This window comes from Vipera ursinii (assembly GCF_947247035.1).
Source record: "Vipera ursinii genome assembly, chromosome: 1".
NCBI classification, from domain to species: Eukaryota; Metazoa; Chordata; class Lepidosauria; order Squamata; family Viperidae; genus Vipera; species Vipera ursinii.
Window position 1 is genome coordinate 257,167,049 of NC_139512.1, and position 288,358 is coordinate 257,455,406.

A 288,358-nucleotide genomic window follows, 5' to 3' on the forward strand; every position below is an offset into this window, starting at 1 on the left:
CCTCAGTCTATAAGCCAACCATCTGCCTGGCTTATTAGCATTGCAAAAAGTATTATGCCTAGCAAACCGCAGATTGGTCGCCACTTGATCAGCCATTAATTTATCAAATTGTCCTCGTAACAGTCTAATAGCCTCCTTGATCTTCACCTCCTCTGGGTTCAAAATCAAAGCCTTTTCTTTTTCCTTTATTTCATTCTCCAGTTCTTTCCTTCTAGTTTCCACTGCACGTCTATGTCTATTATTCATATATATCAACACCCCTCTCATATAGGCCTTGCTAGCATCCCAAACCATATCCATAGAGGTACCCTTATTCATATTCATCTCAAAAAAATCCTTCATCCGCTGTTTGCATTCTTCCACATTTCTCTGATTTCTAAACAAATTCTCATTTACGCGCCATGAGCGTCTATCTCCTCTTTCCTTATCAATCTCCAACCACACTGGACTGTGATCAGAGATAATTCTTGCGCAGATTTTCACCTTTTTAGTTCTCAAAACAAGATCATTAGTCAACAAAATAAAATCAATCCTCGAAAAAGATTGGTGTCTATCAGAATAAAATGTATAATCCTTCTCCCGCAAATGTCTCTCACGCCAAATATCTCGCAATTCCAGGTCATCCTTCATTTCAAAAAAAGATTTAGGCAGTCTAGTGTGACTTGGAATGCGTTTAAAGGCTCCAGCCTTATCCAACTGTACATCCATAACTCCATTCCAGTCCCCCATAAAAATAAAGGATTTATAATCCAACTGGGTAAGCTTTGTATGAAGTAAGCTAAAAAAGTCAGCTTGTTGTTGATTTGGAGCATATAATCCAACTAAAAGCGTCTTTTTACCTTCAAACAACAGCTCGATCATAACATATCTTCCATGCTTATCTGCTTCAATTAGGTCCGCTGTTAAGGCACTTTTAACATAAACAACCACTCCATTTTTCTTATTCTCTGCAGAAGCAACAAATTGCGTACCCAGCCTCTAGTTCAATAAATACTTTTGATCCAAAACTCTAATATGCGTTTCTTGCAGGCATATAACATCTATCTTAAATTGTTTTAAATATTGAAAAACTTTCTTCCTCTTCTGCGGTGAGTTTAGTCCATTAACATTCCAGGTTAAAAATTTAGTTGCCATGTATATCCCCGAAAAGCTCTTGGACCACAGCTTTGATAGGACTGGTTACTTTAGGCCGTGCTCCTCCCACAGCTTGGCTATGAATGCGTTGTGAAGAATCTGAAGACTTTTGCTGATCTTGTTCTTTTATTTTCTTTGCTCGTTTTAAAGCAGCACGCGTCACTCTTTGCTCTCTAGGATCATCCAAAGAGATTGTAGCTTGATCTCCTCCAGCACCATTTTCCTCTGTTTCCTCCTCTTGTTGTTCTTCTTCTCCAGAAGAAGTCTTTTGATCTTCATCTTTATAGCCCCCTCCTGAAACCATGAAGTGTTACAAATATACATCCCTACCCAAATGTAATCACATACCAGTATAAGAACAAACATTTTGATGACAGGGTGACATAAATAGCCTCTGGTTTAATTGAATACAAAAACTATTGACATTTTTTAAACCACTGTTTCCTAGGCACTGTTGGGGACTGGAAGAACATCATGACTGTTGCCCAGAGTGAAAGGTTTGACCGTGTCTTTAAGGAGAGGATGGAAAAGCTGCCCTTCAGGTTCTGCTGGGATATTCAGGAGGATCCTGAGCCTATTTCCACTCAGTGGAGGAAAATAATGTGTGATGCACAACTTCAAATGGCTGGAATCAAAGATGACCTTCCAAGAATGGTCTTTATGTTACCTTGTAACCTTTATGTAACTCTTTAAAGATCACAGAAGACAGCAACAGTAAATTCTGTGCTAATCTTAACTATAATAAAATCTGCAGAAACCCTAACCCTAATTTGTATTTTGATTCTGCAAATGAAGCCAAATGCACTAGAATTTTGATATTTGATGTCCAGCTGATTCCTACATACACTTACCGTAATTTTTTTTACAAGTCCCAGCATGAGATTTTCTTATATAGCCTTCTCTATTGCCTTTAGTTAGGAGTGGAACTATACTGGGGTATGGTTGTCCTAAGGGACGTGGTGGCTCAGTGGGTTAGGATGCTGAGCTTGTCGATCAGAAGGTTGGCAGTTTGGCAGGTCGAATCCCAAGTGCCACGTAACAGAGTGAGCGCCTGTTACTCGTCCCAGCTTCTGCCAACCTAGCAGTTTGAAAGCACATAATAATGCAAGTAGAAAAATAGGGACCACTATGGTGGGAAGGTAACAGCGTTCCGTGCGCCTTTGGCATCTAGTCCTGCCGGCCACATGACCACAGAGACGTCCTCGGACAAGCGCTGGCTCTTCGGCTTTGAAACGGAGATGAGCACCGGCCCCTAGAGTCAGAAACGACTAGCACGCATGTGCGGGGGAACCTTTACCTTTACCTTATAGTTGTCTTTCCTGCATCTATTGCCTCTCTTTTGGCTTGTCCCTGAATGGCGATGCCCTTATTTTCAGAGTGTCTTCAGCTAAATTATTAATCCAGTTTTCTGGTTTTGCTGCCTTTCTTCCTTCAGAACATCAAGGTAGTGATGTAGGATGGACTTTGGAAAGGTGGTGAACTGACAGGTTAACTCTAACCCTTTCATTCTGTGCCATGAGCCATGAATGTGAGGTAGAAATATTCATATGAACATGCCTGCTTTGATGAGCAGCTGTTTGTGGGCTTGCAGATATAATGAATGTGGCATGTCTGCTTTCCTGTTTTTCTATAGATGGCAGTCTATTTGCCAATTCCCCAGGTTGTTTTGGAGGCTTCTATGGAGCAGGATCTGGCTCTCTTTCAAAACTCTACCCACCCACAAGCTGTATGATGGGGGCAAGGAGTTGATAGGTTTTGAAAGAGTGAGACATTCATACTTTTTTCTTTCAAAAGCCCTCATCTACGGAAGCTCAGAATCACAGCAGCAACTGGCAGCTGTGCCCAGCTCTTTCTGCCTACAGAAGATGAAAATGCACAAGGACGGAGGAAAAGCGAGAGCTGTTCCTTCACCAGCCTGAAGGAGGTGCTATTTTCACTTCTTACACTATAACTGGGAAGTCATGTCAGATTCATTCGTGTCCATCCATTCTGCCTTCAGGAGTTGGGAATTGACTTGGAATTAAAGCTATCTGCTGAGGTTTGTTCATAGAAAATATGAACCTGTGAAAAACATTTCTCATTTGTTAAATTTATAGGCTGCCCATTTTACTCTAAAAACAATTTAAGGAAGATCCAGAAAATTTTTAACTAAGCGCCTTGAAAAATTTGGAATTGGTTAGTACAGTGGATCAAAAGTTCAATGTCCTTTCTAGAAGGCTAGTTTATTGATTTTATTTATTAATCAAGTTTATATGGTCAACCCCATCGTGGAAAATGACTTTTTTAAAAAAGAGTTTGCTCTTATCATTATAAACGATAAGAGCTGAGGTAAAAGAGGAAAAGAAAAAAAATAGATAGGGGGGGATGTTAATAATAATGGAGATATCCTCAAGTTCTCTGTAGGGAAAGCAGATTGAAGAAAAGGCCCTGTTATTTTCCTTTTATAAGAAGGTTAACCCATCAGTTGTTTTATTCTATTCCATCTCCACTTCTTCATCATAGCTTTAAAGAAACGAGAGACAATGCTACCCATTTTACAGTGTTTTATTTTCCAAGCAGTACAAAAACAATCCTCAAATGGGTTTTGGACAATGGCCATGAGACTTTTATTTTAAAAGTTCCAAAGCAGTTGTAAATCCATCCATTATTTTGGCCTTAAGAACTCTGCTTCATTATTCAGGGTTCAGCTAAATCATAGATACATACAGCGAAATCTATTCATCATACACCCTGTTGTTAAATTCCAATACTATTTAGTTTGAATTTTATTTTCTCATATGTAAATTATTATAAGGAATGTTGATGAGTTCGATCTAGAAGCAATTGCATCACTACTAAATATTTTAATAGTTTTCAAAATAAAAACTTTTTTCCAGAGGTAATTGGACTTTTTTTTCTTTGAAGAAGTTTCGCTTCTCCTACAAGAAGCTTCTTCAGGTCTGACTGGCTGATGGGGAAATGGAAGGATTTATATTTGTTGCAGACAGCTGATAATTTGCATTCTTTTAGAGATGAATGATTGAGGGAGTTAGGTATGTTTAGTCTTTTGAGGAGAATGATTAGGGGGACATGATAACTGTTACATACCAATCCCCCGGGAGCCTTCGGTCCCAACAGGGAAACCCTAACTCGGCAGCCGTTGACAGTTGACAGCTGTCAAAAGGCTGCCGGAAGAAGTCACGCATGCTCACGAGCCAACAGGCAGCCATTGACAGTGACAGCTGTCAAAAGGGCTACCAGGAGCATTCACGCATGCGCCAAGACCGATCCAGCTGACAGCCGCCGAAGCTGTCAGAACGCCGGTTCCCAAACAGGTCCACCAGCCAGCCGGCCAGTCAGCTGGCGGATTCCCCAAGCAGCCAAGTGAGCACAGCCCCCAGGAGCTGTCAGACTGCCGGAAGGCTATTGGCTGCCGCCCTAGCGGCGGGAAAGCACGGTTCCATGATTGGTTGTTATGTTTGACAGTTTTCTATATAAGCCGGTTTTGTGCACCTGTCAGCTGTCCGGAGCTGGAAGCCAAATAAACGCCTGAAACCCTGCCTGCCGCCTCCCTCTCGTCCTTTGTGGAATAATTCAATAACTTCTTCTAGTACTAGAGAGGCTGTCACAGAGAAGAGGGGACTGACTTATTCTCCAAAGCACCAGAAGGCATGACAAGAAGTAATAGGTGAAAGATTGTTAAAGAATGGTCCAACTTAAAATATGGAGAAATTTCTGTGAGAACAATTAATCAATGGAATAGCTTTCCTCCAGGAGTTGTGGGTACTCCATCACGGAAGGATTTCAGAAATAGACTGGACAACCATTTGACTGAGATGGTCTAAGGCATCTTCCTTGAGTAAGAGGTTGGACTGGAAGATCTCCAATGTCCCTTCTAGTCCTATTTTTCTATGCTCTATATAAATAAAAATGCAGCTGCATCAAGAGTTCCCTTTTATCAATGGTTGAACATTCATGAATGTTCTGAACAACTGCTAACTGATTCAGTTAGGGCTTTTTTCTGAAAGAAATGTGTAGAGAAGGGACAAGGGGAAAACTGGTTTTATTACATTATTACATCAGGTTTTCTACATACATTTATTAGGGGACAGGCATCAAAGGCTGTAAAGAGCTCCTCCAAAAGTAAAAGCTTTCTTTTATTCATTTTATTTTTATTTTAACTTTTAACTCCTTTTAAAACTGCATTTTAACCTACTTTTAACCTATTTGTAACCTATTTTTAAATCTGTTTTAACCCTTGTTTGACTTTTTATAATAGTCAAAGACTTTTCTAAACACCAGAGCCCGTAGCCTCTGCTGGCCGGGCTTCTGATTCTCAGCCACTCACTCTGTATGAACATCAAGTGAAAGCTGTATTGAAGGCTGTGAATCCCAGCAAAGCCGCAGGCCCAGATGGGGTGCTGGGGATAGTGGTTAGGAATTGTGCCGACCAATTAGCAGGGGCCCTGACAAGGATCTTTAACATCTCCTTGCAAACAGCCTGTGTACCATCATGCTTGAAAGCAGCCACCATTGTCTCAGTTCCGAAGAAAACAGCAATCGAGTACCTAAATCAGACATGTCAAACACAAGGCCCGGGGGCTGGATCCGGCCCGCAAAGTGGTTTCATGTGGCCCCCGAAGCCATCCTGGAAACAGTGAGGGAACGGCCTCCGCTGCCTTGGCCCTGGCCCAGAGGCCCTCCTCCTGCCAGAGACCCCCAGATCTGTCCCACTCCTGCCCAGGCCCCCATATGGACCCTTGATGCCAATGATGTAGAGCTGGCCATGCCCACCCAGTAGGCCATATGCACTCTAGCCACACCCACCCAGTAGGCCACACCCACCCTGGCCATACCCACCTGGCCCTCCAAGGGCAACCACAATGCTGATGTGGCCCTCAATGAAATTGAGTTTGACACCCCTGGCCTAAATGACTACAGACCTATTGCATTAACATCTGTAATGATGAAATGCTTCAAAGGACTGCTTCTCCAACATCTTAGGACATGCCTCCCAGCGGATTTCAACAAACATCAGTTTGCCTATAGGGGGAATAGGTCGACAGACAATGCCATAGCTACTGCCTTACACTGTGTAGCAAGCCATCTGGAGAGACCTGGAAGTTATGTCAGGATGCTTTTCATAGACTATAGCTTGGCTTTTAACACAGAGGTGTAATGACTTTCTTTTATATGAAAGAAGGTGTGCTTGACTGTGGCATTGCAATTAGAGGCGTAGGGGTAAATTACTACATTGTCTTGAATAATAAGGGAGTAGCTCAAGGCTGTGCAGCGAGTAAGGCAAAGCAATATAACAGACTAATAAAATAACAGAGCTGGAAGAGACAGATGTCTTCTAGTCCAACCCCCTGCTCAAGCAGGAAACCCTATAACATTTCAGACAAATGGTTGTCCAATATCTCCTTGAAAAGCTCCAGTTATGGAGCACCCATAACTTCTGGAGGCAAATTGTTCCACTGATTAATTGGTCTGTATCTCTTTGGGTTGTTTAATATATTTGTAAATAATATATTTAGAGAATTTTGTGAGGATTTATAATGTACTAACATGATGGGAGCTTATTAGTAGTTTTGATCAGTAGACATCATAGAGCTAAATAGTCAAAACCCATGTAATAACCCATGGGTTTCTAAGAAGGGCCTATTCTAGACCAAGAACTGAGTTGATGCATTCCATAACCAAATACGGATGCTTCCCTCATCTGCCATATCATCAGCAGTTGTATATATGGGATGACCCAGCCATTGAAGATATTGCTTGTTTTTTGTTTGACTGTTGACTCTGGGCTCACCACTCTCAGGAGTCATAGCAGACACTGTAATGCAGGAGTGTTAAACTGCAGGCCTGCAGCCCGGATGCGTCATGGCGAAACCGCACCTACCCCATTTCCAGCAATGGAAAAAAAGTTGCAGTATGTCACGACACGTCATGTGATGTTGCGAGTTTGACACCCCTGCTGTAATGCAACATCTGGAAACTATAGCATTCCCACACATACAAGCAAAAAAGTATGAATCTGGTGTGTAGATAATACCTTTATTATACTAAAAAGTGGAACAATTAGTGAAGTCAGGTGAAACTATCAACAACATCTTGAAAGAATAAAATTCAGAAGGGAAAAAGAAAAGCAACATACTACCCTTCCTTGATATCTTCATCAGCAGAGTAAATGACAGCAAATTAGAAATGCAAGTCTACTGATAATAAACAAAATACACCAAGTGTTCCATTTCCAGAGTAACTACTTGACCGCCCACAAGATAGGCTGTGTAAGAACATTATTCAGATGAATACATTTGGTCTTATTTGTGGAATCAGAATACAAAGGATAGTAAGAATTTCAGAAGGAAGTACAATTAACTGTTTTCTGCAGTTTCTATTATTTATTTATTTATTTTATTTATTTTATTAGACTTATATAATGCTCTTCTCCCGTATTATATTTAATAATAGCACAGAATTTAATATTGCTCTGTTTGATGATCTCTGCAAAGTTGAGAATTAAACATTACAAGGTAACATAAAGATCGTTCTTGGAAGGTCATCTCTGATTCCAGCCATTTGAAGGTGTGCATCACACATTACTTCCCTCCACTGAAGTGGAAATAGGCTTAGGATCCTCCTGAATATCCCAGCAGAACTTGAAGGGGAGTTTTCCCATCCTCTCCTTAAAGACATGGTCAAACTTTTCACTCTGGGCAACAGTCATGGTGTTCTTCCAGTCCCCAACAATGCCTGGAGGTTAAAAAATGTCAACAGGTTTTGTATTCAATTAAACTAGAGGCTATTTATGTCATCCTGTCACCAAAATGTTCATAACTTGGAACATTGCACATTTTCCCATTATCAGAGGAATGCTTAGTCACCTCTTTGTCCATCAAACAGTTCTTACAAACCTGTATTGATAGTTTTTGGGGAGGAAGCTGGTTGCCTAGTATTTTAAATAGAGCTGGATTGCACAGAAAAGACTTGATAGGAGGGCAAAGATCTCTCTAACTAGAAGGGGTCAAGTGATTTCCGTGCCATAAGTATCTCTTACTTGGAAATCACAGAATTAATAGTCTACCAGTGAGGTTCAAATAATCTTGAATTCAGTCTTTTGGAACTGGCCCCATGATTAAGTGAAATGATTGGTGGTTCTTTGAGCATCAGCTAGGGTCCTACAAGCTTAAGGGAGACATGTTCAAACCACTTTAGGAAGTGCCTTTCAGAGGAAGACAGTATTCCTGGTTTCAGATGAAGCTGAAATGAAAAGCATAGCCCCATAATATGTATTATTACTGATTTACCTTTGCGAAGAAAGTTCCTTTTGCGTAAAGCTATCTTATCAGTATACATGAATGTGTAGTTTGCTCTAGAATCCACTTTCATGTTATCAAATGTAGCTTTATCCACCACATCATCCACCTCCTTTTCACTTAGTTCTTTTCCTAGGAAGTTGCATATTTTCAGCACAGAACTTCTCAGATCCTGCAATTTGATATAGCTTTATATTAGTTCATTCATAACGATGGGGAAAAGATGGAAAATTTTGTTGATATATGTGGGGAATTCTAAAGATTATTACTTCTTTATACATACCTTCCATATTAAACTTTCTTTCTTTTCCTATTGAAAAAACTTCCATGATATTAAGTAATTATTATTTTTTAAACAAAAGCCGAATTTGGGTATATCAATGAAGCAATATCAAGGAATTAAAAAAATACTGCCTGCTGAATTTAGTTTCCTGCTAAATACTTTCAAGAGACAGGTTATTGAGAAACATTTTTAGTTTACAAATATATTTAGCTTACAATATATTTATGTCCCAGAATTTCACTAAGATTCAGACACTTACACTGTTAGTACTTTTGACTGCATTAAAGTTGGCTAGTTCCCAAGCCAGACTAAATAATTGCTTTGGCCTCTCTTGAAAATGCAGTTGAGTTGAGTGAATCTCTTCTGACTCAGTACAGGAGAATATTATGAAAAACCTGGGCCAGGATTTTGCTTATTACAGGTACATTGTGCTTATTGGATTTCCCTCATTTACTAAGTTTATCAAAAATTAGATCAACTTTGTTTTGCCAAACTTATTTGCAAGAATGCATGCTGTGAATTCTAGCATGACAAACCAAGTGCCCACAAACACACCTTCTTTTAATCTTTTTAATATTAATTTGACAGCATTCTTGTTTTCTGGATCCTCCTCCTTCCTTTTGAAGAGACAGAAACTTATTTTTCTTCAGAGATCTCCCCAGTCCTCTAGGACAGGGCTTTTCAACCTTTTCACAGATTTTACCATTTTTAGGAGATGACAATATTTGAGTACCACCAGTGCTTAGCAAGGTGTCAAAAACTTGATGACTTAAAAAAAGGGGTGGGTGGGTTTTACTGATTAGATTCATTTGTTGCTATAGAAATTGCTAGTTTATAATATTATGGAAAAGTAAAAAGTTTAGGTTCAATGTTAATGCTTGCTTCTACTGCAACAGAGGAAGTTGGAAGTCAATGCCTTTTCTTTTCTTTTTCCCTTCTCCCCCTCACTTTCCCCCCTTTTTCCTTCCCACTTTGTCCCACTATTTGTTTTTGTAGTTTTGTATTTTATTCTATAATCTAATAAAATGTTACAAACTGTAGAAAAAAAGGAAAAAAGTACCGGTTTTAATTACTTCAGTGGCAGTTCCTTTGCTGAATCACTTTCCCTTTGTACTGACAAATGTATAATGAATTTATCCATATTTATTAATATGCACCACTACCAGCTGGCTGGTCAGCCCTTCTTCTTCTCTCCCTCTCCTCTCCTCCCACAGTGTAGTAAGAATGTACACATGCACTCAGTCCCTTCACTGTATCCTTAAAGACACAGGAATCAAGCGCAAAGCAAGAAAGGCTCACAAAAGCCTCACAGAATAAAGAAACACTAAACTCTGTTTTTTCCCCCTTTAACCTGCCTCAGATGTGTCACAATGTTGCAACCTGAGCCTGAAAGGCTCCAACAATTGCAAAAAGCGATAACCTTAAATTAAGCCTGTTTACCTACAAAGAAAACTTGCTAAAAGCTATAGACAGACTAAAGATAAGGGGGTAAAATTAATTACATTTGTTTAAAGCAGGGGTGTCAAACTGCCGGCTCACAGGCTGGATGCATCACGAGGAAACCTCACCCATCCCATTGCCAGCAATGGGGAAAAAGTTCCGATACATCGCATGACGTCACGTGACATCAGGAGTTTGACATGTCTGGTTTAAAGGGATTAAACCTACGGATGCCAACACTTTGGACTCATTACTAGCCTTTGTGAAACAGACTAAAATATTCCAATAACCAAAGCACACAAACCAAGCCTCTGAATTACAAAACGCTGTAAAAAGTGCACAAAAATCCTTATGGTAACCCAATCAAGCTGCCAGCTGACCCAGAACTAAATAAACCAACCTCCTTTCTGACATGCTGGTCTCCTGGCTTTTCATTTTACCAGCGCTGATTGCATTCTCCTGACTGGAGAAAACTAACCAGGGGACCTTTTCTTTCAGCAACAGCTTCTTCTTCCTTGACTCTTTTTCCTCCCTGCCGGCTGAGCTCTCCTTCCACAGCTCCTTCTCCATCCACTTTCTTGCCCAAACCACCTCCTTTTATATCCTCTCCTCTCCTCCCCCCTCCTTTTTTCTTCAGTTCACCTCCAGCTACGGAAACACCAATCAGCTGGGGCCAATCAGGTGGAGACCTGCCGCGCTCCCGGAGCTTCTGCCAAGCCCAGACAGTCCTGCAGCTCCAGCTGCCTCTCCTTCAGGCTTGGGTCGCTTCAGCTCATTCCCCTTCCCTGCTACATTTGTCTAGGAGGGTCACGTACAGTTGTGGGATTCAGCTGGTACGCAGCACTTCAGCAGAACCAGTAGCTAATTTTTTGTTGCCCAGGCCCAAAATGGACTTCCAGAAGCAGCATCCACACAGAAAATGGGTTGTTCACATATTTGAATCCCACCACTGGTCACATACCACCTGCCACGTGCAAAAGTACCACTGGTGATATGCATACCATCGGTTGAAATGCTCTGCTCTAGGAGTTTACAGAAATAACCAAGAATGGTTCTGTGGTCACCTCTGCATCTTCTGGAATACGTTATGCTACACCGGGATGGGACATGAGGCTGGCTCCAGGCAGTGATAACTGCTTCCTTGAGTGAGGGTAATTTTCCCGCCGCCTTGAAGGAGGTGGTGGTGAGACCCCTCCTCAAGAAGCCTGCCCTGGACCCAGCTGTATTAAACAACTTTCGTCCGGTCTCCAACCTTCGCTTTCTTGCGAAGGTTGTCGAGAGTGTGGTGGTGCATCAGCTCCCTTTGTTCTTAGAGGAAGCTGATTATCTGGACCCGTACCAATCGGGTTTCAGGCCCGGGTACAGCATGGAGACGGCATTGGTCGCACTGGTGAATGATCTCTGGCAGGCTCGGTACAGGGGTTGTTCCTCTGTCCTAGTCCTGTTAGACCTCTCAGCGGCTTTTGATACCATCGACCATGGTATCCTGCTGCGGCGTCTCAGGGGGTTGGGAGTGGGAGGCACAGTTTTTCAGTGGTTCTCCTACTTTCTGGGACGTTCACAGTTGGTGTTGGCAGGGGGGCAGAGGTCGACCTTGAGGCCTCTTATTTGTGGAGTTCCCCAGGGATCGGTCCTCTCGCCTCTCCTGTTCAACATCTATATGAAGCCTCCAGGTGAGATTATTCGTGGTTTTGGAGTTGGGTATCATCAGTATGCTGATGATACCCAGCTTTTCATTTCAACCCCAAACCACCCCAGTGATGCCCTCGACGTGATGTCCTGTTGCCTGGAGGCGGTCCGGGTCTGGATGGGGAGGAACAGGCTTCGGCTCAATCCTGACAAGAATGAGTGGCTGTTCGTGCCGGCATCCCGGGAAATTCAGATTATTCCATCTCTTACTATGGGGGGTGAGTTATTGCCACCCGTAGATAGGGCGCGCAACTTGGGGGTCCTCCTAGATTCACAGCTCTCTTTAGAAGATCATATAGGAGCTGTGACTAGGAGGGGCTTTGCCCAGGTTTGCCTGGTGCACCAGTTGCAGCCCTATCTGAACCAGGATGCCTTGCGTACAGTCACTCATGCACTCGTGACCTCTCGTTTAGACTACTGTAATACTCTCTACATGGGGCTGCCCTTGAAGACCACTCGGAGGCTTCAACTGGTGCAGAATGCAGCCGCACGAGTTGTGTTGGGGGTCTCCCGATACTCCCAAGTTACACCTTTGCTCTGCGAGCTGCATTGGCTGCCGGTTGCCCTCCAGGTAAGATTCAAGGTGCTGGTAATGACCTACAAAGCCCTACATGGCATGGGTCCGGATTACCTACGGCAGCACCTGTGGCCGGCGTCAACTTCCCTCCATCCAGTGCTCTCCCACAGAGAGGGCCTCCTCAGGGTGCCTCCGATCAGAGAATGTCGACTGGTGGCCCCCAGGGGGAGGGCTTTCTCTGTGGGCATGCCAGACCTGTGGAACTGCTTGCTGGTTGAGCTCCGGATGGCCCCCGACCTTCGCTCCTTCCGGCGGGATCTAAAAACCTATTTATTTGAGCAAGCCGGCCTGGTCTGATGGGTTTTGGGGTTGGGTTTTAATATGGTTTTAACTATTGTATATATTGGGCAGAATTATTTAATTGTTTTTAACTTTTGTACTTTGTATTTTAATATTTATTGCCCTGTACACCGCCCTGAGTCCTTCGGGATAAGGGCGGTATAAAAATCTAATAAATATAAATATAAATATATAAATCTTGTGCCACCCAGTAGCCATCCCACTTTCCCTATTTCTGGATCTGACCACTGCGTTAGTTCCTTATTCTTATTCCATTTTCCTAGTTACCGAGCCAGTTTCCTGTTCTTCCTTGTCCTTGCTCTAACCACTTGCTCTAACCACTATTTTCCTCACTACAGACACATCCCATAACCAACCAAAAGCCAACATGGGTTTATCAAAAATAGATCATGTCAGACAAATCTTACTGCATTCTTTGACAAAGTGACAAAATTAGTGAACCAGAGAAATGCTGTGAATATACTTTACTTGGTCTTCAGTAAGGCTTTTGATAAAGTAGACCACAACCTACTACTTGATAAGATGCAAAAATTTGGGTTAGACAGCATCACCACTGCATGGATCACCAACTGCTTTCAACATGTAGTCCTCACTGGAATTGCATCTACATGGAGTCAGGTATGCAGTGGGATACTATCTTAGGGCCAGTACTTTTCAATATCTTCATCAGTGATTTAGATGAGGGAATAGATGGGGAACTCAGCAAATATGCAGATGATATCAACCTGGCAGGAATAGCCAACACTCCAGAAGATAGGCTTAAGATACAGAAGGATTTGACAGACTTGAACATTGGCCCCCAACAAAATTAAATTCAATGGTGAAAAAAAGTATGATCCTACATTTAGAATCAGAATCAGAACAGAGCTGGAAGGGACGTTGGAGGTCTTTTCGTCCAGCCCCCTGCTCAAGCAGGAGATCCTATACCATTTCAAACAAGTGACTGTCCAGACTCTTCTTTAAAACCTGCAGTGATGAAACACCCACAATATCTGAAGGCAAGCTATTCCACTAGTTAATTGTCCTCACTGTTAGGAAGTTTCTCCTTAATTTCAGATTGCTTCTCTCCTTGATTAGTTTCCATCCATTGTTTCTTGTCCTGCCCTCTAGGCAAGATAAACCAAATGCACAGGTATAGTATAGGTGGTACCTGACTCAATAGTACTAATTGTGAGAGGGATCTTGGAGTCCTAGTGGACAATCACTTAAATATGAGCCAACAGTGTGGTGCAGCTGCCAAGATCATGTGACGTGTTAATATCACTTTATAATGCCTTGGTAAGATCACACTTGGAATACTGCATCCCGTTTTGTCACCACAATGTAAAAAATATGTTGAGACTCTAGAAAGAGTGCAGAGAAGTTGAACAAAGATGATTAGACAACTGGAGACTAAAACATATAAAGAATGGTTGTGTCACGACGTCCTTAGCTACGAATCACGAACACACCGAAGGTACGGGTGACAAGGTTTATTCTTCAACTCTCACAAAACAAACCGTGGAAAAAGTCAGCGTTGATGGCGTCCTGCCTCAATGCTTTCTTTATTGTGCAGCACCACCCCAACCCCACCCCGTCAGAACAAACCGGCATCTGCCCACTCCCCCATAAAAACCCCACCCACCACCGTGCACACCCGCCACCCATTGCGTGCGTTGCCACATCCTGTCGGGCCATCCTCCAGGTAAGTCCCATTCTTCCCTTTCTCCATGTCCCCGTGGCCCCCCTGTTCCCTTGGCCGTACAGTCCCCCCTTGGTTCAGCCGAATGCCCGGCTGACGGGAGAGGCGCCACAGGCACGGCCAACATCCAGTCAGTGCTAGCCCCTCTGGCTGCTTCTTCCCCGCCCTCCGCTTGGTCTGGTTCCGGCTCTGGCATGTGTTTTGGCTCCGGCTGCCTAGCAGTACTTGCGGGACCCAAGGGTCCAGACTGCGCAGGCGCTCCTGATAGCTGGCTGGGGAGCGCCCGGCCCTGCCCTCACCGGTGAGCTGCGGGCGCGCCCGTCAGCTGTTCAGTGGTGGGCTCCTGCGCAGGCGTGCCCGGTAGCAGGCCGGAGGGCGCCTGACTCTGCTGCTGTCGGTGAGCCATGGGTGTGCCCTCAGATGGTCGGCGATGCGCTGCCGTGGCTCCGGAAGGCCAGCAAGCCCCGTTGATGGCCGAGGAGAGCAGAGGTCGGCGGCAGGCTGCAGCGGCCCCGGAAGACCGGCAGGGCTTGGTAGAGGCAGAGGGGAGCGGCATCGACGAGGACGGCGGCATAGCAGGTGAGGACGGCATGGCCCGGACAGATGACAACCTGGCGGGGCTTGACAGTCGGCTTCCCCTACCACAGGCCCACCTGAAAAGGAAGGACAAGATGGACGTCCGTGGACCCCGGCCACGGAGTCCATGCCCCTACCCCCCGGCTTGTTGGGATGTACATGGTGGAAGGCCACAACCAGATGAGCTGCCCGAACATCCCCTCTATCCACCCAGGAAGTGTCCGACAGTGGGTACCCCTTCCACAACACGAGGTACTGTAGCCGTCCGGTCCATACCCGTGAATCGAGGACTGCCTGTACTTCGTACTGGTCCCCGTGTACAGGCCCTGGTGCATTTCCACCCGCCTTCCCTGTCAACCCCCTGGCGGGTCTCAGCAAGCTGCTGTGGAAGACAGGGTGGACCTTCCCTAAGAACTTTGGCAACCGCAGTTGTACTGTCACGGGACTGATCACCCGGACCACTTGGAAAGGGCCAAGGAACTTGGGGCCCAACCTTTTGCTCGGTACCCGCAACTGTAGGTACTTGGTTGACAGGTATACCCACTCCCCGGCCCTGGGGGTCTCATAAGGTTCCCGCTTCCTGTCCGCCTGCTCCTTTGCCCTTGCTTGGTCCTTTGCCATCGCCTCCTTGGCGATCTTCCAAACACCCTCTAGTTGGCGCATCCACTCCGGGCCCAGTGGGTGCTACCAGTCCTTGACCGCACTCAGGGAAAGGGACTAGGTCATACCCTGCCACCACCCAGTACGGTGTCAGGCCCGTGCTGCTGTGCATGGCATTGTTGTGGGTGACCTCAGCAAACACAAGGAGGTCTACCCAGTCTGTTTGTTGGTATGACACATAACTCCTGAGGAGCCGTTCCACTGTGGCATTCGCCCTCTCAGCAGCCCCATTGGTGCTTGGGTGGTATCCAGAGCTCAGGCCTTGGGTGGACCCGATGTGTTGCAGGAACTCTTGCTAGAACCATGCCGTAAATTGGACCCCACGATCTGAAATTATTCGTCGGGGAACCCCGTGTAGCCGATAGACGTGTGTCAAAAACATCCACGCCAAGCGTTTGGCGGACGGAAGTCCTTTACATGGGATGAAGTGTGCCTGTCTGGAAAAGAGGTCGATGACCGTCCAGATCACTGTGTGGCCCCTGCTTTCCAGCTCCTGCCATGGCTGTTCGGGGTCCAAAACTGTCTGTAATAGCCCTAACGGCTTCCCAACATGGGGTTTTGCTGTGGCGCACACGTGACAGCTCCGGACATGTTGTTCCACATCTGTCTTTATGCACGGCCACCAGAATTGATGCCGTGCCAAGTGCAGGGTCTTGAGGAAGCTGAAGTGGCCGGCCTGTTTGGCGTCGTGACACCGGTGAAAAATAGTGGAGCGAAGAGCACGGGGCACATAGAGCTTATCCCTGTGCCAGGCCAAGCCATTGCGCATAGTGAGAAGGCCGGGGTGCTCCTTCAGCCAGGCGTCCATAGCCAGAGCATCACCCATGGCACGGGACAGATCGTCCCCCACCCGGCAGACCACCTGTTTCGTGGCTGCAGGACCTTCTGGCAGGATGAGCTCTTGCACCACTGCCTCCTGTTTGGTGTCGTACTGTGGAAGCCGTGAGAGTGCATCGGTAAGAAAGTTTCGTTCCTCCGGCACGTATTTCAGAGCGAAGTTAAACTGCCGGAAAAAGAGAGCCCATCTGACGTGTTTAGGCGCCAGCTTTCTGGGTGACTGTAGGACCTCTAGGTTCTTATGGTCCGTCCAGATCTCGAAGGGGTGGGCGGCCACCTCCAACAGATGACGTCACGTCTCTAGGGCTGTGCGCACGGCGAACACCTCCTTTTCCCAAATCGCCCATGCACGCTCTGCGGACGACAGCTTCTTGGATGAATAGGCACATGGTTGGAGTATGCCCTCCGTGTTCTGTTGCAATAATACAGCCCCTACGGCGGCGTCGCTGGCGGCGACTTGGACCACATACAGTAGGTCCAGATTGGGGTGCGCCAACACCGGTTCCTTAGCAAACAAGGCCTTCAGGGACTCGAACGCCTTTTGGCACATGGTGGTCCACGCCAACTTCAGCCCTGGAGGTGGCTTCTCCCCAGTCTGCCGTGTCCACAACAGGTCCGTCAATGGCAGGGCTATCGCCGCAAAGCCCGGAATAAACTGACGATAGAAGTTCAAAAACCCCAGGAAACTTTGAAGCTGTCGTCGCGTCCGTGGTGCTTGCCACTGCTGCATGGCTTCCACCTTCTGAGGGTCCATCTCTATGCCACTTGCTGACGCCCGGTACCCCAGGTAATCCAACCTTGTCTTGTGAAACTCACACTTTGTGAGTTTCACGTAGAGACGGGCGGCCAGCAACTTCCGTAGCACCTGGCGCACAAGGGTAACATGCTCCTCCATGGTCTTAGAATAGATCAGGATGTCATCCAGGTAAACCAGCACCCCACGGTACAGGTGCTTGTGAAGCACCTGGTTTATTAGTTGCATAAAGACGGCTGGGCCTCCCTGGAGCCCGAATGGCATAACCCGGAACTGGAAGCTGCCCAACGGACAGTTGAATGCTGTCTTCCATTTGTCCCCAGCTCTGATCCTCACCCAGTAATATGCCTCCTGTAGATCCAATCTCGTGAAGATGCGACCTGTCGATAGGTGTGCCAGGAGGTCCTTCATGAGAGGCAGCGGATACAAATGTTCCACGCAGACCGCATTGACTCCACGGAAGTCGACACACAGGCGAAGGGTGCCATCCTTCTTTTCTCAAAACAGTATCGGCGCCGCTATCCTGGACTGGGTGGGTTGGATGAACCCCCTTGCGAGGTTTTTATTGATATAATGCCGCAATTCCTGCATCTCGCGGGGTGTCAGGGCATACATGAGCGGCTTTGGCAGCTTGACACCTGGCTCAAGCTCGATGGCGCAGTCCGTTGCTCGGTGGGGAGGCAAGGCATCACACTCTCTCTCGTCAAACACTTCAGCCAGATCGGCGTATGCATGTGGAAAGTGGGCCCCCACCACCCCTTCTGCCCCTTGGGCTTGCTCGCTCCCCGGTTGACCAGCAGGACCCACATATGCGTGCAGTGGCAGTTGTGGCCCTGTCCCCAACCGCAGATGTCGACACCCCCCTTCCCACCAAATCGTGGGACCCCACTTATCGAGCCACATCAGCCCCAGGATCACCGCCTCTGTCATGGACGGAACAACAAGAAACCGCATCGTCTCCCAATGAGTCCCCATCTCCAGACAGATAGGGCTCGTCACATGGGTTACCGGGGTCCCCCCCAGAAGGGACCCATCCACCTGCTGAAAACAGAGAGGGGTCGGTAGTCACCACACATCCAGTCCCAACCGGGTAACCACCGTCTGGCTGAGCAGGCACCGGGTACTACCTGAGTCTATCAGGGCCGGGTAGGCCTCCCTCCGACCCGTCCGTGGATTGACAAGCACAACCGGAACCATGAAGGGTACCACCGGGTCACTCACCATGGGGTCCTCCTCCTCCTCTTGGCTCTCGTAGGGTTCTGGGTCGGTGGGCCTGGGTGTCTCCATCCCCGTTGCTGGTGTCATCATGAGGGTCGCCATCTGGTGAGCGGCTCTCGAACGCTCCACTGACTTCCATGCCATGGCTCCCTTGCCAGGGGGGGTGGCTGCGGCCATGCAGGGTGCTGGCAAAGGGCAATCAGCCGCACGGTGCCCCGGCTGATCACACCGGAAGCATCTGATGGTTGGCCTTGTGGGCGGCACAGGTGGTTTTGCCGCTGGTGTCACGGTCTTCCGGTCCTCCTCCTTCGGCTTCTCAGGGATCCTACGGGGCCCAACCACCCCCTCTGGCTTTCCCCTGCACTCACGTAACCGAACGTCGAGTTCGACAGCGACACGATACCACTCCAGTAGTCGCTCGGGCACACCACGCACCATGCACACCCTATGTAGCACGCCATCCAACCCTGCCTGGAAGTGGTGCACCAGCAGGCTTTCTGGCCAGGAGCGTAACTTGCGAGCCACACGGTGAAACTCGCCGACATACTCTGCCGCAGGCCTGCCTTGTTGCCGTAGGCCCACCACCTTTGCCTCAGCCCTATGGGTATGGGACACGTCCTCGAACTTCATTCGCAGTGCTTCCAGGAACAGTCCAACATCGGCCAGCTCCCGGGCGTGCTCCCTGTACAGGTCAGCCGCCCACGCCGCAGACTCTCCCTGCAGACTCGCGGTGATGGCCACCACCATGGCCCATTGGGAGGCGTAGGCTGCACCATACTGGTCTAGGTGGTGGATGGTGTGACTTAGGAACATGGTGAGCCGATCAGGGTGACCGTCGTACGTTACCGGCAGAGGCGGAGGTCCCCAGAACAACCCCGGGCCCCAGGACCCCCCTGGGCCCTGGGCCCTTTTGTACTGGCCGCTCCATGGCCTGGTAGGAGCCCCGGCCGTCGTTGTCCACCTGGCGGGCTCTGCCTGGTCCGATGCCTCGGAGGGTGGTCGTTTGGCTCGAACGGTCCCTGAAGCAGCCGGCTGTGATGGCGGGCCGCGGAACCTCAGACTCACCAGACGGAAACCGGGATGGCCCGGCTGGCCAGGCATTGGCCCCTAAAGTGACCACTGTCGCGTACCCCGACTCGGACCCAAGGGTGACCAAGGCGCAGGTTCTTGATACCCAAACTCCCCAAAACGGTCCCGCAAGACGTCCTGGAGCCGTGGAGTAACTCCACTCCTCGCCTTCCTCCTCCATCAGCCGCCGCTCTCTCCAGGCCTCCGCCGAGCCCCCCGAGCGGGACTCCCCACGGACCAAGTCCAGGTGCTACAGCACAGGACTGTACCACCACTCCCTGCTGCGAGTCCGAGGCCCTTCCTCCCTGCCTTCGCTGCTAACAGCCGTGGACACAACTCCCTTGGTCTTTGGCCGCACCACCTGTTGAGGCCCCTCCACCATAACCGGGTCGGGCGGTGCTGCAGCTGTAACCCCCACGGCCCCTTCCCCATTGGCTGCCAGAGCAAGCCCCAGTGGATCCTCTGCCATGCCCAAAGCGTAGGTAACGACAGAAGGAATCCCAGTTTAACGCTGACTTACTGTCACAACGTCCTTAGCTACGAATCACGAACACACCGAAGGTACGGGTGACAAGGTTTATTCTTCAACTCTCACAAAACAAACCGTGGAAAAAGTCAGCGTTGATGGCATCCTGCCTCAACACTTCCTTTATTGTGCAGCACCACCCCACCCCCACCCCGTCAGAACAAACCAGCATCCGCCCACTCCCCCATAAAGACCCCACCCACCACCATGCACACCCCCCACCCATCGCGTGCATTGCCACGTCCTGTCGGGCCATCCTCCAGGTAAGTCCCATTCCTCCCTTTTTCCATGTGCCCCTGGCCCCCCTGTTCCCTCGGCCGTACGGTCCCCCCTTGGTCCAGCCAAACGCCCAGCTGACGGGAGAGGCTCCACAGGCACGGCCAACATCCAGTCCGTGCTAGCCCCCTGGCTGCTTCTTCCCGGCCCTCCGCTTGGTCTGGTTCCGGCTCTGGCGTGTGTTTTGGCTCCGGCTGCCTAGCAGTACTTGCGGGGCCTGAGGGTCCGGACTGCCCAGGAGCTCCTGATAGCTGGCTGGGGAGCACCCGGCCCTGCCCTCGCCGGTGAGCCGCGGGTGTGCCTTTCAGCTGTTCGGTGGCCGGCTCCTGCGCAGGCGCGCTCGGTGGCAGACCGGTGGGCGCCCAGCCCCGCCCTTGCCGGTGTCCAGCGAGCACGCCTGTCAGCTGGTCGGCAGCGGGCTCCTGCACAGGGACGCCCGGTGGCAGACCGGCGGCTGCCCGGCCCCGCCCTCACCGGTGTGCAGCAAGCACGCCTGTCAGCTTTTTGGCAGCAGCGGGCTCCCGTGCAGGCATGCCCGGTAGCAGGCCGGAGGGCGCCTGACCCTGCCACTGTCGGCGAGCCATGGGTGTGCCCGTCAGCTGGTCGGCGGTGTGCTGCCGTGGCTCCGGAAGGCCAGCAAGCCCCTTTGATGGCCGAGGAGAGCAGAGGTCGGCAGTGGGCTGCAGCGGCCCCGGAAGACCGGCAGGGCTCGGTAGAGGCAGAGGGGAGTGGCATCGGCGAGGACGGCGGCATAGCGGGTGAGGACGGCACAGCCCGGACAGATGACAAGCTGGCGGGGCTTGACAGGTTGTTGGAATAGGGTATGTCTAGTTTAATGAAGAAAAGGACTAGGGGTGACATGATAGCAGTATTCCACTATCTTAGGGGTCAACCTATTTCCAAAGTACCTGAAGGCAGGAACAAGAAGCAATGGATGAAAACTAATCAAAGATAGAAGCAATATAGAACTAAGAAGAAATTTCCTGAATGTTAGAACAATTAATCAGTGGAACAATTTGCTCCCAGAAGTTGTGGGTGCTCCATCACTGGAAGTTTCAAAGAAGAAATTGGACAATACATTTGACTGAAGTGGTATAAGGTTTCCTGCCTGAGCAGAGGGTTGAACTAGAACAGGGGGTGAAACTGCCGGACCGCAGGCTGGATGCATCATTAGGAAGCCACACCCACCTCATTGCCGGCAATGGAAAAACTCTCCCAATACCTTCTGTGACGTCACGTGATATCACGCGTTTGACATGTCTGGACTAGAAGATCCCCAAGGTCCCTTCCAACTCTCTTAATTTGTTATTTCTAAATCTTTCCGTTCATATTGCACTACACAACATAGACACATCTTACCTTTTTCATTTCTTCATAAGAAAGGAAGAGAATATTCAAATCACTCTTACGAGCACACCAGCCTTCTACATGGTCTAGCCATGAACCACAAAGCACTGATAGGAGGGAAATTAGTTTAGCATAAAGATGAGGGTAATATTGAAAGTCACAAAGTTCAGCTGGGTGCTGCAAAGATCCAGCTGGCCATCTGTCTCAGGAATACATTCATAATGCTTGAATTTCCTCCATTTATTCTTATGATCGTGGTGGGCCTACAGATCAAAGCATGATAACTCAAATAGGGGCTATCCTAATATCACTGAATGTGGAGAGGAGAGAGAAGGAATGGGAGCCATAACTAATGTGGTTGCATATTCTAACTTGTTAAGGGGGGATTTTGGTCAAAATGCTGCTATATTGTTTTATTTTTTTGTTTTTTCTTAATTCGATGTTTGGGGCAATCTGATTTAATTTTTTATACTTCTTTAACTATCAGACTTACTCCATTTAGCTCTTTTTCAATTTCCAACCTTTAAATGCTCCCTGTGTGGTTTCAGGTTACAAAGATTTGGTTCATCAGCTTTTTTTTTTTAAATAGAGTTACTATCTGGCTTTCAAATGAAGATGGATGTTTATCCATAATTTTAGATTCTATCCATCCATTCCCAACTGAATCACATCCTGATTTTAAACTATCAATTTGGTATAAGCTTTTCTAATGGAAAGCCCAATGGGTCGCTGAATGTCCAGACATAGGAAGACACATAAATGACCCCACAAAAAAAGATGCCAGACTTTCAACTACCACACCAGCAATGGATAATCCTGAATAGGATTCGTACCTCACATGGGTCTGCTGGGACACCCTCTATAAATGAGGCATAGTATCCTCCCCTCTGGGTGACAGTGGGTTCCTACATCAAACTGTAAATCACATTGTGTCCAACTGTAAGCTGAGGGCATATGCCAGTCTAGTATCTGATTTTTTTTCATATAAACGACACTGCGCTTCAGTGGTTAGGTGGCCTAGACATTGCTGTTTGAATATTGATCTTTTTAACATTTATATTTTATTGGGTTCTGTTAATCTAGGTTAAAGGTTAATATATATTGCAAGTCTATGTATGATATGCTATACACTAACTAAATAAATTGATATAAGCTATCTTCTCTTGCCTCTCTCATCCACTTTTACATTATGAATAGTTCTAGGAGTTCTTCATTCTTCTCTGCCATCTATCCATTCTATGTTGTTTAAAGTTTACATGAATAACTGCAAATGTATAAAAAATAATTATTTTCAACTCATTTTTGGAGAGAGGGTGGATGGTTTGATCTTTGTGGGAAGCGGATGGAAATATATTCATAATCTCTTATCCAAAACAAAAACTGACATAATGTTGTCATGATCAAAGACTTCTTACCTTTGCCAGCCAAAAACCTCTCAAAGAAAATACTGAAGTCTTTTGGGGTTTCCATGTTGACTGATACTTTGTTAAAATGATAGCTGGAAACCAAGATATCCTTTGGATTTCTAATCACATAAATAATCTGTAAGAAAAGATACCTAGTCAAAAAAAACAACAAGAAAAAAACAGATTGACAGCAAAGCATACATAGAGTGCATCAAGCATCTTCATACGCTCATCTAACAGGCTCCATTATATCGTGAGATCTCAAAGCTTATTAGCAAAACCATTTTTGAGGCACTTCCAGCAAGCCAACAGGATTGAGGCCAGCCTCATCTTGGGGGAATGATTTTCTATATGGCAGAGACCACAGAATAAAAGGCTTTCCACTTAGATCCTGCCTGACAAATGTCCCTAGCTGATGGGACCCCAACAGGCCTATCTTGCTGGACTTGATCAGATGGGTAGATGTAACTGGGCAGTGGAGGTACTTCAAATAACCTGTTTCTACCTCATGAAGGGGTTTAAAGGTCAAAACCAGCATCTTGAATGGGATCCTGAACCAAACGGGTACAAATGAAGTTTCCAAAGCAGAGGTGTAAATTATGCAGTTCTTGGAGATCACAAAAGTGCTCATGCTGCTGCATTTTGTGCCAGCTGACGCTTATGGTAACTAGGGTATGAGTGACTGAGAGCAGGAATTGTGGGAAGGGATTTGAGGGCTAGAGATAGCATCCCTCAACTTGATGTTGTTCAGATATGTTAAGATAGCAACAGCCATGCAACATAAAATGTTACAATCCATCAGGAAGTGTCATTTTGGGAAAAATAAGATTAAAGATTAAAGCTATCTATATATGGATCTTCGGTTTGATTCTTAGCCTATTTCTGCTGGCATGATGTTCTGGTTTTAACACTTTCTTTGTGTTTTTTGCCCCTCACACTTCAAAACATATTAGCATCCACCAAACACCTTGGAACAATTTAACATCTGCTTGATTTCCCTTACATACTGGTATTTATCAATAAAACAATCAGATATAGAGCTAAAATAACAGAAGGCAGGCAGCTCCTCACTCTACCTGACAAATTAGCAAAATATGTCTTACCTTTGCTCTGCTATTTTGTAATTCTTTGGGTACCAAATAGTAGGGCAGATGAGAAGTAAAAACTCGAGGTGATGGCCAACTGGCAAAATCTATGTGGGAAATATTATATTCCAGCCACGGAGCTCTGTTAATCAGGATAATATTTTCAGTTCCATCTCGATGACCTTTATGAAGAATCAAGCTGACAATATTCTGAGTCCATATTGTGCCTGTAAATAAGGAATAATTAAATTAATTCATCCAGAGCCATTATTATTTGGAAAATTTTGAACTTAGGCAAAGCCTAGCTTCCTATCAGGAGGAATAGTAAAGATGCATAAACACAACGAAGTCTTCTAAAATTGATAGGTTAAACTGATGGATGGATGAGAAAAAAAAATAGCTACAACAGCCCTGTGAGGTAAATTGGGCTGAGGCAGTGTAACTGACCAAGGTCACCCATCCAGCAATGTATGGATTAAATAAAAATGTTGAAAGTACAGAATTTAGCAGCTTTATTTTCCTACATTTCCAGCTTCTTATAAAATGTAAATGTTAAAATCTGGTTATAGCATGACATAGTTACAGCAACCAAAATACCGAGAAACTAAATAACAGCATTGGATACAAAATTATTTCTTTCTTGGAAGACATCTTTGAGCTTACCAGATTTAGGATATGTGAGTATGAATATATCATCATCTCGAATTTCAAAAGTGTTCAGTGAATCTATACTTTTGGGTGAGGACGCATCAGAAAATAAATAGATTCCTTTGTATTCATACAGCAACTCATCTTCTTTCTCCATTGCTTCAGCTGCTGATGTAATAATTAATCAATCAATTTATTACAGGCCAACACATAAATTAAACATTCAGATAAACCAAAACTAAACAGAACCAACAGAAGAAGACAGCAATGTATTACAATTAATGATACAATCATTAATGAGTGACCAAGGTCTGCCTAGTTTTACAGACAGTATAACAAAAACTAGCCAGCTTCAGAAAAACTGAATCATACATTGAGTATAGTCTAAAGCTGGATAAAACACGTAATAAAATTAATTATAAAAGATTATTAAAAAGATCTAAAATGTTTATTGATGTTTCTGGTGAATCCCCAATGCTGCTGCACAGAATCTAGCCACCTGTGCCGTGATCACTACCTGCTCATCCTTAAGCAGCCACTGGAAATAAATACTTTCTGCATGACCAGGATACCTATCAATTATGGGGAGGATATGGTTTTTCTGAATAGCTGTATAGAAGGAACATCGAAGGAGTATGTGTCCAATTGTGTCCACCTCTCCTGAGTCACAGGAGCAGAGTCTTTCAGAAAATGGTGTCTTTTTATACTTGTCGTACAGGACAGTTGATGGAAATGCATGGCACCATGCAAGCGAGAATGCTTTCCAGTGGTTTACTGACTCCCACTGACTAAGATACCTGGCAGGTGTAAGCATGTATATAATAGAGTCTGGAGCCAGAAACAGCAGAGCTATACCTAGGTCCACTTGCCTCTCGATGTCCTCTACCCTTTGACGCAAATTGGTCGTAGTCCAATTTGAGAATTGAGGCTGACGCGAAGCCTAGTTTGGCAAGGTTGGACTCGACTGCCTTGATCCATGAAGAGGAGAATTTATCTTGAAGAATTAATGAGCAAGGCCTTGCGAAAACAATTAAGCCTTAGCCAGATGTTTAAGGAAGCTATACAGATTCTTGCTTTGACATTTATCAATCCTGTCTCCAGGTGCAAAAGTGCATTTGGGACACAGCACGGCATCTGGAGAATTGTTCTGATAAATTTGGATTGAACTCTTTCTAGTGTTGTAAAACACAAAGCTGAGGGTCTGAGCAAAGTCTCATAGAGAAGCTGTGCTAGCAAGTTGGCTAGAAAGAGCTTAATTGCAGCTGGAATATAGTGTCTTCCCTTTGTGCAGAAAAAAATAAGAGTAGCATTCACTGATCTTTGGCCAGAGGCAGCCGCGTATTCTCCATGGGCTTTATGTGAGCCAGTGGCATGGATGACCACCCCTAGGTACTTAAAGGTGGTTACCTGTTCTATTTTGTGGCTATTTAAATTCCATGAGTACTGTTTTGGCCTTTTTGCAAAAGTCATAACCTTTGCTTTCTCATAATTTATGTCTAGTTTATTATATTTGCAATGCTGGACAAGGGCATGCAAGGCTCTTTTAAGGCCAACTGGAATCACAGCATCATCTGCATAGAGCAGCAGAGCAATGCTCTGGTCACCTATTTTTTGAGGGTGGTAATTTGGATTATTTAACCATTTTACCATATCATTTATGTAAAAACTGAAGAACAAGGGGGCCAAAATGCACCCCCGTTTAAACCCCTTTTGAGTTTCAACTGACCTCGAGACAGACCTTTGCATATTACACCTCATCTTGAGGGATGTTTTGGTATGTAAGGCATGTAACAGATGGAGGAGTCTGTGATCAATTGAGGTAGCTTCCAGCTTCTCCCCTACTTTAGTCCTTGTAACGGTGTCAAAAGCTGCCAAGATCTATAAAGATAGTGTATAATGATACAGGTCTATCTGACACACATTTTTCAATCAAATGATGAAGAACTAAGCACTGATCTATGGTGCCTCTCCCCTCTTTAAACCCAGCTTGTTCTTTGGCAATCAGGTTCTCAAGATCCAGCCACTCCTTTAATTTATTTTGAAGGTGTTTAGCATAGAGTTTGCTGATTATATTTAGCAGACTTATTGGTCTGTAGTTGGCAGGGTTGTCTCTCTTTCCCTTTTTATAAATTGGGACCACAATTGCCAAGCCCCAATCTCTGGGACATGGCTGGTGGCATCAATATAGATGAATAGTGCTGCCAGGATGCCATATTATTCTTTAGTAATTCAGCCGAAATGAAATCAGCTCCTGGAGCCTTCCCAATCCTGAGATGGCCAATGAGGGATTTAATTTCAGACTTTGAAACTGGAGGCCACTCAGGTAAATCCTTCATTATAGACCTTGCACTCTTGCTGGAGGGGTCTTCATACATTCTCTGAAAATGAAGTTCCCAAGTTATAGGAGATATATGACAGTCTAATGGGGTATAGATTCTTTCAGAGTGGCAAGCTATTAGACGCCGAAATAAAGAGAAGTTCTTTTGCTTTGCTGCCATGATAAGCTGTTCCCAGGAAGACCTTGTGTCTTGTCTCTTCTTGAATGCAATCAATTGCTTGAAATATTTTTTGAGTGTAAGTAACTGTTTAAGAATTGCTTTATTGACATATCCAGCCTTGCTTTTGTACTCCTTGCATGCCAAGTTAAGAGCTTCCTTGGCTTCTACGCAATTCTTATCAAACCATGGTTTGGAGGTGGTACAGGACCTCTTAACTGAGAAATTTTGGTCATGTGCTAATAATGGTTGTAGCTCATAAACTAAACTTTTATACAGTTCTAATAAGTCTTGAGTCAGGTTGGCTGATGTAAAGGCTGTGCAGATTTTTTTTAAAATTATTGTGTTAGAGGTCTCCTTACCTTCTGATCAAGTTGTTGGGTCCATTTGACCCGACATCTTGTTAGGCCTGCTGTAGAGATTGCAGAGATAAAATGGTCCTTGGAGGGTATCTGCCTGATAAAGGGCTTTATGTATATACACAGAGGAAGATGATCACTTTCTATGTAAGGGAGGGCTTCAAAACTTTCTATATAATGTACTAAGTCAATAGAAGTTAAGATGTAGTCAATGGTGCTAGTTTTAGACCCTGCCATGAACGTAAACTTGCCAGGATAGTCACCAGGCCACGAGCCATTAGATATGAAGAAGTTAAATTTATTTGCCAACTTGGCAAGACAGAGGACAGCATAGTTAGCTCTAATGTCTTTAGAGAGTCATATGAGGGGGGCATTGTTTTGTATAGGGACCTCCGATGGTGGGTATTGATGATGTTTCATGAATAATGTGTAATCATCTGGTCCCAATCTGGCATTAAAGTCTCCCCCTAGTAGGACCCTGGCATTTGGGTGTTCCATGAGTTCTTTATTAATGTAGTGTTACAACTCCAGCCATACAACAGTGATGTCAGCTTTTCTTAGTGAAGGAGGGAAATAAACATTAATTATCAAAAGCAGGACCAAGTCCCACTTGAGAAGAAGGACCATAGTTGAATGGTTTAAAGGGGTAATAAGTGTGGGCTCTGCTCTCAAGTTGATAGAAATAAATATACCCAGCCCTCCTTTCAGTCTCCCTGGGCCTCTGCCTGGCCTTGCTTCCAGCTTATATGAATAATAGCCATTAAGCAGAAGAACATCAATAGTCCAAGTCTCTTGCACCAATATAATATCCTTACCTTTCAGAGGATCAGAGTGATTAAAGCCTCTGAATCGATACCACCCGGCTACATTCCATGACATGATGTTTAAAGTGTTTTTCTTGCACTGGCCTTCATATAGTCAGTTCAAGTTCTCCATAGGAGCACTTGTTGGAGGATAGTTATAATAATTGTTATTTGATACATTAGATTGAGTAGTTATTGTCAATGCTTCTTTTAAATCATTCAGTCTCTGTGTATTATTAGCTTGCTCAGGTTCTGGCAATATATCGTTAAAGTCTATCAACACTTCTTCTGGCACACCCTCAGCAGAATCAGTGACTGTGGGTAACTCTGTTTGTTGATCACTTCTCTGTTTTCTCCAGGTTGATTCAGCTGCCTGTGCTTCAAACTTATCAGTTTGAGGTCTGTTGGGGCTTGGATTTAAAGCAATAGTTTCCTCATGTAGAGACTGAACCAGGAGTGGGTGCAGGTTCCCTGAGTGGAAGACACATATTGGAAATATTGAAAAACTGCTCAGGAAGTGCTTCATTCTAAAAAGCATTGAGGGCATTATGGACTGCTTGAAGGATAACAAAATTCGCATACCTTCCCTTCTTGTTAGCAACCACTCTGCATGTAATAAATCAATCTGATTATACTTGTAGTGGAGCAGCTGGCTGCCTAACAGCTTTTCTATCACTCCAACGTCCTCTATTCCTTCTGTTGTCATAGATTTGCAAAGTAACCTAGTTGATTTGTAAACTAAGGTTACAATGGTTGCCTCTAGAACAGACATTTATTTATTTATTTATTTAATACTATTTCTATACCGCCCTTCTCCCGAAGGACTCAGGGTGGTGAACAGGGCAAGAATAAAAATACAAATTACAAAAGTTAAAACAAGACATGTCAAACACAAGGCCCGGGGGCCAGATCCGGCCCGCGAAGCGGTTTCATGCGGCCCGCGAAGCCATCCTGGAAACAGTGAGGGAACGGCCCCCACTGCCTTGGCCCTGGCCCAGAGACCCTCCTTCTGCCAGAGACCCTCAGATCTGTCCCACTCCTGCCCAGGCCCCCATAGGCACCCTTGATGCCAATGATGTAGAGCTGGCCATGCCCACCCAGTAGGCCATACGCACTTTAGCCATGCCCACCCGGCCCCTTGAGGGCAACCGCAATGCTGATGCGGCCCTCAATGAAATTGAGTTTGACACCCCTGCTTTAGAACTATCTGATTAAGTGTTGTTTTCTTTGTGGATATTCTTTCCTCTCTTGTTTATAGAAGGGAGAGAGGGGCCTATTCTAGTTTCCATTTCTGCACTAGCCATCCTATGTCTATCATTATGTGTTCTCCAGGATCCTTCTGCAATATTTGTTTGACTGCTGATAAACTTTGCAAAAGACTCTTTCAAGCGGTCAACCTTATTTGTGATAATTAATATGGTTCATTTATATTACTCTAATGCTGACTTATATGCCCTCAGGAGGGTTCCTGCTTCCTGGATATGACCTTTCGCCCTTTGTTCTATCTCCCTCAAGGATGGGCCCAATTGTTGGGACCCTGAGAGATGGTTGGGCATAGATAGGGGCCATTGGTTGAAATGGATTAAGAAGCCCCTAGTATGTTTTTAGCCAGTTGTTTTAGGGGGTTGGGGAGGGGGGAATGGTAGGGTTGGGAGGGATAAGGGGATTTTATCAACCGGTGGTCAGTCCAGGCCGGAGATGGTTTCCGGTGAGAAGGGGCTGGGGTTGGGGACTTCTGGTTCTCCTGGCAGTGGGGTGGGGCTTCAAATCCCCATGATGATTGGGAACGGCAGCAGGTGGTTACCCGGAGGGCCATATCAACATCTGGGATCACGCCCTCGCTGTCTTCAAGCGGTGGTGTGCTCCAACCCTCCGGTTGATACCTGTTTATCCAGGGGTGAGGGAGATCAGGCCCCTGAGCTCAGGATGGTGTACTTTAATGCCAGATCCATTGTGAATAAAGCTCCCCTCATCTGAGATTTGATCGAGGAGGAACGCGTGGATCTGGCATGCATTACGGAAACCTGGTTGGGCTCAGAGGGAGGTGTTCCTCTGACTGAGCTCTGCCTCCCAGGTTTTTGTGTGCTGCATCATCTGTGGGCTCAGGGTAAGGGCAGGGGTGTGATGGTGGTTATACGAGAGACCTTATGTCTGAGGGAGACAGATTGGCGGGAGTGAGTCTCTCCTGTCGTACAGATTGGCGGGAGTGAGTCTCTCCTCCTGAGGTGTGGCCCTGGGGTTCAGTTGGACTTGTTGCTGACATACCTGGCACCTAGCTGTGTTGCAACGGCCCTGCCCAAGCTTCTCAATACCCTTTCAGGGTTGGTGGTTGAATTTCCCAGACTTATTGTTCTGGGTGATTTCAACCTTCCTTCCCTGGGTGGGTCATCAGAGTTAGCTTGGGAGTTCATGGCCTCCATGACGGCCATGGACCTGACCCAGATAATTCAGGGTCCAACTCATGGAGGGGGTCACACTCTTGACCTGGTTTTCCTATCTGGGCAGTGGTTTGGTGATCTGGGAGGGGGTTTGCCAACTATTGTCCCCCTGTCATGGTCCAATCATTATCTCTTACAGCTTGTCTTCCAGTATGCTACCCCCCTCTGCTGGGCTGTGGAACCGACCAGGTGGTTCCACCCCAGGTGCCTAATGGACCCGGAATGGTTTCAGAAGGTGCTTGGGTCTATACCTATCTCCCTCACTCACAGCCCGGCCGATGCCTTGGTGGATGCCTGGGAAAGGGCTGCTACCGAGGCGCTAAACCGTGTTGTACCCTTGTGACACCTGACCCGGCGCAGATCCCCCTGGGCCGCATGGTTCTCTGTGGAGCTCCAGGAGATGAAGTGTCGGAGACGGGGTCTAGAGAGCTGTTGGAGATCCAGCCGGTCTGAATCTGACCGATTGCGACTAAGATCCTTTATAAGGTCTTATCTCACGGCGGTAAGGACGGCGAAGTCTAATTACTTTGCCCTCATCGCATCCGCAGATAATCACCCGGCCGCCCTGTTTAGGGTGACTCACTCCCTCCTTAATCAGGAGGTGAGGGAGGAGCCCTTACAGGGGTGGGCCGAGGAGTTTAGTCATCATCTGGCAGACAATATCGCTCAGATTCAGGCCAGTTTGGACTCTGACTGGGCAGAGTCTGACGTGGAAGAAGCAAGTGGTCTTGAGAGTGTTATCTGGACTGAGTTAGATCCTGTGACCCCAATGAGGTGGACAGGATTATGAGGAGGCTGAGATCTACCACCTGTTTATTGGACCCGTGCCCCTCTTGGCTGGTTTATTCAGCTCGGGAGGAGACACGAGGCTGGTTCCAGGTGGTAATATCTGCTTCTTTGAGGGAGGGTGTTTTCCCCACCGCCTTGAAGGTGGTGAGACCCCTCCTCAAGAAGCCTGCCCTGGATCCAGCAATTTTGAACAACTATCGTCCGGTCTCCAACCTTCACTTTTTGGCGAAGGTTGTTGAGAGTGTGGTAGCTCATCAGCTCCCTGTGTTCCTGGAGGAAACCGATTATCTTGACCCGTACCAATCGGGCTTTAGGCCTGGGTACAGCACGGAGATGGCATTGGTCGCGCTGGTGAATGAAATCTGGTGGGCTCGGGACAGGGGTTGTTCCTCTGTCCTAGTCCTATTAGACCTCTCAGCGGCTTTTGATACCATCGACCATGGTATCTTACTGCGACATCTCAGGGGACTGGGAGTGGGGGGCACTGTTCTACAGTGGTTCTCCTCCTACCTCCTGGGCCGTTCGCAATCGGTGTTGATGGGAGGGCAGAGATCCACCCCGAAGCCTCTCATTTGTGGAGTTCCTCAGGGGTCGGTCTTCTCTCCCCTTCTGTTCAACATCTATATGAAGCCGCTGGGTGAGATCATTTGTGGTTTCGGGGTGGCGTATCATCAGTATGCTGATGATACCCAGCTTTTTCTTTCCACTCCGAACCAACCCAGTGATGCCCTCGTCGTGATGTCCCATTGCCTGGAGGCGGTTCGGGTTTGGATGGGGAGAAACAGGCTTCGACTCAATCCTGCCAAGACTGAGTGGCTATGCATACCGGTATCTCGGGTGAACCATTTTTGTCCATCGTTAACAATGGGGAGAGAGGTGTTATCCCCCGCTGATAGGGCTCGTAACTCGGGCATCCTCCTGGATTCACAGCTCAGTTTGGAAGATCATATAGGAGCCGCAACCAGGGTGGCTTTTGCCCAGGTTCGCCTGGTGCGCCAGTTGCGACCCTATTTGGACCGAGATGCCCTGCGCACAGTCACCCATGAGCTTGTGACCTCCCGGTTAGACTACTGCAATGCTCTCTACATGGGGCTGCCCTTGAGGACCACTCGGAGGCTTCAGCTGGTGCAGAATGCAGCCACGCGAATAGTAATGGGAGTTTCCTGATACTCTCATGTAACACCTCTTCTCCGTGAGCTGCTTTGGCTTCCAGTTGCCCTCCGGATGAGATTCAAGGTGCTGGTGATGACTTATAAAGCCCTAAATGGCATGGGTCCAGATTATCTCAGGGAGCACCTGCTGCCAGCATCAGCCTCCCATCGTCCTGTGTGCTCCCACAGGGAGGGCCTCCTTAGGGTTCCGCTGGTTAGGGAATGCAGGCGGATGATTCCAAGTCGGAAGGCATTCTCTGTGGGCACGCCTGCCCTATGGAATGAACTGCCAGTAGAACTTCGGACTGCCCTGGACCTTCACTCATTTTGCTGGGACCTGAAAACTTGGTTATTTGATCTTTCTGGCCTGGACTGAGGGGATTTTAATTTAATTTTAAATTTTAAATTTTAATTTGTTTTAATTGTGGGCTAGTCTTAATTTAATTCTATTTTAATTGTATTTATTTGTATTGTTTTAATTTGTCCTGTAAACTGCCCTGAGTCCTTCGGGAATAGGGCGATATATAAAATCAATTAAATAAATAAATAAATAAATATTAGAATTTTTTTAACATAACATAAATCATTGAGTAATTTGTAAACAGTATGCTATCTGGGTAACATTTATAAGACAATCCTTAACAATTAATTTCTATGATCTACATTCCATATGTTAATTTCATTTGATTTCCCCTTTCCCCAAAGTATCTTTCTTTGTAAAACATTAGATTAAGACAATTCTCATTATTTTAATTAACAATTAAGTATATAGTTTCAATAATCCTATTTGTCATTTTAGTTGCCTTATCGTAAATCCTGTTACCGTGTTTATTTCAGCTTATTTCTCCCCCCAAATTCTAAATATTCTTACTAGTGACATTCTTTTCAACAGTTAACTATATTTACATTGGTGGATTTAATTCTGTTTTTCCCATATAAGCCCTCTCATGCTTTTATATTTCTTAATCAATAAGTAAAAAAGTAGAAAAAGAAAAGAGAAGAGAGACAAAAAAGAACAAGAAAAAAAAGAAAGAAAAAGAAGAAAAGGGAAACAAAAAAAGAGACAAGAGCACTGAAATACAAAAAATAACACAACTTAAAATATGAATCCCTCCTAATTTAATATATATATATATTCCCTCAATTTCTTATTCTTTTTGACCATAGCTAAGAATGTATTTAATCTATTTAAACTTTAAGCATTCCATTCAATAGTTCTAATCATCTAATCCTTTAACTCTCATTCAAAACACATTTTTATGCTTTTCTTATCATCACATTTATATAACTAAAACATTTGCTTTTGTTTAAATCATTTCAACTATTTTTTAACAGAAAGAAAGAAAAAAAACATGTTAGTTAAGAAGAAAAAAAAGAAAATCATCCCTCTAAGAGAAATAAATTTCAAAGTTTTTTCCATTTCTTTAGCCATATTCAAACAAAAGTTTCTTTTTTAAGTATTTTTTCTGATAAGTTCCATCATCTGGATTTCTATTTTAGTCTTTTTTTTTCTGGCCGTTGCCTTTCTTAATCAGTATGTTTTGCTGCATCATTTGTTTCCCTGTAAGGAATTTTTTCTCATTCTTTTCCTTATCTTTTCCTTTGACGTGTTGAAATATTTCCCATTTGGATTAAATCATGATTTTTTTATTTTAGATGGTTCCATCTTCAAGTTTCTATCCTCAGAATTATGTTCAGCCATCTCTACTGTATTTTCCTGAGAAATTTCTTGGAGTGAAATTAAGTTGAAAATAAGTTGATTCATACTCTCAAGGTTATTCTGCATTTCCTTGTAGTTTAAAGTAATTGTTCTTTGAAATTGTTGCTGCTTATCATATGTTTCCTTTTGTGAAGTATTCATTTTATACAATTCCATCTTTAAGTCTCTATCCTCAGAATTTTGTTCAATCACCTCAACTGTATTTTCCTGGGAAATTTCTTGGAGTGAAATTAAGTTGGAAATAAGTTGATTCATGCTCTCAAGTTTATTCTGGATTTCTTTGTAATTTAAAGTCATTGTCCTTTTAAATTGTTGCCACTTATCATATGTTTCCGTTTGTAAAGTATTCATTGCTTCAGCTTTGTTACTCTCACTTTGTTTACACAGCTGCATTTTCTAAAAACTTTGAGGGTCAGAGAGAAAAAATCCTCACCCACCAGCAGGTGTCAGCGTTTACTCATTTTTTAGGCCTTTCTAGTCTTTATTCTCTCTCTAAAGTGTAAGTTTCGCTGCTTCCGATAACCAAAAGGGAGGGAGCAGAGTCCCCCTCCCCCTTTCCTTCTTCGGAGATCTCTTATTTTTTGGACTTTCTTCTTCAGGAAAATAAGTAGAATAGAGAAAATCAATATTCTTACCCAGATTCAAGCATGCTGTTTTAGATCTGCTTAATTATAAGTCTAAAAAATAAAATAAAAATAAAAATTTGAAAGCTTATGACTTCTTGTTGTTTCCAACTATGGCTGAACAAGTAGTTGGACAACCCTTTCTTCTGTTGTTTTCTGGGAGGCTTCTCCTGGACCATTTGGAGAGACTGCCATCTGTCCTAAGTCCCTGGGATTTCCTTCCTTCATTCCACCCCTTCAGGGTGGGTTCTGGCCCCTTAGGGTCCCCAACAAAAAGAAAATCCAGCTGAAGAGTTCGGCATTCCGAATCTTCAGATTGCTCGTTGGAAAACAGAAACAGGAAGTCTGATCAGCACAATTCTTAACCACTATCCCCAGCACCTGTTGTGATTTAGGGTCAGCCTGTGGGTTCGGCAGTTGGGTCGGACGACTCAGAGGAGGAGGGGGGTGTTGAAGATCTTGCTGATGATAGCCCTCAGGCAGGCCCCTCCCACTTGGTCACCATGGAGACCCAGCTGTGTGAGCCTGACAGTGTGGATGAAGATGACCCATAGCTGGCCCTGTTCAAGGACGCCCGACGCAGGAGGCAGTCAAGTAGGAGCAAACAGAGGAAGGCTGTGGGGCTTCTCGGAAGGAGGCAAAGAGAGGCCACGCCCTGAACTCTTTATAAAGGGAATGTTTGGGGAGGGCTGGTTTGCTGAAAGCAACCGCTCAGATAGTGTTTCAAAGCTCCTGTATCTTGGTACGTGTCTTGTTTGTTTTTGTAATAAATTTGGCAGACGTATTCCAGCCTCTTGCCATTTCTAAAGGGGTTGCCTTTTCTGCAAGGCCGGTAGCAGACTGGTGCAGAACAGTTTGCTTTCAGCCTCCCACCCCTTACTAATATTATGGAGCAGCTACGTGCTGAGAATGCCCAGCTCACCCAGCAACTCACTTTGCTGGCAGCTCAGGTGGCTCAACTGCAAGCTCAGGGTCATGCTGCACCCCCACCATCACCCCCACCCAGGAGAAAATGCCAAGTTGCAATGCCGGATAAATTTACAGGCACTCCAGAACTGTTTCCTGCTTTCCTGGGACAATGCCAGCTCTTTATCAGCGTGAGAGCAGCTGATTTTCCCACTGACTGGGATAAGGTGGGGTTTGTGTTAAGCCTTCTTTCGGGTGATGCAGCTCATTGGTGCACGCCTCTGCTGGCTCAACCTAGCCCATTGTTGGACAACTTTGTGGGGTTTTGTGATCATATGCGTCTGATGTATGAGGACCCTATTAAGACGCAGACTGCTACTTGACGTCTGAAAGCTCTGAGGCAGGGCTATATTTTCATCTCAACTCCAAACAACATCAGTGATGCCCTCGACGTGATGTCTCGCTGCCTGAAAGCGGTCCGGGAATGGATGGGGAGGAACAGGCTTCAACTGAACCCGGACAAGACTGAATGGCTATACGTACCGGCAAGCCAGGATACTCAGAACATCCCATCCCTTAACATCGGGGACAAGTTACTACCCCCTGTTGATAGGGCCCGCAACCTGGGTGTCCTCCTTGACTCGCAGCTCTCCCTGGAAGATCACATAGGAGCTGTGACCAAGGGGGCCTTCTCCCGGGTTCGACTAGTTCGCCAATTACGGCCTTATCTGGACCTGGATGCCTTACGTACAGTCACCCATGCTCTTGTGACCTCTCGCCTAGACTACTGTAACGCTCACTACTTGGGGCTGCCCTTGAGATCCACTCGGAAGCTTCAACTGGTGCAAAGTGCAGCGGCACGGACACTCTTGGGAGCCTCCCGATACTCCCATATCACACCTCTCCTCCGTGCACTGCACTGGCTTCCAGTTGCCTTCCGTGTGAAGTTCAAGGTGCTAACAATGACTTACAAAGCCCTACATGGCATGGGTCCGGACTACCTACGGGAGCACCTTCTGCCAATGTCAGCACCCCACCGTCCTGTGCGCTCCCACAGAGAGGGCCTCCTCAGGGTGCCACCGCTCAAGGAATGTCGGCTGGTGGCCCCCAGGGGGAGGGCATTCTCAGTGGGTGCGCCAGCCCTCTGGAACAGCTTACCAACCGAAATCCGGATGGCCCCCGACCTCCGCACCTTCCGGCGCGAATTAAAAACTTATCTGTTCCAGCAGTCCGGCCTGGCCTGATAGCTCTAATCTGGGGTCCCAGTTTGTATTTTACTATTGTTTGTTTTCACTATTGTTCATTCTGTATGCCTACCTTATTCTGTACACCGCCCCGAGTCCCTCGGGAGAAGGGCGGTTTATAAAAACAAACAAATAAATAAATAAATAAATAAATAAATATATCAGCGATTTCCAGCTGCTTAGCCAGGATTCCGCCTGGAATGAGGCTGCGCTCGTGGATGCCTTCCAGGATGGATTGTCGGAGGAGATGTTGGATGAGCTGGCCCGTGTGGATATTCCCTCAGACCTGAATGGGCTGATCCATCTCTGCCTGCGGATTGATGCTCAGTTGCAGCAGCGAAGGAGTCACCGTGCCACCCCACAGACCCCTGCTGCCCCTGTTGTGCATGAGCCCCCAGTTCAAAGGGAGGAGCCAATGGAGCTGGGTGCGGCCAGGTCTCGTCTATCGGTGACTGAAATGAACAGACGATGATCGGGGGGGTTGTGTTTTTACTGTGGGGACCCTGGACATTTGGCTTCTTTTTGCCAAAAGAAGTGACAGCGGGCATCAGTGATCGAGTCTGCCCCGAGAAAGTCCCCTACTTTTCTGTCGGGAAACGCCCCGAGCCCGATATAGACGGTGTGATAGATCGGGCGTCCCACAACAACACTGAGCGACATCTTTCTGATGCTGCCTGTGGACCTCCACGGCATCTGATATTGGAGGCACGTCTGATCCTTCCTGGCAAGCCAGAGGGGATTCCAGTCCTGCCTTAATTGACTCTGGGGCCACCACAAATTTTATGGACTCAGCATTTGTGGCCAAATGGGCTGTTCCCCAGTGCCTGGTGGATCCGCCCATGTTAGTGGAGACTATCGATGGCCGAGTACTCCTGTGGGGCAACGACGCCCAGTGGTACCCTCTTCCCTTGCGCGTACCATTCACGAAAACTGAACCCTTCAGAGCGCAATTATACAATCTGGGAGAAGGAGCTGCTGGCCATCAAAGCGGCGTTCGAGGCCTGGAGGCATCATCTGGAGGGAGCGCGGCATCAAATCGAGGTCCGGATGGACCATAAGAATCTGGAAAGCCTGCAGACCGCTCGGAATTTGAACCAACGCCAGATCCGGTGGTCTCTTTTCTTTGCGAGGTTTGACCTCCGGGTTCGGTACATACCTAGCGGGCACAATCAAAGAGCGGATGCTCTGTCCAGGAAGCCCAAATATTCCCGAGTGGAAGACAAGCTTCTGCCCAGGACAGTGATCCCCGTCGAGTCTTTTGCTGCGGTGCGGGAGCCGGTTGATATACGGGCTCGGATCCGGGAGGCACAGCCGCAGGAGGTGTGGGTGGCTCAGCGGAAGGAGGATGTGGGGCCAGATTCTCCTTGGACAGTCACGGATGGACTCTTGTATTATCGTGACTGGCTCTATGTTCCGGGAGGGCCACTCAGGGGACTCATCCTCAGCCAGTGTCACGATAACCCGGCAGCGGGGCATTTTGGCCTGTTCAAGACCCTGAACCTGGTCTCCCGTACCTTCTGGTGGCCCCGAGTCCGACACAACATCCAGTCCTATGTTACCTCCTGCATCCCATGCAGGCAGGCCAAGTCAGCGACAGGGGCCCCGCCTGGATTACTGCAGCCTTTGCCAACACCCAAAAGACCCTGGGGGGCTGTGTCCATGGACTTTCTGATGGATTTACCCCCATCCTCTGGTTTTACGACAGTGTATGTGGTGGTGGACATGCTGACCAAGATGGCGCACTTCATCCCCTGTCGCGGCTTACCATCAGCTCGCGCCACTAGTCGTATGTTCATTCAGCAGGTGTTTCGGCTGCACGGCCTCCCTGATAGAGTTGTCTCTGATAGGGGGGCCCAGTTTACAGCCCGCTTCTGGCAGGAGTTGATGCATGCGTTGGATATCAAGATTTGCCTCTCGTCCGCGCATCATCCTCAAACTGACAGGGGAACCGAGAAGGTCATCGGTATCCTGGAACAATATCTGCGCTGCTACGTCAATCTGCAGCAAAACAATTGGGTGGACTATCTGGCCATAGCTGAGTTTGCATTTAACAATTCGCAGCACACCTCCACACAGATGACACCGTTCTTGGCCAATGTGGGTTATCACCCCCGGTTTTTCCCCCTTTCTCCCGTGGACTCACCGGAGCCGGCAGCAAACAACTTCATGGCAGAGTTACAGGCGATCCATCAATTGGTGCGACATCACTTAGAGAAGGCCAAGGCCGATTACAAAAGGTTTGCTGATCGGTCAAGACGGGATACGCCTTCACTATCAGTGGGGGATCGGGTCTGGTTGTCCACCAGGGACCTACTGTCAACACGGCCGGTGAGAAAGTTAGATCACCGATATTTAGGACCGTTCCCAGTCGAGGCTGTCATCAATCCGGTCGCCTATCGCTTAACTCTGCCACGTTCCCTGCACGTGCACCCAGTCTTTAATCGGTCTCTGTTGGTCCCCGAGCAACCGGCTTGTCCACTCTGCTGAGCAGAACCTCCCCCATCAGGACCTCGTGATGGAGGCAGCACCCCCGAGTACGAGGTCGCCAGCATCAGGGACTCCCGTTGGCTGAAAGGTCGTTTCCAGTACCTGATTGAATGGAAAGGTTACGGACCAGAGGACTTCACCTGGGAAGACGTGACCGCCGTTCATGCCCCTGCGTTGGTGACTGCTTTTCATGAACAATTCCCATCCCGACCGCATCTGGATCGGCAGCCCCGGGGGAAGGGCCCTGCGGTGCGGGATAGTGTTGTGATTCAGGGTCAGCCTGTGGGTTCGGCAGTTGGGTCGGACGACGACTCAGAGGAAGAGGGGGGTGTTGAAGATCTTGCTGATGATAGCCCTCAGGCAGGCCCCTCCCACTTGGTCACCATGGAGACCCAGCTGTGTGAGCCTGACAGTGTGGATGAAGATGACCCACAGCTGGCCCTGTTCAAGGACGCCCGACGCAGGAGGCAGTCAAGTAGGAGCAAACAGAGGAAGGCTGTGGGGCTTCTCGGAAGGAGGCAAAGAGAGGCCACACCCTGAACTCTTTATAAAGGGAATGTTTGGGGAGGGCTGGTTTGCTGAAAGCAACCGCTCAGATAGTGTTTCAAAGCTCCTGTATCTTGGTACGTGTCTTGTTTGTTTTTGTAATAAATTTGGCAGACGTATTCCAGCCTCTTGCCATTTCTAAAGGGGTTGCCTTTTCTCCAAGGCCGGTAGCAGGCTGGTACAGAACAGCACCCCACCTGCAGCTTTGCTGGGATTCACAATACAGCTTTCACTTGGTGTTCATACAGAGTGAGTGGCTGAGAATCAGAAGCCTGGCCAGCAGTGGCTACCGGGTCTGGTTAGAAAAGTCTTTGACTATTATAAAAAGTCAAACAAGGGTTAAAACAGATTTTAAAATGGGTTAACAATAGGTTAAAAGTAGGTTAAAATGCAGTGTTAAAAGGGGTTAAAAAATAAAAATAAAAATAAAATAAATAAAAGAAAGCTTTTACTTTTGGAGGAGCTCTTTACAGCCTTTGCTGCCTGTCCCCTAATAAATGTATGTAGGAAACCTGATGTAATAATAGTTTCTACATTTATGGTCAATATTGTATTAATTCAGTTCTTTAAAAATCATGAATATAATAAGATAAAGAAATACAATGTATATCATTAGATTAGTTTTCCTAATTAATTCATTAGTTTCATGAAATCAGTTTTCACCCATGTAAGTTCCCATTGCAAAGACTAAATTTGTTGTTCTTCTTGGAATTTTAGACTTCTATGTAGAAGAGAAAGTTTTAATTACCGTAAACAGATAAGAACATACTAGTTGCAATTCTTTTCTTATCTTACCTTATATAGTCTCTGGCAGTCCTGAAGCCGTCCTGAAGCCGTCTTATTACAGTGTTTTCTCAATGTTCTTGTATTCCTGTAGAATGCGCAAACATTTAAGAAGACTGATTTGTAGTTAATCATTGTGTCAGTGGTACTTCTGTATTTAAAAAAAGACCTAATGAGAGGTAGAACATGATTAAATAATAACTTACTTAACAAGACAAATATACTAACTTATAATAGGACCATAGCAGTAAGGTTAATCAGTGACATTATCGAAATAAAGGAACAAAATCCATGTAGATCAGGTTTTACTGAGGCCCTTCTCCCATCACTCCTACCTTGGTCATCTCATAGGTTACAACATATTCTAGAAAGAGCTGTGGTTGGACAAGAAGTGATGGGCAGGCTGTCTCATCAGCTGCACTGGTTACTAGTAAGTTCCCAAATGCAATTTAGGCTACACGTTATTATCTACAGAACCCTACATGGCACAAGTATTTGAAAGACCATCTGTCTCTTGTAGTTCTGCCTATCTTGTGTGATCAGACAGGGTTGGCTAATGTTGGGACTTGCTGATCAAGCAATGTCATCTAGCAGGACCAGAGAAGCTGGCCTTCTTTATCACAGTAACTGCTCCCTTCTTTATCACAGTATCCTCTTGGAGATTCAGAAGGACTTTCTGCTTTTCAGCCTTCAGCTGAGCTCTAAAAACCTGGCTCTTTTTCCAGGCCTTGGACTAGGCACTCCTCTTTATGGGAGGAATGATGTGGAAAAGTGTTATAGTAAACTGTTGCACAACTTGTAGAGGGGAAGGGACCACAGGAATCAATTATAAATCATTGTTGACTGCAAAGGAACACATAACAACTAATTGTCAGCATGGAGACACTCAGCAGTGAATTTATTGGCTTTTTTAAAAAAAATGCCAGCAGGCAGCAGAAGCTGTTGGCAGTGTGTATCATGTGTACACCTGCTTTGGAATATATGTCTTCTTTTCTTATGTAAACTTGTTTGGTTTTATTTATTTATTGCCTTTTAATTTTGGGAATCTACCCTGAACCACTCCCCCCACCCTCTCTGCCCCCCACCCCATATTTAAGGAGCTGGTTTTATATATTAGTTCTTTATTTATTTGAAAAGCAGTCAGAAGAAGGTACAATACTGTCAAGAATTACCTTATGTCAGTGCAATCTTGCCAACTGATTATGATAACCATTCATTTTAGCGCCTGCTACAATTCTTTCCTAATGGATCAGGTTGGGTGACCTCTGTATTACTTGGGTTTTGACTATTTAGCTCTATGATGTCTACTGATCAAAACTACTAATAAGCTCCCATCATGTTAGTACATTATAAATCCTCACAAAATTCTCTAAATATATTATTTACAAATATATTAAACAACCCAAAGAGATACAGACCAATTAATCAGTGGAACAATTTGCCTCCAGAAGTCGTGGGTGCTCCATAACTGGAGCTTTTTAAGGAGATATTGGACAACCATTTGTCTGAAATGTTATAGGGTTTCCTGCTTGAGCAGGGGGTTGGACTAGAAGACATCTGTCTCTTCCAGCTCTGTTATTCTATTAGTCTGTTATATTGCTTTGCCTTACTCGCTGCTCAACCTTGAGCTACTCCGTTAGCATTCAGGACAATGTAGTAATTTACCCCTAAGCCTCTAATTTCAATGCCACAGTCAAGCACACCTTCTTTCATATAAAAGAAAGTCATTGCACCTCTGTGTTAAAAGCCAAGCTATAGTCTATGGAAAGCATCCTGACATAACTTCCAGGTCTCTCCAGATGGCTTGCTACACAGTATAAGGCAGTAGCTATGGCATTGTCTGTTGACCTATTCCCACTGTAGGCAAACTGATGTTTGTCAAAATCCGCTGGGAGGCATGTCCTAAGATGTTGGAGAAGCAGTCCTTTGAAGCATTTCATGACTACAGATGTTAATGCAATAGGTCTGTAGTCATTTAGGCACTCGATTGCTGTTTTCTTCGGAACTGAGACAATGGTGGCTGCTTTCAAGCATGATGGTACACAGGCCGTTTGCAAGGAGATGTTAAAGATCCTTGTCAGGACCCCTGCTAATTGATTGGCACAATTCTTTTTTTTGTAAATATTTTATTAGAATTTTTCAACATAACATAAATCATTATAAAACAGAAAGTTGTCTGGTTAACGTTTATAAGACAATCCTTAACAATTAATTTCTATAATCTATATTCCATATGTTAATTTCATTTGATTTCCCTTTTCCCCAATGTATTTTTCTTTGCAAAACATTAGATTAAGAGTATTTTATTTGCTTAACAACAGTTAAATATATAGTTTCAATAATCCTGTGTATTGTTTTAGTTGTCTTATCATAAATCCTGTCACCATATCTATTTCAGCTTATTTCTCCCCCAAATTCTAAATATTTTTACAAGTGACAATCTTTTTAACACTTAATTATATTTACATTGGTGGATTTCATTCTGTTTTTCCCATACAAACCCTCTCATGCTTTTGTATTTCCCAATCAATAAGTAAAAAAGTAAAAAGAAACAACAACAACAAAAAGAGCAGCTTATTTCTCCCTCCAAATTCTAAATGTTCTTACAAATAACAATCATTTTAACCTTCAACTATATTTACATTAGTGAGTTTAGTTCTGTTTTTTTCCATATAAACCCTCTTATGCTTTTATATTTCTTAATAAGCAAAAAAAGTAGAGAAGGAATAGAAACAAAAAAGAAGAGAAGAGAAAAAAGAAAAAAAGACAAGAGTACTAGACTACAAAAAATAACATATGAAAATATGTATTTCTCCTAATTTAATATATATTTATTCCCTCAATTTCTCATTCTTTTTAACCATAGCTAAAAATGTATTTAATCTATTTAAACTTTGAACATTCTATTAAATAGTTCTAATCATCTAATCCTTTAAATCTCATTCAAAATACATTTTTTATAATTTTCTTATCATCACATTTAAATAGCTAAAACGTTTGCTTTTGTTTAAATCATTTCAAATTAGGAGAATAGAAAAGAAAAAAAACCACAATTATATTAATTAAGAGGAAGAAAAAAAAAGAAAAAAAATCCCTCTAAGAGTAGTATATTTCAAAATTTTCCCATTTCTTAGCCATGTTCAAACAAATATTTCTTTTTGAAGTATTCTTTCTGGTATGCTCCATCTTTTTTCTGAAGTTGCCTTTTAATCTTTTTTCTCTGGTCATTTTCTTTCTTAATCAATATGTTTTGCTGCATTATTTGTTTCCCTGAAGGGAATTTTTTCTCATTCTTTTCCTTATCTTCAAAGTTGTTTAAACGTATTAAAATATTTCCCATTTGGATTAAATCATATTTTTTTTTATTTTATATGATTCCATCTTCAAGTCTCTATTCTCAAAATTATATTTAATCATCTTTGCTATATTTTCCTGAGAAAGTTCTTGAAGTGAAATTAAGTTGGAAATAAGTTGATTCATGCTCTCAAGGTTCTTCTGCATTTCCTTGTAGTTTAAGGTCATTGTCCTTTGAAATTTTTGCTGCTTATCATTTGCTTCCTTTTGTGAAATGAGCAATTTAATAAGGTTCCTTCTTTAAGTCTCTATCCTCAGAAATTTGTTCAGTCATCTCTACTGTATTTTCCTGGGAAATTTCTTGGAGTGAAATTAAGTTGAAAATGAGTTGATTCATACTCTCAAAGCTATTCTGGATTTCTATGTGGTTTAAATTCATTGTCCTTTGGAATTGTTGTTGCTTATCACGTTTCCTTTTGTAAAGTATTCATTGCTTCAGCTGTGTTATCTACATTTTGTTTAAACAGGTGCATTTTCTAAAAGCTTAAAAGTTCAAAGGGAAAAAAAGAAAAAAAATCCTCATCCACCAGCAGATGTCAGCATTTGCTCATTTTTCATGTCTTTCTAGTTGTTTTCTTTTTCTAAAGGGTAAATTTCACCGCCCAACTGAAAGAGAGGGAGCGGAGTCCCCCTCCCCCTTTCCTTCTTCACTTATTCTGGGGATTTTCTTCTTCAAGAAAGTAAGTAGGATAGAGAAAATCAGTATTCTTACCCAGATTCAAGCATGCTGTTTACTATTCACTTAGTTTAATCGCTTATGACTTCCGTTGCTTCAGCTATGACTGGACATAGCATTACCCAGCCTTTTCTTCTGTTGGTTTCTGGGAGGCTTCTCCTGGACTTTTCAGAAAGACCATTGTCTCTCCTAAGTCCCTGGGATTTCCTTCATTCATTCCACACCTTCAGGGTGGATTTTGGCCCCTTAGGGTCCCCAAGAAAAAGAAATTTCAGCCAGAGGATCCGACGTTTCAAATTCTCCAACTGCTTCACTGAAAACAAGAACAGGAAGTCCTGATCGGCACAATTCTTAATCACTATCCCCAGCACCCCATCTGGGCCTGCAGCTTTGCTGGGATTCACAGCCTTCAATACAGCTTTCACTTGATGTTCATACAGAGTGAGTGGCTGAGAATCAGAAGCCTGGCCAGCAGAGGCTACGGGGTCTGGTCTTTAGAAAAGTCTTTGACTATTATAAAAAGTCAAACAAGGGTTAAAACAGATTTAAAAATAGGTTACAAATAGGTTAAAAGTAGGTTAAAATGCAGTGTTAAAAGGAGTTAAAAAGTTAAAATAAAAGTAACATAAATAAAAGAAAGCTTTTACTTTTGGAGGAGCTCTTTACAGCCTTTGATGCCTGTCCCCAAATAAATGTATGTAGGAAACCTGATGTAATAATGTAATAAAACCAGTTTTCCCCTTGTCCCTTCTCTACACATTTCTTTCAGAAAAAAGCCCTGACTGAATCAGTTAGCAGTTGTTCAGAACATTCATGAATGTTCAACCATTGATAAAAGGGAACTCTTGATGGACTTCCGGTGGCTCCGCGGCGACGGAGACAGCCTTCCCGGGCTGCCTGCGGCTCAGCTGTAGTTTTTTCGCCCGAAACAGCGCCGATCAGCTGTTCAGGCGAATTTGAAGCCCCCTCCTCGGGAGAAGAGGAGGGGGTGAGCTCCCAGGTAGGGGTAGAGTTCTCCGGGGCCGCCTGAGCTTGGAGCTTGGGCGGCTGAAGGATTGAACTCCCCCGTAGCCTGGGCTGCTCCCAGCTGGCCAGCGTCTCTGCTCCGGATTTCATGGAGCAGAGCCAGGCGTCTGCGACCATCCCTGCTTGAAGGAGAGACTATGAAAGGAAAAGAGCAGGCAGAGCAGTACAAGAAGAAAAGATAAAGAGATGAAGAGGATTATTTTATTTTACTCTCAAGCTTGATGAACTTTGCTTAAAACTTAAAGTGAAAGTGCGTCACAATTGTAAGTAAAAGATGGCGGCTAAACCTCCCCCTAGAACTTTTCGGAGTGCTGGAAATTCTCCGGTGCAACAACAATCATTACTGCAGGCGTTGCATTCTCCTGATGTATTGACATCGAAGGATCTTGAAAAACATACCCAGTTAATTTTGGAGTCAATGGGTGTTAAATTTGCACAGATGGAGGAGAAATTGGAGAAATTGGAGCAGAGAATGGAAGAAAGGATGGAACAGAAACTTAGAGAGATGAAGGTAGACATTTTGTCCTCAGTGCATAAAGTAGCTAACTGTGTGGAGGTGCTGGATGGTCAAGTGGAAGATTTGACTCAAAAGAATGCTATATTAGAAGCAAAAGTATTGAAAATTGAAGATTTAAAAGACAAAATGGATAATGAACAGAGTTTGGCTCAATTTTATCAGATGCAGTTTGCTGTTAGAATTAGAGGCCTAAAAGAGAATATTAAGGAAGATTTAAAGCAGTTGGTTTCTGAGGCTCTTGAGGGGGTATTGAACCATCCAGCATCTGAAATAAAACAAGGTATGGACAAAGTGTTTCGTGTGAATTCGTGGATTGCTAAGCAGAGAAAGTTGCCTAGAGATGTGGTGGTCTATTTTGTAAAAAGGGAAATTAGAGATGAAGTTATACAAGCTGCCTATGATACTAAAGTTGTGATTGCTGGTCAAGAAGTTTTGGTTCTAAAAGAAATTCCTCCAAAGATTTTAAAGAGAAGGAAGGACTTTATATTTCTTGTGCAAGAGCTCAAGCAAAGAGATATAAGGTTCAGATGGGAGATCCCGGCTGGGCTGAGCTTCATGTATGATGGCAAAAGGTACTGTTTGGGTACTGTGAAGCAAGCGCATGATTTTTACAACAATGTTTTAAAAGCAACTCCATCAACACTTTTGGAAGCTGCAGAGGGATCTGGAGAAGGAGAATGTCAAGAGGATGAAGATGGACAGATGGACGAGAAGGGTACAGGAGGAGATCAAGCTGCAACTCTTTTGGATGATCCTAGAGAACAGAGGGTGACGCGTGCTGCCTTAAAACGCTCAAAAAAGACTAAAAAATAAGACCAGTAGAAATCTATGGAACTTCCACAATATACTTATAGTCAAGTGGTAGTTGGGTTTTTAAGAGTTTTGGGACGTTATGTATGGTAACAGAATTTTCAATTTGGAATTAATGGATAATTAACTATAGAGGAAGAGGAAGAAAGTTTTGTGGGTTAATGCGGGTTAATTTGTGTAAGAATTATCTATTATAGCCTATTTTGGCTAGAGAGGTTAATAGGGATAGGAGCTTGTGGTGTGTAAGTGAGAATGTGTCTAGGTAATAGTGAATTGTGGAAGAACATAGATGGGAATGATGTTAGCCTTCTTTTATTTTAGTTTATATATATTTAGTATTGTTAAGGATTGGCTTACTCTATATAAGCTAGAGAGTGATGGATTTTAGAGTTTATAATTGTTAGTATATGATTGTTTATGATTGCTTTTTAGATATATACCTTGTATTTTGCTCTGGGAAGTCGGGGGGGGAGGAGGGGAAGTAGAGGGGGGGGGCAGGGGAGGGAGGAGGGAGAGGGGGAGGGGGGGAGATAGGGGGGAGGTAGGGAGGGGAGGAGGGAGGGGGAAGGGGGGTTTTTCAAAGGAAAATTGTATTTTAAAACTTTTCAATAAAAAAAAAGGGAACTCTTGATGCAGCTGCATTTTTATTTATATAGAGCATAGAAAAATAGGACTAGAAGGGACATTGGAGATCTTCCAGTCCAACCTCTTACTCAAGGAAGATGCCTTAGACCATCTCAGTCAAATGGTTGTCTAGTCTATTTCTGAAATCCTTCCATGATGGAGTACCCACAACTCCTGGAGGAAAGCTATTCCATTGATTAATTGTTCTCACGGAAATTTCTCCATATTTTAAGTTGGACCATTCTTTAACAATCTTCCACCCATTACTTCTTGTCATGCCTTCTGGTGCTTTGGAGAATAAGTCAGTCCCCTCTTCTCTTTGACAGCCCCTCAAGTGCTAGAAGAAGTTATCATGTCCCCCTAATCATTCTCAAAAGACTAAACATACCTAGCTCCCTCAGTCATTCATCTCTAAAATAATGCAAATTACCAGCTGTCTGCAACAAATATAAATCCTTCCATTTCCCCATCATCCAGTCAGAGCTCGCTGTCAGTGTGCTGGCAGTGATGTATAGAATTGTTGGCCCCATTGGTAGGGCATTCTTGATGCTCGTCGCGGGTGGCCTCGTAAGCTTGGATCTCGCTGCGAACAAAACAGAGCTGAAGAAGCTTCTTGTAGGAGAATCGAAACATCTTCAAAGAAAAAAAATGTCCAATTACTTCTGAAAAAAGGTTTTTATTTTGAAAACTATTGAAATATTTAGTAGTAATGCAATTGCTTCTAGATAAAACTCATTAACATTTCTTATAATAAATTACATATGAGAAAATAAATTCAAACTAAATAGTATTGGAATTTAACAACAGGGTGTATGATGAATAGATTTCACTGTATGTAACTATGATTTAGCTCAGACATGTCAAACACAAGGCCCAGGGGCCGGATGCGGCCCGCGAAGTGGTTTCATGCGGCCCATGAAGCCATCCTGGAAAAAGTGAGGGAATGGCCCCCACTGCCTTGGCCCTGGCCCAGAGACCCTCCTTCTGCCAGAGACCCTCAGATCTGTCCCACTCCTGCCCAGGTCCCCATAGGCACCCTTGATGCAAATGATGTAGGGCTGGCCATGCCCATCCCGTAGGCCATATGCACTCTAGCCATGCCCACCCAGTAAGCCATGCCCACCCAGCCATACCCACCCGGCCCCCTGAGGGCAACCACAATGCTGATGCGGCCCTCAATGAAATTGAGTTTGACACCCCTGGTATACTGTATATTCAGTAGGCTAAACATTGATTTTCCATTCTCATGATTTTTCATTACTCTTGTTTTATGTCCTGGTTTGTGACCCAATAAAACTGCAACACATTAATTTTAATTTAATTTTTAATTTAATAACATTTATATACCGCCCTTCTCCCTGAGGACTCAGGGCGGTTCACAGGGCAGAATAAAATAGCAAATACAAACATTAAAAAAAAGATTAAACAATTGCCCTAGTTAAAAACAATGGAAATACAGCGCTAAAAACCCCAAGAAAAATTAAAAAACCAAAGATAAAACAACCCCAGCAATCCGCATCAGGCTAGGCCAGCTTGTACAAACAGAAATGTCTTAAGATCGCGACGAAAGGAGCGAAGATCGGGCGCCATCCGGAGCTCTACCGGTAGCTGATTCCACAGCTCCGGAGCGCCCACAGAGAAGGATCTCCCCCTGGGGGCCACCAATCGACATTCTCTGATCGGTGGCACCCTGAGGAGGCCCTCTCTGTGGGAACGCACAGGGCGCAGGGAGCTTGATGCCGGCAGCAGATGTTCCCTGAGGTACTCCGGCCCCATGCCATGGAGTGCTTTGAACACCGTTACCAGTACCTTGAATCTCACCCGGAAGACAACTGGCAACCAATGCAGCTCACGGAGCAGAGGCGTAACGTGGGAGTATCGGGAGACTCCCAACACCACTCTCGCGGCTGCATTCTGTACCAGTTGGAGCTTCCGGGTGGTCCTCAAGGGCAGCCCCATGTAGAGAGCATTGCAGTAGTCCAGACGAGAGGACACGAGCGCATGAGTGACCGTGCATAGATCATCCCGGCTAAGATAGGGCCGCAACTGACGCACCAGGCGAACCTGTGCGAAGGCCCCCCTAGTCACAGCTCCTATATGGTCTTCCAAGGTGAGCCGTGAATCTAGGAGGACCCCCAGGTTGCGAGCCCTATCTACGGGGGGTAATAGTTCACCCCCCATAGCCAGAGGTGGAATGTCCGAATAAACCCGGGATGAAGGTATGCAAAGCCACTCAGTCTTGTCGGGGTTGAGTTGGAGTCTGTTCCTCCCCATCCAGACCCGAACCGCCTCCAGGCAACGGGACATCACGTTGAGGGCATCACTGGGGTGGTTTGGGGTCGAAAAGAAAAGTTGGGTATCATCAGCATACTGATGATACCCAACTCCAAAGCCACGAATGATCTCACCCAGCGGCTTCATGTAGATGTTGAACAGGAGAGGCGAGAGGACCGACCCCTGAGGAACTCCACAAATGAGAGACCTCGCGGTCGACCTCTGCCCCCCTGCCAACACCGACTGCGAACGTCCCAAGAGATAGGAGGAGAACCACTGTAAAACTGTGCCTCCCACTCCCAGTCCCCTGAGACGCCGCAGCAAGATACCATGGTCGATGGTATCGAAAGCCGCCGAGAGGTCTAATAGGACTAGGACAGAGGAATGCCCCCTGTCCCGAGCCCTCCAGAGATCATTCACCAGCGCGACCAATGCCGTCTCCGTGCTGTGCCCGGGCCTGAAACCCGATTGGTACGGGTCTAGATAATCCGCTTCATCCAGGACCAGAGGGAGCTGATGCGCCACCACACTCTCAACAACCTTCGCAAGAAAGCGAAGGTTGGAGACAGGACGAAAGTTGTTCAATACAGCCGGGTCCAGGGCAGGCTTCTTGAGGAGAGGCCTCACCACCGCCTCCTTCAAGACGGCGGGGAAGATACCCTCACTCAAAGAAGCCGATATAACTGCCTGGAACCAGCTGCGTGTCCTCTCCCGGGCTGCATAAACCAGCCAGGAAGGGCACGGGTCCAGTAAACATGTGGTGGTGCTCAGCCTCCCCATGATCCTGTCCACTTCCTCCGGAGTCACAGAATCAAACTCCTCCCAGGTGATATCGACAAGACCACCCGTGTCCTGATCGTCAGACTCTGCCCAGTCAGAGTCCAGACCGGTCCGAATCCGAGCGATTTTGTCCGACAGATGTTGGTTAAACTCCTCGGCACGTCCCTGCAAGGGATCCTCCCTCACCTCCTGATTTAGGAGGGAGCGAGTCACCCTAAACAGGGCAGCCGGGCGATTATCTGCGGACGCAATAAGGGTGGCGAAGTGGTTGGACCTCGCCTCCCTAATTGCAGCGAGATAAGACCTAATATAGGCTCTTAGTCGCAATTGGTCGGGTTCGGATCGGCTGGACCTCCAACCGCTCTCTAGGCCCCGTCTCCGACGCTTCATCTCCCGGAGCTCCGCAGAGAACCATGGAGCTCGACGGGATCTGCACCGGGTCAGGGGCCGCAGGGGTACAACTCGGTCAAGGGCCTCAGTGGCCGTCCTTTCCCAGGCTTCCACTAAGGCCTCGGCCGAGCTGTGAGCAAGGGAGGCAGGTGGGGACCCCAGCGCCGCCTGGAACCTCTGGGGATCCATTAAGCGTCTGGGGCGGTACCATTTAAGTGGTTCCAAACACCCACGGCGGGGGGTGGCAAAACGGAAGACCAGCCGCAGGAGATGATGATCGGTCCATGACAGGGGCATGATAATTGGAGAGCCCCCACCAAGATCATCTAACCACCGTCCAGACAAGAAAACAAGGTCAAGGGTGTGGCCTCCCTCATGAGTCGGTCCCAAAATTACTTGCGTCAGGTCCATGGCCGTCATGGAAGCCATGAACTCCCGAGCCAACTCAGATGATCCTCCCAGAGATGGTAGGTTGAAGTCCCCCAAAACTATAAGTTTCGGGAACTCAACCACCAGCCCAGAGAGGGCATCGAGCAGCTCAGGCAGGGCTGCTGCTGCGTGACTAGGCGAAAGGTACACCAGCAGCAAGCCCAACTGCGCACCAGGGCCGCATCTCAAAAAGAGAGACTCACACCCGACTATCTGGGGAACGGTGGCCTCCCGCGGACACAAGGTCTCCCTCATAACAACAGCCACTCCCCCACCCCTACCCTGAGCCCGAGGCCGGTGCAGCACCCGGAAACCTGGGGGGCAAAGATCAACCAGAGGAACACCGCCCTCTGGGCCCAACCAGGTTTCCGTGATGCAAGCCAGGTCAGCCTGCTCCCCCTCGACCAAGTCTCGGACGAGAGGGGCCTTGTTAACGACCGACCTGGCATTCAAATACACCAGCCGGAGCTCAGGAGGCTGCACATCCTCACTCCCGGGACCTCGGGGGGGAACCAGAGGGTCGGAGTGCCTCACCGCTTGTAAGCAGCGGAGAGGCCTTCCCTGAGACCGATACGGCCCTCTGTTCCTACACCTGCTGCCATTCCCTATCGTCGTGGGAATAGATAATCCCACGACTGGCCCTGGAGCCCCAGAAGCAGCCGACCCCCGCTCCTCCCCTCCGCGATCAGCCTCAGCACTAGCCTGAACAAAGGTAGTTGGACTGCCCCCCTCGTCCAAACAACCAAGAAAAGAACCCTCCCTCCTCCCTAACCCCCAAAAAAAATTTGACAAAAAACAAATCAAGGACCTCCTATTAGGTTTACGTCGGAGGCCCATAACCGTGCCCGGCCATCTCTCAGGATCCCAATAAATGGGACCTTCCTCGAGATTATACTCGGCTGGAAAGGCGGGCCGCCTCCAGGAAGGGGGAGCACCCCTGAGGGCGAGCAAGTCCGTAGAGGAGTACCTAAAACCAGGCATAAAAGCAGTCCAGATATAGGCAGTCCATAGTCAGTTGATTTAAGGAGGAACCAAACAGAGAGCAAATAGATTAGGGACTTCCAGTTTGACATCGTAGTGACATGGATGCAGGAATGCAGGGCCTAAAGTTGCCCTGGAGAGGTGATGAAGAAGAAGGGGTGCCTCATCGATCACGGAGAGATGGCGGTCAATTTGTTTGATCTGAGGAAAGCCCTCCAAACTGGCAGAGGAAAGACTGGCTGCACTTCTGTGGCCAGTCTCGAGCTACTGACAACCAAAGAAAGAAGCACTCATTACCAGATCGTAAACAGCTTGTTTGGAACTGGGTGAGAATATTGATCCTTTCTTTACCATTTTACAACTAGATTTGGAGAATGGTCCCAAGAAGCTAAAAGCCTCTGAACATTAGAAGGAAGGGGAATGCAGCCTCACCTTTCCAGAGGAACAGAAGTGATGTTTTAATTTTTTATGGGGGGCAGAAACACTTAACACTCAAGTAGAAGCAATATAAAGCTAAAGTTTTGTCAATTTTGAGAACTGAGAAAATTGTTAAGATTTTCTCTTTGAAAAAATACTGGGGTGAAATATAAGAAATCAACCTTTTATTTTAAGAGTTGGAAAATGGATATTGAATGACATCTAGTGGTGGGCTAGAATAAAGCATCACAGCTGCAACGACTGATACAGACCTGGCAAGAAGCCTAGAAACAGATAACAACCTACTTTATTTGTTGTTTGGTGACTTTTAACTAAATAGAGAACAGCTGGCAACAGAGAAAAATATTTTGGCATATTTACTACAGTGTGAAAACCTAATTGTTTTGAAACCTGTTGACCTTCTTGGATTATAAACATATACTGAGCTCTGACTTTTAATCTTAAGAACTATTTGGAGAGAAAGAAAAAAAAGACTTCTAGCTACATTTATTTATTTATTTATTTATTTATTTATTTATTTATTTATTTATTTATTTATTTATTTTAATCCCATTTATATCCTGCCCTTCTCCGAAGACTCAGGGTGGCTTACAATTTAAGCACAAACCAATGTGCTTAGCAATAGCCTTCATTCTATGTATATGCCTGCTTATTAGGGCTTTCGCCCCCCCCCAAGCAGCATTATTACAAAGTCAACTTATTGCCCCCAACAATCTGGGTCCTCATTTTACCTAACTCGGAAGGATGGAAGGCTGAGTCAACCTTGAGCCTGGTGGGATGCGAACCTGCACTAATTGCAGGCAGCTGGTGTTATTTAAGGAGGCAATAGCCCACTGCTCCACCAAGGCTCTTTGTCTGGTGGAGGTTCTTGGATTGCTCTTAAGGTGGTTGAACATTTTGAACACTGAACATTTTGGATTGTAAATTTCATCTGATTGACAATTTTTGGATGCCTGAGCAGAAGGACTACTACAAAACATTGCTTTCAGTGATGGATAAAGGCTGTATATAAAGACCAGAAGAACCAGATGAGACTTTGTTTTATGGACATTAAAATTGGTGGTATAAGACAAGATTAGTATGTGGGGATCACAACAGTTCTGATAGAATACCTAGAGTGGGGAAATAAAGTGGGCCCTTTATATCTAGCAAAAATGGTAGGAAAACATACTTAATACTCCCATCAGAAGCCCCCAGCCAGGTTTACCAGGTATTTATAGGAGTGACACTTCAAGAAGAAGTAAACATTTGTCGGCTTCCAGTTTGTGCGCACGGTGCTTCCGGATGTTCAGGAAGAGTCCACTCCCTGCCATCTGATCTTTCTTCCTTGGAGGACCCTGAAAAGGGTTGAAAGTTGCCCTGGAGGGGCGACCACCACAAGGAGGCCCTCCCTATGATCGTGGAAGGAGGGCAGCCCTCCACTTGAATCCAGAGCAGCTCCTTTGCCCTGAAGAAAAAGAGACTGGCCATGAAGATGGCCAATCATTAAGCCGCTCCCTGCCGAAAGCCAAAAGCACTACCTAGCACTAAGAAGCAATCTGGAGGACCTGGGTGACTCTTTACCTTTCTTATTTCCCTAACCATCTTCCTATAGGACTTTTCTGAAAATTTCCTCCCCATTTTTTGAAAGAACGGTGATTATATACTTGGGGAATAAATTTTAAAGCCTTAAAGCCTTAAAAAAATCAAGTAACTCAGAAAAGAAATTAAGCAATTTTATTTGTACTTACTAAAAAGCTCCTATTTTTGGTGGGGATCTACTACCCTATTTTCTCTTCAAGCTGTGAATTAAGGAAAAAAAGAATGGACTAATGCTACAAAAGTTTTATATAAATTTGAGGAAAAAATTTACATCACATTCTATATGCTATTGATGACATCTTGTGGTGAAACTTGGTACAGCAAGTAAATCTTTTTCCTATTGTGAGATCTGACTGAATAACAGAGCTGTCCTTGACATTACTTTCAAAAATAAATGTGGGAACACCTGGCACTGAAAACAATTATTTTGGAGGTGGATAATCATTGACTCTTATTAAAATAGCCTCCATGGAAGACTTAACTGTAAACAACAATGAAATGGATGAATATATCCCACCACTTAATTACAAACTGATACTGGACACGATTTTGGCAATGACAGAGCAAATTAAAGCCAAACTGCAAGATAAATCTGACAATTTAAAGCCACCAAATCAAACTCTGACCTTAAAGGAGGAACTGACAATCCAAAAGCAAACAGAAGAAGTGGAAACTAACACTAAAATAGAAGACTTCAAAGAACAACAAATGCAACCTACAGAGAACCTTAAAGTCCAAATTTCAACATCAGCTACAAAACTTACAACTCAAAAAGCAATAGCACCTGAAGAAAGCAACATTAAGAGTGAAGATATTAAAGGCCTTCAAATACACTATGTTGAGGAATCAGCTAATCAAATGACAACCATAACACCAGCTACTACTTTCTACCTAACCCAGATGGAATTGGAAGAAGAGAAAGACCTGAATGATCTAATGACAACTATATTACATCAAACATCAAAAACTGAACTATTAAAGCAAAATTTTAATGGTTACAAAGGGGACACTTTCTTTGCAAAACTGACATTTGGATCATCTCCCTGGAGTCAAATAAGGGGTGTAGGAAGAAAGGGAGATATATTTGAGAATTTAAAGATGCCAAAAAGGCATCCGCACCCGCTGGCGTGCAGGTGCGTCCACATAAAAAAAAGTGGAACCGCGCGCGTGTATCCACGCACACGCATGCACATAAAACACAATGTTTTGTGCATGCGCAAAATGTTTTTTTGCGCATGCGCGTGCGTGGATACACGCGCGCGGTTCCACTATTTTTTATGTGGACGCACCTGCACGCCAGCGGCGACGGGTCTCCCTGGTGACGGGTGCTGGGTTGCGGCGCCACGTTCATCCCGGGCGCCGCCGGAGCCACCCCCGGGACCTCCAAAATGCCGCCCGAACACCCGTTTGGAGACCTGCTGGTGCCGGTTTAGAAAGCACCGCCGAAGCCACCCCCAGGACCTCCAAACTGCCACCTGAACACACGTTTGGAGACCTGCTGGTGCCGGTTTAGAAAGCGCTGCCGGAGCCACCCCCAGGACCTCCAAACTGCCATCCGAACACCCGTTTGAAGACCTGCTGGTGCGGCACCAGCAGGTCTCCAAACGGGTATTCAGGCGGAGGTGTGGCACCAGCAGGTCTCCAAACGGGTGTTCGGGCGGAGATGTGCGCGCACCTCTCCAAAGGTTTGGAGAGCTGCACGCACACCTCTCGGAATGGGCAGCAGCGGTACCCGTTTGGAGTACACCTCCTCCCATTCAAAGTGGTGCGCACGCACCTCCGCCCGTTCTTTAAACCGAGACGGCTTAAAGAGCCGCATGCGGCTCCGGAGCTGCGGCTTGCCGACCTATGCTTCAAAATATATCTGAGGATAAGGAAGATGATTTTAAAAAACAGATTATAAAGCTGTTAGGGGAAATGTCAGAAATTGGGAGACAAAAAATGAAAAAAATAAATTGAGGGAGAAAGAAAGTGGGAGTTGACAACTGGACAGAATTCTCCCTCAAAAATACCCTACGTAAATTGTTTTTCCCATTCCAAGCAGTATTTACAAAAACAAAGGAAGAATTTGTTGGCGATTTAATTACTTTGGCCTGGAAAGCTAATTGGCAAAGAAAGAAAGCTAGAGTTAGTTTCAAAAAACAGAAGATCTGACATACCAGATGGGGTATTATATGATCCAATATCTGCTTGAATATGAACAAAAGAATAGATAACACATAGATATAAATAGATCTTTATAATAAGAAAGGTATGATTTATAACTAGAATAGCACTCTTTCTTTTGTTATGGGAATTATAAAAACACTAGGATGGCTTGAATAAATGAAACCCTTGGCTACACAAATGTAACTATAAATCATAACTGACAAAGATATTTTAAATACTGATGGGAAATCAAACTTAAGTAGGAGCTCGAAAAATAGGACATTGATTTATAAGGAGACTTTAATTGCAAATACAATTTAAATATAAAGTGGTTAAAAAGAGGTTATAAATTGGTACTATTGCTATTTGTATAACACTAGATAAATATGAAGAGGATGTGTATATCTAATTTTGTGTTAATAGTAGTAAGAATGTATTGTTTAATGTTGAGAAAATGAAGACATCAGGGGAAGAAGAGGAGATAAAAACAAAACAAAACCCAACTCCCACTGGATTGTGTAACATCAAATAGATTTATACTGGAGTTAAAATGCAACATTAAGTAACAAATGTACCCGGACATGATTTGTAATAATAGAACATCAGTAAAACGCTTATTTAAAAAACCTGCATCACTTTTTAATATCTCCTTTTCAAGATGAAAGTTAAGCAAGGCACTGCCTAAAAGATAGTAAATAACTCAGATTTAGTCACAAAGCTGATAATACATGTAATAAGCCAAGGTTTAGCATGATGATTTTCTCATATTCCAGATACATCTGAAGGACTTTTTTCTCACATTTTTTCCCCAAAAGACTTTGTCAAACCTTTTACTTTGTCATAACATTCTTCCAGTCTCAACAACTATTCCTGTTGAGGAAAAAAGTAACAAATTTGGTTTTATTCTTGATGTTTTGCTTGTACTTCTAAATATTTCCACATGGATCTGCAAGATGCAACACTTTTGTCAGTATGAAGACAGCAGCCTCACACGATGCCTCTCTTCCTTTTGTACATGATGGTGACATGATAATACACAGACAAAAGGGATACAGTTTGTGTCCTTCAGCATGACACTGTCTCCTCATTGGCCCCCTCCTTGTGGATGCACCCTTTTCCTTTCACATTGAGAGGTATCCACAGATGGGCAAGGGAGGAAAAATGACAACATGCCATGCAACACAAGCTCTGCCCCTTTTGTACAGGCACCATCATATTACATTTGTATTCCTACATGACTGATTCCTTACTCTAACAAAATCATTGGATTCCTCTGCATGAGATCCTGAACCCCAGGCAACTGAGTGCTGCTGCTGCTGCGGCAGCTGTTGATAGGCCTGTGCCAAATCTAATTTAGCGAACACGCTGCCCCCTTGCAGTGATGCCAAAATATGGCTAACAACAGGTATGGGGTATGAGTGTTGTTGGAGTGCCCGGTTAATGGTACACTTGTAAGCAGCACATATTCGCACGTCACCATTGGCCTTGAGTGGTGTTATGATTGGGGTCTCCCACATCCCACTGTCTATTGTTAACGATCCGTCGTTAACAAGGCTCCCCTCATTCATGATTTGATCGAGGAGGAATGTGCGGATCTGGTGTGCATTACGGAGACTTGGCTGGGCTCGAAGGGAGGGGTTCCTCTGACCGAGTTATGCCCTCCAGGTTTCTGGGTGCTACACCAGCCACGGGCTCAGGGCAGGGGTGGTGGGGTGGCGGTGGTTGTCCGGGAGACTTTATGTCCGCGGGAGGCCACCATTGTCCAGATGGCCGGGAGTGAATCCCTCCTCTTGAGATGTGGTCCTCGGGCTCAGTTGGGCTTGTTGCTCATATACCTGGCGCCCAGCTGTGTGGCAACAGCCCTGCCCGAGCTGCTCGACACTCTCTCAGGGTTGGCGGTGGAGTTCCCCAGGCTTATAGTTCTGGGTGACTTCAACCTGCCTTCACTGGGAGGGTCGTCTGAGTTAGCTCGGGAGTTCATGGCCTCCATGATGGCCATGGGCCTGACCCAAGTTATTGAGGGCCCAACTCATGTGGGGGATCATACTCTCGACCTGGTGTTCCTATCTGGACAGTGGTTGGATGATCTGGGAGGGGGTTCACCAACCATTGCTCCCCTGTCATGGTCAGATCATTACCTCCTGCGGCTGGTCTTCCGTTATGCCACCCCCCGCCACTGGGCTGTGGAACCGACCAGGTGGTTCTGCCCCAGGCGCCTAATGGACCCGGAACGGTTCCAGAGGGCGCTTGGGCCTATACCCATCACCCTTACCCACAGCCCAGTCGATGCCCTGCTGGATGCCTGGGAAAGGGCGGCCGCCGGGGCACTTGACTGTGCCTCTCATTTGTGGAGTTCCACAGGGGTCAGTTCTCTCGCCCCTCCTGTTCAACATCTATATGAAGCCGCTGGGTGAGATCATTCATGGTTTCGGGGTGGGGTATCATCAGTACGCTGATGATACCCAACTTTTTCTTTCCACCCCGAACCAACCCAGCGATGCCCTCGCCATGATGTCCCGTTGCCTGGAGGCGGTCCAGGTCTGGATGGGGAGAAACAGGCTTTGTCTCAATCCCGCCAAGACTGAGTGGCTGTGCATATCGGCATCTCAGGTCAACCAGACTATTCCATCTCTAACGATGGGGGGTGAGGTGTTACCCCTCGTTGATAGGTCTCACAACTTGGGCGTCCTCCTGGATTCACGACTCAATTTTGAAGACCATATTGGTGCCGTGACCAGGGGGCCTTTTGCCCAGGTTCGCCTGGTGCGCCAGTTGCGACCCTATCTGGACTGAGATGCCCTACGCACAGTCACTCATGCGCTCGTGACCTCCCGTTTAGACTACTGCAACGCTCTCTACATGGGGCTGCCCTTGAGGACCACTCGGAGGCTTCAGCTGGTGCAGAATGCAGCCGCGCAAGTTGTGATGGGGGTTTCCCGATACTCCCATGTAACACCTCTACTCCGCGAGCTGCATTGGCTCCCGGTTGCCCTCCGGGTGAGATTCAAGGTGCTGGTGATGACCTATTAAAGCCCTAAATGGCTTGGGTCCGGGATATCTAAGGGAACACCTGCTGCCGGCATCAAGTTCCCTTTGTCCAGTGCGCTCCCACAGTAAGAGATTGCCGGTGGACAACATCCAGGGATAGGGCCTTCTCAGTGGGGGCGCCTGCCATTTGGAACCAGCTGCCAGTGGAGCTGAGGACTGCCCCCGACCTCCGTTCATTCTGCTGGGACCTGAAGACCTGGCTCTTCGAGCTCTCTGGCCCAGGCTGAGAATTAATCTTAATTTTAACTGGGGTTTTATTTATGCAGGGACAAATATAATTTTTTTTTAAATTTGTTTTTAACTTTTGTATCTTGGTTTTTTAATCACCCTGTAAACTGCCCTGAGTCCTTCAGGAAAGGGCGGTATATAAATGTAATAAAATAAATAAAATAAAATAATACCCCCTGACTGACCAGCTTATCCAGCTCCACATTGATCTTGTGCTTTAATGCAAAAGGCACATGATGGGGCTTAACCTGGATTGGTGACACCAAAGGGTCAAGTTTAAAAGCTATCAGAGGGCCCTTGTACTCTCCCAGGCTTGCACTGAAAACATCTGCGAACTCCTTGCAGACTGATACAAAGTTGGCCACTTGAGTCCGGTGAATACCAATTACTTGAATTCATCAAACCAATCAAGCCCAATAAGGCTCGTTCCCTGGCCTTCCAACACAATAACATCGAGAGGCCCTGAAAACCGCTTGAACTTCACAGCCAAAGTGACCTCACCCTTGACGCCCACCCTGGAATTCTGAAAATCAGTTAATACAATATCAGATGGTCAGAGTTTGACCCATTTGTTGCTACACCTACAAATATGCCGGAAGGTTGCTATAGAAATAATAGACACAGCTGAACAGGTGTCCAGTTCCATTTTACACGGAACGCCTTGAAGCTTGACTTGCAATCGAAATTTTTGTTTTAAAGGCTGGTGAGCTCCCATGTGGCACACACTTCTACAGCTAGAGCAGAACCCAACTTGGAGTTGCCCCGGGGCCCCGGCACCTCTCCTGACTGGTTTGTTTGGTGGGTGGTGTCAAAATTACTCGTCTCCGCCGGGAATAACAAGCACTCAGGAAACACCACGACGAAGTACGGTTGACTGCTGAGAGCACCTTTAATGTCAGGATCTCCAAGCATTAACAAAGTCAGCGTTGGGAGTTACTCACCCCCAACGTGCCTTTTATACTCTGCTGATAATTAGGCAACAGCTCCACCCATTAACCTCGCCCTCTCCCCGCGCAGGCCAGCACCCGCCTGAGCTGCGTAAATACCCCGCCCCAATCCCGTCACCCCACACCCTACCTCTTCCCCTGCTACCGTGGACCACATAATTCGAAGAAAGGTACAATCCCAGCACTCCCCTCCCCCATAACCGAAAGTCCTCGCTGTGCTCCCCTCCACCATCCCAGTGCCCCGCATTGTTCCCGCAGCCGTGCTGTGTGAGCGTAATTGTAGAGCCCCCTGGGCTACCGCCGGTGGAGGCGGCCGAGGCTTTGCAAGCCCCGCGTGGTCACTGACGCTCGAACTCAGCCGCCGCACAGCTGACCGCCGTGAGGACCTGTAGCTGTTTCTAGCCACAGGTATCCCTGGTCCTCCCGCAGCCGATGGAGCCACGCGACCGTCAACAATCATTTCCGACCGCCCCCCGGCTCTCCGTGCCGGCACGGGCTCCCCGCGGCTGCGCGTAGTCATTCCCGGCCGCCTCTCAGCTGTTCTTGCCAGCGCGGGCTCCTTCCGGCCGTGTTTAGCGCTCTCCAGCTGCCTCGAAGCCGTTCCTGCCGGCGCGGGCCCGTCTCGGCCGTTCGCAATTCTCTCCGGCCGCCTCTCAGCTGCCGACGCGGCTACGGGCTCGGCGTTCGCCTGCCGGACAGCTGGTGAGTCCGGGCGCGGCTGGACAGGGCGGGTGATTCCGTTTGTGCTCCCCTGATCCCTTCTGTAATGTCGAGCCCAAAGGGCTTGACAGTCGGCCCCTCCTACCAAGGCTCTTCCTGGAAAGCAAGACACAGGTGTTAGGCATGCACGAACGAGAGCAGTAGTTTCCCTCCGGCTCCCCCCCGAGGGCCTGCCGGGATGCCTTCGATGAAATGCCTTAACTAACCTAGGGGCCTGGACATTCGGTTCCGCCACCCAGGATGCCTCAGTAACCGGGTATCCCTTCCACAGCACCAGGTATTGCAGTTGCCCTCTCCGTATTCTAGAATCTAGAATCTCCTGTATCTCGTATCGATTATCGCCCACGGGCCCCGGGGCCACTGGCTCCCCCCGGACAGGAACGGGAGCTGGTTTTAGCAAACTGCCGTGAAACACGGGATGCACCTTGCCCAGGAACTTAGGCAACCGGAGGCGCACCGTGACTGGATTGATGACGTGGGTGACCTGGAAAGGGCCTATGTACTTAGGGCCCAGCTTCTTGCTAGGTACTTGCAACCTCAAGTATTTTGTAGACAAGTACACCCAATCCCCAACCCCCGGGGTGTAGAACGGTTGGCGCTTCTTGTCTGCTTGGGCCTTTATGATACCGGCTTGTTTGGTCAAGGCCTCCTTGGTTGCTGCCCAGGCTTTTCTGATTTGCAGCATCCACTCCTGGGGTTGACAGGGGGAAGTCGAACCTTGGTCGCACTCGGGTACGGGAGGGAAATCGTAACCAGACACCACCGTGTACGGTGGGAGACCAGTGCTACTGTGCACAGCATTGTTGTGGGCGATTTCTGCAAACGCCAGTAGATCAGCCCAGTCTGCCTGTTGGTACGAAACATAGCTACGCAGGTATTGCTCCACCGCTGCATTGGCCCGTTCAGCAGCACCATTCGTGCAGGGATGGTACCCCGAGCTCAACCCCTGAGATGACCCGATGAACTGGAGGAACTCACGCCAAAACCTGGCGGTAAACTGCACTCCCCGGTCCGATATAATGCGTCTAGGCGCCCCGTGTAAGCGGTACACATGGGTTATGAATAGCCAGGCCAAACGCCGGGCCGAGGGTAAACCCCTCAGCGGGACAAAATGGGCCTGTTTAGAAAACAGGTCAACCACGGTCCAGATAACAGTGTATCCCCGGCTCTCTGGTAGGTCCACGATGAAATCCATCCCGATGTCCTGCCATGGCCGGGTAGGGTCTGCCACCGTCTGTAACAGCCCCGCTGGCTTCCCGGGCTGGGGTTTGGCCATAGCACACGTGCGGCAACGCTGGACATAATCTTTGATCTGCCGCCTCATTCCTGGCCACCAGAACTGACGTCTAGCAAGGTGCAGGGTTTTCAGGAATCCAAGGTGTCCGGCCTGTTTGGCGTCATGGCACCTATAAAGCACAGTCTCTCGCAAGGTTTGCGGTACATACACCTTACTCCCATACCAGGCCAGGTCATCCCGTCGGGTTAGGAGTCGCGGGTGTTGCTGTAGCCAGTCATCTCCCACCAGGGCTTTTTTCAGCTGCTGTACAAGGTCCTCCACACCCTTGTTCTGTACAACCTGTACCATCTCTGGGGCGAGAGGAGGGATAAGAGCCTGCACCACCTCCTCCCGCTGGTTGTCATACTGCGGAAGCCGCGAGAGGGCGTCCGCCAGGAAATTCTTCCCCCCCGGAACGTATTTCAGGGTAAACCTGAACCGCCTGAAATACAGGGCCCACCGCACATGCTTAGGGGCCAACTTACGTGGGGACTGTAGGGCTTCTAAGTTCCTGTGGTCTGTCCACACTTCGAAGGGCTTCTCTGCCCCCTCTAGGAGATGCCGCCATGTCTCCAACGCCCACCGAACGGCGTAGGCCTCCTTTTCCCAGATAGCCCAGGCGCGTTCGGTGGTCGACAGTTTTTTGGACGCATAAGCACAAGGTTGCAATGCGCCGTTGCTGTTGTGTTGTAATAGAACAGCTCCGACTGCCACGTCGCTAGCATCTACTTGCACAACGTATGGTGCTGCTGGGTCGGGATGCAACAGTATGGGCTCTCGGGTAAACAAACCTTTCAAGGTCTCGAAGGCCCGTTGACACTCTATGGTCCACGTTACACGCAACCCTGGCCGTGGTTTCACCGCTAACTTCTTAGTTTTGAGCAGGTCTGTTAATGGAAGAGCTACTGCAGCAAAAGATGGTATAAATTGGCGGTAAAAATTGGCAAACCCCAGGAAGCTCTGTAGCTGTCGTCTGGTCCCGGGGGCTTGCCACTGCAATATAGCCTCCACTTTCTTGGGATCCATGGCAATCCCGGCCGCTGAGACTCGATAGCCCAAGTAGTCCAGTCGAGACGCGTGGAATTCACATTTTGATAGTTTCACGTACAACCGTGCGTCTAAGAGTTTTCGCAAAACCTGGCATACAAGGGCAACGTGCTGGTCCATTGTCTCCGTATATATAAGGATGTCGTCAAGATACACGAGCACCCCCCTATATAAGTGTTCATGCAAAACCTGATTTATTAATTGCATGAATACGGCGGGGGCCCCCTGGAGTCCGAATGGCATTACATGAAATTGATAACTGCCCAATGGGCAGTTAAACGCTGTTTTCCACTCATCTCCTTTCCTGATGCGCACCCGGTAATAAGCCTCGCGTAAGTCCAAGCGGGTAAACACCCTCCCCTTAGCCAGGTGGGACAACATGTCTTTCATTAGAGGCAGTGGATACAAATGTTCAATACACACTGCATTGACCCCCCGGTAGTCCACACAAAGACGCAGGCCCCCATCTTTCTTCTCCCTAAAAAGAACTGGTGCTGTAATGTCGAGCCCAAAGGGCTTGACAGTTGGTCCTTTTGGCAACCTCGACAGACGGCGGCAATGTGGCTGGTTTTCCACATGCCCGGCGTGTGGCTGTCCTAAAACGGCAATCCACGCTTTGATGGTGGCCTTCAGTCCATCTTCGGTGACCTGGCTGGCACGGAGGTAGTTTTCTACCTGTGAGATGTAGGGTGCCCATCTCTCCGGGTGTGTTACATCAAATTCTTCCAGCTTGCCAATCTTAGCCATGGTGAGTAGCCTTCTTTGTTTCTTTTCCCTCACATTGCCTTGTGCTGCTGGCTTCTGCATAGGCCTTTAGACAGGGTGGTCTCTAGCGTGGCTTGCTAGGTAGACTGAGGGGGGGAACGTGGTTCCTGCCAGGTTCTGTCCTGGCCTCACCCCCTAGTGACTTCAGACTCTTAAGAGGAAGCAGCATGATCCCATCCTCATTGTCAGTGTTGTGTATTCAGTTCTTTAGGGAGTAAGCGAGACGTGGTTTCAAACAGGAACTGGTTTATTCAGAAGTTAACAGGAACAGAAGCTAAGCAATAGCTGCTGACCAGCTATTTATGTGATTGACCACTAGGCAGCAGCCAATAGGTTTAAAGGAAGCATTCCCTGCCTCAACCTATGGCTCTGCCCCCGTAGACAACCAGTCTGGCCCAGACAATAACCATTACCCCATATATACAATAAGGAACAGCAGTTAACAAATACATGTGAAATTAACCCAACATTCAAGCCAATAAACTACAAGGGCCATGACAAAAAAGGTCACAGCCAACAAAACTCCTAACTGACAGGTTCCTTCCTAGTGGACATGATGGAATGGCTAGAATTAACTGGGGACAACCTATTTTCATCTCCTGAAGAGCTTTAAAGGTCGTAAGTAGGAAGTTTGAATCGGATCCAGAAGCAAAGTGGTAGCCAATATAGCTTCCAAAGCAAAGGTATAATGTATGCAGTTCTTGGAGAACACACAAATGCCTACCTTGCTGCCTTTGCTCCAACTGAAGCTTCTGAATACTTCAAGGGCTGTTGTAAAAAACAACTCACTTTAAAGCTATTACAGTCATCCGTCCAGGAGGGCATGAGTGACAGACTAGCAACTTTAAAAAGGATTTGATGGCTAAAAGTTGCATTCCTCAACTTGGCATCCTCCAGATACTGTATGTTAAGACAGAAACTGACTATACAGCACAAAAAGCACCTATTTCTGCCAAGCATGAGATTCTATGGTTCCCTATGTTATTCGAGATATTTTTTTCTCACCTTGAATATCATTAAACACATTGGAACAATGTAACATCTGTTCACTTGCACTTGTCTATTTGTCAATAAATCATTCAGAGCTAAAAATAAATAAAAGACAGATACCTCCCCACACCACCCTACTAGATACTAAAATATGTCCTACTTTTGCTCTTTTATTTCATAATCCTTTGGGTGCCAAATAGTAGGGCAGATGGGTACAAATGACATGAGGTGATGGGCGACTGGGTAAATCTACATGGAAAATATTATACTCTAGCCATGGTGCTCGGTCAATCAGGGTAATATTTTCAGTTCCATCTCGATGACCTTCATAAAGAATCACACTCACAATGTTCTGAGTCCACACTGAGCCTGTAAATAAGAAATAATTAAATTAATTTATCCAGAGCCATTATTATTTGGAGAATGTTCAACATAAAAAACAAGAAAAAAAGTTAAAGAAACAATCGGTCCACTAATGGGAGAAGATGGCAAAGAAGTAATGGGCAGCAGAGAGAAAGCAGAACTGCTTAAGTCATACCTCGCATCTGTCTTCATGCAAAAAATAAAACACTACTCAACTTAACCAAAAACAGAACCATAAATGACATGCTAGGAATGAAAATTAAATTATGCAAAAATAAAGTAAGAGAACACCTGTCAGCTCTAGATGGATTCAAATCACTGGGTCTGACAGACTATATCCCAGAATTCTGAAGGAACTAGCAGATGTGATTTCAGAACTATTGAACATATCCTTCAAAGTTCTTGGATCACCAACAAAATACCTGAGGACTGGAAAAGAGTTGATGTGGTCCCCATCTTTCAAAAAGTGGGGGGGGGGGGGAGACAGATCCAGGAAATTATAGAACAATCAGTCTGACATCAATACTGGGAAGATCTTGGAAAAGATAATCAAGCAACAAATCTGTAAATACCTAAAAGCAAACAATATTATAACCTGAAGCCAACATGGATTTGTCAAAAGCAGATCATGCCAAACAAATCTTATTTCATTCTTTGACAAAGTGACCAAATTAGTAGATTAGCAAAATTCTGTGGACATACTATAATTAGTTTTCAGTAAAGCATTTGATAAACTAGACCAGCAACCTACTTCTTGGCAAGCTAGTAAATTGTGGAATAGACAGCACCGCCACTAGGTGGGCTTGTAACTGGCTGACAAAACATGCTCAACATGTAGTCCTCAAAGGAACTACATCCACATGGAGAGAAGTAAGCAATGGGATACTGCAATTCCATTTTAGGCTCAGTATTCTTCAATATCTTCATAAATGATCTAGATGAGGGAATTGAAAAAGAACTCATCAAATCTGCAGACAACAAAAAGCTGGCAGGAATAGTCAACACCCCAGAAGACAAGCACATGATCCAAAAAGATCTTAATAGACTTGAACACTGGGCCCTATGTAACAATATGATATTCAATATAGATAAAAGCAAGGTTTTACACTTAGGCAACAAAAACCAACTGTATAAGTATAGACTAGATCAGGGGTGTCAAACTGCTGGCCCGCGGCCACACACGTCATCCAGAAGCTGCACCCACCCCATTACCGGCAATGGCAAAACTCTCCTGATACATTGCGTGACATCACATGACGTCGTGAGTTTGACATGTCTGGACTAGATGAAACTTGGCTTAATACTAGTAACTATAAGAGGGATATTGGAGTCCTAGTGGACATTCACTTAATGTGAATGTGTGTGTGGCAGACTCAAAAAAAAAACAATGTAATCCTAGGCTGCATTAATAGAGGGATAGAATCAAAATCATGTGAAGTTCTAGTACTGTTTTACAAACCCTTAGTAAGACCACACTTGGAATACTACATCCAATTATGGTCACCACAATATAAAAAAGATGTTGAAAAAGTATAGAGGAGAGCAACAAAAATGTTTGGGGGTGGGGGGGGTTGGAGGTTAAAACATATAAAGAACCGTTATAAGAATTGGGTATGTCTAGTCTAATGGAAAGGATTGGGGTGACATGATAGCACTGTTCCTCATCTACAGAGATGAGGGGGTCAAACTACTTTTCAAAGCACCAAAAGGAAGAAAAGAAACAATGGGGGGAAACTAACCAAAGAGAGCAGCAACCTTGAACTAAGGAGAAATTTCCTAAAGATGAGAGCAACCAACGAATGGAATAGTTTGCCTTCACCGGAGGCTTTCAAGAAAAGACTGGACAGCCAGCTGCCTGGAATGTAATAGGGTCTCCTGCTCAAACAGGGGGTTAGACTAGAAGACCACCAAAGTCCCTTCCAACAGTATTATTCTATGTTCTATATTCTATCTTCTAACTTATGCAAAGCCAGCCTTCTTGTCAGGAAGGTTAGTAAACATTTCAGAGACACATAAAGACAAGTGCTTCTTCTAAAATATTTGATGATTGTATGAGAGAAAATCAGCTCTGTAAAGCAAAATAAAGGTCAAATTCTAATAAAATGCCAAATTTTAAAACCTGTTTACAGCAGATGATACAGTTGCAGCAACAAAAGTACTGAAGAACTGACTAATAGCACTGGATACAAGATTAACTCTTTATCAAAGACATCTTTGAACTTACCTGATTTAGGATATGTGATTATAAATGTATCATCATCTCGGATTCCAAAATTTTCCAGTGAATCTATTTTTTCAGGTGAGGACACCACTGGTATAAAATAGCATCCTTTGTACAGATCCTTCTCTGGTGGGTCCATTGCCTGACCTGTTAATATAATAATAGAGCAATTGAAAATAGTTTGTATATTTATGGTCAATATTGAATTAATTCAATTCTTTCAAAATCATGATTCCTGGCAACATGAAGAAAAACAACATATACCATTAGATTGGTTTACCTAGTTATTTAGTGAATTAATTTAATTTAATTTAATTTATTAATATTTCTATACCGCCCTTCTCCCGAAGGACTCAGGGCGGTGAACAGGGCAAGAATAAAAGACAGAATTACAAAAGTTAAAAAATAATTAAATACATGCCCACTAAAAAACAATTAATACATAGTAAAAACCCCAATAAAATACAATAAAACCCCCACCAATCCCCCATCAGGCCAATTAGTTTCATGAACTTGTTTTTCACCCATGTAGGTCCCCATTGCAGAGAGTAAATTTGCTATTATTCTTCCCATCTAAGTGTTCTGTGTAGAAGAGAAAGTTTGAACTACAGTTTTAAGAACATACCAGGTGCAATTCTTTTCTTACCATATCTTATCTTACAGTATATAGTGTCTAAAAACCAACTTATTTACAGTATTTTTTCCAATATTGTTGGATTCCTACTCTTCAAATATTTAAGGAAGGCTGATCTTTTGTCCAAGATTGTGCCGGCACTGTATTTGCATTAAAAAAAGAGCTAAAAGGGAGGTACGACATGATTAAGTAATAACCTAACTAACAAGAATGGCAGAGACAGAGGCAACCTTCTCACTAAAAAAAACAAAACACATTACTTGAAAGCCATGATAAATGGTAGAGGTCTATATCTAAGGAAATCATCTGGGGATGATCATGGGATATAAAAAAATGTTAAAAAGTATGAATAAAATGTGTGTCTGGATGTGGGAAATGTGAAAAAGAATGCTTGGTGGGAAAAGAAATAGAAGAGACTGGAAGAGAGCAAACCCATATTAGAGAACTGTTGCTGCCAAAAATGAGGATGCTTCTCTTCATTGAATAAGTTACTAATTTTTTCTGTCCATAATGTGTATTGTGGAGAGTGAGGAATCAAGGTTGCAATACATGTATGTGAGGGTGATGAATTTTGGCATCCACTGTAGCAATTAACTAGATACATAACCTTTATTGTCATTTCTTTTACTGTGGGCACACTGGCACACATTAAAAATGAAATTCTGTTGCCTGCTCTCAAATGTGTACACATACATATCATAGATATAAATATACTATATACAACATATGTATATACCTACACCCTTACATATAAATAAAAATAAATATTAATCACTGTCCATCTTGAATGCATAGTGGAAAGAGGAAGCTTGAGAGTTCACAAGGTTAATACTGTATGGATCGAAACTGGATGTTCTGCTTCAGATACCACGAAGCCTCCTCCCAGAAGGTAACAAGGAAAACAGGTCGTGAAGAGGATTTGTAGTGTCCCATACAATCCTGTAGACCCTGCTCAAGATGGCTTATATGCTATGTCCTGGATAGAAGGGAGGGAACTGCCAATAATCTTTTCTGCCATCCTCACCACTCTCTGAACCGCCCTCCTGTCTGAAGCAGTGATGCTTCCAAACCAGATTGTAATGCAATACGACAGAATGCTTTCAATCGTCCCTCTATAGAAAGGGATAAGGACAGGGGAAGGAAGTTGTACTTTCCTCATGTGATGCAGAAAATGCAGGCACTGCTGTGCATGCTTCACCAGTTTCTCACTGTTGAGTGACCAAGCCAGCCCATTCGATAACAGCACACCTGGAAATTTGATGCTGCTAACCTGTAAGGGATCCTCCCTCACCTCCTGATTAAGAAGGGAGCGAGTCACCCTAAACAGGGCGGACCCAGATTGTTGGGGGCAATTAAGCTGACTTGCCGTTTGGGGTGTGTGTGAAAGCCCTAATAAGCAGGCATATACATAGAATGAAGGTTACTGATAAGCTTGTAAGCCACCCTGAGTCTTTGGAGAAGGGCAGGATATAAATGGAATTAAAATAAATAATAAAAAAAATATCTGCGGACACGATGAGGGCAGCGAAGTAATTAGCCTTTGCCGTCCTCATCGCTGCAAGATAAGACCTTAGCTGCAATCGGTCAGATTCGGACTGGCTGGACCTCCAACCACTCTCTGGACCCCGTCTCCAACGCTTCATCTCCCAGAGCTCTGCAGAGAACCATGGAGCCCAACAGGATCTGCGCCGGGTCAGGGGTTGCAAGGGTACAACACAGTCGAGTGCCTCGGTGGCCGCCCTTTCCCAGGCATCCACCAAGGCATCCACTGGGCTGTGAATGAGGGCGATGGGTATAGACCCAAGCGCCATCTGGAACCATTCTGGGCCATTAGGTACCTGGGGCGGAACCACCTAGTCGGTTCCACAGCCCAGCGGTGGGGGGTGGCATAATGGAAGCCCAGCTGCAGCAGGTGATGATCAGACCATGACAGGGGAACAATAGTTGGTGAACCCCCTCCCAAATCATCCAGCCACTGTCCAGACAGGAACACCAGGTTGAGAGTGTGACCCCCCATATGAGTTGGGCCCTGAATTACTTGGGTCAGGCCCATGGCTGTCATGGAAGCCATGAACTCCCGAGCTAACTCAGACGACCCTCCCAGGGAAGGCAGGTTGAAGTCACCCAGAACTATAAGCCTGGGGAACTCCACCGCCAACCCTGAGAGGGTGTTGAGCCGCTTGGGCAGGGCTGTTGCTAAACAGCTGGGTGCTAGGTATGTGAGCAACAAGCCCATCTGAGCCCGAGGGCCACATCTCAGGAGGAGGGACTCACTCCCGGCCATCTGGACAATGGTGGTCTCCTGCGGGCATAAAGTCTCCCAGATAACCACCGCCACCCCTCCACCCCTACCCTGAGCCCGTGGCCGGTGTAGCACATGGAAACCTGGAGGGCATAACTCGATCAGAGGAACCCCTCCCTCCGAGCCCAACCAAGTTTCCGTGATGCATGCCAGATCCACGCATTCCTCCTCAATCAAGTCATGAATGAGGGGAGCCTTGTTAACAATGGATCTGGCATTAAAATAGACCAGCCTAAGCTCAGGGACCAGATCACCCTCATCCTCGGGCAAAAGGGTACTAACCGGAGGGTCAGAGCGTGCCACCGCTCGAAGACATCGGGGGTGCGATCCCAGATGTTGATGTGACCCTCCGTGCAATCACATGCTGCCATTCCCTATCATCGTGGGGATCTGAAACCCCACCCCAACACACACAGAACCAGCAGCCTCCATCCCCAACCCCATCCTGCCAGGATCCCTAACTGGCCCAGACTGAGTGCCGGTTAATAATCCCCTCTCCACCCTAATCCTTTAAAATAACCAGCTAAAAATATATCAGGGACCTCTTAATACGTCTCCACCCGAGGCCCCTGTCTAAGCCCAACCACCTCTTGGGGTCCCAACAATTGGGCCCGTCATTAAGGGGAATGCAAGAAAAGGTGGCAGGTCATACCCAGGAGGGAGGAACCCCCCTGAGAGCATACAAATCAGCTCCAGAATAATGCAGGCGAGCCATATGATCAAAAAAACATCCACATAGGGCAAATATTAACAATGGGTAGTCCAATGATGTAGAATAATATCCAGATGACAGTGGTATTGGGTCCGGTAAGTATACCTCAGTCCACTAATCCAGCTCAGCTCTCACCCGAGATGGTAATCAAAAAAGAAACCCCAACCGTCTTCTCACTATGGCTGAGGAGTCCAACCTGGGGTGGACAGAGTAAGGAATCCTGGGGAAGCCTACCCCAACTGGTCTCTCATACCAGTGGGGTGGTCGATGACCAATCCAAGACCGCCCTCCCACCACGGTCCAGTCCCAGGTCCAATCCAGACTATCAATAGGGAGGTCTTAACTCCAACCGGGAGTTGGAGTTAAGTTGGAGTTAACTCCAACCAAGCTGGGAGAAATAGCCAGTACTTTAGAAGATAGCATCAAGATCCAGAAGGATCTGTTATTCAGTATTCTGCAAGATCTTGATTAGTATGGATAAAGAATCACATGAAGTGGTTGCTTTACCTGTATTTGCACTCTTTGAAGCTGCAAGTATATGTACAATACTTGTAGTGGTTCCATCTATATGGAAACAAACAATAAAACATATGAAACATAAGCTTGTATATGTTTATTAATGAAATATTACAGGAAAGAATAAATGGAATATAGTCATAATTCAAAGTTATTGTTAACAAAGAGTAGCTATAGAATGCAAAATAAAAAATAAAAAAAATAGTGTAGATTCAGGCATTCTGATATCTTGTCCTAGTGTAGAGTTGCTATGACCACATTCATGTTGTACAATCACAAATTGCCCAGATTATGATCACATGACTGTTAGTACATTTCAACTATTGTAAGCACAAGGACTGGCCATAGGTCACTTTTTTCAATGTCCTCATAACTTTGCACAGTTGCTAAACAAATGGGTCAAGGATCACCTGAACCAAAATACCCTGCAATAACAAAGTTAAACTAAATAATCCTTAAACCTTAAAAAAAAGAGAAAAGGGAAAGGGAGAAAAAACCCCAAATGACAAGAATGTCTGTCTTATATATTAAATTTAGGGAAAATCACTGGGTTACTAAAAATATTACATAATATTATAGTATAAGCAGGTATTCTTATAAAATGTGGTTGTGGAACTTGGGGCTACCAAAATGATTGGTTGAATGACTGGGTCATTCAGTCATCAGTAGCCCTGAGAAGTTGACTCTTGGAAGTCAATTGACTTCACTTACAATGATTCTTACAAAAAAAATGGAGTCTTGTTCAGAGAAGATTATAGTGTGAGGGGTTATAAGGAGAGGGTTGTCTAGGGTAGTGCTGTTTATTCTGCCCTAGGTGGGAGATGGAAGATAAACTAAGCTAATTCTAGCTTACACATTAGTTCTGATGCATCTTTTGCATCTATCTATGAACAGGGAAGACAGACTATTGATGTAGGTAGTGCACAGATGCCGATCCACCTTCATCTCTTATTGCTCTTCATGACATTCTTCAGAAACAGTTCAGGGATTGGGAATGGGAAGCATAGTATTCTAGTGGTTCTCTTTTCTTTAGGGTTAATTCTAGTTATGGCAGGTGTGGAGATGTTACATGAAGGCACCTGCTGAGGTCATTCACTGGCATGGAGTGAAGAATCACCTGATTATACAATTGAGCAGTTAAAAAAATCTTCTAAATCAATAATCAAATGCCCTACAATATTTAATAACAGCACATAATTTAATGTTGCTTTGTTCTATGCAGAGTTGAGAATTAAACATGACAAGGTCAACTCTGATTCCAGCCATTTGAAGTTGTGTATCACACATTATTTTCCTCCACTGAGTGGAAATAGGCTCAGGACCCTCCTGAATATCCCAGCAGAACCTGAAGGGCAGCTTTTCCATCCTCTACTTAAAGATATAGTCAAACCTTTCATTCTGGGCAACAGTCATGGCGTTCTTCCAACAATGCCTGGTAAGCAGTGGTTTAAAAAATGTCAACAGTTTTTGTGTTTAACTAAATTAGTAGTCTTAAATTAAGACTATTTGTGCTATCCTATCATCAAAATGTTCATTCTTACATCAGTACTTTTGTATTCCAAAAAAGAGCTAAAGCGGTAGTAGAACATGATTGAGTAATAACCTAATTAACAAGAAAGGCAGAGACATAAATTGCCTTATCTATCTTAGTAAGAAGCATTATTTCAAAGCCATAATACATAGTAGATGTCTATATCTGTGGATGACGAGATATAAAAAATGGTTACAAAGTGTGAATGACATGTGTGTCTAGATGTGGGAAATGTGAAAAAGAATACTTGGTGGCATGAGATATGGAAGAGGCTGTGTAAGAGAACAAACCCATGTAAGAGAACTGTTGCTGCTAAAAATGAGGATGAAAGGTTTGTGAATGATATGCAGAAACAGATAGTTGCAAATTGGCAACTCTTCATGGTAGTCTAGACCATAGGTCTCCAACCTTTTTGATTTGGCAACCCAGAAAGGGAGATAGGCACCACTATTTGCATGTGTGCAAATAGGTTGTGTGCATGCACACACAAAAATGAGCCCTGTACACGTGTGCACAAATGGGCTGCACGTGATTTCATGCACACATGCAAACAGCCATGTGCAAGCACATGCGCAAATGCAAATGGGCCTGCGCAGGCGTGAGTGTTGCAAATGGGGAGGCGCCCATACCGTGGTGTTTAACGGTGATGCTCTCCCTTGGCTGTCCTCCCCTTAGGTTTGACAGACCTCGCTGACAGCACCTTTGGCATGGGATTTGCACACCTTAGGGTTTGGAAGGCAATCATCATGAATCTTATAGCTTGCTCCATCAGTAGGTCTGTGTGGTCAGGCTCTCCACCTTCTCCCTCATCCTCGAGCTCTTTCAGCTCCAGTTGCTGCTCCTGTCGTCGGGCACTGTGACTAACGTGGGTGAGGTTCACCCAATTGGCCCTTCCTTCTTAGTCAACCTTCTTTCTGATGCCTATGGACCACCTGGGTCTCAATGAGTCACCCAGGCTCCCAACTTCCACTCAGAGAGGTCAGTTCCGGCGGGAGTCCTGGATTCCCCCAGCACACAGCTTCCTCCTAGTTGCCGTCTTGAGCTGACATCTTGTGCCTGGTACCCACAGTAGGGCTCTACGCCTCTCCGGGTTGACTGATTTTGCAGATTCCCCCTAATGTAAGGACCTGCCCCAGCTAGTCCCTCAAGAAATAAGACTCCTGAAGCCACTGAGTTGAATCAAAAGAATTTTTACTGAGAGAAAGTGATTGCAATAGAGTCAGACAGACTCTGAAAGTCCCACACAAAGCACAAAGCAATTCTTTCATTTTCCCCAATCCCAACCACCCTGACCAGTCCACTGGCAACCAAGAAGATGGTTTGATAACGCTGAGGTGCAAGGCAAATAACAGATCACTCTCAGGGCGTGACGGCCTTCAAACCTGTCTGGAACCAGCTGGGAGGGAGTCTGCCACATCTCTGCCTCTCTATTTCCCAAGCATGCAGCAAAAGCACCCCAAAAATGCCGACCTTCCTCCCCCTCCAACAGAATGGCAGGACACATTGTTGGACCTCATCATTTATATTGGAAAATATTTATGAAATCACTCTGGTATATCTTGAACCATTTGTGGTGATAAATTATAGGATGTTTTCAATATTTTGAAAAAGATGGTGTTTCCAAAAGCCATGCTTTTTAAGGTTGCTCCATTAAGCAGGAAAGGACACTGAGCAGAAAGCAGTGTGGACACAATACACATAAACATGTACGGTACATATAGAAAATGCATAGGTGTACTGTAACAGCTTAAACTACATATACGTATTATGGTTGTGTTGGACATTTCTTCTCTGCTTCCTCCTGGAGAGGTTCCTGCAGCTTCCCATTCTGAGTAGATTGTATTTCCTTTATATCCCAGATGAATTTGAGTGATATATCCTTCATATGTGCCTCAAGAATTTCGTCAAACCGTTCACTTTGTGATACTGTCATAATATTCTTCCAGTCTCCTACAGTTCCTGATGAAAAAGGAGCAGATTGAAGAATCAATTATCGATCCTAGTCTGTAGTGTGTTCTCCTGAAAAGAGCCCCAGCATTGATGCTGAATCCTCACAGACTTGCCCACCATGATTGTCCCACGACTGCCAGTGCTGATCATCTTTTTGGCCCTATGTATCTAGTACAATTCTGGAACCACCATTTTGTCTTCCTCTTCCCACAATATCCAACTGCTACCTTTATTCTCTCATAGCAAATTTATTCATCAGGCAGTAAGTAAAAGTGTAGGTTTTGGACTCAGCAATAGTCACAACTGAGATTTTTATAGTAATACATTAGTTTGGACAATTTTTCAGCAGAAAGAGGATATATAACATAAGCATGATTAAAATTAAATGGTTCTTTGCTTAACAAGAACAATCAGTTCTTGCACAAGGGGTCACAGAATGGACTCTTACTGCATTATTGGATCTGGAAGCAATATTTCTATTTATATAAAGGCCATGGGACTGCATACCTTAGCATGGCCCAAACAGTTCTATGAATGCCCACATCAGAACCCAGTAATGGTATGTGAAATAAGATCTGAAAAGACTGTTTCAGCCTACTGGACGACAAACTAATTGGGGATTTATTTATCCTGTGCTGAATTCAAAATGCCTCGTTTAGGAACTGTTAGGATTTAAAAGCTGTAAAATTGTATGTCAGTCATGTTTGTGTGATTCTTCAGTTTAACAGCATTTAAAAGCAGAGTTGCCAGTTCCAGTTGTGTTCAGTTAATGAGGATGACCTGTAATAGATCCTCTAAATTAGCAAGAAATATTAAAGGGTTAATGCCGGTATTCAAATATTTGAGCTGGTTTTCTTTCACTCACAGTGACTTGTCTCATGAGGGAGAATTTTGAGGCAACCTGTCAACTGTTGGGCTCTGTTAATACCTAAAAGGTCCAATAGAGTTGCTCTCTGCAGCAACATGAAAGGGCTGGGTGACTTTGGGCCACTCACTGTATCTCAGCCCAACCCACCTCACAGGGCTGTTGTTGTGTGGAGAAGAGGAGGAAAAAGTATCACGTATGTTTGCTGCCTTGACTTACTTATAAAGTAATAAAGGTGGAATCAAACTAAATAAAAAGCTGCCCTTCTGAAGGAGCAGGGAATCCCCTCACGGGGGGGTGGGGAGGCCACGGCAGAGAAAAGCCAGCTATTTCTCAAGCTGCAGGAGCACCATATTCCCCCCCCTCTCTCCCCCCCATTTCTTTCCCTCTCTCTTTCTTTCCACCAATACAACCTCTCAGCCTGGTTCAGCCCCCTTTTAAAGCTACATCTCAAGATCTGGAAGATCCAGGGGGAAAGCCTCCTCAAAAAGAACTGGACTCTTCTCTACCCAAACCAGAATGGCCCTGCAAGGCCTGGAAAATCGACACCATGTCCTCTCCAGTGACCAATGGTAGCTGAGCTAATCCCAACCCCAGGAATAATGTGAGTGCAGAATTTCCCTCTCCTCACGGTAAACTAATATAAATGTTCGTTGAATACTGGAGCACTTTAGCTAAGGATGATACAGAGCTACCTCAGGTATACGTTGGGGACAAGAAGTCTTGAGGACACAAGAGAAAAAGAAGTGGATTCTGAAACAATTTAGTCCCATGGTTAGCAGCAAGAGAGAAAAATACCAAAGTTTTGATTTTCTTCTGTCAATATTACCTTTGCGTATATGCTTAACGTTTGGTAGTCCAAAACATTCTTCATACATTTTCACATAATTTGCCCTAGGATCAGCTTTCATATTCTTTAATGTAGACATCTCCACAACTTTGTCTACTTCCTGGCTGCTCAGCTCTTTTCCAACAAATTTGCATATTTGAAGTACTGTGCCTCTAAGGTCCTGGAAGAAGAAGTATTGGCTTTTGGAATATTTCTACAGGAATCTTCTATACCCTTAATTTGGAGTAAGCTCCACTGAACTGCATGGGATTGATTTCTGGGTGAAAGCACTATATAAAATAGCATTAAAGGTTAAAAAAGTAACATTTCTTTATGCAAATAAAACACCAGTGGAAATGAAAAGGATGGAGATCCTGGACAACAAACACTTCCCATTACATCTTCATCAATTTCAGATGAAACAAGTTATGTGTGTGTAAATTACTATATGTACTTACATACATACCGTAGATGTAAACACATGCACACACACACATGTATCTATATAATGGGGACATGTTATATGATACTCTGCTGTTTTTTTCTCTATCCTAATAGGCTTAGTGTTATCTTAATGCTTTCTTGGTAGTTTTCTAATAGACGAATACAGATTTCTATATCTTTTTTCCAGATCAATAATTATAGGTTTTATTAATGTATTTTCAGCTCTGTATTATGTTTTATATCTTATGTTATTCATCTAGAAATGTTACAGTGAGTTGGGCACTATATAAACCAACTAACCAATCAATCAATATACATCCATTCCCATCATGGTGTTTTTTTCCTTTTGGGAACAAGCAATGTTATGCAAAGCACACAAAAGGAATAAGGCAAGCAGGAGAAAAAGAAATAGAACGATGGTTAAAACTAAACTACCGTATATATTACTCTCATTAATATTTAATCCAATTTATTCAGCACTTATTAAATCTTAATGCTAACTCATCACCTATAGGTGTTTCATCACCTATTTACAGTTCCATTCAACTTTTTATATTTCTCCTGACCCAATCTCAATTCCTTTTAACAAAGTGAGCAGAGCATGCTCTTATATGCAGTCATTTTCATTTTGTTCTTTGACAAATATTCCTTCTTGTCAGTGTACCATAATATCTCCTACCTTTATACCTATCAGCATTTGTGCATTTTAATTTTTTTTCTGCTCTTTAGTTGAATTCTGCTAATTACATGGATTCAAATATTTCAAAGAGTTTTAAGGATTCAATCCATATTTATATTCATTTTCAAATCAATATTTCTCATTCTACATTTCTTCCAGCAATCAATGAGAATCATTTGAGTTATTATCCAACAACATGGCGTTATCTACGTATGTATGCATTGTCTACATACCTAAGTATAGGAATGTTCACATCCCTATGAATATCATCAGAAAAGTAGTTATCCTATGTACTAACTTATAATGGGAACATTATAAGGGTTAATCAGTGACACCATCAAAGTAAACAATCAAAATCCATGTGGTAAAGTAGTTACTGGCCCTCTCCTTCCATCACTCATGCTTTGATCACCTTGTGGATTGCAACATACTCTACATGGGGTTGCAGTTGTGGAAGCATTAATGAACAGGCCTTGTTACCATGTAACACCACAGTTTCATCAGCTGCATTGGTTACTGATAAGTTCCCAAGTATAATTCGGGCTACTGGTATTACCCACAAAACCTTACTTGACCCAGGTATTTGAGAGACCCTCAATCTCTTGCAGTGCCTATGCTGTGTGATTAGACAGAGCTGGCTCTTTGGGACTTGTTGAACAAGCAATGTCATCTGGCAGGACTAGGGAAGCTGGCCTTTTTTATCATAGTATTTGCACCCTGAACCACCATCCTCTTGGAAATTCAGCTCTTCTTAACTTCTTCTGCTTTGAAGTGAACTCCAAACACTTGGCTCTTTAGGCTTGGATTAAGCACTCCCCTTTATGTGGGGAATGATGTGGGAAAGTGTTGTGGTAAACTGCTGCATAACTTATAGAGGAGAAGAGACCACATGGATCAATTAAAAATCACTGTTGACCGCAAAGGAATACTGATCAGCTGTTTGTCAGCTAGCAGAGCATTGGAGTCACTCAAAAGCATGTCTTCTGGGGCAGCAGTCAATTGATTTACTTTTTAAAAAGTGTCAACAGGCAGCAAAGGCTGCTTGGCAGGTTCTATGTTGTGCCCTCCTGCCTTAGGGTATATCTGTTCTTTTCTTATATAAAATTATTTGGTTTTATTTATTTATTGTTTTTTTAATTCTGTGAATCTACTATGAGTTCCCCTCCCCTCCACACACACATGTTTAAGTTTAATGTTAAAACTCAACACACACAAAAATCTATATTAGCAGTCAAAAGCAGTCAAAAGAAGGTTCAATACTGTCATGCCCTAGGGCAGGGGTGTCAAACTCAATTTCATTGAGGGCCGCATCAGCATTGCGGTTGCCCTCAGGGGGCCGGGGTGGGTATGGCCAGGGTGGGCGTGGCCTACTGGGTGGGCGTGGCTAGAGTGCGTATGGCCTACTGGGTGGGCGTGGCCAGCTCTACATCGTTCGCATCAAGGATGCCTATGGGGGCCTGGGCAGGAGTGGGACAGATCTGAGGGTCTCTGGCAGAAGGAGGGTCTCTGGGCCAGGGCCAAGGCAGTGGGGGCCGTTCCCTCACTGTTTCCAGGATGGCTTCGCAGGCCACATGAAACCACTTCACAGGCCGCATCCGGCCCCCGGGCCTTGTGTTTGACATGTCTACCCTAGGATTACCCAAAATCAATGCAATCATGTGGAGGGTCACAATAATTGTTCCCTTTAGGTCTGGCTACCAGCCTTTCCTAATAGATTAGGTAACCCATCATATCTGTTAGGGTGACCTCTGTACTATATGGATTTTGTCTGTGTACTTCAATGATTAAACTACTGATTAACCTCCATTATGTTAGTATGCATTATAAATTTCACAAAATTCCTTAAACATATTTAATACAAATATATTAAACAGCTCAAAGGGATGTTGCTTTGTCTTACTCCCCACTCAACCTTGTACTATTCCCTTAGCACTCTTAAGAAAAAGTTCCACACTTGGGTAAAAAAATCCATAATTCAATGCTATACCACTTTATTTACATATGTTCTAAATTATCAAATGCACCAATTTACCCCATGCCTCTAATAGCAATGCCACAGTCAATCATAGTTTATTTCATATAAAATAAAGTTATTGCACTTTTTGTGGAATTTGAAAAGTTGTTTGCTAGCTTGACGGATAGTTCCCTTGTCAAACCCTTAAAGAAGGATGGGAAGAGAATAGGGATAGAAGAATGGTGTGTTGTTGCTGTATCTCCTCTTCCGGAACTTGATCTGTCCAAAAGCTTCAGAACAAAACCGTGTCCCTTCTCTACACACTTTCAGGGGGGGAAAGCCCTGCTGAATCAGCTCTAGTTTTGCTTAGTTGCACAAACAGAGATTTTCAAATTCTTGGCAAACTCACTGGAATAGTTTATGTAGAATCCAAACTCTTCTTGGAAGAGTTGGAAATGGAAAAGTTAGAATGTTCAGAACATTCACAAACATTCAGCCATAGATAAAAATAAACTCTGCCCTTACCTGCATCTCTACTTGTCGAGGCCTATCACCTAAATCCTACCGACCTTGAGCAAAGAGTAAGAGGAGAAAAGAAGTGAATAGTCTCACCTGCATTATTTCCTCATAGCACAGGATGAGAATATTAAATTCATTTTGATGTGTATACCAGCCTTTCATATGATCGAAGACCAAACTGCTAGCAACTGTTGGTTCAAGCAGAGAATGGAAATAAGAGTGGTAATGCTTAAGTTAATTATGATTCCTCACATGAGCTATGAGGAAAATATTTCTTTTTTAAATATTTTATACACAAAGCCAATGTCAGTAATTCATAATGATTTTGAGGATCACTTCTTTTTAAGCAGCATGCATTATAAAATTAGAATAAGAACTCTTTGAAGGCCCTGTCTTTGGAAATGGAAAAAATTGCTAAGTGCTACTGTTATGTTCTTAGTTCGGTTAGGCATTGACAAGGCCGAGCGGTGAAACAGCAAGCATGTTTATTCACTAACAACAGAAGCTGCCCTAGAGGCTGCTTAACAGCTATATATACAGTTCACCTCTAGGTGGCAACCAATAGGTTTAAAGTAACAATTTCCTGCCCCAAACATAATTAACAGCCTGGAGACAGAGAGTCTGGGTTGCAGTAACAGACACCATTAAGCAATCCTTCACTTAAGTACAGCAATTAACGTCACACATTGTGCAACTGATTTCAGCAGTTGAAGCCAACACATTACACCCCTTCCCTCTAGATAGCTCATACTCTCAAATGCTTGACATAGTCCTGCAAATAGTTAGGCGGCCTTCATGACTGTACTGAACATCTAGGGGTTGCTGGGGTCCCCCAGTCTACCCACTCGCCTGCCAAGCTGGGTAGACCAGGACTCTGAGGCCCAGCAGATTCAGGTTGACTCGAGTCCCTTTGGCTGGTCTGTTCTAGTAGGTCCAAACCAAAGTCCAGTTGTAAAGCAAGGTCTACCGGGATGGCGCTCAGGGCTGTTTGCTGGTTCTTCTCAGTGGATACAGGCTGTGTGTCCAGAGAATACTCACCTACAACCATTCCCCCATCTCCTTGGCTGAGAGTCCTGTCAGAGTGTGCAAGCTCCTCTGTTGGGCTGCTGTCATGCTGCCCCTGTGGATGGCCCTTTTGAGAGTCCTGAGCCAGTAACTGGTTCTCTAGCCTCCGACGCAGTTGGTCAATGTGCCAGCAAATGACTCACCCATCTTCCAGGACCACATCGTGTGAGAGTGGCCCTGACACCTTAACAACCACAGCTACCACCCACAAAGCCCCTTGCCTGTAGTTCCAGGCCCAAACCCGGTCACCAACTTGCAAATTCCACAGTGGCTTTGGCTGTGCTGTGTCCAAGGCAACTCGGTCAGGGTGCAGCCAATCCAGTTTAGTGATTAAGCGTCGGCCCCATCTGAGTTCGGCTGGGCTTCTGCCCGTGGCAATGCAGGGAGTTGTGCATTGGCAGAGTAAGAAGTCTGCCAGTCTGTGGTGCCAGTCCCCTGTGATGATCCACTTCAGGGATTCCTTGGCCAGTCGGACCATGCGTTCCACTTGACCCTTTGAGGCTGGGTGAAAGGGAGCCGAAATGGTGTGCCTTATTAAATTAGCCCTGAGGAAGGACTGAAATTCTGCAGCGGTAAATTAAGCCCCATTGTCTGAGACTAACACATCTGGAAGTCATTGTGTTGCAAACATCCTGCACAGTTCCTGGATGGGTCCTGGCAGTAGTCATAGTTGGAACTGGTGCGACCTCTAACCATTTGGAATGACTATCCACCACAATCAGGTACAGCTGTCCCTAAAAGGGCCCAGCAAAATCAATGTGGATTCTTGACCACGGTGTGTGTGTGTCCTCCCCTCGGTGGACAGGGGCTTGCGGGATCTCGGGCCAAGATTGCTGGCAAGTGTAGCAGCCGTGTACTTGGGCCTCAATAGCTTTATCTAGCCCTGGCCACCAAAGGTAGCTCCTCATGTGTGCCTTCATCCAGACTATTCCTGGATGTCCTTCGTGCAGAGACTCTAAAACTCTGGGCCTTAAAGAGCTCGGGACTATGACTGACTCCTCCAAAGAATGCAACCTTTATGAGCTGAGAGCTCATCTATCCTTGTGTAAAAACTCTGAAATTCTGGCCCTGGACATTTATCTGGCCATCCTGTGTGCACCCAGTTTAACACACGGCTAAGCATTTTGTCAGCGGCTGTCTCACCAGCCACATCTCCAGAATGAAGGGGAGACTCTGGCAAGTCCTGTATAGCTAAGATGTGTGCAGCTGTAGCGGGATCTGGCTCTATGTGTGGCAGGGGTAACTTGCTAAGGCTGTCTGCATGGCCCATTTCCCAGCCCAGTTTGTGAATCAGCCTGTAGCTGTAGGCTGAAAGGAACATAGACCACCTCAGCATTCGAGGAGACAGAATCTGAGGTGTTTGTTTGTTCATAGTGAACAACCCTAGAAGTGGCTTGTGGTCTGTGAAGACCGTGAACTGGCAGCCATACAAGTAGTCATGGAACTTTTTTATTCTGGCCACAATGGCCAGAGCCTCCTTGTCAATTTACGCGTAGTTGTGCTTTGTGGATGACAGGGTCCTAGAGTAGTAAGCGATGGGAGTCTGCCTCCCATAAGCTATTTAGCTTGGAGTCCACCAGATGAATGCCTGCGGCATCAATGCGGAAACCAAGAAACGTGGTTGAATCTACCCCAATCTTATACTTCTTTTTTTTAATTTTACTCCCACATCACGGAACCAATGAAGGACGGCTTTAAACTGTTCAGCCGAAAATCTCCACTGATTCCCCTGCTATGAGGATATCATCGAAATGGGGGCATACCCCTGCAATGCCCTTGAGCGTGCGCTAAATCACTCCCTGGAAAAGCCCAGGGGCTACACTCACCCCAAATTGAAGGCACTTAAACATGAAGGCCCCCCGATGGATGACAATGATTTGGGCTACTGCTGTGGCCTCATCCACAGGCAGTTGTTGGTAGGCCTATGCCAAATCTAATTTAGCGAACAGGCGGCCTCCTTGCAATGATACCAAAATATGGCTGAAAACTGGCACTGGTTACGTGTGCTGTTGAAGTGCCCTGTTGATGGTGCACTTACAGTCAGCACATATGTGCACTTCTCCATTGGCCTTAAGTGGCATTACTATGGGGGTCTCCCACAACCCACTGTCTATGGGCTGCAATACCCCCTGACTAACCAGCTTATCCTGTGTTGATTTTGGGTTTTAAAGGGAAAGACACTTGATGAGGCTTGATCCATATTGGCGTTACCATGGGATCAAGCTTGAAGGCAATTGGAGGACCCATGTACTCCCCTAGGCTTGAAATGAAAAAATCTGCGAATTCTTGGCAGACTGCAGACATGTCTGCTGCTTGTGTCTGGTGAATGCCGGTTGCTTGAATGCCCAATGCATCAAACCAATCGAGCCCTATGAGGCTTCTGCATTGGCCTTCCACTACTATGACATCTAGTGGACCCTCAAAACCCTTGAACTGCACCATAAGGGTGGCTTCATCTTTGACCACCACTCGGGAGTTTTAGAAGTCTGTGAGCAGTAGATTAGATGGCCAGACTTAGGCCCATCTCTTGTTGTGATGGCATATGTGCCTGAATGTTCGTTGTGAAATGATGGACATGGCTGAGCCTGTGTCCAGCTTCATTTTGCATGGAACTCCCTGAAGCTTGACCTGGAGTCTAAGCGTCTGCTTAAGGGGGTGATGGGCACCAGTGCGTAACACGCTCCTTCGGCTGGAGCAGAATCCTACTCAGTGTTGACCAAGGGGCCCAGTACCTCTCCTGAATGAATCTTCTTGTGGACGGTCCCTCTGGTGGCAATGTGGCCTGGTTTACCACAGCACGTTGCTGTTCGGAATCGGCATTCTGCAGCCCATGCATCTAAGGAACGGAACTGCCTTCTCAGCTGGCCACTGTCCCTTCTCTGGGTGCTTCCGTAGCTTATCGTCATTGTAGTCTGAGTCGGTGTCTTCCATCCGCTCGGCGTCCTCGTGCTGGATGGCTTCAGTGCTTGGTGTGCTTTTGGAGGGCTGCAATGCTTTAACGGCCCCTCTGGCAGCTTCGACTGCCATGACCTCTTCCAAGGCCTCCTGTAGCGAGACAGTCTCCTAGGCGAACAGTTTTTGTTGGAGCTCTTGATTCCGGAGTCTGCAGACTAAACAGTCTCGTAATTTCTCCTCCAAATCTGCAAAATTGCAGAGTCGGGATGCTTGATGAAGAGCAGCAATAAATTCTGCTGCAGACTCGCTGGGCTGTTGCTCCTGCTGCTCAAAAGTGTGCCTCCATGCTATAACAGATAATTTGAGCTTGAAGTGGTCTCAGAGCTTTTTCTTCAAGTCCATGTAGGTGACCGACTCAATTGGTGCCGGGGCAACCAGGTTCTCTGCAATGTTGAAGGTGGCAGGACTGCACATGCAAAGGAGTGTCGCAGTCTTCAATCCATCTTCGTCAACCTGGTTGGTGCGGAAGTAGTTTTCTACATGGGAAATGTGGTACGCCCATCTCTCCGGATGTGTTACATTGAATTCTTCGAGCTTTCCTACTTTTGCCATGTTGAGTTGCTTTTGTTTCTTGCTCACAATGCCTTGCGCTGCTGGCTTCTGTGTTGGCCCTAGGATGGATACTTAGGGTGAAGTGGTCTCCAGCGTGGCTTGCTGGCAGACAGAGCGGTGGGGGGACATAGTTCCTGCCAGGCTTTGTGCTGGCCTCACCCCCTAGTGACTTCAGGCTCTCACGATGAAGCAGCACATCCCATCCTCATTGCCACTGTTGTATCTTCGGTTTGTTAGGCATTGAATGAGGCAGAGTGTTGAAACAGCAAACAAGTTTATTAACTCAGAACAGAAGCAGCCCTAAAGGCTGCTGCACAGCTATTTATACAGTTAGCCTCTAGGCGGCAGCTAATAGATTTAAAGTAACAGTTTCCCACCCAAACCTCATTATCAGTTTGGAGACAGCCAGTCTGACTTTCAGTAACAGCAACCGTTAAACAATAAAGCAATGTAGGCAAGTGATTTTAAGCAGTTGTGGCCAATACATTATACTAGCAAACTTGGAAACTGTTCATGCTTTGCATCTTTGTCCACAAGGAAAATACCTTACTGTTTGCTTTGTAAGTAAGGTTCAAAATGGCTAGCATCTGACAGAATGGAATACACTCCACTTTTCAGAAACTTTTGCTTGCTGTGAGAAGGAAACTTTTCTTTGCTGTCAAGATAGCAACTTAAGGAGAGGCTCACTTTTTCAGTCTGTGACAGGGGTGGCTGCTTTTGGCTTCAGCCACACCAGAAGGGATTGCCTATTTTAGTTTTCAGAACCTAAAAAAAAGCATGGTTGTCTTTCTTCCCCACAATTTGCTGATAAACATAAACGAAAAGGCCCACATGCAGAATTCAGAGCGAGGAAGGTTTATTAACATCCAGACTCATTTGTGTTCAAGAGAGGCTGACTAAAATACATGGCAGTGAAGACAATTACAGTTATAGCCTTGAGTTAAAGAATGATTCAGTTGGGATTGTTTTCATTCATCCAAGCCAATTGTTTCTGGCCAAGTTCACACCATTACTGTTTACCTACATTTCCTCTAGTGAACATAGATTCTTATTGCTATGTTGGCTGACATGGATTTTATTTTAATAGAGAGAGGTGGTGGTTCCTGGATGTTTCATTTTCCCCCCACACAAAACAATGAGAAGCAACTGTGCAAATGAGATTTAGCCTGGTGCCCCACTGGAGGGTGAGGACACTTTGGATTCATTAAGTCTACAGTTGTCTCTTATTGCTGAAATGCTTCAAACTGAGTGTTGTTGCTTTCAATAACTCCAGGGAGACACACTAGCACACTAGCCCTTTTTGACAGTGTTGTGGTAATTAAAGATTTTATTTCCATCTTACCGTTTCCAGATAAAAAATCTTGCATGTATTCCTCCAAATTAGTTGCATTTTCAATTCCTTGGAATGAGTTGTGATAATGAAAATAGGACACTAAAATATCTTTTGGATTTCGGTACACGTAAATAACCTGCAAGAATATATATTATATGTAATCTGTAATACTGTAAATACATTTATTTGTAATAAACTGAGGATACGTTCTAAAGTACATTGAAAAATGTTCTTATAAAATTATATAAATCTTTCTTTTTTCCTCTTATAAAATTATTTAAATCTTTCTCTTTTCCTGATATAAAGTACATTTCACTGCCCCCACGTTTTATTCTCACTATCATGTCACGAATTACAGTACACTGAGATATAGTAATTGGCTATAGAGTAATTGGCTATATTAGCAATGAAACAATAAATAATACCCTAATCAAGGAACCACCAACTTAGACAAACAATCACACTGTTGTTTACAGTAAACAACAGCCTAACTGAGGAACTACCAAGAACAGTCCTAGCAACACTGACAGGGCAAGCCACTTCTACATAAAGTGGGCAAACTCCACTCCTTTCTAGCACTCAGGATGTTACCCAGTTGGGTAATGAAATGTCTGCAAGAAAACAACCAAACTTAGAGAGCACCAAGGATCCCACAATTAACTCAAAGTTGTCTTGTGTTTATGTCAAGATTTTTCATTTAGGTAAAAAACAATCTTTTTTTAAAAAAAGGCAAATTGCTAAATACTGTTTCATCATCTTGTTCTGTTAAAGATCTGCACTTTATCTTGCTTTCTGCAGAGAATAAGGGAAAAGGTCTTAACAGAACTGGAAGGGACATTGGAGGTCTTCTAGTCCAACCTTCTGCTCAAGCAGGAGACCCTATACCAGAGGTAGGTAACCTTGGCTCTTTTATGACTTTGGACTTCAACTCCCAGGATTCTGGGAATTGAAGTCCACGAGTCATAAAAGAGCCAAGGTTGCCTACCCCTGCCCTATACCATTTCAGACAAATGGTTGTCCAGTCTCTTCTTAAAAACCTCCAATGTTGGAGCACCCACAACTTCTGGAAGCAAGTTATTCTACTGATTAATTGGTCTAACTGTCAGGAAATTTCTTCTTAGTTCTAGGTTGCTTCTCTCCTTGATCAATTTCTATCCATTGCTTCTTGTCCTGCCTTCAGGTTCTTTGGAGAATAGGTTGACCCCGTCTGTGGCAGCCCCTCAAATATTAGGACACTGCTACCTTGTTCTTAGTCTTCTTAGTCCTTCTCTTCACTAGACTAGACACAACCAGTTCCTGCAGCAGTTTTTCATATGTTTTAACCTCCAGCCCCCTAATCATCTTTATTGCTCTTCTCTGCACTCTTTCTAGAGTCTCAACATCTTTTTCATATTGTGGGGTCCAAATCTGGATGCAATATTACCAGTATGGTTTTACTAAATCTTGTATTTCAGTGCTATAAACATACAGCTTGATCAAGAAACCACATTTGAGGACAGCCCAAGGGACTCTATGAAGGCTCTAGCCCAGGGGTGTCAAATTGTCACCCCACGGGCCAGACACATCATCAGGAAACCGTGCCCACTCTATTGCTGGCAATGGAGAAAAAGCTCTGATACATCACACGACGTCACGTGATTTTGCAAGTTTGACATGTCTGCTCTAGCCTGATGGCTCCTGAAAAGCCTTCAAAAGCTTTGATGCCTTCCACTTGCCTTTCCTTGAACTCTAACTTTCTCTCAGCATCTCTTGACAGGGATACTTCTTCCTTAGACTTCTCATTGGGTAGTGATAATTCTTGTTCCTGAGAGCTATTGCCTTGCTTCTGTTTTTATTCCCACTTTGGTTTATGACAGGGATAGATTTCTCTTGCATTCAATGTTCATTTAGTAGATATTCATCTGTTTGTGAACTCTGTTCCTATATCACCTATGTCTTTTTTTTCTTATTTGGTTTTGGTTTATCATTTGATGTATAGCAAAATGGAATTTTTCTGCTCCAATTGTAAATTATGCCATTTTTTGTGTAGGTTATCATTAAAAACAAGCATGAAAAATCATTTGTGAAATTTCATTTCCAAACAGTTCAGGCAGGGCCATCACTTAAAATAATTAAATCCTTAATGACTCAGTACCTTGAGAAAGAATGGGTATGACCCCCAACCAATTTATGCTTCACTATAAAGCTTAGAAGTTTTGTCTTTTAAGAATTTGTGTGCACTTCTGGCTTTTTTTCTCACCTAGATAAAGGTTAATACTGCTTTATTACAGTACTTTTTCTCCTATAATCTGTTCTCTAGTGCAGGGCTCTTCAACCTTTTCACCCATTGTACCACTTTCAGGATAAGGCAATATCTGAGTACCACCAGTCGCCCAGCAAGGTGTCAAAAACTTAACCAAAAAAAAAGAGGAAAAAATAAAAAAGTACAGGTAGTCCTTGACTTACAACAATTCGTTTAGTGACTGTTCAAAGTTACAACAGCACTGAAAAAAGTGAATTATGACCATTTTTCAAACGTATGACTGTTGCAGCATCCCCAGGGTCATGTGATTTACATTAGGATGCTTGGCAACTGATTCATACTTATAACATTCAGTGTGCCAGGGTCATGTGATCAATGGCCTGGGGGGGCGTGGCCAGCTCATCACTCAGGTTGCAGGGTGCCTGTGGGGGGGGGGAAATCTGTGGATCTCTGGTGGAGGGGAGTGGGACTGGGATGGGTGTCTTCCATCTCTCCCATTGTCCCTTCCTTCCTTCTTTCCTTCCTTTCTTTCCTTCTCTCCCTCTATGTCACTTAGCAAGCAGCCTCTTTTCTGCAAGCAAGTGAGCTGGGCAGCAGCCTGGGATCAGCTGAGCCGTGCTCAGAAGTCGCGCTCAGAAACGCTGATCCCAGGCTCCTGCCCAGTTCGCTTAGCAAGCAGCCTCTTTTCCGCAAGCATGTGAGCTGGGCAGGAGCCCGGGATCAGCGTTTCTGAGTGCGACTTCTGAGTGCGGCTCAGCTGATCCCAGGCTGCATATATATATATATATATATATATATATATATATATATATATATATATATATATATATATATATATATATATATACATTCCTTGTATTTTTCAGCTAACTCATTATTATAGTTAGAATAGAGTAACAAGATTGGCCTACTTTTCCCTTTTTGGCCCTCAGTTTTTTGGGAAGTAGGTAATATGGCATATGTGAAATGAGGACACGAGGTGATGGCAGCTGGCTGATATCCACATTGTATATGTTGTATTCTATGGATGGACATCGACGTGGTATGGGCATATTTTCTGTTCCATTCCGATGGCCTTCATACAAAATCAAGCATAGAATATTCAGGGTCCAGATAGTTCCTAAAAGTGAAAATCAACTTGTTTTAAACTTCAGGAAATTATCTAGGTATCACATTATGTATATCACCAAGGTTGTATCAGTAAGAGAAGAAATAACTTGAGTTTGGTCTGATTTCAAGTGTAGAAATCAATTAAGACCAAGGGTGGAATAATTCATATAGGATCTGTGAGCAGAATAAACTTACTATAATTTCAACCATATTCTATGCTGTCAGACTTATTTTTAAGTGAATTCTGGGATTCTCCTCATCACAGAAATAGAATGTAACTTATGACATACTCATGCATCACCTAGAGAGAAAACTCATTAAAATCTAGAAATGTCCCATTTGATATTTAGAAATGTCTTAAAGTAAGCAAGAATAGTATTGATTATACTGTGAGTTGTATGAAGTAGTCTATGGTTCTGAAGTTCTGGATTGGGAGTTTTAGGATATCAAACCTATGTCTCCATATGCACTAAATTCTAAACTCTAGGCTTTACGTTTGTCCCTTTTAGAAATAGGGAGGAATTCATTTAATAATAGAGGTATTGGTTTTTTGCTACTTATAGACCTCTTCTTCCAAGGGGTCCTCATTGAGGAAGGAAGGAAGGAAGGAAGGAAGGAAGGAAGGAAGGAAGGAAGGAAGGAAGGAAGGAAGGAAGGAAGGAAGGAAGGAAGGAAGGAAGGAGAATGGCAGGTGGCATTACTGAAGTGCAACCTCATGGTTTTACATAGATACATTCTTTTCCTTCTTCTTAGCTTTAGAGCTCTTCAGACAGAAAGGAGCTTGAAAATTGTTCTGTCAAAGCCACAGCATACAGAATTCTCCAAATTCTTAAAAAATCAAAGGTGGGGAGGGAGAACCATGCAGTCAATGAGGTCTGTTCTGTGAGTAAGGCTTTAATAAGAAATGCCTGGTTTGAATGATACAGACCAAGTTCCAAAATAAAGGCATGTATTTATGAAGAGAGAAACTAACAAAGGCTACAATCACATGCACAAAATTCCAAACTAAATCAACATAATCAGTGCAATATATCTATTCACAAGTTAGAAATGTGGCATGAGAAAGGTCCATCTCCTGCTTGGATGGAATCCAGCATTTTTCCCTACCTCTCCTTTCAAAAAAACCCAAACCAGAGAAAATCGTTTTCAGAAAAACTATTCTTGAAATTCTTCTGTCTAAAAAGCCCTTGGATACAAAAGAAAAAGGTAGCTATCATGACCTCTTTTTTTCGAGGTGATAGATGTGAGTCAGAGTATGGAGGAAGTGATGGGGTGAATAGTAAAGAGCACCAAGCTGTAGTATAGAAAAAGTTCCTTCTTTCTCTTGGGTCAAAGCAGGGGAAGAAAGACTTAAATATTTTCTTTCTGGGTGGGGTTTCCAAGTAAGGGGATCCTTACTTGGCTGCAATACTTTCAAAGCATGCTGTGAACAAGATCCTTATTATGCAGAATTCCCTTGCTCAGAAAAGGATACCAACATGGAGGATTACTGAGATACACTTAGCTCTATTAATTCCAGATTTATTTATTTTATTTTATTTTAAAAAGCTTTTTTAGCAGATCTATTAACTTTTTATAATTGCAGAATGATTTCCAACAAGAAGGGTTACTTAGAACATAAAGAGGGGCAGAGTGAAACTTCCCAAAGAGAAAGTTTAGTTACAGTATGAAATTCAAATATACATTTCTCATATCATATTGCAGAATTCTTACCAGATTTTGGATAAGTGACTATGAATATATCACTGTCCCTGACTTCAAAATCTTCTACTGACTCAAGAAAGTCAAGTTTCACTAATTCTTTTGACATATTGCATCCTTTATAGTTGAATAATTCTGAATATACTGCTTTTTCCATAATAACAGGGCTGCAATAAAAGAGAAATTAGAGTTTTTCCCCCTCCTTAATGCTACCAGCATAAACAGAGTGTTGAGATCTCTCACTTTATATAAGCCCTTTGTTTCAATAATTCACACTTGGTAGCCTTCTTCAGCGATGATCCCCAAGAGAAAACAAACTGGAAAAATTCAGATATTTTTTCTACAACTGTTAAAATGGGAAGTCAAAACATTACATTTAAAGTCTACAATGTTATCAAGAGAAAAACAAGGAAGATGAAATTTTTATAGCTCTTATATATTCCCAGGAGACGGAGAAACGTTTTGAACTTAATTTAACAAAAAGTAATAAAAATATCATGTTGGAAAGAGGAATTTTAAAGTGTTCTGCAGAATTTAGTGGAGACTGATGTTAAAAATGTTCTAGGAGATCATGTAATTTAGAAAACCCAGTGTTTATTTTCTTAGTGTAATGTCCATGGAGTTTCTAAATCATGATGGTTGTCCCAAAGGTGCTGTTCAAAAGGCAAATGGAGTTCCTTAGTTTTTTTTCTTTGAAAACATTTTGCTTCTCATCCAACAAATGTTTTCAAGAAAAAACAAAGAAAGACCTCCCTTTGCCTTTGTCAAATTTTTTTTAACAGGGTGCAATTATTCTTGAAAAATGTTGTAATTTAAAAAAAATAATAATTGTACCATTTAAGTTTAACATTTTAATTTTTCTATACTGTTTTATATTTTGATGCTTTATTGTACAGAATCCCCAGTTCAGAAATGTGAAATATAAATGAATAAGTCTTGATATAGCTGTATAAGAGAATTTTCTCTCTCTTTCTTTCTATCATGTGTTCACTTAGCAACCATTCCTTTTCATACCTGTTGCTGGAAAGGAACTCTGTTACACTAAATTAGTGGATAAATACTCCTTGTTTACATTGTATGAGAACAGTGTTAGTCTGGGATAGTAAAAACTCAGGCGTCTGATAACATCTTTCCAGATTAAAACTTTTTATTAGAATGCATAAACTTTTGTGAGATGCTAATAGGCTCCTTCTGATTCCTAGTTTATAGTAATTACAAATATAGTTGTGCATAGCTAGTTAATATTCTAATGATTTCATTAGATGATTATATGCGTGCCTCTTTAATCATACATTTTAATAGCACTGATCAGTTTAACATTCTGGTTAATATTTATTTATTTATTTTAATTCCATTTATATCCCGCCCTTCTCCGAAGACTCAGGGCGGCTTACAAGCTTAGCAGTAGCCTTCATTCTATATATATGCCTGCTTATTAGGGCTTTCACACACACCCCAAGCAGCATTATTACAAAGTCAGCTTAATTGCCCCCAACAATCTGGGTCCTCATTTTACCTACCTCGGAAGGATGGAAGGCTGAGTCAACCTTGAGCCTGGTGGGATGCGAACCTGCACTAATTGCAGGCAGCTGGTGTTACTTAAGGAGGCATTAGCCCACTGCTCCACCAAGGCTCATATCAAACTGGTTTAATCAAACTGGTTTAATCCTAAACAAATGTATGAATTTTCTGATCGTTGCATCAACATGACTGCTTTTAAAAAATGAAATAATGTATGTGCTATACCTGTTAATAGTAAAATATCACATAACTACTTTCAAATAAAGCTTAAAATTATTAATTTAACATCTTAATCAAACCTTTTCTAATAAACTACTATAATCTGTCCTAATGCTAGGAAGATATATTTAAGAATTACCTTTACGGTTCTTTCTGGCTGATTATTGAATATCTCTTTCAGAAATGAAGCACTGAACAGAGCAGAAGGAAAATGACACTTCTGAAATTTAGAAGCTGGCTTTTTATCTGTTGATTATGGAAAGATGCATGGGGAATTTTTCTTTCAAGGGTTTGAACTCTATCCAGACTGTTTATAGTTAAACACTGACATCAGAAAGCAAACCTATATTGCACAATCGCTTCATAAACAACCTTTTTTGCAATTCAGAATTAACTTTACAAAGCCAGTGGTGGGATTCAGCCAGTTTGCACCAGTTCAGCAGAACCGGTAGCTAATTTTTTGTTGCCCAGGCCCAGAATGGACTTCCAGAAGCAGCATCCACACAGAGAACCGGTTGTTCACATATTTGAATCCCACCACTGGCTTTGTAATAATTAGCAATTAAATCAGGATTGGAAGATATGCATGGGCAACTATAATTGCTTCTTTAATTATAACTATTACTGAAAATTTTAACATTGGATATTGTTTTTCACATCAGGTTATTCTAATCCATTTCCAATTTATATCAATATCAATAATTATGTTTTCCACTTAACAATTTCTCCATTAGGACAACTTTGAATGCCATCTTCTAATTTCATAATGTTTCCTATCTGCAATAAAGTCATCACAGAAATTTTTTTGCCATCATAGAAAACATACCTTATCCTTGATTTGTTACACTGGTAGTACAATAAATTTAACTGATATACTCTGGTATTACTTCTATATTTTGATGAAGCACATTTGTTTCTTGCAATATTTTTTTCACTGTTGAAAATAGACTGGCCAAGCCAGGGGTAGGAATCGAGTGGGGAATTAGTCTGGAATTTTTACATACAGAAGGCAAGGTCACCCTTTAATGCTGTCACACCTTATCTAGTTTGGGCTAGGAAACCTGGGCTCTTTTATGACTCATGGACTTCAACTCCCAGAATTCCTGAGTGAGCATAGCTGACTCAGGAATTCTGGGAGTTGAAGTCCATGAGTCATAAAAGAGCCCAGGTTGCCTACCCCTGGTCTAGGTAGAAACCGCAAGCGTGGGAAATTCCTATGAAACAGATATGACCAATAAACTAGCTAATTGAACTTTTTATATGTGGAGCTGGCTATTCATGCCTGACAATCTGCAATATAATCATCACCTTAATATGATAATTTTAAAATGTTAGCTTATTTTTTTAAAGCTACTATATTTATCAAATTAATAAACCCTGTGCCAGTACCAATTCCACCTAATATTGCCTCTGTGAGAGATTATGTGTATCTGGTTTGTTTCCAAAAATTATAGGTATTGCCCGCAAATTACAATCAGATTCAAATAAACATATGTTATAGGTAGTTGTACTGTACATAACATTTAATGTTTTTGTGAGGCTTCCATTACTAAATGAGGTCATTCTCTTAATCAAATAATTGTAGAAGGATATGTAGCATGTATTTTGACGAGCTATAATTAAATTAATATAAAAGAATTGTATGTATGGTTACATGTACTATCTTCCTTCACTGTGGTAGTGCCTAGTAATATCCTGCAATTCCTATTTAATAGACCACTTTAATATGAAATTACTTTGGTTGCTAGGAACAGAAAAATAGAAAAATAGAATTTCTGACTTGATATCATCCAAGTTCATTTTCCAGTTATATTCTTGCATTTGCCTTAGATATTTGGGAGTCATTGTTTCTGTGAAAGGATTGGTTGTTCACACAAGGACAAAGTAGTTGTATGTACTTTCATGACAATTTGCTGGCAGGGCACGCTTGGAAACATCCAAAGAATCATTCATTTCCCTGCAGCAATTAGGCATACAGAAAAATATATATAAATAATATGGGGTCAGGCACAATAAGGACAGTATAAGAATAATAAAAGAGGAAATGCATCATTTGGGCAGTATGTGCAATTTTCCACAAGAGGGAAGAACACTCTAGACCGTGTGTACTCTAATCTGAAACAGGCATACAGACCATTACCCCTCCCCCACCTGGGTACATCCAACCATCTCTCACTCCTGTTGCGCCTGAAGTATGTTCCTCTCAGGAAAAGAACTCAGAAGTCACGAAAAGGGTTAAAACCTGGCCAGCGGGTGCTGTCAGTCAGTTGCAGGATTGCTTTGAAACCACTGACTGGAGTGTATTCGAAGATCAAGACCTGAACGTATATACGGATGCCGTACTTTCTTATATCAAAGCATGCACTGACAGCATGACAACAGAAAAGTGCATTAGAGTTTGCAGGAATTGCAAACCCTGGATGAATGCAGAGGTACGAACACTCCTGAGAGCCTGGGATTCTACCTTTAAAGCAGGGGACAGGGACACATACAGAGAGGCCAGGGCAAATCTCAGAAGAGGCATTAGGATGGCGAAACAACAATATAAACATAAGGTGGAGAACACCTAGCAGACAACAGTCCGAAGCAAGTGTGGCCGGGACTGCAGCATCTAACCAACCACAAGGGCAATACGAGGAACACAGTTAATACCGATGCCTCATTGGCAGAGGAGCTGAATATCTTCTTCGCTCACTATGAGGTGAAAAGACCAGACACCGTAGCCTCTGCTGGCTGACCTTCTGATTCTCAGTCACTCACCCTGTGTGTACATTAAGTAAAAGCTGTACTGATGGCTGTGAATCCCAGTAAAGCTGCAGGTCCAGATGGGGTGGTGGGGATAGTAGTTAAGAACTGTGCCAATCAAGTAGCAGGGGTCCTGACAAGGATCTTTAACATCTCCTTGCAAATGGCCTGTGTACCATCATGCTTGAAAGCAGCTACCATTGTCCCAGTCCCGAAGAAAACAGCAGTTGAGTGCCTGAATGACTACAGAACTGTTGCAACGTCTGTAGTGATGAAATGCTTCAAAAGACTGGTTCTCTAGCATCTTAGGATATGCCTCCCACTGGACATCGATAGACATCAATTTGCCTACAGGGGGAACAGGTCAACAGACAATGCCATAGCTAATGCTCTACACTCTGTAGCAAGCTATCTAGAGAATCCTGGAAGCTATGTCAGCTTTGCACAGGCTCACCACAGGGCTGCGTGCTTAGCCCCTACCTGTACTCACTGTACACATACGATTGTTATCATCCGACCCATCTACTGTGATCATTAAGTTCGCAGATGATACCACCATAGTGGGTCTTATTACAGGTCGAGATGAAACAGCATATAGGGGGGAGGTACAAAAAGTATCCTCACGGTGTCTAGCAAACAATTTGCACCTGAAAATCAGCAAGACAAAGGAGATGGTGCTAGACTTCCGGAAGAACAGAAAGGAATTTGTCCTGCTTTACATCAAGGGAGGGGCTGTGTGGAGAGAGTTTCTGTTACATACTGACATACTATGAAAAATCTCCCGGCCCAAGAAGAACCAGGGAATCTCTCACACGGCAGCCGTTGACAGATGACAGCTGTCAAAAGGCTGCCGGAAGAAACCACGCACGTGCACAACCGACAGCAGCCGCTGACAGTGACAGCTGTCAAAAGGCTGCACAGGCGCAAGAGCCAGCCCGGCTGACAGCCGCGAGCTGTCAGAATGCTGGCTCCCGATACACGCCTCCCCTCAGCTGGCAAGCCAGCCAGCTGACGGATTCCCTGGCTAAGCCACGCAAGCACAATCGCCCGGGAGCTGTCAAAGCTACCAACTGACTATTGGTCGCTGCCCTCGAGGCAGGAGAATACAGTTTCCTGATTTGTTGTTACTGTTGACAGTTCACTATAAAAGGACATGTTTCTCCACTTGTCATCTGTCCGGAGCTGAAGCGAATAAATCGATTGAACCCAGCCTGCCGTCTATCTGGTCGTTGTCCGAGATACTTCACTGGCGATGAGGATGGGATACCAGTACAACAGAGCTAGTCACTGAGCTAAGTCACGACTAGAAGGAGCTCCATCCCTCCAGCCGCTCAAGTCACTGCTGAAGTCACTGGCAGAGGGCAAGGACAACCCTTCTAATTGCTCGAACGGTACCGCAGACCCAGACTATGGCCAACCTCGGACACATCAGAGAGTTCGACGTCCGACACCCCGAGGGATGGGAGTCGCACTGGGGGCAGGTCGAGGGGTATCTCATTGTGAACAAAATCACGGAGGATCGCCACAAAGCCGCGGCACTACTCTGCCTCAGTGGACCAGCTGTCTACGACATCGCCGTAGGACTCTGCAGCCCGGACCCGGTTGCCACGATACCCTATGCAGAGCTGACTGAACGCCTCAGCAAGCACTTTATGCCTAGGTGGTCAGAATTGTACTGGCGGCTCCACTTCGCCTGCAGACGACAGCAACTGGGCAAGCTGTCCACCGCATTCATCGCAGGGGTCCGTCACGCCGCCCGCAGGTGCCAATTCCCAGATCTGGAGGACCGCATCAGAGACCAGATCATCGCCGGGCTCCAGAATGAACGGCTTCAGCAGAAGCTGGTGGCCAAGCCCACGATGGATCTCGCAGAACTCACCCTGGAGATCATGGCATACGAAGATAGCCATCGCAAAGACTCCTCGGCGTTCGGCGACAGCCCCAGCGGATCTGTCCATCAAGCCAGGGAGGCAGTCTTCGAGCCCCCAGAGGTTGATTCCAGCGTGGACACGATCATTCCCCATTTCAACCGAATGGCCGCCGGCCGCGAGGGAAGCCGCAGACCATCCAAGCCAGGGGGCGCCGGCCAAAAAACCATCCCTGCAGGCATCAGGGCCAGGTGCGCCAGCTGCGGTGGGGGCCACGCCAGAGCCACTTGCAGATTCAGAAATGCAAAGTGCCATGGATGCGGGTAGACCGGGCAAATCCGCTCCGCGTGCCGCAGCCAAAACCAGGAGACCCTCCACGAACTTGAGGAAATTCCGTCAGGTAGGAGTAAGTTTTCCCGCCCTCCCCAAAAGACCGTACTATCCATTCTCTCCAGCCAGAAGCCCTGTGCCACCCATCACGTACAGGCCAAGATTAAGATCTGGGTTAAGATCCAGGGGGTTCCATGCGAGATGGAAGTTGACTCAGGGTCCTCCATCTCTATCCTATCCTGGGACACTCTCCAAAAAATCAGTTCTAAGTGCAAACGCCGCATTCCCCTACAGCCTTCAAAAATCTTACTAGCTGACTTTCAGGGCGCTTCCATTACCTTAAAGGGACAGGCTAAGTTAAAAGTAGAATTTAAAAAATTTCAAGGAAACCTCCTAGCTCAGATCGCGGAGGGACCCAGAACCAGCCTCATCGGCCTGGACTGGTTCGAGGCTCTGGGCATCCGCCTAGAAGGGACGAACCGCATCCAGTCCCAGACCCTGGAAAACGTCTGCAAAACTTTTGCGATGTTTTTGATGGGACATTAGGCAGGTACACAGGCCCCCCCATAGATCTCAAACTCAAACCCAAGGTCGGTCCCATTAGAATCAAAGCCAGAAGGGTCCCCTTTAGAGGAGGAGGGGGGTCTTGAAGACCTTGCTGAGGGGGTTGAAGATCTTGCTGATGATAGCCCTCAGGCAGGCCCCTCCCACTTGGTCACCATGGAGACCCAGCTGTGTGAGCCTGACAGTGTGGATGAAGATGACCCACAGCTGGTCCTGTTCAAGGACGCCCGACGCAGGAGACAGTCAAGTAGGAGTAAACAGAGGAAGGCTGTGGGGCTTCTCGGAAGGAGGCAGAGAGAGGCCACGCCCTGAACTCTTTATAAAGGGAATGTTTGGGGAGGGCTGGTTTGCTGAAAGCAACCGCTCAGATAGTGTTTCAAAGCTCCTGTATCTTGGTACGTGTCTTGTTTGTTTTTTGTAGTAATAAATTTGGCAGACGTCATTCCAGCCTCTTGCCATTTATTAAGGGGTTGCCTTTTCTGCAGGGCCGGTAGCAGGCTGGTACAGAACACCCCGCAAGACCTGTTTTGTCTTGGCGGATGTCATACTTTTTACAGGCACTACCTCCAACCACCGGGAATAACTATCTACCACTACTAAGAAGATCTGGCCTTGGAAGGGCCCTGCATAGTCTATGTGTATGCGGGACCAGTGGTTGTGAGCTGCCTCCCACCTGTGTACTGGTTTGTGTGTCTGCTCCGGTCTAGACTTCTGGCACTGGTAACACCCTGCTACCCTGTCCTCGATTGCCTTGTCTTACCCCGGCCACCATATGTGGCTTCTGGCTAGTGCTTTCATGCGAACAATCCCTGGGTGCCCCTCATGTAATTCTGTGATGACTGTGTCCCTCTGTTCCTCTGGCACCACCATCCTGTTTCCTCACAGTAGACACCCATGGTGTGATGACATTTCAACCTTCCTTCTGTAGTACGGCGTAAATTTGGGGTCTGGGTTTTCATTGGGCCACCCCCCTTGGACCGATGCTGCTATTCTGCTGAGTATTGGGTCCTTGCTAGTGGCCTTGGTGATGTCCCGAACTGTCAAGGGGCATTCCGGAAGTTCCTGAAGTGTTAAAATTTGACCCGCTGGCGCTGGGTCTGTACCTGTGTCTGATAGGGGTAATCTGCTCAAGGCGTTTGCGTGACCCATTTCCTTCCCTGGCCTATGCCTGATGGTGAATGTGTACGCCGCTAAAAAAATTGACCATCTGAGCATCCTTGGGGACATGATTTGGGGTTTCTGTTTGTCGGTAGTGAACAGGCCTAATAGTGGTTTATGATCTGTGAATATTGTGAAGTTCCTGCCATAAAGGTAGTCGTGGAACTTCTTTACCCCAGCCACTATGGCCAGGGCCTCCCTGTCAATTTGTGCATAATTCCTCTCTGCCTTGGTCAGGGTTCTGGAATAGTATGCAATTGGCCTTTGCTCGCCGTTGTCATCCATGTGGCTTATTACAGCCCCCGCCCCATAGGGTGATGCGTCACAAGCTAGGTAAATTGGTTTGCCTTCAATGAAATGTGTAACTGTGGATTTGCTGGACAGTATGTCCTTCAGTGTTTGGAAACTCTGTTTGTGTTTTTCTTGCCACTGCCAAGGGGTTTTTTTGTCCAGTAGCCTGTGTAGGGGTTCAGCTAAGGCTGCTTTGTGTGGCAAGAATGTGTGGTAGAAATTTATGAGGCCTAAAAATGCTTGCAGTTCTGCTTTATTTTTTGGTTCAGGGGCTAATTTGATTGCTTTGATTTTGCCCTCAGTCGGATGTATGCCTTGGGCATCAATCCTGTAGCCTAGAAATTCAGTGGATTTTACCCCTATGAAACACTTTTCTTTTTTTAATTTAAGTCCTGCATCTCTAAATTTCCCCAATACCTTTTCAGGTCTGTCAGCTAGGATCTCTTCAGTTTTTCCAGCAATCAGGACATCATCAAAGTAAGGGCATACTCTAGGTATGCCCTTTAATGTCCTCTCCATCACTTCTTGGAAGATGCCTGGAGCTGCAGCAATTCCGAATTGCAATCTGTGGACTCGGAACGCCCCCTTGTGGGTAACAATCATTTGAGCCTCTGCGGCTTCCCTGGAAACAGTGAGTTGCAAATACGCCTGCGCCAAGTCAAGCTTGGCAAAGATGGTGCCGTCCTGGATCGTTGTGAGAACCTGCTTCACCGTTGGGACCGGGTAAGCATGATTTTTCATTGCTAAGTTTAGCGTAGCTTTATAATCGGCACAGATTCTCACGTCCCCGTTAGGTTTAAGGGGAGTGATGATTGGTGTCTCCCAGGGGCCCCCTTCTACCGGTTCCAGCACGCCCTGGCCTACTAGCTTTTCTAACTCGGCCTCGATTTTTTGTTTAAGTGCAAAGGGTACCCTTCGGGCCTTAAGCCTGATGGGTTTTATTGCTGGATCCAGGTTAAAGTTAATGGGGGGGCCCTTGTATTGACCTAATGAGCCATCAAATACGTCTGCGAAATTATCGCAGACGGTTTTTAGGGTTTGGCAATGTACGGTGTTAATTCCCCCCACCCAAATACCTAGGGCCTTGAACCAGTTGAGGCCTACTAGGCTGGTTCTCTGGCCCTCGGTGACCAGGAGGTCTAAAGGGCCCCTAAATCCTTTATAGCTAACGTGGATGGTGACCTTCCCCTTAATTTTTATGGGCGATCTTTGGAAATCGGCTAATTGGATTCGTGTTTGTTTGAGAGGAACCCTTTGCCCACTCCTGGCTTTGATGTGTGCCAAGGTGCTACCCGAGATGATTGATACTGATGCCCCTGAGTCCACTTCCATCCTGTAGGGAATACCCTGTAGTAAGACTTCGATTTTTAATTTAGGGCTCAGTACGTGGTTGACCCCCACCCCCTTCCCGCGGTTGGAGGATTGTGCCTGTGGCCTGGGGGTCTCTTTGCCACTATGGCGGGGGGTTACCTTACCTGTGGCCCATGCATCGATGTTGTGCAGTTGGTTGTCACGGGGTCTGCTTCTGCAGATTGTTTGGATGTGCCCTGTTTTTCCACAGTTCCTGCATTTTGCGTTGCAGAATCTTCAGGTTGCTCGGGGGTGGCTGCCGCCACAACTACTGCACTTAGCCTTGGGGTCTCTCTGTCGGGTTGAGCTCTCCCTCATGGATCTTTGTTGTGATGGTGTTTGTTGTCTTCTGGAACGGTCTGTGCCATCTGGGCGGTTGATGCTCGCCGGCATCTTCCCGACTCTCCGGGTGATTTCGTCTATGTCCAATTCCCACGGGTAGTCCTCCTCCCCACCGTCCACATGGCTTTCCATGTTAATTTCGGCTGCGGCGCCATTGCTATTGTGGGGGGGTCACGTTTCCCTGTAGACTCATACGTGAGTAGTTCGTCCAGGACCTCCTGTAAGTTTCCTGTGGGCTTCGCAATAATTCTATTTTGTAATTGTTCATCTCACAGCCCAAGGACCACTCTATCTCGGATCCGAATTTCTAAATTGTCATACTTGCAACGTAAGGCGGCTTCCCTCACGGCAGCTACGAATTGGGTTATCGATTCGCCCGGCTTCTGATTCCTTTTTCGAATATTCGCCTCCAGTAAAGTTCCGACCTCTTGGGGGTGAAGTGTACCTTTAGTTTGGCCAGGAGATCTGTGTATGACACGCTTGCCACCGGCGCCGGTTGACACAGCCCTATGGCGACCCGGTAAACTGGTGTGCCGCTGATTGTAAGGAGAGCTGCCGCCTTCTTTCGGTCGTCCATTATGCCATTCACAAGCATGAACCCCTCGACCTGGCCGACGTATTCCTCCCAGTCTTCCGGGTAGTTAGGGTCGAATTCCTTCAGAGAGCCGACCTGTGCCATATTCGATTCTGTGCTGCGGTTATCGGCTGCTGTTTCGGCTGACGGCGATTCAAATCTCCCGCTTCACACGTTGCTTTCTTCCGCTTAGTCCTTCGCTGTTCCGCCGCCGTATCCCACCTTCGTCGTCACTGTTGTGTTCGGATCGACGACACACAGCGAGGCAGTTGCAACAGTGATGTTTATTGGTTACACGTGGAGTGAACTGAACTGTCCGGTCTGGGTAGCTGTATATATATGTCCAGCAGCTGCTGGACGCTAGCCAACCCCCGGCCCGGGATCTCCCGCCAAAGAAACAACACCCAACCCAGGGTCGTGGATTTCCCGCCGGTGGAAAACCACTCCCCTGCTAATCTACATATACAACACATAGGGCAAGGTTCAGGGGTGTAAGTCCAGTCAACCAGGCTAAGTGAGTCACGAGACAGCCTCTTCACCTCCTTTGTGCTGGGCGGGGCTCCTGCTCTGGGTAGCGGTGGAGGCCTGATGGACCTGCTGGTGGTGGTGGCAGCACGCGTGCCAACAGAAAGGGCTCTGAGTGCCGCCTCTGGCACACGTACCATAGGTTTGCCACCACTGTCACTGTATTCAATTCTGAATACCTATATTCAAATATTGTGACTACTTTGTTTCACTGTGTCTTTCATTATTAAATTAAATGCAGACTAATCTCAATCACCAATGATTCAGGGTTTTATAACTGTTGATTCTATCACCTTCTCTCATATCTTAGATAATGTGTTCTTATATTAAAAGATCTAAACACTTTTATCAAGATTAGACTTTGGTGGGGGTGAGGTTTTTTTGGGGGGACAGGTTTTCTAGAAGTGTGCCACAGAAATATCAGTTTCAAAAATGATAACATTTGAAATAAATACTGGAACTTGGATGGGTAAAAAAGCAGATGGTGGCTTTTCTCCTTAAGCAAAGACATGTTTTCCACAGGCAGCTGAATGATCACAGCAAAAGATGCATCGATTTAAAGAGGTTTTGACTAGAGCTACTTTACATAAACTCCTGCTGCACTCTGAAGCATATTTTTCAAATATGAAAACAGCATAAAGAAGAGGACTGTTGGGAAATAGTTTCACTAATCCCAATTGGTAAAAATTCCTTTACCTGCAAACCATTCAACTTTTTTTTCCAAAATCCAATAGGCTATAAAGGCTACTCAGGGCAACAATGCATGCAAATAGACTTTAGGTTTGTGCATACCAACAACGTTGCATATTTGCTTGCTGTTCTTGCTTTTTAAGGAGGAGTACTCACTCGCTTTTGTGAAGTGCTGCTAGGCTCCTTCTGATTCTAGTTTAGAGTAATTAGCAAATATAGCCGAATTGATATATTAATGTTTTTTTGTTTTTTAGATTCCCACACGGAACTGCAAGATGAACCACTTTTGTCAGAACAAAGAAAACAGGATCACACCATGCCTCCCCGCTCTTTTGTACAAAAGGGTGACATGATGATACCCACACAAAACTGGTAGAGCTTGTGTCCCTTTAGCATGACACTGCTTCTCCATTGGCCCCCTCCTTGTGGATGCACCCTTTTCCCATCAGGAATCTTTCACAATGATGTAAAGTATCCACAGATGGGCAAAGGAGGGAAAATGACAACATAATCATCCTGCCATTGCAAAAGAAGTCCCCACTGGATCTCCTGAACACAGAATTGATTAGATTTCTCCTTCTAGTAAGGGAACTGGGAAGGGGTTATGGCATTGAAAAGGGAGTCTTGTACTCATATTTATGTGAACTACAACTTGTTGTTTGTATCTGATGAATTATGTTGATTGCTTTATTTATTATCCTATGACTGTCACTGAGCATTGTATCTTATGATTTATGATTGTATTTTATGATTACGATCAGGACTTTTTTTTCTCATAGAACGCTCAGAACGGAGTTACAGCACCTTTTTTGGATGGAACCTTGTAGGGTAGGCAAGGTGGGTTGTATGACATGCGTGAGTTCCGGCACCTTTTTCTTTTACAAAAAAAGCACTGATTAGGATCATGATTTATTACTTGTTACTTGCATGTACACTGAGAGCTTATGCACTGGAGACAAATTCCTTGTGTGTTCAATTACACTTGGCCAATAAATAATTCTATTCTATTCTATTCTATTCTATTCTATTCTATTCTATTCTATTCTATTCTATTCTATTCTATTCTATTCTATTCTATTCTATTCTATTCTATTCTATTCTATTCTATTCTATTCTATCCCATCCCATCCCATCCCATCCCATCCCATCCCATCCCATCCCATCCCACCCCATCCTATTATTATTTATCCACAAATCATGGAAAAGAAGCTGTAGTTTATGTGGACTGAGAGTGCAATATTTTTACTTACAAATCTCCCTCCAATAATAAATATAACAATTGAAGTAGAAATAGGGAACTTATTCCTTAGGACTCTGATCCTGCAAGTTTTGTACTCTGGAAAAAACTGCTCATCAAACCTTGAACGGATTAGGATTTGAACTAATATTTAAACTGAAGTTGCATTCCTCTTTTGTTATGAAATAGAGCACCCATTTACTCCAAGAATTGAAGGATCCTTGAAAAGATAATCAAGCAACAGATCTGTGAGCGCCTTGAAACAAGCAAAGCTATTACTGAAAGGCAACATGGTTTTGTCAAAAACAGATTATGCCAGACAAACCTTACTGCATTCTTTGAAAAAGTGATTAAAGTAGTGGACCCAGTGAAATGATATGAACACAAGATGCCTTGACACCAGTAAGGAATTTGACAAAGTAGACCACAGCCTACTTCTTGGTAAGAGAAAAATGTGTAATAGACAGCATTACCACCAGATTGTTTTGTAACTGGCTGACCAGTCACTTTCAGTGTGTGGCCATCAATGGAACTACATCTGCATGGAGGGAAGCAAGCTGTGGGGTGCCCCCAGGGTTTGTCTTGGGCCCAGTACTCTTGAACATCTTCATAATTTTTTTAAATAAAGCAATAGAAGGGGAACTTATCAAACTTGCAGATGACACCAAGCTGGGAGAAATAGCCAGTACTTTAGAAGACAGCATCAAGATCCAGAAGGATCTTGACAGACTTGAACTCTGGTCCTTATCCAACAAAATGCAATTCAATTGTGATAAAATTAAGATTTTATACTTACGCAAGAAAGAAACACATGCACAGGTATAGAATAGATAATATTTGGCTCAACAGCAGTAGTTATGAGAGAGATCTAGGAATCCTAGTGGACCATCACTTAGGTACGAGCCCGCAGTGTGCTGCTGCTGCAAAAAAGTCAGTGCAGTCCCAAGCTGCATCAACAGAAGTATAGTATCAAGATCATGTGATGTGTTATTATCACTTTTTACTGAAGTGGTAAGTCCACACTTGGAATATTACTTCCAGTTTTGGTCATCACAACACAAAAAATATTGAATTTCTAGAAAGAATGCAGAGAAGAGCAACAAAGATGATTAGGAGACTGAGGTTAAGCCATATAATGAACGGTTGCAGAAATGTCTAGTCTAATGAAGAGGAGCACTGGGGTAACATGATAGCAGTCTTCAAATATTTGAGGGGTTGTCACAGAGAGGAGGAGCTCAATCTGTTCTCCAAAGCACCTAAGGGCAAGATAAGGAATAATGGATGGAGAGAGATCCAAATCTAGAATTTATGAGAAGTTTCCTGCCAACAATGGAGGGAGAGTAATGGATGGAGAGAGATTCAATCTAGAATTAAGGTAAAAGCCTCCAGAAGTTGTGATACTCCATCACTGAAGGTTTTTAAGAAGAAATTAGAATCATTTGTCTGAAATAGTACAGGGTTTCCTGCTTGAGCAGGGAGTTGGACTAGAAGACCTCCACAGTTCCTTCCAACTCTGTTATTCTGTATTCTGCAAGATCTTGATTAGTATGGATAAAGAATCACATGAAGTGGTTGCATTACCTGTATTTGCACTATTTGAAGCTACAAGTATATGTACAATACTTGTAGTGGTTCCATCTATATGGAAACAAACAATAAAACATATGAAACATAAGCTTCCATATGTTTATTAATGAAATATTACAGGAAAGGATAAATGGAATATAGTTATAATTCAGTTATTGTTAACAAAGAGTAGCTATAGAATGCAAAATTAAAAATTTAAAAAACATTAGTGTAGATTCAGGCATTCTGATATCTTGTCCTAGTGTAGAGTTGCTATGACCACATTCATGTTGTACAATCACAAACTGCCCAGATTATGATCACATGACTGTTAGTACATTTCAACTATTGTAAGCACAAGGACTGGCCATAGGTCACTTTTTTCAATGTCCTCATAACTTTGCACAGTTGCTAAACAAATGGGTCAAGGATCACCTGAACCAAAATACCCTGCAATAACAAAGTTAAACTAAATAATCTTTAAACCTAAAAAGAAAAACAGAAAAGGGAAAGGGAGAAAAAACCCCAAATAACAAGAATGTCTGCCTTATATATTAAATTTAGGGAAAATCACTGGGTTACTAAAAATATTACATAATATTATAGTATAAGCAGGTATTCTTATAAAATGTGGTTGTGGAACTTGGGGCTACCAAAATGATTGGTTGAATGACTGGGTCATTCAGTCATCAGTAGCCCTGAGAAGTTGACTCTTGGAAGTCAACTGACTTCACTTACAATGATTCTTACAAAAGAAATGGAGTCTTGTTCAGAGAAGATTACTATTGTGTAGTGGGTCCGATGCAAGAGAGATGCCAGCCGGTGTGTGAGTTCAGCTCTTCATTGGAAGGGTAAGTGAACTGAGGAATGAGGGCTACCTGGCCTCCTTATATACCTGGCCAGGTAAGCTAACAGCCAATGGGGTTGGCCCTAGGTTTCCCGCTGAAACTGTCCAGGCCACGCCCCCTGATGACTGTTGCTATGCAGATGCCTGCATACATAACACCCCTCCCCCCTTAGAGAAGACCCACATAACAACAACATGCAACTACTATAACTATGAGTATATATATAAAAAAAACAGTGGTGTCCTTGTGTGAGGGTCACTTGCACACATAGTCCGACAGGTAGGCTGGTGTCCTGTGTGGACGGGTGGATCATCTGGGTATGCTTGGCCCCTGGGCTTGGACCGTGGGTTCCTGAGGCCTTTGTGCAGGGCTGCAAGGAGCCGGCATCAGGAAGTCCTCCTCCTCTGATCCCTGCCCTGTGACGTCCTCAGCTGGGTTGACCCCTCCTGGAGTGTGGTCCTCCGGTTGATCGTGTGCGTTGAGTTCAGGGACGTGTGTGACGCGCTCAGGGGCGTGTGTGACGTGCTCAGGGACTCTTCCTCTGAGCTGATCGATGTGTCGCCTTATGCGTCTGTCCCCCTCCACCCCTACAATGTACGAAAGGGGTCCTGTTTTTCCGACCACTGTCCCCGGAACCCAAGGATGTCCAGCCCCGTAGTTCCTTGCCCAGACCAGGTCCCCCAGGTTGAGGACCCTGTGTGTGGGTGATGATGGCAATGTTGATGGTAGTGATGCTGGTGGTCATGGTGATGATGGTGATGATGGTGATGTTGCCCTACCGGTTTCGGCTGCTACCCGGTCTGGGTGTAGGCGGTCCAGCTTGGTGATGAGGCGCCGTCCCCATCGCAGTTCTGCTGGGCTCTTGCCGGTAGCCACGCATGGTGTTGTGTGTTGGGCTAGTAAAAATTTGGCCAGTCTGTGGTGCCAGTCCCCGCTGATGATGCGCCGGAGTGCGTCTTTGGTCGTCCTTACCATCCGTTCGGCCTGCCCGTTGGTAGATGGATGGAAAGGCGCAGAGGTGGCGTGCCTAATCCAGTTCGCCTTCAAGAACGCCTGGAAATCAGCAGCAGTAAACTGAGGCCCATTGTCAGACACAATTACGTCGGGGAGGCCGTGTGTGGCAAAGAGAGCTCTGAGCACCTGGATTGTCCTCCCCGAGGTCATGTTGGGGACAGGGACTACCTCTAACCACTTGGAGTGACTGTCCACCACTACTAAAAATAGTTGACCCTGGAATGGCCCCGCATAGTCAATGTGAATGCGGGACAATGGCATGTGTGTGGCCTCCCACCGGTGTACTGGTGCATGTGGCACTTCTGGCCTGGATCTCTGGCACATGTAACAGGCCTTGACCCGATCCTCAACCTCCTTGTCCAACCCGGGCCACCAGAGGTAGCTCCTAGCCAGTGCCTTCATCCTGACCACCCCCGGGTGCCCTTCGTGTAAGGAGTCCAATACCCTGGCGCGTAGTGCAGGTGGAATGATGACCCTGCTACCCCAAAGGAGGCACCCTTTGTGTGTGGAGATTTCATCGCGTCTAATGAAATAGGCCTGAAACTCTGGTCCCGGGGATTTGTCCTGCCATCCTGTGCAAACCCATGAGTGCACCCTGCCCATGATGTTGTCTGTGGCTGTGTGGTTGGCGCGTAGTGCAGGTGGAATGATGACCCTGCTACCCCAAAGGAGGCACCCTTTGTGTGTGGAGATTTCATCGCGTCTAATGAAATAGGCCTGAAACTCTGGTCCCGGGGATTTGTCCTGCCATCCTGTGCAAACCCATGAGTGCACCCTGCCCATGATGTTGTCTGTGGCTGTGTGGTTGGCAATGTCCTTGGCAAGAACTGGGCACTCGGGTAGTTCCTACAGGGCTAGGATCTGTGTGGCTGGTGCTGGGTCTGGGTCGTGTGTGTCTAGGGGGAGCCTACTTAGACCGTCTGCATGGCCCATCTCCTTCCCTGGCTTGTGTACCAGCTTGCAATTGTATGCTGCAAGGAAGATGGACCACCGGAGCATCCTGGGGGACAGAATCTGGGGGGTTTGCCTGTCTGTGGTGAACAGGCCCAGGAGTTGTTTGTGGTCCGTGAAGACAGTGAACTCCCTGCCATATAAGTAATCGTGGAATTTCTTGATTCCTGCCACGATTGCCAGGGCTTCTTTGTCTATTTGGCCGTAGTTTCTTTCTGCTCCAGACAGTGTCCTAGAATAGTATGCTATGGGGACTTGTGCCCCGTTGGGCTCAAGGTGGCTTAGGACAGCGCCCACACCATAAGGGGATGCATCGCAGACGATACAAATGGGCTTGGACTCGATGAAATGGGTTACTGTGGACTTGTCCAACAGCAATGCCTTCAGGGCCTTGAAGCTCTGATCATGGGTGGCCGTCCAGGCCCATGTTGCCTGTTTGTCTAGCAGCCTGTGGAGCGGTTCAGCGATGGCTGCCTTGTGTGGGAGGAATGTATGGTAGAAATTCAGCAGACCCAGGAATGCCTGAAGCTCTGCTTTGTTCTTGGGTGTGGGTGCTAGTTTGATGGCCCTCACCTTGGATTCTGTGGGGTGGATTCCCCTGGCGTCTACTCTGAACCCCAAAAATTCTGTGGAAGGAACGCCTATGCTGCATTTTTCCTTTTTGAGTTTGAGGCCAGCTGTGCGCAGCCTTGCCAGCACTTCCCTAAGCCTCCCTGCCAGTTCCTCTGCTGATGCTCCTGCGATCAGGATGTCATCAAAATAGGGGCAGACTCCTGGAATGCCCTTGAGTGTCTTTTCCATAACCTCCTGGAAAATGCCGGGAGCAACGCTGACTCCAAACTGCAGCCTGTTCACCCGGAATGCCCCCCTATGGGTTACTATGGTTTGGATGTCAGCTGTTTCCCTAGTGACCGTGAGTTGCTGGTACGCCTGTGCAAGATCGAGCCTTGCAAAAATGGTGCCGCCTTGGAGGGAAGCGAGAACGTGGCTGACCGCAGGAACCGGGTAAGCGTGCGGGTTTAGGGCGCGGTTCACCGAGCACTTATAGTCGGCGCAGATCCTTATTTCCCCGTTGGATTTGAGGGGGGTCACGATGGGGGTTTCCCACTCCCCTCCATCTACAGGCTCTAAGATTCCCTGGGCCACCAACTTGTCTAGTTCGCGCTCGATTTTGTGTTTGAGTGCAAACGGGACTCGCCGCGGCCGGACCCTAATGGGGGAGACATTCGAGTTAAGCTTGAACGATATGGGGGCCCCGGTGTACTTGCCTAATGACCTGTCAAAGACATCGGCGAACTCCCGGCAAACGGCCTCAACGGAGTCCCCCTGGATCCGATGGATCCCGGATACTGAGATTCCCAGGGCCTCAAACCAGTCCAGCCCGACCAGGCTGGCTCTGCGGCCCTCTACCACTACAACGTCCAGGTGCCCTTCGCGACCCTTAAACCCCACTGAAATGGTGGCCTCCCCCTTCACCTTGACCGGCGAATTCTGAAAATCGGTCAGGGTTAATTTAGTAGGCCGTAATTTAATCCGTTGCTTGCTCCGGCTAATTATGTGGTTAAGGGTCTCGTCCGAAATAATCGAGACCGCTGATCCGGAGTCAAGCTCCATGCTGCAAGGGACACCATGCAAACGGATTGTTAATCTAATTTTGGGTTTGAGCAGCCGGCGGCTACCCGTGTGGTTAATGGCCAGCCGGCTCTCGACATAGCCAATTTTTGTTTTGGTGGGGGCCCCAGTACCTTCGAACGGCGGTTCCTCCGGCTGCAGCTCGTGGATCTCCTCTCGGGGGCGGCGGCTACGGCAGACGGTGGCTATGTGGCCTGTTTTCTTGCAGGCCCGGCACGTGGCGGACCGGAACTTGCAGAGGCTGCGCATGTGGTTCCCACCACACCCTGCGCACCTCTGGGGAACGGCAGTGTTGCTGGGAGGCCTGGGCCTGTCTGGGCGTCTGGCTCGCTGGTCGGGGGTCGACTTCCGCTGGAGGAGGTTGATGCTCAGGTCGTCCTCCTCTGTGGCCCCTTGCCGGTGGACGCTGGTTGCCTGGTTGCCGGGCCGGGTTCCCTGGCAGGCTTGGATGGCCCCGCAGGCCGCTTCGTGGGCTAGGATGGCGTCCTCGGCTTCCTGGAGAGAGACCTCCTCTCTTTCGAACAGGCGCTCCTGCAATCGCCTGTCGCGTAGGCCACAAATCAGCCGGTCCCGTAGTCGCTCCTCCAAATTTGTGAACCTGCAAGTGATGGCAGCTTCCCGTAGGGCGGCGAGGAAGTCGGCGCTGGTCTCGTCAGGGCGCTGGTCCCTTTTCTCGAATTGTGACCGTGCGGCCACCTTGGAGCGCCGGGGCCTGAAATGTGCGTTGAGCCTGGCCACGAGGTCTCGGTATGCGACGGTGTTGATGGCCTCCTGGGGGAACAGGTTCGCGGCGACTTCCAGCAGCGCTGGTCCCCCAAGGCAGAGCAGGGCGGCCGCCTTTGCACCGTCCTCCGATATCTGATTGAACCGCATGTACAGTTCAACGTGAGCCAGGTAACGGGTCCAGGTTTCGGGGCGGCGGGTCTCGAATTCGCGGGGTTGTCCGGCTCTAGCCATGGCGGCAGTTGGTCGTGGATGTGGCGCTTGGCGTTGCCGGTTCGGCTGGCGGTCGTGGGGGGAAGAAGGAAGCGTTTCCCCAGTGACTTCAGCTCTTGGTCGGCAGCAATCCCACCCTCGTCGCCACTATTGTGTAGTGGGTCCGACGCAAGAGAGATGCCAGCCGGTGTGTGAGTTCAGCTCTTTATTGGAAGGGGAAGTGAACTGAGGAATGAGGGCTACCTGGCCTCCTTATATACCTGGCCAGGTAAGCTAACAGCCAATGGGGTTGGCCCTAGGTTTCCCGCTGAAACTGTCCAGGCCACGCCCCCTGATGACTGTTGCTATGCAGATGCCTGCATACATAACAATTACAGTGTGAGGGGTTATAAGAAGAGGGTTGTCTAGGGTAGTGCTGTTTATTCTGCCCTAGGTGGGAGATGGAAGATAAACTAAGCTTATTCTAGCTTACACATTAGTTCTGATGCATCTTTTGCATCTATCTATGAACAGGGAAGACAGACTATTGATGTAAGTAGTACACAGATGCCGATCCACCTTCATCTCTTATTGCTCTTCATGACATTCTTCAGAAACAGTTCAGGGATTGGGAATTGGAAGCATATTATTCTAGTGGTTCTCTTTTCTTTAGGGTTAATTCTAATTATGGCTGGTGTGGAGATGTTACATGAAGGCACCTGCTGAGGTCATTCACTGGCATGGAGTGAGGAATCATCTGATTATACAATTGAGCAGTTAAAGAAATCTTCTAAATCAATAATCAAATGCCCTACAATATTTAATAACAGCACATAATTTAATGTTGCTTTGTTCTATGATCTCTGCAGAGTTGAGAATTAAACATGACAAGGTCAACTCTAATTCCAGCCATTTGAAGTTGTGCATCACACAGTATTTTCCTCCACTGAGTGGAAATAGGCTCAGGACCCTCCTGAATATCCCAGCAGAACCTGAAGGGCAGCTTTTCCATCCTCTACTTAAAGACATAGTCAAACCTTTCATTCTGGGCAACAGTCATGGTGTTCTTCCAACAATGCCTGGTAAGCAGTGGTTTAAAAAATGTCAACAGTTTTTGTGTTTAACTAAATTAGTAGTCTTAAATTAAGACTATTTGTGCTATCCTATCATCAAAATGTTCATTCTTACATCAGTACTTTTCTATTCCAAAAAAGAGCTAAAGGGGTGGTAGAACATGATTGAGTAATAACCTAATTAACAAGAAAGGCAGCGACATAAATTGCCTTATCTATCTTAGTAAGAAGCATTATTTCAAAGCCATAATACATAGTAGATGTCTATATCTGTGGATGACGAGATATGAAAAATGGTTACAAAGTGTGAGTGACATGTGTGTCTAGATGTGGGAAATGTGAAAAAGAATACTTGGTGGCATGAGATATGGAAGAGGCTGTGTAAGAGAACAAACCCATGTAAGAGAACTGTTGCTGCTAAAAATGAGGATGAAAGGTTTGTGAATGATATGCAGAAACAGATAGTTGCAAATTGGCAACTCTTCATGGTAGTCTAGACCAGAGGTCTCCAACTTTTTTGATTTGGCAACCCGGAAAGGGAGGTAGGCACCGCTATTTGCATGTGTGCAAATAGGCTGTGTGCATGCACACACAAAAATGAGCCTTGTACACGTGTGCACAAATGGGCTGCACGTGATTTCATGCACACATGCAAACAGCCACGTGCAAGCACATGCAAACAGCCATGTGCAAGCACATGCGCACATGAAAATGGGCCTGCGCAGGCGTGAGTGTTGCAAATGGGGAGGCGCCCATACCGTGGTGTCTAACGGTGATGCTCTCCCTTGGCTGTCCTCCCCTTAGGTTTGACAGACCTCGCTGACAGCACCTTTGGCATGGGATTTGCACGCCTTAGGGTTTGGAAGGCAATCATCATGAATCTTATAGCTTGCTCCATCAGTAGGTCTGTGTGGTCAGGCTCTCCACCTTCTCCCTCATCCTCGAGCTCTTTCAGCTCCAGTTGCTGCTCCTGTCATTGGGCACTGTGACTAACGTGGGTGAGGTTCATCCAATTGGCCCTTCCTTCTTAGTCAACCTTCTTTCTGATACCTATGGACCACCTGGGTCTCAATGAGTCACCCAGGCTCCCAACTTCCACTCAGAGAGGTCAGTTCCGGCGGGAGTCCTGGATTCCCCCCAGCACACAGCTTCCTCCTAGTTGCCGTCTTGAGCTGACATCTTGTGCCTGGTACCCACAGTAGGGCTCTACGCCTCTCCGGGTTGACTGATTTTGCAGATTTCCCCTAATGTAAGGACCTGCCCCAGCTAGTCCCTCAAGTAATAAGACTCCTGAAGCCACTGAGTTGAATCAAAAGAATTTTTACTGAGAGAAAGTGATTGCAATAGAGTCAGACAGACTCTGAAAGTCCCACACAAAGCACAAAGCAATTCTTTCATTTTCCCCAATCCCAACCACCCTGACCAGTCCACTGGCAACCAAGAAGATGGTTTGATAACGCTGAGGTGCAAGGCAAATAACAGATCACTCTCAGGGCGTGACGGCCTTCAAATCTGTCTGGAACCAGCTGGTAGGGAGTCTGCCACATCTCTGCCTCTCTATTTCCCAAGCATGCAGCAAAAGCACCCCAAAAATGCCGACCTTCCTCCCCCTCCAACAGAATGGCAGGACACATTGTTGGACCTCATCATTTATATTGGAAAATATTTATGAAATCACTCTGGTATATCTTGACCCATTTGTGGTGATAAATTATAGGATGTTTTCAACATTTTGAAAAAGATGGTGTTTCCAAAAGCCATGCTTTTTAAGGTTGCTCCATTAAGCAGGAAAGGACACTGAGCAGAAAGCAGTGTGGATACAATACACATAAACATGTACGGTACATACAGAAAATGCATAGGTGTACTGTAACAGCTTAAACTACATATATGTATTATGGTTGTGTTGGACATTTCTGCTCTGCTTCCTCCTGGAGAGGTTCCTGCAACTTCCCATTCTGAGTAGATTGTATTTCCTTTATATCCCAGATGAATTTGAGTGATATATCCTTCATATGTGCCTCAAGAATTTCGTCAAACCGTTCACTTTGTGATACTGTCATAATATTCTTCCAGTCTCCTACAGTTCCTGATGAAAAAGGAGCAGATTGAAGAATCAATTATCGATCCTAGTCTGTAGTGTGTTCTCCTGAAAAGAGCCCCAGCATTGATGCTGAATCCTCACAGACTTGCCCACCATGATTGTCCCACGACTGCCAGTGCTGATCATCTTTTTGGCCCTATGTATCTAGTACAATTCTGGAACCACCATTTTGTCTTCCTCTTCCCACAATATCCAACTGCTACCTTTATTCTCTCATAGCAAATTTATTCATCAGGCAGTAAGTAAAAGTGTAGGTTTTGGACTCAGCAATAGTCACAACTGAGATTTTTATAGTAATACATTAGTTTGGACAATTTTTCAGCAGAAAGAGGATATATAACATAAGCATGATTAAAATTAAATGGTTCTTTGCTTAACAAGAACATTCAGTTCTTGCACAAGGGGTCACAGAATGGACTCTTACTGCATTATTGGATCTGGAAGCAATATTTCTATTTATATAAAGGCCATGGGACTGCATACCTTAGCATGGCCCAAACAGTTCTATGAATGCCCACATCAGAACCCAGTAATGGTATGTGAAATAAGATCTGAAAAGACTGTTTCAGCCTACTGGATGACAAACTAATTGGGGATTTATTTTATCCTGTGCTGAATTCAAAATGCCTCGTTTAGGAACTGTTAGGATTTAAAAGCTGTAAAATTGTATGTCGGTCATGTTTGTGTGATTCTTCAGTTTAACAGCATTTAAAAGCAGAGTTGCCCGTTCCAGTTGTGTTCAGTTAATGAGGACGACCTGTAATAAATCCTCTAGATTAGCAAGAAATATTAAAGGGTTAATACCGGTATTCAAATATTTGAGCTGGTTTTCTTTCACTCACAGTGACTTGTCTCATGAGGGAGAATTTTGAGGCAACCTGTCAACTGTTGGGCTCTGTTAATATCTAAAAGGCCCAATGGAGTTGCTCTCTGTAGCAACACGAAAGACGGCTGGGTGAATTTGGGCCAGTCACTGTATCTCAGCCCAACCCACCTCACAGGGTTGTTGTTGTGTGGAGAAGAGGAGGAAAAAGTATCACGTATGTTTGCTGCCTTGACTTACTTATAAAGTAATAAAAGTGGAATCAAAACCTAATAATAATAATAAACCTTTATTGTCAAAGTACAACATGTGTACATTGAGATTAGCTGAGCCTTCCCACCGTGCTCTCTCCACCAACACACAGTGACAACAAACCCTCCATCCTACCACACCATGTGAACCAACTACACCACACACCGGCCTCCCAAGTCAATTCTGCATAAGTTCACAGAGATTATGTCCCATTTAAAAGCCTAACAGCCCACGGATAAAAGCTATTTTTCAGCCTGTTGGTACGGCTGGCTATATTCGTATATTCCTATATAAATAAAAAGCTGCCCTTCTGAAGGAGCAGGGAATCCCCTCACGGGGGGGTGGGGAGGCCACGGCAGAGAAAAACCAGCTATTTCTCAAGCTGCAGGAGCACCATATTCCCCCCCTCTCTCTCCCCCCCCCCATTTCTTTCCCTCTCTCTTTCTTTCCACCAATACAACCTCTCAGCCTGGTTCAGCCCCCTTTTAAAGCTACATTTCAAGATCTGGAAGATCCAGGGGGAAAGCCTCCTCAAAAAGAACTGGACTCTTCTCTACCCAAGCCAGAATGGCCCTGCAAGGCCTGGAAAATCGACACCATGTCCTCTCCAGTGACCAATGGTAGCAGAGCTAAACCCAACCCCAGGGATAATGTGAGTGCAGAATTTCCCTCTCCTCATGGTAAACTAATACAAATTTTGCCCGCTGAATAAATGTTCATTGAATACTGGAGCACTTTAGCTAAGGATGATACAGAGCTACCTCAGGTATACGTTGGGGACAAGAAGTCTTGAGGACACTAGAGAAAAAGAAGTGGATTCTGAAACAATTTAGTCCCATGGTTAGCAGCAAGAGAGAAAAATACCAAAGTTTTGATTTTCTTTTGTCAGTATTACCTTTGCGTATATGCTTAACGTTTGGTAGTCCAAAACATTCTTCATACATTTCCACACAATTTGCCCTAGGATCAGCTTTCATATTCTTTAATGTAGACATCTCCACAACTTTGTCTACTTCCTGGCTGCTCAGCTCTTTTCCAACAAATTTGCATATTTGAAGTACTGTGCCTCTAAGGTCCTGGAAGAAGAAGTATTGGCTTTTGGAATATTTCTACAGGAATCTTCTATACCCTTAATTTGGAGTAAGCTCCACTGAACTGCATGGGATTGATTTCTGGGTGAAAGCACTATATAAAATAGCATTAAAGGTTAAAAAAGTAACATTTCTTTATGCAAATAAAACACCAGTGGAAATGAAAAGGATGGAGATCCTGGACAACAAACACTTCCCATTACATCTTCATCAATTTCAGATGAAACAAGTTATGTGTGTGTAAATTACTATATGTACTTACATACATACCGTAGATGTAAACACATACACACAGAGACATGTATCTATATAATGGGGACATGTTATATGATACTCTGCTGTTTTTTTCTCTATCCTAATAGGCTTAGTGTTATCTTAATGCTTTCTTGGTAGTTTTCTAATAGACGAATACAAATTTCTATATCTTTTTTCCAGATCAATAATTATAGGTTTTATTAATGTATTTTCAGCTCTGTATTATGTTTTATATCTTATGTTATTCATCTAGAAATGTTACAGTGAGTTGGGCACCATATAAACCAACTAACCAATCAATCAATATACATCCATTCCCATCATGGTGTTTTTTTTCCTTTTGGGAACAAGCAATGTTATGCAAAGCACACAAAAGGAATAAGGCAAGCAGGAGAGAAAGAAATAGAACGATGGTTAAAACTAAACTACCGTATATATCACTCTCATTAGTATTTAATCCAATTCATTCAGCACTTATTAAATCTTAATGCTAACTCATCACCTATAGGTGTTTCATCACCTATTTACAGTTCCATCCAACTTTTTATATTTCTCCTGACCCAATCTCAATTCCTTTTAACAAAGTGAGCAGAGCATGCTCTTATATGCAGTCATTTTCATTTTGTTCTTTGACAAATATTCCTTCTTGTCAGTGTACCATAATATCTCCTACCTTTATAACCTATCAGCATTTGTGCATTTTAATTTTTTTTCTGCTCTTTAGTTGAATTCTGCTAATTACATGGATTCAAATATTTCAAAGAGTTTTAAGGATTCAATCCATATTTATATTCATTTTCAAATCAATATTTCTCATTCTACATTTCTTCCAGCAATCAATGAGAATCATTTGAGTTATTATCCAACAACATGGCATTATCTACGTATGTATGCATTGTCTACATACCTAAGTATAGGAATGTTCACATCCCTATGAATATCATCAGAAAAGTAGTTATCCTATGTACTAACTTATAATGGGAACATTATAAGGGTTAATCAGTGACACCATCAAAGTAAACAATCAAAATCCATGTGGTAAAGTAGTTACTGGCCCTCTCCTTCCATCACTCATGCTTTGATCACCTTGAGGGTTGCAACATACTCTACATGGGGTTGCAGTTGTGGAAGCATTAATGAACAGGCCTTGTTATAACCATGTAACACCACAGTTTCATCAGCTGCATTGGTTACTGATAAGTTCCCAAGTATAATTCGGGCTACTGGTATTACCCACAAAACCTTACTTGACCCAGGTATTTGAGAGACCCTCAATCTCTTGCAGTGCCTATGCTGTGTGATTAGACAGAGCTGGCTCTTTGGGACTTGTTGAACAAGCAATGTCATCTGGCAGGACTAGGGAAGCTGGCCTTTTTTATCATAGTATTTGCACCCTGAACCACCATCCTCTTGGAAATTCAGCTCTTCTTAACTTCTTCTGCTTTGAAGTGAACTCCAAACACTTGGCTCTTTAGGCTTGGATTAAGCACTCCCCTTTATGTGGGGAATGATGTGGGAAAGTGTTGTGGTAAACTGCTGCATAACTTATAGAGGAGAAGAGACCACATGGATCAATTAAAAATCACTGTTGACCGCAAAGGAATACTGATCAGCTGTTTGTCAGCTAGCAGAGCATTGGAGTCACTCAAAAGCATGTCTTCTGGGGCAGCAGTCAATTGATTTACTTTTTAAAAAGTGCCAACAGGCAGCAAAGGCTGCTTGGCAGGTTCTATGTTGTGCCCTCCTGCCTTAGGGTATATCTGTTCTTTTCTTATATAAAATTATTTGGTTTTATTTATTTATTGTTTTTTTAATTCTGTGAATCTACTATGAGTTCCCCTCCCCTCCACACACACATGTTTAAGTTTAATGTTAAAACTCAACACACACAAAAATCTATATTAGCAGTCAAAAGCAGTCAAAAGAAGGTTCAATACTGTCATGCCCTAGGGCAGGGGTGTCAAACTCAATTTCATTGAGGGCCGCATCAGCATTGCGGTTGCCCTCAGGGGGCCGGGGTGGGTATGGCCAGGGTGGGCGTGGCCTACTGGGTGGGCGTGGCTAGAGTGCGTATGGCCTACTGGGTGGGCGTGGCCAGCTCTACATCGTTCGCATCAAGGATGCCTATGGGGGCCTGGGCAGGAGTGGGACAGATCTGAGGGTCTCTGGCAGAAGGAGGGTCTCTGGGCCAGGGCCAAGGCAGTGGGGGCCGTTCCCTCACTGTTTCCAGGATGGCTTCGCGGGCCACATGAAACCACTTCACAGGCCGCATCCGGCCCCCGGGCCTTGTGTTTGACATGTCTACCCTAGGATTACCCAAAATCAATGCAATCATGTGGAGGGTCACAATAATTGTTCCCTTTAGGTCTGGCTACCAGCCTTTCCTAATAGATTAGGTAACCCATCATATCTGTTAGGGTGACCTCTGTACTATATGGATTTTGTCTGTGTACTTCAATGATTAAACTACTGATAAACTTCCATTATGTTAGTATGCATTATAAATTTCACAAAATTCCTTAAACATATTTAATACAAATATATTAAACAGCTCAAAGGGATGTTGCTTTGTCTTACTCCCCACTCAACCTTGTACTATTCCCTTAGCACTCTTAAGAAAAAGTTCCACACTTGGGTAAAAAAATCCATAATTCAATGCTATACCACTTTATTTACATATGTTCTAAATTATCAAATGCACCAATTTACCCCATGCCTCTAATAGCAATGCCACAGTCAATCATAGTTTATTTCATATAAAATAAAGTTATTGCACTTTTTGTGGAATTTGAAAAGTTGTTTGCTAGCTTGACGAATAGTTCCCTTGTCAAACCCTTAAAGAAGGATGGGAAGAGAATAGGGATAGAAGAATGGTGTGTTGTTGCTGTATCTCCTCTTCCGGAACTTGATCTGTCCAAAAGCTTCAGAACAAAACCATGTCCCTTCTCTACACACTTTCAGGGGGAAAAAGCCCTGCTGAATCAGCTCTAGTTTTGCTTAGTTGCACAAACAGAGATTTTCAAATTCTTGGCAAACTCACTGGAATAGTTTATGTAGAATCCAAACTCTTCTTGGAAGAGTTGGAAATGGAAAAGTTAGAATGTTCAGAACATTCACAAACATTCAGCCATAGATAAAAATAAACTCTGCCCTTACCTGCATCTCTACTTGTCGAGGCCTATCACCTAAATCCTACCGACCTTGAGCAAAGAGTAAGAGGAGAAAAGAAGTGAATAGTCTCACCTGCATTATTTCCTCATAGCACAGGATGAGAATATTAAATTCATTTTGATGTGTATACCAGCCTTTCATATGATCGAAGACCAAACTGCTAGCAACTGTTGGTTCAAGCAGAGAATGGAAATAAGAGTGGTAATGCTTAAGTTAATTATGATTCCTCACATGAGCTATGAGGAAAATATTTCTTTTTTAAATATTTTATACACAAAGCCAATGTCAGTAATTCATAATGATTTTGAGGATCACTTCTTTTTAAGCAGCATGCATTATAAAATTAGAATAAGAACTCTTTGAAGGCCCTGTCTTTGGAAATGGAAAAAATTGCTAAGTGCTACTGTTATGTTCTTAGTTCGGTTAGGCATTGACAAGGCCGAGCGGTGAAACAGCAAGCATGTTTATTCACTAACAACAGAAGCTGCCCTAGAGGCTGCTTAACAGCTATATATACAGTTCACCTCTAGGTGGCAACCAATAGGTTTAAAGTAACAATTTCCTGCCCCAAACATAATTAACAGCCTGGAGACAGATAGTCTGGGTTGCAGTAGCAGACACCATTAAGCAATCCTTCACTTAAGTACAGCAATTAACATCACACATTGTGCAACTGATTTCAGCAGTTGAGGCCAATACATTACACCCCTTCCCTCTAGATAGCTCATACTCTCAAATGCTTGACATAGTCCTGCAAATACTTAGGTGACCTTCACAACTGTACCAAACATCTAGGGGTTGCTGGGGTCTCCCAGTCTACCCGCTCGCCTGCCAAGCTGAGTAGACCAGGACTCTGAGGCCCAGTATTATTATTATTATTATTATTATTATTATTATTATTATTATTATTATTATTATTATTATTATTATTATTATTATTATTATTAATTAAATTTTTATACCGCCCTTCTCCCGAAGGACTCAGGGCGGTGAACAGGGCATATCTTAAAACTACAAAAATACAAAAATTAAAAAAGAATTAAATTATTGCCCACAATAAAAACAATAAAAATATATATAAATATTAAAACCCTAAGTGATTCCCCATCAGGCCAGGCCAGCTTGTTCAAATAAATGGGTCTTTAACCCGCGACGGAAGGAGCTGAGATCCGGTGCCATCCGGAGCTCAACCGGCAGCTGGTTCCACAAAGCCGGAGCGCCCACAGAGAAGGCCCTCCCCCTGGGGGCCACCAGCCGACATTCTCTGACTGGAGGCACCCTGAGGAGGCCCTCTCTGTGGGAACGCACGGGGCGGAGGGGAGTTGACGCCGGCAGCAGGTGGTCCCCGAGGTATTCCGGACCCATGCCATGTAAGGAGTAGATTCAGCACAATCAGGAACAGCTGTCCCTGAAAGGGCCCAGCAAAATCAATGTGAATTCTTGCCCATGGTGTGTGTGTGTCCTCTCCTCAGTGGACAGTGGCTTGCAGGATCGGGGGCCTGAATTGCTGGCAAGTGTAGCACCCATGTACTTGGGCCTCAATAGCTTTATCTAGTCCTAGCCACCAAAGGTAGCTCCTCATGTGTGCCTTCATTCAGACTATTCCTGGATGTCCCTCATGCAGAGACTCTAAAACTCTGGGCCTTAAAGAGCTCAGGACTATGACCCAACTCCCCCAAAGAATGCAACCTTTATGAGCTGAGAGCTCATGTATCCTTGTGTAAAAACTCTGGAATTCTGGCCCTGGACATTTATCTGGCCATCCTGTGTGCACCCAGTTTAACACACGGATAAGCATTTTGTCAGTGGCTGTCTCACCAGCCACATTCCCAGAATGAAGGGGAGACTCTGGCAAGTCCTGTATAGCTAAGATGTGTGCAGCTGTAGCGGGATCTGGCTCTATGTGTGGCAGGGGTAACTTGCTAAGGCTGTCTGCATGGCCCATTTCCCAGCCTGGTTTGTGAATCAGCCTGTAGCTGTAGGCTGAAAGGAACATAGACCACCTCAGCATTCGAGGAGACAGAATTTGAGGTGTTTGTTTGTTCATAGTGAACAACCCTAGAAGTGACTTGTGGTCTGTGAAGACCGTGAACTGGCGGCCATACAAGTAGTCATGGAACTTTTTTATTCCGGCCACAATGGCCAGAGCCTCCTTGTCAATTTACGTGTAGTTGTGCTTTGTGGACAACAGGGTCCTAGAGTAGTAAGCGATGGGAGTCTGCCTCCCATAAGCCATTAAGTGGCTCAACACAGCCCCAACCACAAGGGAGATGCATCACACATGATGCAGACAGGCAGCTTCTCATTGAAATGGGTGAGGACTGAATTCAAAAACCGCAATGATTTGACTACCCTGAAACTTCTCTCGTGGATGCTTGTCCATGCCACTGTGCCTTTTTATCCAAGAGCCGGTGTAATGGCTCTGCCACTGCAGCCTTGTCTGGAAGGAAGGCATGGTAAAAATTCAAAAGCCCCAGAAAGGCCTGAAGCTCTCCCTTAGATTTTGGACTAGGGGCCTGCTGTATTGCTTTTAGCCAGATGAATGCCTGCGGCATCAATGCGGAAACCAAGGAACTTGGTTGACTCTACCCCAATCTTACACTTCTCTTTTTTTAATTTTAGTCCCGCATCGTGGAACCAATGAAGGATGGCTTTAAGCCATTCAGCCAAAATCTCCACTGATTCCCGTGCTATGAGGATATCATCGAAATGGGGGCATACTGCTGCAATGACCTTGAATGGTGAATGCCTGTTACTTGAATGCCCAATGCATCAAACCAATCGAACCCTATGAGGCTTTTGCATTGGCCTTCCACTACTATGACATCTAATGGACCCTCAAAACTCTTGAACTGCACCATAAGTGTGGCTTCATCTTTGACCACCACTCGGGACTTTTGGAAGTCTGTGAGCAGTAGATTAGACGGCCGGAGTTTGGCCCATCTCTTGTTGTGATGGCATATGTGCCTGAATGTTCGTTGTGAAATGATGGACATGGCTGAGCCTTGACCTGGAGTCTAAGCTTCTGCTTAAGAAGGCGATGGGCACCAGTGCAGAACGCGCTCCTTCGGCTGGAGCAGAATCCTACTCAGTGTTGACCTAGGGGCCCGGTACGTCTCCTGAATGAATCTTATTGTGGACAGTCCCTCTGGCGGCAATGTGGCCTGGTTTACCACATGCCCGGCACGTTGCTGTTCGGAATTGGCATTCTGCAGCCCATGCATCTAAGGAACGGAACTGCCTTCTTAGCTGGCCACTGTCCCTTCTCTGGGTGCTTCCGTAGCTTATTGTCATTGTAGTCTGAGTCGGTGTCTTCCATCCGCTTGGCGTCCTCGTGCTGGATGGCTTCAGTGCTTGGTGTGCTTTTGGAGGGCTGCAATGCTTTAACGGCCCCTCTGGCAGCTTTGACTGCCATGACCTCTTTCAAGGCCTCCTGTAGTGAGAGAGTCTCCTTGGCGAACAGTTTTTGTTGGAGCTCTTGATTCTGGAGTCCGGCAGACTAAGTGGTCTTGTAATCTCTCCTCCAAATCTGCAAAATTGCAGAGTTGGGATGCTTGATGAAGAGCAGCAATAAATTTTGCTGCAGACTCTCTGGGCTGTTGCTTCCGCTGCTCAAAAGTGTGCCTCCATGCTATGACAGATAATTTGGGCTCAAAGTGGTCTCGGAGCTTTTTCTTCAAGTCCGCGTAGGTGACCGACTCAAGTGATGTCGGGGTGACCAGGTTCTCTGCAATGTTGAAGGTGGTGGGACCACACACACAAAGGAGTGTCGCAGTCTTCAATCCATCTTCGTCAACCTGGTTGGTGCAGAAGTAGTTTTCTACATGTGAAATGTAGCATGCCCATCTATCTGGATGTGTTATGTTGCATTCTTCAAGCTTTCCTACATTTGCCATGTTGAGGTTTTTTTTGTTTATTGCTCACAATGCCTTGTGCTGCTGGCTTCTGTGTAGGCCCTAGGATGGATCCTTAGGGTGTGGTGGTATCCAGCATGGCTTGCTGGCAGACAGAGGGGCAGGGGGGGATGTAGTTCCTGCCAGGCTTTGTGCTGGCCTCACCCCCTAATGACTTCAGGCTCTCACGATGAAGCAGCACATCCCATCCTCGTTGCCACTGTTGTATCTTCGGTTTGTTAGGCATTGAACGAGGCAGAGTGTTTATTTATACAGTTAGCATAGATTCTTATTGCTATGTTGGCTGACATGGATTTTATTTTAATAGAGAGAGGTGGTGGTTCCTGGGTGTTTCATTTTCCCCCCACACAAAACAATGAGAAGCAACTGTGCAAATAAGATTTAGCCTGGTGCCCCACTGGAGGGTGAGGACACTTTGGATTCATTAAGTCTACATTTGTCTCTTATTACTGAAATGCTTCAAACTGAGTGTTGTTGCTTTCAATAACTCCACAGGGACACGCTAGCACACTAGCCCTTTTTGACAGTGTTGTGGTAATTAAAGATTTTATTTCCATCTTACCGTTTCCAGATAAAAATTTTTGCATGTATTCCTCCAAATTAGTTGCATTTTCAATTCCTTGGAATGAGTTGCGATAATGAAAATAGGACACTAAAATATCTTTTGGATTTCGGTACACGTAAATAACCTGCAAGAATATATATTATATGTAATCTGTAATACTGTAAATACATTTATTTGTAATAAACTGAGGATACGTTCTAAAGTACATTGAAAAATGTTCTTATAAAATTATATAAATCTTTCTTTTTTCCTCTTATAAAATTATTTAAATCTTTCTCTTTTCCTGATATAAAGTATATTTCACTGCCCCCACGTTTTATTCTCACTATCATGTCACGAATTACAGTACACTGAGATATAGTAATTGGCTATAGAGTAATTGGCTATATTAGCAATGAAACAATAAATAATACCCTAATCAAGGAACCACCAACTTAGACAAACAATCACACTGTTGTTTACAGTAAACAACAGCCTAACTGAGGAACTACCAAGAACAGTCCTAGCAACACTGACAGGGCAAGCCACTTCTACATAAAGTGGGCAAACTCCACTCCTTTCTAGCACTCAGGATGTTACCCAGTTGGGTAATGAAATGTCTGCAAGAAAACAACCAAACTTAGAGAGCACCAAGGATCCCACAATTAACTCAAAGTTGTCTTGTGTTTATGTCAAGATTTTTCATTTAGGTAAAAAACAATCTTTTTTTAAAAAAGGCAAATTGCTAAATACTGTTTCATCATCTTGTTCTGTTAAAGATCTGCACTTTATCTTGCTTTCTGCAGAGAATAAGGGAAAAGGTCTTAACAGAACTGGAAGGGACCTTGGAGGTCTTCTAGTCCAACGTTCTGCTCAAGCAGGAGACCCTATACCAGAGGTAGGTAACCTTGGCTCTTTTATGACTTTGGACTTCAACTCCTAGGATTCTGGGAATTGAAGTCCACAAGTCATAAAAGAGCCAAGGTTGCCTACCCCAGCCCTATACCATTTCAGACAAATGGTTGTCCAGTCTCTTCTTAAAAACCTCCAAAGTTGGAGCACCCACAACTTCTGGAAGCAAGTTATTCTACTGATTAATTGGTCTAACTGTCAGGAAATTTCTCCTTAGTTCTAGGTTGCTTCTCTCCTTGATCAATTTCTATCCATTGCTTCTTGTCCTGCCTTCAGGTTCTTTGGAGAATAGGTTGACCCCGTCTGTGGCAGCCCCTCAAATATTAGGACACTGCTACCATGTTCTTAGTCTTCTTAGTCCTTCTCTTCACTAGACTAGACACAACCAGTTCCTGCAACAGTTCTTTCATATGTTTTAACCTCCAGCCCCCTAATCATCTTTATTGCTCTTCTCTGCACTTTTTCTAGTGTCTCAACATCTTTTTCATATTGTGGGGTCCAAATCTGGATGCAATATTACCAGTATGGTTTTACTAAATCTTGTATTTCAGTGCTATAAACATACAGCTTGATCAAGAAACCACATTTGAGGACAGCCCAAGGGACTCTATGAAGGCTCTAGCCCAGGGGTGTCAAATTGTCACCCCACGGGCCAGACACATCATCAGGAAACCGTGCCCACTCTATTGCTGGCAATGGAGAAAAAGCTCTGATACATCACACGACATCACGTGATTTTGCAAGTTTGACATGTCTGCTCTAGCCTGATGGCTCCTGAAAAGCCTTCAAAAGCTTTGATGCCTTCCACTTGCCTTTCCTTGAACTCTAACTTTCTCTCAGCATCTCTTGACAGGGATACTTCTTCCTTAGACTTCTCATTGGGTAGTGATAATTCTGGTTCCTGAGAGCTATTGCCTTGCTTCTGTTTTTATTCCCACTTCGGTTTATGACAGGGATAGATTTCTCTTGCATTCAATGTTCATTTAGTAGGTATTCATCTGTTTGTGAACTCTGTTCCTATATCACCTATGTCTTTTTTTCCTATTTGATTTTGGTTTATCATTTGATGTATAGCAAAATGGAATTTTTCTGCTCCAATTGTAGATTATGCCATTTTTTTGTGTAGGTTATCATTAAAAACAAGCATGAAAAATCATTTGTGAAATTTCATTTCCAAATAGTTTAGGCAGGGCCATCACTTAAAATAATTAAATCCTTAATGACTCAGTACCTTGAGAAAGAATGGGCATGACCCCCAACCAATTTAATGCTTCACTATAAAGCTTAGGGATGCAGTGGCTCAGTGGGTTAGGACGCTGAGCTTGTCGATCAGAAGGTCGGCAGTTTGGCGGGTCGAATCCCGAGTGCCGTGTAACAGAGTGAGCGCCTGTTACTCGTCCCATCTTCTGCCAACCTAGCAGTTCAAAAGCACGTAAAAAGGCAAGTAGAAAAATAGGGACCACTCTGGTGGGAAGGTAACAGCGTTCCATGCACCTTTGGCATCTAGTCATGCCGGCCACATGACCACGGAGACATCCTCGGACAAGCGCTGGCTCTTCGGCTTTGAAATGGATATGAGCACTTGCCCCTAGAGTTGGAAACGACTAGCACGCATGTGCGGAGGAACCTTTACCTTTATAAAGCTTAGAAGTTTTGTCTTTTAAGAATTTGTGTGCACTTCTGGCTTTTTTTCTCACCTAGATAAAGGTTAATAATGCTTTATTACAGTGCTTTTTCTTCTATAATCTGTTCTCTAGTGCATGGCTTTTCAACCTTTTCACCCATTGTACCACTTTCAGGATAAGGCAATATCTGAGTACCACCAGTCGCCCAGCAATGTGTCAAAAACTTGTCCAAAAAAAGAGGAAAAAATGATAAAGTACAGGTAGTCCTCGACTTACAACAATTTGTTTAGTGACTGTTCAAAGTTACAACAACACTGAAAAAAGTGAATTATGACCATTTTTCAAACTTATGACTGTTGCAGCATCCCCAGGGTCATGTGATTTACATTAGGATGCTTGGCAACTGATTCATACTTATAACATTCAGTGTGCCAGGGTCATGTGATCAATGGCCTGGGGAGGCGTGGCGAGCTCATCACTAAGGTTGCAGGGTGCCTGTGGGGGGGGGGGGGAATCTGTGGATCTCTGGTGGAGGGGAGTGGGACTGGGATGGGTGTCTTCCATCTCTCCCATTGTCCCTTCCTTCCTTCTTTCCTTCCTTTCTTTCCTTCTCTCCCTCTATGTCACTTAGCAAGCAGCCTCTTTTCCGCAAGCAAGTGAGCTGGGCAGGAGACTGGGATCAGTGTTTCTGAGCATGACTTCTGAGCACGGCTCAGCTGATCCCGGGCTCCTGCCCAGCTCACATGCTTGTGAAAAAGAGGCTGCTTGCTAAGTGAGCTGGGCAGCAGCCCAGGATCAGCTAAGCCGTGCTCAGAAGTCGCGCTCAGAAATGCTGATCCCAGGCTCCTGCCCAGTTCGCTTAGCAAGCAGCCTCTTTTCCGCAAGCATGTGAGCTGGGCAGGAGCCCGGGATCAGCGTTTCTGAGCGCGACTTCTGAGCGCGGCTCAGCTGATCCCGGGCTGCATATATATATATATATATATATATATATATATATATATATATATATATATATATATATATATATATATATATATATATATATATATATATATATATATATATATATATACATTCCTTGTATTTTTCAGCTAACTCACTATTATAGTTAGAATAGAGTAACAAGATTGGCCTACTTTTCCCTTTTTGGCCCTCAGTTTTTTGGGAAGTAGGTAATATGGCAGATGTGACATGAGGACACGAGGTGATGGCAGCTGGCTGATATCCACATTGTATATGTTGCATTCTAAGGATGCACATCGACGTGATATGGGAATATTTTCTGTTCCATTCCGATGGCCTTCATACAAAATCAAGCATAGAATATTCTGGGTCCAGATAGTTCCTAAAAGTGAAAATCAACTTGTTTTAAACTTCAGGAAATTATCTAGGTATCACATTACGTATATCACCAAGGTTGTATCAGTAAGAGAAGAAATAACTTGAGTTTGGTCTGATTTCAAGTGTAGAAATCAATTAAGACCAAGGGTGGAATAATTCATATAGGATCTGTGAGCAGAATAAACTTACTATAATTTCAACCATATTCTATGCTGTCATACTTATTTTTAAGTGAATTCTGGGATTCTCCTCATCACAGAAATAGAATGTAACTTATGACATACTCATGCATCACCTAGAGAGAAAACTCATTAAAATCTAGAAATGTCCCATTTGATTTTTAGAAATGTCTTAAAGCAAGCAAGAATAGTATTTGATTATATTGTGAGTTGTATGAAGTAGTCTATGGTTCTGAAGTTCTGGATTGGGAGTTTTAAGATATCAAACCTATGTCTCCATATGCACTAAATTCTAAACTCTAGGCCTTACGTTTGTCCCTTTTAAGAATAGAGAGTAATTCATTTAATAATAGAGGTATGTCGAGCCCCATGGGCCCGACATTCAGCAGGGAGGTTGCGGCCGGCTGGAATGCCCTGCCCACGGGTCCTCTCCGCCCACCCTGCGCAGCCAGCAGGCACGGACCTTACCGTTTCTGCTGCAGACACGCCGCCCATCAAGCCCGGACCACCTGTGCATTCCCGGCTGGCTGCGTCTGCGCTGGACTGCTCCGTGGATTTCCGGCTGGCTGAGGAGAGCGCGCCTGCTCAGAACTCTCAAGCAGGCCCTCGCCTGGCACTGGACTGCCCCGTGGGTTCCCGGTTGGCTGAGGAGGGTGCGCCTGCTCAGAACTCTCAAGCAGGCCCTCGCCTGGCACTGGACTGCCCCGTGGGTTCCCGGTTGGCTGAGGAGGGTGCGCCTGCTCAGAACTCTCGAGCAGGCCCTCACCCAATGCTGGAGGCCACACCAACGTGACCGGCGCTGGGTCCTGCGCTGGCACAGGGGCGCCTTGCTGGCAGGTACACCAAACAATGGCTGCTGGCCCCAGCCTCCCACATTGCGTGGCTGGAGCCCGGACTCACAGAATGAGCCTGCTTGACCAAGACTGCAGCGGTGCCGAGGACCGTGGGGGGTGGTGAGATTTCAGGGGCCTGGGGCCGTTAAGGGAACGTCCTTGGGTGGGGGGTGGTTGCTGCGAGCAGTGATGGTGGGGTACGGGGCTGTGGTGTTAGGGTTTGGTGGGCACGTACCTGGCGGGAGGAGCGCGCTGAACCTCAGGGAAAGGCGGGAGCCAAAGGGAGCAGACGGGGAGGGGTGGAGTGTAAATAGGGGGAGAGGCAGAGGTTAGCTTGTTGGGCGGGGTGTGGGTGTGTGCTCCGGGCGACTATATAGCAGTGTTGGATGCAGGTAGCGGCCAACGCTGACTTTGCTCTTTGTTTTGCCATTTTTTCACAATAAATGCAATCCTTTGAGAATCATCACCCGTTCCGGCTGTGCGTTTTTCTTGCTTTTGCGGACGGAGGTGACAGTAAGTCAGTGTTGAGTTTTTTTGCTGTGTGCCCTCCTGTGTGAGTTGGACATGGCAGAGGGGATGCAAGGGGCTGCTCCAATGGCTGCCACAGAGGAGGCGGCCGATGCTGCTACAAAGCCTCTTGATGTGGTGGAGGTGGACGAGGAGACCCAACCGACAGAGAGGCCTAAGGTGAGGACCCTTCCACTGGTGGTGTCCGCGGCTGAACCCTAGGAGACCGGTAGCCGGGACTGTGGAGGGGAGTGGTGGCTGAGCCCCGCCCTAGGGCATAGAGGGCCCAATCAGGGACAGGCGGCCTGGCCGAGTGGGGCTCTGCTGGAATGGAGGGAACGGCGCCTGATGTCAAGCCCCGCCAGCCTCCCGTCCGCTCGGGCCTCGACATTACCTCCTACGTCGAGCCCCGGACTCCTGGATGGTGGGCGTGGCTTCATCTGCCGCTGCAGTGTGCCGCCGCAGCCCCGCCGAGCAGCCGGCCGCTCCCCAGCTGATCGGCGCGCCCGGGCAGCACCTTCCCGGTCCCCAGCTGATCGGCGCGCCCGGGCAGCACCTTCCCCGGACCCCTGACGCTCATTTAGAGGGCGTGGCTTCGTCTGCCGCCATAGCATGCTGCCGCAGCCCCGCTGAGCAGCTGGCCGGTGCCCAGCTGATCGGCGGACCCGGACAGCACCTTCCCCGACCCCTGGACGCTCGTTTGGAGGGCGTGGCTTCGCCCGGACTTCGCGGAGCGCGCCGCCGCAATCCCGCCAAGCAGCTGGCCGGCGCTCAGCTGATCGGCGTGCCTGCTCCCAGACGGCCGGCGGGCGCGCGCTTGCCTCGTCACCGGGGACGGTGCCGGGCGTCCACCGGTCTGGCGCTGACGTTTGCTTCTCGGCGGCTGGACTCTGGACTGCGGATGGCGCCCGGGCAGCAACGGGCTGAACCAAGCGGGCAGTTGGACACGCCCCAGCAAACTGTGGAGGGGTGTGTGGCTGTGCCCGTTTCACCACCCTCTGTTACTGGACTCGGGGGGAGTTTAACGTCCGCAACACCAGCACGGACTGGGGCACGCGAGGGAGTGGAAGGACAGAACTCACCTGGGAGGGGGCTTGACGGGCTGCAGCAGTGCACACGATGGGTGGTGGCTATGCACGGTGATGGGTGGGGTGTTTATGGGGAGGCGGGCGGATGCCGGTTTGCTTTGAAGGGGTGGGGTTAGGGTGTGGTAACATGATAAAAGAGCGTTGAGGCTAGGTGCCTCAATGCTGACTTTACCGCGGTTTGTTTTGTGGAAGAAATAAGCCTGGTCACCCGTTCCTTTTGGAGTGCTTTTGTTTCCTGGCAGAGGATGTCGTGACACCTGACGGATGATGATGGAGAGGAGTGGAGCTACTCCACCACCCCAAGCAGCCAAACCATGGACATACTACGGGATAGGTTCGGGGAGGTTGGCAGCCATGAGCCCGCTCCTTGGACAGTCACCGACTCCGAGCAAGATGTGGGACGGTGGTCCCTTGCAGGGACCCAGTCAGTGCGGTCTGGCCCATCTCGTTTCCGGTTGGCCAGTCCGAGGTTCCGGGGTCCACCCAGCCTGAGTACATCCCAAATGAGGGCCCCTGAGGCCCAGCCCCCTGTGGCCACGGTGCGGAGTGATCCGGGATCCTGGCCAGGAATGGACAGAGGTCCCAGCCAGCAAGCAACATGACCAGCTTTAGGTACCAGGACCCTGGGCTCTCAGGTGGGGCCTTGGGGCCCTGGTGTAGTGTGGGGCCCACCACCTCTGTCGGCGACGTACGACAGCCACCCCGATCATCTGGCAATGTTCCTGGGTCAGGTCATAAACCATATGGACAGGTACGCCCAGACCTTCGCGTCCCAGTGGGCAATGGTGGTGGCGGTGTCAGCTTGTTTGCAGGGAGAGGCTGCAGCCTGGGCAGCCGACCTTTATAGCGACCATGCCCGTGAGCTCAGGGATGTCCGACTGTTCTTGGAGGCTCTACGAGCCCGGTTCGAGGACATTTCCTGAGTGCACCATGCTGAAGCTGATGTGTTGATCCTCCACCAGCGAGGCAGACCAGTGGTAGACTATGTCGGAGATTTCTGTAAGGTGGCCGGGAAACTGCGCTCATGGCCGGAGCGTCTCCTTGTGCACCATTTCAAGGCCGGGCTCGACGGTGCCCTTTGTCGGGCGTGTGTGGTGCGCGGTGTTCCAACTCGGTTGCAGGAGTGGTTTCGGGTGGCCATAGAGTTGGACATAAAGCTACAGGACATACAGGGAAGGCCTGAGGCTGTGCCTGGTGGTTGGCAGCCTACCAAGAGGGCAAGACCGGAGGAGCAGAAACCCGTGATGACATTGCCAAGGACCCCTGCACAGACGTCACGAGCTACGATCCGGTGCTTCAGGTGCAACCAGCCGGGTCATCGAACAGCTGAGTGCCCACTGCCACTGGCCCGGGCAGCACCTCCTCCTCCAGCACGGGGCCCAACCCCCAAGAAAACCATGGAGCGGTCACAGGCTGCACACCAGATATTGAGCGAGGTGCCCAGGATGACAACCCCCCTCCGGTTGCATGTACCGACGACTACCTGGCCTACGGTGTATGAGAGCCCCGAGGAACAAGAGCAGGAGGAGGACCCGATGGTAAGTGCTCTGGTGTGCCCTTTTGTGTTCCTGGTGGTGCTGGTTAGCCCTCAGATGGGACGGAAGAGGGCATACAAGGCCCTAATCGATTTAGGGAGCACCCGATGCCTCATAAGCCAGGCAGTGGCATCTGAAGTGGGGGTTACGCTGAAAAAACTGGCCACTCCCCTTCGGTTCCAACAAGTGGATGGGTCTCTCCTGGGTGGGGTGCCTATAACGCACATAAAAGTACCAATCAGATTGGAGATGGGGAAGCATTGGGAAACCCTGCGTTTTGTCATAGTGCCCTCCATGACAGAAGCGGTCATCCTAGGGCTCACATGGCGTGACAAATGGGGCCCTATGATTTGGTAGGAGGGGGGTTGTCGGCACTTCCGTCTGGGGTTGGGACCCCAGTCCCCTCGAGAGCAACCTTCATAGGGCCAGGAAATGCGGGGAAGCAGGAGAAAGCTTGTGGGGTCGGACCCAGCCAGGAGGCCCAGGTGCCCCAGGACTACTCTGACCTTATGGATGTGTTCAATGAGCAAGAATGCAACACGTTGCCACCCCACTGACCCATGGATTGCGCTATCGAACTGGAGCCAGGCGCCAGGCTGCCCAAACCCCGCATGTATGCCATGTCACCAAGGGAGATGCAAGAGCTCCGGAGATACATCAACAAGAACCTGGAGAGGGGGTTTATTCAGCCTGCGTGGTCCAGGATGGCGGTGCCTGTTCTGTTCTGTGAAAAGAAGGATGGGACCCTTCGTTTGTGTGTTGATTACCGGGGGGTCAACGTGGTGTGTGTAGAACACCTCTACCCCCTCCCTTTGATGAAGGATTTGCTGGCACACCTGGCCAAGGGTCGGGTGTTTATGAAGCTGGACCTGAGGGAGGCATACTACCGGGTCAGGATCAGGGCTGGGGACGAGTGGAAAACAGCGTTTAACTGTCCCCTCAGTAGTTTTCAGTTCCGGGTGATGCCGTTCGGGTTGCAGGGAGCCCCCGTGGTGTTTATGCAGTTGATCAACCAGGTCTTGCATGACTTCTTATACCACGGGGTCTTGGTCTACCTGGACGACATCCTCATCTACACAACGACGATGGAGGAACATGTCGTTCTGGTGCGACAGGTGTTGACCAAACTAAGGGAGGTGCAGCTGTACATCAAACTGTCCAAGTGTGAATTCCACAGGATGCAGCTAGATTACTTAGGATACAGGATATCTGCAGCCGGGGTGGAAATGGACCCTAAGAAGGTGGAGGCTATTCAGCAATGGAAGGCCCCTTGGACCCGTTGCCAGTTGCAGAGATTTTTGGGGTTTGCTAATTTTTATCAGCAGTTCATCCCATGCTTTGCAGCCATTGCCTTGCCACTTACGGACCTATTGCGCACACGACAGTTGGCAGTACAGCCACATCCAGGTCACAAACTGGCATGGTCCATGACATGCCAACGGGCCTTCGAGCCACTCAAAGCCCTGTTTGCCAAAGAACCCATCCTGCTGCATCCGGACCCTGACCTGCCTTTTGTGGTCCAGGCGGACGCAAGCAATGTTGCTCTTGGGGCCATTCTCCTTCAACGAAACAGCAAAGGGGTGCTCCAGCCTTGTGCATATGCCTCCAAAAAACTAACCCCCACCGAACGGGCCTGGGCGATCTGGAAAAAGGAGGCTTTTGCTGTTCACTGGGCCTTGGAAATGTGGCAGCATCACCTGGAGGGGGCCACCCATCCGTTTGAAGTGTGGACGGATCATAAGAATCTGGAGGCCCTACAAACGCCTCGGCGGTTGTCGCCTAGTCACGTCCGATGGGTGCTGTACTTCCGCCACTTTCGCTTCAATTTGAAGTACGTCCCGGGTTGGAGGAACTTTCTGGTGGATGCTTTGTCCCACATGCCGCAGTACGATAGCAAAAGGGAGGAGGTGGTACAGGTGCTCATGCCAGCAGAGGTGGGGGAGACAGCCCGGGTGGGGGAAACAGCCCAGGCGGCAGAGGAGGGCCTGCGCCACGATCTCTGGGAGGCCCTTCGGGAGGACGAATGGCTACAGGCCCACCCGAACTTGCTGACAGCATAGGACGGTCTGGCCTGGCACGGGACACGAATGTACGTACCTTTGTCCATGCGAAAATGGATACTGTATCATTGCCATGACGCCAAGCAGGTGGGGCATTTTGGGTTCCTGAAGACCCTGCATCTGGCGCACCGGCAATTTTGGTGGCGACACATGAAGAGCGCCATTGAGGACTATGTGCGGAAGTGCCATGTCTGCGCCACCGCCAAACCCTTTGTCGGTAAGCCATTGGGAATTCTCCAGCAGTTAGCCAACCCCACCCGGCCCTGGCAGGATATAGCCATGGACTTTATCATTGAGCTGCCTGAGAGCAAGGGCTACAATGTCATCTGGATGGTTGTCGACTTGTTTTCTAAGCAGGCGCATTTCGTCCCTTGCAAGGGGTTGCCATCGGCCCGGCGGTTGGCATGGATGTTTGTTACGCATATTTACAGTTTGCACGGTGTGCCCCGGCGCACTATATCAGACCGTGGGGTACAGTTCACCGCACGTTTCTGGAGGGAGTTTGTTCGCTACATTGGGTCATCTCAGGGTCTTAGCTCGGCATATCACCCATGCACCAATGGAGCAGCAGAACGCACCAATGCTGCCATGGAATGGTACCTAAGATGCTATGTATCCTACCAGCAGACCAACTGGGTGGATCTGTTGGTGTTTGCCGAGGTTGCTTACAACAACGCTGTCCACAGCAGTACTGGATTCTCCCCCTTCAGAGTAGTCTCCGGGTGCAATTTTGTACCCATTGCTGAGTGTGCCCAGGGGGACAGAGATCCCTGTCAGCCCAAGGAATGGATGAGGTAGATAGAGGAGGTCTGGGGCGCAATGAAGAAGGCATTGGAATGAGCCACGACAACAAATAAGGGGCAGGTGGACAAAAAGCGAAGGCCGTTTGACACCCCTAAGGTGGGGGACCTTGTATACCTATCGACCAAGTACCTGCGGCTACAAGTGCCCTGTAAGAGGTTGGGTCCCAAATACCTTGGGCTTTTCCGGGTGGTACAGGTGATCAATCCCGTGATGGTACGGCTCCGGTTGCCAAGGTTCCTGGGCAAGATCCACCCGGTTTTCCATAGCAGCCTGCTGAAGCCTGCCACAATGGCTGCTCCGGTGGCTGGAGAAGGGGGTCCTGGGCCTGTCCATGGCAAGCACTTTGAGGTACAAGAGGTCCTTGACTGGGGCGGAGCCAGCTGTCAGAGCGGGCGGCTATGTGAACGGATTTCTCTGTCACACACAACCTCTCACCCAGTGTTTGTGAGGGCTTTTCGGAGCCCTAGGAGGTCCTGTAGGGACAGCCGAAGTTGCAGGCGTCCCGGAGAACCTACATGTGCGGCGGCTCGTGTCAGAGATCCGGAGAAAACCTGATGCGAGCAAACTGGGGAGAAGGAGGCCAGTAATGGCCGACAAGAAGACCTGACAGAGGGACAGAGCTAGCACTGACTTAGCAGTACAACGGTACAACGGAGCTGACGGAAAGTATATCCAAATATTTATATCTGAAAATATTAGGAAGCGCTTGGGAAAGAGGCACTGGCTTGAAGTGGGTGCCTTACGGAGAGGGAACGTGTGGCAAGAGAAGCACTGAGAGAAGGCGTTTGGCGAGAGTGACAAGAAGAGGAAGCCAGGAAGTTATTAGACTGTAAACTAGCTATGAAAATAGACGAAACGACAGAAAAGCAACAGGGCAAAGATAATCTTTGGAGTCTCGGAGACTGAGCCTTTGAAAAACCGGGTGTGGAAAGTGAACTGTTTGGACTGTCTTGGTAAATTTTGAACTTTTGAAACTTTGCTCTATTTGCCACGGGTGGTTAATGGACTTAAGATGGAGTAAGTGATATAGCAATTCAGGAACTGAAGTCTGGATAGTGAGACACCTACTGGTCTTTGGTGGCAGAGAAAGACATAAAAGGTGTTAATCTCGGAGCCGGAAATGAAATAGGAACGTGATTTTGAACATATCTAGATAAATATATTATATAATTTTATTATATAATCTGTTTAGTTGGTAATAAATATCTTGCTGTAATTGTTATATATAACCCTTTGTTATATAGTTAAAGGTTCATATAAGGTTAAAGGAACTAAATATTTGTAAAGCGCATTTGTGATTAAGCAATCTGGTTAAATATGACAAGCATTCCGAACCTAACTAAGACTAGCGCAGGCAAGAAGGCGACAACACAGGGGCAAGGGATGTCTTCAAGCCCTTCTAGTCAGAAGTCCATAGAGGACATGTGGAAAAGGGAAAGATCAAATTCAAATTCTTTTAAAGATTTACATGCTCTCTTACAAAATATGCATGAGGCAATGACCAAAAATCATGAGGAGATGAAGAAAGAAATAGGTCAAATAAGAAGTGACACTGGTGAACTTAAGGGGAAAATTCAAGCGATAGATGATAAATTTGAAGGGATTCAACAACAATTAATTAAAAATGAATAAAGGTTACAAGATATGGAAGCTAGAATGGAAAAAGAGGAGAAGAGGGTAGAGGATTTAAATGAAACACTACTTCAGGCAAATAAGGAGTTAGAGACAACAGTTATTTTCCTGGAAGCGGAAAAGGCTGCTCACTACTTACATTTCCAAAATGTTCAAGAAAAAAGAGGGGAAGATCTGCTGGATATGATGGCAGAATTAATGGCAAAGGCACTTGGTTTAGGGAAGGAGGAAATGCTGGCGGAAATTGACGAAACATACAGGGTTCAAACTAATTATGCGAGGAGACATAACCTTCCTAAAGAAGTACATGTCAGACTGGTTAAAAAATCGATCCAGAATGAACTTCTACATAGATCAAGAGAGGAGCCATTAGAATTTCGAGGACAACAAATAACTATTCTTAAACAGATACCTAGAAGGATGAGGGATTTGAGACGTGGCTATCAATTTTTAACATCGAAATTGATTAGTGACAATGTGAACTTTAGATGGCTAACTCCAGAAGGTATTTTAGTTACATGGCAGGATAGAAGGTACAGATTGGATTCGATAGAGAAGGCAGAAGATTTCTATAAACTCCACTTTAACAACCAGGATGAAGTAGAAGATCAAGACGGAAGGGTGGTAAGAGAAAGAGACACAAGATGGATAGGTATGGAAGGGAAAGCTTTAGGAGTAGAGGATAGAAGGAATAAACCTGGAGAGCCCACAGAGTCACATGGAGCTAGAGACAAAGATGCGAGAGTGCCCCGGATTACGAGATCTACAAAAACAAGAAATAAGTAAAATAAAGGAAGAAGAGTGTAGAATTTTGTCTTTAAATATCAACGGATTAAACTCGCCAATGAAAAGGCGGAAATTTTTTAATAAGCTCATTAGCCAACAACTAGATATCGTTGCAGTCCAGGAAGTCCATATAAAGGAACAACAAAAACATTTGCTAGCCCAACCAAAACTAGGGAACCTATTCGTTTCATTAGACCGACAAAAGAAAAAGAGAGGGGTGGCACTATATGTGAATCAGAAATTGGCAGCCAAACAAATCTATAATGACAAAGAGGGTAGAATATTGATAGTTGAGGTTGAAATAAACTATAGGAAGGTGATGATGGTAGAGATATATGCCCCGAATCAAAATCAAGAACAGTTCTTTGAAATACTACATAATAAGATATGTAGCATAGATCATGATGAAATTTGTTTGCTAGGAGACTTTAATACTATTTTAGATATTAATCTGGACTATATGGGCAAGATGATTAGGAAAAGGAAAAGAAGAACATTACCGAGATCCTTCTTTAATTTGGCTAGAGACTTAAACATTCAGGATGTTTGGAGGGAAAGAAACCACAAGGCAAGACAATATACATATTACTCTAATCAACATAATTCATGGTCTAGAATTGATATGGTATGGATGACAAAAGAAATTAACCCCGAAGTTGAAGAGGTGTGTATTGAGACAGGTACCTTGGCAGACCATAACCCCATGAAATTTAGCTGGAAAGGTTCAAAAAAAATACCTAGATGGACCTTACAAAGATCAATCTTAAAAGAAGATGATTTCAAGTCAAAGATGGAGAGAGAACTAGATCTCTTCTTCAAGGAAAATAAAGTTGAAGACACCTCTGTACAAAATAATTGGGATACAGCCAAGGCGATAATGAGAGGGGTTGCAATGGCATATATGATAAATAAGAACAAGGGCAAAAAACAACAACGGAAAAGGTTAGAAGGGGAATATAAAAGGTTAGAAACAATACTCCAACAAGAACCACAAAAAAAGAATGTCAGACAATCAATGGATTTAATTGAACATAAACTTAATATTTTAGATAAAGAGAAACTAGCACAACAGATGAGAGGCACAAAACAGAATTTATTGAAAATGCAAACAAACCGGGCCGATGGCTTGCATATAAATTGAAAAAAACAAAAGGAGAAAAGTTGGATTAGTAAACTATGTGATGACAAAGGGAGAATACACTACCAGGAAGAGGAGAAAAAAACTATAGCCCAGGAATTTTATGAGCAATTATACAAAGATGATAGTCAGGTAAACATGGAGAAAGTGGAGGATTGTTTCCAAAAAGCTAAACTACCTAAGGTTACAGAGGAAATCAGAAATATGTTGAACGAAGAAATTAGATTGTCCGAGGTGATAATGGCCATTAATGAACAAAAAAACAATAAAGCATCGGGTCCTGACGGTCTCCCAATAGAAATTTATAAGGAACAACAAAATATTTTAGCACAACCCTTACTGGAGGTGTTCAATGCGGTATTAGAAGATGCAAGAACGCCTAAATCTTGGTCTGAGGCAAATATAGCTCTTATCCCGAAAGATAATACTGACCATACATTAATTCAAAATTATAGACCTATATCGCTACTCAATTCAGATTATAAGATATTCACAACAATCATAGCTGAACGACTTAAAAGATTCCTGAATGACTTCATACATGCAGTCCAGAATGGTTTCCTTGCTAAGAGGCAAACTAAACATAATATTAGAGTAATACTGGATATGTTAGAATATTATGAACTACACAGCGGACAACAGATGGCGTTATTTCTAGATGCCCAGAAGGCTTTTGATAATGTAAAATGGTCATTTTTATATCAACAACGTAATTTTATGGCTATGGGTGAAAAATTTATAAACATAATTAGGGCAATCTATACTAACCAGGAAGCAAAAGTAATTATTAATGGGGAAACATCTAGGAAATTTCAAATACAAAAGGGAACACGACAAGGCTGCCCCTTATCTCCACTGCTATTCATATTGACACTAGAAGTCCTAATGAGAATAATTAGAAATGATCCACAGATAAAAGGATTAGTTATTAAAAAGGAAACTTTTAAACTTCAAGCATTTGCAGATGATCTGGTCTTTATCATGGAGGATCCATACTACACGGGACCAAAATTACTGGAAGAATTAATTAAATATGGTGAAGTTTCTGGATTGAGAATAAATAGACATAAGACTAAGATGATTGTTAAAAATATGACTGATAAACAAAAAGAAAAATTGGCTGGAATTATGGACATAGAAATAGTCAAAAAAATAAAATACTTAGGAATCAATATCACGGCTAGATGCACTTCACTTAAAGAAGATAACTATGATAAAATAGTGAAACAAATAAAAGGTGATTTGGAAAGATGGGGAAACCTGAACCTTTCATTATTGGGGAGAATTGCGGTTATCAAGATGAATGTCCTGCCCAAAATCTTGTTCTTGTTCCAAAATATTCCAATACAAATTGACTCAAAATTTTTCCGAAATTTGAACAAACTGTCATTAAATTTTGTTTGGCAAGGGAAAAAACCAAGAATTAAAATGAAATACTTGCAGGATACAAAGGAAAACGGGGTTTTTGGATTGCCAGACTGGGAGTTATATTACCATGCCGCGGCGTTAAATTGGATTAGAGAATGGATAATTTTGAAAAATAGAAGATTACTGACTTTAGAAGGTCATGATTTACAATTTGGTTGGCACGCCCTTTTATGGACTGAGAAACAAGGATTATTTTCACACTTTCAAAAACATCGGATTAGGCAAGCATTATTTAACATTTGGAACAAAATTAGAACTCACAATTATACTAAAGTACCAGTCTGGCTATCCACTCTCGAAGCGATTGTCTATCCAAATCTATTCGACTTGGGCAACATAATTTCATATAAGGATATCATGAATGATGAGGGGGAATTGAAGTCTAGAAATGAATTAGATTTACAAGGAATAAAACTAGATTGGTGGGCCTATTTACAGATTCAATCAAGATTCAGGAAAGATAAAAAAGAATGGGGGATAAACACCCAGGAAACGGCCTTGGACAAAATATTATTGGGCCCAGATAATAAACAGATAAAGAAAATATATAATTTGCTTCTGGGATATAAGCTGTTCGAGGAACAAGTGAAGGACCCTATGTTGACTTGGGCTAAAAATCTGGGACATGGCATTGACCTTGATACATGGCAAACGCTCTGGGACAGAAATAAAAAAATAACACTGGCTTCATCTTACAAAGAAAACCTATTCAAAATGTTCTACCGATGGCATCTTCCCCAGCTCGTTTAGCCAAAATGTATAAGACAGTATCTCCTAATTGTTGGAAATGCTCCGAAGAATTAGGTACATATTTTCATACGTGGTGGTCCTGTAGCAAGTCACAAAGATTTTGGCAAATGATTTGGACATGGCTAAAAGAAATATTAAGACAAGAAGTTGAGTTTAGTCCAGAATTTTTCCTATTGGGCATAACAAAAGAGAAATACCCCAAAGACGAGTTGTATCTGATGATTCATATTATTACAGCAGCAAGAATGTCATTTGCCCAGAATTGGAAAAGGAGTGAAATTCCAGTAGAAAATGAGGTAATAAGGAAAATTTGGGAATGCGCAGAAATGGATAAATTAACTTTGGAAATTAAAAATAAAGACCAATCAGGTTACTACAAAATTTGGAATAAATTTTATTTTTGGCGGGAAAAAAAGGAAGGTCTCTATTAGAATTTATAGATTGGTTGATTGTTGTAAGTATTGTATTATATATAATCAATATGTATCTTAAGTGTATTTTATGTGTACATATACATATATGAATATTGTAGACAAGAAGGTATGTCAGTCCGTTTGTACCGTGTCCAATGTTTTAAATAATAAATTTAATAAAGTTTATAAAAAAAATTTAAAAAGAGGTCCTTGACTCCAGGTTGCTGAGGGGTAACGTGCAGTATCTAATCCTATGGAGGGGATATCCCATTGAGGAGGCTTCATGGGTGGTGGGGGGGACATCCATGCTCCCCGCCTGGTACAGGCTTTTCACCAGAAACACCGGGAACAAGCCAAGGTTGCGGGTTCGGTGGATGATTACTTACCCTTTGCTTCTTCCCTTCCAGGAGGAGCCCTGGTAGGGGGGGCAGCATGTCGACCCCCACAGGCCAAACATTCAGCAGGGGGGTTGCAGCTGGCTGGAACGCCCCGCCCACAGGTCCTCTCTGCCCACCCTGCACAGCCAGCAAGCACGGACCTTACCGTTTCTGCTGCAGACACACCACCCGTCAAGCCCGGACCGCCTGCACATTCCCGGCTGGCTGCGCCTGCACTGGACCACTCCATGGATTCCTGGCTGGCTGAGGACGCGCCTGCTAAGAACTCTCGAGCAGGCCCTCGCCCGGTGCTGGACTACCCCATGGGGTCCCAGTTGGCTGAGGAGGACGTGCCTGCTCAGAACTCTTGAGCAGGCCCTCGCCCGACACTGGAGGCCGCACCAACGTGACCAGCGCTGGATCCTGCACCGGCACAGGAGCGCCTTGCCGGCAGGGACACCAAACAGCGGCTGCTGGCCCCAGCCTCCCACATTGCGTGGCTGGAGCCTGGACTCACAGAACGAGCCTGCTTCACTGGGACTGCAGTGGTGCTGAGGACCGTGGGGGGTGGTGAGGTGTCAGGGGCCCGGGGCCTGGGGCCGTGAAGGGAACGTCCTTGGGTGGGGGGTGGTTGCTGTGAGCAGTGATGGTGGGGTGCGGGGCTGCAGTGTTAGGGTTTGGTGGGCACGTACCTGGCGGGAGGAGCGCGCTGAACCTCAGGGAAAGGTGGGAGCCAAAGGGAGCGGACGGGGAGGGGTGGAGTGTAAATAGGGGGAGAGGCAGAGGTTAGCTTGTTTGGGCGGGGTGTGGGTGTGTGCTCTGGGCGGCTATATAGCAGCGTTGGATGCAGGTAGCAGCCAACACTGACTTTGCTCTTTCTTTGTTTTGCCGTTTTTTCACAATAAACGCAATCCTTTGAGAATCATCACCCGTTCCGGCTATGCGTTTTTCCTGCTTTCGCAGACGGAGGTGACAGTATCGTTTTTTGCTACATCTAGACCTCTTCTTCTCATATCATATTACAGTCCTCATTGAGGAAGGAAGGAAGGAAGGAAGGAAGGAAGGAAGGAAGGAAGGAAGGAAGGAAGGAAGGAAGGAAGGAAGGAAGGAAGGAGAATGCCAGGTGGCATTACTGAAGTGCAACCTCATGGTTTTACATAGATACATTCTTTTCCTTCTTCTTAGCTTCAGACAGAAAGGAGCTTGAAAATTGTTCTGTCAAAGCCACAGCATACAGAATTCTCCAAATTCTTAAAAAATCAAAGGTGGGGAGGGAGAACCATGCAGTCAATGAGGTCTGTTCTGTGAGTAAGGCTTTAATAAGAAATGCCTGGTTTGAATGATACAGACCAAGTTCCAAAATAAAGGCATGTATTTATGAAGAGAGAAACTAACAAAGGCTACAATCACATGCACAAAATTCCAAACTAAATCAACATAATCAGTGCAATATATCTATTCACAAGTTAGAAATGTGGCATGAGAAAGGTCCATCTCCTGCTTGGATGGAATCCAGCATTTTTCCCTACCTCTCCTTTCAAAAAAACCCAAACCAGAGAAAATCGTTTTCAGAAAAACTATTCTTGAAATTCTTCTGTCTAAAAAGCCCTTGGATACAAAAGAAAAAGGTAGCTATCATGACCTCTTTTTTTCGAGGTGATAGATGTGAGTCAGAGTATGGAGGAAGTGATGGGGTGAATAGTAAAGAGCACCAAGCTGTAGTATAGAAAAAGTTCCTTCTTTCTCTTGGGTCAAAGCAGGGGAAGAAAGACTTAAATATTTTCTTTCTGGGTGGGGTTTCCAAGTAAGGGGATCCTTACTTGGCTGCAATACTTTCAAAGCATGCTGTGAACAAGATCCTTATTATGCAGAATTCCCTTGCTCAGAAAAGGATACCAACATGGAGGATTACTGAGATACACTTAGCTCTATTAATTCCAGATTTATTTATTTTATTTTATTTTAAAAAGCTTTTTTAGCAGATCTATTAACTTTTTATAATTGCAGAATGATTTCCAACAAGAAGGGTTACTTAGAACATAAAGAGGGGCAGAGTGAAACTTCCCAAAGAGAAAGTTTAGTTACAGTATGAAATTCAAATATACATTTCTCATATCATATTGCAGAATTCTTACCAGATTTTGGATAAGTGACTATGAATATATCACTGTCCCTGACTTCAAAATCTTCTACTGACTCAAGAAAGTCAAGTTTCACTAATTCTTTTGACATATTGCATCCTTTATAGTTGAATAATTCTGAATATACTGCTTTTTCCATAATAACAGGGCTGCAATAAAAGAGAAATTAGAGTTTTTCCCCCTCCTTAATGCTACCAGCATAAACAGAGTGTTGAGATCTCTCACTTTATATAAGCCCTTTGTTTCAATAATTCACACTTGGTAGCCTTCTTCAGCGATGATCCCCAAGAGAAAACAAACTGGAAAAATTCAGATATTTTTTCTACAACTGTTAAAATGGGAAGTCAAAACATTACATTTAAAGTCTACAATGTTATCAAGAGAAAAACAAGGAAGATGAAATTTTTATAGCTCTTATATATTCCCAGGAGACGGAGAAACGTTTTGAACTTAATTTAACAAAAAGTAATAAAAATATCATGTTGGAAAGAGGAATTTTAAAGTGTTCTGCAGAATTTAGTGGAGACTGATGTTAAAAATGTTCTAGGAGATCATGTAATTTAGAAAACCCAGTGTTTATTTTCTTAGTGTAATGTCCATGGAGTTTCTAAAACATGATGGTTGTCCCAAAGGTGCTGTTCAAAAGGCAAATGGAGTTCCTTAGTTTTTTTCTTTGAAAACATTTTGCTTCTCATCCAACAAATGTTTTCAAGAAAAAACAAAGAAAGACCTCCCTTTGCCTTTGTCAAATTATTTTAACAGGGTGCAATTATTCTTGAAAAATGTTATAATTTAAAATAAATAAATAATTGTACCATTTAACTTTAACATTTTAATTTTTCTATACTGTTTTATATTTTGATGCTTTATTGTACATCAACCAGAATCCCCGGTTCAGAAATGTGAAATATAAATGAATAAGTCTTGATATAGCTGTATAAGAGAATTTTCTCTCTCTTTCTTTCTATCATGTGTTCACTTAGCAACCATTCCTTTTCAGACCTGTTGCTGGAAAGGAACTCTGTTACACTAAATTAGTGGATAAATACTCCTTGTTTACATTGTATGAGAACAGTGTTAGTCTGGGATAGTAAAAAAAATCAGGCGTCTGATAGCATCCTTCCAGATTAAAACTTTTTATTAGAAGGCATAAACTTTTGTGAGATGCTAATAGGCTCCTTCTGATTCCTAGTTTATAGTAATTACAAATATAGTTGTGCATAGCCAGTTAATATTCTAATGATTTTATTAGATGATTATATGCGTGCCTCTTTAATCATACATTTTAATAGCACTGATCAGTTTAACATTCTAATATATGAAATCAAACTGGTTTAATCCTAAACAAATGTATGAATTTTCTGATTGTTGCATCCACATGACTGCTTTTAAAAAATGAAATAATGTATGTGCTATACCTGTTAATAGTAAAATGTCACATAACTACTTTCAAATAAAGCTTAAAATTATTAATTTAACATCTTAATCAAACCTTTTCTAATAAACTACTATAATTTGTCCTAATGCTAGGAAGATATATTTAAGAATTACCTTTACAGTTCTTTCTGGCTGATTATTGAATATCTCTTTCAGAAATGAAGCACTGAACAGAGCAGAAGGAAAATGACACTTCTGAAATTTAGAAGCTGGCTTTTTATCTGTTGATTATGGAAAGATGCATGGGGAATTTTTCTTTGAAGGGTTTGAACTCTATCCAGACTGTATATAGTTAAACATTGACATCAGAAAGCAAACCTATATTGCACAATCACTTCATAAACAACCATTTTGCAATTCAGAATTAACTTTACAAAGCCAGTGGTGGGATTCAGCTAGTTCAGCAGAACCGGTAGCTAATTTTTTGTTCCCCAGGCCCAGAATGGACTTCCGGAAGCGGCATCCACACAGACAACCGGTTGTTCACATATTTGAATCCCACCACTGTATAAAGCCACATTTAGATCATGAATTAAAGTGAGAGATCAACAAATAATTAGCAATTAAATCAGGATTGGAAGATATGCATGGGCAACTATAATTGCTTCTTTAATTATAACTATTACTGAAAATTTTAACATTGGATATTGTTTTTCACATCAGGTTATTCTAATCCATTTCCAATTTATATCAATATCAATAATTATATTTTTCCACTTAACAATTTCTCCATTGGGACAACTTTGAATGTCATCTTCTAATTTCATAATGTTTCCTATCTGCAATAAAGTCATCACAGAAATTTTTTGTCATCATAGAAAACATACCTCATCCTTGATTTGTTACACTGGTAGTACAATAAATTTAACTGATATACTCCGGTATTACTTCTATATTTTGATGAAGTACATTTGTTTCTTGCAATATTTTTTTTCACTGTTGGAAATAGACTGGCCAAGCCAGGGGTAGGAATTGAGTGGGGAATTAGTCTGGAATTTTTACATTGGCACAAGAAGGCAAGGTCACCCTTTAATGCTGTCAGACCTTATCTAGTTTGGGCTAGGACTCAGGGGTAGGCAACCTGGGCTGACCCTAACCCTAACCCTTAGCTGACTCAGGAATTCTGGGAGTTGAAGTCCATGAGGCATAAAAGAGTCCAGGTTGCCTACCCCTGAGTCCTAGCCCAAACTAGATAAGGTCTGACAGCATTAAAGGGTGACCTTGCCTTCTTGTGCCAATGTAAAAATTCCAGACTAATTCCCCACTCAACCCATCTACTGTGATCATTAAGTTCGCAGATGATACCACCATAGTGGGTCTTATTACAGGTGGAGATGAAACAGCATATAGGGGGGAGGTACAAAAGATATCCTCATGGTGTCTAGCAAACAACTTTGCACCTGAACATCAGCAAGACAAAGGAGATGGTGCTAGACTTCCGGAGGAAAAGAGAGGAACCTGCCCCCACTTTATATCAGGGGAGGGGCTGTGTGGAGAGAGTTTCCTCCTTTAAATTGCTGGGAGTCCTCTGTGAAGATCTTACCTGGAAAGTCAATACAACCCAGGTGGCTAGAAAGGCCCAACAGAGACTCCACTTTCTCAGGGTCTTGCAGAAGAACAGGGTAGAACAATGGCTAATGACCTTCTTTTACCAGTCTACTATAGAGAGCATCCTCTCACATTGCATTGTGGTTTGGTATGCTGGCCTGACAGCCGCGGATAGGAAAGTATTACAGAGAGTGGTGAGCACAGCACAAAACATCGTGGGCTGTCCCCTGACACCACTGGATGACATGCCAGGGCTCGCTGCCTTGGAAGAGTGAGGAAAATTCTCAGAGACGACTCACACCCTGGTCAGTACCTCTTTACTCTCCTACCATCGAGTAGAAGATACAAGAGTATAGCCAGCCGTACCAACAGGCTGAAGAACAACTTCTATCCATGGGCTATCAGGCTCTTGAATGGGAAATAACTTTATGTATGATTGACTTGTGAGGCCAGGAATGTTGTGTGGAATTAGCTCACATGGTGTAACAAGATGGTGGGTTTGTTGTCACTGTGAGTTGTGGTGGTGGGGGCGCGAGGGGAGGCTCAGCCAATCTCAATGTATACATGGTTGTACTTTGACAATAAAGGTTCATTCATTGGACCCAAGATATTGCCATGGATAATTCAATCCTATATCTGATGAGGTTCTCTGCTCAATTTCTCTTCCAAGTGATGGTTCCACATTATGGGCTATCCATAATCCTGCCACATCTGGCCATTTTATCAGTAGCGTGTACTAAAGTAGGTTTCTCACATGGTCCTTGAGTTAGGGCTACAAGCTCCCAAGAGCTTTCCCACCCACATTGGACTATTACCCTCACATGATCTCCACATCAGGTTTGTGAGCTCCCTCTGCTGGCTATGTTTAAAAAATAAAATCAATTTGGCTCGTCATAGTATAATTTTCAAGTAGGTGTTTTCACAGATGCTTTTTCCAAGATATATTAACTGCAGAAATATGAATATATTATTCTTTATGTTTTAACTTGGATACAACCAAACATATTGGAGAAGTACTATTGGCCAGCAAAATTCAACAAATAGCTCCTGGCCATTTACTTAAACTCTCTCCAGTTTGATTTGGTTGATTACATTACCCAGGACTTTTGTCCTGGAAAGAGGTAATTTATCTGTTAGTCCAAACCCTTGTCCATTCTGCTTGTAAGCTGGCTTGGATCTGCTACTTCCTAGACAATTGGTAAACTTAAGTTTTTTTACCAGTTAGTTGCACTCTATAGTATACTAATATTGTGCATTAGCATTTTTACTTGCCCTTGATAATTAGCACCCATCACCCCTCCTAACACTTGTATTCCTTTAAGGGCTAAACAAGATCTGAAAACCTGAATTGTTGTAGCTGAAGACATTGATTTAACAGGCACAACCTCCAACCACCGGGAAAAGCTGTCTACCACAACTAGGAATGTTAGGCCCTGAAATGGCCCTGCAAAGTCAATATGAATGCGTGACCATGGATTCCTAGCCGCCTCCCACTTATATAGTCAGATACGTTCAAACAGTGGCCAATCCCCAGCTCAGAAACTCCCGCCTAAAATGCACTGACCAATAATTGCACTCAGAGTTTCCCGCTTCAAGGAAGGCCCATTTAATTAATCTACAGACACAACACCTACGCTCTACTCTCAGTGCCCTTGGATCGAGTGGAGGAGGCAGCTGTTCCTCCTCAGAGGGGATCTGCTGCCTATCAGCATCACTGCCTGTCAGCAGCTGATCCTCCTGTGTCTGTGAAGGCCTGCAGCTCTCCGTCTGGTTGACCACTTCCCCCAATGCCTGAGGAGCCTGAGACAGCATCCTCAGTCCCTGGCCTCCAAACATGCCAAGGGAGATGTGCAATCTGTCAGATGGTTCCAGTTCCAAATCCTCCTCCTTCTCCTCCAAATCAGGCTACCGTGGGGCCATGACAGTGTATGGTGGGGGTCAATTGTTTCACTTTCTGCTTTAATAGGCCAGTCTGGCATTCGATAAGGCCCGCTGCCTCTAGATGATGATGAGTATGATACATCCATGGATATTCCACTTATTGATCCAAACTATTACGGCCTCTTTCCCAACAAAGTTCCCATTAGCAGATTGGATCCAGACAGGCACCTTTATCAGAACATTTGAAAGATACTCTGCTGGATTGCTCTTGCACATGGGTAAATTAATAGGTATCCCAAATAGGTATCTACCATGGCATAATGTATATTGCCATCTTCCATGTTTGGGTAGGAGTCCAATATAATTTATTTGCCAAATTTGCCCTGGACTCTTTTCCATAAACAATTTCCCCATTGGGGTCCTTGACAAAGGCAAGTGCTTTATCTGAGAGTATTTATTTTCTATATTGAATTTTAATGGCACCTATCTCCCCAACAAGGTGACTTAACTCACATCTAGTGGCTACTATGGAAGCTGCACCTACAGAACAAGGATTTCCCCCATGTACTGCCCATTCTCTGGTACCATGCTAGAAGCTCCTTTTGAACGATATATAACTTACATGAGGCGATTTTCCAGGCCAAACCCCCAAAGGAACTTGTTTTTATGTTTGTCACAAGCTCCGTAGATTTATTTCCTCATTTGCTGAGTCTCATTAGCAAAAAACCCCCACCCTTTAATAAGGTCCTAATGGCGTAGCAGCTGCTACTGCTGCCTTGGCATCAGATAAAGCCTTTGCTGCTGTTCTTCCCACTCAAAAGGAGCTTTCTTTGAGTTAAATTATAACTGGTTCTTAAAATCTGAGCCACATAGGCAATATGCTGTCTCCAGAAGCCCATTAAGTCAAAGGTTGTGCTTCAGTTTTTGTTGTTGGAACTTGCAAAGTAGCAATCACAGTATGAACTTTCACAGGAACATGCCTGAGAGGTTCTGCCCAAATATTGCACCGACTAAGTTGGCCCCTTTGGAATTAGGACATCACTATTCAGGAACAAGTCAAAACAAAAGCAATAGATGCAGGTAAGCATCAGCAACGAGGACAGAAACTTTATACCAGTATAGTTCTATTTCTGACTCAAGGCAATGGAGAAAAACCCTGAGCTGCATAAGAAAACCCATGCTGGGATGTGGCAAATTGTAACACATGATAAGTATGTATCTAGCTAAACATCAAACGCTGAAACTCTAGTCTATTTGCTCTCATTTCTAGAATAAAAAATACAAACGATAGTAAGAATTTCAAAGAGAAGTACTTTTAATTGTGTTCTGCAGTTTCTATTTTTATTAATAGCACAGAATTTAATGTTGCTCTGTTCGATGACCTTTGCAGAGTTGAGAATTAAACATTACCATGTTACATAAAGGCCATTCTTGGAAGGTCATCTCTGATTCCAGCCATTTGAAGGTGTGCATCACACATTGTTTTCCTACACTGAGCTGGAAATAGGCTCAGGATCCTCCTGAATATCCCAGCAGAATTTGAAGGGCAACTTTTCCATCCTCTCCTTAAAGACACGGTCAAACTTTTCACTCTGGGCAACAGTCATGATGTTCTTCCAGTCCCCAACAGTGCCTGGGAAACAACAATTAAAAAAATGTCAACAGTTTTTGTATTCAATTAAAGTAGAGGCTATTTTTGTCATCCTTTAAGCCTGCCACCTTGCAGTTCTAAGACTGGAAGACAGTGCCCAGGGTAGAAAGTGAAGAGGTTGTGTCTCCACCACCCTAAAGTGGCCAGTGTGAACTAGAACAATCTCACTCCCAAAGGATCATTAGACTATGCAGGCAACAGACTGGTCATTGAAACAGTCAGATTATATCCATGCCAAAAATCTGCGAGAATGACAAGGAGAACACTTCTTTAACGTTGGTATAGCTGTGAAGGACCTATGGCTGCCTCAGATGTAGGCTGGTGATGAGACTAGCACAACTATCAAACGCCGTTACCAGCCTCAATCGATCCCCACTGCCTTATATATGGGACTAGAACAACTTCAGCCGATGTACATACTCGGAGGGGGAGAGCAAAAACAGCAGGCTTGCACCGTTTTGCGGTGTGAAGCCTTGCCTCCCCCCTCCGGAGCAGAGCAGCGGCGGCGGCAACGGCAGCAATGACTGGGTCTACCGCTGATCAGCTGGCACCAGAATCAACTATCAAACGCCGTTACCAGCCTCAATCGATCCCCGCTGCCTTACATATGGACTAGAACAACTTCATCCGATGTGCATACTCGGAGAGGGAGAGCAAAAACAGCAGACTAGCACCGTTTTGCGGTGTGAAGCCTTGCCTCCCCCCTCTGGAGCAGAGCAGCGGCAGCGGCAACGGCAGCAATGACCGGGTCTGACCAGATGACTTGTGGTTTTCTGCTGATCAGCAAGCACCCGAAATCATCTGTTGGGCACTGTTACCGACCTGAATCGATCCCCGATGACCAACATATGAACTGGAACAACTTCATCAGCCCTGAAATTAGCTAAAAGTTACCTGTGGACTCTTAAAATTACCATCTGACCAGATGACTTATGATCTATCGCTGATCAGTTGGCACCCTAAATCAGCTGTTGGGCGCCGTTACCGACCTGAATCGATCCCCGCTGACTTGCTTATGAAACTGGAACAGCTTCAGCACCCTTGAAATAAGTTAATAGTGAGCTGGAGACCCTTAGATTTACCTTCTGAACACTTAACATCTATGACTGAGTCCATCAATACCTAATATTAATTAATATTGAGTCCCTTAATACTTCAACATCTTACTAACATCTATCCCCATTTGTAAATAATGGCTTACATGGACATGATTATTGTTTTAGCAAACAGGACACCTCCTGCGAACTTACTTCTTTAATCAATGACTCGTCTCAACTACTCCATCACTGCCTTATTCGCTCTTAGGGTTCCCCCCCTTCCTGGATGCAACCCGCCTCACTTACCAATCTACCTCTTGATGAAGGGCCCAATTGTTGGGACCCTGAGAGATGGCTGGGCAGGGATAGGGGCCTCGGTTACAAACCTAATAAGAGGCCCCTGGTTAATTTTTTAGCTAAATTTTTTATAAGGTTAGGGAGGGGGAGGGTTTTCATGATTGGAGAGAAACAAGGGAAATTCCATCAACTATTATTCAGACCAGATCTGTGATTGATCACGCGGAGGGGGAGCTAGGGCTGGTTGCCTCCGGAGCTCCAGAACAGATCGTAGGATTACCTATTCCTACGACGTTGGGGAATGGCAGCAGGTGTAAAGACAGAGTACCCTATCGACATCCAAGAATTGTTGTTGTTGTTAGTTGCGAAGTCGTGTCCGACCCATCGCGACCCTATGGACAATGTTCCTCCAGGCCTTCCTGTCCTCTACCATTTTCTGGAGTCCATTTAAGCTCACGCCTACTGCTTCAGTGACTCCATCCAGCCACCTCATTCTCTGTTGTCCCCTTCTTCTATTGCCCTCAATCTTTCCCAGCATTAGGCTCTTCTCCAGTGAGTCCTTCCTTCTCATTAGGTGGCCAAAGTATTTGAGTTTTAGCTTCAGGATCTGGCCTTCTAAAGAGTAGTCAGGGTTGATCTCCTCTAGGACTGACCAGTTTGATCGCCTTGCAGTCCAAGGGACTCGCAGGAGTCTTCTCCAGCACCATAGTTCAAAGGCTTCAATTCTTTGGCGCTCAGCCTTTCTTATGGTCCAGCTTTCACTGCCATACATTGCAACTGGGAAGACCATAGCCTTGACTATACGCACTTTTGTTGACAGGGTGATGTCTCTGCTTTTTAGTGTGCTGTCTAGATTTGCCATGGCTTTCCTCCCCAGGAGCAAGCGTCTTTTGATTTCTTGGCTACAGTCCCCATCTGCAGTGATCTTGGAGCCCAGGAAAATAAAATCTGTCACAACCTCCATTTCTTCCCCATCTATTTGCCAGGAATTGAGAGGGCCGGATGCCATGATCTTGGTTTTCTTAATGTTTAGTTTCAACCCAAGTTTTGCACTCTCCTTCTTCACTCGCAACAAGAGGCTCTTTAGTTCCTCTTCACTTTCTGCCATTAGAGTGGTATCATCTGCATATCTTAGGTTGTTGATGTTTCTTCCGGCAATCTTAATTCCAACTTTTGATTCATCTAGCCCTGCCTTTCTCATGATGTGCTCTGCATATAAGTTAAATAGGCAAGGCGACAGTATATAGCCTTGCCGGACTCCTTTCCCAATTTTGAACCAATCAGTGGTTCCATGTCCAGTTCTCACTGTTGCTTCTTGGCCTGCATATAGGTTTCTCAAGAGACAAATAAGATGGTCTGGTATGCCCATCTCTTTAAGGACTTGCCACAGTTTGTTATGATCCACACAATCAAAGGCTTTAGCATAGTCAATGAAGCAGAGGTAGATGTTTTTCTGGAACTCTCTAGCTTTCTCCATGATCCAGCGTATGTTAGCAATTTGATCTCTAGTTCCTCTGCCTCTTCGAAATCCTGCCTGTACTTCTGGTAGTTCTCGATCCACATACTGCTGGAGTCTAGCTTGTAGAATTTTAAGCATAACTTTACTAGCATGAGAAATGAGTGCAATGGTGCGATAGTTTGAACATTCTTTGGCACTGCCTTTCTTTGGAATTGGAATGTAAACTGATCTTTTCCAATCCTGTGGCCACTGTTGAGTTTTCCAAATTTGCTGGCAAATTGAGTGTAGCACTTTTACTGCATTGTCTTTTAAGATTTTGAATAGCTCAGCTGGAATACTGTCACCTCCACTAGCTTTGTTGTTGCTCAGCTTTTCTAAGGCCCACTTCACTTCACATTCTAGGATGTCTGGCTCGAGGTCAGTGACCACCTCATTGTGATTATCAGGGACATTAAGCTCATTCTTGTATAGTTCTTCTGTGTAATTTTGCCACCTCTTCTTAATCTCTTCTGCCTCTGTTAGGTCCCTGCCATTTTGGTCCTTTATCATGCCCATTTTTGCATGAAACGTTCCCTTCATCTCTCCAATTTTCTTGAAAAGATCTCTGGTCCTCCCTATTCTATTGTTTTCTTCTATTTCTTTGCATTGTTCATTTAAGAAGGCATTCTTATCTCTTCTAGCTATTCTTTGGAATTCTGCATTCAATTGGGCATATCTTTCTTTTTCTCCCTTGCCTTTCGCTTCCCTCCTTTCCTCAGCTATTTGCAAAGCTTCCTCAGACAGCCATTTTGCTTTCTTGCATTTCTTTTTCTTTGGGATGGTTTTGGTTGCTACCTGTTGTACAATGTTGCGAACCTCTGTCCATAGTTCTTCAGGCACTCTGTCTATCAGATCTAATTCCTTAAATCTATTTGTCACCTCTACTGTATATTGAACAGGGATATGATTTAATTCATACCTGACTGGTCTAGCGCTTTTCCCTACTTTCTTTAATTTAAGCCTAAACTTTGCAACAAGAAGCTCATGGTCTGAGCCACAGTCAGCTCATGGTCTTGTTTTTACTGACTGTACCTTAGGAATCACCTGCTGCCAGCATCAACGTCCTTCCGTCCAGTGCGCTCCCACAGAGAGGGCCTCCTCAGGGTGCCGCTGTTCGGAGAATGCCGTCTGGTGGCTCCCAGGGGGAGGGCGTTCTCTGTGGGCGTGCCTGACCTATGGAACCGTTTACCGGTTGAGCTCCGGATGGCTCCCGACCTTCGCTCCTTCCGACGCGACCTAAAAACACATCTGTTTAAGCAATCCGGTCTGGTCTGATGGGTTCTTTTGTAATTATTATCTTAAGGTAACTATCTACTACATTTGGGCTAAATTAGGGTTTAATTTGTTTTCAATATCTGTATTTGTACATTCTATTATTTATGTCACTGTTCACCGCCCTGAGTCCTTAGGGAGAAGGGCGGCATACAAATCAAAATAAATAAATAAATAAATAAATAGACAGCAGAAGATAGAGTGATTGTTAGGACATGTTTATATCATTTAAGGAGGTGTCTTTCAAAGGAAGGCAGTAATCCTTGTTTAAGATGAAGTCAAGTATATGAAAACCAGAGTATGAATTACTACTGGTTTACCTTTGCGAAGAAAGTCTCCTTTGCTGCAATCTACAATGTCAGAAGGCATGAATGTGTAGTTTGCTCTAGAATCCACTTTCATGTTATCAAATGTAGCTTTATCCACCACATCATCCACCTCCTTTTCAGTTAGTTTTTTTCCTAGGAAGCTGCATATTTTCAGTACAGACCTTCTCAGATCCTGCAATTTGATACAGCTTTATATTAGGCCGTCCACAGCAATGGAGAAAAGATGGAAAAGTTTGTTAATATCTCACGTATCATTGCTGCCACTCACTCCCCTGATCTTTAATTCTTTCATTTCTTACTAAAAAAAATACCCTAATTATGTCATTTGTGGTTTTTTTTTTAATGAAACTATACATGCACATAGAAAGCAATATCAATGAATTAAATACAGAAATGCTTCCTTAGGACTGCTACTAAAGATTTCCAAGAGACAAGTCACTGACAAATATTTTTGGATCTCAATATATTTATATGCCAAAATTTTCCTAAGATTCAGACTCATATTTTTAGCAATCTTGGCAGCATCAGAGGCTGGCCAATTCTGAACCTAGGTTAAAAAAATGCCTTGACCTCTCTTGAAAATGCAGTTGAGTTGAACCAATCTCTTCTGAGCCAAAACAGTAGAACATGATGAGACACTTTGACCAAGATTTTGCTGAATTACAGGTGCATATTGGATTCCTTTACCAGTCAGTAACTCTATCAAAGAGTGAGATAAAATTTTTTATAACATTAGTTTCCAACGGATACATGCTGGCTCTATGAACTCTAGCACACCTAGACAAGTGCGCATTGTTCATTAATTGCTCATTAAGGTGACAACAGACTAGTTTCCTCCCCCTTTCTTTTGAAGAGATGACATTTACTTTTTTTCAGAAATTTCACCAGTCCTTCAGGAGTTCACAAATATAACTAAGAGTGTTCTGTAATTAACTGTCTGCTCCTTTCCTGAATAAGTTACTCTACACATTCCTCACTTTCTAAAGCCTCCTGTGCTTCAAGTTTGTTCATAGTGCATTACACATTTACATTGTCTTACCTTTTTCATTTCTTCATAAGAAAGGAAGAGAATATTGAAATCACCCTTATGAGCGTACCAGCCTTCTACATGGTCTAGCCACAAACTACTAGGCACTGATAGGAGAGAAATGAATTTGGCATAAATATAAGTGCAGTCTTCAAAATCACTTGGTTCAATTGATTAGCTGGGGACTGCAATGTTCCAGCTAACAGTCTCAGGCATAGCAATAGCACTTAGACTTATATACCACTTGCACAGTTTTTATAGTCCTCTCTAAGTGGTTTACACAGTCAGCATATTGCCCTCAACAATCTGGGTCCTCATTTTAATGATCTCGGAAGGATGGAAGGCTAAGTCAACCTTGAGCTGCTGACAATCGAACTGCCAAACTTCTGGCAGCCAGCAGTCAGCAGAAATAACCCACATAGTGGCATTCTAACCACTGTGCCACCATGGCTCTTGAATTCTTAATGCTTGAATTTCTTCCATTTATCCTTATGACCTGATAGGCCTAAAGCTCAACTGAGGGGCCATGCTAATAACACTGAATGTGGAGAGGAGAGAGAAGAATGGGAACCGTAACTAATGTAGTTGCATACTCTCACTTGTTAAGACAAGAGTTTTGTCAAGATGCTACTATATTGTGTTTCTTTTGCTTTTCCTTATTTGGATCTTTGGGGCAATCTGAGTTAATTTTTTATACATTTGCAAATATCAGACTTATTCCAGTTAGCTCTCTTCTATTTCCAACCTTTAAATGTTCTCCATATGATTTCAAGTTAGTCTTTAGCTACCTTATGTTTTGTACCTTACGTAGGTTGTTCATATTACACATTTACACATCTTACCTTTTTCATTTCTTCATAAGAAAGGAAAAGAATATTGAAATCACCCTTATGAGCGTATCATCTTTTACATGGTTTAGCCACAAAATACTAGGCACTGATAGGAGAGAAATGAAACTCTCTACTTTTCAAATGAATATTAACTTTTGCTAATTTTAAATTCTGTCCATCCATTCCCAACACAATCACATCCTGATTTTAAACCACCACTTACCTTTCTCAATTTTTCTTCTCCTTATTAAATGGATCCTAGTACTTCTTTTCACCTCCCTTAATAAACTGTTTTCTCTTTTCTTTCCCATACCCTTTAACATCATGAGTTGTCCTAGAAGTCCTGCATTTATCTCCACTGATTCATCCCATTACAAACTGTTTCATAAAATTTACACAAATTATTGCATGAAAATAGAGAATCGTTATTATTTTATCTTAGAGGAGAGGGTGGGTTGTTTGCTCTGTGGGAAATGGGTTGAAATATATTCATAATCTCTTATCCAAGACAAAAACTGACAAAACATTGTCATGATCAAGTCCTTCTTACCTCTGCCAGCCAAAAACCACTCCAAGAATGTATCAAAATCTTTTGGTGTTTCCCTTACAGGTGTAATTTTGGAAAAATGATAGGTAGAAACCATGACATCCTTTGGATTTCTCAACACATAAATAATCTGTAGGAACAAAATGATAATATCTAGTCAAAAAGTAATTCCAACTGGAATGAATGCAGGGCTAGCTTTCAGTTTCATGGAGCAGGAAGAAACTGGGATGGATGAAAGTCTTTCTTGAAGCTTGGGTAGACCTAAGGGGGTCTTCTGGAAGTCAGAACTCCATTTCTATTTTATTTCACAATATGTTAACTGTTCATGAATATAATATCTATCTATCTATCTATCTATCTATCTATCTATCTATCTATCTATCTATCTATCTATCTATCTATCTATCTGAGTAGCTGTCCATCTCATATAGTGACATTTTATTTATTTATTTATTTATTTATTTTTCGGACTTATATGCCGCCCTATTTCCCTAAGGATTCAGGGCAGCTAACAACAATAAAAGACAATAATACAAATGTTAAAAAAATTAAACTAAACCCCCAATGATAAAATATTAAAAACATTTTTAAAAATCCCTATTGTCAGTCCAGGTCAGCCTTATGGAAAAGTAATGTTTTAAGGCCACGACGAAAGTACCGGAGGTCCGGGGCCATCCGGAGCTCAAGGGGAAGTTGATTCCACAGGGCAGGTGCTCCCACAGAGAAGGCCCTCCCCCTGGGGGCCGCCAGCCGCCAGGCGACAGCATAATGAGGAGGCCCTGTGTGAGGGCACTGGGTGATGGGAAGTCGTTCCTGGAAGCAGACGGTCCTGCAAATATCCCGGGCCTAAGCCATGTAGGGCTTTAAAGGTAAGAACCAGCACCTTAAATCTCATCCGGAGGGCAACCGGTAACCAATGCAGCTCACGCAGGAGGGGTGTAATATGGGAGCATCGGGATGCTCCCATCACAACCCGCGCGGCCACATTCTGCACCAGCTGGAGCCTCCGGGTGGTCTTCAAGGGCAGCCCCATGTATAGAGCATTGCAGTAATCTATACGGGAGGTAACGAGTGCATGAGTGACCGTATGTAGAGCATCTTGGTCCAGATAGGGGCGCAACTGGCACACCAGGCGAACCTGGGCAAATGTCCCCCTGGCCACAACTCCTATATGCTCTTCAAAACTGAGTCATGTATCCAGGAGGACGCCTAAGTTGCGTGCATTTGGTCACATTTGGTGACACATAGGTAAATGTAAAGGTAAAGGTTCCCCCGCACATGTGTGCTAGTCGTTTCTGACTCTAGGGGCCGGTGCTCATCTCCGTTTCAAAGCCGAAGAGCCAGTGCTTGTCCGAGGATGTCTCCGTGGTCATGTGGCCTGCATGACTAGACACCAAAGGCGCATGGAATGCTGTTACCTTCCCACCGTAGTGGTCCCTATTTTTCTACTTGCATTTTTACATGCTTTCGAACTGCTAGGTTGGCAGAAGCTGGGACGAGTAACAGGCGCTCACTCTGTTACGCGGCACTCGGGATTCGACCCGCCAAACTGCCGACCTTCTGATCGACAAGCTCAGCGTCCTAACCCACTGAGCCACCGTGTCCCTATGGTATCCCTATGGTGATACAAATAAAACACACATAAATGATTAAAAACCATATTTTAAATTAAAATAGAAAAGCAAGATAACCCAAGAAAACAGACAGAATGGCAGCAAGGCTTATAGTGAGCACATTAATTAGCTCTCACACAATTAACTGTCACTCCCGAGTAGTCGTGCAGCCCTGCACCGACTCTGCCTTCTCTCCATTCTTCGCATTCAGGGAACGGGTGAGGGAGGCATTTGCTCATCTCCGGAGTTCCACTGCTCCTTTGCTCCGCAGCCTGCCCTTTCCATCTCCTCCCCGCTTCCTTGATCAGCCTGAGCCCTCTCTTCCTCCCTGCCTACTCTTCCGAGGCCCAATGGACCTGGGACTGCCTCGTCCTCAGGTCATTCCTCCTGAGCCATAGGGACTACATCATCACCCTGCGCCGGCCCCGACTCGATCTCCTCCTCCTCAGATCCGGGCTCTGACAGGGCCATGACAGTTAAGATTATAGCTAGCCATGCAGCATAAAAAGTTACAATCCATCCAGAGGTATCATTTTGGAAAAGATAAGATTAAATATCTCTCTGTGTGGATCTTCAGTTTGGTTCTTAACCTATTTCTGCTGGCCGTGACGTTATGTGCTCCCTGTTTTGCTTGAGGTATTTTTTCTCATACTTCAAATCTTGTCAGCACCAACCAAACACAATGGAAAAATGTAGCATTGTGTTTTTGCCCTTGAATATTTGTCAGTAAAACATTCAGATATAGAGTTAAAAGAAGACAGACAACTCCCCAGTCCATCCCAGGGTACAGATAGTGTAGCAAAATAGGTCCTACTTTTGCTCTTTTATTTTGTAATCCTTTGGGTACCAAATAGTAGGGAAGATGGGAAGTAAAGAGACGAGGCGATGGGCGACTGGAAAAATCTATGTGGAAAACATTACTCTCCAGCCATGGAGCTCTGTCAAGCAAGTTAATATTTTCAGTTCCATCTCGATGACCTTCATGAAGAATCAGGCTCACAATATTCTGAGTCCATATTGTGCCTGCAAATAAACCACTAAATTGATTCATGCAGAGTCATTATTACTTGGACAATGCTGAAATTATGCAAAGCATACCTTCCTATCAGAAATGATAGTAAACATTTCAGAGAAACATAAAAACAGTTGCTTCTTCTAAAATATTTGATGGATGTATGAGAAAGTTAGCTCTGCAAAGTAAAATAAAATAAAATAAAAATGATCAAAATTCAGATTTAGCAGCTTTATTTTCCTACATTTACTACAACTTCTTAAAAAATGCCAAATGTAAAAATCTGATTACAGCATAGCAAAGTTGCAGCAACCAAAATATTGAAGGACTGAATAACTTATAAGATATAAGATTATAAGAGATAAGAAGGGGGATTTTTAAAGGAAAATTGTATGTTAAAACTTTTCAATAAAAAAAAAGATATAAGATTAACTCTTCCTCAGAATACATACCGTATTTAAACTTACCAGATTTAGGATAGGTGATTATAAATATATCATCATCTCGGATTTCAAAACTTTCCAGTGAATCTATTTTTTCAGGTAATGACACCTCTGGTACAAAATAGCATCCTTTGTGTTTATACAGGAACTTATTTGCTGGTTCCATTACGTGACCTGTTGATATAATAGAGCAAATGATAATTTTTCCCATGTTTATGGTCAATATTGTATCAATTTTTTAAAAAAATCTTACTTCCTGGAAATATAAAGAAAAACAAAATATTGTTCTGTCCCAGCCTAGGTGAGTCTTTGTTATGTTCACAAGGAGAAACCCCTCTTCCAAGAAACAGGCAGGAACCACAAGAAAACAACCCCTTTTATTCTCACAGACCTGAGTCAATGTTCAAAGCAAACAAACAAGAGTCCAAAGAAACTCGATCCTCCACACAAACGGTTGCCAGCACCTCCCACACCTTCCCTTTTATAATTCAGCCAAGGCATGACTTCCTAATGCCTTCTCCTTTGCCTTTGGAGCCACCCCATTGTATTCCTCTGTCCTACTCGCTTCTTTTGCCTGCGCATTCGTGCATCCTGGATTTTTCCCACATCACTCTCCAACTCAGGCACAGCTGTGACTCAGCCTGAGTGCAAGTAGAGGGGCCAGGCTCCTCGTCCGACTGTAAGTCTTGGAGCTCCTCAGAGCCTTCCTCTGACTCTAATGTCACTCCAAGCCCCTCTTCCTCATCTGATTCCTCAGACTCAGCTGCCAGATCCACTGGCTGGCAAGGAATCACAACAAATATATTATTAGACTGGTTTCTGTAGAAGAGGCAGAACCTGGCAGCAGAATCAAGAGAGGAATCAGCCTGTTTCCACAAGCAGTCTATGAAAAATTGTGGATTTACCAAGTGTGAAATGCAGATCTTATTGTTCATGCCTGGTTTACTATTTTAATCATATATGTTTCTGTTCCATGTATAAAAGGAATTTATAATTAAAAGATTGAGCAGTATTATTCTGTGTGGTCAAACTTTACCATCACATTTAAAAATTGGGTTGAGTGATTTTTCAATATTTAACATATGCTGCTAAATAAATCTCAGAATAAGCATGGAAGGTGCACTTAATTAGCTAAGCTCTCCACCACTTGGTTGTGTTTTTTAACATGCTAAGGATTAATTTTCTATCTCTGGATTTTTCCTGGAAATTCTTGACAGCAGCTTAAGCTAAATGCCACCTTTCCTTGTTTTAGTAAAAGGCCCACCTGAATAATTCTTCAGCCATATCTTGCGAGCTTCTTACATAAGAAGCATTTGCAGTCAGCCCTCTTACCTCTTTGCTAACAGATAGCAAAGCCAGTGCTGAATGACTGCTACCGTAATTTCACCAAAGGCAAAAATAAAGTAATTAACATGGAGTAGCTCCAATTGAAGTAAATTCATGGCTCACTTGCAAAAGCCTCTAATAATTTGATAAACCAATAGGCCAGGCCTTCAGATCCCCTACATATTAAGGTAATGTTCTACACATTTTTCAAAGGAAGATTCAGTTTTATACAAACATTTATGCAGGAACAGAAAATGAAAGCTGTAGATTTTGGAAGGGCAAAGTATGTATTGTGTAACTGTATGGGAAAATATACGTTATTATGCAAGGAATAATTTAATAGTGCAATATCACTTATTCAAATAGATGCTGGCAAGTATTTGCATCTCACTGCAAACTTCATCAGTTCAGATAAAAAGGTTGCGAAAACATTCTGACTGTGGTAGTAAGTAAAAGTTCGAACAGTGATGACAAATCACTTCTATATTATCTCAGTTTCATGGGAATAACTATGAAGTAAATTGAGGGAGTCTTCATTATTTTTTACTTTCTTTCAGTATCAGGTTTTATCAACAGTTCTCATAGCATCCAGGGGTTCTTTTATTTGACTCTTCCAAAAGCATTTTACAGCATTACCCCTGGGAAAACCAAATGAGAACATCCCTGGATGACAAGACTTGATGAAATACAATCATATTGAGCACACATACTTCTTGAGAAGGTGGCAGTAGATTAGCTTCATGGATCTTTTCAAGATCTATGAACTATAGATTAACTCATAGATTTAGGAACTGAGTAGATTTTGGATTCTGATATAAGTGCCTCCCCCCACCCAATGGTATAAATTCATCTCTGGCACTCAGGCCTCAAGTGGCACTAGTTCCCTGGATGTTGGGCTGTATCCTAACAACCTGTCATTAAAAATTACAGAAAATTCAAAACATGGCATGGACCCTGAATATGGGATTTGAGCATATATCATCACTGTGTTCATTGTTGGTCGGTTTTCCTTGGCTGTTTGGCGGGTCGAATTCCAAGTGCCACGTAACAGAGTGAGCGCCTGTTACTCATCCCAGCTTCTGCAAACCTAGCAGTTCGAAAGCACGTAAAAATGCAAGTAGAAAAATAGGGACCACTACGGTGGGAAGGTAACAGTGTTCCATGTGCCTTTGGCATCTAGTCATGCCAGCCACATGACCACGGAGACATCCTCGGACAAGCGCTGGCTCTTCGGCTTTGAAACGGAAATGAGCACCGGCCCCTAGAGTTGGAAACAACTAGCACGCATGTGTGAGGGAACCTTTACCTTTACCTTAACTGCCAGAATTATACATTTGAGATAGGTGGACATATAAGTAAGTAAAAATCCTTTCTCCTTGCTCTGTAAAACTAATAATAATCCCATTTGAGAAATTTTATATCTATAAACTCCTGCACAGATTAACCCACAGATCAGTGTAAGAAAGTTGTAAAAGTATGGCACAAATGGCCAATAATAAGAGTGTATAAACCACAACTGAGCTTGAATTATGGTCGTAAGTCATCGTGGTTATAAGTTGAGTCACCACGTGATCTAACTTGACTACATCTGGCTTTCTCAGGTGTGGTCATTAAATAAACATGGGGGTTGTTAAGTAGAGCACAAACAGCCTCAGGAGATGAGGAAGCTTTGGGAAGTACGACACCCAGCTGAGTCCAAAGAGGAGGTAGACAAGCTTTGCAAAGCCAAAAACAGCCCAGCAGGAAGGAACTGCTTAGCTGGATTAGGGCCTAAGCATCCCCTTCTCTTGCTGAAGGGGCTCCCAAACAAGCCTACATGTTTGACTGTGTGAGAAGCCCTGATGTTTTGAACCGTTGCTTGTGGGCTAGGCTTCTGCCCTGACCAATTGGCAGTAAGGAGACTAACTCTTCCTATGTTTTGGGGAACTGAACTTGCTGCATGCAAAGGTGGCGGCTGCCAGACAAGCTTTCCAAAACTTTCCCCTTGTTTTAACCCAGGGGTGTCCAAACTTTTTTCAAAGAGGGCCAGATTGGATGAAGTGAACATGCTGGAGGGCCGAACATTTTTCCGAACATTCTTTGAACAATTACAATTAAATGCAAATGAATTATTTTATGCCAAGTTAATTGCAAATGGCATACTTTTCATTTTATAACATAAAATCAACTGACAGCTGAGTTTTCACAATGTATTTTAAATAAATTTAAAAAAAAACTTACTGTGTGAGCTGTTACCAGAGAGTCTGACCTTGTCAAACTTACTTTGACAAGGTCAGACTCTCTGGTAACAGCTCACACACTTCCACCACTTCACAAATTCTGCTAGGCCAGGGCCCTACCTACCCCTGTCCAGCTCCCCACATCCCAGCCCATAAAATGGCTGTGAAACACAGAATGCGCGCACATGCACACACACACACACACACACACACACACACACACACACACACGCCCTTCCCTGGATGTCGCCTTCGCCCAGGGGAGCCAGAGGGCTTCGAAGCCGGGGCAGCTCCGGCGGCAAAGAAGGCGTGCCCTCGCTGCACCGGCACAGACGCCGCGCCAAGCCCGCGGCGGGGGGAGGAGCGTGGCGGTTCGGCCAGACAGGAAAAGGTGCGGGAAGCAGCCTCCGCCTGGTAACGGCACCCGGGCTCACAACGTGGAGGCGGCGAGCAAGCGTGCGCTCAGGGCGAGGCGGCCGCGGTCCGGTGAGGGAAGACCGCCGAGGGAGTGGCTGGCTGGGCTGCGCTGCTGCCGAGCAAAGCTCGGCCGGGGTGCCCGCTCTGCTCTGCCTGGCGCCAGCTCAGAGACTCCGCCCGCCAGGCCCTTCTCCCGCTCAGCCAGGCCAGGCGCGCACCGTCAGCCTCGCTGCACCGGCACAGACGCTGCGCCAAGCCTGGGGCGGGGGGGAGGAGCGCGGCGGTTCGGCCAGGCAGGAAAAGGTGTGGGAAGCGACTGCCGCCTGGTAACGGCGCCCGGGCTCACAACGTGGAGGCGGTGTAGCGAGGCTGACGGTGCGCGCCTGGCCTGGCTGAGTGGGAGAAGGGCCTGGCAGGCGGAGTCTCTGAGCTGGCGCCAGGCAGAGCAGAGCGGGCGCCCCGGCCGAGCTTCGCTCGGCAGCAGCGCAGCCCGGCCGGCCACTCCCTCGGCGCTCTTCCCTCACTGGACCGCGGCCGCCCCGCCCTGAGCGCACGCTTGCTCACCGCCTCCATGTTGTGAGCCCGGGCGCCGTTACCAGGCGGCGGCCACTTCCTGCACCTTTTCCTGCCTGGCCGAACCGCCACGCGCTCAGCCAGGCCAGGCGCGCACCATCAGCCTCGCTGCACCGGCACAGACGCCGCGCCAAGCCCAGGGCGAGGGGAAGGAGCACGGCGGTTCGGCCAGGCAGCCGGCCCTTCAACCCACCGGAGGAGCGGCAGATCGGCGCGGCCGGAGTCAGGAAAGCCACTAGAAGGGGGAGGGGAGTCACCTCTCCCCGCCGGGGGGGTCGCCCAGCCCGTCCCGGGAGGCTGACATTTCTGCAGCTGAAAAAGTCGTCGGATTCCATGGCGGAAGGTCACCCCCGGGACTCCAGCGCCAGGCAGGGCTGAGAGGGGGAGGGGGGAAGAAAGGGAGGGAAGGAGACAGGGAGGAGAAAGGATGAATGGGGGTAGGGAGGGAAGGAGAAAGAGAGAAGGAAGGAAGGAAGGAAGGAAGAAGAGAGAATGGAGGCAGGAGAGAGGAAGAAGAAAGAGAAAGAGAGAGAGAGAGAGAGAGAGAAGAAAGAAAGAAAGAAAGAAAGAAAGAAAGAAAGAAAGAAAGAAAGAAAGAAAGAAAGAAAGAAAGAAAGAAAGAAATCGGAGGCTTGGACAGACCCCGCTCCAGGCTCCGGGGCCGCCACCACGGAATGCCCAGCCTCGGGGGGGGAATCTTCTGCAGGCGCACCCTGGCCCCCTCCCCTCCCCTCCCTCCCTCCCGTGGCCCATCCCCAAGGTGGCGCCCGCGGGTCCCCGGACTCACAGCATGCAGAGGGCGAAGGCGCCGGCCACGCTCTCGCTGTCGCGCACCAAGAAGCTGCCGGCCCGCCCGGCCCACGCCAGCAGCTCCTCGGCCGCTGCCCGGCTCAGGTTCTTGTGGTACCAGAGCGGCCAGCCCGGCACCGCCGGAGCCCCCGCGCCCGGGAGCCCCAGCACCGCCGGAGCCGGAGCCGCCACCATGGGCAGCCGCGGCGTGCAGGGAAGGTGCTCAGCGGGATGGGCGGGCAGGCTGAGACCCCCGCCGGCCACCCCCGCCTCACCCACAGTGCCGCATGGCCCGACCGGAGACCCCCGGCCGCTCAGGGCATGCCCGGCCCAGCGGCTCCTCCTCTGGGCTGTGCTCCGGCCAGGATGAGGGCGCGATCCGCTCTCTGCGTGCTTCCCCTGCACACTGGAGCCACCCCGGGCCCCGAGCAGGCCTGGTGGAGGAGGAGGAGGAGGCGGAGGAAGCCGCGTGGAGCCCCGGAGCCTGGTTGGCAGGGTGGGGGCGGCAGCTGGGCTGGCCTGCGCTTCTTGGGGCGGCCCCTCGGCGGGGGAGGCGAGAGCAGCTCCCGAAGGGGCAGCCCTCAATCAGAAGGGAGGGCCGTGGGAGGGCCGTATTTACATACAGCAGGGAGGGCTGTTGCGGGCCGTATTAAACCGCCCCGCGGGCCGCAAATGGCCCGCGGGCCGGACTTTGGACATGCCTGTTTTAACCTCTTCCTCCTCCACAAACCCACTTGTTTCAGTGAAGAATTTTAAAAATTGTTGGAAGGAACAAACATGTTGATCTTTCTCTTCCCCTCCCCTAGCAGTGTTTTGGTACCGGTCGAACGAAGCTAAACTCTCGGCCTCTGCCCTCCAATCTCTATCTCCTTTAACAATTTAATTTGCTAAATTTGCTACATGTGCCTAGAAAGAGGGTGACAAAATCTGTAAGGGACTTACCTTGATGAGTGACTGACAGGCTAAAGAGTAGAGGAAAAGAATCTTCCAGGGATTTAGCTTAAAAATGGGGTGGTGGGGCTGAACAAAAAAAGTTTAGAAAGCTTTTTACTTTTTATTCCTTTGATGAGCCAGTTTTTGCCACGATTGTTTGCAGTTTCTCCCTTCAGCTTTCCACACAAACAACCCCTTGAAGGTTTTTCTTTGTTTCTTTCCCCTCCCCCTCCCCCGTTTATCAAATTTACTCCTCCCCTTCCAAGCAAAACCAGGAAATGTTAACGTTCAAACAAGCACCGTGAGGCTTCTTACGAAATACTGTAAATGCAAAACTGTGGTTTATGTTTGTGATAGGCATGCCCAGGGCACATCCAGACATGTCAGAATTCATGTTCAGATCTCTTTAAAGTGATTCTGCACACATGCTAGGCAGGACAATTACAGGCCACTGTGAAAATTCAAAAGCTCAAACTTATGTGTATGTTTGAAAATAATACAGCAGCCTCAGATTCCAGTGTTTGATAATGATTCTGCAAATTACATCGTAGACACTACCAACTTATTGGGCAATTCAAGGTTTCTGCTAACAGAATGCAACAAAGCCTGTTGTTGGGGTGTTGATAAAATGATTTCTTCAAACTGATTTTGTATGGATGTTGCAATTTTAGTGATGAAGAGCAGCGGAAAACAGGACATATCCTGTAATTTTCACTAGACAGACTGAAATTACTAATAGTCCATCTTTAATTCCCAGCAAAGGACATGGAGTGAGTAAAGAAACCAGTTTTAATTAATTGCTATGTAAATGCTGGTAGACCAGGGGTCTGGCTGAGGAATTCTGGGAGTCCACAAGTCATAAAAGGGCAAAGTTTGAAGACCCCTGTGGTAGAGCATTAACAGGATGTGTTTGTCACTGCGTGTTTTTTAGTTTTGCCAGCTTCGCTCATTTCTAATTGTACATCTCTTTCTGCTCTGCACCTTATCTTATCTTGTAACCATAGTGACTCCAGCTATGTCCAGCCAATGTTTTGGTTTTAAACTGTTTTGTGCGCAGGCCTAAAAAGTTCAGTTTCTGTTTTACTTTCTCCTGCCTGATGAAAGAATGTGGTCAGTCTAGGTCTTTTGTTTTCTCATTAAAAGTTTTACTATAGAATATGCCTTGGATTTCTTTTCTTTGATATTGACCATGCAAATGAACCATGGTCCATCCACCTCTGGTCGGACTGTTAATTGTTCCGCGACATTCGGTCCCCGAGGATGGTTTATTTTTATTTTCAAGATTTATTGATAGGCAATTAGCTAGGCAGTTAGTCCAGCTGTGATTAATTGCAAATATGCCAAGGAAAAGCAGAAAGAAGAAGGCCGGTTATCCCTATGCTGAGGAGGAGGCAGCCGTTCCACAGAGAGATCTTCCTTTAAGTTTACAGACTCCGTTGGCATCGGCTACACGTCTTGAAGAAGCAGCCTCTGAGCCAAGGTCAGTTTCACCATTTTCTGCTTTTACAGACTCTCAAGCTGATGCCCCAGTTGTAACTTCTGCTCATGGGGATCAGGCTGATTATGAGAGATTTGGTGCTAGACCTAGGGCTTCACTAGGGAAGGAGGTGAGTCATTATCCTCCAAGCCCTGAGCAAACTGTGCATGAGAAGACTTTGCAAAGTTATTATGAACAAATTGAAGTTTTAGAGAAGGATCTGCTAAATGCAAAGTTGTGTGCAGCATGGTATGAAAAGCATGGGAGAACCTCTGCTGGCATTCAGTTTTCAGAATCGGCCATTTTGCCTCCCTCTTCACAAGCAAAGCCACACCCACAAGGGATCACCATTTTGCCTTCTCCCTCAAAGACAGAGGCACGCCCACAGTGGGATCTTGTGTCAGACGAATGGGAGCCTGACTGCCTTCTGTGTCAAATGACACATGAGGATACAATGGTGCCTGAATCCAATGTTATAGCACCATCTGATTGTGAATCTGTTTTACAAGGTGCATTTCAAAGAATGCAGAATGCAGTTTCACAGATGTCCCTTCAGCAGGCATCGCTCCAAGCTGCCACACCTCCTCATTCATTGGGAGCTTCAGCTAGAATGCCTATTAAGCCTGCTACTATTAAAGTTCCTGTCTCAGATGGAGCACAGCAGCCTTCACCCCAAGTGCAGCCTCCACTGGTTCCTCAAATACAAAGGCCAGTGCTAACTGCAGGCCAACTTAATGTAGCAGCTCAAGCACCAGCACCTTCTGCTGGCCAGGGTGGCATTGCAGCTCAAGTACAGCCACCCCCAGCACCAATACCTGTAGCAGCTTCAGTGCAAGTGCCGCAGGCCCTGGCACAGTGCCCCCTGCAGGCCAAGTCCCAATTGCACAACCTGCACAGCCAGTACCCCAATTGCATGTTCCTCAACAGGCACCCTCTATTGTACCACTGGCTGGTGATTCAAAACTGAAGCGGTCAGGACAGAATTACAGGGCATGGGTCAGTGAAGTTGGACTTTTGCTTCGTAGAGAAAGTACCCATGTGATGGTGTTTAATCCTCCTGCCCAGCCATGGCCTCCTGACATATGGGACTTGAATAATAGAGCATGCACAACGTTATTGATGTCCATGGACACTGAATTGCAGCTCACTTTTTCACAAGATGCAACTGCCCAACAAATTTTGGCTCAATTAGAAGCATGTTACCGGCCTACGTCCATTGAGTCTACATGTTTGCTTTTGTCCGAGTTCCATGGTTCTAGATTAAAACCTGGTGAGCATATTGGAGAACACTTAACTAAAATGAAAGGAATAAGAAAAGAACTGGGTGAAAAAGGCTATCCTATTGATGACTTTCAAATGATCAGCATTATCATTAACTCTTTGAATTATGAATGGAAAGATGCTATTTCTAAGATTAATCAAGTGCCTATTGCTCAATGCACAGTGGATCATGTATGCAGAATTTTAAGCGAAGAAGAGGCACTTATGCAAGCCGCGCCACATTTAAGGGAACTACCTGCATCAAAAGCTTCAGCAAGGCATCCCTTCCGTGGAAGAGCCTACGTTCCAAGGATGCCAAGATGCTACATCTGCAATCGTGTGGGACATGCCACCCGGGATTGTCCCCAACGGTTTCCAGCGCCCGCCATGTACCAGCCCAGAGGAACAGATTCCAGAGGAGGCAGAGGTAGAGGCGGACGACAAGGTCGTGGTCGTGGTCCCAGGCATAATCCTCAAGCTCCACTTGCCACATTGGTTGTAACCAACGATCCACAGCCTCAACCAGAGTATGACAGACGCCTACTTTGGACTTTGGACAGCGGAGCAGCATTACATGTTACCTACAGAAAAGAGCTTTACACAGAGATGCACGAGCCTGAACCTGAACTTCATGAACTGTACTCTTTTTCAAATTATCCTGTTCAGGTCATGGGAAAAGGAACTGTTTATATTGAAGAGCTCGGTGCATTCATTCCCAATGTTTACTACGTACCATCAGCTAATAATAGTTTGCTTAGTCAGAGTCACTTGTCTAGGGTATCAAAATTCCAGGTACACCATCTTGAAAAAGCAAGTTATGTAGTTAAAGATGGAGATATTGTTGCTGAAACCATGTTGATTGGTGGTGTTTATTACTTAAAACCAAAGTCTAAGCCGCAAGAGCAGGCAGGTATACCAGTTCCAAAAAGGGAGAGCACAGGCCCAGTGAGAGATGTCCCAGAGAGAGATCCTGTTACTACTTCAAAGGCTCCTAAAGCCAATAAAAGGACAAATAAGACACAGGTTGCTCATAGCAAGCCTGAGGTTCCTAATAAAAATGCTAATGTTGAGAATTCACTAACAGGTAAACCTTTGCATTCCAGGTGTATCCATAAGTGGCACAGAAGATTGGGTCATGTCAGTTTCCGTGTTCTGAAGAAGATGCCAGAGTTCGCAAGAGGTTTGAATCTTAAGGGGTGTAAGGTGTTCTTGGACTGTGCTGTCTGCAAGAAAGCCAAATCTAAAGCAGCAGCAATTCCAAAACGCGCTACACGCCTGTCAACACGCATTTTTGATTTGGTACACACTGACATAGTGGGTCCTTTTGCACCAACAATTGGTGGTAAAAAATATTTCTTGACAATTGTTGATAATTACTCTAGATATAGTTATGTATTTCCTATGAGAGAAAAATCTGAGACCTTTCAGATCTTTAAAGACTTTGCCAATCTTGTCTATACCCAATTTGAAGTCAGCATTGCCAGAATTCAGAGTGATCGTGGTGCTGAATTCATGTCTCAGCATTTCCAGGACTGGATGCGTAAGAGTGGGATACTACACCAGACCTCAGCTCCTTACACTCCGGCTCAAAATGGAGTGGCAGAACGCAGAAATGGAGTTCTGCAAACCATGATGCGTTGTCTTCTTGAAGATGCTAACCTCAGTCTTCCATACTGGGGTGAAGCTATCAAATATGCTAATCATATCATCAACTGCACTTGGAGTAGTGTCATAAATCAGACCCCTTATTTCATGTTATATGGACACAAGCCTGACCTCTCACGTCTCCATATTTTTGGTTGCTATGCTATGGTCAATATTCCTTTAGCCCAAAGAAAGAAAGGGGGTCCTGCAGCAAAAAGGATGAGATATATGGGCATTGATGATAATTCAAAATGGAGCAAATACATTGACTCTCATCACGTCATAGTGATTTCACAATCTGCTGTTTTTGAGGAAGATGCTGACTGGTCCAGGATTCATTCTAACGATCCTGGAGTTTATTTTCCTAGAGATGATGCTGCTGATGCCACGCAGCCTGATGGTCAAGATGCACAGGCGAATCTTCCTTCCACGAGTTCTACTCAACCCATTGTTCCGTCTTCGCAAGCCACCGATGCTGCCGCTGGCGACGATGATGAAGACGAGGATGAAATGGAAGAAGAATGGACGGTTGTTCCGAGACGTTCCAAGAGGACCACAAAGGGAATTCCACCAAAACGGTATTCGTGGCAAGTAACCAAAGCACCTTTACCTTTGATCTGTAATGTTACACTTCCTCCTGAGACATTCACACAAATCAAACATCTTCCTGAATCAGAGGAAGATAAATGGTTTGAGGCAATGCAGGCTGAAATGGACAGTCTAAAGAAACTTCAGGTGTTTACGCCTGCAAGCCCTCCAGCAAACAAGAAAGTTATTGGCACTCAGTGGGTCTACAGAATTAAAAAGAAGCCGAATGGTGAGTCGTTGTACAAGGCTAGACTTGTAGCCCAGGGTTTCGCTCAACGTTATCCTGAGGACTATACAAATACTTATTCACCCACAGTGCGGACGGAGAGTGTGGAAATCGCCTTAGCCACTGCAACTATCCTTGGCCTAGAAGTTTTCCAGTTTGATGTTGAAACAGCTTATCTACACGCTGATCTTGTTGAAGAAATTTATGTCAAAGGTCCTCCAGGTTTCCGACAGCAAGAAGGGGATACTTGGTTTCTACACAAAAGTCTTTATGGTCTGAAACAATCTGGTTTAATGTGGTACTTATGTCTTTTTGACAAACTAAATTCAATGGGCTTTATTAAGTCCGAAACAGATGAATGCGTGTTTACAAAAAGATCTGATAATAGGTATGAGATAATTCTTGTTTATGTTGATGATATTGTTTATATTGGTCCAAATAAACAGATGAGTGAATGTTTTGCTAAAGCTTTACAACAGTTTTTCACATTGAGGTCTTTAGGACATATTAATACTTATTTAGGTGTCCAAATTGCCAAAACTCAGAAGGGGTTTAGTCTCACACAAGAAGAGAAGATTGAACAACTGTTACATCACTGTAACATGGAGGACGCTAAGCCTGTGAGTATACCCATGCAAACTGATTTTCACAACTTGACACATGAACCGAGTCCTGAGTTCGAGGATCAAACACTTTATCGCTCAGTCATTGGGTCCCTGCTATATGTTAGTAGTTGGACTAGACCTGACATTGCACTTAGTGTTAATCTCCTATCACGACATGTAGGAAAGGCAAAACAGTTTCATTGGACATGTGTTAAGAAATTATTGAGATATCTAAAACACACAAAAGACATGAAGTTGTTGTTAGAACCCACACATACTGACTATGCAGAGTTATGTTGTTATGCAGATTCAGATTGGGCAAGTGATAAGAAATCACGTAAAAGCACTTCAGGTTATATGATGTTTTTGAATGTTTACTGGCATGTGCGTAAACAGAATTTTGTTTCTTGTTCTTCTACAGAAGCTGAGTATGCTTGTGTTTCAGATGCATGTAATTCTCTAACGTGGTTTGATGCTGTAGTCACAGATATCTGGACACCTCCGATTCAACCAATCACTGTGATGGAGGACAACGAATCTGTGGTCTATATATCTGAGAATCGCTTTACAGGTTCCAGGTCTAGACACATTGACATCCGTTACCAAAATATAAGACAAGCAGTTAAACAAGGTTTTGTCAAATTGCAGTATGTGCCTACACATGACCAAATTGCTGATATGCTGAACAAACCACTTCCTACAGCCCAACATGAGTATCTGCGCAAGATGTGCCTTATCTGATTTTCTGCTTCGCTGACAAAAGAAGGGGATGTCACTGCGTGTTTTTTAGTTTTGCCAGCTTCACTCATTTCTAATTGTACATCTCTTTCTGCTCTGCACCTTATCTTGTAACCATAGTGACTCCAGCTATGTCCAGCCAATGTTTTGGTTTTAAACTGTTTTGTGCGCAGGCCTAAAAAGTTCAGTTTCTGTTTTACTTTCTCCTTCTGCCTGATGAAAGAATGTGGTCAGTCTAGGTCTTTTGTTTTCTCATTAAAAGTTTTACTATAGAATATGTCTTGGATTTCTTTTCTTTGATATTGACCATGCAAATGAACCATGGTCCATCCACCTCTGGTCGGACTGTTAATTGTTCCGCGACAGTGTTTTATATTTCAGTCTTTGAATTAACACTCTCTAGACAGTGATTAGCTCAAAGCACCCTGCTTTTAGATTCCTATGGTAATTGCAGCAGTCACAAATCTTCCGAAGATTTTTCTGATGTAGAATACAAGCAAGACACTCTTCTGTCAAAACAGAATTAGAAGTGATCTTGGAGGTCTTCTAATCTAGTCCAACCCCCTACTGAAGCAGGAGACCCTATACCATTTCAGACAAGTGACGGTCCAGTTTCTTCTTAAAAACCTCCACTGATGGAGCACCCACAACCTCTGGAGGCAATCAGTTCCACTGATTAATTGTTCTAACCAGGGCTTTTTTTGTCACAGAATGCTCAGAACGGAGTTCCGGCACCGTTTTTGGATGGAACCTTGTAGGGTAGGCAAGGTGGGCTGTATGACATGTGTGAGTTCCAGCACCTTTTTCTTTTACAAAAAAAGCACTGGTTCTAACTGTCAAAAAGTTATTTTGAGTTCTAGGTTGGTTCTCTTTGATAACTTTCCATCTGTTACTTCTTGTCCTGCCCTCAGGTGCTTTGGAGAATAAGTTGACCCTCCTCTTCTTTGTGGCAGCCCTTCAAATATTGGAAAACTGCTATCATGTCATGTAGATGTCTTAATGCAGGGATGTCAAACTGCTGGTCCACGGGCCGGACGCATCATCCGGAAGCCGCACCCACCCCATTGCCGGCAATGGCAAAACTCTCCCGATACGTTGCATGACATCATGTGACATCACGAGTTTGACATGTCTGTCTTAATAAATCTACTTTTTACTTTAAATATAAAAGAAAGTCTGTTGGCATTCCTTTGCTAGCTGGACTAAGCCCATTCTCTGCATTCAAAGCAACTACAGGTAATCCTGGACTTAAGAGCTCAAAATTTCTGTTGCTAAGTGAGACATTTGTTAAATGAGTTTGTCCCATTTTATGACTTTTCTTGCCACAGTTGTTAATCACTGCAATTGGTAAGTTAGTAACACTGTTGTTAAGTGAATCTGGCTTCCCGGTTGACTTTACTTTTCACAAGGTTGCAAAAGGTGATCACATGACACTGCAACCATCATAAATATGAGTCAGTTGCCAAGCATCTGAATTTTGATGATATGATCACGGGGATGCTGTAAGTGTGAAAAATGGTCATAAGTCATTTTTTTCACTGCTATTGTAACTTTGAACAGTCACTAAATGAACTTTTGTAAGTCAAGGACTACCTGTATATCATGAACATTTTACTTTTTGGAAGTACTTTTGGAAGTACTTTTTACTTTTTGAAAACCATTAATATATATATAGCTGAGATCCGCAAAAATATAATAATAAAGTTGGAAGGGACCTTGGAGGTCATCTAGTCCAACACTCTGCTCAAGCAGATAAATGGCTGTCCAGTCTCTTCTTAAAAACTTCCAGTGTTGGAGCACTCACAGCTTCTGGAGGCAGGTTGTTCCACTGGTTAATTGTTCTGTCAGAAAAGTAGGAGAGAGATGGAGAAGAAGATAATGTGGGTGTAATGAATTCTTTTCCTTTATATATCTGAGTTTGCAAAAAAAATGTTTTCAGAGAATTGCTTGTTCTGTATCTTGTCCACTATATTATGTGCAGAAACTTATAAATGTATTACCTTGTTTGCCCTTTGCATGCAATGATAGCTATTATAGATTCAACAGGCTGGTTTTGTATTGCTGTGTCAAATTCTCCTCCCCTTATCAAAAAATCAGGGTGTGGGGAAAGTGAGACAAGCTTATTGGTATCTTTCAGTTCATTCAGTGGGGACTCTATTCAGCACAGCACAGCCTATGAATGAATAAAAGTTCATTTAAGATAATCCAGAAGCAGAAGCTTATAGTCCAAAAGGATATTTATTAATAATAAATGTCAGTTTGCAAGAGCCCATTTTCATTCCTAATTTTGGCTGTACTATGAGACAATAATCTTAAACTTTCCATCCATCTCCTATCTATCAGAGACAGCAAAATATTAATACATCCCAACACAATTTACTTCAAATCTCCTATCTTCCTTCCAGTAGCATAAAACTATTTCAATTGAATTATAGAGGGGAAGAGAAAAGGTGAGACAAGCCTAGTTGGTCTCCTCCAGTTCATTCAATTAGGTCTCTATTTAGACTGAACAGAATAAATTCATTTATAAAGGTAAATGCATGCTAGTCGTTTCCGACTCTAGGGGCCGGTGCTCATCTCTGTTTCAAAGCTGAAGAGCCAGTGCTTGTCCGAGGACGTCTCCGTGGTCATGTGGCCGGCATGACTAGACGCCAAAGGTGCACGGAACGCTGTTACCTTCCCACCAGGGTGGTCCCTATTTTTCTACTTGCATTTTTACGTGTTTTCGAACTGCTAGGTTGGCAGAAGCTGGGACGAGTAACAGGCGCTCACTCTGTTACGCGGCACTCGGGATTCGACCCGCCAAACTGCCGACCTTCTGATCGACAAGCTCAGTGTCCTAACCCACTGAGCCACCGCGCCCCTTTTAAAATTCATTTATAGCACATAGTAAATAAAACTAGGAATGTTGTTGAGAAGAATGTCTTGTATAAAAGTAATTAAATCTCTCTGGTTGAATAATCCAATGCACATGACCAGAAGCGTATAAGACTTGAGTCTGAATAAGCTTCCAGTTCATTCAAGTAGAAAACATAAAAATATCCTTAAATTTATCTTTCACACATACAAATATCCTTGAGTTGATCAGCCAACTCACTATTATAGTTAGAATAAAGTAACAAGATTGATCAACTTTTCCCTTTTTGACCCTCAGCCTCTTTATTCGATTGCTCAGTTGCTCAGCTATTTATTACCTAATTATTACCTAGTTACTCAATCTATTCAATATCTACTTACTCATTTATTTATTACCTTAGTTACTCAACTAGGTAATAGGGCAGACGACATATGATAGTGGGATCTGGTGATATCCATATTAACTTATACTCTAGTAATGGAGCCTGAGTTAATAGAGAAATATTTTCTGTTCTATTCCAATGGCCTTCATACAAAATCAAGCATAAAATATTCTGGATCCAGATAGTTCCTAGAAAAAAAAATCAACTTATTTTAAACTTCAGAGAATTACCTAGAATTCACAATACAACACCAAAGATAGAATACAATACCACCATCAGAAAAAAATAACTTGAATTTTGTCTGATTTCAAATAGATTAAGACTGAGGGTGGAATAATTCATATAGGACCTATGAGGAGAATAAACTTATTATAATTCTAAGCACATTCTGTGCTGTCAAACTTATTTCCAAGTGAATTCTGAGATTATCTTCATCACAGGAACAGAACATGGCTAATTCACATACCTACACATCACCCAGAGATAAAATATTCTCATTAAATATTTTAGAAATTTAAATTTAGAAATTTAAATTTAGAAATGTCCACTTGACATTTAAAAATATTTTAAAGCCAGCAACAATTCGTGAGTAGTCTGTGATCCTGAAGTACTGGATTGGGAGCTTTTAGCATCTCAAACATATTTCTCCATATACACTAAATTCTAATCTCTGGGCCTTATTTATTTATTTTTTATTTTTATTTTAATTCCATTTATATCCCGCCCTTCTCCGAAGACTCAGGGCGGCTTACAAACTTAGCAGTAGCTAATGTTTATCTGTTGTTGGAGTAGGACTCATTTCATAGTATAGGCATGATTTATTTTGCTACTTCTAGACCTCTTCTGTCCCTTGGACTGCAAGGCGATCAAACCAGTCAGTCCTAGAGGAGATCAATCCTGACTGCTCTTTAGAAGGCCAGATCCTGAAGCTAAAACTCAAATACTTTGGCCACCTAATGAGGACTCACTGGAGAAGAGCCTAATGCTGGGAAAGATCGAGGGCAATAGAAGAAGGGGACGACAGAGAATGAGGTGGCTGGATGGAGTCACTGAAGCAGTAGGCGTGAGCTTAAATGGACTCCAGAAGATGGTAGAGGACAGGAAGGCCTGGAGGAATGTTGTCCATAGGGTCACGATGGGTCGGACACAACTTCGCAGCTAACAACAACGACCTCTTCTTCCAAGGGTTCCTCGTTGAGGAAAGAAGAAGGGAAGAAACGAAGACGGTAGGTGGCATTACTGAACTTTAACCTTATGATATTATCTAGATACATTTTTTCCTTCTTCTCCTTCTAGAGCACAGGTCGGTAACCCGCGGCTCCGGAGCCGCATGCGGATCTTTGAGCCGTCTCCTGTGGCTCCCAGTCGCCCGATGCGCGCGCACCTCTCCGAACAGGCGGAGGTGCACGTGCACCACTCCGAATGGGAGGAGGTGCGCGCGCACCACTCCAAAGGTTTGGAGAGCTGCGCGCACACCTCTCGGAATGGGCAGCGGCGGTACCCGTTTGGAGACCTGCTGGTGCCGGTTTGGAAAGCTGCCGTGGCCCATTTACAGAGCTACCGCCTTCAGTAGCTCTGTAAATGGGCCGCGGCAGCTTTTTAAACTGGCACCAGCAGGTCTCCAAACGGGTGTTCGGGCGGAGGTGCGGTTTGGAGACCTGCTGGTTCCAGTTTAGAAAGCTGCCGCGGCCCGTTTACAGTACTGAAGGCGGTAGCTGTGTAAATGGGCCGCAGCAGCTTTTTAAACTGGCACCAGCAGGTCTCCAAACGGGTACCGCCGCTGCCCGTTCCGAGAGGTGCACATGCAGCTCTCCAAAGAGGCGCGCACCTCCGCCCGAACACCCGTTTGGAGACCTGCTGGTGTTCGGGCGGAGGTGCGGTTTGGAGGTGCGGCTTTCTAAACCGGTACCAGCATGTCTCTAAACGGGTGTTCAGGCGGCAGTTTGGAGGTCCCGGGGGTGGCTCCGGCGATGCCCGGGCTGAAGGCGGCGCCGCAACCCAGCGCCCGTCACCACGGAGACCCGTTGCCGCTGGCGTGCAGGTGCGTCCACATAAAAAAAGTGGAACCGCGCGCGGGTATCCATGCACGCGCATGCACAAAAAACAAAACGTTTTGCGCATGCGCAAAACATTTTATTTTATGCGTATGCACGTGCATGGATGCATGCGCGTGGCTCCCACTTTTTTATGTGTGATGGAACCGGTTCCCAGTGGCTCTTTTGCTTTTTCAGGTTGCCGACCCCTGTTCTAGAGCATTTGAGAAAGAAAGGAGCTTGGGAATTGTTTGTTCAAAGCATAGAGAATTCTTTAAAAACTTGTAAATAACAAAGTGGGAGAGACAGTCATTAAATCAATTAGTCTGTGCTGTGAGCAAGGCTTTAATAAGAAATCCCTATATTCAGTTATAACAAAGTTTCAAAGTTCAAAACAGAGACATTTATTTGTGAAAGGAGGAGAACTAATGAAGGCCATAATCACATGTACAGAATTCCCAACTAAATCAACATAGTCACTCTAACTTATCTACTCACGAGATAAAAATGTGGCACTTCTTCTTGCAAAGAGAATAACTGACAAAGGTCCAACTCCTGCTTAGATGGAAACCAGCATTTCCCCCTACCTCTTCTTTAAAGATAAATAAGTAAATAAATAAAACTATAGAAAAAGCATTTTTTTTCAGAAAAACTATTTTTGAAACTCCTCTGTCTAAAAAGACTACTAGAGATCAAGATAGCTATCAGTGACCTCTTTTTTTTTGGCTTAAAAATGTGAGACAGAGGAAGTGATGAGGTGAATAGTAAAGAGCACCAAGTTGTAGTGTAGGGAAAAAAATCCTTTCTCTTGCATCAAGGTAGGGGAAGGAAGAAATAAATCTTTTGTTTCTGGGTAGGGTTTCCCCACTCCAGAATGGGGATCCTTACTTGCTTGTAATACTTTCAAAACATCCTGAAAGCAAGATTCTAACCATGCAGCATTCCCTTGCTGTAAAGGATACCAACATGGAAGATTATTTAGATATTCTCTTTTGTTTTAATTTACCAGATTATATGCCCTTTCAGCATTAATGTCTGCTAGTTGCAGAATGAATTCCAACAAGATATGTTATTTAAAACCTATGGAGGGGCAGAATGAAACTTCCCAAAGAGAAAGTTTAGTTACAGTATGAAATTCAAATATAAGGCTTCCGGTTTGCCAAGTCAGCTGTTATGGATGTCTGGAGGATGGCTCTCGTCTTCCACATCCAGATTCACATCGCTGGGGGGGTCCTAAAAGGACTGAAGCCCTGGAGGGGTGACCAGACAGAAGGGACTTTTGCAGAAATGCGGGGCAGCCGCAACCCCCATGTTAGTGACTGCATTCCCTTTGTACCGGCGGACGAAAGCTGGCCATAGGAATATGGCCAGTTACTAGGCTGCAGACAGCCGAAGTCAAACTTACCATCAGGCAACATTAAAGCAGCGTGGAAGAGATGGTAAGATTCCTCTCTTATACCTTAATCATCTTCTTTTCACCTAATTAAGCTGCTAAGTACTTTCCCCCCTGTGGAGAGGGAGGGGGAAATTCTACCCTCCCTTCAAATAAGCGGTGAGCAAGCCCAGAGGTGTTTAAAAAAAACGTTGAAGAAAGAAATGAACTAAAAAAAAAAGAATTTCCAAAGTACTTGGGGGACACCCAGTGGCTAAACTTGAAATTGTAATCTGACTTTCTCTTTTAAAAAAAATCAAGAAAATATTTAAGAAAAACAAGATAAGAGTAACCTTGAACACCAGATGTGAAACTTCACTATGGAAGAGTTTCAAAAACAAATCCATGCTATGTGGGAAATATCTTACCCAACTTATCAGTTCCTTTCTACAGCTGGCGACGAAATACGCTTTTGGGAAAGAATTAGAAAGCATCTCGATGAAACAAACTCAAACTCTAACTGTGACTACAACTAATATTTTATTGGGACAGAACTTAACAGAAGAAATTGAACAATCAAATACATTGGCAGAAGAATTAAATATTCAACAAATACAGGCTTTTGAAGATTATAAAGGAGAAATGATGGGAAAAATTTTATTTAGACCAGTATAATTATATCAAGAGGTGAAAATAATGAGAAGATTTGGTGCTGTTAGCAGACTCTTCAATCCTTCAAAAGTGGAGACTGGAGGGCCACTTCAATATGATATAGCAACACAAGAATGCTTTGATGACCCTGAGGCAAAGAAGTGAAAAATGACATGGCAAAGGAAGAAAGCAAGAATAAGATTGAAGAAATATGAACATTTTTAAGAGGCCTGAAATAGATAATACCAAAATATACAGGACTGTATTGGGATTACGAGAGATCGTTTCGATGAGTAGACAAAAATACTGATTAACTAAAAAAAATAAAAAAAATACAGATGTATGAATACTAACATTGAAATATTGAGTTCTTTAAATGATATGGGTTAACATGTATATATGCTAAAAGTGATAGAATGTAACTAATATACTTGGATGTAGAGACATGAGAGGATGTATTAAATGTTGAAATGGAAGAAATTTTGGTTAATTTTTAGTATGTGGAAACTATAAATGAGAAACAAGAATATTGCATTGTCCTCTTTTTTCTCCCCCTTGCAATTGGTATTTTAATGACTACTATTCTAAATATTGTATGACTGATATAGATATGGAAATGATATAAATAAGAACTGGATTACATTACTAGGTATTGGAGAAAATTGTATAAAGGGAAAGGAGGTTATTTAGCAATATGAAAATGAGAAATCTTAAATGTTTAATTTCAATATCAATGTAAAATTAAAGCTAGAAAAATATATAAGGTATTTGACGTTTTAAAGATGGAAAGTTAAAATATAAAATATACTAAAATATTGATAAATATAAGAAAACTACTAAATGACTGATGGGTAGCAATGAGAAGTCTGTTAATTTAGATAAGAGATAGTATGTATTAAAGGTAAAAAGAGTAATTATTGGTTACAACAACTTGGAGATTTGTAATAGTATGTATTTGTCTGAAATGGAACTATTGTAACCCAGACACCACCTTGCTTTTTAAAGATATTATTGTAATATTGGAAAACTAATAAAAAATAATAAAAAAATCCAAATAGACATTGCTCATATCATATTACAGAATTCTTACCAGATTTTGGGTACGTGACTATGAATATATCACTATCCCTGACTTTGGAATCTCTAGTGCCTCAAGGTGCTAATTTTTCTCACCAAATTTGCTGCAAAATTAAGCCTTTTAAAATCAAGTAATTCTACATGTTGCCTTTTTCCTACCAACATAAGAGCATCTGCAATAAAAGAGAAATTAGACTATTTTTCCATTTTAATGCTAGCAGCTGGTGCATAGACAGATTGTCAAGATCCCTCACTTCATAAGCTCTTTGTTTCAACCATTCAGCAATGATCCCCAAGAAAAAATAACCTTGAGAAAGTGGAATTATTTATACAACTGTTAAAACCATAACTTAAAATGTTACATTTAAGGGTTTCAGTCTAATCAAAAGAAAAACAAGCAAGTTGGAATTGTTATAGCTGCTACATATTCCTGGGAGATGGAGAAGGTTGTGCAATTAAATGTTAAAAAAAATAAAATAAAGATATATGTTGGCATCATCTCTGATGGAAAGGATCGTGAGGAATTTAAGGAGTTCCTTAGGATTTAATGGATAATAGCATTACTATAAATGTGTTAGCAGAGGCTGCAATTTAAACGCCCAATGTTTATTTGCTTATTGTAATGATGATTTGTTTTTGTTTTTTTAATCCTTTTTATGCTTGTGAATTTTCAGATCATTTGGCAATTGGCTATCAACCATTCAATTCTAGCTTCTCTTCACTGAATAAATTATTAAATTGTTCAGTCTGTAATGTGTCCTGTGGAGAGAAGGAAGTCAATGTTGTAATACTGGTATGTGAGTATGATGGATCTTGGGGACCACTGTGGCTATTAACCAAAGAAGGTAATAACAGTCTTTAAGGATAAGCTGTATTTTCTTTGATGGCCTTACCCTGTCTCTGCCAATATGGTGCAAGAAGGAGAGAGTAAATATAACTTTCTGTAAGTGGAAACTTGCTCCTTTTGCCTTGCTGTATAGATCTACATGAGTAACAATTATGAAAATGAAAAGTTGGGTTTTTGTAATGCAATTTATACATTGTACTGTTCAGAATAAAAAGACTATTTTCATAAGATTTCCCTTAATAGGTCAACATAATAAACTACTCAAATGTAACTCTGTGTGTCATTCTTGATTCCTTACATACGGTAAATGCTTACATAAATCTTGCCAGATTAAAGCAATAACCTGCATTACTATGTATACTTTGTGAAATATTAAGAAGGATCCCGCCTTTGCCCTTTTCCTTTATATCAAAGACTCTGAGCTTTGCTTTCTGTTTACCCTCTGGGAGAGGGCCTCTCCTTTCCGGGACTCTGTATTACATTCCACCACAGATTATTTTTTAACGATCTCAGGTATAACACAATCAGCATCTGGAGCCTATTGGCTTTAAGATATTCAATCAATCAGGATGCCTCTTGCACTGAAACTGATGGCCAAGTATGCACTTGCTCAAATCAGGCTGGCTCTCACTCATGTCACAAAATAGGCCTACATATAACTATTTGGAATATTTTTTTTTCAAGCTTGAATTAGTACTAGATTAACTGGAGTCGGGGCAGTGATTTTCCTGATCCTCTGGTGATATACAAGAAAGGGGAAGAATCTCTCATTCTGACTGATGTCTATCAAGACTCAGTGCCATTTTTTACGAGATTTATATTGGACCTTTAAGCTCTTTAAGAGATGTATTTGGGCCTCTGAAGGGAGGTTTTTACTTTTTCTACATGCTTTTTCATCTGTGCCCAATTCTGATCAAACCAATTATCATTTTTATACCCCAATTTCCAAAGTGCTGTTGTGATAGAAACTGATTTGAGGTTAATTAATGTTTCATTCCATTCTAAATATGGTCAGGAATTCAAAGAACTAAACTGATTCTTGAGTTACACTGAAGGTCCACTGGCACCATTCTCAGTGTCCTGATCTTTCCATGAAATATTCTCTACAGGTGACATGATTGTCCTCAAACACTCTATCCTGATAAAACACCAGAAAGAGTGTAAGCTTGTTCCTTTTACACTGGTATACTTAGGCAGCCTTACTTCTCTAATATTATATTGCAATTTTGGAAGGCGTCTAGCAAATTTTTTCCAAATGGATCAGTGCCAACTTAACCAATGCTACAAATGAAGCTTATACCTATAGATGGTCCTCAGTTAAGGATGGTAATTGAGACTAAAATTTCTGCTGCTAAGCAGTGCAGTTGTAAAGCACAACATCACATGACTGCATTGCTTAGTGATGGCAATTTTGGCAGTCTTCATTGTTGTCATTAAGCAAATATTTTGGGTTGTTAAGCCAGAATCTCCTGACAATTTCCTACCAATTTTCAACAAGCAAAGTCAGTGAGGAACTGCCAGTAAGTCACAAGTCAAGGGAAGCTCACAAAGCTGTATGCAGCAACAACTTTCCCTAACCCAGCTGTACTTGTGAAGGGCCAGGTAACATATGCTGAGTCAGCAGCAGGAGAAAGAAGACAGTGAAGATCAACTGTGGGGTGGCAGTGATGAGGAAATGCAGAGCAACCAAAAGGGCAGAGATGGGGTGAGAAGATAGATGGAAAAAGAATTGAAGTTCACCTTGTCATAAATGCGAGTAATCATGTGTCCATAGAGGAGCTGCAATGGTTGTAACTTCAAGCACAGGCATCTGTTTAGTGCTGCAATAACCGAACTTTTGCTGAACAAATGGTTGTTAAGCGAGGACTACCTGTAATTAGAATCCTGCTTTCTTTGCTAAACGTCTGTCAGTAAAATCTGACTATTGCTTTAATTGTAGGCTGTCCATTGCTCTGCTGAATTAGTAAGACACAGAAAAGACTGTCGATGATGAACTTCTTTCACAGCAGTAGATGCTAAGCCCTCTGGCATCCTATTATGTACATGATGATGCATGCATAAATAAAAAACATAATAGTGCTAGAACAAAGTAGGAAGACAGCTTGATCTAATAGTATGAAAATATAAAAGGCAGGGATAAAAATATTATTGAAAGAAAAATCTTCTTCAGGGTCCGGTCCAAGCTGGGAATAAGCAAAATGGAGACTGCTTTAGAAAGTTGTGGTTTATTAAAGAGCAGAGCCAGACGAAAGAGGGCTGTGGGAAAGCTGACCACATTTATGTGGGAGTGGTGGGTTTTTATACCTTCTTGAGCTTTTGTTTGGAGTTGTTCCTGTGGCATGAACTTTGACCTGTGTCTGAGGGTATCTTTCTGGTATTCTGATGGTGGTGAGTTATATCCTGCTTCCCTGGAGCTGTGGCTGATGACTTGGATTTTTTTGTGTGAGGGACTGTTGATTCTAGGGATCTTTGTCTTTCTAATCCAAGCTTCCTGGCTCCAATCTTTCTGACAAGATTATCACACCAGCATTTCTGCAGACCTGGTTTCTGTTTGGGGCAGAGAGACTTTTGAGGGTGGGGGGAATTGGTTTCTGCCTTTAAAATCCTTTGGGGAAATATATTCTGCCTTTGGGGAAATATATTGTGTCTTTTTAATATTTCCCAAAATATTTCTTTCTCTGGATTCTTCCCACACTATGATTCAGTTAAATTTTAATTCAATTTCTGTATTCTATAACATGTCTGCACTGCTCCTCCTTTTTCTGTATTTACAAATTCTGCTCATTTCTCTGTATGGGATTTTTTTTACAAGTTCAGAATTTGCTTTTCTCGGATCAAATCTTAATCCACTCATTGTAATAGGAATTGACCAACTGGCTTATTTATCTCCAGAGTCAGGTGTTGTGGACTGAGAGAATGACTAACTCAAAGTAAGCCAATTAGTTGTCAGCCTAAGGCTCGACCAGAAGTTGCAAGTGGTCCGTTTTAGTCCTACTTAGGTATGAAAGGCAGTTGGTTGACTGGCTCAGTCTTTCTTGCTCAGCCCAACCCACCTCATAGGGTTGTTATTATGGGAAAAATAGGAGGAGGAAAGAGTATTAGGTATGTTCGTATGTTGTGTTATTTATAACTTATAAAGGCAGTGTTGTGTATGTAAATAGTTAGCAATAAGCCATGAAAGATATTGCAAACACTGTGCAGCTTTGCAAGGTTTAAAGCGGGAAAATAAGGTGCAATCATTGGACGCCACAACCAAGGAGCGGGAAAACAGACTGTTTGTATTGGTTACAGTTCAAACGCTTTCTCTATAAAAGGGTTGCAACATTTGACATTTGACAGTTGACTTTGTGTATTCAATAAACTCGTTCAGTGTTAACCACTCTGAGTCCTCGTCAATTCGAACCAAACAACTGGCGACGAAGGTGGGATTGACAGAAGACCAGAGATTAGGAAGAATTGTCGTGAAGGCGGCAAAGTCAGAGCGAGTCACAGTCAACCGAGCGGCCGCGGCAGAATAGGAAAAAAAATTCTCCGAATGGCGCAAATCGGGTCACTAAAGGAATTTGACCCTAACTTCCCCGAAGATTGGGAAGAATACATTGGTCAAGTCGAAGGATTCCTGTTAGTGAACGGAATCACTGACGACCGAAAAAAAGCGGCGGCACTTTTGACAATTTGCGGCACACCGGTCTACAGAGTCGCTGTCGGGCTGTGCCAGCCACAACCAGTCTCCAGCGTGCCCTATGCCGACCTCCTTGCAAAACTAAAGGTTCACTTTACTCCCCGAAGGTCCGAACTTTTTTGGCGGCGCATCTTCGAGAAGAGAAATCAGAGACCGGGGGAGTCCATACAGAAATTCGTCGCTGCCGTCAGGGAAGCCGCAGTACGTTGCAAATACGATAATTTAGAAATTAGGATTCGGGACAGAGTCGTGCTGGGCTTACGCGATGAACAATTACAAAATAGAATAATCGCCAAACCTACCGGCGATTTACAGGAAGTGCTCGACGAACTCCTAACGTATGAGTCAACCGGGTATCGCGACCCCCCCCGCAGTAGCATGGCGACAGCACCTGAAATTAACCAAGAGGGCTATGTGGACTGCGGGGAGGTGGATCAGCAGTGGGAGGAAGAGATCGCCGAAGTCTCCAGGCGATTTGGAAAGATGGCACCCAGACAACCTAGAAGCGAGGGGCCTGAACCCGGCCGCCGGCAACAACCCGCAACACCGCAAAGACCACCGACCGGGGCACAACGACCGTGGCGGGACACCGCAACCAGACCGCGCGACAACGACACCCAGAACCGATGTGGCAGCTGCGGCGGCAACCATCCCCGCGCTTCCTGCCGATTCCGCACCGCCAAGTGCAGGGCTTGCGGCAAGACCGGCCACATCCAGGCCATCTGCAGAAACCGCGTCCGGGACTCCCGTCTGAATGAAGTCGATGTGTGGCCAGAGGGTAAGGTAACCCCCAATGCTAGTGGCAAGGAGACCCCTAGATCCCGGGCGAAATTTCCAAACCTAAGGGAGGTGGCCCGAGTCAATCGGAGACGGCAGGGAAGGGGGCACAATTTTCCGGACGGAAAATTAAAAATCACAGTCCTTCTGCAAGGGGTTCCTTGCAGAATGGAAATTGACTCCGGGGCTTCAGTGTCGATAATTTCCACTGAAACCCTTGAGAAAATTGAACAACTAAGCGGAAAAAGAATTCCACTTAGTCCCACAAATATTCAATTAATGGACTTCCAAAAAAGTCCAATAATCGTAAAAGGAAAGACCAGCCTTAGAGTAAACTTTAAGGGGTTTAAGGGGGTCTTAGATTTGGTAGTTACGGAGGGGAATAGGACTAGCTTAATAGGGCTTAATTGGTTTCCTGCCCTGGGAATTTGGATAGGGGGAATAAATTCTGTGATTAGAAATAAGACCCTCGAATCCGTCTGCAAAGAATTTGCAGACGTATTCGATGGATCTCTAGGCAAGTACAAAGGGCCCCCCATTAATTTTAACCTAGACCCCTCAGTAAATCCAATCAGGCTAAAGGCCCGGAGGGTACCTTTTGCCTTAAAAGAAAAAATCGAGGCCGAGCTCGACCGGCTTGTAGGCCTCGGAGTTTTAGAACCTGTCGAGGGCGGTTTGTGGGAGACGCCGATCGTCACACCCCTCAAACCCAATGGGGATGTGAGGATCTGCGCCGACTACAAGGCGACCCTCAACATTGGAATGAAAAAGCATGCTTACCCGGTCCCGACGGTGAAGCAGGTCCTCACCACGATCCAGGATGCCGCCATCTTCGCCAAGCTCGACTTGGCGCATGCGTACTTACAGTTGACTGTTTCCAAAGAGGCGGCAGAGGCACAGACAATTGTTACCCACAAGGGGGCGTTCCGAGTCCACAGACTGCAATTTGGAATTGCAGCAGCTCCTGGCATCTTTCAAGAAGTGATGGAGAGGACCTTAAAGGGCATACCTGGAGTATGCCCTTACTTTGATGATGTCCTAATAGCTGGAAAAGATGAAGGAATGTTAGTAGAGCGACTGGAACAGGTACTGGGTAGATTTAGAAAGGCTGGATTAAAATTAAAAAAGGAAAAATGTAGCATAGGGGTTAAATCCACTGATTTTTTGGGGTTCAGGATTGACAAAAGCGGAGTCCACCCTACCCCTGAAAAAATTAAAGCAATAAAAGGGGCGCCTGAACCAAGGAACAAGGCTGAGCTACAGGCCTTCCTAGGCTTGGTAAATTTTTATCACACTTTTGTGCCACATAAGGCTGCCATTGCAGAACCACTGCACAGGCTTTTAGATAAGAAGACCCCTTGGCATTGGCAAGACAAGCACAAAGCGAGTTTCCAGACCTTAAAAGATATCCTTTCCAGTAGCTCAACTGTAACCCACTTTATAGAAAACAGACCAATCTACCTGGCGTGCGATGCTTCGCCTTATGGCGTTGGGGCAGTAATCAGCCATTTAGACACCCAGGGAATGCAAAGACCCATTGCTTACTACTCCCGCACACTAACCAAGGCAGAGCGGAACTATGCTCAAATTGACCGGGAAGCTTTAGCCATAGTGGCAGGAGTTAAAAAGTTCCACGACTACCTGTATGGCAGGAACTTTACAATACTGACAGACCACAAACCCCTGCTGGGACTGTTTACCACAGATAAACAGACTCCCCAAATTATGTCTCCCAGGATGCTGAGATGGTCCATTTTCCTCTCAGCATATTCATTTTCCCTCCAATACCGACCAGGTAAGGACATGGGTCATGCAGACGCTCTTAGCAGATTGCCCCTTAGCACAACAGAGGAGGACCCTGCCCCAGTGGGACAAGTAATGTCCCTACAAGATATTCCTGATCTGCCCCTAACTGCTAAAGACATAGCTGAGGCAACCAATAAGGACCTCATCTTAAGGAGAGTAATGGCCTGGGTCATGAGCGGTTGGCCCAACGCCAACCCGGACGTAAAATACAGTCCATTTTTCAGAAGGAAAGATGAACTATCAGTTCATATGGGTTGCTTACTTTGGGGAACTCGTGTAGTAATTCCAGAAATCCACAAATCAGCTATTCTATTTGAATTGCATGAGGGACACCCCGGAATAGTAAGGATGAAGGCCCTGGCTAGGAGTCACTTGTGGTGGCCAGGATTGGACCAAGACATTGAGGAATGCGTTGCCAATTGCCATCTGTGCCAACGTTCCAGGCCTGAACAACAACACATCCGCACACATAAATGGGAGCTAGCTAGGAATCCTTGGTCCAGGATTCATATTGACTTCGCTGGACCTTTCCAGGGGTTAACGTTCCTTGTAGTGGTCGACAGCTACTCTAGATGGCTAGAAGTAGTACCGGTCAGTTCAGTAACGGCAGGCAGAACAATACAGGCATTAAGGGGCCTCTTTGCCACTCATGGGTTGCCGGATTTAATAGTGTCTGATAACGGGCCACAATTCACATCTATTGAATTTCAGGATTTCCTCAAGGCCAACTCGATTAAGCATAAGACTTCTGCACCCTTCCACCCCTCCACCAACGGATTGGCTGAAAGGAACGTGAGGACCACGAAGGACGCGCTTAAAAGAATCATTCGAGGTGACTGGCATCAGAGACTAGCTGAGTTCTTGTTGGCTCAACACACAACCCCTTGTTCGGCTACAGGGAAAAGTCCAGCTGAAATGAGGTGGGGAAGAAAAATCTTGACCAAGTTGGACAGACTACACCCTGACCGACTCCAACCAAACATTGAATTAGACATTCCTAACAGAACATTTGAAGTGGGGGACTTGATTTGGGCCAGGAACTACGCCCAAGGGGATAAATGGATTCCTGGGGTGGTAACTGAAATCTTAGGTCCCCTATCATACATCATTGAGGGGGAAGGGAATAGGGTCTGTAAAAGACACATAGACCAGCTGAGGAAAAGATCTAGTGGGTGTGTGCCAGCTGAGGGGGACCAAAGCTCAGTTAGGGCAAACAGTACAGATAACATTAGGCCAGAAAGTGGTGTAGTGGTTGGGCAAGATGACATATTTCCTGATGCCCATCAACAACAATTCAGTCCAATTGATTGGGAAATACCCCTGCGAAGTAGGCCAGTGACAACTGAATCCCAAACACAACCTAATACACAAGGCAGTACATCTGAAGCCAGTAACCCTGAGCCCAGGTCTAGTAGTAACCAGCATAGTAACCAGCAGCCAAGCAGTCAACCAGGAAGAAGGGTCCCTAGCAGCCAAAGTAACAGATACCCTTCTAGAATACATAGGCCACCAAAATACCTAATGGATTTTGTAAAGAAATGACACCAACTGGGGGGTAAGGGGTGTTGTGTATGTAAATAGTTAGCAATAAGCCATGAAAGATATTGCAAACACTGTGCAGCTTTGCAAGGTTTAAAGCGGGAAAATAAGGTGCAATCATTGGACGCCACAACCAAGGAGCGGGAAAACAGACTGTTTGTATTGGTTACAGTTCAAACGCTTTCTCTATAAAAGGGTTGCAACATTTGACATTTGACAGTTGACTTTGTGTATTCAATAAACTCGTTCAGTGTTAACCACTCTGAGTCCTCGTCAATTCGAACCAAACAGGCAGGATATAAACAGATAGGTAAATAGTTACTGTAAACTTCATAGGCTTCTTAACTCAGCCAAGGGCTCCCATTTAATATGAACAGATAGGGGGGTGGGGGTGAGGAAATCGGCTAAAACTTGCCGTTGATAAAACACATAAAAACTAAGAGTTAAGGTGGGTTTACTAGCACTGGAGACTACAGGTTTCTTTTCCTAGCCTTGGAAACTCAGGATGATTATTGCGGGGCTAGCATGAAGGGGGATTTTCCCCGATACCGTCTCAGGCTTTTGGAAATGCAGGCTTTAACTAAATAAATGACAAAAGGCAGCCACCCTTCTGAAGCTTGTGCGACTACTACAGAACTTGCTGAGTTATTCCCGACAGCGACCTTCCAAGGGCTCCCTTTGCTTTAACCGTCCGTCTCTATTACTACAAGCTCTTGCGTCAAACCGAGGAGACGCCAGCGGCAGGCCCCGCCTTTTCTAATGCGGACGGAACGCCGCGAAGTTGAGCAAGAGCCACAAAAGGCCCTGCCGGCGACGTGCCTCGCCTGTTTTCATCAGCCGCTCAGCAAATTGCCCCTTTCTGCCCCGCTGCTGCCGCCGCCATGGCCTCCGGGACCAAGCCTCTGCTAGGGCACATCTGCGTGGTGACCGGCGCTTCGCGGGGCATCGGCAAAGGCATCGCGCTGCAGCTATCGGAGGCGGGCGCCACAGTCTACATCACCTCCCGGCACCGGGAAACTCTGGAGCGAGCGGCGGCGGAGGTGCACGGCCGGGGGGGCAAGTGCGTGCCGGTGGTGTGCGACTCTACCCGAGAGGAGGAGGTGGCGGCGCTGTTCGAGCGGGTCCGGCAGGAGCAAGCCGGCCGCCTGGACGTGTTGGTCAACAGCGCTTTCTCCGCGGTGACCACCCTCTCCAAAGAGATCGGCGTGCCGTTCTGGGAAAGCGAGGCCTCCCTCTGGGACCAGGTCAACAACGCAGGCCTGAGAGGCAACTATTTCTGCACGGTTTATGCCGCCCGGCTTATGGTGCCGGCCGGACGCGGGCTCATTGTCATCGTCTCCTCGCCCGGCGGGCTGCGCTACATGTTCGACGTCCCCTACGGGGTGGGCAAGGCTGCCTGCGACCGCCTGGCGGCTGACTGTGGCGTCGAGTTGCGCCCCTTCGGCGTGGCCTGCGTGGCCCTTTGGCCCGGGCTCGTTCGTACCGAACTGCTCCAGGAGCAAGCGGGGAGTTTCGAGAAAGTATTCAGTGACCTGCCGGAGCGGTTGACCAAGGCAGAGAGTCCCGAAGTGAGCGGGAAATGCGTGGTGGCCTTGGCCTCGGATCCCCAGGTCATGCGGCACAGCGGCAAGGTGGTCCTCACCCCAGACCTTGCCCGTCTCTACGGGTTTAAGGACGTGGATGGACGAGACGTCTATAATTATATTTCGATTCGGGACATCCTTACCGAATTGATGCCCAAACTGTCTTACCTTTTCTGGTTCATTCCCCGCTTTATCACTCTTCCTAAGTGGGCCCTTACTCTTTATTCCAGCAAGTTTGCGATCTACCCTCCCATTCAGCCAGCAGATTTTAAACCACCTAAAAAAGACTAATCGTCTGGCGCACCCCTTAGGAGCATGTTTTGCAACGAGGTCAAGCTTTCTTTTGTGAAAAAAAAATATTGCTCTGCTTTGTTCTGTTTCCTCTCTTGAAAATTGGGAAGACTTGAGTTCTTGCAGGGAGTTTACCCCTCTAAAAACTCTTGAGGAATTGCTTCAGGATTTCCCTCTGGAAAAAAAAAAGCTTTATGACACCATTTGCTACAATCTGCTTTTGTGTTTTGGACACAGCATTAGCTGCTAAGTTACTTAATATTTCTGTCCTATCTAAAAAGAAAGCTTTTGAGGTTTATCAAAAAAAACCATTCACCTATTTGAAAGTGATGGAGCTACTTACAAGTAAGAATACCATAGTTGAAAGAAGTCAAGACACCTGGAAAAAGTACCTTTTTGTTTTGCTTTCACCTATGTTGAGGCCATTTATATACTCCGCCAGAACCTGTTTGTATCACAGTCTTCTATATTTTGTTTCCATAAAAACAATTGTCAATTTGGCATGTATGTGATATTCTGAAGCTTACTTAAAACAAAAAATCTAAACTCTGAAAGAAAGGGGTTCCTCTCCTCTCTTCCATTCAGTTTTATTGGATTCTTGGAGCCTGGTGAAATCCCAAGATAAAACTTGGGGAGAAATCCTTTTATCTGTACTTTTTTTCAGCCTTCAAGACATTCCAGAATTCTGTTCATTCCAAAGTCAAATATTAGCAGAATTAGTCCTGATGAAAGAAAACCCTACAGAGACACTAGTACAGGGGTAGGCAACCTGGGCTCTTTTATGACTGATGGACTTCAACTCCCAGAATTCCTGAGCCAGCTGGCTCAGGAATTCTGGGAGTTGAAGTCCATCAGTCATAAAAGAGCCCAGGTTGCCTACCCCTGCACTAGTATATTAAGCCATACAGGACACCCAATCAGCAAAAATTAGCAAATGTAATCAGAGCCATCTCAGAGTGGACATAGAACAAGCTATAAAACATGACAGCTCTCCAGAAAGAAAATTTGCTAAAAACCATTATGAAACAGATAAGGGGGTTTAAAACAAAGTCCTGAATAAGGAGCACAGGCTGTGTGTGTGTGTGTGTGTGTGTGTGTGTGTGTGTGTGTGTGTAAAATAGGAAACACCTCACCTTTGTTCAGTTTGCTGTCTGTATAATTCTCAAAGAAGCAAAATTGTTCTTTTCATAAGACAACCATTGTTTGTTCCTAAAAGGTTTGAGGAAGCTGATGTAATCCTTCTCATAAAGTGTGTACTTGCTTGTTAAGTATTGTATTCTGTGGCCACAAATCAATAAAACTGAAAAAACTTGCTTTACCTTGGAATTGAAATTTTTTTTTCTTGTAGCCACTTAAAGATTTTTTTTCAATAGTTACAACTTCAGTGCTTAGCACTTTTCATCCAATGTAATAGTTAAGGGCCAGGAAAAATAATAGAAGATTGATTTATGAAATATGGTGATATTCCTAAGTGTAAGGGACAGCCACAGGGGAGGGAAATTGGTGTTATAAGATTGTACTAGGGAAAACAACCAGGAGGATATCTATGATACCTGTATTATCTTCTCCTAATTGTTCTTGTGCCTGCTCTATTTTTGAAAATTGTGTACCATAATTAGAAAATAGATTTTAAAACTTATTTGGGGATTCAGATGTGAACATGGTATGTGGAATTAATCTCAGCAGCTGTGGAGGCTTAATGCTAAAATAATTGCTAAATCAGTCAGTTGCGAAAGGCAGCTTTACTTGGAACAGCTTATAATAATGTTACCTTTAATATTATTAAACAACTGCCTACTTTGGGTCCTTGGGAAAGGATTCAATAGGTGGATAAAACTGTCTAATCTGAAAATCTGGCTGACTGTGCAACAAACCATAATAATAAAGTCACAGGCCAAGCAGATAACAAGACCTGGCAACGGCTAAGAGCAGGAAAACTGAAGAGACAGAAGAGCTAATTCTGATTGCACAAGACCATGCCTTAAGAACAAATGCATATAGCCAAAATTAATAAGACAGCAACATTTTAGCAAATGCCACCTCTGCAAAGAGCTGAAGAAACAATGGACCACCCTCTTAGTTGCTGCAAGATCGGACCAACTGACTACAAACAACGGCATGACAAAGTACCAACAACAGTACATTGGAAGATCTGCAAGAAATACCATTTGCCTGAAAACAAAAACTGGTGGGACCATAAAATAGAAAAAGTAATAGAAAGTGAAGAAACAAGTGCTCTGGGACAGAAAAGCACCTACCACATAACCCCCAGACTTAACAACTGTCAATAAGAAAGACAAAAAAAAGTCTGGATAATGGATGTGACAGTACCTGGAGACAGCAGAATATAAAAGTGGGGAAAAGTCACAAAATATAAAAGATATACAAATAAAAATAGAACGGCTATGGCAAAAGAAAACAAAGATAGTACCAATAGTTATAGGTGCTTTGGGTGCAATCTCAAACATCTGGAGCACCACTTGAACACCATCAGCATTTACAAAATCACTACCAGTTAATTGCAAAAGGCAGCTTTATAGTAAAACTTGAGTTATTTATAAAAATAATAAAGGCAGGATATAAATGAATGCCAACTTCTTTTTCTAATCTTGCAGTCACATAATGTATTGGCTACTAAGGTTTCAGCAATAGCAAGGAAGAAATCTTTGCTGTAGAATCTCATTCTGAGAACATATCCCTTCATCTGTAGAGATGAATTCTATAGCATCTAACTTAGTTTTCCCAGAAACCGTAGGAGTGTAAATTAAATCACTTAATTACTATTTTAATTTAATAAAACCAACCAGACAGGTTCTAAACAAAACCCAACAACTTCATGTTGAAACAAGGCCATCTGAAAATTGAATAATATTTTAATAAAATGCTGAGTATAATGTAAGTCAAGGAATTCAAATACATTTAAGATCTTCATCATTTCCTCTCTTGTAGCTTAACTAGTTTGAAATTAAGACATTCTGGTTGAATTTTTCTGTTCAGTCCCAGAATTTGCCATGACGCTATGTCCAGGAATATGAGTGTCTTTCAGTATAATTTTTGTTTGCTATTGCAGCAAAAACATTGTATTTTATTTTCTCCTTGACAGCTATCAACAGAACTCAGGTGACAGAAACAAACCAAGGGGAAAAGGAGCAGTCCCTTAAATTCAGCAAGGCACCACCTATACTATACCTGTATATTTGTTTTTTCTTGCTTAAATGTAGAACGTTACTGTTTTCACCATTGAATTTCATTTTGTTAGATAGTGCCCAGTGTTCAAGTCTGTCCAGATCTTCCTACATATATCTTAAGCCTATCTTCTGGAGTGTTGGCTATTCCTGCCAGTTTGGTGTAGTCTACAAATTTGATGAGTTCCCCATCTATCCCCTTGTCGAAATCATTGATGAAAATGTTGAAGAGCACTGGGCCCAGAACAGAGTTCTGGGGCACCCCACTACATACTTCCCTCCATGTAGATACAGTTCCATTGAGGACCACACACTGAGTACGGCCGGTCAGCCAGCTACGAATCCATCAGGTGGTGATTCTGTCTAACTCACATTTTTCTGTCTTATCAAGTAGTAGGTTGTGATCTACTTTATCAAATGACTTACTGAAGTCCAAGTAAATTATATGCACAGCATTCCTCTGGTCCACTAATTTTGTCACTTGGTCAAAAAATGCAATAAGATTTGTCTGGCATGATCTGTTTTTGACAAACCCATGTTGGCTTTTAGTAATGACTTTGTTTGCCTCTAGGTGTTTGCTGATTTGTTGTTTGATTATCTAATTATTTTAGGATTAGCTTTCACAGACTACAGACCACTTTGTCAGGTTCATGCAGTATAATCTTCAGGGTATATGTGCTTGTGTGAAATAGAGGCAACATACATGCATGAATGTAAGGATTCCAAGACAAATACACTTGTTTTAGAAGGAGGGAGCAGTCAATAACTATAGGCAGTTTTATTGCATTTGAATTGAAATGTTTCAAGAGACTAGCTTCTCTATTACAGACTATCCATACAATCAAAATAATTTTTCTGTCTTCTTTACATAACCATAATCTAATCAATCTTCCTGTTCTGCATCTGTCCTTCATCACCCGACTGTAGGAAATCAGATACATTTATATACACAAGCAATTTTCCATCCCTCTGTACGCTTCTAGAATCCTAGCTTTCATCAGTGCTGCCCACATAATAGCAATCGCATCTAGACTTACATGCTGCTTCACAGTGCTTTACAGTCCTCTCTAAGCTGTTTAAAGTAAAATTAAAGGTTCCCCCGCACATGCGTGCTAGTCGTTTCCGACTCTAGGGGCTGGTGCTCATCTCCGTTTCAAAGCCAAAGAGCCAGTGCTTGTCCGAGGACGCCTTCGTGGTCATGTGGCTGGCATGACTAGACACCAAAGGCGCACGGAACGCTGTTACCTTCCCACCGTAGTGGTCCCTATTTTTCTACTTGCATTTTTACGTGCTTTCGAACTGCTAGGTTGGCAGAAGCTGGGACAAGTAACAGGCGCTCACTCTGTTACACGGCACTCGGGATTCGAGCCGCCAAACTGCCGATCTTCTGATTGACAAGCTCAGCATCCTAACCCACTGAGCCACTGTGTCCCTTTTCTGTTTAGAGTCAGCATATTGCCCCCAACAATCTGGGTTCTCATTTTACTGACCTCAGAAGGATGAAAGGATGGAGTCAACCTCGAGCTGGTGAAAATCGAACTACAGAACTGCTGAAAGCTGGCAGCCACCACAATTGCGAGCCTTCACTTCTCAAAGCTGTAATGGTGTGTGGGAATGGCAATGGAAGTCAGGAAGAAGAGCTGCAGATGGCGTGTAAACTAATGTGTAAAAGATGTCTCAGAAGGAGAGAGGGCATGGGAAGTTTCAAAAGGGATTCTCTAGAGAGCAAAAGAAGAAGGGAGAAGTAATTTCAGTTTTGGAAGTTTCCATTAATGTAACCTTACTACAGAACAGAGTTAACCCCTCATATTTGCACATCTTGTCTGGACTACCTGGAAGGGCTAACAAAGCACAATTATGTGTTTTCTAAAACGTGAGAGTGAACTGAAGAGAGACATACAAAGTACTGAATTCCAGATCATTAACAGCAACTAAACAGCAGAATCTCCTTTAAAAGGTTTTAATTTCCTCGCCTTAAGATTTCTAGGTTTGGGATACTGAATGTATCCATTAAAAACAATATTGGGAAAAATAACCTCAGTATATTTAATTAAATAAGATATACATGAATCATGATCTAGGAAAACATTATAATCATGATAATCAGTGAAAAGTGGGATTTAATTTCTGTTGCTACTAGGTTAACTTTCAAACACATCTTCCTATTAGAAATAATCATTTAAAGGATTTTGGTTTCTCCTGCTATTAAAAATTAAGAAGTGAGGCTGATTTGGAAGCCTGTGAGTTATGAATAGTCTTGATTTGGGCTCATGGTACTGTTGCAGAAAAAGATTTCCTCTCCCTAGAATACTGAATAGAGATCCGTTTAATGTTCATGTAGACTGAACACACATGTCCAGTCCAAGTAAATTAAAACAAAATCTGTAATGACATAGTAACATAGGATATAATATTTGTAACTCAACATCATGTAGGAATAATACATAAGAATTAAATATTCAATATTTATTTTGAAATGTTTAAAAACTGCTATGTACATCACTCAACAACCTGTCAACAACCCATCACTCAACAGCTCTCTTTTGTAGCCTTCAATTTCCTTCATTCTTCAGGAATTCTAATTTCAAGGAATTTTCTGTGCTGTGAAGAATTGAGAAGCCTGCCTACGAGCCTTGTAAGTGGGAGACACACAAAATAGATAAGTTAGTACAGTACAATACAGTAATTAAAAGAAACAAGTCTATTTATTCTAACTCAATAAAATTAATCCAGTGGTTGTGTTCTGAAATACTTACAACTTTTTCCTCTTCTGTCAGCACACCATCCACAGCTACTATTTGATATTGCTTATGCTTTAAGCCTCCTGGAAGTCTTCGAAATAATTTTAGATTGTTCCCATCGATGCCTTTTAACAATTTTTGCATTTCTTCTGAAGGACAGCCAGGATCAAATATTAGGAGACATAAACTTTTGTTTTTTCTTTCCTCAATTCCGACAATGGTACGACTATGACCTAGTTTTCAGTGCCAAAACCCAAACATATTAATGCACAGTACACACATAGGCAAGAATTACAAACCTCTTAGTTGAAATAAGCTATACAGAATTGCTTCTTATTTAAACATTTTGTTTTTGGAACAAAACCACTTGACTATTTCCAGGAAATGATTTCCACCAAATCATGTTTAAAGCTGCTAATAACACCATATAAGACATGTAATAAATTACAACATAATTACACAACAAGTGTTCAGAAAATGTGAAACCAGGACCAGAAGGTAGTGTTGCTCAAGATGTCTTTGTCAATCCCTCAAAAAAACTAAACAGACTTTAAGTTGAAGAGTCTTTCAACTCTATGATCAAAGGCTATTTAGAGCTTTGTAAGAAATTATGAGCACCTTGAAGTGCACTGAGAAACAGACTGTTTTACTATGCTGATAGTGACACAGCACATGAAACCCATTAGGCACAAGGTCAAAGTGTTCTGAAAACAAGGCTTAAGGTTTTTTTTTTAAAATTGTGTTTTACGATTGCACAATAATTTTCAGACAAGACTGCTCTTAGCCTTTGAATGCTATTCTACAGGGAGAAGGTGAAAGAGAAGCAAGCAAAATAATTAAATTCCATTTACTGCAGACATGATTAAATGTGAAATATTGCTCGTGACTTGGGCAATGTTGTTAGATGAAATACTACAAGAATATTTGAGATGTTAACTTTTAAAACAATGAAATTTTTAAAACAATGAAATTTGAATATTCCAGATTCTGCTCTTCTAACGTGATGAAGTATGATTCACATAACATGTAAGAGAATTGTCATGGAGAATAAATTACTAGAATGGAACTTTATTTTCAGAAATATTTTACAAAAATATCAATCCAGGACAGAGTTCTACTGACCTTGGTGCTGCAGATAAATTGGTGGCTTGGAAGTACTCATAACCTTTCCACTGCTATCTTTACCTGAAGAATAATAGTTTAACACCCATTCAAACAAACGAGGGTGTGTGCCAGAAGAGCCAGTAGGCTGATGAAAGTCAATAATTTGACACCTATAAATTAAATTAAATTAAAATGTCTCCATAAATAGCCAGATAATAAGTGCCATCTGGCATCTTTTAAAATTCTATGCACACAATGATTCTGCCTTTAGATTAAAAATCAGACCCTTGTGATCCTACAAAGTCAACTATATTCAATGGCTGAGCCCATTTATTTCTGGCTTAGTTGCCATGCTGGATACAAATACCAGTTTTAATTTTTCTTTTTCTGTAGGGGCTGCGGACAATTCATTTTTCTACTTGGAAAGAGTTCTGGTTCATCCTGTCTCCAGCTCCTAGTGACTTGGTAGGAAATGATTGGAAGGGGGGAAAAAGGGATGGGAGAGATGTTGGAAAGCACCCAGCCTGGCAAGGATGAGGGATGAAGTACAGAGTTAACCTGGGGTAAATGCGCAATGACAAAAGGGCTAGGATCAACACCCCCCCCCACCCAGTTATTTGGAATCTTATCTAATTCATCTCAATAGGCTGCCATGCTGGAAAGATTCCTGTAGGCAGAACATAATAAACTAGTTAGCTAGATTTCTGCATGGGTGGGTCTGATTGTTCACCACACCCTTGCATAAAACTAAACTAATGCATAAAACATGGGCATAGATGGAGGTACAATTATTATTATTTTTATTCTGTCTTTTTACAAGAAACTCAAGGCAGTGAACATGCTTAATACTCTTTCCTCCTCTTATTTTCTCCACAATAACCCTGTGAGGTGAACTGGGCTGAGAGTGAGCTGCCTAAAGTCACCTCAGCCAGCTTTCATGTGTAAGGCGGGACTAGAACTTAGCATCTCCTAGATTCTGGCCCAACACCTTAATCACTACACCATACTGGCTCTCCTTTATTTATTTTGTATTATGTTTGTTTATTTTATGTTCTTCAACTAACTGGAGAGGGAATGAAGGATTCATACCAGTTCATAAGGGGTAATCATTTTTAATCCTTGTTGTCTATATTTTGCTGGACAGAGGTCAGAAAATTATTAAACGCAATTTGATTATCTGTGAAGACTGGGTGTCAGCAGGTTGGAAATGCCTTAATCTTGGCTTCTAAGATCATTTCCACATTTCGTAGCTTATATTTACAAAAGGATTTCTCTTATTTTAAGAATTTATACCACCACCACCCCTTTGTATGAAACTGCTACGGTGTAGATGTAATAAAATGTTTTATCCTGATACTATTTTTTTAATATTGTTGTTTTCAACTGTTTTAAAAAATATATATATTCTTCAATTATTAATGAACTGAAAATATATAGTTCATAAAAATGTCAGAAAAGTTATTTATCTTTAGTACTGAATGCTATATAAATATTTGACTCAGAACTAAGATTTCCCTTGGTAGTCAACACTTACTTTAGCCTGAGAAAAGTTAAGAGAGAATAAATTTCACATGCTCCTATCCACGCTTTAGTTCCTTGTAATCTACTGTTGAAATGAGAAGCTCCTTGGGGATCAAAACCTTCTTTCCAGGCATCTTCAATCTGTGTTTGTATTTTTGGAATACAAGGAACAGATGAAATATCTAGACAAGAAAGAGGACAACATTTAAAACCTTTCAAAAAGGAACATTTGAATTTACCATATTTTTGTTCTCAGAGATTGTAGATTGTAGAATGTTTGGAAAATATTTCCTTTTGATGGATACATGTATCTGTCAGCAGGTATAATATCAAAGAGAGGAAATTTCTCTTGGAGTAAGACTGGAAAGGTTATATAGGGATAATGTCTTCCCTTTTTAAAAAATAGTAAGTGAAGTCTATGGAGATTCTCAGTCATCCAGGTCAGTTATCCCAAAGATGCTTTTTTCAGGAGGCACCGGGATTTTCTTGTTTTTCTTTGAAGACATTTCTCTTTTCATCCAATAAGAGATGAAGAAGTTTCTTGGATGAGAAGCAAAACGCCTTCAAAGAAAAACAAGAAAGTCCAGTTGCCTCCTGAAAAAGCATCTTTGGTAAATGAACTGCTAACCCTAAGAACATGTAGGTTGATGACAGGGCAGCCGCTGTTTGCCTTAATCTTAACCCAGGAATGGGAAGTTGGGAAAGGGGCTGCAAAAACGATGGTGCTTACCAATCTTTTCTTTTTATCTTTCGTTCAAACTGAGTTTTGGAATGTACTCTCTCAAGAACTGAGGGAACTGACCTCCTTGCTTGCATTTAAAAAGGTCTTCAAATACATTTGGTTCCAACAGGGTTTTATGATAGATATTCTGAATTGATGTCTAATTATTTGAATACTTTATGTTCTGCGGTAGTAGTTACAAACCCCTAGATTTTTTAATCTCGCCTTTATTTTAAAAAAAAACAACTCAAAAAAGTTAAACATACATAATATTCCACCCTCCTCCTATTTTCCCCACAACGACCATCCTGTGAAGAGTGTTGGGCTGAGAGAGAGTGACCAGCCCAAGGTCACCCAGCCAGCTTTCATAATTAAGGCAAGAGTAGAACTCAGTCTCCTAGTTTCTAGCCTGATGCCTTAACTACTAGACCAAAATGGCGATTTATGCTAGTATAATATTAAATATTATAAAAGCTTGCTGTTGTTGTTGTTAGTTGGGAAATCGTGTCCGACCCATCGTGACCCTATGGATAACGTTCCTGAAAGGCCTTCCTGTCCTCTACCATCTTCTGGAGTCCATTTAAGCTCACGCCTACTGCTTCAGTGACTCCATCCAGCCACCTCATTCTCTGTCGTCCCCTTCTTCTATTGCCCTCGATCTTTCCCAGCATTAGGCTCTTCTCTAGTGAGTCCTTGCTTCTCATTAGGTGGCCAAAGTATTTGAGTTTCAACTTCAGTATAAAAGCTTAGTATTAAATAAACTCTTTACACTATTAAAGGAATGTGGAAAATCTAAAATTTGATAATTGTTCTAGAAGAGTTGAGAGTCTGCAGGCTCTGGATATAAATGAATAAAATAAGTTTCAGCCTAGAAGACTCCCTTTTCTTTTTAAGTATTGGCTCTTGCTATTACTCAATTACATTCAACACGTGTCACACCATGTGCTAAGGTCATGTCAGAATAGGGATGTCTACATGCAGACAGGTCTGATGTGGGAGATGAGAACTGATTTCTTCCTGGAAATCCTTTATGAATATTGTGAAATTTCCCCAAAGTAAATGCTCCCTACCTCAGAATCAAAAGAATACTAAATCACACAGGATCCTATGCAAATCTAGTCTGAACTAGATTGCTTTAATTACAGTGAAAGCTGTGTAACAAAGTACAAACCTTTCAAGCAGTCTTTATAGGAGTTATTTCTCAAAAGAGAAGAAAACTGAATTTGAAAATTCCGATAACCACAACCCCAACCTTTGTCTCCAAGAGAACAGTGAAAGTGATCCACTCCCGCAGAAAGCCATACATGTTTTATGTCTTTGCATTCATTCTGATAGTACTGGCACAATGCTTCAGTAATTCCTAGTTTGAAAAAGATGGAAGTGGAGAATTATTACGTTAGCCTAATTTACAATTTATTCAATTATGCAGTTTTACAAGATATGACTGATTATGTGCCATCAAGCCAGTGTTGACTTTTAGCACCTACACACAGATTCTTCAGATTATCTGCCCTCAATCTGGCCTTTTAGGTTTTCCAAAGATATATCTGTCAATACTGTAATCCAACTCCTACTGCAAACAATTGTAAGAAAGTTTATAATGCTAAACAAAAAACACAAGCCTTTTAGAACAGTACTTCAGGTCCAGACTGGAATGGACTATAGATAATATAATGCTAACATATGAAGTGGCTAATTAAGGAGACTAGGCAAGGGGGAAAAAAAACTTTTTCTGACTCAACCCATCATTGGATATCTTTAAAATGAATGTTGCATATTTGAAACAATTACATTTTTAAAGCAGCAATTCAGTTATGGCGCAAAATAAATTAGACAGAAATGTAGACACATTCATAAAAGGTAACTTTCCAGACCAACAATGACCCTACCATACAACCCAACAATAATGACACTGTTCCTACAACTAAAAAGAAAAATGAGTTCTTTCTTCAGAGGAAGAGTATAAATATGACGACTATCAAATGAAAAACTAAGCCATAGATTTTATTTTATCAGAAGGCAATAATTATATTTCCAAGGAATTAATATTTTTGATAACACTGTCCTTAATATAGTTTGTAAGAATCCCCACTTTTAGAACATTTTGTATTCTTACTGTATTAATTTGAGAGCACGAGGGGAAAAAAACCCAGTGATTTCTTAAATGCATCTAGAGAATATCACAATATTAAATGATGAATGGCTATTTAAATAACAATCTTTTTTAGACATCTGAATCAGGTTTTGAAAGAAGAACTTACTAACCTGAAGTCTTTGACTTTCCATCATCAATGCCTAAAGCCAGAGATTCCAGCATATCAGCTCTTCTCCTATGATATTCAGATGGTTGCATTCTTCCAAAATCCACTTCTTTTGCCATGGCTTTTAGTGACTGTTGCTTGTACCCTCCAGAACCATCTAAACCATATTGTCTCTATGGTAGAGAAAAATATTCTTTTAAGGGCGAGTATTGCTGATGACTTGGATCATAGCTTCCCTACTGCCTTAGAACTGACAATGCTGAATGGAATCCAGGGGTAAACAGACATTAGACTGGAAACGTTTCTCTCTAGAAAAGACTTGCGGTATTAAGCTACAGACAGCTAGGAACACTTACAGCTGAATTGCAGAATAGTTAATTAACTGTATAAGGCTTCAATATATTATTTATAGAGAGCTATGTTTGGAAAGTGCATCAGCATTTTATAGAGTTCTTTGGCCCAAAAAGTCTTGCCCTACCTCTTTATTAATAAATCAAGAGATCAACTGAATACTGCATCCAGTTTTGGTCACATTAAAGGTAAAGGTTCCCCCGCACATGCGTGCTAGTCATTTCCGACTCTAGGGGCCGGTGCTCATCTCCATTTCAAAGCCAAAGAGCCAGCGCTTGTCCAAGGACGTCTCCGTGGTCATGTGGCCGGCATGACTAGATGCCAAAGGCGCACAGAACGCTGTTACCTTCCCACCGTAGTGGTCCCTATTTTTCTACTTGCATTTTTACCTGCTTTCGAACAGCTAGGTTGGCAGAAGCTGGGACGAGTAACAGGCGCTCACTCTGCTACACGGCACTCGGGATTCGACCCGCCAAACTGCCGACCTTCTGATCGACATGCTTAGCATTCTAAACCACTGAGCCACCGCGTCACATTACACACACACACAAAAAAAAAAGATCAGCGGAACAGCTTGTCTTCAGAAGTTGTAGGTGCTTCATCACTGGAAGTTTTTAAGACAAGACTGGACAGAAATGGCATAGGGTCTCCTGCTTGAATAGGGGGTTGGACTAGAAGACCTCCAAGGTCCCTTCGAGCTCTATTCTGATTGAAGAAATGTTGTATGAACAATTATGAAAAAAAAAATCAACCACCCATGTAATTTAGTAACGTAAGCTTTATTGTCATTTTTTACTATGAGCACACTGGTCCACATTAAAAATGAAATTCTGTTGCCTGATCTCAAAAGAAGGTACGTATCTACCCATACACATACATACCACACTTATACACATGCTATATACATAAATATATAAACCTACCCCTACACAAACACACACACACATCCATTTTGAATACATAGAGGAAAGACGAAACTTGGGAGTTCACAAGGTTGATGCTATATGGATCAAAACTGTGGCCTCCTCCCATAAGGTAAGAAGGAAAACACATGAAGAGGATGTATAGTGTCCCAAAGTGTGTGTTAATATAGTAATTTATATTCTGCTTTTCTTCCATCATGATTCATGAAATTTTTAAATGCTCTCCCATCTCGGAACTGACCCAATAAGTTCCTTCATATGAAACAAGACCTGTACCTTAATCAGTTGCTTCCAAATATCAACCTCTTTATCTATGAAGAATAAATAGGTACTCATACTTACTGCACATGTAATTTCTCACTTAAAAGACAAATATACCTGCAGCTTTTGGAAATCAGCCTTTTCTTGTCTTGCCGTTTCTGTTTTTCTTTGCCTATCCTCTTCATTTTGAAGATGTTGTGCCAATTCTAGATCATTCAAGTTTCTTCCTATTATGTGAAAAAATATTTAAGTTTTACCATATTTCAAAATGTTGAATATCTAATGTTCCTAAAATATACATATAGTTTCAGCAACAGCTACAGTTTCGAATTTGCAGCATAATTCTATGTATGAATTAATCTATACTCACTGAGGCACAGGATTAAAGTCTTAATTGTGCACATTACATTCATACACACATAATGAAAAGATGAACCAATCAATACAATTCAAATAATTGAATATCTAATGTTCCTAAAATATACATATAGTTTCAGCAACAGCTACCGTTTCGAATTTGCAGCATAATTCTATGTATGAATTAATCTATATTCATTGAAGCACAGGATTAAAGTCTTAATTGTGCACATTACATTCAAACACACATAATGAAAAGATGAACCAATCAATACGATTCAAATAATTTTATGTATTTACTAAAAACATTTATATAGCTGCTTATCTTATATCAAATTCTGATTACTACTCATCAGTGTAATACTACAAAAATTATAAACTGAAATTATGCTATTTCATATATATCTAAACTGGTTTACTTGATCAGTAAATTATATTAATTTACACTTGAAGCACTGTTGTTAACTTGCAGGATGTAATTCTTCACAGTCATAACTGCTTTGTTTGTTTCTAAGGTCCATAATGCTCATGCCTGGAACTTAACTCATATCCTAAGTAATGCTCAATTATCATCCTCAGTGAGATCAACATTCCAGCTAGCAGAGAAAGAATTCAGGAATTTATCTGTCCCCTACATCTCTGAAACTCTGTTCCAGATATGAAAAAGCTTCAGTGCAACAGTGTGGGGAGCATACAGTGGATGCCAGGAGGAAGAAAAATGAGCCATGTTTTCTCTTCCTCCAGAAGAAATGTTTGTAAGGTTGTTTTGAACCGAATAATTCTAGAAAATTTCTGAAGGTATAGCATAGCATGCAACTATCCTATTCAGAGGCAAAGACTCATCACTCATTTCCTGGGCAAAACAATTTGTTTACATAAGGTTAAAAATATAATTGCTTGTTTAAAAAAAATAGTATTTATTATTTGACAAAGGCAGGGATATATTTATGGAACTCTTATAGCACTGACATGGTATCACTCAGCTGGATAAAGCAGGAAAACCTTAAATGGATATTTCGGATGGCAACTTGGGAGATGTGGTTCTCAACGGTTATATAGGGCAAGGAGTGTTATTTTTAGCTTTCAATACTAGAAATCTGCTAATCAGATGTGTATTGTCCTATTAGATTTCAACTTATATACAAAATAATTTACAGCTTTTAAAAATGTATATTGTCTTATTTCAGTGGCCCTTGATTGAAAAAAACAGTGATTCAATGACTCAAAGGTTTTGAGGCAGAGGCTTGCATCTGTTATTTAAAAACTATTTTCCACTGCCTATGACATTTTATTATTTAAACTATTTAAGCTGTAGGTTACTTATCTACTCTGAACACAAATGAGTATCTTACGTGCATGGTATTTCAGTGTCTATGAGATTCATATAGTATTAGAAGAAACAGCCAACTGACAATACTGAAGCATTTTTTCCAATTACAATATATTGCTTTATCAACACGTTGAATTACTTGATGTCTTATTTTAGAATCCTTTATTTTACCTTCTAAAGTGCTGCATTCATCCAGGTGCAATTCAACATGTTCTTGCAGAACTGGATAATCGGTACAAATAAGGTGACATATTGGACATTCATATAGAGGCAGACCACTTTCTGCATTGGAAAAAAATATTTAAAGACTAAATGACAATTTTACTGGCCAATCCTATAAAAATCAAAGAAGCCAAACAACCCCCAAACTCTTTGTATTAAGAGTCATGGTGTTACTCAAAGACATACAGTAATGGCAATTAAAATGATGGTCTTAAACAAACTTGATACTTAAGTACCAGAAACAGCTGGCAGTCAAAGTTTGGCATTTTAATCTGTACAGAACAGGTTTTGCTGTATAAAGAATCAAGGCAGTGTATTAAAGAGACTAGTCTTTCCTTAGCCACAAATTTGGGACCACACAAATCTACCTCACAACGTTGTTTGCTGTAGGAAAAGAAGAAGGATGAAGAGAGTGTCATGTGCATTGCAATGAGCTCTTCAACCAACAGCAGAAAATATAGTGACGAGATGCAGTTTACACAAAGTCCCATAAGAGACGCAAGATATGTGTGTGTCCACTGACAATGAGAGCCGTGTGTATCCTGTGTAAAAAGATACAAGATCAAGACTCAATACTAAGCAGGTGTTTTGCACACCCTTATGGCTATTTTTGAGGAGATACAAATTTGGGGAAGGAAACAGGGAAGAATCCCTGAGCCTTCCCGAGCACCGTCTTATTTTAATGCACCTTTTGCTTAAAATGCAAGATCCGGTTGCCATTAGAAGGACGCATGAGGAAGACGCACCAAACTCCAAGCGCTCGGTGAGAAAACCTAGACTCCCTGGAGACACAATTCAATCACACTTTGCACCTCTGCAACAACCGGCAGGCGCTTCGCCCCTTAAGTAAAGTGCTGGCAGGTAGGAGACTGCAAATGGAACTCAGCTGTTGTTTCCAGACCGCCAAGCCTCGCAGTGTCGGAGGACGAAGGAGGGCCGGTTGTGCATTCGCGCTCGACTCACCAGGAAGGGAAGACGGAGGAAGAGTGAGAGCACCTACAGGCGGACTTCCCTGCCGAGTTCCCCTGGACACGTCCATTACCCGGCTGCGCGCCGGACATCCCCGAGTGGCTCCTCCTTCTCGGAATTCAAATAAGCCCCGCCCTTTTAGACCAAGCCAAACAATCGCAAACCCTCCTGAAAGCGTCCCGCCGTTCCGAAGCAGGCGGAGATGGAGGGACTGCGCGAGCGCGTTCCTTAATGAGGCGTGTCAAACTGGCGGCCCGCGGGCCGGAGGCGTCACGCGTAGGCCACGCCAGTCCCTGCTCTGCAAAGACAAAAAAATATCGCGATACGTCACGATAGGTCACGTGACGCGATCGAGTTTGACACATATTTAAAAAAATATGGGCTGTCACGTGTGTTTTGGCCCCGTTAATAACGTTGCGTCAAAACTCGTTTTCCCCAAAACTGCTGAGCACATAGCTTTGAGTTTACAGCTTCTATGGCTTGTGCACCCGCTACTCTGTGATGGGAGCTGTCACTACCGGGTTTCTATGGTTTCTCCTTCACGAGCTTGCTGTACGTCTCTATAGACAACGCCACATTTCTACCCAGCGCGCAAAGATAAATTTTGAAATAAGCAAGCACGTTCAAGAGAATAACGTAATCAATGGTTGTCAGAATGATATATTAAAAGCAATCACTATGTTGGTCTAGGACAGGGGTAGGCAACCTCGGCTCTTTTATGACTCATGGACTTCAACTCCCAGAATTCCTGAGTCAGCATAGCTGACTCAGGAATTCTGGGAGTTGAAGTCCATGAGTCATAAAAGAGCCGAGGTTGCCTACCCCTGGTCTAGGACAAAACATCCATCCTGTTATTTTAAAAGGTCATTACCAGGATAATATGAAAAGCAATTTTTGTATCTTTAACTCCGTAACGACCAGCAGCGAGAAGGAAGGACTCGGTGACACTGGCGATGAGTGCACTTTTAGGAGACCTGAAAGAACAGTTAGGCACTGGAGAACGTCATGGACAATATCTATGTGATTGCTAGGAGTCGAAAACTACTCGAAGGCACATAATCATCCAACAGATTTTTAGTTTTTAACGGACAGGAAAAAATATTCGGTCGGAAGCGGCAAAAAGGCAGGGTTACGAAGAGAAGACTTTCACTGTGTGAATGAAGCAGATGGGCGGCTATACAATAAAAACTTAGCTTGCAAACACTCGGTTCCTTGCCGGCTTTAAAGTTAAAGCCGATTAACTGAAACAGTCAATACAGACGGCTGTATTTAGACGATGCGTTCTGCATTTACATTTCAGAGTGGATAGGTTAAAAAACATTAGGACATGAACTCTAAAGTCAACTGTTCCCGAAAGTGTGTTTCCAAGAGCTAGCTTGGGTCGGTCAGTCAGTCTGTCTGTCTGTCTGTCTGTCTGTCTGTCTGTCTGTCTGTCTGTCTATCTATCTATCTATCATCTGTGTATCTCTATAGATCTACTCACTCTAACCTTTTCTTATCTCTATGGAGCTTTTGGGGAAACCTCGGCGCAGTTCAACCAATTGGCAGCTCCTTCACTTTCGTGCGCGCAGGGCATACTGGGAAAAGAAGCGGTGCCCCGCTTGGAGTTCCGTGCCCTTTGGGCCTCCATCTTCAATTACGATCCTGATTTCTCTGCGGCGGAGGGCTAGCGGCGCCTGGGGGGGGGTCGCCCTCCGATGGGTACGTGGACGTTTGTGGATGGGAGGTGAAGGACGGACAGACGCGGGATTAACTATGGCGTTGCTTCATTGAGTCTAATTGGGAAGCCTGGCCATTAAAATCGAATTAAGCCTATTCGGGAGAGGCAGGGATGTGGGCGTCTCTTTCGCCTTTCCCCGGCGCTCGAGAAGCTTCTCTGAAATAACAAAGCACACGATGCAATTATTTTCCCTCCATCTCCTCCGGGCCGGCGGCACTCACCCAAATCTTCGACCTGGCGCCTTTGTGCCTGGCAGAATTGGCAAGTAATAGTGGGAATCGTGCATGTTTACTTAGAGGTAGCCCAATGAACCCGGGTAGGGACAGCTGTCTGCATTTTTGTTTCTTGCTCTCCGTGCAAGAAAATTCATGGCAATGCCAGTGGCAGAAATAAAAAAAAACACACTGGAAACAATAGTTAACAGCAATTCCTCACACGTGTGATCAGGGATTACAGTGTAGGGGCAGGAATGCAAAAAAATGGTGAGCATCTGTCCCCACTCCTGTAAACAGTGATGCAGCGCTAGATAACTCTTGAACTGCAATTCCCAGCATCCCTAGAAAGTATAGCCAAAGCCAGGGGATGCTGGGAATAGTAGTTTAGCAGTAATTTCTCCCCCTCCCCGAAAGGGGAAAAAAACTAGCTTGGGCACCCTTCTTTGGAGTGCCCCAAATTCAGCTTTTATACTGAGCGTTCATGGCAGAGTTTTTAATACTCCTCCAACCCACCTTTCTTGCCTCTGCTTAACACTTTTAGGGAGCAGTACCCAGCTCTGTCTAGTTCAGACAAGGGAAGACCAGTTAGGGAGAGAAGAGTTTGTATATTCCATTGTAATGGTGAAAGTTGTTCAAATGCTTTAGTCAGAGAATTTCCAGAGAAACACCCTTAAGTTTGGAAACAGTGAGGCTTGAGTATTATTTCTCTCCACATTGTAGCTGCTTCAGACCTAAAAAGGAGCATGTCTGTTAACATTGAGGGTTGCATCCTTCTTGATTTTGAGGGTTCATTTGTTGAAACTAATCATCCATAGCTCTACAAAATTTTGGTCCAGCTTCTGTTGCTGTGCCTCCTAACCCAGGATTAATTTATGACATTGTATTACAGATCTCTCAAATCTATGTAAAGCTTCTGGTTGGTGTAACATTGGCCAGCCTAACTGTATGCTTGATGATGAGCCTCTGAAGTTTTTAAATGATTCAGTTGTATCTGACAAGATTCAAACCTTTTCTCCTTATGATGAGATCAGCTGCCAATATACGTACATAACACCAAAATACACTCTGTGCTTCTTTGGGATTTTCTTATGCAAATAATATAAACATGAATTTCAGATAATCCTTACTTCTTTCTTGGAGTTTTGCTGAATCTGCCACTCTCTAAAGGTAAAGGTAAAGGTTCCCCCTCACATGCGTGCTAGTCGTTTCCAACTCTAGGGGCCGGTGCTCATCTCCGTTTCAAAGCCGAGAGCCAGCGCTTGCCCGAGGATGTCTCCGTGGTCATGTGGCTGGCATGACTAGATGCCAAAGGCGCACAGAACGCTGTTACCTTCCCACTGTAGTGGTCCCTATTTTTCTACTTGCATTTTTACGTGCTTTCGAACTGCTAGGTTGGCAGAAGCTGGGACGAGTAACAGGTGCTCACTCTGCTACACGGCACTCGGGATTCGACCTGCCAAACTGCCGACCATCTGATCGACAAGCTCAGTGTCCTAACCCACTGAGCCACCGTGTCATTAGCTTGATGTAAATCCTATTATTCCTTATTGCAGATAACATGGCAAGCCCAGAAAAAGATAATTACAGAATGAAAAGTTATAAAAACAATGCTCTCAATCCCCAAGAAATGCGAAGACGAAGAGAAGAGGAAGGCATTCAACTTCGGAAACAAAAAAGGGAAGAACAAGTAGGTCCTCATTTAAATCATAGCTGAGCAATGACTGTCATAAAGCCCGTTAAATTGCTTATATTGGGGGAAATGATTTATGGTCCAAATCTGATCCCTGGCTATCTACCTTCATTCATTCCTCCCTATATGAGCAATATAGTTCATTATAAATACAATGCAATAAATTTCACTGAAAGCAAGTTTCTAAAATTCTTTTCACAGGAAGGTTGACCTAGTCCTAGTAGTAATAGCCCTCTTGGATGATGCAAAGTGGTTAAATTCATTCTTGTCTTTAGAGATGTACTGTCATAACTTTTTTTTCTACTGACACAGAATAATTTTATTTGTTTCTTATATATATCTTACTATTTAACTTGAAAGGTTCTGAAAATGCCCTTGGACTTAAAAGACATAATACAGAAGGAAATGAGGGTGGAGAATAAAAAGAATTTAGAAAAAAATAGATAATAGAAAAAGAGAGCTTTTTTAGTACCCATCAAGTAAGCATTAACTGTATTTCTACTTGCATTTGCTACAAAAGGAATCAGAAGCTTCTTTCTATTTTTATCTGTACTTTCAGCAGTTTTGTTTTTTTCCTCATTTTCCTTTATTCTCTTATTAGTTTTTGATAGTTTTTATCTTCTTGTTGAAACTTTCAATAACATGGATTAAAAAATAATATTACAAAAACAATGAAAAAGATGCTATGAGATCTATCTAGATGTTATTCTGCTTGTATTTAGGCTATTTATGCTGAAAATGTGTCTGTAATTTATTTTTTGCCCCAAAGTTTTTATTTTAAGGGACATTTTTAGCCTTGCATATGAAAGTATTTGAGACTAAGATGATTCTTGAAATATGCTTAACATATTTTGGAAACACTTATTTCTAAAAGAGCTAGGTTTTTTTTTAATCACAAAGCACTCTTTATTTCTTTCACAATACTTCCCATTGCACTTATTATTATTATTATTAATAATAATAATAATAATAATAATAATAATAATAATAATAATAATAATAAAGTTGGAAGGGACCTTGGAGGTCATCTAGTCCAACCCCCTGCTCAGGCAGAAAACCCTATACCATTTCAGGCAAATGGCTGTCCAGTCTCTTCTTAAAAACCTCCAGTGTTGGAGCATTCACCACCTCTGGAGGCAGGTTCTTCCACTGGTTAATTGTTCTAACTGTCAGGAAATTTCTCCTTAGTTCTAGGTTGCTTCTCTCCTTGACTAGTTTCCATCCATTGCTTCTTGTCCTGCTTTCAAGTGCTTTGTTTTTCCTTTGCTTATATAATATTTTCTGAAAATGCCATCATACTGAATTAAAATGCAACCGGTATATACAGTATATTCCTAAATTTAGTACATACTCCTAAATATTCATCAAGCATCTTCTTTATAAAAGGATACCCAAAGTAGGATTAAAGCTAATACAGTAGTAATGCATTGTTGATTCAGTCATGTTTCAAGAGAAAACTTGGCTTGATCAAAAAGTGAGAAAGCAACAGGAAAAAAATGGTATGTGTGATTTATATAACATCTCTTCCTCTCCCACAAATAATTCCCCAACAATGTGTTTTTCTTACATTTCTTTTCAGTTATTTAAACGTAGAAATGTTTCTCTGCTGGCCAGTGAAGAGTCAATGCAGGAGAGTCCAATCCAGGATCCTGATGTGAGCTCTACTGTTCCAGTTCTAGAGGTAGGAAATCTCTCACATGCCTTAAAGCACATTTGCAGATCTGGCTAAAACTTTAGGAAATTATAATTATTTTCCATTTTTAGGAAGATGTGATTACATGTGACATGGTGCAGATGGTTTTCTCAGATGATCCTAGTCAACAGCTTGCAGCAACCCAGAAGTTCAGAAAATTACTTTCTAAAGGTAAACCAGCAAAACGTGATTTTCTTTTTAATACTTAGTAAATTTTAGTTTCAGTCTTTGCACTAAATTGGAAAACAGTTTTTAACAATGCAGGTTAAGAGTACTTAACTTGTTTTTTAATCTCAAGTGATTGTATTGGTACAGGAATAATTTAATGCCAAATGTCCAATTACAAAACGGAAAAAAAAACCCACCCTCAGATGGAAAAGAAGAGCCACTTTGTACGTTGTATGGATTCCTTCCTGTTGTCCCACTAGTTTAGCTAATATGGCAAAGCTGTTGATGTCACTCAAATTAAAGTTGATTGTTGTTTGTGGGATAAAAGTTAAAATGGAAGCTAAAAGTGATTAAGGAATGGCTTTTGGAAATGTGTGACTTACCCTACTAGAAAAGGCAATATTCTCTACTAATTAAAAGATGAAGCAATGTGTACTATGATTTATCTTGTATTTGATATAATATTAATTGATATTAATAAAGCAGTGACTATTATCATTCTGATGAAGTTTAATGTGTAAGATAGAGTTTTGTTTGGTTTGGGATTTTTTTTTAATTTCCCTTTTTGGGTTTCTGTCTCTTGTTTTTGAGGAAAGAGTAATCCTTTTTAAGGATTGTTCAGCTTACCTTTCTTTAGCTACTTTTTTAGGGAAAAAAATAAATGTGCTTGTTCCATGTTATATCTACCAAGTGTTTTCAAACGATTTTTGCCTCAGCAAGCCTAATTTGGAAAGAGGCTACCGTAATTAAATAACTGCTTGATGGAAATAATTAATATATACAGACACAGGTTTCCTCCTCTAGTATGTATATGGTAAATCAACACTATATTTAGTGAGGAAATCATGGAGATGGAAACAGCAAGAGAAAGAGAGAGAGAGAGAGAGACTGCTTCTTCCCACCAGTTCAGACATATCTGCAGTGCACTAGAACAAGTTAATTTCGGATTCAGTCCCCAAGCACTAAGCCTCAGAGTAATTTTAAAGGCTGAAGAGGCATTGTCATTGTTTAATCATAAGTGCTTGAAGACACAAGTGCTCTAGTCTCTATAAAGTTTGGCCCCAAAGGGCACAATATCTTTATGTCTGTTTTCACAAATTAACCTACATGCCCTCCCTTGTTTATAAATACAGCCAGGAATGCAAGTAAAATGTAGGACAGATCTTTTCATTTTTAAGGCTTTTGTGTAAGTTGGCACTTGACTAAAGGGAAGCATGCTTTGATTACTTTCTTTCAGCTGTTATTAAAGTATAGTTTGATAGTGTATCCTCTAAGCTGCTGTTGATCTCTGCTAGGTCTTGAGATTTGTATGGAAAGCCTTGAGCACACCATCCTGAAGCTTTCTTGCATCCTGTCTGTACCCTCAGTTTATAATTCTTCATTCAATAATAATTGATGTGGGTGATTCATTCGGGCAACAGATGGCAGTAGCATTGGCTCAAAGGAGATTAGAAGCTATGCTTTCATGGCTATTACCATCATTTACAAATGAAATCTTCCCATTCATAGTAGGTTAACAGATTATTAAAGTTGAGAAGGAGCAACACAAAAGGAGCTATTGCTTAGGGACTTCTTAGAACAGGGGTGTCAAACTGGGCCAGATGCGTCATGGCGAAACCGCGCCCACCCCATTGCAGGCAATGGGAAAAAAGTTGCAATACGTCGCCACACGTCACATGACGTTGCGAGTTTCACATCTGTGTCTTAAAAGCATCACACTGATCACATTTTTTTGACTTGCATATTAGCCAGTTGTCAGACAGAGTGCTTTGGCTTATTCCCTATGTATGACAGATGGTTTACATTTGTTTTCTGTTTTATTTCTCAGAGATTTTCTCACAGAATTTTAATGTCACCATACATCAGTGAATTAGGTTAGATTTGGAGACAGAGTGACTTCCCTAAGACCAGTCAGCTTGCATAGTTTAAAATGGGGACTTTAATTTGATTCATCTGCAATATTCCAGCAAGTTCATTATGGTAGCTGTGCTATTCAGCGCTCTCTTAATTTTGCTTCTTAATTTTTTTTTCCATTGCACTGAACTTATACGTAAATTATTTTTATTGGATAACTTTATCTTTCATTTCAGAACCTAATCCTCCAATTGATGAAGTTATTCAAAAACCAGGAGTTGTGGAGAGATTTGTCAAGTTTCTAGAAAAAAGTGATAATTGCACTCTTCAAGTGAGTTCATAAAATAATGTGAGATACATTTGGGGGAAAGGACAAGGAATTAAAATGTTATATCTTACCGGTAGAATATGAGTGGAGGTTTTGCTTCTCTCTCTCTCTTTCTCTTTCCCCATCATCTGTTAAATATTTTAACAGTTCCATAAGTTAAACGGATATTAATTCATATTATGTCTTGTAGAGGGAACACAATTTAAATTTGGTTGCAGAGTGAGCATGTTATTCCCACAAGCAGATAATTTTTTAAAAAGATATTGAATAATATAAGAGAGTGTTCCCCCCAACCTTTTTGGCACCAGGAATCGGTTCCTTGGAGAGAAGTTTTCCATGGACCGGAGGGGGTGTGCTGCCTGCATCCCACGGATGGGACTTTGCTTGTTTGCGCGGCCCATTTTTTGGCATGCCGCAGACCAGTGACTGGGGTAGGTAACCCCTGATATAAGAGGTAGATAAATTGAGACAACACTGGATTAGGACTTTCGTTTGCCTTGTTTTGCTGCCATAGTTTCTCCCAAAGTTTCAAATGTAAATTGTTCCTGTTTTTTGAAATTATTTAAATGTTATTAAAGTATGAGCATATTTTACTATTCTCCAGGACTGCATTTATACCCTTGCTAAAATCTTGCGAGATTGATTAAGGCAAAGTGGTACGGTATGCTTAAGATTTTTATGCCACGCAAATGCTAAATTGTTATTTCACCACAGAGATTTATACAATTGAAGGCTATAATCTGGTATGGGGGGAAAAAGGCCCATAGAAAATAAGCATAGAGAATTGATTGTAAAATAAACTGTTAAAAGTCATATTTTTACCTTCTAGTTTGAAGCGGCATGGGCTCTTACAAATATAGCATCTGGAACTTTCTTGCATACCAAAGTAGTAATTGAAACCGGAGCAGTCCCAATTTTTATTAAACTCTTAAATTCTGAACATGAAGATGTCCAGGAGCAGGTAACTTTTTGTGAATTTTTTTATTATGCAGATTCAATTGTGCTGTAAAGTTGGTCCTCAAAGTTAATTTTGGGAAGGAAAAAAAATACATATTTGAATAAAAACAAAATTTAAATAGATGTAATCAGTTACTCTGGGTAGCTTGTAAGCTAGACAGTGTCTATACCCATCACATGAAGGGTTTGGTGGTGGCCTTCTCCAAGTGTGTGTGCTTCCCTTTAACTGTTGTCTGATGGCATCTAGTTCACCAGGATGCGAGAGGGAAAGAATCAGCTGCTTGGTGATCTAAACCATTTTTCCATTGTCTCAGTTAAGAGTTTGACTTAACCACAAACTATGACAGTTTGGAGATACTGCGGCTAGTTTAAACTCGAAGCAAATACTTTCAACCTCCTGTCTGTAGTGTACTGAAAGCTAGAATACAGAATAGGACCTTTACAAGTTCAAAACACACACACACACACACGATGTTGAACATGCAGTGTTTGTACGCTCGCATAATGCTATTTCAGATCGTAGACAAGTGCAATACCTTGCATATTATAAAAAGTATATACTATTTTAGTTACATTGTTTGTGCATTGTATTTTCTTATTTCAGATGTTTAGGCTGCAGTCCCATGCTGGCTTGCTTGGGATCAAAATATACACAAATCACTGACTTGTGTAAATATTGTTAGGCTTGCATTATTAGGAATTTACAGATGTAGCAGTAGTTTTGGATTTTGATATACAGTATTATTTCTGTATGTTTGTTTCATATCAGTGACTGTGTACTTAATGTGATGAAATACCGTTATTTCTCTACTCAGAAATAAAAGAATCCTTGCTACATAAGCTCATGGATGAGAATGAATTTCTACTATGAGATGGGCAACCATACAAATAAATACATGTTGTATTTACTAAGCATCTCATTAATCATTTTTATATCTAAAAGGTTAATAATATCCAAATAGAGTAAGTGAAACCTTTCAAGTATCTACCAATTTTCCTAGAAATGCGAGTCTTCAAATATTAAATTGCAGGACCAATTGTCTAATTATTATGTAATATATTGTCTAATACAATAATCAGATTATTCAAGCTACAAGGAAATAAATCTCTCTGCAATAATCCCATTATTCAAAGCCAAAGCCCCAGGCTTTTTGTACAATGACTTGCAGTGTTCTGTGTACAAACATATTGCTATATTGGAAGCAGTTCATTCTAAATTTCGAAGATCTGTCTTTAATAACCTCCTCAATCACAAGTACACTCCTGCAGTTAGAGCTTAGATGTAGCTCTTTTGAGGCTTTGCTCAAACAAAGGCACAAGTATGAGACATTGGCCTAATTTCTGCTGTGAGATAGTTACATTTCCAAATGGAAGAAACAAATTATGGGTGATCTGGTTCACTGTGGGTTTAGCTACCAATCAGTGCTTATGCTGGGTCTGGAAGAAGTCTGGCATGAAGTCAAGCAGAGAACTTGATAGAACTGATACCTCCTAATTCTGCTACGCTGAAATTATGTATTCATCCCTTATTAGCTCTAATTACAGCTGGTCCTTGACTTATGATAGTTTGAAGTTATGACAGCCTTGGAAAAAGTGATGGATGACCTGTTCTCGAAGTTTTGCCCTTCACACCACTCACACAGTCGCAAGATTTCAATTCAGACCTTTTGCAACTGGCTGGTGTTTATGACGGTTGCAGTGGCTTTGGTAACGTGGTTATGATCTGCAACGTTCCCAGCCAGCTTCCAACAAGCAAAGACCATTGGAAAAACTGGATTCAGTTAATGACTATGTGATTCACTTAATGACTGCATGATTTGCTTAATGACCAGAGTAAAATGGTCATAAAATCAGGTCCGGTCATCTGATGACTCAGTAACTAAATTTTGGTCCCTATGGCAGCTGTAAATCGAGGACTACCTGTACTTTTACCACATTCTTATGTCCTACAGAAAGTTGCCTCCACTGGTGCTTCTGAATGTGATGTTGGTAGAGAGATTCAGCTCTGTTCCCTACCAGGAATGTTTATAAATACATTCGGACACTGGAATTAAGTAAATTCGCACATGTACTAATCCCCCCTGTAATTATAAACTATTTAGATTGGTCCCAGTAGGCAAATATTTCATGCTTAATTATCAGTATTTTGAATTTCCAGGAAAGTCGATATATTCTGCAATAGAAAAATTGCTGTCGCTTATTTATTAAATTATTTTATTGGATTGGTAAGGCAAAATGAGTCAAGGTGGCGTACACAACAAGTTAAAACTGCAATAAAAAGAAAATATAAGCTGCGTAAGGGATATAGATATTAAAATAATCATAACATATTAATAGATTCAACGGCCCCTGGGCCTGCTGGAAGAGCCTGATCTTCCTAACGTTGCTGAAGGATAGCAGGATTTGGGTCATGCAGACTGTTCAGATGTTACCCACTCTGAACAGACTCCAATTATGATTATTTTATATTAAGAACAAGACTTTTGTACTGGTTGCTTTGTATTGAATAATTTCTTTTTGCTTCTCCCACTCCATGAGTAAAATAAATTGGTTTACTATTATATGTTGTTATAGATATTTCCATATCTGTAACAATTTACAATTATGCCTGAGACCAGTGAGAACTGGCACATTGATTCTTTCAGTGGTTGCTCTTGGCCCAAATAATCATCATCTTTTGCAGGGGTTCTAGCAATTAGCAATACAAGATGTTTTGAGGTTCAGTGGCAGGCCTAAATTTTCATGGTGGTTATTTTTTCTTCATATTAACATCAAGCCATTTAAGTAATAACGTTAACTATTCTCTCGCGTACAGTTTATATACTTCTGCATAAATGGTAATTTTGTTCTCAACTGTATAATGCATAAGAAGTAAAGATGAGTATTTAAAAGGCTTAAAAGAATTGTGAATATTAATTTACATATTTTTTTTTCTAAGGCAGTGTGGGCCCTTGGTAATATTGCTGGAGATAATGCAGAATGTAGAGATTATGTATTAAGCTGTGGAATACTTCCTCCACTCTTACAGTAAGTACAGATCATCTCTGGCAGTTAATAGAATGGTATGCCTAGCTACATAATTAAAGCATCCAGGTTAAGTGCTAATTTATGAACGGTAGGTTGCTAATGATCAGTGCTTCAAATTCCAAAAAAAGTGTTTTGGAGTGGGTAGGATTCGAAACAGCACTTATCTGCAATTCTTTTAAACATCTAACTCCTTGGCAGGCGTGTGATCTTGAGAAAAGGCATACTTGCTTTACACAATTGCAAACATATTGTATTATTTCCAAAGCACCGTCCAGCCCTTGTAATTATTAATAAGGTTTCGACCGTCTACTCATTTCTTTGGAATTAAGCACCATTGGACTCAACAGAACCTCTGAATGGGGATGCATAGGTTTGAAATGTCAGTTATATATATATTTGGCGTTAGTATGCTGACCCTAAAGCTTCTTGGTGCTAGAATATTTTAAATAGCAGTTTTTATTAGAATAAAAGTTCTCCTAATTATTTGGTTAAAAATAATAAAACATGTTTCTTCTAATTTATTCTTTTTCCAAAAATTAATAATTTCTGTGGATTATATCCAATTTTGTACTTACAAAACAGAGCTACTCCTCTTTTTCTTTTTCAGTTTTCTTCCATGCATTCCCCAATTTGCTCAGATAAGGTCACAAGTAAACCAGTTTGACTCCTATCCCAGGAAATAGGAATAAAAAGTATCTGTTCTGCTGCTGAAGTGCTATTCCATCATTACATGAAGAACATTGAATATACTGTAACTATATTAATTGAAGTGAAGTGATTTTCATGTACATGATGAAAATAATCATTCAAATTATGTTGTTGCTATTGTTATTGTTATTGTTATTATCTTGGCAGGCTCCTAACACATTCTAACAGGCTCACAACTACCAGAAATGCAGTCTGGGCACTTTCAAATCTCTGTAGAGGCAAAAACCCACCTCCAGATTTTAGCAAGGTAAGACCTATATTTCATTCTATAAAGATGCTATAATAATAAAAAGCATACATTGTTTTGTTCAAATGTATCTTCTTATATAAATTAAACTTTTCCAAAGTGTCACCTATTTATGTCCAGGTAAGGATTTCTTTTTGTCATAGAGTGGGACTGAATATATTACATTAACTTTCCTGCTGCTGACGTTCATTTTCAGAGTAAAATAAATAAATAAATTAAATGCTGTACTTGAAATATCCTGAAAGTGGCTATCTATAATATTTTTGGTTCAGTCCCAGCTGAAGTTATTTTACACTGGTCTCAGCTCAGGAAAATACAGATTCAGCACATATGTTCCCGTGGGCACGTGCGCACACCCAGCAGTGCAGTTCCAATGTAACTTAAGGAGATTTAAATATAGGGCACATTGTAATGACCATTTGTGAATTAGTAGAATATACTCATAAGTTTTTAAAGAGCTATAGTTAAAGGTTAATATCAAATACCCCAAAGCTTTCAATTTACTGATTCGTCTTTTAGGAAGTCAAGTTTGAAATACTTCCAAACTGGGGTTGACTTGTTTCACACCCATTTTGGAAATGGGACATGCCACGGATCTGTAATAAGCAATAAGAAGATTCCTGTATCTTCAAATGAAAGAGCCGTATCTTCCAATGAGCTCACTTTCCCATTGCAGATTGCCCATGAACACTGTGTATGTGTATAGATATGTTGCTTCATGGTCCAAGTTTCCTTCACTGTCAATCTCGCATGCCATATCTGTCCCTGAGCTATCCAGCATTCCTTTAATTAGAAACTACCACTCTGCTATCAGTTTCAACATTAGTTGTACCTGTTCACTCCTATTATCTTATATTAGGGATAACACTTTCGATTAGTTTGTATTTAGCCCAGGGCATTATACTGTTCTGTGACATAAAAGAGTGTTCAAAATATTTTAAAGCTCTTAGGAATTCCTTTTTCCTTTAGCCAAATGGACTCCATTTTTTTTCATTGCCCAGCTAAGGTTTGCTTGGGCTTCTTGAGACTTGAAAAGCATATTCCTAACTCTTATTTCTCTAGGTCTCATCAATAGGCCGTAGTTTGCTCTACACATACTGCACAGACCTACAGAAAAACTGCCATTTTTATTTTTAAAAAAAAAACACCTTTAGGTTCTAGGTTAGAGAGACAATATTTGAAATCAGATTAGTAACATCTTAATCCAGCTTTGTCTAAGATGGAACTTGTCAAATGTAGTGGACTTTTAATATTGGAATTCTAGTGTGCTAGCCATATGGCCTGAGAATTTTGAAGACTTGAATTTCAATACTTCTTACAGTTTAGAAAAATGTAAAAACCACTTTCAAGTACTTAACTAAGCATACGGTAGAAGAGAGTTACAGCAATAGTTTTTGTTTATTTGTGTGCTCTGCTACTACCGGTATATAACTAAGTTCCTTAAAGAGGTAGCTGTTGCCTAATCCAATCACCTTCTATTGATTTTCTTAAGGCAGAAAATAAAAGTTTCTAAGCCAAATACCATATAGGTCCTACCAGATATTGGATTTAATTTGATTTAAGCATTCCACTTTATCCTGCTTTTGGTGCATTGAGTAAGGTATCTGAATTTTGTTAGACTGCTATTTTGAACTGGTAATCTTTTCTTCAGCAATATTCAAATTGATTCTTTAAAGGTATCTTTAATTTAGAATTAAAAATTCTTTAAAGAATGATGCAGGCTTTGTTCCAGGTTAAAAAAAAACTTTCAGATTTGTTTAATTTTTCTTACAGCTAAGTTCCACTTTCATTTGGTTTTTCTGTATATGGTCAACTGCCCTGACTATAGTTTAAGGATATTCTACTTGAAAGTTAATATGGTTGTTGTGGAATAAAGTGTTTTGTAGATTTTGGCATATGTATCATTCTACAAAGAGACACAATTATAGGAATACAGTGTTTTTAAAAAGTGTCATTGCTTTTTTAATTTAATAGATCTTGGTTTTCATCTTTGGGAAAAGCTTGCAGTAAAAAGTAAATTTACAATTTTTAATTCTCTCTTTCTAAACTCTTAAGGTTCGTCCTTGCTTAGGTGTTCTATCAAGACTGTTGTTTAGCAGTGACTCAGATGTATTAGCAGATGCTTGCTGGGCCCTCTCTTACCTTTCCGATGGACCGAATGATAAAATACAAGCAGTTATCGATTCTGGGGTTTGCAGAAGATTAGTAGAACTTCTGATGTAAGTCTTTTTAAATCAAACAATTATTGCAGCAGGAGAATGCTGGATAAGATAGGAGCATGTCAGATATATTTTCTCCATACCATATCAGCAGTACCTGCAGTGGTAGTTGTCTTTCTTGCCTCTATTCTCTTCTCTGAGACAGCAAGAATTCTACAATTGGCAAATTCAAGATAGGCACGTATCCAGTTCATCTTATTTTTATCTATCAGCTTAATTTGTGCCTGTATTAAGTAGTATATAGATACAAGGAGTCTCCCACCAAATGTTGCAATACAGAGTGTTCCAGTGTTAAAGGTCTAGTCAAGTAGCGATGACTAATTCCATTTGAAAATTCTGTGTTATTTTCCCACCCCAAACACACTTGCACACTTACTTTCTCTCACACACAGGCAGACACACAAGAAGCAATTTTCCCATTTTCTTCTCACAGCATGGTTAGAATTTTATGTCAGTGGAAGAATAGAATAGAATAACAGAGTTGGAAGGGACCTTGGAGATCTTCTAGTCCAACCCCCTGCTTTGCCAGGAAACCCTATACCATATCAGACAAATCGTTGTCCAGTCTCTTCTTAAAAACTTCCAGTGTTGGAGCATTCACAACTTCCGGAGACAGGTTGTTCCACTGATTAATTGTTCTCTCAGGAAATTTCTTCTTAGTTCTAGGTTGCTTCGTTCCTTGACTAGTTTCCATCTGTTGCTTCTTGTCCTGCCCTCAGGTGCTTTGGAGAATAGCTTGACTCCCTCTTCTTTGTGGCAAACCCTGAGATATTGGAACACTGCTATCATGTCACCCCAGTCCTTCTCTTCATTAAACTAGACATGCCCAATTCCAGCAACTGTTCTTTATAAACCGTTCTATATATTCCAGTCCTCTGATCATCTTTGTTGTTCTCTGCACTTTTTCTAGTGTATCAACATCTTTTTTACATTGTGGTGACCAAAACTGGATGCAGCATTCCAAGTGTGGCCTTACCAAGGCATTATAAAGTGGTATTAACACTTCATGTGATTTTAATTCTATCCCTCTGTTAATGCAACCTAGCACTGTGTTGGCTTTTTTGGCAGCTGCAGCACACTGCTGGCTCATATTTAAGTGATTGTAGGATTCCGAGATCCCTCTCACAGTTACTATTATTGAACAAGGTACCACCTATAGTATACCTGTGCATTTGGTTTTTCTTGTCTAAATGTAGAACCTTACTTTTTTCACCATTGAATTTCATTTTGTTAGATAGAGCCCAGTGTTCATGTCTGTCAAGATCCTTCTGTATCTTAAGCCTATCTTCTGGAGTGTTGGCTATTCCTGCCAGCTTGGTGTCGTCTGCAAATTTGATGGGTTCTCCATCTATCCCCTCATCCAAATCATTGATGAAGATGTTGAAGAGCACTGGGCCCAGAACAGAGCCCTGGGGCACCCCACTACACACTTCCTTCCATGTAGATGCAGTTCCATTGAGGACTACACGTTGAGTATGGCCAGTCAGCCACCTACGAATCCATCTGGTGGTGATGCTGTCTAACCCACATTTTTCTATCTTCTCAAGTAGTAGTTTCTGATCTACTTTATCAAATGCCTTACTGAAGTCCAAGTAAATTATATCCACAGCATTCCTCTGGTCCACTAATTTTGTCACTTGGTCAAAGAATGCAATAAGATTTGTCTGACATGATCTGTTTTGACAAATTCATGTTGGCTTTTAGTAATGACTTTGTTTGCCTCTAGGTGTTTGCTGATTCGTTGCTTGATTATCTTTTCCAGAATCTTCCCAGGGATTGAGGTCAGGCTGATAGGTCTGTAGTTTCCTAGATCCCCCCCCCTCTTTTTTAAAAAAAACTCTTTTCCAGTCCTCTGATGGTTCTCCAGTGCTCCAGGATCTTTGAAAGATATAGTTCACAGGTTCTGAGATCACATCTGCCAGTTCCTTCAGAACCTTGGGGTGTAATCCATCTGGTCCTGGTGATTTGAACTCATTCAGTGTGGACAGGTGCTCAGTTACCATTTTCTTGCCTTTTTTACGATACTGATAAGTTGGACTTTTTCCCCAAAAAATGAGTTAAAGCAGTTTTGCTTTCTCCCTGCTGCTTGTCACCTTCTTGCCACTTTCTCCCACTAATGGACCAATTGTTTCCTTGACTTTTTCCTTGATTTTTACAAGTGATTAGTCTTTATTGAACAATTCAGGGAGATTCACGGCTTGATTTTATTGTTGATTTTATTGTTGATTTTGTTTTCTAGTGTAGAGATGTTACTCTTTTGACTTTATAAAAAACATATTGCTATTTGTGTATGGCACCAGACTGAGAGCTCACTTGAATTATTTCAAGCAGACAGATTTTTTTCCATTTCATTTCCTTCAATTTCCTTTTTTTCCTTTTCATGCAACTACAGCATTCAGAAGGCACTGATCACCTTCCTTGTCGATTTTATTTCTCAGAAGTTTAGTGGAGGTAGCCTTTGCTTAAAAAAAAAATCTACAGATTTCCCCCCCCCCTTTTCCCCCCTCTTTTGTTAATTAACTAAATACAAAAAGAAGAAAAAGGCTTAAAAGAGAAATAAAAACATACAGGGCATATATTCTTATACATAGAGAAATAAAGTTGTATTGTACGGAGAAGTCATAATTCATAAGTCATCATAGCTAATCTATCAATTCAGACTACTGAATGATTGGAATCATATGTTTGTCTTTCCAGTGCTGAATAGTAAGTCTTTTGGTTATAAGTATACAAAAATTCTATACTTAATTTTTTTTAAAATGTTAAAAGAAAAAGATTCACATATAACAATTACACACAATTTTGGAAAAAAAGCTAAAAAAGCTGTATGTGTTTCAGTTCAGAAGAAATGCTTTATATTAACATGTGAGTACAGATTTCTCTGCATTTAATTAAAACAGCCCAACTTTTCTTCAGCTTCTATGTCGCTGTTTTAAGAAGTCAGTTGAAGAAGTCATTGAGTCCTGCCTCTTCAGTATGATGATGCTGGACTTTTGGTCTGCCGAGATAAAATATGATAAAGAGTTTTTTGATAATTGAATTATTAGGATCCCCAACCCCATATGAAGAGGTAGAAAGACTGATGGTATCAGGAAGAATGTGTCTATACCTTTAACATATTTTAACAATTCCCTTGTTTAGGCACAATGACTACAAGGTCGTGTCGCCTGCATTAAGAGCCGTGGGAAATATTGTGACTGGTGATGACATTCAAACACAGGTAAACAGATTTTTAAACTTATTTCAGTGATCTTTCTGTCGTTTGAAAGATAGAATAGAATCTTATCGCCTGAATGTATCAGATATAGGGTATATCATAGCCTTATTCAGGCATTTACCCAAAAGCTAAGGAAGTACATAGAGCATGGGTACTATTATTCTTGAAATAAATTTATCAGTATTCAACTGGGAAGGCAGTTTATGTGTTTGGGGTTTTTTTAATGCACATTTTTGGTCTTGTTTAGCTTTTTTTTTTTAATCCCATTTATATCCGGCCCTTCTCCGAAGACTCAGGGCGGCTTACAATTTAAGCAGAAACCAATGTGCTTAGCAATAGCCTTCATTCTATGTATATGCCTGCTTATTAGGGCTTTCGCCCCCCCCTCCCAAGCGGCATTATTACAAAGTCAGCTTAATTGCCCCCAACAAGCTTTGCTTTGTTGCTTGCTTTTTTGTTCTGTCGAACTATTGTATTGCAATCTCAAAGTAGTAGACTTGCAAAATGTGAAGCATAAAAGTAATTGTAAGAGTTGTCGCCTGTTGTGGTGTGCAGTAGTCCCTTTGCACTGCAGGACTGGCTAGAGCTATTTTCCTTTCACATAAAATTTGATAGGTCCTGCTTCTTTGAATATAGATAGCAATTTAATAGTACAGTGGTACCTTGGTACTCATCGTTGGTTCTGGAAGGCAGGATGGAATACCAAAAATGATGAGTACCAAACAAATTTTTCCTACAAGTAAATCCCAAGGCACCCAACGCTGACAAGTTATAGCTTGTGCATAGAGTACCAAACAAACAATTAGTATTGAGTACCAAAATCGATGAGCTTCAAAGCAGCTGAATACCAAGGTACAATGATAGTTTCTTATGTACTTCCCCCCCCCCTTTTTTTTGTGTTACATCTGTGTACCTTCATGCTTAGTTTTTATTGGGATCTGGAGCAGATTTTTCAGAAAGCATAGCATGTCTTTTTTCTGTACATACACTATTCAGTAGTAATTCAGTGTGTAAGTATTATGTTTCAGCTATATGGAATGTACTTTATTTTACATTGTTTAGGCAGAACTTTTCATCTTTCAAATTATTTTAGGTAATTCTAAATTGCTCTGCATTACCCTGTCTCTTACATTTGCTGAGTAGTCCAAAGGAATCTATTCGAAAAGAAGCATGCTGGACAGTATCTAACATCACTGCAGGAAACAGAGCACAAATTCAGGTAATGTATTCAGTTGTCTTTGTTACGCATAATTATTTTTACCCTTAACCTTTTTTTTTTGGTCTTGTTCTGTTCCTCAACCTCATTTATTTTTGTTTAATCTATCCAGCACGCAATGAATAGTGCTGGATGGGTGGGAAGGGATAGGCAGCTTTATCTGGAGGTTATGCAGCCAATACAACTTTATATCCATACCTTTAGATGTCCAGTAAACCCATACGTAGATTGCTTGTATAATTACTGCAAATTTCTTGTTATTTTTTCTTTTTTATTGTTTTTTTATTTACATAATTGAAGTAATTGTATCAATTTGCATTATTTGTATGTGTTGCTTCGTAGATGATATAAATTCAGGCAGTTTTGCAATAATATTTTTGTTACATGGTGATCAACTCCATTTTTTTTTCCTGGTACATCCAGGATCCATTGAATGAGTGTCTATGAAATTGAGAGTTGAAAAGTTCAGTATTTGGTTAGTCTATTGACTTAAAGAATTTCAGAGTTATTACATTATTATTTTTTTTGCTTTAGGCTGTTATAGATGCAAATATATTTCCAGTATTGATTGAAATTCTTCAGAAAGCTGAATTTCGTACTATAAAGGAAGCAGCATGGGCCATCACGAATGCAACGTCAGGAGGGACTCCTGAACAAATTAGGTAGTAGATTGCAGTTGATTCACAGCAATGCTGATAATTGAAACTTTTTCATTTAGTAAGGCAACTTTTCCCAATCTGATGCTCCCTGATAGTTAGGAATATTATTTACAAATTCAATTGATAACTATAGTTTGTTAAACTTGTATGCCACCACCCCTCACTCTTCTCACCCAGCACTGTAATGACTTAGACTTCTGAATCAATCTGCAGGTCACCAGTTTATGAAAAGCTGCATGAGGGAATCATATATATATACACATATATATACAATCATATATATACAAGCATGCTTCTACCAGAAGAAGGAAGCTGAAGCCACCAGCCAGAGGATGACGGATGGGATTCCGTCGAAACATTGCTCTTACACCTTCAACTCTATGTGGGAAAAAACCCGAATGACCAAATATATATATATATATATATATATATATATATATATATATATATATATATATATATATATATATATATATATATATATATATACACATATATACATATATACATATATACATATATACATATATACATATATACATATATACATATATATATATATATATATATATATATATATATATATATATATATATATATATATATATATATATATATATATATATGCGACCCTATGGGCAACGTTCCTCCAGGCCTTCCTGTCCTCTACCATCTTCTGGAGTCCATTTAAGCTCACGCCTACTGCTTCAGTGACTCCATCCAGCCACCTCATTCTCTGTCGTCCCCTTCTTCTATTGCCCTCAATCTTCCCCAGCATTAGGCTCTTCTCCAGTGAGTCCTTCCTTCTTATTAGGTGGCCAAAGTATTTGAGTTCAGGATCTGGCCTTCTAAAGAGCAGTCAGGGTTCAGGATCTGGCCTTCTAAAGAGCAGTCAGGGTTGATCTCTTCTAGGACTGACCGGTTTGATCGCCTTGCAGTCTAAGGGACTCGCAGGAGTCTTCTCCAGCACCATAGCTGAAAGGCCTCAATTCTTTGGCACTCAGCCTTTCTTATGGTCCAACTTTCACTGCCATACATTGCAACTCGGAAGACCATAGCCTTGACTATACACACTTTTGTTGACAGGGTGATGTCTCTGCTCTTTAGTGTGCTGTCTAGATTTGCCATAGCTTTCCTCCCGAGGAGCAAGCGTCTTTTAATTTCTTGGCTACAGTCCCCATCTGCAGTGATCTTGGAGCCCAGGAAAATAAAATCTGTCACTACCTCCATTTCTTCTCCATCTATTTGCCAGGAGTTGAGAGGGCCGGATGCCATGATCTTGGTTTTCTTAATGTTAAGTTTCAACCCAGGTTTTGCACTCTCCTTCACCCGCAACAAGAGGCTCTTTAGTTCTTCTTCACTTTCTGCCATTAGAGTGGTATCATCTGCGTATCTTAGGTTGTTGATATTTCTTCCGGCAATCTTAATTCCAACTTTTGATTCATCTAGCCCTGCCTTTCTCATGATGTGCTCTGCATATAAGTTAAATAGGCAGGGCGACAGTATACAGCCTTGCCGGACTCCTTTCCCAATTTTGAACCAATCAGTGGTTCCGTGTCCAGTTCTCACTGTTGCTTCTTGGCGCACATATAGGTTTCTCAAGAGACAAATAAGATGGTCTGGTACTCCCATCTCTAAGAACTTGCCACAGTTTGTTATGATCCACACAATCAAAGGATTTAGCATAGTCAATGAAGCAGAAGTAATATATAGATATATATATATATATATATATATATATATATATATATATATATATATATATATATATATATATATATATATATATGCTTGTGTGTGTGTGTATACACACACACACACACACACACACACACTATATATATACACACACATATTTCAAGTTGAAAAAAATAGTTGAACACTGGGATAATATAAAAAACAACAGCTATTTAATAAACTTAGCTTTCGTCAGCTAACTGCATTTAGCTGACAAAAGCTAAGTTTATTAAACAGTTGTTGGTTTTTATATTATCCAGTTGTTCGAGTAGTTTTCTCAACATGTGTGCACACACACAGACATGTAGATACATACATATACACACACATATATATATGCATATATACATACATATGTACAGCATATTGTATATTCATATTTCTTTGTTTTAAATACCACCAAGTAGATTTTAACATAATTATAAAAATAACAAGTTAAAAAACCAAAATGAAAAATGATGTAAAATATACACAATTGACATAAAAAGTAATCAAAATAAAACAATAAAAAGGAGCAGCATGTTAAGAATGCAATGTGCCATGAAATAGAATAATATTAATTCAAACTTGCCAAAACTGCATCTTCCTAGATTTACTGATATTAAAAACATTTTTGATATATGCCTGAAGGCAGCAAATGGCCCGAAGATATCCTGGGGAGGATGTTTTTGGTCTGTCTGTTCCCACAATTACAGAACAGAGGACACCCCCCCCCCCAAATTACTTCTGCTGCTTCTCGGGAGTTCTGTTGTATAACAATGCAGTATAAATAATACCTAATCCCTAACTGGCTAGACTTACACATTAATAATAATAATAATAATAATAATAATAATAATAATAATAATAATAATAATAAGAAGAAGAAGAAGAAGAAGAAGAAGAAGAAGAAGAAGAAGTAGTAGTAGTTGGAAGGGACCTTCGAGGTCATCTAGTCCAACCCCCTGCTCAGTCATTGTTCATTTAAACCTGGAATAGAAACCTGGCCCATATGTAGTTATCTCAAACGCCACGGTTTACAAACCATAGTGCATCATATTAAGCCAAAACCAAATTACCACTCTATGTCTTAGGGAATGTGTGAATCAAACCTGTCTATGCGAGTAGCTAGAAAGAAAAGAAATCTTGTCTTGGGTAGGCAAATACCTACCCCCCCCCCTCAATATTTTCATGAACAGCAATTTGGCAAAAAATGTATCTTCAAAAGAAAAACCAATGTTTTGTTTAATTTCTTACTTTTACATGCTTGATAATAGGTTGATTCAATTGGAACAGTGTTAAAAGTGTCAACATTTTTGTATGAGTACAAAATTATATAACATGAGCTCATGTTGGAAATGAAAGTTTGTTCATAAATCATTCGGATTTCAGATCAGTCAGTTTAAGAAAAGATGCATTGTTGGGTTTTGGAATAAAATTATATTACTGAGTTATATTCCATTCTCTCTTTTCCCCCTTCTATATAAAAGTTATTTAGTGGCATTAGGTTGTACCAAACCTCTATGTGATCTTCTGACTGTAATGGACTCTAAAATAGTCCAGGTAGCCTTGAATGGACTTGAAAACATATTGCGACATGGAGAACAAGAATCAAAGCAAAATGGAATTGGAGTGAATCCTTACTGTGCCCGTATAGAGGAAGCATATGGTAAGAAGTGATAACTCAGTGCCACAGCAAGTATTAATACGGGAATATTTGTATTCAAAAACTGTCAACTGCAGTGCAATGCTGTAGACTTTTGTGTAGGGAAATGATTCCTAATAAACATAAGATTTACAGTTAAGTAACAATATTTGGATTTGCAAGTCTCTTGTTTGCTATTCTGGGAGTTGTCAAGAAATGTCTTTATTTTTCCCGTTTATGGAATAAAGAGCTGTTTATTACTGAGCAATGCTTGAGCAGCATAGATTGAGCAGCATAGATCTTACTTGTCTCTTAATTCTAGGACTGGATAAAATTGAAATCCTTCAAAGTCATGAAAACCAAGAAATCTACCAAAAAGCTTTTGATCTCATTGAACATTATTTTGGTGTGGAAGAGGAAGATGCAAACATTGTGCCCCAAGTGGATGAAAACGAGCAGCAATTTGTGTTCCAGCAACAGGAAGCGCCCATGGAGGGGTTCCAGCTGTAACCATTGGCTCAAAGGACAGGAGCACTTTTGTGGTGGCCTTCATTTGCTGCCCTGAGGGGGAATGTTTTGCGGAAGAAGATAAAGGAGCAACTCATGGACTCAAACATGTGCTTATTTTTTTTTCTATTGTGTGCTGCCATTGTCTCGTTTCCAGGAATACCAACTATTCACAAGTTACAAAATAATGTTACCTAGCTTGAATTCTCACCTTAAAGCAGACGGCAGATTCTGAGTTTTCAAGCACTTGTTAAAATTGCACCATTATCCATAAACAGCTGTGATATTTTGGATTTTGGCGGTGTGGTTTATATGCCCAAGCTACACTAAAATCTACCTCTATTCCTTGGAGCCAAAAAGACGTTTCAGAACTATAGACATGAGCTCCTAGTAAATGTTAAATTTAGAATGTGAAAATTATTTATTTAAATAGTGAAAATATAGTTTTATTGTGACACTTTGAGATAAACTGGTGAAATATATTTAAAAACAACACTTCTAGGAGCTGGTTACGTACCATAACATTAAGTGTTATGTGAAAAATACAGTATTTCTGCTGTTTAAAAAGAGGTTTCCAGTTTCAATTTGTAGTTCATCCAGACTTGTTCCTAGTTATGTAAATGAAGTTCCGTCATCCTTTTAATTTCTGTGGAATTGCAAAAGTTGCCAGTGCTTGAACTAACTACTACAGCTAATTTTTTTAATGACAGGTTGATGACATGATGTGGAAAGCTTTATCTGCTAATATTTGCCGTTAAATTGCTGGAGGTTTTTTTCTACCTAGTATGAACTTATCAATTAGAAAAGTATGTTTATATTGTAACGATTATTGTAAGGGAACTTTCTATACTAGGAATTCTGAACTGAAATTTCCATGTTTAACTTAAAAGCTACTAAAGTGTGTGAGGCTGCAATATATCTTTTAAAGAACAAAATTAGATTATTTATTTACACAATGTATTGTGTTTGACGAAATATATGAATTCATTATAAAACCCCCTTTTTAAATGTTCGGCAATTTTTTCTAATTTATTGAAAACAGATTGCCAAAAGTATATTTTCTAACACAGCAGTAGCAGTGGGAAAAATCATTTTCCAATTAATTGACGGAAAGCACTTGAATATACAATTATCTGTGACAACATATGTAAAATAAGTTTATATAATACTGGTCAATTTTATTTTACACTAGAATGAACACTTGAAACCGTTTGTTTTAAAGTCTGAATCTTATATGAATTGGGAAAGGTATAGCCCAGTTCAAGTACTCTGATAATTTTGCTTATCAGAAATGTCTTGGTCTGTATAATACTTTTTAAAAAGTTATGTATAATTCCTAGAAGTGATTGCCTTTTTAAAATACTGTGTAAATTTCAAATTCATATATCAAATTTTCAAAAAGTAGTTTGCATTCAATGAAATACATGTTCATTCATGAACATGTATTTGAGTTAAAATACTGTTCTTTTTGTCATATATTCAAGTTCTCCAAGAATGATTTGCCAAGGAAAATAAGTCATAATTGGCCATTGTGCCATGCATCTTATGTCATTGTTACAGATACCCCTTTCTTTCAGTGCTAGATCAATATTAGGGGTTTCTGAATGAAGCTGTTAGATTACTTAGCAATTTTCATATGGGTCAGGAATAAAAGACTAAAGTGCTCATTTCAGCTGCTTTCTGCAGTAGCTCTAATGTCAATGGCCTCTGGAACTTGTTCTAGATTTCCTTTGTAGTAGCTGACATATATTTCTACTACATACAAGGTTCATGCAACATGACCCATAGCCTTCACAAAGGCAGTATAACAATAATATTTACTCACAAAGAATTGTGGAAGTACCGCTTGCCTTGGAAAATATAAGCTTATTAGTTAAAAATGGATATGTATGAATAGAGGATCATAACTGAGGAAGCCACCTCATTTGGAAAGCTGGAAATCTGCAGCTAGATGTCCTGTATCTATCAAAGGATAATAGGATTTGAGCACTAGGGATGTTTTATAACCATTTGTATCATTCATTCCAAGTACAGTTTAAATTTGCCAATTGAAACTGAATTTATCAGAATTACTCTAGAACGTTTTTTAAAAAAGGTTGTGACAGGGTATACCATTGTTTGTTTATTTGCATTACACAAATTACCATTTGTGCCTGCTCTTATTTTCCGAATGAATAAATAAATGCTATCAAAGCATTTTTATCGAAACAAAATGTAAGATTACCTATGATTTAGAAAAAGCAAAAATCCCAAATGTGAATTAACACAACTGTTTTGAAATTTCATCGTATAGATCATGAGTATGATAATTTCTGTATATTGCTAAAGGCATAATTTTGACCTTAATTTTGAATGCTTAATATATATTAGTATTGGGTCACCATCAAATTCTCTTACAAATGACATTTAAAAACATTGCATGATTTAGAAAGATTTCAGGAATTGGCCCTTTAATAGAGGAGATATCAACAGCATCTGCAAGATGTGCAGGATTACAAAAGAATAATAATCCTAAATAGTACATCTTTGAACAATTTAAAAAAGATTTCAGATTTAAGAATTCCTTCCTAATTCAAGTTGACACATTCTTATGTAATGGCCTGAATTTGACAAGATTTTAAACTATGCAACCATGCCAAGTATGTATTTCAGATACAAAATATAATGTGCTTTTACTCAAGCAGGTTTACATTTAGAAAATACATGGATTATGGTCTTAAAGCAAAGTACAATTACTTTTACATATTATCTCGGATTTATTTGCTGACGCCTTATTTACATGTTGTTATATTAATGAACTAAAAATGTATTTAGAAAATGTGTATTATGAAACTGCTAGAGAATTGAGATCTATAAAAATACATAATACTTTTTATTGTGTTTCAAATGATCACCTGTAATTTATTGCATCTTTGACAAACTACAGACTGAGCAAATCTACAAATATGAACAGTATGCAATATTAGGGAATGTTAACACTACAATGCAAAATAAATGTATTTTACATTATACACATTGTGTATATTTATTTTGGCTGGCAGATTCAGACTCCTGTGCATACTTGTGAGAACCTCTGATTGATCTCAGTAGAATTTAATTGCTGATACATGAGGAAACAATTTCTTACTGCAGAGTTTTCCAACTGCCTTAGAAACAGGCTTGTGGTTGGCAATGCCAAACATGCCAAATTAGATTGGACATAAAGTGGAAAATCTCAATCTCTCTCCGTCCCTCCCACCCTCTATCTATACAAGATATATAATTATATAGGGTATATAAAATATAAGGTACACAAGATTTGCTTATCGGCAGGGGATTGGACTAGAACACCTCCAAGGTCCCTTCCAGCCCTATGATTTTATTTTATAGTTGTGTAAGATATAAGGAAGGGGTATTTCTGTTAACTTTAAAAGCCCTGCAGCCTATGTGGGACTCTGAAAGAAACTCTCCTAAAAAGGCTATATGGGAATAAATAATATTGCCTGATCTGTCCCCAGCACAGATTCTTTTTTTATTTCCTGGGGTGAAATGCTGAGATTCCCCTAGACATAGAACTACTGAAAGCAATCAGTTCTCTGCAACTCACTTTCAACTCTGCCCTATTTGATTTTTTAAAAATTATTTAAGGTATAATTTATACCCACTGCATTGCATCATCTTAACTTTGCCTGATGCCTTTTTTTTTTAAAAAAAATCCCATTTATATCCCGCCCTTCTCCGAAGACTCAGGGAGGCTTACAATCTAAAGCACATAACAAAAGCATAAACCATACCTACTTGCAAGATAAGGTAATATTTTTTTTGTTATCTGTGGGTCAAGAACAACCTCATAATTTGAGACCCATCTTGGATGATTCTCTGATCTAAGAACAGAGGCAGCAGACTGATGAGAAACCCAAAGGATTCATCCAGAGGGCTTATCAGGGTCTTGCAAATCCAACAATTGTTAACAGTGCACCACAATGAGTCGTGGGATAGTTGCTGTATAATAGTAGATAAATGTGCAGTTATGCATGCAACTTCACCCAATTGTTGCTGTTTCTTATAAGCAATGGATGGCCAATGCTATTGTGAGCTGCAAGAGTTGTGTTGCATAAGATGAGTGGCCAATATATTGGTAAGTCTTTTAACTAAGAGTCTCCTAGGGATTTAGATGGGAAAGCAGGCAAGATTTTTACTTATCACTGAAGCTGCTGCCTCAAAGTACTAGAAAAAGGATCACTGAGGCTGAAATACAATGGAATAGTGTATTATGATAGTACAGTATCTAGCATTAAAGACAAGTGGCTATATAGATATGTACAATTTTCCCACCGCCAACCTAGCAGCAATTTGTACTTTGTCCATAAGAGGGCAGTGTTCAATAAATCTTGCAATTGTTTTCTGCTACAATCCTTCACTTTCGGATTACAGAGAACTGGTACTGTTTTGCAAACCAGCCCACACTGTTTCTTACATCTGAAGACATTAATAAAATCCCTGTTAAAGATGAGCTTGATATTAAATCTTTACCCATATTGCTAAGTAGTTGGTTCGGCTTGCACTTGTATTGGCTGCTGCAAGTTTGTATGGGACTAAAATGGTGGCTATTGTGGGGAGGTCATTTGGAAACAAAACTGTCAAGGAGTGTGACATCAACAGAAGTACCCCAAACAGGAATGAATCTGCACAAACTTTTTTTTAAGGGGGGGAATTGTGTGAACAAACTACAACCCATTCTCTTTTCACAACTTAAAACATTCTGCTTTAGCTCATTTTTTTCTACTGTGAAAAAGACAAAAGATCACATTGTTGACCCATTGGATATATAGTCCTTATTGATCATATCCTGTCTCCTAATGGTTCAATCAAATTCCTTGATCTTGCAAACATCTTGCTTGTAAACAAATACCTGTAGAATTCCTAACCACTGAGTTGATCCACAGAAATTTCCAATTTAATCTATTTTTCATCCCCAAAGTGATGTGTCACCTTACACTACAACAAAGCACTGGAATTTTTTTTTGCATTTCTATAAAAACAATGCAGTTATTGCTTATTCATCATTCCCCTCTCCAGAGAAAAGTATTCCAGAAAAAGATAAATTTAAATCTTTAAGGGGAGAGTAATTATACTCTTTCTTTTATAACGAGAAGTTTCTGTTCACAAAAATATCCATTCCAACAATGATGAAAGAATAGCCATTTTATTAAACGTGAGGCTCTGTTTCGAAACCACAAGTTCAGATTTCAGGCAGTTTAGCTTTGAACAGCAAATATTTAACACTGAAGACTTGTGAAGTATTGGTAACAGCATTTACAAATATTTACAAGCATGTACGTATATACAATCAAATGTTTCTGCGTATGTGTCTGTATCTGTATGTAATGATACACACATGCACATGCATATGTACCACACAAATATGGAGAGAGAGAGAGAGAGAGAGAGAATGTTTCAAAGGTCAAAAGAATATGCCCACAGGTATTCACAGTGTAATCCCTTCCAAAAGTAAATCCCTTTGAGCTCCACCCATCATATCACAACAGAGGTTTTTCAACAGAAGCTATATGAATTATTTTATAAATATTAATCTCTCTGTCTCTCTGTGTGTGTATTCTTGACAAAAAGAGATGCATGGTTTTGCACCAAGACTAATGGATGTAAAGCTGACATCTGAAAAAGTTATGATAAATACCCCTCTTTGTTTCAGTGAGGTCATTAGTTCACCCTATTGTTAGATGTATTAGGGCTACTGCTAAAGGAGATATCCATCTGTTAATACACAATTCCACCCATGTTAATATAAATTTGACAAGGAGATAGCGTAAGTATTTTAGTACATGTTATCTGCAGCTACTTTCCAATCACTTCTTATACTTTGGAATGACATAACTTTGATTAGATTAGCAATAATTTCCTGTTTTAATTTCATGAAAGATAATTCAATGCCTCCTGACTCCTCCTGATTTTTATGCACAAAAATGAAAATTCAGGAATAATATTTATGCAACTGTGAGAGTGCAGCACAGTGGGAAGAAGCAGAAAACAATATTGCTGATGGTGCAATTCGTTCAGATCTTTGGAAAGAGACGGAAAAAACTTGTGCTTCAAATACAGTCCCACTGCAACTTTGAAAGCAGCCTTGTTTATTTGTATGGAAGTATGAGAACACATCATTTAACTCATTTCAGAATTCAAGAGATTTCTTCCTTGCTTAGATATATTCATTTATCTTCAGCACTCTCAATCCAAAGGAGAGCTAAGCTCACTTGAATTCGTGTACTTAACTCCATGACGTGCATGGGGGAAGGGGGCAAAGAGGGAGCATTGAAGAAACATGCTCTGTAACATCACAAATACATTTTACTCTTTTGCACTTGCAGCACAATTTCATGTGCAAGTACATAACAAGTGGACTTACATTATGACATTATGATGTCCATTTCATCATTTTGATAACATTTTGATTTGCAGACACCCCTAAGGATGGGTTCACTGTGCTGAAGTTCTGCTCAGTGCTGTAGGAAGGTCCAAGCAAACATCAATGCAGCAGCAAAACTATCATATCATTGCTATCACATCATCATACTTTGTAATCACTGATGCATATGAGTAAAAAAACTGGCTACTGTTAGGATACAATGTCCAACTTCATTATAACAATCATTTCATAAAACAAAAGCCAGCTATATGATTTCTTCCTCTGCTCCAACATAAATTCCTATTCCCTTTCATTAATCTGGTTTACGTGTCACACAAAACTGAAGTTGGACTTATTGTGGTTTGTTGAAGTACCATTTACATGTTGTTTAAATAGTCTTTATGTACCTATGTTTATGAAAATAGTCTTATTTGCAATAGGTGAATGCATGTTTCACATTCTGCTATGCCATAAACAATGGTTTGCAGACCACAATAACTGGTATACACACCACATTAAGCCGCGCTTACAATGGCTGAAATCACATATTGTCCTTAATAAAATGTGTGGACCCAAGGACTCTTTCTCTTAACCATGATCAAGTACAGGAGTGAACAACCATGGCTACCAGACCATAAGCAGACATTAGCCTTATTTAATGTAGCCTGCATCCCAATTTTAAAAGTACTTTGCGAGTCAAGGAAGCCATTTGGACCCTGGGGAAAAGTGATTTGCCCTATGTTTAGCAAAAGGGAAAGGAAAGAAAAACGAAATTCAGAAAAAGAGCAAGAGAGACCAAAAGAAAACCCGGGAAGCAAAATCATGGAATTCCCACTTTGCTTTGGCATTGTCCGTCTCTGCCGCTTGCTTCACCCTGGTTTTCAGGTCACTATAGCCCTCCACAGGAAAAAGAAAGAAAACATGTTACCTACCGCTAGTCTAATAGAGGCTAGCTAGTTTCCCCCCTAACCCAGGATTACAATTCTACTCAGGGCTGAACTTTTGACCTCTGATTTCAAATTCTAGGTAAGCTAGGAATCACAGTTAGGCAAACGGGAGAAGAAAGCAGAGAAGAAACAATCATAGGAAGTCAACATCATGTCTGCAGAGACCTGCATCTCTTGGGTGTTGATAAATACTTAAAGGTTAATCAAATGACCTCATCCTGAAATGATATTTCCAGAACACCTGCCCCTCCCCCCACTTCTAATCTCCCTTCATATGCTAGAGAGTCTTCTCCTTGGTATTGTTGGCCCCGCTGTATTTTTGAAGTGGATTTCCCCTCTCACTTCTCTGAGCCCAGCGGCCTGCAAATGGCAGCTACCATTCAGCCAGCTTTTCTCACCCTTAACTTTACAACAAGCATTTGTGCTAGGAACTGGAGGGGTCCCACTTTTAGAGTCCAGAGAACTTTGATTGACACTGATACTCCCTGCACTCTTGGAAGAGTAATTGTACAGCATTTTAAGGAAGGCGGATTTAGTATTCGCTTCTTGCTTATACAGGATGATGTAGCACTTGGGGAAGAATGTACAGCACAAGATCCCATAGTTAGATATCAGAATGACAATGATTTCGACCGCGGGCAAGTATTTGCCAAAAGTGGTGGTGTAGACAGGGATGAATATAATCCATGCAATGAAATAGATGAGCATACCAAAAGTAATGAATTTTGCCTCATTGTAGTTTTCGGGGAGCTTCCTGCCTTTAAAAGCACAGATAAAGCAGATGAATGCGAGGAAGGCGATGTATCCTAACATGATGCCCAGGGCCACTGCTGAACCTTCGTTGCATTCCAGGATGATAACTCTCCGGATGGAGAAGTTCTCTGCCACGAAAGGGCTTCTCACAGTGATCCAGACTGAACATATCAAGATCTGAATCCCTGTGCAAAAAGACACAATGGGGATGGGCCTGTAGAGGCCCTTCAGCCATTTTTGTAACTTGGGATCGAAACTGAAAGCCAGCAAGATTTTCAGGGACTTAATCAAAATACATGAAATGCAGAGGGCAAAGCTAATGCCAAAGAGAGCTTGTCTTAGTTTACATTTATATGCTTTGGGCTGGCCAATGAATAAACTTGTGCTAACAAAAGCCAGGAAGTGACAGAGGAGTATAACATAGCATACAGTTAGGCCACCTGATGCCTTTACAACAGGAGTGTCCACATTTCGAGTAAATATTATAAAAATGGCGCAAATCAACACAATTCCAAGGGCAGAGAGAACCAGTAACAAAACAGCAAACCAGTCATTCCAGTTGAGGTATTGAACCATCTTCCTGTAGCAGGTTGAGCTGTTCACCGGGGCCCAGTGGGTTCTGTTGTTGCATAAAATGCAGTAATCCATATCTGTGCATAGGAGAAAAAAAATTCTTGAATAGGAGCACCTATCCTTTCTCTTAATGTTGTTGAAAGTTTAGAAATGCATCAACTTGGTTCACTAGAATGAATTATTTTTATTTTAATTTGAGAGATATTTGGTCTTACAAAAGTGTAGGCACAAGTTTAGGGAATAAGAATGAAAAAAAAAAGATTCTCAGCAGAATATTAGAATAGTTTTCTAATCTAAGCCATTTCAAATCAACCATCAGTGGCATCTGCAGCAAATTACAACGATATCAAAATGAAGATGTCCACTCAGTGACAGAATCATCAAATGCTGCTACAACATACTTGCATCCTGACAACTGACCATTTCTACGAAGCCATGACATATTGTTGTTGTTCTTAGCTGAGAAGTCGTGTCCGACCCATCGCGACCCCATGGACAAGGTTCCTCCAGGCCTTCCTATCCTCTACCATCTTCTGGAGTCCATTTAAGCTCACGCCTACTGCTTCAGTGACTCCATCCAGCCACCTCATTCTCTGTCATCCCCTTCTTGTACTGAATATCATACCCAGTGCTTTTTTTGTAAGAAAAAAGGTGCCGGAACTCAGGCCCTCCCTTGCCAGGCCATTCCTTGATCGGCAACCTTTTACTCCCTTCCCGAGCCAGACTGCCATGCTAAGGTGGATGGGATGAGTGGGGTAGGCCCGGTCTCCATCCGCCCTTTCAGAGCCAGGGGGGAGTGACGGTGAATGGCTCCGCTGCTGCTGTGCGCCACTGGAGGGGCTTTCTTTAAGCTTTGTCCCACAGATCACCTGCCCGGGTGCCTCCTTGTCCTAGGCCAACTGTCCCATGGCTTGCGCCATTACCGGGTGGCACAAGCCTCCCCCGCCACCTCCCGCCACCAGTCCTTTGCCACCTGTCTCACGGAGAACACAGCAGCTCTGCGCAGGGATACAGAGCAGAGAACAGCACTTGCTTGCTGCCCTGCATTGCCCCATGTCTCCCTTCTCCCTTCTAGAAATGGCAGCCCCGTTTCCTGCCTCTTCTCCTCCTGGCGCAGCTCCTCCCTCTTCCCAAAAGCATTTCTTTGTTAACTTGCTTTCCAGCTCTGGCATGTTTCTCTTCTGCTGCAGAGAAACAGTTTGTGGGACTAAAAAAAGTTCAGTCAGACCTTCCAACTCCTTGTGAGATCTTTTTTTTCCCCCTCAAGAAGTTGAAAGGTCTGACTGAACATTTTAGTTCCACAAATTCCGTTGAAAAAAGGTTCCGGAATGCCGTTCTGTGTGTTCTATGACAAACAAAAAGCCCTGATCATACTTCTCCATCACCACCCCACTCACAGAGAATCACGCCTGCCATATCTAATGGAGAAGGAAGGAGCAGGGTGGCTCAGTAGGTTAGGATGCTGACTTGGAGGTTAGCAAGTCCACATCTGTGGGATAGGGTGAGCTCCCGTCCTTGCTCTAGCTGCTGCCAGGTGACATGAAAGGAGCCCCCAACTGGGCGTCCCCAGGGCAACAGTCATGTCACTGGCTAATCCTTTTGACCCAGAAGCCTCTTGGTGCTTCTGACACAGATATAATGTGAATGGAGAAGGGAGAAAGAGATCCTCCAGTTCTCAGTGGCAGATACAGATGGCTCTCTATTCACGTTCACCATAGTCACATGAGAAGTCCATAAACAGGAGTTAAATATAAAGCCCAACAGCTCGATTGTATCTTTCAAGGCTTCTCCTGTGAGTTGTTTATCAACAAATCCCTTGTTTCCTGAGCTGTCCCACACACTCCTTCTGCATTATTAGATGTGGTCCTTATAACAATCCTACATATACGTGCAGTTGTACGATTTCTACAGAGAGGAGCTCCACAGCACTACGAATCAGATGGTTTTCTGCAGCTACTTCACATTTTTCTCGTGTTGTGTGTGGGTGTACGTGAATGAGGCAGAACAATAAAAAGTCTTTTCTGAAAGCACCAGAAAAAAAATTGTTTTTCTGTGAGGGTTTCTTTAAAAACAATAACAACAACAACAACATACAAATGTTCCATCCTTCAACAAATTTAACCTTGAGGCTTCTTACCTGTCTGGTTTGTATAGTAATTTTCAGGGCAGCTGATGCACTCGTAACAGCAGGTGTGTGGACTTGCGGAAACTTTCTTCACTTGTCCAGGTCTGCATTTCCTAGAGCATTTGGACTGGACATTCTGCAAGAACAAATGCACCAGGAGGAGAGAAAAAACAGTAATGAGAATAAATATTAACTAACTCATCTTAAGTTTTCCAGGAATAGTATTCTGTAATCTGACCCTTAGTGTAAATCAGGGGTCTTCAAGCTTGGCGCTTTTATGACTTGTGGACTTCAACTCCCAGAATTCCTCAGCCAGGTGTGCCTGGCTGAGGAATTCTGGGAGCTGAAGTCCACAAGTCATAAAGGGGCCAAGTTTGAAGACCCCTGGTGTAAATAATCGAAATCCAAGGCTGGACTATCTCTGTTAAATGTATATTATTTGTGGCCAATTCTGGATACTATTGCCCATCCACATACTGTGGTGGAGGTAACTTGCCTGATGTGCCATCCATGAGAGAGAGTGCCACTGAATGGCCCTGCTGAAATTTCATACTGCCATACTCTTGCAAAGAATATTGGGGAGCTCCTCCCTTGTTCTCTTCTACTTTCTTACAGATAGTCCTCAACTTATAACTGGCTGCTTAGCAACTGATCCCGACAAAAGCTACTTACGACTCATTTCTGGAGTTCTGATGGCTGCATACACTTCTGGTTCCATGACTGTATTTTAGGCATTTAGTATCCAGCTCACCTTTACTACTGGTGGCAGCATTCCATGGTCATGTAACCACAATTTACTATGTTTTTTTTGCTGGTTTCTAGTCTTTTTCGCCAGTTTCCAGCAAAAAAAATGCCCATAAGAATACATGAATTCACTTAATGGTTGCAGTTTTTATTTAACGACTGTGGTGTTCGCTTTAACAAGCACTGTAAAAAAGTCATAAAATCAGGTCCAATCACGTGGGTACCTTGACTTATGACCATCATGACTTACGATGGAAATTCCAGGCTCCATTATGATCATAAGTCAAGGACTATCTGTACTTCAAACAATAGACATCTATTTGCAGCTTGCCTTCAGACGTTGTCTGAGCTTCATCACCGGAGGCTTTCAAGAAGAGACTGGACTACTATCTGTCAGAAATGTTGTAGGGTTTCCTGCTTGGGCAAGGGGTTGGACTAGATGACCTACAAGGTCCCTTCTAACTCTGTTATTCTATTCTATTCTATTCTATTCTATTCTATTCTATTCTATTCTATTCTATTCTATTCTATTCTATTCTATTCTATTCTATTCTATTCTCTGAAAAGCATCAATGATTGTCTAGAGTTGGGGCTGGCAACTCTGGCCATATTGGAGTATAGGAATATATTCTGAATGCTTTTCGCACCAGATGAGACTTTTCACAATAAGATACCATCAATGAAAAGATGCTGTAGTAGCAAAGAAAAGGCCTCTAGCACATGCTCTGGTGAGCCATAATACCTATACTACTTATTTAATCTGAATCTAAATTTAAATTCCACTAATTTAATCTGGGTCCTGCTCACAGGTTTCTATTCAATGAGAATGGAAGTGTGTGAAAAGAAGGACTGCTATATGTGGTATAAAGTTTTAGATGAAACTGATCCCTTGTATCTGTGGGTGCAATACTAAGCTTGTAAGCCGCCCTGAGTCTTCGGAGAAGGGCGGGATATAAATGTAATAAAAATAAATAAATAAATAAATATGGTGCATCTACAACCTCAGTGCCCCTGGTGGACCAATGCAGAATTGATAGGGCCATCACCACCTGTTATTTTTCTTGGATCTTTCATTGTCCTTCAGTACCATTAACTGTCATAGCCTCCAGGTGAGCAGCTAAAGTAGGACCAAGAAGCACAAGGTTACAATAGCTCCATTCTTTTCTAAACAGATATAAGTGGATGGTGATGCTGTGGCACCCTTAGGTATGGACAGCCTTTGAGATTTCTCAGAAATCTTGCCAGTTGGGATAATGTGTCAGTATGTAAATGACCCACTGCTTTACTTGGAGTTTCCTTCAGTTAGTTCCAGTGAGGGAATGGAAATATTCAGGAGGTCTTTGGAAGGAATTTGTAGAAGTCTGGCTGAAACCCAGACACCATTAGAGGGGGACCCAAATGATCAGAATGGAGTTGGAAGGAATTGCATTCTTTTCAAAGGGCCATGTGTAAAATCTGAGATTCACTGGGTGTATTGCTATTAGTTACCAGAAGAGCTTAGTGTCAAAAGAGCTTTTGCTGATTCACCTGCTTTATTCCTCTCCGGAGAAGGACTTTGCACTCAACTGTGCCCTGACATTAGACCATTGTTTAACTTTCTATTTTTCAAGGTCACTCGGGTATTTTCAGTTGCTCTTCTGGGCAAAGGCAATAAAAATATATTACACCTATTACTTAAAAGATCGAGGTAAAGTTAGAATTTAGCTCCTGCTCTGGTGTGGATCTTTTAATCCCTAAATGCCTTCTGAATCTTATTTGAAGAACTCCATGCACCTCTTGGATCCTCTGTTAAGCCACATAAACCTAATTCATGTGCCTGAAGGTATAAACTGTTGCACTGTTGAGCAAAAGACAAAGAGTGTCATCATTACAGAATATCTTCGCATGGAATGGAAATGTTACTCTTTCTCCAGACTTCTGTAAAGGGACCAGCACAATCTACATGTGTTTTTCCTTAAAATAATGAATGCCCAGCTTTCTTTTGCAATTTAGAGTTCCTACTACTGTTGTTAGTTTGATTTCTTGATACTGCTGCTTCAAACGATTGCCTTTCATGTGTTATTATTGTAAAATTCTTTTTAAAACTTTGTGGTAAGGAGATTTTGCCTTTAAACAACCATATGAAATATCTCAAAGAAAAGAATAAAGGTATTCTCATCCCATTCATGTCTCTGGCAAACACGTTTTTAGAACTGTTTCAAAAAAACCTGTTTGACCAGAAGTCACAATGGGGAAAAACAAATATTTATTATATGTTATAATGACAGGAGTTTTAGGACTCTACAGCCCCTCACATTTGAAGGCGAAAAGGTGCTTCAGAGGGTCTGGGAGTGCTCATGAAACACTTCTCTTTAACTCCTTAAAGCAGCTTTTTGGCTTACAGTGATGATCAGTCTAGAGCCCTCTAGACATTTTGAAGTACAACATATGCTAAATGGGACTTATGGATTGATGTTCTAAATGTCTGGATGGGATTCAGGTGGCCTAGGCATAATCCAATATTTCCTGCATTTTTCTTTCCCCATTTAGTGGCAAGCTAAAGCTTGGGCCCAGGTCTATACAAATCTCCTGTATGGATAAATCCATGTGTATTTCAGTCCCATGGTTTTTCCAAGGTGCCTTCATATACCTTTAGATTCATGAATTCAATTTCGTCTTCTTTATCTGCAAAGATGAAGTCTTCTTTCTCCAGGTCATATTCTGCCATGTTGGTAATCACCACTCTTCCATCAATTTCCTTCCAGAGGAGAACGTCATAACCTGTGTTAATGTCTCCTTGAGAGTCAAAATAGACCTCCCGTTCATTATCAGTGAACTTTATCTCTTTAAGTATTTCGAGCAACTGCAATAATGAAAACAAGTAATGATGAAAAACAATATTGCTTAAGGAAAGCAAACACAGATAGCAGCAACATAATAGCACTGCGTACTTGAGCATTTGTGTTAAGAAAAAATGTTTATTGAAACCATCTAAGCAAGGGGAATAGGTGGGCAATTAAAATTTGAAGAAAGGATCATGGAATGAAATAAAAATAAAGGAAGCTTTTCCTGATTGCTTTCTTTCAGAAGGCAGTTTATCAACTTGCTGTCATCTCTAAAATAAAATTATTGTTTTATTTGCTAAAATAAAAATAAAATATTAACTTAATCTTATTTCCCTTGGAAAGAAATAAGCTACTAACAATATTACTAAGCTATAGAAAATTAATGCGATTAACTTTTGCAAATGCTATGAAGTCTTCAGTATAGCTTCCTGTAATATGTTTATCATTTCAAGAAGAAACAGATCTTGGCTTTTATTCATCATAACTATAATTGAGAAGGACATGGTTAGCGAATGTACGGCTGATGTATTTGACGTGGGACAATTTGGGCTTAAATGACTTTTAGCAGTAATAATATTTTGAAATACAGGGTATGGACGATCTTCCTTGAGTTGAACGCCACAGTTGTCCTTTGAGTGGCATTCCAGGGACCACTGAAGAAGTCAGCTGAGTCAGAAAAAAAGACTTGTTTTAATGTGAATCTATTATACAACTCAAAATATTAAACACAGTCCATACAATTACTTTCTTGCAGCATTTTGGAAACACTTGAGTAAAAATGCTTTGCACATGAACATAATTCCTATCTGTAACTCTTTAAAGTAGCTTCACCTTTCTTCCAGAGCATGTGGCAGCTTTTTGGAATTGCATTTGAAGTATTGTATTGATAGAATTCTCATGTAATTAACTCTTCTTTCTTTCCGCATTAAAAATATAATTGAAATGATTTTTAATGTTGTTGTCAAGGCTTAAAAGTCCACCTGTGACCTAGTCTGGGAGAATTTCACAAGTCTTACCATAGGAACTGAAGCTTGTCTGAATGAGATGGTTGAATGTTCAGTTGGGATAAACTACATCTCTTTCAGACTCTGCAAGTTGACCTTAACTCACTACAAACAGAAAAGCAGCACAGCAGACAAAAGCCTAGACTATAATATCATTGTTCAGTTTATAATTTCACATTTGCAAATTACTTATATTTTAAGTTTAGTATAAATTCAATGTTTACATAGAAGGGGATTCAAGAATACAATGCTTTCTTATGGTACCAGGCATTTTTATGGTACCGTACCACTCCACTATAGCTCAGTCTATGCAGAAGGAGAATAGCAGAATATTGTACTTGAAAGACAGTGTTGAATATGCCCCTATCCTGAGTAAAATAAAAGAAACAATAACACCTTGCAACTAAAATTCTAGCAGCTCAGGGAAAAGAGTCCTAATCCATTTTGTTCCCTTCATGTTACTTTCATCATTGAAATGCAATCCTTCAGTTTATCATCTCACTCCTCATATGCTCCTCATTTGACTTCTTGGATATATTAGGAAATGGATATGCCATTTGTGTATAGTTTTGCTTTTAATGAAACTGTTCAGGACTCAGGAACACAATCTTGACAGCTTTAATAAAACTGGCCACATTTGTTCTTAGATTGCACAACAAACTGAGTGAAAGGCTGTTGCGTATGTGGTTAATTGCTTTATTTGATGCCTGTAAGATTGAATTATATTATGTTTATGTGAAGGGTATGGCTCATTACAGATCATTGCTATCATTTCAAATACAATGTTTTCAGGAAAAGGGATGTGGGGGTAAAGCTATGAGTCACTGAATGACAAAGCATTGGGTGATTCAGGAAAGTGTTTATATGTTTGATGCTAATACTCTCCCCAGATCAAATGTTGCAAATTCAATGACTAGCAACATGCACATTACCTTTCTAAATCAGGCCAAGCTTCCAGTCAGCCCAAAACCTGCTACTAGCAAAAGCCAATCAGATACCTTAAGCTACCATAAAGAAATAAAAACTTGTAGCATTAAATATTCCTGTTCTGTTGAGGAGGGCTTCCCATGGAAGCTGCATCAACTTCTTGGAGGAAAGACAAAATATTAATTAAACAAATTACTAATATAAATAAAATATTATCAGTACATTTGCCGAATCTGGGGGAAAAATCCATTCTAACCTGTGCCAATCATTATTTAGAATTCTAAAAATTCATTTTTGAATTGAATCGAATACTTTATTTGGCCAAGTGTGATTAAACACACAAGAATTTGTCTCCAGTACAGAAACACTCTGCATGCATGCAAAGCAAAAGAATTATAATAATAATAATATCAATAAAAGAGGGAATAAAAAATTATTAATAAGGATAAAAAATAATACTACAGCCACACTGTAGGGGTAAATATACATAGACTTGAGGCAGCAGTGTTAGAATTTATCATTTAGCTTGAAAAAAATTGTCATTTTCACAGAAGAGTTCCAAAACTGTGTATTTGCAGGAGAGAAGAAAAATATTTTGATCCACTTTTTGAAAACTGATGGATATCTCAGTCTCTATCATGTCTCCCACAAACTTTTGGCTTTCATGATAAGGGGATGATCTAAATTCTCGATCATTTTATTGATATTTTATGCATTTTCTCTTCCAGACATACAATGCCCATACTTTGGAAGTTCACAAGCAGCATATAAAGTTCATGGCCATAGTTCAATTTGTTTTTAAATCCTAGCATTTGCTAACCAATCACAGTACCTCCAAATGAGGAAAATCCCATTTTAATAACATGATTAAAAACTGTTATACAGTGAATAATTTTTATTTGGGGAATCCTTTCTCTCAGCAAATAATGGGTGTGTGTGTATGGGGGGGGAGTCTTCAGCTTCCAAAATTCCCCTTTGCAATTTCTGAGAATTCTGGAAGTTGAAGTCCACAATAATTGGTAGACCTCCCAGATTATTGATTTAAAGGAGTACTGATTTAAAGTCTTTGCTAAAAACAAACAGAACCATTTTAAAGTCAGGTCCACTTGCCAGAAAGTTGAGGGTTCAGTAATTGTGGGAAAGCTCTTTTGCAAGTGTATCTCCACCCAAAAAACAAGATAAGTTGACAGGGTACTCCCTCAATAATAGCATTAGCATTAAGCTCAAAACATTATGCGAGAAGCAGGAATAACAACATATCAGTGAGTTTGGATTTCAAAAATCCCTTCAACACATGTACACGCAGACAGATACACACACATATACAGAGAGAGAGGGAGAGGGAGAAGGAGGGAGGGAGGGAGGGAGGGAGGGAGAGAGAGAGAGAGAGAGAGAGAGAGAGAGAGAGAGAGAGAGAGAGAGAGAGAGAGAGAGAGAGAGAGAGAGAGTCTAGATTGCCCAACTCCAAAACGACAAAATGAAGGCATTCAGAAGACTCGAAAACAAGAAAAACATTATAGAAACTCCCTACTTATTTGCTCTGAGAGAACTGATTAAAAACACTCACCTACAATATCCCCACTTTGACCCTTTGACCCCAAACTTTGCAACCCAAATCTTGGAAAAGAGCCCGGGCTCTTTTAGGGCTCCCTTAAGGCAGGGAGAATGGGGCTCGTGTAACTATTTGGCGGATGCCAATCCATAGAGTAGGTGCTGTGGCTGAGAATATCCAATCCTAAACAATCAAAGTTTGGATAGGGTCGTAAAATGTGTGCAACTAATCCAGACACACTCATATATATGTCTATCAGAAGTTTGTATTGATTGTCCAGCAGGATTACAACTTCAGGGTTACACACACTTACAAATATTTCTTCAATTACAAGATCAAAAGAAGGTTAAGGGCCATGAGGGGTGCTTCATTATTTGCCTTACAAATAGATTCTGCTGTATAAGGGAAAAAGAAAAAAAAATGCAGAAGACAATATTCCAGCCCTGATATTCAGATAAAAATGTCAGTTGGATTCTATTTGATTGATTATTATAGCTCTACACCTGTTTTGCCTCTCTTAGAGGAAGATAAATGATTTTCAGGCAGTTATATTTTGGGTACTTGAAAGGCACAAAACTTCTTCTTTTAAGTCAGGAATGGTTTACTTATATTTGATCTCGAGTGAAAGAGCTAAGTTAGAGAAAATTAGCTGAAGTGGAAATCTCTCTGCTTGGGCTGATACTGGAGAAAGAAGCTAGCAACACTTTTTTTTCCTATTTGAGAGCCATTTTCTAGAAAATTGTTGGGTTAGTTTGCTAAGAGATGGTTAAACATTATGCCAGTGATGGCTGTCTATTAACTAAATAAACATGGCCATTATTTAGAGTCAGCCTAACTAAGGACCTGCATGAAAACAGGCTGCACTGAAATGGATGAAGAGCCCTCAATATATGCTAAGCACCAGGTTCTTGATAATCTCAAGGGTATCTCTCGCTGAGATTATCTCTTTATTCTTTCATCAGCTGTCTCTTTATTCTTTCCTCTTTTTATGCTTTCATCTGTGTGTGCGTGTGTGGGGGAAGTGTCAGCTTGCTATCTATGATGTTTTGCTTAGAATTTTTTAAGGTAAGGTATAGCAAGCATCTCCAATAACATTTGGAAACAGCATGATGAAACAATATATTGCCTCTACTAATATTCAAACACATCTCAACAATATATTGTTGCTGAGATAGCAGCAAATTACTGTAGATCAGAATGGAAAATTTTCTTCTTGAAACTAAGGATTTTACTTTCAAAAGAATTAACCCTGTCACTAAAATGTGATGCTCAGAATTTGAAAGGGGGGGGGGCTGCTATTGGGATTTGATTTAAATCCCTTTTGCCAAGATGCATTCATGATATCTTGAGTGGGTTACTTTCTCTGAGTTTTGACCCACCCAGAAATTATAAAGTAGTCAATAGGGGAATAGGGGGATATATGGAGTAGTAAAAGGGCAATAGAAGAAGGGGACGACAGAGAATGAGGTGGCTGGATGGAGTCATTGAAGCATACTAGGTGTGAGCTTAAATGGACTCCAGAAGATGGTAGAGGACAGAAAAGCCTGGAGGAACGTTGTCCATGGGGTCGCGATGGGTAGGACAAGACTTCGCAACTAACAACAACAAAGGTGTCTATTTGTATTTTCATTTAGGAGCAAAGATGAAGCTCCCCCCCCAAAAAAAGCTTAGATTTCAATTAACTCCTTCTTATTAAATTTTAATGGTGGAAGCTGATCTTGTAAGTGGCTCTTCAGCTTCAAATATGATCTGTTTAGCCCCAACCAAAATTAAAACAAACATAAGTGAACCTTAAGCTTGTAATATGCACATATACACACTTGTTGTTGATTATAAAAATGTGCTGTCTCTCAAAGCACAGGGCACAGGACATATAATCCTAAATTGTGATGTCGTTTGTCTGGTTTTAGTTTAGCATGTACTATGAATCCAGCTGTTTATGGCTTACTCGACAAGAGTAAGCTAGTATGTTTGTGAATCCAATAAACCTTTTGTATGATGTGTAAGGTCATGTCAGGTTTCTCCAACTACCATGAGAAGCAAAGATCTCAGGCTTGCAGGAGCAAGGAAATGAACACAATTTCAACTGCTAAGAAACCACTACATGTAGAACGAAACACAAACTTATGTTACATTCAGGATGTTTTAATCCTGTTGATAAATCATCCTTACATCATAAGTCATCCTGAGTCAATAACAAAAATAGACCCTCATGTTAATATTCGTGTTCCAATATGCAAGGAAGAAAGAGATGCAAAACAGAGCTAAAAGAGCATGAAAAATATTATCAAGCCCTACCTCCCAAGGAGCGAAAGCGTACGGATCTTTACAGTCTCTGTCTTTGCACTGTTTTTGAATGGCCTTGGCAATTGCATACACTGCCAGCATGGTGCTGTGGATAAATCCTGGTTCAATATTGGCAATGAGAAATTCCTCTCGCCAAAGGCTGTTAGTTGGGCGAGTGTGATTCAGGAGCAAACTCTCTGTCGAATAGTTTGAAATGCACTTACTCAGACCTTGGTCATTTATATGGGAGCACGTTGACATTAGCATCATATATTCCCTTAAGAATGTGTTGTTGCCTCTGGGTGCAGTTGGCAGATTGCTCAAAAACTCATGGAAAGAGGACATGTTGCCACTTTTGAAGGTAAATCCAACCACTTTCCCCAGGCGACTGATATTTGGAATGGTGCTAATCTTCACAGCCGCTGACCAGTTATCACTTGCAATCCAGGTCTTATTGATGTTCCTTTCTATTGCTTTTCTGAAAAGTCTCATTACGTGGAATTGCCTCAGAAAGACGACGATGACATTTACCCTGGTTTCCTTGACAATCTTCTCAAGTGCTTGATTAATTTTGCCATGGATAGTGCTGTCTGAGAGATAAGCTGGCAACATTTCTTTAAAGGCAATGCAGACGTTGTTGGCCATGGCCTGCAACCCAAAGCTTTCCACAGCAAGCCGCCCAAAATCATCATCTGTGGCAATGATTCCAATCCAGTTCCATCCTGATTTGTGGATTAATCGTGCCATTGCTTTGGTCTGATAGGAATCGCTGGGCACAGTGCGCAGAAAAGAAGGGAAACGCACTTTGTCACTAAGGATTTCTGCCGTGGCTGCATGACTGACCTGTGGAGAGGGCAAAACAGTTCAGGTATATGGAAAAAGGGAGAGGTTTTGACTAGGTCACACAATACAGGGTATTATTTAAGGTTTATACCAGGGGTTTTCAAACTTGGCAACTTTAAGACTTGTGAACTTCAACTCCTAGAATTCCTCAGCCAGCCAGGGCTGGCTGAGAAATTCTGGAAGTTGAAGTCCACAAGTCTTAAAGTTGTCAAGTTTGAAGACCCCTGGATTATACTCTTAGCAAAATGAACTCAGGGCTGATGTGACTTCATGGTGGCTCTAAAAGTTTTCATTTTCTAGTACTTGATGGTCTAAAAACACTTCAATTTGATAGCGATCACATAACAAACTGACAAATGTCCTCCTCTCAGCTTCAATACATGACATCAATAACTGAATCCTACTGTGATCTGATTGTCTCATTGCCAAAACAAGATGACACCTGATTGGCTCTCTAAGCACTCATGCTCATTGGCTACAATCAGATGAAGGAAAGCTACCTGATATCAACCTAAGTAAGTTGTGCTTCCTTTTTCTGGTTATTTGGCTATAACTTTTCATATAACACAGTACAGATAATTGAACAAACTATGTTGTATTACAATCTTGATTAAATTATCTTTCCACTGATATATAATTTTATGGTACTACTACAAAAAAAGTGGTCTTATTAGCCATCAAACCTCAAAAAAAAAACAGTTTTCCCAAAAGGTTTCCACAATTTTGGCCACTACTCTGTGTGTGTGTGTGTGTGTGTGTGTGTGTGTGCGCGCGCGCATGTATGTATGTATATGTGTGTATGTGTATATAATATTTTGGGGAAAAATTGTAAGCAAAGTTAATTACTGAATTCTTAGGGGAAAATCTGAGAGTGGATAAGTAGTCCTCTGAAATACTTTGCTCCATATACGAAGCAATGCAACATGTTTATCTGGATGGATGTCTTAAGTACCTGCCATTCAGGTAAGACATCAAGTGGTCCCTCCCATGTTTTAAATGTCCTTTTCTAAGATTTCTTCCATGTTTTCTATTTTTCCACCCTTATCTTTCTGGACTCAGTGAAGGATTGCTTTTTTAAAAAAAACCAATCAGCTATGAATTCTTCTGAGAGTGAATTTCAGTTCTATGTTGCAGTAGAAACACTGTAGGAGACACTAGCCAGGAGAGAGTCTGGCTACCCAGACCCTTATTTAACTAATTATCCATCCTCAGAAAAGCTCTGTGATGAGTAAATAGGGGCCATGATGGCTAAGCAATCTAGGAAAAAAGTTCATCAATTCTAGCACGAAGCCTCACTTTACAAACAGAAACTTTTACAATAGAGATTATGTGGCTGACAAAGGTAAGCAGGAAGGCTAGGTATTCTGGAAAATGCTAATTTTAACAAGTGAAAACAACAGGGCTATTTCAATGTTTAGTATTTGACATAGCTACCTCACTTGAAATGTTCAATTGAAACTCTTAAAAATACCAGTCACGTTGTCAAAACAGTTTGTCTATTTAGGTAGAAGGTTACATTCACCCAGAGTTGGAAAAATCTTATAGCTGCCACACAGTGGCTCATTCCTTGCCAAAGCAGCTTTGCTTAATTTCTTCAGAAAAAAAGCCTCTTATGTCCAAGGTAACGTCTGTATTGCTAAGTAGGTATACATTTCCAGCCTGAATAACTTCATTTGCTGCCAAACGTTTCTTACTGCTGGGTAATTTTCTCACTTTCAACATGTACAACATTGCAGGGAATCCAGAATGATTGTGTGACAGACACTAAGTGAGACGATCTGAAAGGTGCAGATTGCACAATGTATGAGACCCTTGAGAATACATGCCTTATTTAATTACATTGATTCCCTAATTTTTTGTAGTTTTAAATGGTAATTTGTGAAATATAAATAGGTACCCTTTTATACAAAAAGAATGTGATCCTGTGCTTAATATGAAATCTCCTCCATGGAAGAAAGCAAGTAAACATTGTGCACAATATTGTACAACAAGTTGTACAATACCCAGATATCTAGGGTTGCAAACTCCAGGGGAAACCCATCCTTTTCTCCTGCAAAACAAAAAATTATATGTGTGTATGTATACATATGTAAAGCATACCTATTTATGTGAAGGCATATATGAAGAGTGAAGAATATTTGAACACTACAAAGGAAAAAGAATGTATATTTGTAGGTGTGTTTATGTATATAAAGATATATAGCATAAACACACAGAATGATATGTAAGTGTGTAGATATCCTTTGAGGCAGTGTTGAGTCCTGGTGATTACCTGGACTGGTCTCTAAAGTTTTCTTGGAAAGATTTTAGAAGTGGTTTGCCCTTATTTGCTTCCTGGAGTTGAGAGAGAGAGAGAGAGAGATTGGTGCAAGGTTACCCAGCTGACTTTGTGCCTAAAGTGGGACTAAATCTCAGGGTCTCTCAATTTTTAGCCTGAAGCCTTAACCATTTCACCAATATGTATGAGTCATACACACCCAGAGAAAGGATAGTGTTGAGACATAAGACAAGCACGTATACTAAAATAATAACATTAATGAATGTAAGTAAAATAATGCACCTGATTGAAAAAAATAACCCCATATGCATATATTAACCATCTATTTTATTAATGCAAATAGCACCCTCCCACATAGAAACGCATAAAATATATGTGTATACACACAGAGCCAGAAAGAAAGAGACAGAGAGACAGAGAGAGAAATACATCTCCTTCTGTTCAGGAGAAACCATAAGCCAGAAGGGATGAATCCGAACAAGGGTGAAACGATGAAAGAAACACTGGGCTGTCCCACCACAAGCTTTGCCCCTTTGGGACAAGTGTTGTAACATCTCACACACGTGTAGGAAAGGGGCAGAACTTGCGTCATGCTGTCGCACTGCTCACTTCAGCATTTTGCCAAAATGGTTGGATTCTTTGGATTCCCTTCTGATTTCAGGAAAGAGTTTACCAGGAAAGAACAGAAGAGCGAGAGAAACCCTGTTTAACATTGCAAATGTTAAAATTCCCCCGGGCGAGCTTTCTTTCCCCTCCGAGCATCCTTGCTTTTCAGCAAAACAGTCTACTACATCCACATGTACTGTATCTCCTGACCATTCCTTTCCTTTCAGCAGCCTCTTCACCTCTTACTAGGGAGTGTATGAGGACTCTCTGAAGACAAGAAATCTTTCTTGTGGTCCATTTACCAATAATGAAGCTTGATGATAAAAATAATTTACGCGAAGAGAAAGAAAAAAACAACCCTAAGAATAAAATTGGGTAAGCATCTCCATAAATCAGCTACACATCTCACATACACACTACATAGCAAAATCTGGCTGAAGTTTAAGTAGCAGAATGACAGCTGCCTGAGAGTAAATAAACGCAATTGAGGTGGCCAGAGAATTATTTAAATGGGAGGATATCTACTGTAAATGTATATCAGCATAAAATGCACAATCAATCAGAATATGATTTATCATTTCAGTATTAGCCACATGGGCAGAACCTTAGTCAAATGGAATTTGTTTGTATTTCCCTTCTAAGATGGATCTCACTGAATCATGCTAAAGAGAATGTATTTACAGTTTGTGATTTAATTTCAATATCTGGAAGTTCTAAGAAGGGTAAGGGAGCTAATCAGGAATATTTCCATGGGAAACTGTGCCAGATTTACCTGCATATCAGTCCTGTATCCTTAATCTGTTGCCTCCAATATTCAGTTGCATTTTTCTGACCAAGTATGCAGTGTTAAGGGGAAAAAAAATCTTCAATTTTAATTTATTGCATTAGAGGAGGCTGAGATAAAATTGTCCCTAAGAAACTGGGGGAATCAAATCTACAGGAGCAAAATACATATAGTGTGTGAAAGTAGATATCCAGGTGCTGGTCTCAATGCTCACCTTGCAGCAAAGAATCAGGTTTCAGGTAGAGCAAAGAACTTGATCTGGACTTTTCTGAGGGGAAGGCAGACCCTGCATGGGCCCAATAACCTTTGTGCTTTGATTGGCCAAATACACATGCCTCATTAGTATAGAAAAGCAATTGCTGGGCCTTCTGTAGTACATAATTATCCTACATTTGCTGTGCATCTGTGTGTGGTCATGGCCTGAAAACTATGCCTAGTTATTTGAATGATTTTCTCAATGTAAACAACTAGCTAGAAGACCTCCAAGATCCCTTCCAGCCCTATTGCTATGATTCTAGATAATTTTAAAGAAAAAAAACCAATTTGTCTAGGCACTATCTATAAAAAATAAGATCTGTAGATAAGATATTAATGGAGAAAAAGTTTTCTTTAAATTTGGTTTACGTTACTTCCTATTTATAGTTGCCTCTCCTTCCCCCCACCCCCACCCCACCCCCCGCTTTATTTCCACATTTCCACTCATGTTCTGACAAATTCATGGCTGTGCTGTCATGATGAATGAAAATGTACTAAAAAATGAGATGTACATGAGCCTCTAATTCCAAGTGACTATTCCAATTAGAATAGAGTTGACAATCTGGCCTTTTAGATATTGCTGAACTACAACTAAGAGCGTGTTAAATTTAAATTCACCAACAAAGAATTAAAGGGAGACTAGTGTAGCTGTTTTGAGCTATTTAGCTCTCATCAGCTAGCCATACCCTTCTGAGATTCAAACCCGGGCTACTTGCATGTTAGGCAGTTGTATTAAGATGTATACAACTAAGAGCATTTCCAGCAAGCAGGGATAATAGTGAGGGATGTCAACCTTTTGTTGCACATTAGTGAAGAATGTAAGTGAAGAATCAGATTGCTAATTTGTCCTGTATGTTCGTAAAAACACTTTATGGGTAGCTCTTGACTTACAAAGTTTGATTTTGCTTGTCAGTAGTCCTTTGGGAAAATCGCAAATGGTGATCACATAACCCCGGGATGCCTCAAACATCATAAATACACGATACAATACTCAGTTGCTAAGCATCCAAATTTTGATCACATGATGATGTTACAACAGTTCTGAGTGCAAGGATGGTGGTAAGTCATATTTTTTCAGTACCACCATAATTTTGAACAGTTGTTAAATAAATGATCGTAAACTGAGAACTACTTGCATGCAGAAAGGTAGCACAGCCAGGAGAAACCTGGAGAACCTTTAGCTGAAAGAATTTGTGAGACATAATTTCTTACTTCTCCCTATTGCTTTTTCCACATATTAAGATTAGCAATGGATTTCTAAAGGCTTGAGGGTGCAATATCATGCATGTGGAAAAATATGCAGCATAAAAATACTTTTATCAAAATACAGATACGTTGCTGAGTTCTGTACAGAATTGTATTCTAAATCCAGAAAGTTGATGAAATGCAACTGCCAAATGCAGCTCCTTCTTAACTATACGTATTCAGCTTCCAGTTATGCCACTGAGATATTCATTCATTTAGATTTTGCTGACTGAAAATAAATATATGTTTCCAGAATGACCTTACCTGTGGTATTAGCTGCAAATTCAATATTCTTGCAACTGACATAGACACTTCCGAATAAGTGGCTCCTATAACAGCTTTTACTCGGGGTGTGTAATCTGAATAGTTGCATTTGAATTCTACCAGGTCTTTGGAAGCATTAAATTTGGAGAGGAACCTCAAAGCTGCAGCCATTGCCCTGGTGACTTCTGCACAAGTGTCATAGATTTCATAGCCCAGTTTAATTCCAGGTAGAAGAGGGGAGTTGTTGATGATTTCTATGGCATGGATCATTGCAAGGCTCTGAAGAAACACTTGAACTTCAAAGCTACCAAGAAATACAGAAATAATTGTTAGTTGTTTCAGCGGAAGCTATATGACATTATACAAAATCAGGAAGCATGTTGCCTCTTTACTTACCATAAACCCATAGACCAGCTCAGGAATTCTGGGAGTTGAAGTCCACGAATCATAAAAGAGCCAAGGGATTAGCCCCCTTTAATTTATAAGACAAATAATACATACCTTTGACAGAAAAGTCAGACCAAATACCTGACAGGCATTTATCAATATTATTTGAATTCTCCTCAACAGACATATATGGTTAAATTTATCTCTGATTTTCAAAAACAAAAAAAAACAATAAAAATGCCATTCTGCAGTGATTACCCAGATTAAATTACCTCTCAATTTTTATAGGATTTTGGAATATGTGAGTGTATTTACACGCATACTGATTCATCTGGGTCTGTATGTTGAAATGCTCCATCTCTGATAGACAAATGGACTGCTTGGATCAGACTACTGACAAAGGCAACCTCCACTGCTTTTAGGTTACTGAGTTTCAAAATTCACTTGTTTTTCCTCCAAATAGGCTTTATTGTTTTCACGTTCAAAACTAGTTTGTCCTTTCTACTGCCTCATGGAAGAGGGCTAGGAACCTTACAATTCCCCAGCCTTCTTTCCTTTAAGCCAGGGGAAGAAACTTCTTTTGAGGGAGAGCAACATTTATCCTTTGGACATTGTTAAATAGTGGGTTCTTTGGTGCAGGAATGAAGATGCGTAACTGAGTACAAGGTAACTCATAGTTTATTTCGTACAGAAACTGTACTGGGGAAATGGCTGCAACTAGCCGCAATATATAGTCTCGCCCCTAGGCAGCAGCCAATGGGTTTGAATCAACAATTGCCACCTGGAGATAGCCAATTGCAGCACAGGAGACTTGTAGTCTGGGTTGCTGGAGAGTCGTTAGCTGCTCCAGCAACCCACGTGGTATTCCTCAAGAGCCCAGTACATAACACCCCTCCCCTCTTAGAACAGACCATAATAACACCAATTAGTCTCAACAATTGTCCAGACTCATTATCCAAACACACTAAAGTAAAAGGGCTTTTTTTCTCATAGAACGCTCAGAACGGAGTTCCGGCACCTTTTTTGGATGGAACCTTGTAGGGTAGGCAAGGCGGGTTGTATGACATGTGTGAGTTCTGGCACCTTTTTCTTTTACAAAAAAGCACTGATAATAATAATAAAAAGTAAAAAACAATGTAGGTTACAATGTTATTAAACAACGTCTCAATGAATAGGCTTCAAAGATGGCACTTTTAGACAGTTACATCATAGCACTAGTTTCTGTAGAGTAGTGGCAAACAGGAATTACAACAATATATAGCTCTTTATTTTACAACGTAATCTGCAAGATATGAAGGAGGCTTGTGTGCTCTAGGAATGTCTCAGAGTTCCCATCACTTTGTGGTCTACCAGCTTACCCAGTGAGCTGGGTAGACTTGTGTCCCTTTGTGCTCCTGAGTCAAGGGGATTCGATGCACTCTGGCTGGCCTCTCCAGGTTGGCCCACCCCAGAGTCAGACTGTTCCTGTTTGGCAAAGTAGGCACAGCGGTTGCTGACATTTGGTTGGCTTGCTCCTTAACGGGTTCCATGTTGCATTCCAGGGCTCCCCAGTTCTCCCTCTGGTTCCACCTCAGTTAAGAAGGAAAAGTCCTGATAGTCCATGTGAGGACTGGCTTTGCCACAAGTTTGAGGACCTTGGGAGGGACGTATGACACAGTCCTCACTTAGTGGCCGTTTTGGAAACCGTTTCCTGAGCTGATCAATGTGTCGTCTGACAACTCACCCTCCCTCCAACCCCACTTCATAAGACAGGGGTCTGGATGCCTTGGTAATTTGACCAGGAACCCACAGATTCCCATGGCCATAGTTCCTGGCCAAACCCAATTGCCCATGTGCAGCCCCCTTGGGGGTTTTGGTCGAGAGGCTTCTGCTGCCACTCTATCTGGATGCAACCTGTTCAGTTTAGTGATCAAACGCCTCCCTCAACGTAGTTCTGCAGGACTTTTGCCTGTAGCAGTGCAGGGTGTAGAATGCTGGCAGAGTAAAAAATCTGCCAGTCTGTGATTCCAGTCACCTGTGACAATGTGCTTGAGTGCTTCCTTCATTGTCGTCACCATGCGTTCAGCTTGACCATTAGAAGATGGATGAAAAGGCGCAGACATTGCATGTGTGATGAGATTAGCTCTAAGGAAGGCCTGAAATTCAGCAGCAGTGAATTGGGCCTCATTGTCTGAAACTAAGACATCTGGCAACCCATGTGTGGCAAAGAGTTTTCTCAGCACCTGGATGGTCCTAGCAGTAGTCATGTTAGGAACTGGGATTACTTCCAGCCATTTGGAGTGGCAATCCACTACTATAAGGAAGAGCTGTCCCTGAAAGGGCCCAGCGTAGCCTATGTGAACCCTAGGCCAGGGAGTGTGCATTTCCTCCCACCTGTGAACTGGAGCCTGTGGCATTTCAGGCCTAGATTGCTGGCATGTATAACAACCATGGACTTGAGTCTCAATGTCCTTATCAAGGCCAGGCCACCAGAGGTAGCTTCTAGCTAAAGCTTTCATTCTGACAATGCCTGGATGGCCTTCATGTAATCATTGTAAAACCCTGTCTCTTAGGGAAGTGGGAATTATGACTCTGTTTCCCCATAAGATGCACCCTTTACGGGCAGATAACTCATGCCTCCTGACAAAATAGCTCTGAAATTCTGAGCCTGGACTTTTATCCAACCAGCCCATGTATACCCATGAAAATACTCTACTAAGTATTTTATCTGTGGCAGTTTCAACAGCAATGTCCCCTGCATGGAGGGGAAATTCAGTTACGTACTACACTTGTTCTTTTTTAATTTGAGGCCTGCTTCACGAAGCCTCTGCAAGACAGCCCTGAGCCTACTGGCCAACACTTCTGGGGATTCCCCTGCAATAAGAACATCATCAAAATAAGGGCAGATGCCCTGAACACCCTTGAGTGTATGCTCCATGATTCCCTGAAAAATACCCGGTGCAACACTGACTCCAAACTGTAAGTGTTTAACTTTGAAAGCCCCCTGTGAGTCACGATCATTTGAGCCGTGGCTGTGGCCTCATCAACCGGCAATTGCTGATAGGCCTGTGCTAAATCAAGTTTAGCAAAAATAGTACCCCCTTGCAAGGAGGCTAAAATATGGTTGACCACTGGGACTGGGTAAGCGTGTTGCTGGAGGGCTTTATTTAGGGTGCATTTATAGTCAGCACAAATGTGAATTTTCCTGTTGGCTTTAAGTGGAATGACTATAGGAGTTTCCCATTCCTCACCATCAACAGGCTGTAACACGCCCTGTTCTACAAGCTTATCGATTTAGGAATCAATTTTATGTTTTAAGGCAAAGGGGACCCTATGAGGCTTAACCCTGATTGGGACTACGTTGGGATCTAGCTTAAATGAGATAGGTGGGCCTGTGTATGTTCCTAGGGTTGAATCAAAAATATCTGCATATTCCTCACATACTGACACGAGGTCTGCAGTTTGTGTCCGGTTTATGCCAGTAATCTGAATACCTAAGATATCAAACCAATCGAGTCCAATGAGACTCGTTCTCTGGCCCCCTACTACTATTACATCCAGGTGCCCCAAAAACCCTTTAAACTTTACCAACAAAGTGGCTTCTCCCTTAACTTTAATGTGAGCATTTTGAAAGTCCATTAGGATTATATCTGAGGGTCTTAGTTTGGCCCAATTGTTACTGCACCTACACACGAAGTTAAAAGTGTCTTGAGAAATAATTGAGACTGCAGAGCCAGAGTCCAATTCCATCTTACATGGAACTCCTTGCAGTTCTACCATGAGCTTAAGTTTGGGTTTGAGGGGGCGTTGAGCCCCGGTGCAGCATACACTTCTGCAGCCCACACTAACTGGACCCTGGGCCCCAGTACCTCTCCTATACAGTTCTTCCAACTGGTGTTTGGGTGGTCGGTCTCTCTGGCGGGCTCTGCAAACCACTGCGATGTGGCCTGTCCTTCTGCAAGATCTGCACGTGGCTGATCAAAATCTGCAATTGGCGTGAAAATGGTTGCTGCCGCACCCCTTGCATCCCGGTAAGAGAACTGCCTTGAAACTGCCCTCTTGCTGCTGGCTGTTGCGGTGTTGTGCGTTGGGTTGCTTTTGGAGTCAGTTGATTTCAGGTTCTTCTTCCTCAGAAGATTCTTTGGTGCATTTGGCGTCCTCATGGTGGACCGTTTCTTCAAACTTTGTCAATTTGGTGGGCTGTACTGTTTGAACTGCGCCCCCGGCAACTTCGTCGGCCATCACCTTGTCTTGTGCTTCAGAAAACGTTAAGTTTGGCATAGCAAAGAGTCTCTGCTGAAGCGTTCTGTCCTGTAGGCCACAGACGAGCCGATCTCATAGTCGCTCTTCTAAATTTGAAAATTTGCATAGGCGTGCGGCCTGCCTTAGGCCCGCTATGAATTCCGAAGCTGATTCACTGTGTACCTGCACTCTTTGGTCGAACTTGAACCGCCAAGCCATTTCAGACATCTTGGGCAGGAAATGCCCAGTTAGCTTCTTTTTGAGATCTGCGTAGGAGACTGCTTCGATTGGTGTCGGCGTGAAAAGGTTCTCAGCCAAATCAAAAGTTGCTGGGCCGCACACACAGAGTTGTGTTGCAGCCTTCAGTCCTTCTTCTGCGATCTGATTGGCCCTGAGGTAGTTTTCTACTTGCGATAAATATGATGGACATTCCTCCGGGTGTTTCACATCGAATTCTCACAGTTTTCCAACCTTCGGCATTCTCTCTTGCTGGTCCCTGCGTTCTTCCGAATCCTGCTTCCAGGCTCAGGGAATGAGTTCACTGAACATGAGGTCGCTAGCATAGCTTGCTAGTTGACCTTGAGAGAGGGGCGGAAATGCCTTTTCCCTCTGGCGTGCGCTGCCTTTCCCTCATAGACTTCAACTCCTTAATCAGTGAAGCAGGATCCCACCTTCATTGCCACTGTTAAATAGCAGGTTCTTTGGCTCAGGAATGAAGACGCATAACTGAGTACAAGGTAACTCATAGTTTAGTTCATTCAGAAACTGTAGTGGGGAAATGGCTGCAACTAGCTGCAATATATAGTCTAGCCCCTAGGTGGCAGCCAATAGGTTTGAATCAACCATTGCTGACTGGAGATAGCCAATTGCAGCACAGAAGACTTGTAGTCTGGGTTGCTGTAGAGCCGTTAGCTGCTCCAGCAACCCACGTGGTATTCCTCAAGAGCCCAGTACATAACAGACATGATACTGGGGAATAAGGGTGGGTGATGGTGGGTGCATGATATATGCGCATGGGCACCTTGGATCCCTGCAGAAGCTTCTCTTTAATGATCCAGTTCTTTAGAAGTGTCAGAGTCAGGATAACTGTCTCATCATTGCAATAAAAGTAGTAAGGTAAGAGGTCACTGGGGTAAAGGTTAAAACTGATCAAGAGCTGTGGTCAGGAGTTTAACTTTCCCTCCTTCCACCAACTAACTTTTATTTGGAGAAAGAACAATATGAACCAGAATTCCTGGAAAGTAGAAGAGATCCCTGCTTCTGATATTGCCAGTGACATAAGTGATCTTGCCTTTATCAGGATTGCTGAAAGGTGAGAATAAAGTGTCCTTATCCTTTTCCCCCTTTTGGTCAAGATCCGGATTTGAACCAGTCAATATCTACAATAAGTAAAAGTGGCAGAACTCTAGATTTCCACATATTTCAATACATTTGGTGGAAGATCTTGATTAGTGCTCACTGATATCTAAGGGGTTTTGGTAACTGCTGACTATAATAGAAAACTATTATAGTCCTGCTGGCCTCATTAACTCTTTTCTACCCATATCTCCCAGTCTTACAAAAACACCTACGTCTCAGGAAAATGGCCTGCGGTTATTAAAGTACTAAAAGAATAACAATCTTGCCTGTGGAAGGTAGAGATAAATAATTTTTAAAATGTGCATAGCTAATCCAGAAGACATGCTGACATAATCATTTCCTCATTTCCATAATTACTTTGCAAAATAATCTTTTTTGCAACCTCAATTGTCATACAACAGAGAAGAAAGGATTCGTTTCAGCACCCCTTATTTCTTAGGGGTTCATGAACAATCCCATCCCAAACTTTATTTCTTCTCAGAGCAAGTAAGTTATTAGTCTCTACAGTTTAGGAAATAGTTACAGTTTGAGTTACATGGCATGATAAAATTGAAGAGAGATAAGTGCCACTTTGAATGCTTCCAGATGTAATTTTACGTGTTCACTCTGCATTTGTTTTTTACAGAACTGAGTCTTAATTTGGAATATATTATTTCCCCAGGATCTTTCATGAGTAGAGAAAGTTTTTCATGGGAATTGTAAGAAGTTAAGATCCCCTCTAGTGGTCATCTGACCAAATTTGGTATCTCTTAGGTAACATGATTTTATCTTGTGAAATTCTTGCTATTCCAAGCATGGCCTTTATAAATTCTTGAAGAAGAATGATAAAATTAATGGGCTTCAATCCTATATCCATTGGGGCTAATTGATTTGTGCAGCAAAATTCTGCAGGATCATTAGATGGCAGTAAAGAGGTAGAAATTGATGTACTTCTTGATACTATCTAGTGGTTGTCCAGATTATTACAGTGTAGATTTGGTACCTTAATCATCTTTGATTCTGATATCAATTCCCAGACTCTCAATGAGATTGCATATGAATCATTATATAAAAGTTTCTACTTCCAGATAGTTTTTAAAAAGTTAAATACAACACTGCAGCATAGAGAATATTGTATGCTTGGGCTAGATTCTGGTCCCATTATGTGTTTAAAGTCATATTACTGTGTCATGGATCTAAATATTAAAAATTGCAATTATTAATCATACACTGTAAAAGAGATATAAATCAACAAAATACTTACAGTCCTTCTTTCTGCATCAGTACTCAGAAATAAGGCTTGTTGAATTCAACGGATTAATTTAATACAGTAATTTACAGATTAGTTTTACAATACAATCCTACAGTGTTGGCATAAAGGTAAACTCCATTAGTTTTGTTTTTATAAAATCTGAGTAAGATAGCTGTTGAAGCTCTACCCTGGTACTAGATTTTATCTGCGTATAGCAGTATAAAAGTCTCTAATCGTGCAGTCATTCAACTGACAGATCAAACCCCATCTTTTAAGTAAGAATCATTTTAAAAAACAAACTAAATTTCCAGTCCTCTCCCCTTTTCAGTAGCTCCGTTCACTTTCATGTCATTTTCCTCACAACGTTTTAATGGCAGAGAGCTGTTGTTGTTTACTCACCCAGCACAGTTGGCAATCATAGGTTTAAGGGGCTTTTCTTCAGAATGTAACATTTTGCCATGAATTGCAAACAAGCCTCCAATGACAATATCTCCAGGAGAACTGGCACCCACAAAGTCATCAGGGCTCCGGCAGGAGTGACCAAGAGGAGAGCAAATCAGGAAGACAGGTATCAACGCACCAAATATTGCCATAGTTCTCTTGCGTTTGATCTTTAGCTGCCTTCAGTCAATTAAGCAAGCAGCTCGGCAAATAACACCATTCCTATTTCACCTGTAAATAACATAAGGGGAAAGGAGCTGTTCTGGAAGGCAGGCACACGCCTTAACCAAATGCTGGTTACCAGCTCTGACAGGTCTTGTTGTTTAACTGAGACCACTGGAGGAGCTATTGGGGGTGGTAGAGATGTGTGTGTGTGTGTGTGTGTGTGTGTGTGTGTGTGTGTGTGTGAGAGAGAGAGAGAGAGAGAGAGAGAGAGAGAGAGAGAGAGAGAGAGAAAGAGAGAGAAACTTTCTGACTGAAAAGGCTTCCTGAAGGTGTTTCCCAGATACACTGAATTACAACTTCCATCATCCTCATCCAGTGCAGCAGCACACACTTCCAACTATCTCCTACCTGCATTTTTCTGGAGGTTTCTAGGCTGACGTTGATTGTGATAGCAGGTGTATACTAGTCAGGTCCTTCGAAGTCACAGATGTTTGCAATAAATAAATATAAATAACATCCATTAATTTATTTGCTATCACTAAATAATGAGTACCTTCTTCCATAAGTGGAAGCTATGCCTGAGGATTTACTGAGCAATTTGGGAAGCAAAAAAAGGTCTGAGAGACTAAACATATCAGGAGAGATTAGAGGAACGGAATATGTACAGCCTGGAGGACAAAAGAGAGAGTGGGGGGGGGGGACAAGAGTGAAACCTTGTCCATATTTTTTGGGAAAAAAACAACCTTTTTTCCAATAATTGGTGAACTATTAAGATGTTAAATAGAGTAAATTTGTATAACATAAGAATGCACTGAAATGAACAATATATGTATTTTAGACAGGATAACTATTATATAATGAAATGGGGGAAATGGGGGCTACTCGAAAATTAAGATTTCTTTTATATATTATAGGCTAGTTCGGAATATCTTATTCCAATTAGGTAAAACTTAAAAAGAGGACATGGATATGTATATGTGAAAATATATTGAAAATTGTTCTAACTGATTGTGTTACAATTAGAAATGTATTAATTTGATTAATTTGACTATGCTATCATAACTAAGGGAATTGGAGAAGGAATTCTTGTTGCTGTAACTTGACCTATCTACAAATGACTTTGTTATTTACTACTGTTTACTTTTAACTAAAAAGGGATGCGGTGGCTCAGTGGGTTAGGACGCTGAGCTTGTCGATCAGAAGATCGGCAGTTTGGCGGGTCGAGTCCCGAGTGCCGCGTAGCAGAGTGAGCACCTGTTACTCATCCCAGCTTCTGCCAACCTAGCAGTTCGAAAGCACGTAAAAATGCAAGTAGAAAAATAGGGACCACTACAGTGGGAAGGTAACAGTGTTCCGTGCGCCTTTGGCGTCTAGCCATGCTGGCCACATGACCACGGAGACGTCCTTGGACAAGCGCTGGCTCTTCAGCTTTGAAATGGAGATGAGCACCGGCCCCTACAGTAGAGTCGGAAACGACTAGCACGCATGTGCGGGGAACCTTTACTTTTACCTTTTACTTTTAACTACCCAACCACTGTATTGCTTCATAAATACCTGGATGTAAAACTAAAAAAAATCAATAAAACTTCTATTAAAAAAAGAGTGAAACCTTTAAATATATTAAGGGTGTGAATAAGGTTCTAGAAGGCAGTATTTTTAATATTAAGCAAAAACCAGGAACGTGAAGGCAGTATTTTTAATATTAAGCAAAAACCAGCAACATGGAGGTATAACTGACAGGAGGAAAGCTCAAAAGTTGGAAAGTACTACCTTGGGGAAAGAGTAGTGAAAGCTCGGAACCAACTTCCAGCAGAGTTAGTGGGTCAGTCATCAGTAACTGAGTTTAAACGTGCTTAGGAATAAACACATGTCCATCATCCAACAAAAATTTTAAAAAATAAAAAATAAAATAAAAATAATTAAACAATAATAAATAAGTAAAAATGAAAACAAACAACACAAGAAAAAATCCTCAAAGAGAAGACTCAATGGACCACTATGTCCATTTTTCTGCTATCGGTTTTCTATCAGTGTTTATCAGTGCTTTTTTTGTAAAAGAAAAAGGTGCCGGAACTCACACATGTCATACAACCCATCTTGCCTACCCTACAAGTTTCCATCCAAAAAAGGTGCCGGAACTCAGTTCTGAGCGTTCTATGACAAAAAAAGCCCTGGTGTTTATGTTTCTAATGCTATCAAAGCAGTTTTGCAACATCTCATCTGGAGGCCCAAGTGAGCAGTTTCCCGTCCTGGTAAGAGGTCCTATTTTGTCCTGTCAGAATGTCATCCTTTCTCCTGCCATTCTGGTGCTATGGGCATTTCATCCCATCATCACTTGGTTAAGAGGCAGGGTTATCACACAAATACATAGACATGGTGGTTGGTTTCTAGTCCTTTTATCATTTGTCTTTTCTTGTCCAAAGGCAAACAAGTTGAGTGAAGGACAAAGATGGTAAACAGGAAAACAAATGACTGCCCTTTCTCCATCCTTTGACCAGTTAGAAGAAGCTGGGGCCTGCAGTAGGGGTAGGAGGACAATGCAGTACCACTGGGGAGAGTTGTGCAGTTACACAAATCTGCAGAAGAGAGTAAGAAGGAAGAGATGGTGTCTATATAGAAGTCTCTTAATCTGCATCTTATTTATTTTTCTGTACTCCAGCCCAAGGAAGAAATCCACAAAAGAGAAATTTGAATTAACTCTGTTCATTTCCTGCCCCATAATTTGTTTTCTGTCCCATATATCTTCTATGCCAGAGGTCCCCAACCTTTTGGGCACCAGGGACTGGTTACATGGAGAGAGATTTTTCTGCAAACCAGAAGGGCCGTGGTTTTGCATGTTGCCTGCATCTTGCAGATGGGGCTTTGCTTGTTTGTGTGGACTGGTTGCTGGCATGCCACAGCCCAGTACAGGTCCATGGACCAGGGGTTAGGGATCCCTGTTCTATGCTATATGTCACCAGCATGTTTTTTCCTTCTGTTTTTCTATCCACTTGTCTTTTGATAATTCCAGTTTATAGAAGGAATCTTATTCTATTGCAAAATGCCCTTTTTCAGCCACAGTGCCTTTCTTCATTCACATGTTATCCCATTTGCCCTCCATGTTTCAGCTGTATCCCACCTTGCACACTGTTTCTCTTGACTCCGTAGCATTTCAGTAGGCACCATTGGCAGTTCTGATTGCTTCCATTCTTGTCTCTGCTCCTCTCTCCTCCCTAACATCTCAGCTCCTTGTTTCCTTTTTGGTTTCTGTTTTGTTCTTTTTCTCTCCTCACATTTTCTGTACCCTTTTCCACTGACTTCACACACCTGCCTCCTAGGAACATCTGGTGCCTCCTTCTGACAGTATCTCTAAGTTCTTTTGATCCATCCTATTTAACAAAGCAAAAGGTCTCATGTCTTCTCCACTTTCATTCCAGAACACATAACTTCATTTTCACCTACAACTGGAACACAAAGGCTTCTATGAAATAGTAAAGTGTTTCTTTTCCAGGAATATTGTATAAATGGTGGGGTTTTTTACCCTTTGGTTTTGATTTTGTGTAAGCTACCGAGTGAACTAAAGCTATATCAATGGTGGGTAGGTAGATGATAGATCAGTGATGGCAAACCTATGGCATGCATGCCAGAGGCAGCACTCAGAGCCCTCTCTGTGGGCAGGCCCGTCGCCACCGCCAGCATCTTGCGCAGGTCCATTAGGCCGCCACTGGCACCCGCAACAACAGCCCCACCCAGCACAAAGGAGGTGAAGTTGCTGGCTAGCAAGCTTGAGTAGAGGTGGTAGAGCACGCCCTCATCCGCTCACAGGCCTCTATGTGCAGTGGCCAATGGTGTCAGGCAGCAGCCGCCCTTGCCTCGCTTTGCATTGCCCTGCAACAAAGGAACCACTGCCCTACCCCCTGCCTCACCCCGCAGGAAAAGCCTCCTGCCCACCACCCCACCCACCAGAGATCCCCTGGATCTCCCCCAATCCTGCCCAGCCCCCACAGGCGTCCCGCCACAAACAACATTGAAGTAGTCATGCCCACCCTGGCCATGCCCACCCAGTCTGCCATGCCCACCTCAGCCACACCCACCCATTGGGCCATGCCCCTCCCCGAGAGCACCACAGTGCTGATGCGGCCCTGGTACTTTGCGATAAATAAGTGGGTTTGGGTTTGGGGTTTGGGTATTTGGTCGCTAAAAGGTTCACCATCACTATGATAGATGATAGATGGATGGATGGATGGATGGATGGATGGATGGATGGATGGATGGATGGATGAATAGATAGATAGATAGATAGATAGATAGATAGATAGATAGATAGATAGATAGATAGATAGATAGATGATAGATAGATGATAGATAGATAGAAGATAGATAGATAGATAATATAGATAGATAGATAGATAGATAGATAGATAGATAGATAGATAGATAGATAGATAGATAGATAGATAGATAGATAGATACTGCAGATGCCCCACCTTTGTATAAACAGATAAATCTATACAAAAGCAACAGATAAATTCCACTGCAGGCTATCTTCACCCAAACAGATTTCCAATGTCTCAGTTATGAGTAGGAAGTAGATTAGTGCAGTCAGTCAGAGTTTGCAAACTCTGCCATGAAGATCTTCTTCCCTTCATATCTGAAACGGAGCCAGTAGGCAGTGTAGCTTCTCTATCTGTACAAGCTTGAGGAAAGACTTTATTGTACTTAAATGCATCAGTTTAAGATTTTCAGTAATTTGTCTGTTTTGACAAAGTGCCAAGTCACCTGCAAAGTCACCTGTGCTGTAAGTATTCTTAGATGGTGTAATATTCTAGAAGGAGGGCCATATTAGTTTATGGTAGCTAAAAATTAGAAAAAGTCCTATTAGTCTTTTCAAATTAATATTTACATTTTAAAAAGGCATACGTTTTTTGACCAACATATGCCATTTAAGAACAATTGTTGGTATGAAAAGATGCTAAAAGACTGCTTCTGTTTTTGCCTACTTATGCCAAAAACTATAAGCATTTGCTTTCGAGCTACTTAAATGCTAAAATCCTCTGGCATTTAGCCAAATTTCACTGCAGGAAACAGACACTTGGGGAATCCTTCTTTAGAAAGATGTGATTGCCAGGCATAAAGGACTGTCAGAGCAACACAAGAACCACAAATCTTTGTATTCTTTCCAACCCAGTTGAATATTGAAAAGAAATTATGTGAAGGGGCTTAGATTCTGTCTTCACCATTAGCAGGACTGATTTTTAGAAAGTAAACAGCTTTGGTATGTGGGGTGAGCACACAGATACATACAGATACCCACACCCACACACCCACACACAAAAGCATCACATCTGCACTTATGCTAATTATTGACCCACACATACAGAGAGGCAATATTATTATTATGTATTTATTGTATGGCACATGCACATCACATTTTGATAAAAATACAAGAGATAAAAATACAAAAGATGAAATATACTGTATAATCTAAAATATTATAAAAGTATGTCTAGATTATCAATATAATTTCTGCTTCATTTTCCCAGCCAGGAAACTAGGAAAGTTTCCATTATAGGCACAGTTTTGGCACTCTGACAATAGATAGATAGATAGATAGATAGATAGATAGAGAGAGAGAGAGAGAGAGAGAGAGAGAGAGATAGATAGATATGATAGAGAGATAGACAAAGATAGAGAGATATAAATATATACTCTGTGTGTGTATGTGTAACGTATACAAATACAACAGATTACTTTGTTACACAGGGAAAAAAAACAGTCTCTTATGGCCACTGCTGAATAATTCCAAAAAACATGTACCGCATACTTTTCTGGCCTGGTTTACCTTACCCTTCCTTGTATTCTGTATGAACTACCTATCATTTTGTCATCTCCCTTCTCTCTGCTGTCAGCATCCATTTTGAATTGAAAATATCTTTCTTCACATTTTGCTGTACCTGAATTAATTCCTTCAGCTTACCTTTGATGTAAAACCATGCACTTATTTTGGACTGCACATTGGGCTGTAATGAGTTAAGTTGCCTGTTAAATTGGAGTCAACTGTATTTATTTTCACGTCACTAGAACAGAGCTTAAGGGCTGTAAATAGAGAGTGAAAACTAGCAAACAGAGGTCAAGGTTTTCAAAGATACAGTGAAGAGGAATTAGTCCAAGTGGAAAATTCTTTGGGAGGTGTCACAAAGTATGCCAGCATAAATTTGCCATGTCTCCACTCTACTTGGCCTCATTTTTTAAAAAAAATGGTAAAGAGTGTTTATCTGAGACTATCTTGGTGGACTTCTCTGCAGGCAAGAAAATCATCTGCTAGTCATTCTCCATCAAGTAGAGCAGGGTTAGAGGAGGAAGATAGTTTTGACAGGTGGCTGGAAGAGTGCCTTTACCCTCTGCCAGAAGTTGCAGTTGTGGGAGCAGAAGTGCAACACAACAGAAAACAATGACCAAACACACAGTTGGGGGCATGCCAACAAATATTCCACCTTGCAGGAAACTTCTCTAACATTCTAGCTCTCGTGCCTGAGGAAACCTTCTCTGTGTATATTTTGGCTCTAGCATCTTTGTTGTTGTTAGAGGACAATTTTCCCATTTTGGGATGACATGTTCTGATAGAAATTATATGTGCGTATTCAACTTATCATAAGGGACGCGGTGGCTCAGTGGGTTAGGACGCTGAGCTTGTCAATCAGAAGATCGGCAGTTTGGCGGATCGAATCCCGAGTGCTGCATAGCAGAGTGAGAGCCTGTTACTCGGCCCAGCTTCTGCCAACCTAGCAGTTCGAAAGCATGTAAAAATGCAAGTAGAAAAATAGGATACAGTACGGTGGGAAGGTAACAGCATTCCATGCGCCTTTGGCATCTAGTCATGCCGGCCACATGACCACGGAGACGTCCTCGGACAAGCTCTGGCTCTTCGGCTTTGAAACAGAGATGAGCACCGGTTCCTAGAGTCGGAAACTACTAGCACGCATGTGCGGGGGAACCTTTACCTTTTTATTCAATTTATCAATAGCTGTTAGGGATCATATGCCATAAACCTCCCATCCTAGACTCTCAACCCTTCTTCTCAACATTAGTGGCATTTTTCAAGGGAAGGTTATTTAAACTAATGAGCACTTTATGCTAATTACTCTAATGCAGGAATTTCCCAACAACACTGTAATTATTAGGAAAGTAAGAATTGACAATGTAACTCAGAGCACTCTTGGGTTCATCCTGAGGTCTTCCACTGGTAGTTTTCAAGCCATCCCTATCAAGAAACAGCAAGCCATTTCTCTGAGCAACACAATAGGTTTTGTCTTCCGAGATGCTAAAAATGTTAGACTTTTTTGTTGCAATCTTAAGAGATACAGGGTCCGTACTTTCTGCTAAGTGAGTCCCTGCTTATCTCCCTCAAAGTCCTGTGTTTGACAGCATCTCAGTAACTAAATATATGTATTTTCATTCAACTGTCTTTATATGAATTTCTGGGACTTTTTATATTTCTTCCATGCTGATTGATGCTAATCTTTGGAGCTTTGCAAGCAGTTCATTGACAAATACTTCTTTCAGGATGTACACCAATTGGCACATGTTTGAAACAGATTTTAGAACCTTCAGGATCTGCATGATTGTTTGGGGAGGCGTTTTAACTCTATTCTTAGTAGCTGGAAATCTTGCCATGGTTTATGGCTACAAACCAAGTTGTTTTAAATAGAATTACATGGTTTAGGTAAGAAAATACCGAGGGGTTTCACATTAGGAATGGAAGTTTACAAAATAAGCATGACATAATTGGCACATGATTTGACATTATTTATAGAAACAGAAGGTACTGATTATATTAAGCTTTTATGTTTAGAATTGTTAATTAAGAGCAATGTATATATGAAACATGTTATCAAACAATTAAGAGGTATGTATGTGTATTTCTGTCTGTCCACGTCTTGTAAAATGTTACTTGACATAAGATTGTTCTTCTCTTTCTTCTCCCTCTCCTTCTTCTCCTCCTTAGCATATATTTTCCTATATGTAGGGAGATTCTCAGTGATTATTTTCCCAAAGGTACTTTTTCAAGAGGCATCTGGACTTTCTCTGTTTTTCCTTGAAGATATTTCACTTCTCATCCAAGCTTCTGAAGCTGAAGAACCGAGGAAGCTTCCGTTCTTCAGAATTGAAGAAGCTGCTTGGATGAAAAGCAAAATGTCTTCAAGGAAAAACAAAGAAAGATTGCCTCTTGAAAAAGCACCTTTGAGAACATTTTCCCATGCTGCATTTGTATGCAACATTGCTTTGTATACATTTTTTTCCATCGAAGAAAGGGAGATTGCAGATATCTGCTGAGATCAACCAAAGTACTGTGTTTGAGAAGAAACTTGTCACAGATTTGTTTCAGATTTGTAGATCACCTCTCCTTGGTGAGATTTTAGAATCACAGGGGTGGAAGGAGCTTGGATGTGAGTGCAGGAATCTTCAAGCCACTCCAGACAAATGGCTCCAAGAAACCAAGGCAGTGCAAATCATCATGGACACCTTTGAATCCATCTAGTCTGTCCTTTGAGAGGTACATTTTATTCCTGGGAGAGGGTGGGAGAAAAATACACACTTTTGTATATCCTGTATCTTTATTTTAGATCTCAGCTTCATTTTGCTCTGTACGTTATACTACAAACATTCTGCTTTTACTAAACTCTGTAAAATGCTTATCTGTTTTGTGTATTAAATTGCTTGTTGCAGGAAGCAGAGGACAACCAAAACAGTAAAATTTTATTATTTCTTTGTTTTTAAAAAAATGTTTTTAAAGGGTTGATTCAACTAGCTAAGGCACATGATAGAGCATGTGATTTTTCCCCTACATTGTCATTTCTTTATTGTTTATAATTCTGTCACAAACTGTAATTCCAATGTTCCTTTCAAAAGCTTGTGTAATACTATTTTCAGCTTGCTTTTTTGATAACTCTTATATTTGTAGAACACAGTGACGAGATTCCGGTTTATTGTTTTATTATGTTTATGAAGAGAGTTGAAGATCAATATAGATGATGGCCAGTATTTACTGGTTTAAAATCCTCACTATCTGGGACATTCATCTTTTAATGTCTAGGTTCTACTCCTATAACCTTTTATTTGTGAGTAAATAAAGCTTTGCGGGATGCAACGTGAGTGAGTCACCAGGACCAGAGGTTTATTCTTCTGAGCTTTCAGATTCATGATAGAGCTCATCCTCAGGGAACTTATCTCTTTCCAGACACATTCTGGAAAGAGAGATTCCCTGAGGATAGGATCCAGCATGAATCTGAAAGGTTGGAAGAATAAACCTCTGGTCCTGGTGACTGATTCAGAATGGATCCTGCAACATTATCCTGGGACACATATATTTGCCTTCATTTGCGAGGAATTTTTTTAAACCTAAAAATGGAAGGAAGGAAGGAAGGAAGGAAGGAAGGAAGGAAGGAAGGAAGGAAGGAAGGAAGGAAGGCCCAAAGTACTATGTATCAAAATTCTTGTATGCTTCAGATAAAAACCTGTTACCCTTCAGTTGTTGCTGAATCAATTCCTAACAGTCTCTGAAAGCATGGCAGAAGTGAAGAATGCTAAGAACTGTAGTTCAGCAATATCTGGAAATTCTCACAAGCTGCTCGCCTCTAAAGAGTACCATAAATCATACTTTCATGGCTGCACAGTCAATGACCAAATCAGATTTATGCTGAATAACATGTAAAACAGAAATGTATGTTTGCATTTGTGGGTGCTGCTTTATTTTCTAGAATTTAAATATGCTGCATTACTGTCAGACCTTTGAGGGGGACCAGATCAGGAAACAGTCCAGACAACCTCAGCTAAAACTTTACTGACATAAATTACAATAACACAATCTTGAAAGCCTGACTGTGTAACTTATGGAGTATAAGCCTCTTATACCCAAGTGCTCATGTTGGAGTCAGTTTTTGCTTCTTTCTCATGCTTTTTCTGTTTCCTGGGTTCAAGGCATGCTTTTGTTTTCATAACCATTTCTGCATATTTTCTTCAAGGTCATCTCTGTAGCTTTCCACAATTATAAATCTAATGAATGCAATGTGCTTAAAATCTAAAAAATAAAAATGAAATAATTGATTTATTAAGTCATTACATTTATAAAACTTGAACAATAAATCTGGAATTGAAGATTTATAAATAAAGAGGTAATAAATTGATCAACCTGGAAGCATCTGAAAAACAAAGTAGTGATAACTTGGGGGGCCGGGGGGGGGGAGGGAAACCCATGTGATTTGCTATATTCCATAGTTGATTGAGGAAATGCTGATAAATCTTGGATACACTTGGCAAATTAGTTGATAAATTTAGCCATATGATTTTGATAAATAAATTAGGCAAAGATGATTTTGATAGCATATTGGTTAGATGGTTCAATGGTTGGCTTGAAACTTCAAAGAATGTTTCAAAGGTCCTTTGTGTGTGTGTGTGGGGGGGTTTCTTTGAAAACATTTCCCTTCTCATCCAAGAGGCTTCTTCTTCAGAACTAAAGCTTCTTGGATGAGAAGTGAAGTGTTTTCAAAGGGAAAAAACAAGAAAGTCCAGTAGTCTTTTGGAAAAAAAAACACTGTTGTGTTTTGGGTTTGAATGAGCAAGAAAGATGGGAAACCCCTATAGGGGTATACAGCAACTTTATTGATAACCATAACTGTACTGTACTGAGGGGTTAGGGTGTACATGCACTCTTTATATACCATCATACAACCAATCAGATTGAACCCATTATTCCCGCTATTTTGGTTCCCGCCTGAACTGTTAGAGCTCAGTACATGTGCTGGAGAACTGTTAGTTTCCAGTATGCAAGTGAATAGGTGTTTTTCCAAACCCCAATACATAACACCCCTTCCCCTTTTAACGATTAAACAGTATAACTCTATTTTATTATAGGTGTACATCTTTCACTCCAACTCCCAATACATGGTTGAATGATTGACCCCATTCAAGGTTATATACTCCTATAACCCTTATTCAAGGATTAATAAACTCACTCCTAACCACCATCATTTGATTCTGAGTGATTGACCGCACTCAAGGTAGTAGTTTCCAATGCGACCTTCTCGGATGTGCAGTGTAAGGGTTGCTGCCAGTAAGATTAAAGACAGACCCATTTTTTGCTGTTCTGCCAGTAGAAATGTACTACCAAGTAGTACATAATGACCTATTGAGAATGTGTCTATGAATAGACCTTCTCCTGTAAGTCCCCTTACAGTATGCCATGCACATTACAAATTAACAAAATCCAAAAAACAAGAGACATGCCTCCCACTTGGTGATTCATGACATACTTCTTTCTCTTAATTGACCACATAATCAGCAAGATGTGCAGGTGGCCTATGAAGTCATAAGGAGCGTCTTTGTGGTTCCCTCACTTTGTAGTCTACCAACTTATTAGGCATGCCATGAGAATCTGTGTTCTCCTCCGCTGGAGACTCTGAAGGATTGCTCTGGCTGGCCCTGTCCGGTAGGCCCACCCCAGAGTCAGATCTTGAAGCAGAATTAGCACAGTAGTCACTGAAGATTGGTTGATCCGACTGATCAGGGGTTTCTTGTTGCATCTCTGTGCCCTCTTGGTCCTCCTCAGACTCCAACTCAACTGTGTGCTGAAAACGCTGGTAGGGAGAATAAGGGCTAGCCTGTGTGCCAGCGTAAGAACTATGGGAGAAATTATTACCCTCACACTCACTTAGTGACCATTCGGGAAATCTTTTTCTTAGTCGATCCATGTGCCGTCTTACCAGACGTCCCCCCTCCACCCCTACTGTGTAAGATAGGGGGCCTGATTTGTCAACCACCTTCCCAGGAACCCACAAGTGTCCTGGTCCATAGTTCCTGGCCCAGACCAAGTCACCAGGTTGTAGCCCCCTTGGGGGTTTGGGTTGAGCAGCATCAGATGCCACTCTGACAGGGTGAAGTCTGTTCAGTTTAGTGATGAGGCATCTGCCCCAATGCAGTTCCGCAGGGCTTTTCCCAGTGGCTGTACAAGGTGCGGAGTGTTGACAAAGTAAGAAATCTGCAAGTCTGTGGTGCCAGTCACCTGTGATGATGCACTTGAGTGCATCTTTGGTCATTCTCACCATTCGTTCTGCTTCTCCATTCGATGACGGGTGGAAGGGCGCGGATGTGGTGTGTCTGATCATGTTTGCTCTGAGGAAGGCCTGAAACTCAGCAGTGGTAAATTGAGCTCTATTATCTGAGACCAGGACATCAGGTAACCCATGTGTGGCAAAAAGTTTCCTCAGCACCTGGATGGTCCTGGCAGTAGGCATGTTGGGGACTGGAACTACTTCTAGCCATTTCGAGTGGCTATCTACTACAATTAAGGGGTGTCCTTGAAATGGGCCAGCGTAATCGATATGGATCCTGGACCAGGGCATGTGAGTTGCCTCCCACCTGTGGAGAGGTGCCTGGGGCATTTCTGGTCTAGACCTTTGGCAAATATAGCATCCATGTACCTGCTCCTCAACAGCCTTGTCTAACCCAGACCACCACAGGTAGCTTGTAGCTAACGCCTTCATGCGCACTATGCCAGGATGTCCCTCATGTAGGGACTGTAGTACCCTATCCCTCAAGACTGAGGGTATGATGACCCTATTTCCCTACAATAAATATCCTTTGTGAGCTGATAACTCATGCCTTCTTAGAAAATAAGCTTGGAACTCAGGGCCTGGACTTCTGTTTTGCCATCCTGTGAATACCCAAAAACTTCTTCTGTTTCACCTGAGATGAGAACATCATCAAAGTATGGGCACACACCCTGGATGCCCTTTAATGTTCATTCCATGATTTCCTGAAATATCCCTGGTGCCACACTAGTGCCAAATTGCAAACGATTCATTCTGAATGCTCCCTTGTGTGTAACGATAGTTTGAGCTGCTGCTGTAGCCACGCTAACAGGCAGCTTCTGGTATGCCTGCGCCATGTCTAGCTTTGCGAAAATGGCGCCACCCTGAAGGGAAGCGAGAACATGGCCGACCATTGGGACCAGGTAAGCATGCTTATTTAAAGCCTTATTTAGGGTGCACTTATAATCCATGCAGATACAGATTTCCCCATTAGGTTTAAGTGGGGTAACTATAGGGGTTTCCCATTCCCCCCATCTACAGGCTGCAACACTCCTTGTTCAACTAATTTGTCCAATTCCGCTTCAATTTTATGTTTCAATGCGAATGGGACTCTCCTGGGTTTAATCCTGATGGGCATAATGTTCGGGTCTAATTTAAATGAAATTGGGGGCCCTGTGTACATTCCTAGCTTTTTTTTTTATTGAAAAGTTTTACAGTACACTTTTTAAAAGACAAAAACCCTCCCAACCCCCTCCCCTCTCCCCAAACCTCCCCAACTCTTCCCTCCCCTCCCCCTCCCCCCTCCCCGACTTCCCAGAGCTAAATAGGGTATAAAAATAAAAATACAAACAATCATAATCTACCATATGCAAACAACAATAAAATATTAAGTTCTATCGCACTTTAACTCTTATTAAAATAACTACAAGTAATTTATATATCACATCAATACTTATTCAAATGCTAGGTGAAACTTTTTAGTCCCATATTTATTCTGATGTAATCAATCCATCTTCTCCACTCCACAATATATCTCTGTTGCGACTGGTCTTTCAAGTACGCTGAGATCTTTGCCATTTCCGCCAAATTGGAAACTTTTAAAGTCTATTCTTCTATAGTCGGCAGTTCTTCCTTCTTCCAATATTGCGCTACTAAAAGTCTCGCTGCCGTAATTAAATTCAACATCAACTTAGTGTCCACAACAGTAGTACATTCCTAGCTTTGAATCGAACACGTCTGCAAATTCTTCGCAGACAGATTCGATGTTACTCCCATGCGTTTGATTAATGCCGGTAATTAAGATTTCTAATGCCTCAAACCAATCTAACCCTATTAAACTGGTTCATTGGCCCTCTACCACAATGACATCCAGGTGCCCATGAAACTTTTTAAACTTTTTAACAGACAGGAGAGCCTCCCCCTTAATTCTAACCTTGTTGTTCTGAAAATCGGTCAGTAGAGGGCCTCAATTTAACCCACTGCTTACTGCGACTGCAAACAATTTTAAAGGTCTCGTACGAGATAATTGAGACCGCTGAGCCAGAGTATAGTTCCATCTTGCATGGAATGCCTTGTAAATTAATCTTAAGTTTTAGTTTAGGCTTTAGGGGGCAGTGGGCCCCAGTTCAGCAAATAGTTCTCCGACTCTGGCGCCCGGTACCTCTCTTTGTCGAGTTCTCTGATTGTTGCTTGAGCTGACCTTCTCTGGAGCGGGTTCGGCACACTACAGCAATGTGTCCCGTTTGTCCACAGGCCTGACACGTAGCCCTCTGGAACCTGCAATTCACACGTGCATGGTTGCCACTGCAACCCATACATCGAGGGAAGAGAGCTGCCTTACAGGTGTTCTCTCTGTGATCCAGTCCTCACTCTTGTGTCCCAGCTAGCTTCTGAAGCTTGTCTACTTCTGCTTCTTCATCGACTGTGGTTTCATCATACTTAGCTGCTTCATGGTGAATTGTTTCTTCAGGTTTGAGGGTTTTGGATGTCTGTACTACTTGGACCACGCCTCCGGCTGCTTCATCAGCCATTATTTTGTCTTGCGTGTCAAGTAGCGTTAAGTTAGGTCTTGCAAAAAGTCTCTGCTGCAGTGCCTTGTCTCAAAGGCCACATACTAGCCGGTCTCGTAGGCATTTATCCAGGTTGGAAAACCTGCAGAGGCATGCAGCCTGGCGTAAGGCCGCGATGAACTCTGATGCAGTTTCCCCAGGGCGTTGCACTCTCTGGTCGAACCTGAATCACCAGGCCATCTCCGACATTCTGGGTTTGAAGCGTCCGTTCAGCTTCTGTTTGAGATCAGTGAATGAGACGGATTCAATCAGTTTCGGGGCGAATAGACTTTCAGCCAAGTTGAACGTCACAGGCGCGCTGATGCAGAGTAGAGTTGCTGCTTTTAGGCCATCTTCTGCGATTTGGTTCACCCGTCAGTAGTTTTCTACTTGCCCAATGTGCGACGGCCACTGCTCGGGATGGCAGATGTCGAATTCACGGGGCTGGCCGACTTTTGGCATCTTCTTTCTCTTGCACTTGGATCCTGCTCCACAGGCTCAGACGGGTGATTCTGAGCACGTGGCCGCTAGCGTGCTGATCTAGCCGGCCGATAGAGAGGGGGGAGAAAGATGCCTCTTTCCTCCATCATGTAAAGCCATCCCCTCGTGACTTCAGCTCTATGGCGAAGCAGGATCCCACCTTCGTCACCACTGTTGTGTTTTGGGTTCGAATGAGCAGGAAAGATGCCAGGCATGTGAGTACAGAGGAACAGCAACTTTATTGATAACCTTAACTGTACTGAGGGGTTAGGGAGTATATGCACTCTTTATATACCATCATACAACCAATCAGATTGAACCCATTATTCCTGCTATTTTGGTTCCCGCCTGAACTGTTAGAGCTCAGTACATGTGCTGGAGAACTGTTAGTTTCCAGTATGCAAGTGAATAGGTTTTTTTTTCCAAACCCCAATACATAACAAGCACCTTTGGGACAAACAACAATAAAATATGGATGATTAAAAACTTCCATAGACTTGAAGGGTGTTCATTTCTAATTAAAATGAGCTAATTTTGGAATGATGTTATCAATATTCTTGTTAAAGATGTGGGCAATGAATGGAAAGAATACTTACCATGTTTCTATATCACAAAATTAAACTGGATGGAAAATAGCTCAGAAAAGGTTTTGTTCAATTTATCAAAGAATTTTATAGATTGGAAACATGGATTGAAAATAACAGAGAAGTCTTCACAATGGTAAGAGAAATCAAGCAAGCAAATGCAGGATAGATGATATTCTAGGTTGCCAACAGTACTTGAGAAAAACATATTGGAACAGTAGAAGATCATAAGCTGAATGTGATTGGCACACAATGCAGCTACAGCAAAAAGAAACATAAAGGTAAGCTGCATCAATAGTTTTGCAATTGGATGAAGTAAAAAAATCCATTTATCTGTGTTGCCCAGACTTCATGTTGAATTCTTTGTCCAGTTTGCAGCTTATGTAATATAATGTGTTATTTTAAATCTATTGGATTTTAATAGGAACTGCTCACCTTCCTACTGAACCCTCCTAATGCAAGGTAAGTAAAAATATCTAATTGGGATAGTGACAAGGATACATAATACTTACACTACATGCAAAAAAAAATATTACATGTAAATTCTTATGCCACCTTTGAAAATCATGTCCTTTCCCAGAAAATTACAGTAAAAAACCCCTTATTGGTATAAAATTATGTCACTATCTTAAATTTTACTTGGTTAACCAAAGCCAGTTAAAATCAAAGATAATTTCGACTGTCTAATACAGGGGTTTTCAAACTTGGCCCTTTTATGACTTGTGGACTTCAACTCCCAGAATTCATCAGTCATACACACTGGCTGAGGAATTCTGGGAGTTGAAGTCCATAAATCATAAAAGGGCCAAGTTTGAAGACCCCTGGTCTAATATATTGTCAAGCACCAAGAAAATCAGGAGATCCAGGCAGTTCAAATTTTTATAAAGATTTGTTGTATGCTTAAGCTCTCTACATAAATATTAACTAACAGTCAAGGGAAATTAGTGGGAGTTAAGAATAGAAGAATTTCAAGATGGGCTGGACTTAGATCTCTTGCGGGCATGAAGGGACTTATGACTGATGACGCGTTTGACCCCTCCCTCAGGCTCAGCCTAGTCATCTATATATAGACAAAGATCACAAAACCTTTTAAATTGCAAGCACCATGAATAGAAATGAAAGACTTTTTAGGAGCAACTACAGGAAAAGTCAGGTGTAATTTTTTTTGGAATGAATTCTGTAGAACTGGATGGGGTAGAGCTGATGAATCTCTGCCAACTCTATTGACCTTTCTGGCAGAAAAAATCTTGGAAGAGTACCTCAAAGCAAAGCAGGTTCATACTAGTTACTGATGGATCTTCACATTACTAACATCCATTCTCTATCATGTGGCATAGATACATGGAAATGGACAAGAAGTATTGTAGAAAAACCACTGGGGATTTAAATAGCTGATTCACTTCCAGAGATCGAAGTCCTTATTTTGCAGTATGAATAGGTTTCTTAGACCAAATTAGATCTGTATTGCAGTCCTTTCATTATTTTCTACTTTAGCCAGCTTATTAAATTTCTCTTTAATTAAAGTAAATTAAAGTACTTGAACTTGGCCATCTTAGGTGCAGTGCATTTTAGCTGCCAAAAAGGACCATTCTGCATTGGGCTGGAAAAAAAACCTTTAATAGAGAAAGGACCATTTTCTAGTTGTTTTCAAAGACTAAGGTGCCTGTCGCAGTTAGAAAGTCAATGAGCTGATTTTTAATTCAAGGAAAAGCATTTCATTGAATTCATGCTGCATCTTGAAGCTTTGCCATCTGTTAGGTTGATTCCATTATGGCTTCCGCCTTTTATGTTTACATCGAATCCTAATGCTCTTACTGGGAATCTAATTTTGGGTCCTAGGCTTGAGAGAAAATAGCAAGAAAGACCAGCCTGAGAGTCTAGGCATGTTCTAACTCAAGCATAGGCCATCTCAAACTTGGACATAATTTCCAGGAAAATTGAAATCTTTGTAATGGCTGTAGATTGGTTGACTAAGAATTGTGTGACACATTAATTGCACCTCATGCTTGAAACTCATGCTTGCCCAAAGGTCAAAACTAAGAGAACCTAAGGGTAAAGACACAGCTAGACAACTGCATTACAGTGCTACCCACTAGTCCTTCAAGTAGTGGAAATCTAAACCTCTGCAGATTTTAAAGTACACATAGTCCTTGTCTTACAACCACAACTGACCCATCTACTATTTTTATTTTCATGTATTTTTCAAGTAAGATGTATATGGTAGCATCTTTGTTGTTCATGCAATCAAAGAGATGCCTTTTCAACCTTTCCAAAACTTTGTAAAAAGAGACATTCTTACAACAAACATAATAAAGAATATTGTTTGTTTTTAAAAAGAGCCTTGGTGGAGCAGTGGGCTAATGCCTCCTTAAGTAACACCAGCTGCCTGCAATTAGTGCAGGTTCGAGTCCCACCAGGCTCAAGGTTGACTCAGCCTTCCATCCTTCCGAGGTTGGTAAAATGAGGACCCAGATTGTTGGGGGCAATTAAGCTGACTTTGTAATAATGTCGCTGGGGGGGGGGGCGAAAGCCCTAATAAGCAGGCATATACATAGAATGAAGGCTACTGCTAAGCACATTGTGCTTTAGATTGTAAGCCACCCTGAGTCTTCGGAGAAGGGCGGGATATAAATGGAATTAAAATAAATAAAAATAAAATAAATAAAAGAGTAAGCAAGTTTCTTTAGCTCTAGTTGATAGAGAAAACAAGGCCTCGGGTTTAGTCAGTTCACAATGTTCTTGCATGTCACACTGAGCACTTTTATGGCAGAAATGCATCTTATAAGATTGTTCCTGTTCAGTTCAGTCTCCATCTTTTATAACTATTTCATCAAGAGAAGTTTATTTAGGGTAACTAAATATATAATGAATGAGGATTATGACCTTTTAAAAAAATAAGTGTTATTCCCCCCCCTCTCTTTGTTTCTATACTAAATAAAATGTGTTCCATTCCTCATTCTGAAATATACAGGACTGTGGCATTTTTTTCCCATCTGTTTAGCTGGCTGTTTAAAACATGCAAATATTTCTATAACAAGGAATGATGAAACACAATCCTTAAATATCAGAGGGTTGTTTTTGTTTGTTTTTTTAAAAAAATAGATACCGAAGTATCTTCATAATGTACCTGAATTTCTAACATTAGTAGGTTGTTAAGAAAATCAGTTGTCCAATGCAAGCATATCACCTTACATAGTCTGTTGAATAGGAAAACACAGCAAAAGCTTTCCTGATGTTTGCAAAACACTTTCCAGGCTGGACAGATGGTGTTTTAGAAGGTTTTATGGAGTTCATATGAAATGCACAGACGAGCTGAAGCTGGTTATTACTAAGAAACTTGCACAACAAATCTAGGAGCGCAGACAAAATGAGAAAAGGAAGGTATGCCAATGATTCACTCCTTATACAGACAACACATTACATTTTCACACACACACACACACACACACACAAACAAACAAACAAACAAATTTAGCTTTGATTGATACAAACCCGTATTTTCCCAATTGCCAGAGACTCTGGAGATAGAATATTCCACAATGTCCCAAAAATACTTTTTTCGAAAGGCAACTGAGCTTTCTTGGCTTTTGTTTTCTTTGAAAATGTTTCGCTTCTCATCCATTCTGAAGAGATGGCGAAACATTTTCAAAGAAAAAAAAAGGCAAGAAAGCTCAGTTGCGTTTTGAAAAAAGCACCTTTGGGACAACCGTGACCTGGATGATTGAGTTTCTCCATGGACAATATTCCACAATGCATTGCTGCATGGTTTACTGAATGTGGCAGCATTGAAGTAGCTCTAAGTAGTCTCTTAATCTGTATTTAGATTTGGCACTTCCTAGCAAAATCCATTAAAGAGCTGCATTTTGCAAAAGCTAGAGTTTTTAGTTTGGGAAAAGCAAGGATGGACTGGAGGCTTATGTTGTGATTCAGGGTCAGCCTGTGGGTTCGGCAGTTGGGTCGGACGATTCAGAGGAGGAGGAGGGGGTGTTGGAGAGCTTGCGGAGGATAGCCTTGAGGCTCCGCAGAGCCCTCAGCCAGGCCCCTCCCATCTGGTTATGACGCAGACCCAGCTGTGTGAGCCTGACAACGTGGATGAAAATGACCCACAGCTGGCCCTGTTCAAGGACGCCCGACGCAGGAGGCAGTCAAGCAGGAGTAAACAGAGGAAGGCAATGGGGCACCTCGGAAGGAGGCAGAGAGAAGCCACGCCTTGAACTGTTTAAAAGGGGAATGTGTGGGAGGGCTGGTTTGCTGAAGGCAACCGTTTGAATAGCTCCTGTTTCATGGTTCGTGTTTTGTTTTGCTCTGTTTGCTTTTGTGTCCATAAATTTGGCAGGCTTAGTTCCAGCCTCTTGCCTTCTTGTAAAGGGGTTGTCCCTGCCTTTTCTGCAGGGCCGGTAGTAGGCTGGTACAGAACAGCTTAAAACATATAAGGTACGATTGCTGGGATTGGGTATGTCTAGTTTAATGAAGAGAAGGACAAGGGGTGACACGATAGCAGTGTTCCAATATCTCAGGGGTTGCCCCAGAGAAGAGGGAGTCAAGCTATTCTCCAAAGCGCCCGAAGGCAGGACAAGAAGCAACGGATGGAAACTAATCAAGGAGAGAAGCAACCTAGAACTAAGGAGAAACTTCCTGGCAGTTAGAACAATTAACCAGTGGAACAACCTGCCTCCAGAAGCTGTGAATGCTCCAACACTGGAAGTTTTTAAGAAGAGACTGGCCAGCCATTTGTCTGAAATGGTATAGGGTTTCCTGCCTGAGCAGGGGGTTGGACTAGATGACCTCCAAGGTCCCTTCCAACATTATTATTATTATTATTATTAG

At 42.8% G+C, this 288,358-nt stretch overlaps 8 protein-coding genes and 1 pseudogene across 9 annotated transcripts in view; 3 read left to right on the top strand and 6 right to left on the bottom strand.

Moving 5' to 3' along the window:
- Positions 1-1,742, top strand: part of LOC310636136 (amine sulfotransferase-like) — a gene marked incomplete at both ends in the record, with an annotated part of 23,574 nt that extends 21,832 nt beyond the window's left edge. Inside the window, 2 exon segments of the mRNA XM_083355681.1 lie at positions 1,583-1,714; positions 1,717-1,742. Coding sequence (XP_083211807.1) covers positions 1,583-1,714; positions 1,717-1,742 — 158 coding nt within the window.
- Positions 1,743-7,708: 5,966 nt separating this feature from the next.
- LOC310632757 (amine sulfotransferase-like) lies at positions 7,709-68,919 on the bottom strand (annotated as a pseudogene). Its single transcript has 6 exons — positions 68,784-68,919; positions 66,357-66,565; positions 23,080-23,206; positions 21,677-21,771; positions 8,424-8,604; positions 7,709-7,869 (listed from the first exon to the last, which is right to left on the bottom strand). The product of its transcript is annotated as an amine sulfotransferase-like (transcript).
- A 7,321-nt stretch (positions 68,920-76,240) lies between these two features.
- Positions 76,241-93,043, bottom strand: LOC310632758 (amine sulfotransferase-like; the record flags this gene model as incomplete). Its single annotated transcript, XM_083350177.1, has 6 exons — positions 92,686-93,043; positions 90,774-90,982; positions 87,630-87,756; positions 81,809-81,903; positions 78,120-78,300; positions 76,241-76,434 (listed from the first exon to the last, which is right to left on the bottom strand). Exons 1-6 carry the CDS (start codon positions 92,828-92,830, stop codon positions 76,241-76,243), a joined length of 951 nt encoding a protein of 316 aa, XP_083206303.1. The 5' UTR covers positions 92,831-93,043.
- Positions 93,044-115,981: 22,938 nt separating this feature from the next.
- LOC310632759 (amine sulfotransferase-like) lies at positions 115,982-146,141 on the bottom strand (the record flags this gene model as incomplete). The annotated part of the gene is made up of 6 exons (XM_083350178.1): positions 145,784-146,141; positions 129,914-130,122; positions 126,259-126,385; positions 121,855-121,949; positions 118,161-118,341; positions 115,982-116,175 (listed from the first exon to the last, which is right to left on the bottom strand). The coding sequence occupies exons 1-6, from the start codon at positions 145,926-145,928 to the stop codon at positions 115,982-115,984; spliced, it is 951 nt and encodes a 316-aa protein (XP_083206304.1). The 5' UTR covers positions 145,929-146,141.
- A 5,817-nt stretch (positions 146,142-151,958) lies between these two features.
- On the bottom strand, positions 151,959-168,690 carry LOC310636121 (amine sulfotransferase-like). Its single transcript, XM_083355659.1, has 7 exons — positions 168,478-168,690; positions 162,236-162,385; positions 161,571-161,779; positions 159,147-159,273; positions 157,779-157,873; positions 156,731-156,911; positions 151,959-152,288 (listed from the first exon to the last, which is right to left on the bottom strand). The coding sequence occupies exons 2-7, from the start codon at positions 162,375-162,377 to the stop codon at positions 152,143-152,145; spliced, it is 900 nt and encodes a 299-aa protein (XP_083211785.1). The 5' UTR covers positions 162,378-162,385; positions 168,478-168,690; the 3' UTR covers positions 151,959-152,142.
- A 24,121-nt stretch (positions 168,691-192,811) lies between these two features.
- On the top strand, positions 192,812-194,721 carry DHRS1 (dehydrogenase/reductase 1). The gene has a single exon (XM_083359542.1). It carries the CDS (start codon positions 192,911-192,913, stop codon positions 193,901-193,903), a length of 993 nt encoding a protein of 330 aa, XP_083215668.1. The 5' UTR covers positions 192,812-192,910; the 3' UTR covers positions 193,904-194,721.
- A 3,710-nt stretch (positions 194,722-198,431) lies between these two features.
- ZUP1 (zinc finger containing ubiquitin peptidase 1) lies at positions 198,432-209,995 on the bottom strand. Its single transcript, XM_083350807.1, has 9 exons — positions 209,844-209,995; positions 208,830-208,940; positions 207,089-207,198; positions 205,441-205,609; positions 204,347-204,535; positions 202,468-202,636; positions 200,952-201,103; positions 199,845-200,062; positions 198,432-199,720 (listed from the first exon to the last, which is right to left on the bottom strand). Exons 1-9 carry the CDS (start codon positions 209,917-209,919, stop codon positions 199,673-199,675), a joined length of 1,242 nt encoding a protein of 413 aa, XP_083206933.1. The 5' UTR covers positions 209,920-209,995; the 3' UTR covers positions 198,432-199,672.
- Positions 209,996-211,427: 1,432 nt separating this feature from the next.
- KPNA5 (karyopherin subunit alpha 5) lies at positions 211,428-236,640 on the top strand. The gene is made up of 14 exons (XM_083348228.1): positions 211,428-211,550; positions 213,338-213,471; positions 215,054-215,155; positions 215,239-215,338; positions 217,426-217,520; positions 218,347-218,478; positions 221,413-221,501; positions 222,357-222,456; positions 224,512-224,675; positions 227,817-227,895; positions 228,986-229,111; positions 229,643-229,770; positions 232,974-233,152; positions 233,451-236,640. Exons 1-14 carry the CDS (start codon positions 211,547-211,549, stop codon positions 233,636-233,638), a joined length of 1,620 nt encoding a protein of 539 aa, XP_083204354.1. The 5' UTR covers positions 211,428-211,546; the 3' UTR covers positions 233,639-236,640.
- Positions 236,641-241,255: 4,615 nt separating this feature from the next.
- GPRC6A (G protein-coupled receptor class C group 6 member A) lies at positions 241,256-267,840 on the bottom strand (the record flags this gene model as incomplete). Its single annotated transcript, XM_083350179.1, has 6 exons — positions 241,256-242,388; positions 244,449-244,572; positions 247,810-248,022; positions 253,787-254,617; positions 260,050-260,353; positions 267,647-267,840. The coding sequence occupies 6 exons, from the start codon at positions 267,838-267,840 to the stop codon at positions 241,256-241,258; spliced, it is 2,799 nt and encodes a 932-aa protein (XP_083206305.1).
- Between the last annotated feature and the right edge of the window lie 20,518 nt (positions 267,841-288,358).

Coding starts and splice junctions, on each gene's coding strand:
- LOC310636121 (XM_083355659.1), bottom strand. CDS start 162,377: ATGGAACCAGCAAATAAGTTCCTGTATAAACACAAAGGATGCTATTTT. Junction 157,874..159,146: donor GTGGTTTTTGGCTGGCAGAG/GTAAGAAGGACT, acceptor CTCTCCTATCAG/TGCCTAGTAGTTTGTGGCTA. Junction 152,289..156,730: donor AGGAGACTTTCTTCGCAAAG/GTAAACCAGTAG, acceptor GTTGTTTCCCAG/GCACTGTTGGGGACTGGAAG.
- KPNA5 (XM_083348228.1), top strand. Junction 217,521..218,346: donor GTGATAATTGCACTCTTCAA/GTGAGTTCATAA, acceptor TTTACCTTCTAG/TTTGAAGCGGCATGGGCTCT. Junction 218,479..221,412: donor ATGAAGATGTCCAGGAGCAG/GTAACTTTTTGT, acceptor TTTTTTTCTAAG/GCAGTGTGGGCCCTTGGTAA.
- ZUP1 (XM_083350807.1), bottom strand. CDS start 209,919: ATGGACGTGTCCAGGGGAACTCGGCAGGGAAGTCCGCCTGTAGGTGCT. Junction 208,941..209,843: donor TCCTCCGTCTTCCCTTCCTG/GTGAGTCGAGCG, acceptor TTTCCAATGCAG/AAAGTGGTCTGCCTCTATAT. Junction 202,637..204,346: donor CTATAAAGACTGCTTGAAAG/GTTTGTACTTTG, acceptor TTTCTTGTCTAG/ATATTTCATCTGTTCCTTGT.
- DHRS1 (XM_083359542.1), top strand. CDS start 192,911: ATGGCCTCCGGGACCAAGCCTCTGCTAGGGCACATCTGCGTGGTGACC.